Source organism: Scardinius erythrophthalmus (assembly GCF_964197995.2).
Source record: "Scardinius erythrophthalmus genome assembly, chromosome: 24".
Taxonomy (NCBI): domain Eukaryota; kingdom Metazoa; phylum Chordata; class Actinopteri; order Cypriniformes; family Leuciscidae; genus Scardinius; species Scardinius erythrophthalmus.
In genome coordinates, this window is record NC_138244.1 from 8,064,264 (window position 1) to 8,325,752 (window position 261,489).

At 40.5% G+C, this 261,489-nt stretch overlaps 11 protein-coding genes, 1 long non-coding RNA gene and 1 pseudogene across 33 annotated transcripts in view; 4 read left to right on the top strand and 9 right to left on the bottom strand.

The window, feature by feature from the left end:
- Positions 1-34,641, top strand: part of LOC308684829 (GTPase IMAP family member 8-like) — a 37,123-nt gene extending 2,482 nt beyond the window's left edge. The window contains exons 2-5 of the mRNA XM_081356158.1: positions 1-368; positions 11,872-12,528; positions 32,301-33,005; positions 33,890-34,641. The exon at positions 1-368 is cut by the window's left edge and continues 337 nt beyond it. Of these exons, the coding sequence (XP_081212284.1) occupies positions 1-368; positions 11,872-12,528; positions 32,301-33,005; positions 33,890-34,545 (2,386 nt within the window). The 3' untranslated portion in view covers positions 34,546-34,641. The remainder of the gene's footprint in view (positions 369-11,871; positions 12,529-32,300; positions 33,006-33,889) is intronic.
- On the bottom strand, positions 16,247-25,734 carry LOC308684212 (unconventional myosin-Va-like; the record flags this gene model as incomplete). Its single annotated transcript, XM_081355325.1, has 9 exons — positions 16,247-16,830; positions 16,897-16,977; positions 17,160-17,334; positions 17,723-18,005; positions 18,090-18,240; positions 19,089-19,175; positions 19,325-19,479; positions 19,663-19,759; positions 25,657-25,734. The coding sequence occupies 9 exons, from the start codon at positions 25,732-25,734 to the stop codon at positions 16,678-16,680; spliced, it is 1,260 nt and encodes a 419-aa protein (XP_081211451.1). The 3' UTR covers positions 16,247-16,677.
- Positions 34,642-75,467: 40,826 nt separating the features above from the next.
- On the bottom strand, positions 75,468-87,739 carry LOC308684831 (GTPase IMAP family member 9-like). The gene is made up of 5 exons (XM_081356159.1): positions 87,613-87,739; positions 86,171-86,875; positions 83,099-83,263; positions 82,098-82,181; positions 75,468-75,789 (listed from the first exon to the last, which is right to left on the bottom strand). Exons 1-5 carry the CDS (start codon positions 87,632-87,634, stop codon positions 75,722-75,724), a joined length of 1,044 nt encoding a protein of 347 aa, XP_081212285.1. The 5' UTR covers positions 87,635-87,739; the 3' UTR covers positions 75,468-75,721.
- Positions 87,740-101,178: 13,439 nt separating this feature from the next.
- LOC308684830 (GTPase IMAP family member 8-like) lies at positions 101,179-113,651 on the top strand (annotated as a pseudogene). The gene is made up of 6 exons: positions 101,179-101,263; positions 103,014-103,718; positions 107,593-108,279; positions 110,685-111,312; positions 111,603-111,782; positions 112,340-113,651. The product of its transcript is annotated as a GTPase IMAP family member 8-like (transcript).
- Positions 113,652-116,368: 2,717 nt separating this feature from the next.
- Positions 116,369-181,701, top strand: LOC308684252 (uncharacterized protein). Its single transcript, XM_081355367.1, has 20 exons — positions 116,369-116,518; positions 117,222-117,917; positions 119,543-120,247; positions 126,497-127,201; positions 128,164-128,868; positions 130,468-131,172; positions 131,967-132,113; positions 132,683-132,842; positions 134,320-134,431; positions 135,306-135,419; positions 142,948-143,050; positions 143,362-143,432; positions 150,456-150,607; positions 151,484-151,725; positions 154,344-155,048; positions 164,624-165,334; positions 167,480-168,184; positions 179,016-179,672; positions 179,963-180,142; positions 180,699-181,701. Exons 1-20 carry the CDS (start codon positions 116,497-116,499, stop codon positions 180,953-180,955), a joined length of 7,854 nt encoding a protein of 2,617 aa, XP_081211493.1. The 5' UTR covers positions 116,369-116,496; the 3' UTR covers positions 180,956-181,701.
- Positions 181,702-188,374: 6,673 nt separating this feature from the next.
- LOC308685051 (unconventional myosin-Va-like) lies at positions 188,375-208,357 on the bottom strand. Of its 5 annotated transcripts, none has more exons than XM_081356503.1 (40): positions 208,172-208,357; positions 207,570-207,680; positions 206,552-206,723; positions 205,909-206,053; positions 205,665-205,821; positions 205,433-205,576; positions 204,487-204,568; positions 204,182-204,289; positions 203,529-203,635; positions 203,147-203,412; positions 202,989-203,070; positions 202,750-202,890; positions 202,525-202,650; positions 202,353-202,436; positions 201,872-202,006; positions 200,853-200,950; positions 200,689-200,775; positions 200,009-200,117; positions 199,535-199,746; positions 199,283-199,439; positions 198,561-198,800; positions 198,270-198,464; positions 197,433-197,526; positions 197,012-197,160; positions 196,786-196,899; positions 196,561-196,698; positions 196,416-196,472; positions 196,098-196,322; positions 195,854-195,891; positions 195,671-195,751; positions 195,193-195,391; positions 193,764-193,857; positions 193,422-193,568; positions 193,084-193,238; positions 192,850-192,936; positions 191,838-191,988; positions 191,471-191,753; positions 189,260-189,434; positions 189,083-189,163; positions 188,375-188,990 (listed from the first exon to the last, which is right to left on the bottom strand). In XM_081356503.1, exons 1-40 carry the CDS (start codon positions 208,196-208,198, stop codon positions 188,838-188,840), a joined length of 5,406 nt encoding a protein of 1,801 aa, XP_081212629.1. In that variant the 5' UTR covers positions 208,199-208,357; the 3' UTR covers positions 188,375-188,837. The 5 variants fall into 5 exon arrangements, with proteins under 5 accessions (XP_081212629.1, XP_081212628.1, XP_081212627.1 ...); XM_081356502.1 differs by having other exon boundaries at positions 193,422-193,571; XM_081356501.1 differs by having other exon boundaries at positions 196,786-196,902.
- A 1,064-nt stretch (positions 208,358-209,421) lies between these two features.
- Positions 209,422-211,820, bottom strand: arpp19b (cAMP-regulated phosphoprotein 19b). Its single transcript, XM_081356233.1, has 3 exons — positions 211,539-211,820; positions 210,970-211,092; positions 209,422-210,488 (listed from the first exon to the last, which is right to left on the bottom strand). The coding sequence occupies exons 1-3, from the start codon at positions 211,575-211,577 to the stop codon at positions 210,318-210,320; spliced, it is 333 nt and encodes a 110-aa protein (XP_081212359.1). The 5' UTR covers positions 211,578-211,820; the 3' UTR covers positions 209,422-210,317.
- Positions 211,821-213,224: 1,404 nt separating this feature from the next.
- LOC308684342 lies at positions 213,225-215,703 on the bottom strand. 3 transcript variants are annotated; one of them, XR_014029353.1, is made up of 5 exons: positions 215,638-215,703; positions 215,311-215,366; positions 214,887-214,927; positions 214,349-214,459; positions 213,225-213,800 (listed from the first exon to the last, which is right to left on the bottom strand). It is a non-coding gene; the product is annotated as an uncharacterized lncRNA (long non-coding RNA). The 3 variants fall into 3 exon arrangements; XR_014029354.1 differs by having other exon boundaries at positions 214,887-214,967; XR_014029355.1 differs by lacking the exon at positions 215,638-215,703 and having other exon boundaries at positions 215,311-215,447.
- A 2,600-nt stretch (positions 215,704-218,303) lies between these two features.
- bet1l (Bet1 golgi vesicular membrane trafficking protein-like) lies at positions 218,304-220,149 on the bottom strand. Its single transcript, XM_081355587.1, has 4 exons — positions 219,407-220,149; positions 219,082-219,167; positions 218,947-219,003; positions 218,304-218,860 (listed from the first exon to the last, which is right to left on the bottom strand). Exons 1-4 carry the CDS (start codon positions 219,426-219,428, stop codon positions 218,693-218,695), a joined length of 333 nt encoding a protein of 110 aa, XP_081211713.1. The 5' UTR covers positions 219,429-220,149; the 3' UTR covers positions 218,304-218,692.
- Positions 219,598-224,710, top strand: kcnj11l (potassium inwardly rectifying channel subfamily J member 11, like). The gene is made up of 6 exons (XM_081355586.1): positions 219,598-219,815; positions 220,897-221,087; positions 221,182-221,418; positions 221,523-221,792; positions 222,012-222,219; positions 223,179-224,710. Exons 2-6 carry the CDS (start codon positions 220,929-220,931, stop codon positions 223,604-223,606), a joined length of 1,302 nt encoding a protein of 433 aa, XP_081211712.1. The 5' UTR covers positions 219,598-219,815; positions 220,897-220,928; the 3' UTR covers positions 223,607-224,710.
- Positions 224,711-225,013: 303 nt separating this feature from the next.
- Positions 225,014-229,104, bottom strand: cd59b (CD59 molecule (CD59 blood group) b). Of its 3 annotated transcripts, none has more exons than XM_081355727.1 (4): positions 228,993-229,068; positions 228,764-228,846; positions 228,539-228,679; positions 225,014-225,737 (listed from the first exon to the last, which is right to left on the bottom strand). In XM_081355727.1, exons 2-4 carry the CDS (start codon positions 228,816-228,818, stop codon positions 225,532-225,534), a joined length of 402 nt encoding a protein of 133 aa, XP_081211853.1. In that variant the 5' UTR covers positions 228,819-228,846; positions 228,993-229,068; the 3' UTR covers positions 225,014-225,531. The 3 variants fall into 3 exon arrangements, with proteins under 3 accessions (XP_081211853.1, XP_081211854.1, XP_081211855.1); XM_081355728.1 differs by having other exon boundaries at positions 225,355-225,737; positions 228,764-228,867; positions 228,993-229,104; XM_081355729.1 differs by having other exon boundaries at positions 225,355-225,737; positions 228,539-228,643; positions 228,993-229,052.
- A 1,467-nt stretch (positions 229,105-230,571) lies between these two features.
- Positions 230,572-242,898, bottom strand: prdm11 (PR domain containing 11). 4 transcript variants are annotated; one of them, XM_081356668.1, is made up of 8 exons: positions 242,687-242,898; positions 241,848-241,970; positions 241,664-241,740; positions 238,742-239,001; positions 238,578-238,645; positions 238,237-238,424; positions 236,999-237,532; positions 230,572-235,969 (listed from the first exon to the last, which is right to left on the bottom strand). In XM_081356668.1, exons 2-8 carry the CDS (start codon positions 241,910-241,912, stop codon positions 233,814-233,816), a joined length of 3,348 nt encoding a protein of 1,115 aa, XP_081212794.1. In that variant the 5' UTR covers positions 241,913-241,970; positions 242,687-242,898; the 3' UTR covers positions 230,572-233,813. The 4 variants fall into 4 exon arrangements, with proteins under 4 accessions (XP_081212794.1, XP_081212795.1, XP_081212793.1 ...); XM_081356669.1 differs by having other exon boundaries at positions 241,848-241,965; positions 242,687-242,802; XM_081356667.1 differs by lacking the exon at positions 242,687-242,898 and adding an exon at positions 242,250-242,323.
- Positions 242,899-248,920: 6,022 nt separating this feature from the next.
- phf21ab (PHD finger protein 21Ab) overlaps positions 248,921-261,489 on the bottom strand; it is a 24,988-nt gene continuing 12,419 nt past the window's right edge. For 5 of the 10 annotated variants that reach the window (XM_081356678.1, XM_081356677.1, XM_081356675.1 and 2 more), the window contains 13 exons: positions 260,760-260,927; positions 258,400-258,654; positions 257,971-258,063; positions 255,274-255,561; positions 255,018-255,128; positions 254,888-254,939; positions 254,701-254,780; positions 254,533-254,593; positions 253,134-253,321; positions 252,364-252,519; positions 251,860-251,935; positions 250,362-250,465; positions 248,921-249,767 (listed from right to left, as the gene is read on the bottom strand). In XM_081356678.1, coding sequence (XP_081212804.1) covers positions 249,069-249,767; positions 250,362-250,465; positions 251,860-251,935; positions 252,364-252,519; positions 253,134-253,321; positions 254,533-254,593; positions 254,701-254,780; positions 254,888-254,939; positions 255,018-255,128; positions 255,274-255,561; positions 257,971-258,063; positions 258,400-258,654; positions 260,760-260,927 — 2,331 coding nt within the window. In that variant the 3' untranslated portion in view covers positions 248,921-249,068. The remainder of the gene's footprint in view (positions 249,768-250,361; positions 250,466-251,859; positions 251,936-252,363; positions 252,520-253,133; positions 253,322-254,532; positions 254,594-254,700; positions 254,781-254,887; positions 254,940-255,017; positions 255,129-255,273; positions 255,562-257,970; positions 258,064-258,399; positions 258,655-260,759; positions 260,928-261,489) is intronic. The other 5 variants (XM_081356676.1, XM_081356679.1, XM_081356681.1 and 2 more) reach the window with 5 other exon arrangements.

The following is a 261,489-nucleotide window of genomic DNA, read 5'->3' on the forward strand; positions in this document are numbered from 1 at the left end:
TCATCTGGATCTTCTCAGTGAGAGAGTCTGGAGTCACACTATAGTGCTGTTCACTTATGGAGACTCTCTGTCAGACACATCTATAGAGCAACACATTGAGAGTGAAGGACAGGATCTCCAGCGGCTGCTGGACAAATGTGGGAACAGGTTTCATGTTCTCAACAATCTCAACAGGAGAGACGACACTCAGATCAAGGAGCTTCTGGAGAAGATTGAGGAGACAGTGGCACAAAACAACGGCCGCCATTTTGAAATAGACAGAAAGATTTTACAGGAGGTGGAAGAGAGAAGAAGAGCAGAGGAAGAGAGAGCAAAAGAACGAATGAAGAGGATGAAAAAACAGAGAGAAATCATCAGATCACAGATGAGTGAGTCCACATACTTTATAATGCAGATATTCACACTGAGTTTATCAAGTAAATCATGAAAATGTAACAGTCACAGCAATAATAACATGAAACTTCTTGTCATTAACCGCTATTTGTCGAGGCATTCACAATAGATGTTCAAAACAGCTCACAGTGACGGCCCATAAAAGCTGTTATTGAAGGAAAGAAGCACTTTTATTTCTTAAACAATCCTTTTCCTCATAGGGTTTGCTTTTGAGAACAGAAATCCCTTTACCTAATCCATAGAAAACAATACAAATAACAACAATAAACAACTGCAAACAGCTTGTGTTAAATATAGCCTTAAACATCAGCATTACACATATAGAAACGCCTCATGTTTGTCGCTGTTCTGAAGCTCCAGGAAGTGAATCCCGTCAAACACACTTTAAAAGTACATTACAAGTAAAAACTACGAGACTGCTGGTGAACAATATTTCATTTGAAGCCTCAACTAAGGCAAAAATATGTAAAGTAAAATGGACATCAGTAAAATTTTCACCCGTGATAGAAGCTATATTTATGAAACAAAATAATGTCAACATGTTTACAGTTTTTGCCAGACTTACTCTTTTCATATTGGTCAATACAGATACGATTTTGAATCTGTTTTTGCCACTTTAGAGTTCCAATTTTTGTTCTAGAAATCTATGCAAATTAGTGCATATTTAATTTGATAATGCTTTATTTGCATATTCTAACATAAAATTTCAGAGAATTTGTAATAAAAATGTTTTTTTTTTAGCATTTCTCAATGTAATCAATCAACTGAGGAAGTATGGTGATACCTATTAGTTACATTTTTACCCTATTCACCTGGGCCTGTATTCATAAAAAATCTTAATGCAAAGAGTAGCTCCTAGTGACAGAATTCTAAGAAAATTCTTAGAAATGTGGCCGTTAGTTAAGAAAAAAGTAATTCAGAAAGCATCTTAACCCTTAAAAGAGGTCTTAAGGTCAAAATTGTTAGGAGTACGGACGAGGACTTTTAAGAGGCTTAAGAGTTTCTTTAGCAGAGGAGAAAATGGCAGAATGACGAAGGAGAAGAAATGTGTTGCAGACAATGGATGACAGTGAGTTAATAAGACGCTATAGATTAGATCGTGCAGGGATCATGTTTGTGATAGATCTTATTAGAGACACGCTAACATCTCCAACACAACGCAGAAATGCCATAGCGCCAGAAATGAAAGTTATCACTTCACTACATTAAGATATTTGGCAACTGGGAGAATGCAAAAATGCAGCAGTGATGATCTGGGTCTGTCACAACCTTCTGTGAGCAGAGTGATCACACAAACAATTACAGCACTTTCAGAACCTCTTATTGTGTCGCAGTTCAGGAAATTAACAGCATGGTAAATAAAATAAAATAAAATAAAATAAAATAAAATACATTTATATACATATATACAAGGATTTATATATGTGAAATTTTCTTTCATTTTTATCAAGCTTGTATATTTATGTTCAGTTATTTCACATTAATGGCAATGGAAATTACCTAATAATTGTCATGATAGTGAAATAACTGAACCTAAATATACAAGCTTCATAAAAATGCTAATTTTAGAAGAAAATTTCAGATGGCACTTAGAGGCTTTTGCATCTGATATATATATATATATATATATATATATATATATATATATATATATATATATATATATATATATATATATGTTACAGGTCCCGGGCAGTCGGGAGGACTGTAAGCAGTTTAAAAAACTTAAAAGTAAATGAGAGAGAGAGAGACAATAGTTAGTGGTTGCTTAAAGGTCCTCTTTGTTGTCTTTTAATCAACATTGTACTTCAGAGTCATCAAGACACCTTGAATCACAGGATTCACAAATACATTGAAATACATATAACTAGATACTTAAATCAAATCACAATAAATAAGTAAATAAATAAATCAAGAAACCTTAACCATATGTACAGACACTAAAACATGTAAATAAACATTTGATATATTAAATTAATGAATTTAATAACTAACCTTAAAAGTAAATGAGAGAGAGAGAGACAATAGTTAGTGGTTGCTTAAAGGTCCTCTTTGTTGTCTGAGGATGCACCACAGTCGTCACGGCAACTCCTCTCTCTCAACTGCCAACCAGAATTCAGAAGATGCAGCTGAGCTGCCCAATGTAAAACTTATATATACAAGTAAACTGAAATAGACATAGGTAATAAAAGAAAGAAAGAAATATATACAAACAATCCAATATTCCTGTGACCCAACTAAATTCAGGGTGGTCACACTCTCCCCCACAAAGAAACTAATGCTTCCAAATTTCTTTAAACAACCGTATTACTTGTTGATTCCTTTTGTCTCTCAATAAACATAAATGGGATAAATTAGTGGTGGCAGTGTCTGGTATTTTATGAAAGGACCAGGTATGTAGAATGATGGTATGTATGTTGGTGTTGGAGTAGTGTAGTATTGAGAATAACTGCTTATTGGCATGGCTTGCGTCTCGTAAAACCCTACAGTGTTAACTGCTGCGTGTGTCTGTAATGATGGCTGGCCTAAATGCGAGTAGGTGAGTCTTTGTGTCGGTTTTCGATCTCTTGTAGGTCTTCTGGGATGCATTGAAGGGGAATTTTGTATAGTTGTGTGTGGGTTAGTTAAGAAAATAGGAATGTCTCCATCTTCATGGATAATCTCTGGTATGCATGTCTCCTCATCTACAAGTAAGTATTCTTCATCTGTTTGTGTTTCTGCAGGTTGCTCTTTTTGTGTGCTTTGTCTCTTTCCTCTAATAGGTTCTCTGAGGCTGGGAAATGTAAGTTCTTCAGACGGTTGTTGGTGAGTGGAATCTCTCTCCTTTGAACACGTAGGTTGTAGGTTTTTATCTCTTTTCACTGTACTCTCTGGTGTCCTTACCCAGTAGTATGTATTTTCTTCTTCAGACTCAGTGGTGTCACTGTTTGATGAAGTATCTCTCAGTGTTTTGGACCTCGTCTTTCTGTTCTTCCCCTTTCCTACTGCAGGTTGTATTTTAGATACGGGTGACGGAACAGGTAGGTCAACAGGTAGGTCATTTACAAGGTGTAGCAGATTTCTGTGTAGAGTACGAATTTTTGATGTATCATTTTCTGGACTGACTCTATATACTGGGTTGTCATTGATTTGTTCTCTAATGATGTAGATTTGTTTCTCCCAGTAAGACTTAAGTTTTTCTGGTCCACCTTTTCTCACCATGTTCTGGACAAGGACTCTATCTCCAGGGTGCAGATTGATTCCCCTAGAGTGACGGTCATAATATTTTTTTCCTTTTTCACTAGACAGTTTGCTGTTTTCACTTGCAATTCTGTACGCTTCTTTCATTCGTGCAGCCCATTTATCAGCATATCTTGTCGGAGACTCGTCTATTTCTTCTGAGTTCAGTCCAAATAGTAGATCAACTGGCAAACGAGGAGATCGACCAAACATTAAGTAAAAGGGTGAGAATCCAGTTGCCTCATGTCTTGTGCAGTTATAAGCATGAACAACACGTTCTAGATGTTCTTTCCAGTTCTCCTTTTCCTTCTCTTGGAGTGTTCTCAGCATTTGTAAGAGAGTCCTATTAAATCGCTCAGCTGGGTTGCCTTGGGGATGATAGGGTGTGGTCCTTGAATGTCCAACTCCAGATAGTCTACTTAAAGTCTTGAACAGTTCATTCTCAAATTCTCTTCCTTGGTCATGATGTAATTTATTTGGATATCCAAAGCGTGGAATAAAATCATTGAATATCTTTTCTGCTGCTGTTCTTCCAGCCTTGTTCTTGGTTGCATAGGCTTGAGCATACCTGGTAAAGTGATCGATTACAACCAGTATGTACTCAAAGCCACCTTTACTTCTTTCCAAGTGGAGATAATCTATGGAAACGAGTTCAAGAGGAAAAGTAGTTGTAATGCTTCCCATTGGAGCTCTCTCATGGGTAACAGGCTTCTTTTGCTTAATGCATGAACATCTTCTTGTAACATAATTTTCAATGTCCACTTTCATATGTGGCCAATAAAATCTTTCTCTTGCCAGATGAATCACCCTCTCTGTGCCAACATGACCCATGTCATCATGAAGATGCTTCAGAACCTTCTTCTTAAATTCAGCAGGTAAAACCAGTTGTTTCTGATGAGTGGTCTTGCGATACAACAAGCCATTCTCAATGTGAAGTTTTCGCCATTCATGTAATAATTTTTTTGCTGGGCCATGTAACCCTCTTCTGACTTATTACATGAATGGCGAAAACTTCACATTGAGAATGGCTTGTTGTATCGCAAGACCACTCATCAGAAACAACTGGTTTTACCTGCTGAATTTAAGAAGAAGGTTCTGAAGCATCTTCATGATGACATGGGTCATGTTGGCACAGAGAGGGTGATTCATCTGGCAAGAGAAAGATTTTATTGGCCACATATGAAAGTGGACATTGAAAATTATGTTACAAGAAGATGTTCATGCATTAAGCAAAAGAAGCCTGTTACCCATGAGAGAGCTCCAATGGGAAGCATTACAACTACTTTTCCTCTTGAACTCGTTTCCATAGATTATCTCCACTTGGAAAGAAGTAAAGGTGGCTTTGAGTACATACTGGTTGTAATCGATCACTTTACCAGGTATGCTCAAGCCTATGCAACCAAGAACAAGGCTGGAAGAACAGCAGCAGAAAAGATATTCAATGATTTAAAGGCTTTTTCACTAGACAGTTTGCTGTTTTCACTTGCAATTCTGTACGCTTCTTTCATTCGTGCAGCCCATTTATCAGCATATCTTGTCGGAGACTCGTCTATTTCTTCTGAGTTCAGTCCAAATAGTAGATCAACTGGCAAACGAGGAGATCGACCAAACATTAAGTAAAAGGGTGAGAATCCAGTTGCCTCATGTCTTGTGCAGTTATAAGCATGAACAACACGTTCTAGATGTTCTTTCCAGTTCTCCTTTTCCTTCTCTTGGAGTGTTCTCAGCATTTGTAAGAGAGTCCTATTAAATCGCTCAGCTGGGTTGCCTTGGGGATGATAGGGTGTGGTCCTTGAATGTCCAACTCCAGATAGTCTACTTAAAGTCTTGAACAGTTCATTCTCAAATTCTCTTCCTTGGTCATGATGTAATTTATTTGGATATCCAAAGCGTGGAATAAAATCATTGAATATCTTTTCTGCTGCTGTTCTTCCAGCCTTGTTCTTGGTTGCATAGGCTTGAGCATACCTGGTAAAGTGATCGATTACAACCAGTATGTACTCAAAGCCACCTTTACTTCTTTCCAAGTGGAGATAATCTATGGAAACGAGTTCAAGAGGAAAAGTAGTTGTAATGCTTCCCATTGGAGCTCTCTCATGGGTAACAGGCTTCTTTTGCTTAATGCATGAACATCTTCTTGTAACATAATTTTCAATGTCCACTTTCATATGTGGCCAATAAAATCTTTCTCTTGCCAGATGAATCACCCTCTCTGTGCCAACATGACCCATGTCATCATGAAGATGCTTCAGAACCTTCTTCTTAAATTCAGCAGGTAAAACCAGTTGTTTCTGATGAGTGGTCTTGCGATACAACAAGCCATTCTCAATGTGAAGTTTTCGCCATTCATGTAATAATTTTTTTGCTGGGCCATGTAACCCTCTTCTGACTTCACGGGTGAGATTTTGGTTGTTTTCTTTAAGTTTGAATATGTCCCCAATAGCAGGATCGTCTTTCTGTGCTCTCTGTAACTCGCTGTGATGAATCGTTGATAGAAAATCATGGGGAGAAAATTCTGGGCATGTGTTGGTAACATCAGAGTTTTGAGCTGTAAGCAGAGTAGCTATCCAGGCTACTTCTCTTTTCTTTGCTACCTGGCTCCCTTCCCAGGTTGCACGGACTGTATCAATGGACATCTCCTCTGAGCATGAGGTCACATACTGCCCTATGTCCAGAGGACAACGAGAAAGAGTGTCAGCATCTGTATTTTCCTTTCCTGGTCGGTACTTGATGTCAAAGTGGAAATCAGACAGTTCTCCCACCCATCGATGCCCCACAGCATTGAGCTTGGCGGTGCTCATCACATAGGTCAGAGGGTTGTTATCAGTGTATACAGTGAAATGAGGTGCATAAAACAGATAATCCCGGAATTTCTCGCATATAGCCCACTTCAAAGCTAGGAATTCAAGCTTGCCAGAGTGAAGGTTGTAATTTTTTTCTGCTGGGGTAAGGGTTCTAGATCCATATGCAATGGCCCTTAACTTTCCGTTCTGCCATTGATAGAGGACTGCCCCTAAACCCTTCTCAGAGGCATCAGTATGGAGAGTGAATGGAGAGTTGAAATCAGGATAAGCCAGCACAGGTGGATGGGTAAGAATGTCAATCAATGTTCCCAGGGTTCTCTTGTGTTCTTCAGTCCAGATCACTGGTGATTTAGAAAGAAGCTGGTTACCTTTCCTTTTTTCTTTGTTGTTTCTTTCCTTCAGTCTGATTGCATTATTTTCCTTTACTTGCAGAAGATCATAGATGGGTTTGGCAATTCTAGAGAAGTCCTGGATGTATGTTCTGTAATAGCTTAAGAATCCCAGTAATCTTCGTACTTCTCCAATGGTGCTTGGGGACTTTTCTCTCAGTGACAAAATGGCGTTGAGGTCTTTAGGGTCAATGCGGACACCTTCAGCAGAAATGAGTCGTCCCACGTAGCGAACCTCTCTTTTGAAGAACTCACATTTTGTTGGTCTGAGTTTTACCCCATGTTGTTGTAGTGCTTTTAATACTCTTCTAAGTCTTTCAAGGTGGTCTTCAAAAGTCTTTGCATAACAGAGTATATCATCCAGGTAAGGTATGCAGCAATCATCTCGAAGGGAGTCCAGCATCTCTTCCATACTTCTCTGGAATGCAGCAGGTGCGTTGGTCAGCCCAAAAGGAATCCTTACCCACTCATATAACCCCCATGGTGTAATGAAAGCCGTCAGATGTCTGGATCCCTCAGCCATAAAACCTTGGTGATATGCCTTCCCTTGATCAAGGATGGAAAACCAGCTGTAACCTCCTAAAGTGTCTGTAATGTCTTGTATACGAGGCAATGGGTGTCTGTCTGGTACTGTCTTCTGATTAAGTGAACGATAATCAACGCACAGTCTTAGTGAACCATCTTTCTTTCTTACACATACAACAGGAGCAGAGTATGGTGACTTGGACTTAACAATCCAACCTTTAGCCAACATGTCTTGAATGTACTCCTTAACTTCCTTATAGAGTGGTTTAGGTATGGAGGCATATGTTCTTTGCACAGGTATGTCATCCTTTAATGAAATAGTCATCTGTAGATTAGGAATGCATCCTATCTCATCGTTGTCACATGCAAACGCCGCTGACTCTTCATAAAGCAATTCTTTTACCTGCTCTTGCTGTTTTTTACTGAGGTGGCTAAGATCAACTGGAGGATGCCAAAGTATTGTAGAATTTTTTTCTTCATCTTTGGTTCCAGCCAGGGAGTACATACTGTTCACTTCCACAGACAAAGGTTGAAAATCTTCTTGACCATTTTCAATTATTTTTCTGACTGTCTGTATGCTCCCTAGTGTGGTCTTTCGGGGCAGTGTGATGCTATGCATGGTTTGATTGCCAACAGGAATTTGAACATATGGATTCTGTGGATTTTCAATTTTTAAAAGTCCCTCGTCAACAATCAACTGGTCCAACTGTGGACACTCCATGACAGGTTCAAACAGCACCACTGAGCTGGTTAGATAAAAGTTATCTGGAACACGACACCTAACATGAGTGACACAACCTGAGTGGATAACAATATCCTGCGGTCCAACATTTAATGAGACCTGGAAATCCAAATCTAGCTTATTTGAATTTTTTTGGTATTGAATGAGATTGACAAGAGCATTGGCTTTATCGCCTTCAATTTCCATTGCTGTGCTGAGGAGGTTAGTAAGGGTGAACAAGGCTTGAGTTTGATTTTCCCCACCTCTTATCATCTCTTGGACGACATTAAAGCCTAGAATAGGTCTTTCTAAGCCAATAGTGCTTACCAGGAAAGGAACCTGTATAGCCAGTCTAGGGTTCTCATTTCCTAGAAGGTTAAGAGTGATCTCCACCCAACCAAGGAAGGGTATTAAGTCCTTTTTTACATCTCTGACCTCCAGTTCCTGTGGGTCAATAATCTCGGTGAGTGGACGAAGCTTTGCATGAGGTAAGTAAATTTCCTTCCAATTAAAATCCATAATGCTCACCTGAGCTCCTGTGTCTAATAAAGCATTGACAGGACAACCATTCATGGTACATTTCAGCAGACACTTTTCCCCTACAAGTTGAGCAACTCTCATTTGATTGGGCTGGTTTGGAATGTATGGAGAAGTAATATTGTGAATTTCTTTTGACAAAGTGGAAGTGGCTGTAGGAGCTTGTAGCATTTCATACTGGGACGGTTGCTTTAAGTCGATCGCTGGTTGTCCCTCTGCAGTGATCGATCCCCGTTTCCCTGATCTCTTGGCTTCCCAAGGCAGCCGACAGCTCTGTGTCCCTCTGCACCGCATATAAAACAATGGCTGCAAGTGGTCACATTTTTTTCTGTGCATTCGGGGCATCGTGACTGTCCTTGTCTTTGAAGAGAACGTCTACTTGAAGAGAACTGTGGTTGGGGTCTTGATCTGTATTGACGTTGTGATTGATACTGTGTGTCCGGCTTGTAGAGTGACATGGCAGATGATGGGAACGGTGTTGGATGCTGAAAGTCGAATGTGGGTTGTTGGGGTGGTTGCTGTAGTTGCTGATATCTTTGAAGTTGTGGTTCACTGTATTCGTGCCATGAATTAGGAGGTTTTGGTAATCCAGATTGTTTCAGGGAATTCACTGCAGTAGTTAAAGCTTCGATTTGTACCCTCAGCTGCTGAATGGTCTTATCTTTTGTCGTCTCATCCACTTTCACTACTTCTTTAGCTCCCTTGTCAGACTCAAACTGTGCGCTATGTGCATGCACCACCTTATGGCGAGTAGACTGACCCAGTCGGCGTTGTCTCTCGCTTTCATCACTTGTAATTCTTATTACCTGCCTCAGCAGAATTTCATCAGAAACACTGGGGTCTGAAAGGAAAGGTCTCAACTCTCGCCGAATGTCACTGTGCTTTAGGCCGATGCCTTGTGACACAGTATGGAGAAACACACTCTGAATTGTATGGTCGTCGTATCTGATGTCTGCATTTAACTGTCTAGAACAGAACGATACCTTCTGCTTTAGGCCGATCATGCGGTACAGGAATTGTTGTGGCGTCTCATGGTCATGTTGCTTGGCACTCATAAGTTCCTGGAAAAGTTCAGTACTGCTGCTTTCACCTAGATGAGACTGGAGAAAACTCTTCAATTCTGCAACAGTTATGTCATCTTTGGTTATTAACATATCTTTAAAATTTCCAGGTTTAATCATGCGAAACACCCCTCGAATGATCTCGCTTTCAGTGTAACCTTCCTTAATGCCTTCATCTATTTGCTTGCACAGGTTGCTGAAACTTATGTCAGACACACTGTCTCCTATTTGTCCCCCATGGATCTTGAATTCTCTACGCTGCAACATTGGAATGTCTCTGATGGAGACCATGGTGTCAGGTGCAAAATTAGATGTACTGTGGTCGCTGAATTCCTGTCTTGGAATGCTTGAATATACAGGATTATTATTGCTTGGAAGATGTGTGTGTGACATGAGTGAGGGTTTAGGTAGTGTGGTAGGAACAGTTCTGCTGGATAAAAGTTTTCTACCTAACTCCTCATAATTTGATAACAATCTCTGGTACTCAACCTCTGAGGTGTCTGTGTTATGAGGTGCAGAGGATGGCTGGATAGGCATTTCAGGCATAGTAGTACGTTGTTCTACAATTTCATCAATACAGTCCTTTAAATTCAATAACACAGTCATTCCTTGGTCAGGTCTAGATAATTCACAGTTATTCATGTAAGTGACGATGTAATTAATGTAGCTTTCTTCGTCGTCGTTCTTTAATAGTGTGACATCCGCATCTGATTCTGGGTGAATGTCTTTTGCCAACTGAAAGAGTTCACCTGCGTTCAAAGTGTAAACTTTCTTCTTGATGTCCCAGGTAAGTCTCTTTCTTTCTTCGTCGGACATGATGCACTTCCAGGTACGGTAGATCTGGTCACGTGGTGATGCTCTTGGTCAGGATGATGCTGGTCACCTGCTCCCCTTAGCCTCTCACACACGCGTTGCTCCCTTTTAGAGGAATGTGCTTTGCTGTCCCTAGGTTCAAAATCACTGGACCAGACGTCTTAAGAGTAGCGCTGATCCTGGAATGGACGAGCCCCCAAAATCTGTTACAGGTCCCGGGCAGTCGGGAGGACTGTAAGCAGTTTAAAAAACTTAAAAGTAAATGAGAGAGAGAGAGACAATAGTTAGTGGTTGCTTAAAGGTCCTCTTTGTTGTCTTTTAATCAACATTGTACTTCAGAGTCATCAAGACACCTTGAATCACAGGATTCACAAATACATTGAAATACATATAACTAGATACTTAAATCAAATCACAATAAATAAGTAAATAAATAAATCAAGAAACCTTAACCATATGTACAGACACTAAAACATGTAAATAAACATTTGATATATTAAATTAATGAATTTAATAACTAACCTTAAAAGTAAATGAGAGAGAGAGAGACAATAGTTAGTGGTTGCTTAAAGGTCCTCTTTGTTGTCTGAGGATGCACCACAGTCGTCACGGCAACTCCTCTCTCTCAACTGCCAACCAGAATTCAGAAGATGCAGCTGAGCTGCCCAATGTAAAACTTATATATACAAGTAAACTGAAATAGACATAGGTAATAAAAGAAAGAAAGAAATATATACAAACAATCCAATATTCCTGTGACCCAACTAAATTCAGGGTGGTCACATATATATATATATATATAATGTGTGTGTGAGTAGACCCTATACTTAAAATCTCTCTCTTTTTTCCTTGTTGGACAACCAACCAATCACAGTCTTCAAAAGATTGTGTCATGCGTAGCAACGGGGTCAGCCCCGCCTCCTCACTTAGATGAAAGTTTTTGTCTTTTCCTTGCTCAGAGTTGCTCTCAGATCGGTCCTGAATCGCTCTTAAGCTGAGACTCTTACGTAGACGTCTTTAAGCTAAATTAAGAGTTTTCTGAGAGGATTCTTAGAAGCTTTAAGAATACGGGCCCTCGAGTGTCATGCCTTAAGTTTAATTTAGTTCAGTGCTTTTACATGTTGCATATATAATTAAGGATATATAATCACTGAAAACATGTTATTTTTGCAACAAATAGCAATTTAGCCCTGAGTTTTATGTAATCTGTATTTTTGTTTTCTCCTGATTGAGAAAATTGAATTATTCTCATTTCTTCATAATTTAGTTAACTATGGGTGATGATTAACTTAAGTCCATTAATGTGGAATTTGTATTATTATGATTATCATATTTTTAGTACAGCTTTCTTGTTAACTATTCAGAAAGCACAAACAGGATAAGTGTGTTTTGTTCTCTATATGTTTCAGGTGACGCTCAACATCTCTCAGAGCTGAGGATTGTGTTAATGGGTAATAGAGGAGCTGGTAAGAGTTCATCAGGAAACACCATCCTGGGCAGAGAGGAGTTTGACTTGAAGAGATCTGCTCAGTGTGTGAGGAGACATGGAGAAGTAGCAGACAGACAAATCACTGTCATTGAAGCTCCAGGATGGTGGAGTAATCACACTGTAGAGGAGAGTCCTGAGAGACTGAAACAGGAGATTTTGCTCAGTGTGTCTCTGTGTCCTCCAGGACCACACGCTGTACTACTGATCATACGTCTGGACAGTGGATTTAAAGAGACTGAGAGAAAAGCAGTGCAGGATCGTCTGGATCTTCTCAGTGAGAGAGTCTGGAGTCACACTATAGTGCTGTTCACTTGTGGAGACTCTCTGTTAGACACATCTATAGAGCAACACATTGAGAGTGAAGGACAGGATCTCCAGCGGCTGCTGGACAAATGTGGGAACAGGTTTCATGTTCTCAACAATCTCAACAGGAGAGACGGCACTCAGATCAAGGAGCTGCTGGAGAAGATTGAGGAGACAGTGGCACTAAACTACGGCCACCATTTTGAAATAGATGGTAGAAAGGAAGATGAAGAACGATTGGACAAATGGAGAGAAGACATGAGATTACAGACTAGTGAGTGAAATCATAAAATTGTATCAATATTATCAATACACAGTCTCAGATGTGTTTCGTCCTCAATGTTCTACAGCTCTTCAGATGTAGTTTTCAATAGTTTATAGTGTTCGTCACACAGACTGCAGGACCAACGCTAACATTCAATAACACTAATTTTCTCTCATTTCCCACCCTGATAGTGACCAGGTTCAACCCTGTTTATCTTCATTAGGAAACCAGTGTCTGTCAAATGCATTACTGTTCTGCTCTCTGCTTTCATTATTATAGTGAGTGGAGCTGAAGGATCTGATTCAAGTTATGTGGGAAGTTCTGGTTCTTAGACTTAGACTTAGACTAAGACTTATCTTTATTAATCCTTTGGGATGACTCCCACCAGGAAATTAAAAGTTCCAGCTACAGTTTTAGCAAAAAGAAAAAGGAAAAAAACAAAAACAGTACAAATTTCAAACAGTACAAATTTTAACAATACAAACAGTATAAATTAACATACATATAACATTCATAATCATAAATTATTTTAAAAAGAGTCAATGTTGAGTCCAATGTTATAGTAATATGATGATATAGTGACCAAGCATAATATAAGTCCAGGTGTATATATATGTGTGTATGTATGTGTATGTGTATATGTATATGTATTGTATTGTCTTGTGTTATGTTATCCTCTCTGCCCTATTTCCTCCTCCCCCCAAGTGAGGAGTTGTATAGTTTGATAGCATGAGGGACAAAAGAGTCCTTAAGTCTGTTAGTCCGGCACTTGGGAAGGAGCAGCCTTCCACTAAACCGGCTCCTCTGAGTGCTGATGATGGTGTGCAGAGGGTGGCTAACATTGTCAATAATGTCCAACAGTTAAGTTAAGTCTAAGTCTAAGTCTAAGTCTAAGTGTTAAATGTCAGAATTTTAGTCTGTAACAGTTTTAACCTTTTACTGATTTAATCTGTTTCTTCCAGTGAGTGTTTCTGCTTATAGTTCATTAAGATCATGATCAGGAGCAGACCCAGTTTCTGGTTCATCACGTTCCAGAAATTCATCTCGCACAAGTTACGAGTCAGTGGGCATGAAAAAATATAACAGCATGGAATGGATACCACCAAAGAGTGAGTGCCTGTTGTTTATTGAGCACTTTCAGTGCACTTTTGTCTCTCGTTACCTTTGTTTTTTTATCATTAGAGCAAGAAATCTGTTTTGAGAAAATATTTATATCTAGCCTTCATTATCTTAAATCAGTAACCACATTTTCCCATGAAAGCATTTGGACCCTTTACCTTTTTCTGAATGTTTTACAACAATCTTGATAAAACCAACCATTATGACAGCTACATTTTTACATTTTTAAATGTGAATGTAATAAAATAAATCTTGGTAAAAGGTTTGCATTTATTGATATGAAATAAACAAGAAAAAAGGCACTTTAAATAAGTGCAATAAATGGTGATCAGTCTTGTAATAGAGATAATTCATGGATAAAACAGCAACAAAACTTTGAAATCCCATCTGATTGATGAAGAAATGGTATCATATTTTAAAGGGCACCTGATAATGATTACTGTACCTATTGGCTACATTATTTTTTATGAACATTGGAAGTGTTAAATGTCAGAATTATGGTCTGTAACAGTTTTAAAACCTTTAACCTTTTAACCCCCAGTGAGTGGAGATGATCGATCGGACACAGGGTCTGAGGCAAGTTCTGTTTACAGTTCACTGTCAGAAGCTGGCAGTGATTCATCTTCTAGCTCATCACGCTCTAAAGCCTCCTCTCACAGCTCAGGATTCGGGTCTTTGAGATCCATCCCGGAATCTGTGGAACATTCAGGAACCAGACGAACACATGCTTCCCCAAGATCCCAACACTTTTCCCAAGAATACCAAAGAAGCACGATAAGCACGAAGAAGATACTAAGACGACATGAAGGGGATTGAATTAATGAAAGATAAATTATATCTTTAAAATGTGGACATTAACTATAAATATTAATAAATCTATAAGGAATGTGCAGTTGTTTTAACCTTAAGTGATGTCTAGATGAATTTTAGTTCACATTAACAGAGATGTATATACATTTAAATATATAGATATGTTATCAACATAAAAATAGTGCAGTGTCTAAATCTTTTTTCAAATTTTTTTTTATTCATTATCTCATTATTGAGAAATCTTACATGGCAGCATAATTTTGTGCTGACTGTTGAGAACATGAATCATGTTGGTGATGTTCCGCCATGTCGTAATTACCATAAATAAAGCTCTTTTTACAGTTTAGAATCGTTACAGTAATTACTAGATGGCATGATGACTAGATGGTATTCTGCGTAGTATTGGATTGGGTGTTAATGCCGAAACTATTAGATTCTTGAATTACTGTGTTGCATAGGTATTAACATATGATATACACGATCATTTATATAATCAAAATACAAATTAGTAGACACAAAAAATGTTATAGTTAAGGTTACATAAACTAGTGGTTGTATCATAAAGCATGCATAAAATGGTATACAATACAAAAGACACTATACAAGACCGTAATAATCATACACACAATGTCCTGGAGATATTCATGTTCATTCATAGCAGGTCTGTATATGAATTAATGAAATAAACCCTTTTTTTTTAAAAGAAAATATGCTTCCCTAATTCATTCTTTGGCCTGATCCCAAGTGAGTCCAGAGCAAAGCTCTGCATTCTTTCAGTCGTAAATTATTGTCTTATCTGAAGATCTGTCGCCGCTGCCATCAATAACCAGAGGCCCATTCTGCCTTTTGGGGGTTACCACAGACACACTTGTGTCTCGTTCTGTTGTTGGTTGAGGTGTTTTAAAGATTATTTGCAGAGGCGGACAGAGTACACAGCTACATTACTTGAGTAAAAGTACAGATACCTCTTGCTAAATTTTACTCAAGTACAAGTACTACAGTCAGATGTCTACTTAAGTAAAAGTACTAAAGTACTTGAGTATCAAGAGTACAAGAGTACATTTTCCAAATGTTGCATTACTACTGCCACAGTGCTTACATTGGTAAACACAGCAAACACTTGAAGCGAAAACTATCATTAACTTGTTCAGAAAATTGAAATAGTCTGGCGAGGTGGGGCCATGGCTTGGCACATTCCTGGGTGGCACATTCCCTTATGACCTCCCTAAGCCCGCCCCTAAACCTACCCGTCAATGGGGTTAAGACCAATCAGGGATGACTTCCCTAATGAATATTCATGAGTCTTCCCCTACCATCCTGGGAAAAAATATATCACTCCATTGTTCATCCATTGTTTCGTCCATGGTTTCGTCTCTTATCTAAATCTGACCATAGAGTTGACTTTGGCGGAAAGCTGAAGGTGATTGCTGATAGGCTGTCCCAATCAGTGGCGCCTGCACAATCCAATCACATTTGAGAGGGTTTCCGAGATGTTTCTTTTTTTAATTTCTTTTTTTTAGAAGTAACGGGTACTCACAGTTATGGATAGAAATGTAGTGGAGTAAAGAGTACAATATTTGCCTCTCAAATGTACTTGAGTAAAGTCATGAGTACTCCCCAAAAATGATACTCGAGTAAAGTACAGATTCCTCAAAATTGTACTTAAGTACTGTACTCAAGTAAATGTACTCAGTTACTGTCCGGCTCTGATTATTTGTAAATATAACAAACAATTGTGTCTGATTTGTCTCAGTCACTAAAGTGCCAAGACTTAAAAATATACAAACTCATCAAAACTTGGGTCAATATATGAAAGCTCTTTTTATAACATTCAATATATTCCAAATGACAATTAACAGTTTTTACATCCAACTACTGCATATAAAATATTTAAGATAGTCCTTTGACAAGTATTCCTATCCATTTTCAACCATACAAGAAGCCTTATTAATATGCTTTACAGCAATATTTCATTCAAACACTGTAAAGGTAGCAGACACATTTGAGATATAGAACAACTGAGGTCCTTAACATTACAAACCCACTTTAGCCCCAAAACCCTGAAAATACAGTGAAATGTGTTTAAAATTCAAAATCCTTTACAATGATACAAGTGTAAACAATCATCCCAGAAAACGTGACTGAATAAATACAATCCAAGGCTTTATTTCAAAATTGATTCTCCAGTATCTGTCCCGTAGGATCCGTGATGACATCACTGGTGTGTTTTCACACTCGCGTCAGGAAGCTCAGGTTGAGGCTGCTGGGGAGCTGGATGGTCTCGAGGGCCACAGATGAAGGGTTGAAGGGGAAAGTGACTGAGAAAATGATCTTAGCGTCCATCAGTAACTGAGAAGACTCCTTACGATCCTTTAATAAATTCTGTGGAGTGGAGGGAGAAGTGTTTAACCATGAAAATACATTTAAAAACATTGAGAAATGACTCACCTGTACAGACTTTATGAATGATATAGACACTCTCTCCTCAAACTCATTCACTGGTGTGTACAAGCTGAGGATTTTCACAATCTGTCCCAGAGAGACACAGACACAACACATCAGAACTCAACTCACGGTTTCATTTGGAACGCTCTATACACACCACACACACACACACGCACGCACGCACGCACGCACGCACGCACGCACGCACGCACACACACACACACACACACACACACACACACACACACACACACACACACACACACCTGTTGGGTGGTGAGAGCCGTGCACATGGTGCAGATGGCGTCTGCGTCGTCCTGGCTCTTCTTCTTGATCTGTAGAAGCTGAGCCGCCTGAATCAGAGGCTCCAGAGACTCACGAGCTCCACTGCCCTGAAGATCTTTATCCAGCAACCACTCCTCCAGCTGACACACATTATACCTGATGTGAAGGGGGAAAACAATACATTCAAAAATGTAAATGTTTTAAATATTAAATAAATATATAAATAAACCACAGAAATACTGTTTTGCATTTTTCAAATTTTATATAAAATATTTTTTGTACAATAAAATTACAATAGACAAAATTATTATAAACAAATGCAAAATTAATAGAAAAACGACTAAAATTATATTCCAGCATTTCAGCATAATCTTTTAAAAAAAAGATGCAACATAAATAAGCAATATGTAGGATAAAACTAAATGACTGTGACGTTGTTTCTGCGACAGCTCCAGCTCTCTTACGCTTGAGTGATTTTAAGACACAGCAACGACACTAGGATTATTAATAGTTGAGGAATCGTCTCCTCATCACCCGTCAGTACCTGATCTGCAGGCCTTTACTCCAGGAGCACATGTCCTTGCGGAGCAGTAAGTTGTTTAGTGTGACGCAGCAGATGAGGTAGAACTGCTGTTTGATGACCTGTCGGACCAGCTCGGTGTCGTTGCCGTGCTGGAGCAGCGTGTAATAGAAAACATCCAGCTGTTTCAAAATGGACTCCAGCGAGTGACCGCTGTCCTCTGGGAAACTGGACGTGCGCTTCCTCATTCCCGTGGGCTTCACACCCATCACTCCCTGAATGGTCTCCTGCTCCAACATGGCTGGTGCTGCGATGAGGAAAAGAGGGAATGATCAAGAAGAGAACGTATAATAAATATTGAGATCTGTATAACCAGAGCATGCAGAGTTACCGATCATGGGGTGAATAATGTTTTCTATGACCCTGATGAGCTGCTGGTAGATCTGGATGGCTAGATCGCTCAGAACCTGGCAGTACTCAGACAGGTCAAAGTTTGACAGACAGTGTTCGTTTTGACGAGGAGTGTTGTGCTTTGTGTAGCCCTAAAACATGCCAGGAAGAAATTAAATATTAGGTCAGCATTAATATAGCAGTGAATAATTAAATGTATTATAATAAAGAGAAAACCTTCACATGTATGTGAAAGGCACGGTTCCAACCCTTTACTCCTAATATTTGCAGCTAGCTTCAACAGAAAGCTAAATGTTTTACACAACTTTTAGCTTTATCTATTTATATATTGTTTGCATTAGATGCTATATCCTAAAAGTGAAAAACTGGAAAAAGTAAAACTGTACAAGAAACAACACTGTGCCACACAAAAAGTGACAGGTATAGTCAATAGTCTGATGTTAGCATGTTGCTACGCTAACAACTCACTCTAATAAAGCACAAAAATACACACAAATATTAGACTTATCAAAATACAGACAGAACTACAGTCCCAGCTAACATTCTGGCAAGGTTCTCTCAAATACAAACAGACATTTTTTTCAGTAACATGAACAAAACATTTGTTTTAAGGTATCTGGTATTTAATAATAATGTTCTAAATATGTAAACATTATACATCGTTTTCTGAAAGGATTTAGTTTTTTTAATGTTACTAATTACTATTTCAGAACATTCAAAAATAATATTCCCATAATGTCTGCAAAATTATAAAATGGAATGTTCCCTTAACGTTAACAAAGAGGGATCATTCAGAAATAACTTTTTCATAACTTAATGGGAAAGTTAGTAAAACGTTCATAGAATATAGGATATTTTTGTTAGCTGGGGTTATACCTAAAAAACTGCTGCTGACATTTTGAAACAATCTTCATGCCAGGCGTCTGATAATGGCTAAAATGCAGCACACTCGGATATGAAAGACAGACATCATGCCTACCTCTTCTCCGCTGTACTGCTTCAGACAATGTAAGAAGCGACAGGTGTTTGCCAACCAGAAAGAAAAGGTCTCAAAATCTCCCCGTTTCTGTAAAAACAGTCGGTTAATTATTAAAAAGGGTCACAGTATTATTTATCAGATGTTTTGTTGAAATAATCTGGACAATGTTTTTCATGTAAAGATGTTTCACAGTCTTCTCCATGGATATTTCTGCATTTTCTGTCTGAGAGTCTCACCTTCAGTACGCTCTTGATGGCGTTGATGGAGGAGTTCATGAGGGTGGAGACCCGCTGGTCATCGTTGGCGTAGTCGGCGTGTCGCAGACACATGAAGAGAATATAAGCAGGCAGGCCTGGGATCAGATTCACCGCCACACCTCGGGGTTTGAGCTCTGGCAGATAAACAGCACGATCAAAAGACTGAAAGTTACTCTGTCCAATGGAATACAAACTATAGAGTCAAAGGAAGAGTTCTTCTTTCCTTTTATCTTTGCATTGATGAAGCAAAGTAAAAAAAATCTAACCACGTTTGTGTTTTTTAGTGATATTCTACATGTTTATGATGTTCGTATCACCTGTGATGAGTATCTTGAACAGTTTGTTCTCGTCTTCTCTCCTGTACTCCAGCATGCCCTGGAAATCGCTCTCGCCGACCACGTTCCCTGGAGAGGACTGCTCGAAAAAAAAAAATTACATTTTGTCCTGTTTTCCCGTCTGCTCCAACATTTCCTATAATTGACAGAAATCATTTTAATACAGAAGAATATTTATTATGATCATTAATTGTTGTCAGTACATGTATATGTGTCAGTGTGAGTGTGTGCACACCATGTTTTGTTGTGTGAGGCGACTGATCTCGTGCTGCAGGCTTGTACAGAGCCCCTAAAGGGACATGGTGGTGGAAGAATTTTTTTTATTTTATTTCTTCCCTCGCAAAACTTTTGCATTCCAAAACTATATATTATTACCTATATTAACTATATATAAACAATATATTGTTATATATTATATATTTTGTATATTGTTTACACAAAAAAGTGCTTTAAGCCAGTTATTTATATCATTTTCTGTAGTGTGTCAGTAGGAAATATCAGTCTACATTTCCAAACATTCCTTTTTACATTAATTGTAATAATCCAGTGAGGTTTTTGTACAAGGAGTCTGACAGCATCCAGTATGATCTGATCTCACCAACACCGAGTCTGTCTGGGATTACATGAAGAAACAGAAAAAACTGAGACAGATTAAATCCAGAAAACTGTGGAAACATCTCCAAGACACTTGAAGAAACCTGATCGATGATGGTGAGATCAGATCATACCGGCTGTTTTCAGACTCCTGGTCATACAAAACACATGCAATACTGACACACTACAGCAAAATATATAAATAACTGGCTTAAAATCATTGTTTTACTGAAAATACTAACATGCCTAAGACTTTTGCACAGTACTGTATATAATAAAATATTTTCATGTACTTTCTGTTAATAACGGGACACTGGAGTTGTCAATTGAGTAATGACTTAAGATATATTTTCCTGACACAGTCAAGTCCCCATTCTTCGTAATTGCATAGAATGACAACATAATTTTCATTTAAAACTGTTCCTGTATAAAACATGCCTATGGTTTGTTCAGTAACACTTTACAATAAGGTTCATTAGTTAATATTTGTTAATGTATTTACTATCATGAACTAACAATGAATAAATACATGTTACAGTATTTATTAATCTTTGTTAATGTTAGTTAATAAAAATCCAGCTGTTCATTGTTTGTTCATGTTAGCTCACAGTGCATTAACTAATGTTAACAAATACAACCTTGATTTAATAACGTATTAGTAAATGTTGAAATTAATATCAACTAAGATTAATAAATACTGAAGTTCATTCTTAGTTCATGTTTAACTAAGGTAGTTAACTAATGAACCTTATTGTAAAGTGTTACCGTTTGTTCTTATATATTGTGTATATGATCTATAGAGTCTTTGTAGATTCTTTGTTCCTTATTGTGTAATCGTTTAAAAAAAAATCTAAAAAAACAAAAGTTGAATCTTACAAAAATATGCAAATATGTGTATTTTGAATTGACAGTGCAGGAATATTAGGACTGATTATCTATTAGGCTATGTAAAGGGCTTCCACATGACATTAAAAGCCCCCTGGATTTATTTTCTATTATAATATACATTATAGTTTTAAGGTTATTTTATAAATACCTTTTAATTCTTTTAGTCCAATATTTCCTTTTTTCACATCTATACTGAGACATTTGGTGCATTAGGAACACACTTACAGTATGATGTTCTCGTTCAGATTCCATGTCATCACAATTGCTTGGTCTTCATTTGTTTGTCCAAGTTCATCACCTTCATTCCACTCAACTGTGTCTTCCTCATCATCATCTCCAAAGGTTTCAAATATCTTGTTGTGTTGTGGAGGAATCTGATCGGTCAAGTCAACGAATTTATAGACTCATTGTATATCATGTGAATGCTGTGGACTCTTTGGTTGCTGCACACTTTGATTCTACAATTCATCAGTCTCCTCCTTACTTAAGGTGCTTGTGAGTCTTTGGACATTTGGCGATGAAAGGAAGCTGTGTGAAGTGCTGGGTGTCTCTACTCCTATGGTCTCTAAAGTCATACCACTCTGTGGAACATCCTCCATTCCTCTAGTTCTCTGGTGAACATGCAATATAACATTCAATGATTAACTCAGCCATTCAAGCTAAATTAATGATATAAATAGCCACTCAGCTAAATTAAACACATTTACAACAATTCTGTCACTGTATTTAACCCGTTCACGCATAGTGAACAGTCACTACAGCTGTCAATACAGTGGACAGCTATTAAAAAAGCATTTCTTGAATTTGCACGTTTTTTTATGGCAAAGTTGCACATCAGCCTCTTCATTGGACCCTGGTGCATCATCCTATAAATTGCAACCAAGTGGCAAGGCGTTGTGTTTCGATTTTTTCCCCCTCCAAACCAAGATGGCCAAGGGTCAGTCAGACATGCCAAGTTGCTCCGGAATATCCACCCATTCCTTCTATCCTAGAAGATTCTTGTAGGTAAAAAATAAATATTGCAGCATCAAGCAATATCTAATGAGTCATATCACAGTAAAATTTTCCAAGTTTTGATTTTAGATTGAGAGAAAACTCTGATTAATCACATGTCCACTGTAGTGGACGTCATGCATCAATTGCTATATTTCAGCTACAATTCATAATTATAATGTGAATATTGTTTTTGAAACTTAAAACTTAAAAACTTAATCTGCAGTGACTTTTTAGCGCAATTTTCCACCAGACAAATTGCGATTGTTAAATCATGATTTCTGTTCTGTGCGTCTGTGCGCACCAATCTTGCACTTCTATCTACTCCTCAACCAGACCACCTAGAGACTTCGGGTTTTCGGCATTATGTTAAGGAAGGTCTAATCTCGGGAACGCACAAAAAAAATCCAGGAAAAGATTTACTATCTCTTAGTGTTGTGATCCCATGAGGTGAGAAAATTGCGCTAAAACACTCACCGAGATTTTATTACTTGTTTTGCTGTAAATAAATGTATTTGTATTATTAGAATGTAATTTTCACTGACATCAAAAAAGTCATGTGATTACAGAATGTATGACACTTGTAATGCATTACTTTACTTGATAGATCAAAAAGTAATCTGATTTCATAATGCACGTTATTGTAATGCGTTTTTTACTCATAACATCAAAAGTAATCTGATTACATAATGCATGTTACTTGTAATGCGTTTCTTTACTCATAACATCAAAAAGTAATGATTACATAATGCATGTTACTTGTAATGCGTTTCCTTACTCATAACATCAAAAAGTAATCTGATTATGTAATGTGCGTTATTGTAATGCATTTCTTTACTCATAACATCAAAAAGTAATCTGATTACGTAATGCATGTTACTTATAATGCGTTTCTTTACTCGTTACATCAAAAAGTAATCTGATTAGGTAATGCACATTACTTGTAGTTAATTACTTGTTAGATCAAAAAGTAATCTGATTAGGTAATGCACATTACTTGTAGTTAATTACCTGTTAGATCAAAAAGTAATCTGATTAGGTAATGCATGTTACTTGTAACACATTACTTTACTTGTAACATCAAAAAAGTAATCTGAATGCGTTATGCATGTTACTTGTAAAGCGTTACCGCCAACACTGATCATTTCAGATGAGATTGAAAAAACTTAACACTAAGTTTTCTCAGAGGAGGGCTATGATAGAAATATGCAATATGTCCATCTTGAACATAATCAGAATTATCAGCTAATAAGGGTAAATCTCCATACTCTGGTGCACTGGAGGGAACATCTGAGTGGTTTCCACAGTTGTACCTTGACAGACTGTAGAAAATTCTGATGGAATCACATCCTCATGTTCTGATATCAAAGATACGCGAAGTGCAACTTGTATGAAGTTGTATGAAGCCTTTGCAATATTTTGCAAATATATTTTTTGTATATATTTTATATTTCACATGATTTGATATAATTGTATTGATTAGTTTGTTAAATTCACATACTTTATCTGTTTGATTATTGTCTTATATTTAATACAGTATATCTTCATATAACCATAACCGCATGCTGTCCACTCAAGTGGACATCTGAAGATCTCTTTGAAAAATTTGTCAAAAAAAAAATAATAAAAATCAATTCTTGTTTTTCATGCCCTAAGAGCAATAAAAACACATAGGAAAAAAAATCCTGACTGAGGTTATCATAATTCATGCATGAAAGGGTTAAAAAATAAACCCAAAATACATTTAAATAACTTAAAGTCAAAGTCTTGTTGATTTTACTAACCTTCCTCTTGGTCTCTCTTTTTGATGAAAGTCCGTCATCCAATAAATGTGAGATTGAATCCTCAGAGTCACTGTCACATCCATGCGATAACAGTTTTTCAGCAGGTCTCTCAGTATCACTGTCTAATCGAAGTGTTGAGTGTTCATTACATTCCTCTTTTTCTCCATCCCATAAAGATTCTACGTCAGAGACAAACCTCCTGTTTAGTGCAAATGTAAGATCTTAACAGTTTGAGTTTTGATTGTTCGTACAGATATCCAACAGTGCTATCCAAGGGTATTTGGTTTCTTTTAAAATCACAAACATGAAAAGTGAAGTATGTTTCTGGACATTTTGGTGACTGCCCATTTGGGAAAAAAAGGTTCTTTCCCATTTCCATGATTTGTGAAACAGTTTTCTTTTTTTCAACCGTAACATGTGCCACCACCATTACTGGTCCTCACTTGCTGGTATCCATTACGGCAAAAGTGACGCCATCCAATTTCAATTCTTCTTGAGGTTTTTTCTGCAGATACATTTTTGTGTCTTGCCAATACAGTTGTTTTGCTTAGGGAAGACACATGGTTTAACATTCAAAGTTTTACATTTACATTTACATTTAGTCATTTAGCAGACGCTTTTATCCAAAGCGACTTACAAATTAGGACTAAATTAAGCGAGTCATCATGAAGAGGCAAAAACAACAACAACGCAAGGAGTGCTCAAAATACGAAGTTCAGGCATTATTCAGAGTAGCATAAGCCTGATAAGTGATGTTTCAAAGTGAAAGGAATATTTAAAAAAATTTTTTTTTTTTTTTTTTAAGAGGTTAAGTGCTCACGGAATAGATGGGTTTTCAGCTGTCTTTTGAATGTTGTCAGGGATTCTGCATTCCGGATGAGGGAGGGGAGTGCGTTCCACCAGCATGGAACTGTGAATGAGAATGTTCTGGAAAGTGATTTTGTGGCTTTCTGTGATGGAACCACGAGGCGTGGTTAAAAAAATAAGAAATAATAAAAATAATAAAAAATAATTTAGCATAATCACAAAAATTGCTAAAAATTATAACATTTCATTTAGTACTGCCCTGATAAAGCTACTTCGCATGACACATGTTTACATCTATTCCACATACATAATAACAATGCCTAATAATTAATTAGACATTAGGCATTTTTAATCATTAAAAACTGTATACCAATGAAAGGGTTCATAAGTTCACATCATCTTGGTTACTTTGATATGTTGCTTGTTGATGATCAATGACTGTTTGTATGCTCTGTGATAGTTGTACGTAACGTCGTGTCACACCCCTACCTGTACCTGTCCACTGGCTACCTGTAGCTGCTTGCATCAAATTTAAAGCTTTTACGTTGACCTTTAGGACTGTCACTAAAAGCACTCTCCTACCCTCATGAACTCACAAAAAATACATCCACTGATCATATAGGAAGTTCAACCATCATAACCAGAGGAATGCAAATTTTTTGAACATGCTTTTTTGTCTCATTTAAATTGTTGTGGAATAGCGAGTATGTTATGTTACAGAAAACAGCTTTATCAGGACAGCCATACATGAAATCATTGCAAATGTAATGATCCCTCTTATTTTTGCGAGTGCAAACTTACTCATATACACTCAAGATACATGTCAACACCTTTGGTTGCATCATTAAAAATAGCAATCATTTACATATAAGCTAATAGACCCACAGACCTTCCATAAAACTTTACTCACCGTGTACCTTTTCATGTTGATGATGTCCTCTTCTGGAACATCTCGTGACCGTAGAAACTGCTGAAGATCGTCCTCCATCGCTGAGCTAACAACAGTAATTGTTACAGCTTTGTGCTGTGTGTGATCATGGAAGTTTGGCTTATTCTTCTATAAAAGTAATAACATCTGTGTAAGAGCCATTATGCTCTATTTAAATGTTTGTTGTAGTTTCACTGGAGAACACTGGGTGGAGTATGGGTATATAGGTAACCAGAGAGCAAGAGACAGGTGTAATGAATGAGCAAACAATTTTTTACCGTGTCAGGATCATGTAAGGACATTCTAACTGGTGATTGCAATTGGAGCATCAGAACTGAGACAAATAAAGAAGATAAATGCAGTACTGGACTGGAAGTGTATTTGGTCCCGCCCTTTCCGCTAACCCCACTGGACCTCTAGGTTGAAAAATCGTCAATGCAAGTGAATGGGAGAAAATAATTATTTTCTGGTCCCGTTTGAATTGTGCCATGAATGTGAACATATGTTGTCTGTGAATTTTTTATATAACTTTTCGTGTAAAGAATGCTACAATTTAGCATGTAGAAGTTTGATACGGTTAGACTTTGTGTGAGAGCACTTTGTGTAGCCTACTACAACTCTTCAATGCTTTCCACGCGTTTGAAACGTCACCACCACTCGCACATGGACACTAGCTCACGGATCCCGCTAAACATGGCTGTGTCTTTGGTGCACTTCACCGCCTTCTTTCAGGGAGAGGACAAAATCGTTGAGGTTGGCGAAAACCACGGGTAGGCCTAAGTCAACTTTATGGGGTGACGTCACATAGGCGACTTGTAGTCTTTCTCGTTATGTCTTTTCCACAACTGCTAGCCGAAGAATCATACCATATACTGTCAAACTCGTAACATGAAAGATTATATAAAAAATTCACAGACAATATATGTTCACATTCATGGCACAATTCAAACGGGACCAGAAAAAAAATATTTTCTCCATTCACTTGCATTGACGATTTTTCAACCTAGAGGTCCACTTGGGGTTTTACGGATGGGCGGGACTTACCAGCTCTATAAACACCTCTAAGTGACAAGATGGTCATTTTTCGCTACAGTGCGTAGCCTACATCCAGATCAAACAAGTGAGGTAGTGAAGATACAAGCGCAAACCGCCGCGAGAACACACTCGCAAGAACAGGTATCCTTACAAGGGAACGCAAATATATTTGGAACGCAAAAGTTTTGCGAGGGAACGCAAAAGATAAAAAATAAAAAAAATTCTCCCATCCTAATTTTTTTTCCACCACCACGGCCCTTTAGGGGCTCCGTAATATATCTTTCCCTCACGGGTCAAAATGATTTTATTTCATTTTGATTATATTTTTTTCTATTTTTAATGCAATTTTTTGGAAATTTTTATTTTATTTACCTTTAAATTACTAGATATGATCAATAAATAATACATATAGTAATTTAAGCACATTCTTCACATTCTTTCAACTTAACTTCAAAAAAACCTCACAAGCATAAACTCAAAATATCTTACATTGGTTGTCTTTGCAGGCCTCTTGTGGAAAAAAAAAATATAACATGATATTCATGACTCTAGCCACTAGATGGCCTTATAGCTCTATTTGGAGCAAATGAGCTGTTTCCCCTGGGTCCTAAAGTCATTTGTTTCAATATGCATTGCATTCATATTTTTTTTACAGTCTATGATTCAGATACACCTGTAGACATTATAAAATAATTTTTTGTAAAGTTTTAGCATTTTTAGTAAGAATTTTGAGCAGTTTTAGGTTTTTCTATGTGTAGCCTACTGAAGCATTCCTCGCATTCAATTAATTCCTAAGTGGGTCAAATTAAGCTGCGAGGGAAGGATTTGTTAAGTTTTTTTTATTTCAACCACAAAACTCCTCGAATCCATTACATTTTTTTGTGTGTATTCGTGGTTCAAGTGCGACAAAAGTCTTAGGGTCTTGGAGCCTTCTGATAAACGCACATAAAAAAATAAAAAAAAAATAGAAAATGAGTTTCGTGTCAAAATGACCTGAGGGAATGATGAGGGTTAATTGTGCATTAGTGGCGTGCGAGTCAACGTATTCGCGCCAAAATTGTGATAATATTTGCGTGAGCTGCGCGACGCTGATGATAAAACGAAACGTGCAAACCATTTATGTTCTATTGAGAATTTACCATTTTATAATGCTATATATATGGAGAAAGTCAAACGTGATCTAAAACAGACACAAAGTAAAAAACGTTTCCATATTCAACTTGAACATCGAATCACACAAAATTAATGTAGTAGCCTACAACATTAACATTAAATGCATCCTTAATTGTAACAGAACAGCATTTTGAACATGTTACAGACTGATGAAAAGATAAAACATCATCCTGCAGCAACAACCAAAAAAAAGCTAATGCTAAATACTAATGACCACCTTTACTAGAATTTATCACGTTATATTGTTAGTGTGATGCATTTTGAATAACTTGTTGTAGAATTTATAATAGGATTATCTGTTAAGGGAAAATATTTTTCATTAAAGATGAACTGAGGCATGTTGTGGCAATAGTTTCTATCCTATGTGATGTTATTTTTCATAACAAATGCTATTAAAAAAAGTTAACATTGACCTTAGCATGATAATGCAGAGCCATAAATGGTCTCACCTGTAATTATAATCTTATTGTATCAAATGGTGTATTTAAACAATTACAATAACTGTTACTTTTTCATAAGGCCAAGTACAAGTTAGAATCAAGAGCTTTAAAAATCTGGACCTTGTTGAATTATTGACAGACAACTGCTTTTCCTTGTGTGTAAAATGTGTTCTATTAATGACAGATGTTAGGAAAACCTGGCTTTCAGATATTCCAAGAGATGACAGGAAATTAACATTTTCAGAATGAGAAATTTTAAGTAGCTAAAGTACTTTAAGTAAAATTCTGTCAAACTAATTAGGTTTTAGGTTCTTAAATGATATAAAATACATCATATCTATGCTATGTAATCAAGTAATTGTTAACTAGGCTATTACTTTATTTATGGAAGTAAAATAATGTCAAATGTTTTTTAAATAAAAAAGCCTGTTGAATTGCACTACTTGAAAAAAAAAAATAGGCATTGCATTAACCATGCTTGCATTTTAATGCATTGTATTTTTAGGGCTTGCATTTTTATGGGTTGAAATTCAACATGGTTGAATATTTAAGCTGTGAATAATTCAATTAAAAACATTTCAAACACATTTCATAATTAAAAATTCAATAATCCATATTCACCTTTCATATTTCACTTCCAAAATATTAAAAATGTTTAAAAATACAACCTATAATATTCAACAGGCAATTTTCGGTCCATTTTATTTCGCTTTGCAAATTCCCTTCCACAAATTCATCGGTTCAAATTCGACAGTAAATTCAACGTCGACGTCCAGGAACTGCAGGAAAAGCAGTAGATTACCGAGCATACTCTCCATCTGCTGTTAGTCTATCTCACCAGCAGGTGGTGCAAAAGCGCGTGTTGTTGACGAAGACCAGCAACAGTTAGAGCAAGCCATTCATTCATAAAATGAAAATGATTATCTGTGTCAATATATATGCGGAAAAGATGATAAACACACAAAAGCTGTGTTTATGTTTCATTCAATAACTTCATTGTTACTTTCCCTGTGTAGCCTACATGTTATCAGCTTTCTCTATAATCGGTTTCTCTCAATACCTCATATTTAAGGATTCCCTTCCGTCGGGACAAAACGCTTAATGTAGCTTAATGGACTAATACAGTGACATGAAAGACCAAACTCGCACTTTATTGGGGATGTAGGCTGTAGGCTACTATATAGGCTACAGACAAGCAGATGGACTCAGAATATGAACTTAACGCACAAAGTTTCATGCTGAGCGTTTCGTGATATACTGGCATAAAATAAATAAATATATATATATATATATATATATATTATATGCCTACGTGTATTGCATTAGATCAAACTGGGAAGAGTCATAGCACATATGTTGTCCTCCTATTGTTAGTTTAAATGTTTGAATGTCCAACGTCAAACCAACCAACTTTATGCCAGTCTATCACTGGGAAACGCTCAGCATTAGGCTGCTTTGGGCGTTATTCTGAGTCCATCTGCTTGCCAGCGAGTTTGGTCTTTTATATCACTGTATAAGTCCATTAAGCTACATTAAGCGTTTTATATGTCCAGTCCAGCAGGGGAATCCTGAAGTATTGAGGGAAACCCTAATAGCCTGCATGCAGCACATCGAATATTATAGGTTGTATTTTTAAACAGTTTGAATATTTTGGAAGTGAAATATGAAAGGTGAATATGGATTATTGAATTTTTAATAATGAAAATGTGTTTGAAATGTTTTTAATTGAAATATTCACAGCTTAAATATTCAACCATGTTGAATTTCAGCCCATAAAAATGCAAGCCCTAAAAATACAATGCATTAAAATGCAAGCACGGTTAATGCAATGCCTATTTTTTTCAAGTAGTGCAATTCAACAGGCTTTTTTATTTCAAAAACATTTGACATTATTTTACTTCCATATTTATTGCAGTAATGTTATCAATAAACATTGCATGTGGATGATACCACAAAACACCATTTTGCAAAAATAAACAAGAAAACAAATAAATCTCATGTGGAAGCATATACCTAAACAGTTCACACTACAACCCCTCAATGTTCAAACCAAAACTATGCCCTTGGACAGGCCTCATGTTTCTCGCTGTTCTGAAGAAACAGGAAGTGTATCCTGTCAAAAACACTGTGAAAGTTCTTCGCAAGTAAAAACTACTAGACTGTTGGATTTCATTTGGAGCTCCAACTAAGGCAAAAATAAAATATGTCAAGTAAAATGGTCATCGGTAAGATTTGCACTCGTAAAATAAGCTATTTTTATAAAAGAAAAAATGTCAACTTGTTTACAGTTTGTGAGACACTTTTACTGTTTTCACTTTCATATTGGTCTATACGGATACGATTTTGGATCTGTTTATGCCACTTCAGGCTCGGCTTAGTTTTTTTTTTTTTTTTCATTTTATAAATGTCTTTTTTTAAATATAAGCAGTCACAAATGGTCTTTTTTGGCTTTCTATCCATTTAGTAAATAAATTACTGTAAATGTAATACAGTCATGTATTTGCTGGTGCTAATATCCACCAGTGCATTGATAACACTTTCCCAGGTGTGAACACACACAAGAGAGAGATTTATTCACTGGTTTAGAGGCCAATTTAAAAAAAATTTTTTTAAAGAATATACTTTCTGAAAACATTATTCTGAAGCTATTTGGAATTTAGTCTTGCTTACTCTGTATTCTGAGAACTCTTATGTTTTGTGTGCAGATCATTGAAATTAAGTAATTTTCTCCATAATTCATAATTATTGTGCTTTTATTGTGCATAATTCGTAAAACTTTTGTGCAACTCTGATTTAAGAGTTTAATTAATGTGAGATAAACTTATGTGTCATTTTTAATCAACGGTAATGTGTAGTTTGACACCCATACAGATACAGTAAACTTCATTTCAGTAACCCCTTTTTCACAAAGAGAGATTACTTAAGACGATTTAAGATGTCCTCCACCTTAAAGGGGTCATATAATGCCATTTTTGTACAAGCTAATATGATTCTTTAGGGTCTAAATTAAAAGTTTGTAATATACTTTAATTAAAAATTCTCATTAGTATTGTAAGAAAACACAAATTTTACCTGGTCAAAAACAGCTCTGTTTTCAGCACGCCGTTTCAGTGCATGTGTCTTTAAATGATGATGAGCTTTGCTGACCCCGCCCCTCTGTTCTGTGCGTACACCGTTTGTAACACAATAACCACGCGTTGTTCATTATAAACGTGGGATTATGAATTATATTGAGAACGTCGTACATAGAAAACATGCTGTAATGTACCCTGAGTGTAAACCTTAGATGCATTCATCGTGAAGCCTGCAGCAAGGTTTGCAAATTTCGCAAACATTAATATAAATACTTATATAAAGGTTAATAAAACATTACACTCACATCTTCTGGAGGTTCAGCAGTAACACGTTGGTACCGATCCGTTTTTTCTCGTTTGTAAAGCTGTCTGGTGTGAAATGATTCGCGTAAACATGAAAGCATGGACGATCGTGGGGAATCCCCGTGAGGGAATCCCCGCGTCAATCCTTTGGGCATATCGCTTCAAAAACAAAACTCAGCCACTGCATCTATAACGGCTCAGATTTAGGAACATCCAAATGACTGCTGTGTTCCTTATTACATCTAAGAAGAGAACACCACAATCGCGTAGACGCCATTCTACTCCAGCATATCAACAATGGCGGACTACTATGACGGCTGTCACAGCTCACTCAGGGCGGGTCTTGTGTTGCAACACAGCTGTCAATCACAATCGCGGGAGGGGCGTACGATCTTATGACGTCACAATATCGAACGGCTTGATTTCATAGATGGTCAAACATATAAGGAGATTAAAACAAAACCACTGGATGGATTTTAATCATGATAGGATGGTTGTGTACAGGCACTGCCAACAGACATTTCAGTGCAATCAACTTGTAAAAGTGCATGTACCATTATATGACCCCTTTAAGAAGTGTGTTTTGTTCTCTATGTTTCAGGTGACGCTCAACATCTCTCAGAGCTGAGGATTGTGTTGATGGGATATAGAAGAGCTGGCAAGAGTTCATCAGGAAACACCATCCTGGGCAGAGAGGAGTTTGACTTGAAGAGTTCTGCTCAGTGTGTGAGGAGACATGGAGAAGTAGCAGACAGACACATCACTGTCATTGAAGCTCCGGGATGGAGGTGGAATCACACTGCAGAGGAGAGTCCTGAGAGACTGAAACAGGAGATTGTGCTCAGTGTGTCTCTGTGTCCTCCAGGACCACACGCTGTACTACTGATCATACCCGTGGACACTGGATTTAAAGACTATATGAGAAAAGCAGTGCAGGATCATCTGGATCTTCTCAGTGAGAGAGTCTGGAGTCACACTATAGTGCTGTTCACTTGTGGAGACTCTCTGTTAGACACATCTATAGAGCAACACATTGAGAGTGAAGGACATGATCTCCAGTGGCTGGTGGACAAATGTGGGAACAGGTATCATGTTCTCAACAATCTCAACAGGAGAGACGACACTCAGATCAAGGAGCTGCTGGAGAAGATTGAGGAGACAGTGGCACAAAACAACGGCCGCCATTTTGAAATAGACAGAAAGATTTTAAAGGAGGTGGAAGAGAGAAGAAGAGCAGAAAAAGAGAGACCAGAAGAACGAATGAAGAGGATGCAAAAACAGAGAGAAAACATCAGATCACAGATGAGTGAGTCCACATACTTTATAGTACAGATATTCACACTGAGTATATTAAGTAAATCATGAAAATGTAAAAGTCACAGCAATAATAACATGAAACTTCTTGTCATTAACTGCAATTTGTCGAGGCATTCGCAATATGTGTGTTCAAAGCAGTTCACAGTGATGGCCCCTAAAACCTTTTACTAAAGGAAAGAAGCACTTTTATTTCTTAAACAATCCCGTTCTTCATAGGGTGTGCTTTTGAAAATGGAAATTCCTTTACCTAATCCATAGAAAACAATACAATAATGTTATTTGAACATTTTTGTTTTTGAATGTTGTAAATTCATTGTCTTAAATGAAGTTTTATGTAACAAAGTTCGGAAGGAGCATGTTCAGGTAATCATCCAATCAGTACAAGAAGAAGCAGTATAAATAAAGCCTTCCCTTACCTCCTGTCTCATGACAAATTTCTCAGCATCGTACTCCGCCTTCGTGCCGTCATGTCCGAGTTAGAGCTCTTCCCCTCCGACGATGATTCTTTCATCACGGAGGTGTCTCCATCGCAAACCGCTGATCCAGCGGCCCTTTCCTCTCCAGCAGCTAACAACATCGAGCCTCTATCCTCTAACAGGGGACGCCGGCCTTCTAGATCCTCTCCGCACACTCCGAGACGCTGAAGACTTCCCTCACCACCACCAGCGAGGAACTCATCATCTTCCTCATCGTCTTCCTCTGCGCCTTCCCACCTTTCAGCGCCCCCAAACATCCCTCCCATAGGGAAGTGGACAGTTAAGGGGCTGAGACAAGCCTTACTTAATTCAGATGCAAATTTTTCCCGCAGGATGAAAAAAGCAGAGTTGTTTGATTTATATGTCACCTTACAATCTTCTCACCCTTCTGTTTCAGCTCCAAACTCATCGGCTCGGACGAGCAAGGCCCGCCGGGCCCCGATCGCTTGTCCCGCAGCGTCTACACCTTCCTTACCCGCAGCGCCGGGCCCCGCCCCCGCGCCACGTCGTCGCAGACCTTCCGCTAGCCTGGGCCGCGCCCCGGATCCAGTCGCGGAAGGGCGCCAAACCTTTCCGGGTCAACTCCTCTCCTCTGCCCCTCCCACCGTGGTACCTCATGCTCCAGATCTCTGCAATTCTACTTTCACACAAGATCCCCAAATGTTTTTCTTCCCTTCTACTTCTTTCAGTTTTCCTCCTTCCCAAGCGCCAGGTGCTCACCCTAACGTGAGGATGCCTCCGTTAGCTGGTCAATTCCCGGCACTTTTCCTTCCCCTTCCCCTTCCACACTACGCTCTTCCTATTCCTCCTCCTTCTATCCCGGGGGCCGATCTCTGCGCGAGGATGCCTCCGCAATCGGCCACAGCCCCGACTTTTCCTCCCTTTAACCCACTCCAAGTGCGCTCTCCTTTCTCTCTCTTCTCAGCTACTCCTCAGCCAGCCCCTCCGAATGCAGTTGCCGCAGAACCTCCTCCAGTGACGAACAACATCAGAGCCCAAATCCTCGCAGGTGCAGACGTAGATTTGGGTTCTCTCCTGCAGAAACTTCAATGAAGGGAGATGCCCAAGACAACGTTGTCGTTTTCTCCACGTCTGTGATTACTGTGGCGGCGCACACGCCCGCGTGGTTTGCCCAGTCAAAAAATCTGTAAATAAAAATGCAAAAAACTATCTCTCGACTCCTGTGAATGTTTTCCGCCTGGCCGAGGAATTATCCCACCACCCAGATGTCAACTTCACAAATTATTTGCTGACAGGTCTCAACCAAGGCTTTAAACCCGGCGTAGAAAGTCATCCCACACAAAACATTATCTGCGCTAATCTTCAGTCCTCCTTAGCGGAGCCTGAAGTAGTAGATAAACTAATTAAAAAAGAAATTGAATCCGGGTTTATGATAGGCCCTTTCGAGGCTCCCCGTTTGACAAATTTCGCATCAGCCCTATTGGCGTGGCTACCAGGAAATTCTCGGGGAAAAAGCGGTTGATAATAGACCTTTCAGCCCCCCATAATTCTCCATATCCGAGCATCAATATTCTCATCCCTCTCGAAGAATATTCTCTCAACTACCATGACATCGAACAAGCCATAACCATGATTAAAATAGCTGGACGAGGCGCATGGCTTGCAAAAGTAGATATCTCCTCTGCTTTCAAAGTAATGCCAGTCCACCCTGATTCGTGGCACTTGTTCGGTGTAAACTGGCGGAACAAGTATTATTTCGCCGTGCTCTTAACTTTCGGCTGCAAAAGCAGCCCGAAAATCTTTGACACTCTCTCTGAAGCTATATGTTGGATCCTTTCCAATAATTACGCAATTCCTCATCTTCTCCATCTGCTCGACGATTTTCTAATAATTTCACCATACAACGCCATCCCCGAGGCTCACCTCCTCACAGTGCAAAAAGTTTTCGCCGAACTAGGGATTCCGTTAGCCCAGGAGAAAACATCGGGTCCAGCTACGTCCATCGAGTTCCTAGGCATCAATTTGGACTCAGTAAAATTCCAGGCCTCACTGCCTAAGGAAAAAATAGATCGTATCATCTTAATCGCATCCAATTTTACAGACAGCTCAGATTGTTCAAAACGCGAACTTCTCTCGCTGCTGGGCCACCTAAATTATGCTATACGCATTATTCCTCAGGGCCGCCCCTTTATCCCGCATCTTCTCGCCCTCACTTCATCCGTTCACGCGCTGGAAGATCGGATCATCCTTTCTGACGAGTCCAAAAACGAGCTAAAATTATGGATGAATTTCCTTAACCAGTGGAACGGCTTAACTTTTTTTTACGACGACTTTATCTCTCTTCCCCTCGACATCAAATTGTTTACAGACGCAGCTCCCTCGACCGGCTTCGGCGGCTATTACCAAGGACGCTGGTTCGCGTCTCCCTGGCCCCCTCAGCTCCTAGACACACCCCAGTCCTCAGCCTCCTCGGCCCTTTTCGAGCTCTACCCGATCATTGTCGCAGCTTCCCTATGGGGGAAAGAGTGGTCATCAAAAAGCATCCAAATCCATTGCGACAACGAAGCAACCGTTCATTGCATTAACAAAGGTCCTTCTCGCTCACCTGCGTTAATGCCACTCCTCAGACGCCTTATCTGGATCTCCGCATGTGACCAGTTCTTAATAACTGCAAAACACGTTCCAGGGGCTCAAAACCAAATCGCTGACTCTCTCTCCCGTTTCTCTTTTCAGAAATTCAGGATGCTGGCACCAGAAGCAGACCCCACTCCAACCCCAGTACCTCCTTATTCTCAGCTGATCTTCCCATAAATCATCCGCTAAAATCCCTCCTGGATACGTCCATTGATTCCATCCTCCAAGCAGTTTCTCCCAGAACCCTGCAAACATATTACACTGCGTGGAAATCGTTCAAGTCATTCCACCTCTCTCACAACCTGCCGTTTCCCGAATTCTCTCTTCTAACCGTTACTTCGTTCATATTGCACCTTAATTCAGTTAAAGGTCTCCAAGCCGGATCCATAAAAAGCTATCTAAGCGGCATTCAATTCTTCCATAAATTAATCCACGGTAAACCTGCACCTGCAATTAATAACTCCCAAACGTCCCTTCTAATTAAGGGAATCCAAAGAACCCGCCCCACTCGCCCAGACACCAGACAACCAATCACAATCGATATACTCACCAGATACATTTCATCACTCCGTCTTGGATACCACTCCACCAACACCGCCTATACATTAGAAGCTATGTTCATCCTAGCATTCTTCGGTTTCCTCCGCTGCTCCGAATTGACCATCACTTCCTTATTCGACCCAAACATTCATCCTACAATTTCAGATCTACAGATTGTAGATCATGAAACCATATCATTTTTCATCAAACAAAGTAAAACTGACAGAGCTAAAAAAGGTCACTTCGTTTATATTTTTAATTCACAAACTCCCATCCAACCGTACCATGCTCTTTTTAACTACCTGCAGTACAAACGTTCCACGTCCAAATCCCCACTCGACCCACTCTTCACTAACGACTCCAATCATCCAGCTACGAGATTTTGGTTCCAAAAGCACCTTAAAGCAGTCCTCATCAAATCCGGCGTCACAGCAGATCATTTCTCTAGCCACTCATTCCGTATCGGAGCAGCTACCACAGCCGCACAAAAAGGTCTCTCCCATCAACAAATTCAAACCCTCGGTCGCTGGTCATCTGAAGCTTTCAACACTTACATTAGATCCAGCCGCTTCCACATCAGAAACGCTCACCAAACCCTAACTAATTAGATCATTCATTTCCATCACCTGCTACATCACATCCTTCGTCACCTTCCGCACCGATATCAGTTCAAACCCACTTTCCGAATCTATTTTGCTCGCCGTATTTACACTCGCTTCAATAATTAACATATTTACAGTCAATTGCAGGCTCCCCCGTTCGCACGCAGTGACGGCTCCCCGCTCGTGGGCCGGGCTCAGTCCCCCTTCCGAAGCGCCGGTCGAGCCCTCCCGTTCGAATTGCAGTGAGAGCCTGCCTGTCTTAGTCGTCGCCGGACGGCCGCACTCGTGTCGCTAGGTGGGCTCCCCATTCGTCGGGCCGCAAGGGGTCTATTCCCGTGCCCCAGCCCCGTCGAAGCGCCAGTCCCTCCCGACCGAGTCCAGCGGGCGCCCTCCGTTCAACCTGGCGAGGCTTACCCGTCCGATGCCGTGAGCATATAAGTTCCCGTCGGATGCTGCGAGAGCCCTCCTGGGTGAACGGTTAAACTCGTTCTCAAATTCACGCTCGCATAATTCTTGCGTCATCGAGCTGTCAGTTCAACTGCAGAACGGGCTCATCCGTCCGATGCTGTGAGCATCCAAGTTCCCGTCGGACGTCGCGAGAGCCAGTCGAATAGGCAAGCTCGTTCCTTGGTAAATACATACCCTTCACATTTTGGGGAGATTAATTCTACGCTCGCTGTCCTGCGTTTATCTGGCTTTTTTGCGGGGAGTACTCTGGGGTCGGGCCGAATTCCGAGCTCGGAGCCCTCCCCCACGGACAGCAAGCCAAATACGCATTATAATATTACATCAGATTTCATTAACATGTGAACTCGTGAAGTAAATGAACATCATTGTTTCGAGTCATCTCTCCTCTGTTATACAGTGTACTGGTGACACTGAAATGCTTTAAATGTCTTTTGATCTTGTTTTTTAGAGGACCAGATCAGGGGTGCGTTTCCCGAAAGCATCGTTGGCCAACTATGGTCGCAAGTTCCGTCGTTACCAATAGAGTTCAATGGACATTGCGATGAACTTGCGACCATAGTTGGCCAACGATGCTTTCGGGAAACGCACCCCAGAATGGTACCCATTATATTTGTTCCCTATCGTCCGGTCACTATGGCGTACGTCGTGGTGATTGACGAATAGGAATCTCGCTAGAGAGGCCAATCTACTTTGAGTGAAACTAAACGAGCCAATGCAAATTGGCATGCAATCATTTGCATCAGCTGTGCAGCCTCGCAGCTGGTGCGATTGCACTTCCGCTTTTTGCTTCGGAGCCGAGCATTTCGATGCTGTTTAATCTACTGAGTGATCAAACAACGAGCAAGCTCTTCAAGATGATCTCTCGTGTTTGGTGGGCAATACAGCGTGACCACGTCGGCACGCCGGTCAAATCTTCTTTCTCCGGAAAGCTCAAGTCCCCTCTGTTGTTGGCCAGCCGCTGCTTGTGTGTAAAAGAACAGCTGCAGGTCTGCTCGACACTCTGGGAGACCGTGGAGATCGGCGAGAGCTCCTCAGCGTGTCGTGTGCATAGACTGTAAAAAATAGGTTGTGTGCCGTCGAGCTGCCGGGCTGCATTGCGCGGTCTCCATGTCTATTCTCCGTTGTAGCGCCCTCCCTGGTGGCCACCAGGAGAGGTCTACTTCAGTAGAATGGCTTGGGTGATCTGAGAGCTGAGGGCTTCTCCTTTGGGGAACCAACCCCCTAAGGCTCCTCCCTCTCTAGCGCATCACAAGTTTTGCAGCTTCTGGATGGGATTGCTGGTCCTTCAAAATTGGAGGAACCTAGCGTTTCATTCAGGGCTCCAGCTGAGGGCAGATTTCGATTGCTGCTTCGGAGAGAGGGCTTGTTTCGTTCTGGAAATGAGGGTGATGCTGAGTTCCCACTGTAATAGTGTGTGTGCTTATGCTGAATCAGATTCAGAACTGACAGCCATGCTTTCCCAGATCCTTCTCGTATGTGCTTTGAAAACTTAGCAGTATGGAGCTATATTGGTGCCAAAATATGGAACGCCAAAAGTGCCAAATTCTGTATAAGTTTTCACCTCTCTCGCTACCCTCTATGGTGGGGTGGCTGTGCCTCTGGCGAGCCACCTCTGCCCTGCATGCGAGGCCAAGGCACTCTTATTGCACGAGGGTAGTTCTGAGCTGGATTTGAGCTGCTCAGTCTACTCGTCGCCAAGTGTGTCATCCCCTGTAAAAAAAAAAAAACCTCCGGCACAGCCTGCTCTACTGTGTCCGCTGCAGGAGGATGACACCGCCTGTCTCAGCCGCTGTTTAAGTGGTCGGTGAAACCATCACCCCTGAGATGGGTGACCCGGAGATGGGTGGAGCTGCTCTATCCCGGTGGAGGGCCGAGGAACGAATTTTTTCAGTGTTCCACCACTGGAGTCACAGTGGTACCTAAATTCTCTCTCAAAAAAAGAGCAGTTCCTCTATCTCTGGGTCTGAAGAGGGCCAGGAGAGCATTGGGAGGAGAGAATCCTCACCACTCTCATCCGCCTCTTCTATCACCAGCAGGCAACAGTGTGCGGTTCGAGAACGCAACCAAGCCGCCTCCTGCACCTTCTGCCCCGTGGAACCAGGTAAGTGTTGCTCAGCACACTCAGATTCCGCTACGGGTCGCCTCCCAGAGAGAGCATCCCGAGCCGAGCCCGTGTTCCACCTCGCTTCCCCACTCCGGGTACACCTACGGTCCCTTTGGTCCCGCTTGTACGGTCTCTGAGAGCCTGGTTAGCGTTCCCCAGTCTGTCTCGCTGACTCATTCGGACCATCAGGCTCGGCTAAGCCCGGTATCCCCCCTAGTTTCGGGCCATCCACTCCACTACAGTGAGAGCAGCCGATGCCCATGTCTTGCGCGTGGAGATCGCGGTCCTACTGGCGAAGGACGTGATAGAGCCGGTCCCTCCAGCCAATATGAGGTCAGGACACTACAGTCCCTACTTCATTGTACCCAAGAAAGGTGGTGGGTTACAACCGATCTTGGATGTGTGAGTTTTGAATTGGAGCCTTCACAAGCTAGCGTTCAAAATGCTCACGCAGAGACGCATTTTCGAATGCATCCATCCCCGAAATTGGTTGCAGCGATCGACCTGATCGACGCGTACTTTCATGTCTCGATTCTTCCTCGACACAGGCCGTTTCTGCGCTTTGCGTTCGAGGGTCGAGCATATCAGTACAAGATCCTGCCTTTTGGGCTGTCCCTGTCTCCCCGTGTCTTCACGAAGGTCACAGAGGGGGCCCTTGTTCCCATGAGAGAACAGGGCATTCGTATCCTCAACTATCTCGACGACTGGCTCATACTGGATAGTGGATGCCATCGCTTTCGCTTACCAAGCTCAAGGCGTGCCCTGCCCATTCAGGTTGCATGCACACTCCACGAGAGGCGTTGTATCCTCCTGGGCGTTGGCATGTGGCTCCTCGCTAACAGATATCTGTAGAGCTGCGGGCTGGGCGACACCTAACACGTTCGCTATGTACTATAACCTACATGTAGAGCCCGTCTTCTCACCCTCGTTCCCTGAGGGAGGGAAGGGAGACGTAAGTCCCGTCGCCACATCTGCTGCGACCCGCCGGGGCAGCCTGCTCACCGGCTCGGCTCCTCAGCAAAAAACTGAAGTGCAATCGCACCAGCTGCTCATTAAATACCCGCACTGCGAGGCTGCACAGCTGATGCAAATGATTGCACGTCAATATGCATTAGCTTGTTTAGTTTCACTCAAAGTAGATTGGCCTCTCTAGCGTGATTCCTATTCGTCGATCACCGGTCCACGACATACATCTCCGTTCCCTCCCTCAGGGAACGAGGGTTACCATATGTAACCGAGACGTTTTTTACTATGATGGTCAAACCATTAATCCCCAAGCATACCATTAATATGTTACACTGTTCTTATAAAATATTTCAGTGAGAGGAGTTGAGAAGTCTGACATGTGGTCTATGGGAAGATCTGCTTACAGTTTATTTGGATCACAATCAGGAGCACACAGCAGGTCATATTCACCCTTCAGCTATGTGAACACTTCAGATCTCCAGAAAAGATGTCATAGCCTGGATTTATCAATACCAAATAGTGAGTGTTTAAATATATATCTTTATTTAAATGTTTATATGTATTGTAAAACATCATGGATTTTAAATGATTAAATTCACTTTTAGTTTAATATTCTAAGCTAATGAGGGAACTTGTTTTCATCCATTCTGGTACTGCAGCACACAGTTTCTTTTTTTTGGTAGTATTATGTGCAAAATTATGTTATTAGTACTAGATTTGATTAAATATTAAAGGGGTGGTTGATTATGATTTGACTTTTCTAACTTTAGTTAGTGTGTAATGTTGCTGTTTGTGCATAAACAACATCTGCAAAGTTACAACGCTCAAAGTTCAAAGCAAAGGGAGATATTTGCTTTTAAAGAAATTGTTTTTTAAGGACTACAACAAACAGCTGGTAGAGACTACACCACATTCCTCCCGGGTTAGTGACATCACCAACCCTAAAATTTACATAAACCCCACCCCCGGAACACGATTTATAGATTATCATGACAAGCTACATAAATTCATCAACTTAACATTCAGAAATGTTGTCTACATGTTGTCACTTCTTGAGTCTCTCAATCTTTGTCTGACTTCGGTTTGAACATAAAAGGCAAAAAGTTGTTTTAAATTTTCAGTGCATGTGTGTGTGAGGTTCTACTAACACAAGAGCTCTTGAAGCTCCGCCCACTGTGCCAGGATCAGCAGCTCATTTGCATTTAAAGGAACACACACAAAACGGTGCGTTTTTGCTCACCCTCAAAAAGTGATAATTTTAACATGCTATATAAAAATATCTGTGGGGTATTTTGAGCTAAAACTTCACACACACAATCTGGGGACATCTGAGATTATTTTACATCTTGCGAAAAGGCCATGATACCACCCCTTTAACATTGAAATGCTACCTATTGCAATACAATAGTCATATTCAAGCAACATTCTTTACATATTTTGCTCTTCTACCTGCACTCATTTCCGTCATTGGTATAAGAAGCAGAGGGTGGTAATAGATGAGAAATGTAAGTTTTATACCATCATGCTGATACATTTTTTTCAGACATTTGGCAATCCGATAAACCATTGTATAAAACACACTTAAAATTTAAAACCTAACAAAATACTTTTAGTATTTTAGTCTGTAATACTATTTGGGATCAGTGTAAGAAAATGTTTTCTTTAGTTTATATATACAGTGCTATGCATAAGTTTAGACACCCATGCTAAAGTTGACTAAAAAGAGGAATAAAAAATCATCTTTTGGAAATTGAACTTAATGCCTTAATTTAAAAAATTAGGAAAAATCCAACCTTTAAGGACACCAATTTTCTTTGTGAATGAATAATGTATTGTAAATAAATAAATGTTCTTCCTTAAAATACAGGGTGCATAAGTTTGGACACCCCTATGTTAAATTCCCATAGAGGCAGGCAGATTTTTATTTTTAAATCTTTTTTTTTAGGATACTATGCATCCTGATAAAGTTTCCTTGGCCTTTGGAATTAAAATAGCCCCACATCATCACATAGCCTTCACCATACCTAGAGATTGGCATGGAGTACTTTCCATAAGATCATCTCTCAATGCAAATCAAACTAGCTATAAGGCTAACTGAAATAAAACCATGTCAATCTCTAGGTATGGTGAATGCAATGTGATGATGTGGGGCTATTTTAATTCCAAAGGCCAAGGGAACTTTATCAGGATGCATAGTATCCTAAAAAAAAAAAAAAAAAAAAAAAAATGAAAAATAAAAATCTGCCTGCCTCTATGGGAATTTAACATAGGGGTGTCCAAACTTATGCACCCTGTATTTTAAGGAAGAACATTTATTTATTTACGATACATTATTCATTCACAAAGAAAATTGGTGTCCTTAAAGGTTGGATTTTTCCTAATTTTTTAAATTAAGGCATTAAGTTCAGTTTCCAAAAGATGATTTTTTATTCCTCTTTTTAGTCAACTTTAGTATGGGTGTTTCCGGTAAGATGGCGGCGTGAGAAGTCGTAAAGTTTTCTGCTCCGCGCGTTACTTATTTATTTATTGACTTATTCAGCACTTCTTTGGTGACATCGTTTGAAATACTATTCACGACCCTCAGTAGGAAATATGCCGAGAAGCAACGCTAAAAAGACGGCCGATATTACTGAGGTTGCTGGCGAAATGCAGAGTGTGGACGGGGCCGCCTCGAGTCAGGGGGATATCAGGGAACTCCTTGGCGGGATTAGATCTGAGGTAGCGGCGCTCAGAGTGGAGATCCTTGCAGAGCTCAAATCATCCATCTCTGCAGTGAAAACTTCATTACTAGAACAAGAACAGAAACTGAAGGATGTGGAAGAATCCCTTACCGACGTGGATGGTCGCGTTACTGTCCTGGAATCTACCTGCTCAGCGCTGTCGAAAGATAACGAAAAACTGAGGGCCAAACTCGATGACTTGGAAAATCGATCCAAGAGGAACAATATTCGTGTGATCGGTATCCCCGAGGGCTCCCATCCTTCTACATTTATTGAATCACTGGTTCTCGAGGTATTCGGTGAACAGAGTTTCGCCAAAAAGCCGGAGGTGGACAGGGCTCACCGTTCTCTAGCCCCCCCCGCCGAAAGCTAATCAAGCCCCCAGGCCGTTCATCGTGCGAATGCATCACTACCAGATGAGGGAATTGGTTCTCCGTTTGGCACGAGAAAAGGGACAGGTGTTATACAAAGGATCGCGTATACCCCAGCTAACAATTTAACGTTCTGGGAACGTTAGTTTTTGGTTCCCAGAACGTTCCCTATTGGTTAGCCAGGAAAGTTTTCTTTACGTTAATAGAACGTTCCCTATAGGTTAGGGGAACGTTCCCGAAAGGTTCCCAGAACGTTCCCGCAAGGTTCTCGTAACGTTCCCGGAAGGTTAGGGGAACGTTCCCGGAACGTTGCCGAAAGGTTCCCAGAACGTTCCCGGAAGGTTCTCGGAACGTTCTCCTAACGTCTACACATCCTGATATGCCTGTACACAAATTATAGGTCTACAAACATATTCTACATTGTTTATTGTTCAAACACTTAAGAATCCTATGAATATATTATTACAATAAATTGAATTTACAGAAACTATAATTAATAAGTAAATCAATCAGTTTGTATTAAATAAATAAATCAGCACACAATCCATGTTTTTGTTGATTCATTGTTTAATTATAAACCTAAAATAAGTCATTAAAAACAGCGTTAGCAAAATGTATTCAGGAACAGTAATTTACATATAATATTTCAAACATGAAAATATTTCAATAAATAAAACTGCACAAACATTTTAATTAAAACTATCTTTTGCAAACTGTAGCCTATAACTTTGGCTAAAAAGTTGAAAAAGTATTTATTTATATACAATATACATGAATGTGCCAATCTTCACACCGCTCAAAACATTTAAACTCCCAACACCATCTGCAAATTTAACAAGAAAATAAAAAGACAACGTATTACATGGACACACAATCCCATGCCAAAATTCAAGCCCTGTAATGGCATTAATATTCATCTGGAGCAAATGAAAAGAGTGAGGTGGGATTGTGTGTCACAAGCTGTAGGAGATATGAGAGCACGAGCGCTGCTGGTATCATGTATTTATTCAGATATTTCAGCATCAATGTGTATAGAAAAATGTATATATTTCAAAACACTACATTGCATTTATTTATATTGCACTATTTATTATTTCAGACTACAAATCAAAAAAGGAATGTTTAATATAGGGGTAAGGATACCCATTAAGCCTCTCTCTCTGAAGTCAAATAAAAAACAGAGAAAATAATATTTAAGTCTAGTGAACTCTGACCTGCGAATTCGCTCTACCTTTTATGTATGTCTCACCTCTAATGAAGAATTTGAAAACCTGTAACTGCTGTGTTGTTTATGAGAAAGAAAGTGAAAAAAAGTTTGAAACTGCTATCAATTTTTTTTTAATCTCTGTGACTTTACACCTACAAATTCCACTGTCACAGGTGCTCAGTTTTGCTATAATGAAACCCTCACAGAACATGGTAATAATCAGCCATCCATGCAAAAGCAAAGGTCGGTGTAGTTTACAGGTGCATCTGTCCAGGCCAACGTCTGATGCCTTGATGCCTTCCGCTGGAACCTGAAATAAAAAAAATAGTACAGTTCAAAATCTATCATACATACATCTCATCTGGTATCACAAATTATCATTCCAGGTTCACTTTAAGATATGCTCAATATTAGTGCTGCACGATATTGAAAAATTTAGAGTTTATTTAGAGATATCAGCCGTATGGTTTAGTGCATGCGCTAACGGCTCTAGGTTTGTATCTGGTAAATTACCCCACTAATAATGCCCAGAATGGTACCAAACTACTACAGTAGTACAAATAGGTTCTGTACTCATTAAACGAGGCATTGGAAAGTTTGTAAGTACATCAGGAGTTTATTTAAATAACACTTGCCTGACGGCGAATGCTACTGCTGATGTTGACGTCACTTTATGAGTACAGAACCTATTTATACTACTCATTTTCCCCGACATAGAGCAGACCGGCACACAACAAAAACTGCTGTTCGGATGTTCCCTTTTCTGATATTTTAGCCTTCGTGACATTTTAATTAAAACAGAAGTAAGAATTTTAGTGTAATAAGCAAAAATTAACAGTAAACTCAGAGATCACCTACCGCTGCAGATGTGTACGGAAGTGAAAGCGGAAATGCTTAGACCTCTTTCCGGTTCAACCGCTGGGCGCTCCGCATAACCCCTATTGGGGGGATTTTGTAGAGGAGTGAACCTGCATAGAAAATTACAATAGATAACAAGCATAGATAAATACAATAGAAGAAAAACACAGTTGAAATAAGCAGTGCATTATGTTTTTCAGTTAAATCTAACTTATCAGGTACAGAAATTGATTTATCAAAATATAAAATAAGTCTTCAGTGTAAAAATAAAATAACTATAAAATTAATGTATCTTTGCTAAAGCTACAAGTCATTTTCTCTTTTGATGTTTGATCACCAGGCTGCTGTCCCTTTAAGACGAATGCGCAGAACTAATATAAATGACACGCATCCGTTTTCTTTCTGTTTAAAACACAAGACAAGAGGAAACTCGCCATTTTGACTTCATTTTGCGTGCACATGTCTGTAAAAAAAAAGTGAAAGAACTGAATTCGGCTAAACTCACCTTCTTCATCTACTGACTGTGGATGGCATCAAGGTCTTGTCCTGAAGAATACAGGGCCAAACAATAGGGATTTTATCTCATCTGGTAAAAAGAGCAAAGCCATAACTTTAAGAACTCTACTGATATATTTACCCCCTGATATTGCATTGGGGATATCAATTCAAACATTTTTAAAGGCTAAGAGTATGAGCCACAGCTGCCCAAGATATCAAGGGGTTGCAAATTAGTCATGGCTATAAACCTGTATGCATGGCATCTACTTTGTATTTTTTATAAAGCAATGTTCTATGCATTTGTCCCTGTCAAATAAACATTAAATAAATAAATCTGTGAAAAATAACTGCCTAAAGTTGTCGACCCCCTGAACCGCATTTAAAAGTACAAAGAATTTCAGTATTGATCAATAAAAAAAATACATAAATACCTTTGAGTTGGTGTCAGTCTCATTGGCCAACATAATTCAAAACAGACCTAAAGAAATAAAATAAAATATAGTAATCATCAGGATATCATGTCATCATAATAGTTAAATGAATTATTATAACTATGACCATTATAATATTGTATTAGTCGCCTATTATTTAGCTGATTATTTAGCTTACAGGCTTCTCAAGGACAATCTCACTGAAAAAACTTGGGGTTAATGATTTTAAAATGTGAGACTTATTTCAAAAGCATAAATCTTACAGACCCCAAACCTTTGAACAGCAGTGCACTGCATGTTTGAGGTGGTTTTGCTTACTAGTCATATGGTTCATAGAGATTTTCTTGGACAGGGAGTGCAGCAGGCCATCACAGCATGATGATCTACGAACATAACATGCTGTTTGTCACAGAGCCAAAAATATTACATGTGATAGGTTTATTACAAGGAACCAAGCTAGAACAGAGGTGAAATACATAAAAGATAAATATATACAAATCTTAAGATAATATATTGTGAAATAAATGCATATGGAATTATCATCATGATTAAACAATAACTCACCCCTTGTTGTAGAGTTTTATTTTTTCTCTCGCTATTCTGAAATCACATTTTAGCAATATTGGTAAGTGACGTCACTGATTAAGTTAACAATACAGTGCATTCTTTTAGGTTAGCCTAAATAAATTAGCTTACTTCCCATTGACAAATTACCAGCAAAACTATCAAAAACTGTTATCTACAATAAATATGTGTTTAAAAACCCAAACTTTAATAAATAAGACCTCAACTTAACGTAACTTAGGCCTAACGTTGTCTTTTGAAAACGGTTAGCTAGCGTAGATGCTAACGGACTTTTTCAAAGACATAAAACCATTTTTTTTAAATAAATATTTAACAGAAGCGTGTCAATTACACGTAAGAAATGTGTCAGGGGCGTTTGTGTGTATTATTTGTGAGATTTTGTTGTCTAAACTTACCTGAAAGCAGTGAAACCAACAGCGAGAGACGGGAGTTTTGTTGTTTGTCAGTTGTCGATGACGTTTCCATTTCCATCTGCTCTCGCGCAGCGCACGTGCTCCAGTGTTTGATCACGCGCATGCGCATTAAAACACTTCAAAGTCACGCAGCATTTAACATATAGAATTAAAATATATAACATAATTTAAAATATCATTAATAAAAAGTTATTGCGAATAGATCTGAACGTTGTTGGTTATCTTATAACCTTAGGGGACCGTACTGACGACGTTGTCAGTTGAATCTGCCTGTTTATAGACCCCTTCACGGTTGACGTCACAGGAAAATTCTAAGTTCGCAGTGCGCATGTCGGGGTCAGAAAGTTCATTCCATCCCATTGAATTGTGTGTTAACCAGAGAATTTCTCGTCAAGAAAAAAATGCCTACTTGTTGCGTCGTGGACTGTTAAAATCACACCGGTTGTGGAGTCAAGTTTTTTAGGATTCCTGCAGGATCTCATCCGTTTAAAAAAAAAAATAGACGATATCTGTTCAGATCTATTTTTTTTACAGTCTATGGTTCAGATAGATACTGCTAACGTTATCTGCTAAGTAGGCTAGCATGACACAGGTCACAATTAATGCCAGATATCGAACTTCACCTAACTATTAAACCAGTCTACAGTTTACAGAAAACATTTGTTTACTTACCAGCTTAACTAACTTATACCGTTGTTGTCACAATAACGTTAACTGTCAATAACACAATAACACTACAAACACGAACATCTTTGATCGTAGCATTGTCCCTGTCTGCCCGTTTATTATATAAAAAATACACATACTTAACAGTGTTAAATTTGAAAAAGTACTGTTCGACAGAGCTGCTTGGTTTGTTACCACATATCTGCGTGGTTCCTTGGCGATGAAGATCCACATTTACGGCTATCCAACACGAAAATGCAGCAAGCATTTCACAATAATTTTCTTCAGATAACTCCAAATTTCTCCCACACACTGGACTTGATTTTTGATGACTGTCGACAACTTTACAATCTCCACTAGCTATTCTTCTCTTTAACTCCTCAGCATCCATCTCGACGACTGCAAGCAGATCGCGCGCGCGCACGCGCAGTGATGAAATTTTAAAAGTGAAAGATCCTGGGAGGGCGTGGCGCGTGGGCAAATAAACTGATGTGGATTTTAAATTATTTTATCAACTTGAAATACAGGCATATTTTTGTAGACGTGTTCCTAAAAATATGAATATATTTTTACGTTTGCATGTGATAGTTTTAAACCCGTGTTTAGACCCGTATTTCCCCCGTGTCCGACCCGACACAGTTGGATATTTTTCACTCGTTTGAGCAAAATTTGCAGGTCACCCGTCCGAACCCGTGCAGGACTCGTATCAGGCAGACAATCGCCATTAGCTAAAACAAGTTTATTATGGTTCTGTTCCCGTTCCTGTGATGGCAAAGACAGTGCATACCCTTGACACAATATGCCGGTCTATTAGCCGCACCATTTTCTGACCCCATGCTGCGCGCGCACCCAACCTAGGCGTTCGATGTTTACAAACATTGAAGGGGTCTATAGTAAGTGATATTAAAATGATAACCTGCAGAGAACGTTCTCAGAACGTTCTCTTTAGGTTATAAAAATAAAACCTAAAACCTGCAAGGAAACGTTCTGGGAAGGTTCTCTTTAGGTTATAAAAATTAAACCTAAAGATAACCTACAGGGAACGTTCTGGGAAGGTTCTCTTTAGGTTATAAAAATTAAACCTAAAAATAACCTACAGGGAACGTTCTGGGAAGGTTCTCTTTAGGTTATAAAAATTAAACCTAAAAATAACCTACAGGGAACGTTCTGGGAAGGTTCTCTTTAGGTTATAAAAAATAATCCTAAAAATAACCTACAGGGAACGTTCTGGGAAGGTTCTCTTTAGGTTATAAAAATAAAACCTAAAAATAACCTGCAGGAAACGTTCTGGGAAGGTTCTTTTTAGGTTATAAAAATTAAACCTAAAAATAACCTGCAGGGAACGTTCTGGGAAGGTTCTCTTTAGGTTATTAAATAACCTGCAGGGAACGTTCCCAGAACGTTCTCTTTAGGTTATAAATTTAGACCTAAAAATAACCTACAGGGAACGTTCTGGGAACGTTCCCTTAATGTTATAAACATAGATCCTAAAAATAACCTACAGGGAACGTTCCCAGAACGTTCTTGTTTGGTTCCCAAAAAAATAACCAAATGGGAACCAAACGGGAACGTTAGGGGAACGTTCTGTGTTGCTGATGTTGCAAAGCGGAGAGCGGCATTTAACCAGGTAAAGGCTGAACTCAGAGGAGCGGGAATTGAATTCGGCCTCCTTTTCCCTGCGCGTCTACGGATCAATCATGACGGAACGACGACATTTTTTGATTCCCCGCAGCGGGCTTTGGAATTTGTGAGGGGGATTGTTCCCCCTTCAACGAGTGAGTAGGAATTCACATCACGGCAGATAATATAGTCGTGCGTGACTCCACTTTTGTTTCCCGCTAAGCGCAGGTTCTGTATCAGGCTGCATGGCTCGAGTGGTGATGATAACGAAGACACTTATTTAAGTTTGGACTGTTCCACACTCTTTAGTTCATATTAATGTCACTTATTTCTTCTATCAATAGCAACTTAGTTTCAAGGAGCAGGAACACGGGCTGGTGAGTTATGGTTCTTAGTATACCAGCAGATGTTCGTTGTTTGAAGGAGGGAGGGGGGCGGGAGGGGAATCTGAATTTCTTTTCTTCTTTCTTTTTCTCTTTTTTTTTTTTTTTTTTTTTTTCTTACCATACGTTGTTCGGAGTCAAGGTGCTCATGTGTTGTGTTGTGGCAGATTCACTAGATTTACCTTGTTCATTTACCAATACTTTCTGATAGCATGACCAACGTTAATAAATGTGATGTAAATTTTATAACATGGAAGTGAAAGGCATGAACAATATCATTAAAAGAAATAAGATATTTTCTCACTTACGACAATTAAACGCAGACATTGCTTTTCTACAAGAAACCCATATCCTAAACTCAGATGTAATTAAACTTAGGCGGAGTTGGGGAGGACAGGTATTCCATTCGAGCTTTAATGCAAAAGGCAGAGGTACTGCTATTCTTATCAAGAAGAATATATCTTTCACCAGCGAAAAGGTTATTAGTGACTCCTTGGGTCGCTATGTTATCGTCATAGGCCGCCTGCTCGACAGGCAAGTTATCCTTGTTAACATTTATGCTCCAAACTTTGATGACAGTAATTTTTTCAGCAAAGTCTTCACATCTATTCCACCTGCTGATGATTATGCTTTAATTATGGGGGGGACTTTAACTGTGTTTTGAACACTTCGCTGGATAGGTCCTCCTCTAGAGTCATACAGCCTTCTAAAGCAGCTACAAACATTAAACATTTTTGTGACCAATTTGGACTTTTAGACCCCTGGAGATTTCTTTTCCCTTCCTCCAGAACATTCTCCTTTTTCTCTCCTGTTCATCACTCATATAGTCGCATTGATTTTTTCTTAGTGGATAAGAGTATTATGCCCTTTGTTTCATCTAGTATGCATCATAGCATTGTTATATCTGATCATGCTCCTTCCTCTTTTGTGCTTCGTTTACCAACTCAGCATTCTTCCTTTAAACCCTGGAGACTAAATACTTTACTTTTGGCAGATGAAGAATTCATTAGTTTTCTAACTAAAGAGATAAATATGTATTTAGAAGTAAATGACAGGCACGATATATCCAGATCTGTACTATGGGAGGCATTGAAAGCGTATTTGCGGGGCAAAATAATCTCTTTCTCCTCTTATGCTAAAAAGAAAGAACTCTCTAAACTTAGAAATATCTCAGAAGCTATTAACAGGTTAGATGAACAGTACGCCATCTCTCCCTGCCCTCGCTTATACAAAGAAAGAATAAGTCTTCAGTCCGAGTATAACTTGCTGTCAACTGCACATGAAGAGAAGAGGTTGTTAAAAACGCGACATACATTTTATGAATTTGGGGATAAAGCCAGTAAATTATTAGCTTTTCAATCTCGTCAATTAAATAATTCTAAAATGATAACTCATATTAAGGCCACATCTGGATCCATGGTACATAATCTGAAAGAAATTAATGACAGTTTTGTTCATTTTTTTTCTACCCTATACACGTCAGAGTATCCGAATGATTCTGCAATTTTAGATTCCTTCTTTAAAAAAATAGATTTACCAACTATTAATTCTGACCTTTACTCTGACCTAGGCAAGCCTGTGATTGCAGCAGAAGTTGCACAGGCTATTGCGGCAATGCAGAGCAGCAAAGCTCCGGGACCGGATGGATTCCCGATAGAATTTTATAAGAAGTTTGCAGCCTTGCTGGGCCCGCTTCTTGTGGCTGTTTATAATGAGTCGTTCGATACAGGAACTCTTCCCTCAACGCTCACGCAAGCCTCAATTTCTCTTATCCCAAAGGAGGGTAAGGATCCCACTCGTTGCGAATCATACAGGCCAATCTCGCTTCTGAATGTAGATTTTAAAGTTTTGTCCAAAATTCTTGCGCTGCGCCTTGAACCCATTATTCCGACTATAATTTCGACTGACTAAACAGGATTCATTCGAGGCCGTAACCCATTTAATAATTTACGACGACTATACAATATAATATACACAAATTCCCCCCCAGACGAACTTGAAGCAGTAATCTCTCTCGACGCTGAAAAGGCCTTTGACAGGGTAGAGTGGGAATACCTATTTAACACCCTTAAACAGTTTGGGTTCCCTACAGACTTAATCTCATGGATTAGATTATTATATACCTCCCCGATTGCTTCAGTGTGCACAAACAATGTATACTCTGAATACTTCCCTCTGTACCGGGGCACCAGACAAGGGTGCCCTCTCTCTCCCTTCTTATTCGCCCTATCAATTGAGCCCCTAGCTGCTGCGCTCCGTCAGTCAACAAATTTTAAAGGTATTACACGACATGGTACAGAGCATAAAATTTCATTATATGCAGATGACGTTTTATTATATGCATCAAGCCCAACCTCCTCAATACCTCAAATTATTTCACTAATAAAGGAGTTTGGCAAGTTATCTGGCTATAAGCTGAACATGAGTAAGAGCGAGTTTTTCCCGATCACTCCGGGCTCTTGTAGAGATGCTTCCTCTATCCCATTCAGAGTAGTACATGAGGGGTTCAAATACCTGGGTGTTCAAGTCACAAGATCGTTTAATAATTTGTTTAAGGCCAATTTCTACCCACTTTTGGATCGATGTAAAAAGGATTTTGTGAAATGGTCCTCTCTGCCCCTATCTTTAGCAGGTCGTACAAACCTGATCAAAATGTCTGTTTTACCAAGGTTTTTGTATTTATTTTCAAATATACCTGTTTTTATCAGGAAATTTTTTTTTACTAAGCTGGACAGTCTAATCACCTCCTTCCTATGGGGGAATAAAACCCCTCGTATTAGGAAGACTTTTTTGCAGAGATTAAAATGTCAGGGAGGGATGGCGCTACCTAATCTGTTATTTTATTATTGGGCAAGCAACGTTCAAAAAATGATCTATTGGCTACCTAGTGTAGATCCTCAAAATACCCCTTTATGGGTGCAAATGGAACAATCATGTGCTAGCTTCAAACTTAGTTCTCTAATTTGCTCTTCACTCCCCCTGGTGGGGAAACATTATAATTCCGCCCCCAATCCTGTACTGACTCATACTCTAAAAATTTGGGCCCAATTCAGAAGACATTTTGGTTTGCAATCAGCTTCCATCCTTGGTCCTATGGTCTCTAACTGTCTGTTCCCACCATCTTATGTGGACTCTGCTTTTTGTGTCTGGGAAGAGAAGGGGATTAGGCTTTTAAGAGACTTATATATTGATAATACTTTTTGCTCTTTTGAAGAGCTTGTACGTAATTTTGCCTTACCAAGATCCCACTTTTTTAGATTTTTGCAGGTTAGGAGTTTCATCAAGAAGGTTTTTGTCTCCTTTCCAAAATTACCTCCTGCCTCACCTATGGATACATTGCTTGATCTGAAACCGCATAGTAGAGGTCTCATTTCTAGCATATACTCTATTATAACATCTATTGGTCCACAGAATTCGGAAGATATCTGCAAAAATTGGCAAAGTGATTTAAGGAGAGAAATTACAGATGGAGAATGGGAGGATGCTTTGAACCATGTGCACTCCTCCTCACCCTGTGGGAGACATGGCTTAGTTCAATTTAAGGTTCTTCATAGGCTTCATTTCACCAACGCCAAACTAGCTAAGATTTACCCGAATGTCAGCTCTGCATGCAATAGATGTTCACAATCGCCTGCCACAACTGCCCACATGTTCTGGCTTTGTCCTGGGTTGGAGGAGTTTTGGAGAAAGATTTTTGAAATATGTATGGCTTCCAAATTGACCCTGATCCCTTAATGTGCATTTTTGGTGTTGCTCCCGAGGGTATGGAACTTAGGAAAGATATTCGCTCTGTTATCGCCCTTACTACATTACTGGCAAGGCGTTTAATATTATTTCAGTGGAAAAGGACAGACCCTCCAACACATAGGAACTGGTTGAAAGAAGTGATGTCTTACATTCAACTCGAAAATATTAAATACATGATACGGGGTTCGAAACGTAAGTTTCATGACATATGGTCCCCCTTTATACGATATTTTAAAGAGCTCCCCTGCCTCTAAAATGGAGTAGCCTGCCTCAATTCCCCCTCGTTATATCATCCTTCTGTTTTTTTATTTTATTTATTGTTATTTTTTTAATGTGTGCATGCCGGTCCTTTATAAATATCTGTTTCTGTTAAAACCACTATATTATTACTATTATTTTATTATGGTGTGTATGTCAGTTCTCTTGTTTTCTGGACTTGTAGCTTATATATATATAAATTATTAATTTTTTTTTTTTTTTTTTTCTCTCATATTGACTGTTTTATAGCTGTTGTCTAACCTTTCATGTTTAAATAACTTGTGGACTAAGCAAATGTGGAATACTTGGTTCCTTTACTGTCAATGCTGGGAAATCTAGAATTTTTCTTGTCTCAAGATTTTCATTATTATTATTATGACCGCCGCTAGCGTAGCTAGCGAAAGCGGTCATATAGGGATTGTCAAAGTTTTTTTTTTTTTTTTTTCGTCACCTTACTGAATTTTTCGTCAACGATACCAGGGACACCGAAACACCGGGGAACATGAAATTTGGTGGGCATGTAGCCCCACTAGACTTCTAAGGAAAAATTTCGTTTGGTCCCCGGGGGCCACTCCCCCCCCCGCGCTGGGCCCCCCCAAACCCCAAAAAATGCAGTTTTTCCTAAATAACTACCTGAACCGTGGCACCGAGGATGAAGAAATTTTTATGGTATGTTGGTCTACTAGACTTTTACAGAAAAATTTCGTTTGGTCCCCGGGGGCCACTTCCCCCCCCGCGCTGGGGCCCCTGTAAATTTTTCGTCAACGATACCAGGGACACCGAAGCACCTGGGAACATGAAATTTGGTGGGCATGTAGCCCCACTAGACTTCTAAGGAAAAATTTCGTTTGGTCCCCGGGGGCCACTCCCCCCCCGCGCTGGGCCCCCCCAAACCCAAAAAAATGCAGTTTTTCCTAAATAACTACCTGAACCGTGGCACCGAGGATGAAGAAATTTTTATGGTATGTTGGTCTACTAGACTTTTACAGAAAAATTTCGTTTGGTCCCCGGGGGCCACTTCCCCCCCCCGCGCTGGGGCCCCCGTAAATTTTTCGTCAACGATACCAGGGACACCGAAGCACCGGGGAACATGAAATTTGGTGGGCATGTAGCCCCACTAGACTTCTAAGGAAAAATTTTGTTTGGTCCCCGGGGGCCACTCCCCCCCCCCGCGCTGGGCCCCCCCAAACCCCAAAAAATGCAGTTTTTCCTAAATAACTACCTGAACCGTGGCACCGAGGATGAAGAAATTTTTATGGTATGTTGGTCTACTAGACTTTTACGGAAAAATTTCATTTGGTCCCCGGGGGCCACTTCCCCCCCAGCGCTGGGGCCCCCGTAAATTTTTCGTCAACGATACCAGGGACACCGAAGCACCGGGGAACATGAAATTTGGTGGGCATGTAGCCCCACTAGACTTCTAAGGAAAAATTTCGTTTGGTCCCCGGGGGCCACTCCCCCCCCCTGCGCTGGGCCCCCCCAAACCCAAAACAATGCAGTTTTTCCTAAATAACTACCTGAACCGTGGCACCGAGGATGAAGAAATTTTTATGGTATGTTGGTCTACTAGACTTTTACAGAAAAATTTCGTTTGGTCCCCGGGGGCCACTTCCCCCCCCGCGCTGGGGCCCCCGTAAATTTTTCGTCAACGATACCAGGGACACCGAAGCACCGGGGAACATGAAATTTGGTGGGCATGTAGCCCCACTAGACTTCTAAGGAAAAATTTCGTTTGGTCCCCGGGGGCCACTCCCCCCCCGCGCTGGGCCCCCCCAAACCCAAAAAAATGCAGTTTTTCCTAAATAACTACCTGAACCGTGGCACCGAGGATGAAGAAATTTTTATGGTATGTTGGTCTACTAGACTTTTACAGAAAAATTTCGTTTGGTCCCCGGGGGCCACTCCCCCCCCCCCCCGCGCTGGGGCCCCCGTAAATTTTTCGTCAACGATACCAGGGACACCGAAGAACCGGGGAACATGAAATTTGGTGGGCATGTAGCCCCACTAGACTTCTAAGGAAAAATTTAGTTTGGTCCCCGGGGGCCACTCCCCCCCCCGCGCTGGGCCCCCCCAAACCCCAAAAAATGCAGTTTTTCCTAAATAACTACCTGAACCGTGGCACCGAGGATGAAGAAATTTTTATGGTATGTTGGTCTACTAGACTTTTACGGAAAAATTTCATTTGGTCCCCGGGGGCCACTTCCCCCCCCGCGCTGGGGCCCCCGTAAATTTTTCGTCAACGATACCAGGGACACCGAAGCACCGGGGAACATGAAATTTGGTGGGCATGTAGCCCCACTAGACTTCTAAGGAAAAATTTCGTTTGGTCCCCGGGGGCCACTCCCCCCCCCCCCCCGCGCTGGGCCCCCCCAAACCCAAAACAATGCAGTTTTTCCTAAATAACTACCTGAACCGTGGCACCGAGGATGAAGAAATTTTTATGGTATGTTGGTCTACTAGACTTTTAGGGAAAAATTTCGTTTGGTCCCCGGGGGCCACTTCCCCCCCCCGCGCTGGGGCCCCCGTAAATTTTTCGTCAACGATACCAGGGACACCGAAGCACCGGGGAACATGAAATTTGGTGGGCATGTAGCCCCACTAGACTTCTAAGGAAAAATTTCGTTTGGTCCCCGGGGGCCACTCCCCCCCCCCGCGCTGGGCCCCCCCAAACCCCCAAAAAATGCAGTTTTTCCTAAATAACTACCTGAACCGTGGCACCGAGGATGAAGTAATTTTTATGGTATGTTGGTCTACTAGACTTTTAGGGAAAAATTTCGTTTGGTCCCCGGGGGCCACTTCCCCCCCCCCCGCGCTGGGGCCCCCGTAAATTTTTCGTCAACGATACCAGGGACACCGAAGCACCGGGGAACATGAAATTTGGTGGGCATGTAGCCCCACTAGACTTCTAAGGAAAAATTTCGTTTGGTCCCCGGGGGCCACTCCCCCCCCCGCGCTGGGCCCCCCCAAACCCCAAAAAATGCAGTTTTTCCTAAATAACTACCTGAACCGTGGCACCGAGGATGAAGCAATTTTTATGGTATGTTGGTCTACTAGACTTTTACGGAAAAATTTCGTTTGGTCCCCGGGGGCCACTTCCCCCCCCGCGCTGGGGCCCCCGTAAATTTTTCGTCAACGATACCAGGGACACCGAAGCACCTGGGAACATGAAATTTGGTGGGCATTTAGCCCCACTAGACTTCTACGGAAAAATTTCGTTTGGTCCCCGGGGCCACTCCCCCCCCCCGCGCTGGGCCCCCCTTAACCCAAAAAAATGCAGTTTTTCCTAAATAACTACCTGAACCGTGGCACCGAGGATGAAGAAATTTTTATGGTATGTTCGTCTACTAGACTTTTACGGAAAAATTTCGTTTGGTCCCCGGGGGCCACTCCCCCCCCCGCGCTGGGGCCCCCGTAATTTTTTCGTCAACGATACCAGGGACACCGAAGCACCGGGGAACATGAAATTTGGTGGGCATGTAGCCCCACTAGACTTCTACGGAAAAATTTCGTTTGGTCCCCGGGGGCCACTCCCCCCCCCCCCGCGCTGGGCCCCCCGAAACCCCAAAAAATGCATTTGTTATTGCTTTGTAATTTGTAATTGTAAACATTTGTTGGTATGTTGCTCTTAAGGGCCCACATCAACCTAGCCCATAATCACTCATTTGTGATTTGCGCCCCTCCCATAAAAAATGAAAATGCAATATTATTCTGCTTTAATCGCCCCTATCTTCAGTGGAGATGTTCAGAACTGCACCATATTTCATGTGTATGATTAACTTGACATCCTCTGGGGGTATCCTCTGCTAAGTTTTGTAGAATTTCATCCATGGGGGGGTATAACATAAATTCATTTATGTGCACATTTAGTGACTGTACACTCATCGGCCTGTAGATGGTGCTGTTGAGCGAAGGGTTGCTGGTTTAGGATGATACTGTCACACACACACATGCAGGAATACAAACAAACGCAAGCATGCACACACACTGACATCCACACGCACAGACACACACCCATACACACACATACAAATCCACATGCACAGACACACACACACAAACACACACGCGCACACATGTACGCACACATACATACACGCACAGACACACACACACACACACACACACAGACACACACATACACACACACACACACACACACAGACAGACATGCACATACTATTACTTTTTTTAGGTATATACATAAACACGCAATACAGCCAAATTACTCCACATCATTTATTTTTGTGGAAAGCCAGTGCAGGCCTGAGCGGCGGTCATATTTTGTACCGCGATGCGGTACATCTAGTTATTATTATTATTTCTAAAATGTTTTTTTTTTTTTTTTTTTTTCTCTTAAGCTGTGGGGGAGGGGTGGGTAGGTTGTATTGTATTGTAATGGTAACTGTTAAAACCCAATAAAAAAAAACAAACAAAAAAAAAAACTTTAGTATGGGTGTCTAAACTTATGCATAGCACTGTATATATATATGATATATATATATATATATATATATATATATATATATATATATATATATATATATATATAATATTATTATTATTATTATTTATTTAAAATGTCTATGTCTATTGCTATTCTATAAAATGCTATAAAATGCTATTGTCTATTGAATGTGCTATTAAATGTCAGAATTTTCACACTGTGTTGTTCTAATACAAAAAAAAAATGTAATTACTTTTTTTTTTTGTATTTTGCAGTGAGCGGAGATGAGCGGTCTACAACGTCTAGAAGCTCTGCTTGCAGTTCAAACATATCAGAAGCAGAATACATCAGTTTTCAAAGTACATCAAATTATCTTTTTCAATAGTAATTGGCATCATAATTCAAATGACTGGTAAACCTTTGCACAGAAAAATAATTAAGATATTATTAAATATCAAGGAAAAAGCAGTGTTTCCTTTTGAAATGTAAATATATTAATCATTACAAGACCAAATGCTTCAGCACAACATGATTCAGTTGAACACTCAATTGCAAAGTCAGCATACAGCATGCTATTTATAGAGTACTAATTTCCACGATAGTGAATCGTGTCTAAAATGTTTTTGGCCAGTATTTTAAGAAAAAGCACAAATGATGGTGATTTTATCGCTTTACATTGCACATAACGAGTAAACCTCTATCACCATAAAACCGTAAAAATGCCTTAACCAAATCAGATGCCTTAATAATGTTTGTGTATTTAATAACATTGCTCTGTTCAAACGTTTTGCTAGAGCATTCTAACCCCAACATACACAGTACATATGAATAAATGTTTATTATATTGTAGCTGCTGTCAATTTTGTAAATATATAAAGTAATACATAATTAAGTTTTTAAAGTTAAAATAAAGTTTTTAATTCAGTAATTACAATTGACATTAATAATAATTTAAAAAAAATGCTTAAAATATAACTATCATATAACTTTTTTAAAAACAAGTGCCATATTTCAGTTAAAGAAATTAAGAATATTGTATTGTCATGAATTCAATCTCTGTCAAAATACTGTCTCTGTTCAGAAATCAGGGAACTTGGTGTAACTGTATGATGTAAAGTCTCCAAATATAATGTTTTTAAATACATTTTATTTAATAAGTGCAGTAACCAATCAGTTAGATCTCTCTTTGTTAATATCTCCATCAAAACTTGTAAATATGTTTGACTCATATTTGTGTGGGAACATTTCTGAGGAGTTCTTAACTGTTATTGTGTAACAAATAAAATTAAAGAGATGTCATTTAAAATTTCTCACCAAAAAAACACTAGAGCGTTTTCATGAAGACAGATTACGAATGCTTTTTTGTAAGTGGAAAAAAAGAGTCTATTGTGCATTTAAATTTTGAATGTCCCTGTTTTTTTTAATTCCTACCTGATTAATAAATTGTTTGTTTTGACAGATCTGTCAGTTGTTCCTTTGACATCAATTCACATCTACTCATTTACCCCCACCCCAACAGTGACCGGAGATGAGAAGTTCAGCTTACGGTTCAGTCGGATCGATATCAGGATAATTTGTAGCTCATTACATTCAATTGTCTTCACAGCTCAGGATTCAAGGCTTTGTGCTCCATTCCTGAGCCTGTGGGACATTCAGAAATCAAAGGTGCACATGACATGCCCAAGATCTCAAAATTTAAGAATGAAGAGGATGCTGTATAATATTGACATCAAAATGTTTTTTTATGTTTTAAATGACTGTATAAAAAATCCAAACCAAACTGTCAAGTATTAGGCTATACTTCTCAGGGTAACTGCTTTCATTTACATAAAATATTTTACATCTTTTGTCATTAAAATCAAATAATTTTAAAAGGTGTGTATTCCCCTATATAACCAACTTAAAACTTATAGAATATATGCATGCATAATGTTTTTGCAATAAATAAATTAATAAAAACATCATGTCATTGTTTTAACTCTTAAGTCATGTTTTGGTTACTGTATTAACTTAAACTCTAAGACCTGATATTCAAAGTCATTCAAACTTGGGATAGTTTGCAACAATTGTCCAAGGTCATTATAAAATGTCAAAGCAACAATCCACACTGAATGAACATATGAAAGATCTTAGTATTTGGTTTTATATTTCTCATGGCGATACTGATAAAGTTTTTACATTAAACTACTGCATACAAATATTTAAGATATTTATAAAGACCAAGAAAAAAAAGTGTTCCTGTCTCTTTTTAGCTTTACAGCAATATTTCATTGTCAGACACTCTAAAGGCATCAGACATATTAGAGATAAACATAAGTGAGGTCCTAAAAATTACAAACCCATTTTAACCCACAAAACACATAGCTATAAACTAACAAATACAGTGAAATGTGTTTAAAATTAATCTCTTAAAGGAACATTCCACCGTTTTCTGAAATAGGGCTTATTCACTTTCTTTCCTACATTTAGATAGGTGGGCAAATGCATTTTTGTAGCAGTGCTTCGCCTGTGCTTCCCCCTAATATAGTCCCAAGTTAATAACTGCATAGGAAATTGCCTAGTGTTAATCTGCATCGCTATTTGTACTTGTTGTGAATATGCAGGCCACAAGAAGTAATTAGGTGTTTTTTTGTTTTTTTTTATATCACTTTTACTCAGGACATGCTAGCTGGCAACAAAGGATTCCATTCATTATGCTAAGCTAAGGTAGCGCCGACCCTGTCAAACTAAAACAATGCATGCACTGAGACAAAAATGCATTTGCCCACCTATCTAAATGTAGGAAAGAAAGTGAATAAGTCCTATTTCATAAAACGGTGGAGTGTTCCTTTAAGTGAAATCCTTTAAAGTTTACAGTGATACAGCAAGTGTAATCAATCATCCCAGAAAACGTGACCATATAAATACAATCCAAGGCTTTATATCGAAGCAGATTGATTCTATTTGTTCTGTAGGATCTGTGATGACATCACTGGTGTGTTTTCACACTCGCGTCAGGAAGCTCAGATTGAGGCTGCTGGGGAGCTGGATGGTCTCGAGGGCCACAGATGAAGGATTGAAGGGGAAAGTGACTGAGAAAATGATCTTAGCGTCCATCAGTAACTGAGAAGACTCCTTACGATCCTTTAATAAATTCTGTGGAGTGGAGGGAGAAGTGTTTAACCATGAAAAAAAAATCAAACAATATCTGCTTTAAAAACATTGAAAAAATGACTCTGAAAGCTGAGAATTTTCACAATCTGTCCCAGAGAGACACAGTACATCAGAACTCAACTCAGTTTCATTTGGAAGGCTCCATTCACCACACACACACATCCTGGCTCTTCTTCTTGATCTGTAGAAGCTGAGCCGCCTGAATCAGAGGCTCCAGAGACTCACGAGTTCCACTGCCCTGAAGATCTTTATCCAGCAACCACTCCTCCAGCTGACACACATTATACCTGATGTGAAGGGGTCAATTTTTTTTGACATATTAAATATATAAATACACCAGAGAAATGCGGTTGCATTTTTTTAAAATTATATATAAAATATTTTTTAACCATCAAATTACAGTCTACAATCAAATTATTATAAACAATGACAGAAATAAAAAATAATAGAAAACTACTAAATGATATTCCAGCATTTCATAATAATTGTTTAAATTAAAAACTGTTAATTCTTTTTTTTTAAGTTAATGCAAAAAAAAAAAACCTTTTCATTTTGTTATCCCAGCATGATCTAAGAATGGTTTGTTAAATCTTAATAATTTCCTGTCATGTCAAAATACAAGTTATATACACAAACTAAACTAAAAACAGACATCTACATATACTACACTGTGGTATAAATCAGATTTTTAAAAATTATGATATTTTTTTTCAAACTTGACTGATGAAGGTCTTTTGGCCTCTAGTGGTCAGTACTAGGGGTGTTCGATTCCGGATCTTTCGGAGTCGACTCTGATTCCCAATGTAGGACTCGATAGAATCGACTCCATTTGATCCATTTACTTTAAAGGGAGGGGGGGGGTGAAACACTCAGTCAATCTCATGTTAATATTGAGTACCTATAGAGTAGTATTGCTTCCTTCATATCTCCAAAAAGTCTTTAGTTTTATTATATTTATAAAAGAAAGATAGGCAGTTCCGAGTCTTTCCGGAAAAAAACGAGCGGCTGGAGGCGTGCCGTGTGGGCGGAGCTAAAGAATCACGAGCGTGTGTGGTTTTACAATAAACAAACAGACACCTACAGTGGCCAGCTAAACAAATGTATTTACACACACCATACATTGCATGCTCCATAGATACATTAACTATACGTGATCATGTTGTTTACTTGCTGTGCTTACGCACCGATAGCTAACAACACACAGCAGTTTTAAAACTGAAGCAGTTTTACTCACCGCCTGCGGTTCCAACGCACGGCCGTGAACCTTTATCGTTGGGACTGCTCCATCCTTAAGCATTAGAAGATCTGCAAATCTGGCGTCGAACTGGGCCTTGTTTATAAAACAATCATCGTCGAAATGCAGGGAACAAACAAGAACACTTGCACAACTCCGTTGATGCTCTGTTTAAACAAACTCCATCCACTGGTCTCTTAATGCTGGGTTCTTTGGGAATCTGTGCAGGGTTATCTTGTCATGGCAACCAAAAACACACTTCTTTTGGTGAAATTGTTTATTTCTTTAAGTCCTTTGACTGGAGCGCAGCCGATGACTTCCCTTTAAAGCCAAGCTCAGCGCTTTGATGGGCGTACTGCTTTCGCTCTCTCGCTCTGGTCTACGGGTGCACGCGCGCCCTTCCGGGAGAAGTGCCCTTAGGACCAAGCGGCAACCTCCCCGTCTCTCTTTTGAAACCAACACGGAAGTGAGTTAAACTGCAATTCGTTGACTGGCCGCTTGAGGCTGGTGTCAAAAGTGAGTCAAATCTGTATCTCCCCCATGTTAAAATGCCAAATTTTACAGCAGAAAAAAACGTTTACAGCCTGGTGTCTGTATATGGCTTTGGTCTATACAGCTAATTTTTCCCTTCATAACAACTGTGAGGGGGGTGATTTTTTTTATAACTCAACCGTTTAAATTATATTAAGCCTTAAAATTTCTGCATAATTAAGGGTGTCCACTTTTGAGTGACAGGTGGATTCCTGCTGCTGTTGGTCATTAGTCATCATTAGCCATTTGTCTGCTGTCTGTTAGCCGTCACGTTACCTCAGCTCATTGCCTGACTGTAAAAATAAATAAATTCGGGAGTGACGCGCTACCAAGATGGCGACGGTCGGCCACGCCCACTTTAGGCTTCAAAAACGGTCTTCAGAAACCTACGGGTGATGTCACGGACACTAGGTCCATATTTTTTTACAGTCTATGCTTAGGACCCATATAAGGAAATTCCAACCAATCTGACGTCACACAGGCCCATACTCGAAAAAAACTTTCCGAAACTTGTGACAACCCGGAAAGAGTATTTTTGGCACAGAAATACTCCATCAAACGTCAGGGTTGCCAACTCTCACACATCTGACTTGACACTCACGCTTTCAGCATCAATCTCACGCTCTCACGCACACACAAGAAATGTCACGCCAAAATCCATTTTTCTCCCCTCTCAATCCGTTAATTTTCTGTTGATGACTATACTAGACCACAGCGTATTAATGACAGGAGAAGAGTTTAAGGCCCACAGCTGTAACATCTGCCTACAACGTTCTCACTACAGTATTCTCTGATCGTTGATTTGCTGAAAACCATGCACCTGTTACGTCAGTTGCGTGTGAGAAGTTCAGAGAGAGTTCGGAGCATAGGTTCGGAGTCGGAGCCACTGATGCGCGTTTGAAAGTTTGGATGACAATCAAGGTAAGCAGATAATAAAATGGTGTGCCTTGCACTACAGACGTAGCCTTGCCTAATCAATCTGTGTGCCGAGAGTAGCCTACAGACTTCAACTATAGTTGCGAACTGAGTTGTCTGATGTGCGTTATGTGGGCTAGCTAATTACTCAATAAAAATAGGCTCATGGAAATTACGTCGGGCAAGTGACATTTTAAAATTCCCCAAATTATCAAAGGTTACCCAGATTGTGTTGAGCCTGCCACACTCAAATGCCGCTGTCATCTTAAGCGCAGTCGGCGTGTCGCAGACACATGAAGAGAATATAAGCAGGCAGACCTGGGATCAGATTCACCGCCACACCTCGGGGTTTGAGCTCTGGTAGATAAACAGCATGATCAAAAGACTGAAAGTTACTCTGTCCAATGGAATACAAACTATAGAGTCAAAGGAAGAGTTCTTCTTTCCTTTTATCTTTGCATTGATGAAGCAATGTAAAAAATCTAAACACGTTTGTGTTTTTTAGTGATATTCTACATGTTTATGATGTTCGTATCACCTGTGATGAGTATCTTGAACAGTTTGTTCTCGTCTTCTCTCCTGTACTCCAGCATGCCCTGGAAATCCCTCTCTTTCCGAACGATACTGGCCGTGCAACCGCTCTCGCCGACCACGTTCCCTGGAGTGGACTGCTCGAAATGAACACCTGCTGCCACCAAAAAAAAAATAAAAAAAATAAATAAATATATATATATATTCCACATAAAAATCATCCTGGAATACCCCAAAAGTAATTCAAATGTAGGCACAATCTGTCTACAAAACTAATTCAGTCTAATCAAATCTTGACTGATAGTATTGATTTTATGTATTCAAAATAAAAAAATCTTTACCCTCAGGCTCCCCAAACTTTTTTCATATAAATTTTCAGGTATTTCTTTAGTTCTTTTGCTGATCATTTTGTCACGTTTTCCCGTCTGCTCCAACATTTCCCATAATTGACAGAAATCATTTTAATACAGAAGAATATTTATTATGATCATTAATTGTTGTCAGTACATGTATATGTGTCAGTGTGAGTGTGTGCACACCATGTTTTGTTGCGTGAGGCGACTGATCTGGTGCTGCAGGCTTGCTTGTATTCGAGCGTCGTGCGGAAGCTGCAAGCTGTCTGACATCATCTGCTGCTGCTGGTCAAGCTCCGCCTTTAACCGCTGAAGCTCCGCCCTCAAACCCTCCACCTCCTCCTCATGGGACTGTCCCTGAGTCTGCAACTGAGATGCCAGAATCCTGCAGTGAAAGATGTATTTACATATTACTCAAAAGATATACACTAAAAAGAATGTTAATGTTCACTAAAACATTTTTTACCATTTCCTTTTACACAAATTATATTTCCATCAATATTCAACAAAATGATTGTTTTAATTGTCATGCAGAGTTTATACAATTTTCCTTAATAGCAGCTTTTAGCCCCTTTGTTTCCTAAATATGAAATAAAGAATAAAAACTTTTTGTATGGTGTGTAGTGTATAGTGTGCTAGTGTGTAGGACAAAGATTAAGTCGAAATCTATTTTTTTCACCTGTTAGTTTCCTTCAGGCTCTCATAAGCCATCCAGAGCTCTCCATCCTCATTCAGCTCATGAAGGTCCAAAGTCGGGGATCTGAGAGAGAAAGAGACATGAGTGACTTCCATTATAAGGAATCCTGCAAGTTACAGTGTGAACATACGGTAAATAAAAATGCATGAAATATAAAAGCTGATTTACCTGCTTGAGTCACCTGAATCTCCTTCACTTCCTGTTTCCTGAAAAGAGAAAGAATTTACTTTTCGATATACGAGAGACGGCAAATTATGATGTTAATGCACAATTTACTTTTCGATATACGAGAGACGGCAAATTATGATGTTAATGCACATTTAATGAAACATCCTGTTCCAGATTTGCACTGGATCTCCACCAGGCGTTACATGTGCGGCACTGACATGATCCTGAATATTCCAACACGACAGCGTGAGCTAACATTATACAATCACACATCCAATGCACAAACAGATTTTTTCTGATTGTGATATATAAAGTCACAATTAGCTTTTTATTTTTTACACACAGACAAATCAACAGTGTACAGCTTCAAAACCACTTCAGCAAGGAGTTTTTACTGTTGAATTTGATCAATATCTTCACCCCTTTTCTTCACAGTGTTTTCATGGGACGGGTTCTCTGGGGTTCAGGTTGTGGCGTTGCCAGGTGACGCTTGTTTTGCTCTTAATCATGGCCTATATCTCACAGATGCAGAGGTGCGTTACTCAAAGTTAGGGTTCATTTGTTTTTTAATTGTGCATTTGTTTCATTTTCTGAGAAATTTTTAATTATTGCTTTTACAGAACAGAGTATGTAACATCATCTATAAGGGCTCAAAGGAGAAGATCAGCCTTGACGCACTTCCTGATGGGAAAGTACCCATGGTATGAAATTAATTTGATGGTGCCTATATTTGTCACTAAAAACATTTTGACTCACAGCTCATTGTCATACTTTTGTTTTACATGACTGTTTTCCAGCCTTTATTTTATCATGAGAATTAAACAGGCTAGTTTTGGTACTGTACCTTTAAGACTTTTAAAATGAATTTGGTTATGATCGGCTAACTGGTAAAAATAGTTTTATATTTCTTAAAAGAAGTCTCTTATGCTTACAAAGGCTGCATTTATTTGATCAAAATACTGTAAAAAAATGCTAACTTTCTGAAATAATAGTAATGCAATTCAAAATAACAGTTTTCTATCTGAATACAGTGCCCTCCACAATTAATGGCACCCCTGGTAAATATGATCAAAGCTGGCTGTAAAAAGTAAATCTGCATCGTTTATCCTTTTGATCTTTCATTAAAAAAATGTGCAAAATTCTAACCTTTCATTTAAGTAAAAGAATTGAATGTGGGGGGGAAATCACATTATGAAATAAATGTTTTTCTCCAAAACACGTTGGCCACGTGTTTACTGCAATGATGTCTCCTATGCTCCAGCAGGAGCTCTGTTTTCTCTGGCTAATCTTCTCCACTGTCACAGCAGTGATGTCTCCTCTGCTCCAGCAGGAGCTCTGTTTCTCTGGCTAATTTTTTCTACTGCCTTAGTAGTGATGTCTATTCATAATGTATATTTTCGTAACTCGCCTGTTAAAACCCCTACGCAATTCATCTTTCTGTCCAGCCTCTTTCTCTGTTCCAGGGGACTTGCACACTTCCGTTTCCTCTTTCTCCGTCCAGCGAGCATTGGTCTCCCAGCGGATGCAGTGAGAAGAGAAAACCTCCCAGTCAAGCACTCATTTTCCTCTTTCCTGTTCTTCTTTCGTCAAACGAGCATTCGTCTCTCAACTGACACAGTGAGAACTTCCCGGTAGAGCACTTACATTTTCTCTTCCGTCCAACGAGCATTGGTCTCACAGAGGACGCAGTGAGAAAATATCCCGGTCAAGTACTCATTTTTCTCTTTTTTTCCTGTTTCCTCTTTCTGTCCAGCGAGCATTTGGTCTCACAGCTGATGCAGCGAGAACTTTACCGGTAGAGCACTTACGTTTTCTCTTCCGTCCAGCGAGCATTGGTCTCACAGCGGACGCAGTGAGAAAATATCCCGGTCAAGTACTCATTTTTCTCTTTTTTTCCTGTTTCCTCTTTCTGTCCAGCGAGCATTTGGTCTCACAGCTGATGCAGCGAGAACTTTACCGGTAGAGCACTTACATTTTCTCTTCCGTCCAACGAGCATTGGTCTCACAGAGGACGCAGTGAGAAAATATCCCGGTCAAGTACTCATTTTTCTCTTTTTTTTTTCCTGTTTCCTCTTTCTGTCCAGCGAGCATTTGGTCTCACAGCTGATGCAGCGAGAACTTTACCGGTAGAGCACTTACGTTTTCTCTTCCGTCCACCGAGCATTGGTCTCACAGCGGACGCAGTGAGAAGAGAAAACCTCCCGGTCAAGCACTCATTTTCCTCTTTCCTTTTCTTCTTTCGTCCAGCGAGCATTGGTCTCACAACTGACACAGTGAGAACTTCCCGGTAGAGCATTTACATTTTCTCTTCCATCCAGCGAGCATTGGTCTCAGCGGACGCAGTGAGAAAATATCCCGGTCAAGTACTCAATTTTTTCTTTTTCCTGTTTCCTCTTTCTGTCCAGCGAGCATTGGTCTCACAGCGGAGAAAGAAAGGTGCAAAACTCTCCTGTTCGGTCGTTCCAAATTACAACTGCTCCTCATTCGCAGGCCAGCAGGGCCTGTCAGTCTGGCACAGTGAGCCGCCATCACGGGCCCTCCTGGCCAAGCATCCAGGCCCCTTCTTGAGATTCCAGCCCGCCTAACTGGGCACTCATTCGGGGTTTTTTTTGTCCGGCGGCTGTCCTCTGCTCTTTAGCCTTTTGGGGGGAGTACTCTGGGTTCGGGCCAAACTCCGAGCTCGGAGCCCTCCCTCCGGACAGCACGCCAAATACGCAACTTTACCCCCTCAAATTATATGTAAGTGTGAACTCAAAAGATCAGAGAATAAATAGTTATGCGTATTTGGCGTGCTGTCCGGGTGGAGGGCTCCGAGCTCGGAAATTGGGCCCGAACCCAGAGTACTCCCCCCGTATCTCTTGGTTAGGAAGATAACTAGGCAAGTGTGAGGAGATGGGATGGTGGAGGGATGCTGAAAACATTTGAGGATAATGGGTGAGTTGACTGTGTGTATTTATAGGCCTTTAATCATGCTGATTGAGTGGACCTGTTGATTACTGATTGCTGACAGCTGGTTGGAATGACTTGATTGTTTGATCATTAGAACGTGTTCCTCCCGAACTTTGTTAATAAAACATCATTTCACGAGTTCACAATTACAAATGATCAGAGAATAAATAGTTATGCGTATTTGGCGTGCTGTCCGGGGGGAGGGCTCCGAGCTCGGAAATTGGGCCCGAACCCAGAGTACTCCCCAAAAAGCTAAGTGAGCAAAGGACAGCCGCCAACTTAAAGACCCCCCCCGAAAAGAGTGCAGAGATTGGCGGGCTGGCATTTCAAGGAGAAGCCTGGATGTTTGGCCAGGAGCTCTCGCCGCGTCCAGACGGGTAAGTATGGATGTTCGGCAATAGTCACAGCATCGGATCGGGTAAACCTTGTCAGTCAGGAAAAAGAGAAAACGTAAATGACCGGAAGATTTTTTGCAACATCCGCTGGGAGATCAATACTCGCTGGATGGAAAAAGAGAAGACGTGGATGCTCGACCGGGAAACCTCTCGTTGTGTCCGCTGGGAGCTCAATACTCGCTGGACGGAGAAGGAGGAGATGAAGATGCTTGACCTGGGGAACTCTCTGTGTATCCGCTGGGAGATCAATACTCGCTGGACAGAGAAGAGGGAGACGAAGATGCTTAGCCTGGAAACTCTTGTTGTGTCCGCTGGGAGATCAATACTCGCTGGACGTAGAAAAAGAAGACATAGATGTTCGACTGATAAGGCTCTCGTTGCGTCCGCTGGGAGATCAATACTCGCTGGACGGGGAAAGAGAAGACAGAAGAATTTATTTATTTTTTTATTTTTTTACCCAACAAGGGTTTGGTGGGCTTTTTTGATATGGAATCGGTTGGTCCTGATGTAGCTTTGGTAAGCATCTGAGGACCATCTTCCAAGAGCTTGGATCTGCTGCTGGGAGAGGCCTTTTTGGGCTGCTGAGGTTGCTGCCCCGATGCGGAAGGAATGGCTGGAGAAATTCTCTGCTGGGATGCCTGATTGTTGGAGAACAGATTTGAGGTGCTTTTGGAACCAAAAGCGTGTCACGGGTTTGTTGGAGTCGTCTACGAATAGGGGTTCGAGATGGGATTTAGCATGAGAGTTTCTCAGTTGGAGGTATGCCAGTATAGTTTGGTATGGTTGAATTGGTGATGAAAGGTTGAAAATGTATATAAAATGACCTTTTTTGGTTTGGTCTGTTTTGCTTTGTTTTATCAGAAAAGAGATTGTTTCACTGTCAAGTACTGATAGGTCTGAGATGCTTGGGTGGACTTTTGGGTCAAATCTGGAAGTGATAGCCAGTTCCGAGCATCTGACAGGGCTCCAGACTAACTTTTTGCCTTGGTTGCACTGGTGCGCCTAACTTTTTTATTTAGGTGCACCAGCACAAAATTTGGGTGCACCCAAATTTTTCCTCGGCTGTATCACCTTTAACGCCACAATTTTAAGGTCACCTTTTTATCACGCTCTATACACATTCATATATATTATGTAAATAAATTTAAACAAGAAGGTGTAGGTAAAAACTTTTATATATTTTTTGAAGCACAATTATTAACGGTATTCCTACTCTTAACGATACTGCTTATCGATACAGTACTTTAACTGTATTCTTATGGTTCTTTTTGTTTTATATATAATAAACAAAGATAAACAATTGATAAACAAAAGATAAACAATTAAACAAAGATACACTTTATATAGGCCTACACAGTGCTTTAATTTCAGGAAGACCTACTGTTCAGGCATGGTCTAAAAAGAAATCTAATAAAGTAATAAAATGTAAAATAACACTGTAAAATTTATCATAAATAGATTAATGCTTATTAAAGCTGAAGTTATTCTTTCAAGAGCTGTGAGTGATTTTTCTCTTGTTGTTTGATTTGCAGTAATGGTGCAATCGTCAGCATGTTTATTAGACTGCGGCCCCTTTAAGACCGGGTGCAGATCTAACAGGCTACTGATGCACCATAGTCTCCCAACTATTTCCATAACTACGTCCATTTAAGACATAAACTGTTTTTAGTGAATCTCAAAGCCGGTAATTTTGACACGCTTTTGTGTACAATTGATCGTTTAGACGCGCACAATCTGCACATGAAACCGAAAGTATAATTTGCTTGTCTCGGTCTGTTTCGGAGCGCGCGCCGCCATGCGAACAACATCTCTTGCGCAGATTTGTGTGTTTTTAATAGCTCTTTCAATTATTAAACGCGTCCCGCAATTTAGCAACAGTGGCTAGACTGCATTTACAACAATCACCGATCGTGCTGATTCTGAGTTTTAGGGAGAAATGACAGCTTAATGCTGCGAAGGGAAGAAGTTGCGCGTAGTTAGATAGTTTTTAATGGTTTTACCTCAATATATTATTTTTTATAATCTTTGGAAGCCGAAATTTAAAATAAAATCAGACTAATATAACAGACCTTAAGTGTAACCACCAGGCTACGTTTGAATGTTTAATTCTGTCCTCCGTCGTCACTCATTAAGCAGGGCTGTCGTGTTGTGCGAGCTGTGGCATCGCGTGAGAGAAGAGTGTGAGAGTTCCGTCAAAGGAGAACAAACGCCAACAAACGTTCGTGGAGAGGCAGCGGATGCGAGGACGTTAGGTGCACCGGTGCGACCTAGGAAAAATGTTAGTCGCACACTTACAAAATTTGGTCGCATATGCGAGCAAATTGGTCGCACTCAAAAAAAGGCTAGAATAAACATGGCGTTGATTGTGCGAGAGGTGTTAACCCTCTATGGTACGCAATATGATATCAGTGAGGAAAAAATTGTTTGTTATGTTTTTCCTGCTTAAAAATGGACACTATAACAATATCAATAAACATTATCATAATTTTTTTAATTTATTTATTAATTAAAAGTTTGTTGCCTCAAGGCAACATTGTACCACAATGGACAAATTTAAACATTTGACATTTTCATGAAGAAAAAATGTATATATTTATTGAAAACATTAATTTCTTTAACTAAACACTTGAACAAACATATTTATCAAGTTTTTAATGAATTACACATTTCATATTTAATAAAAAGTAACATTTATTATCCGACTGTTGCCCTCAGGCAACATTGTACCATCGTGGAACGCAATAACTACAAACCATCATATCATCAAGTTATCATATCAAAACATTACAATCGGTGTTGTTTCAAGGTTAAAACATTAACAATCACCATAACCTTATCCTAATATGAACCTCATCCTAACTCTGCTGTCTCTCCGGTAGAGGAGCCAGGCCTCAACAACAGCAAGATCAAACATGTGGAAGACCTCCCTGGCCGACCTAATGACCAGTGTGGGGTCAGAGGGGGCCTGACCCCCCCCCCCCAGGGGCCTGACAGGAGCCCCCCGATTATCCGAGACCCCCAGAAGTAGCGCCACCTTCATCCTCAGTTTGGCGCCACTCGCCCCGTCCCACTAACCCACTATTTGTCCGATTGCCCACTATAGTGGCCAAATGTCCCGTCGACCCCCGCTGACCAATCACAAGCCACGCCCCCGTCTCACGGACCCACTATTTGTCCGATTACCCACAATAGTGGCCAAATATCCCCTCGACCCCTGCTGACCACTTACAAGCCACGCCCCATCCCACGAACCAACTATTTGTCCGATTACCCACTATAGTGGCCAAATGTCCCGTTGACCCCCCTGACCGGTCCCAAGCCACGCCCCCGTCCCACGAACCAACTATTTGTCCGATTGCCCACTATAGTGGCCAAATGTCATGTTGACCCCCCTGACCGGTCCCAAGCCACGCCCCCGTCCCATGAACCCACTATTTGTCCGATTGCCACTATAGTGGCCAAATGTCCCGTTGACCCCCCTGACCGGTCCCAAGCCACACCCCCGTCCCACGAACCAACTATTTGTCCGATTACCCACTATAGTGGCCAAATGTCATGTTGACCCCCCTGACCGGTCCCAAGCCACGTCCCCGTCCCATGAACCCACTATTTGTCCGATTGCCACTATAGTGGCCAAATGTCCCGTTGACCCCCCTGACCAGTCCCAAGCCACACCCCCGTCCCACGAACCAACTATTTGTCCAATTGCCCACTATAGTGGCCAAATGTCCCGTTGACCCCCCGACCGGTCCCAAGCCATGCCCCCGTCCCACGAACCCGCTATTTGTCCGATTACACACTATAGTGGCCAAATAACCAGTCGGCCCCCGCTGACCACTCACAAGCCACGCCCTCGTCCCACGAACCCACTATTTGTCCGATTTCCCACTATAGTGGCCAAATGTCCCGTCGAACCATGCTGAGTTTTCAGTTTGCAAAAATGCAAATACATTTAGATAATTCAAACTTCTTTCCTTACAAATAAAATATACTTTCAAGTATTCAAACCAAGTATGCCTGGTATGGCCTTATGTGATTCCATTATGGTACAATGTTGCCTCGAGGCAACATGCAGTTTTATGTAATTTCCTATGAAATATTTGATGATATATAATGTAAAGTTTTTGAAAATACTTCTTTACTTACCAATGAAGGTGACTCAGATTTTTTGTAACTGATTATCTGGACAGAAATTAGTGAAAAAGGCCCTTTTCAGTGGAGAAAATATGGAGCCATGTGACATGTGCACGTGTGCTGAAAGAGGGATCAAAATGGACCCCTGTGGGTCATGTGACCACTCTTTTGCTAGTATTTGAGTTCCCCTCCCCTTAGAGAGCATTGACCAATTAAATTTTATTAAGTTTTTATTATAAAAAGCTAAAATAGACTATGTTGCCTGGAGGCAACACCGTACCAAGGGATTGGTAGCCTGTACGGAGTGTATGAATACATTTAGTAAGAATATCTAACGTAATGGGATGTCTTGAGTCCGGACGGGTGAGCTGGGATCGTTGGATGCCTTTAATTAGGAGGGAGGTTTGAGAATTATTTATCTCCGGGGAGGGGGTGCCTTGTATCAATTTGTGAAAAAATTGGATGCCGCTCAGGTATCCTTTGATGGACCCGACTTGGAGGCCCTTAATGCTGTTAAGGTAAGAGATGAAGGAGGTTGTTGAAAGGATAGAAAAATCAGGGAATGGTGTGTTGTTGGAAAGGTGGAAGGCTTTAAAACTTCTCCATGCGGTCACGTAGGATTGGAGAGTCCTGGGAGAAACTGCTTGGAGAATGGTGTCGAGCATTGTGTCGAGGAGGGATTTAAACGGGTGGGTTACGGAAATATTAATTCCGAATAATGAGGTACTGGAGTTGGGAATTTGTCCGCCTCTGGAGCCAGCGTCCTGAATTTCTGCCAGGATCTGTGCTCGGATGTTGTGGGCCACTGGGGGAGGCTCCAGAGCGACGGCGTTTGATGGGACGGGCAATGGTGTAGCTGTGAAAAGAGAATAATGTGATTTTGCATTTAAGAGAGAGCTGTAAGGGAGAGAAGCCGGGGCTGCGACTGACGGCGGAGACAACCTCACGCTTAAGTCGGCCTGAAGGGCTTGAGGAGGGAAATTAAGAGAAACATGAGGGGGAAAAGGAGGATAAGAATGAGATGCGTGAGCCTGTGTTACAAGCGGAGGCAGCCTCGTGCTTGCTTGTGCTGCAGGCCACTGAAAAGGGGAGGGGTTAGCGGAAGTCGCAGGAGCAAACCATTTTAGATTTGCGTCGGGCGCAAGAGTAATTTATTCCGCCGGGAAAATAGCAACAGCGCCTAAGACCCGCCCACAAAGTTACTTGCGCTTTGCGCTTGACACTTGCGTTTCAGATCGTTAAAATAGGGCCCATGATGTTTTTATTAGTTTATTTATTGCAAAATCATTATGCATGCATATATTTTATAAGTTTTAAGTTGGTTATATAGAGGAATACACACCTTTCAAATTATTTGATTTTAATGACAAAAGATGTAAAATATTTTATGTAAATGAAAGCAGTTACCCTGAGAAATATAGTCTAATATTGGACAGTTTGGTTTGGATTTTTTAATAGTCATTTAAAACATAAAAAACATTTTGAGGTCAATATTATACAGCATCCTCTTCATTCTTAAATTTTGAGATCTTGGGCATGTCATGTGCACCTTTGATTTCTGAATGTCCCACAGGCTCAGGAATGGAGCACAAAGCCTTGAATCCTGAGCTGTGAGAGACAATTGAATGTAATGAGCTACAAATTATCCTGATATCAATCCGACTGAACCGTAAGCTGAACTTCTCATCTCCGGTCACTGTTGGGGTGGGGGTAAATGAGTAGATGTGAAGTGAATTGATGTCAAAGGAACAACTGACAGATCTGTCAAAACAAACAATTTATTAATCAGGTAGGAATAAAAAAAAACAAAACAAACAGGGACATTCAAAATTTAAATGCACAATAGACTCTTTCACACTTACAAAAGAGCATTAGTAATCTGTCTTCATGAAAATGCTCTAGTGTGTTTTTCACAGGATATATTTGGTGAAATTTTTTAAATGACATCTCTTTAATTTGATTTGTTATACAATAACAGTTAAGAACTCCTAAGAAATGTTCCCACACAAATATGAGTCAAACATATTTACAAGTTTTGATGGAGATATTAACAAAGAGAGATCTAACTGATTGGTTACTGCACTTATTAAATAAAATGTATTTAAAAAAAATCTTTGGAGACTTTAAATCATACAGTTACACCAAGTTCCCTGATTTCTGAACAGAGACAGTATTTTGAAAGAGATTGAATTCATGACAATACAATATTCTTAATTTCTTTAACTGAAATATGGCACTTGTTTTTAAAAAAGTTATATGATAGTTATATTTTAAGCATTTTTTAAAATTATTATTAATGTCAATTGTAATTACTGAATTAAAAACTTTATTTTAACTTTAAAAACTTAATTATTTATTACTTTATTTATATATTTACAAAATTGACAGCAGCTACAATATAATAAACATTTATTCATATGTACTGTGTATGTTGGGGTTAGAATGCTCTAGCAAAACGTTTGAACAGAGCAATGTTATTAAATACGCAAACATTATAAAGGCATCTGACATGGTTAAAGGGATACTTCAGGATTAAGCATTAAGCTTTGTATTAGTAGAAAACCTGTAGTATTTTCGAATTACCGTGCTTTCCACCCTCACATCCCCCTGAGAGGAGAGATTTATGTATTTTTTGTCTGGAAAAAATCCTGCGATGACGGAGGATTTTTTGGCCAGAGGCTAAAGACTACAGCCAGTAGTAGGTGTCCCGCATGTTTTCAACCCGCCCATAGAGGGTGGGATCTCACTCACAGAATGTACACATAGTGTCAGCCACCTTTTTTTTGGAAGCTAAGCTAGCAGGCTCTTGTTCTGTGGAGAAAGCTGAATAGTAGGAGAAAGCGTACTCGGTTACTTTCATAACCTCGGTTCCCTAAGAGATAAGGGAACGAGTACTGCGTTGCAAACGCTGGGAAAACTCCTTTCTCGAGAATATTGAAGCCTTTATTTTAAAACGCATTGCAGCTGCACAGCAAAAGAGCATGACAGCTTGATAGAGAGATGGGCGTGGCTGAAGAGTATAAATTCAGAGAAAATTCGCCATATGACAAGTTTAATCGACTGAAGCGAAGCACCTGATATAAGCGAAATAGCACAACAGGCAACGCAGTACTCGTTCCCTTATCTCTTAGGGAACCGAGGTTACGAAAGTAACCGAGTACATTCCCTTACGAGAATGGTTCTCTCGTACTGTGTTGCAAACGCTATGGGAACCCAATTTAAAATGTCGTGCTATTCGCCGGTGACTACTCTGAATGTGTCCGGGGAGACTCGGGACTGATAACAGAGTAGTCTATATATCTTAGACCAGAATGACGGGCCTTTAAATTATATACACTATATAGTGAAGCACAAGGGTCACTAAGTTACATAGGTCTGGGTCAGGAGAGCCAGGGCCCTAAATGGAGAAAATTCGTGCCTGTAAGGCGGGGGCCTCTAGGTTATAGAACCTTACAAATGTGGACGGGGCTGACCAGCCAGCCGCCGCACAAATGTCTTCAATGTGGATCCCGCTGGACCATGCCCACGAGGAGGCAATGCCTCTTGTGGAATGAGCTCTTACACCTATGGGACACGAAAGGCCCAGAGAGGTGTAGGCCAGAGAGATGGCATCTGCAATCCATCTATACAGTGTGAGTTTCGTGACTTGCAGCCCCTTGGTGCGCCCCCCGAAACAGACAAAGAGCTGTTCGGATTGTCTGAAAGGGGCAGAACGCTCCAGATATATTCTCAGAGCTCTGACAGGGCAGAGCGTGAGGGCATCGCTATCTTCTTCTGACACGGGAAGAGCTGATAGGGAAATAACCTGGGCTCTGAACGGAGTTGAGAGCTCCTTTGGTACATATCCGTGTCTTGGTTTGAGGACGACTTTGGAGTCGTTAGTCCCGAACTCAAGACAGGATGTGCTCATGGAGAGTGCTTGTAAGTCTCCAACTCTTTTAACTGACGCTAGTGCTAGCAGCAGAGCGGTTTTAAGAGAGAGGGATTTCAGATCAGCCGACTGAAGCGGCTCAAAGAGAGGTCCCTTAAGAGCCCGTAGAACCAGGGAAAGGTCCCAGGCCGGCACCGAAGGAGGCCGCGGCAGGTTAAGTCTCCTGGCTCCTTTAAGGAAGCCAACAATGAGGTCGCTTTTACCCAAGGAAGAGCTGGCCACCGGTGAGTGAAAAGCTGCAATAGCTGCTACATACACTTTGAGCGTGGATGGGGAGCGTCCCGCGTCCAACAGATCTTGGAGAAATGTAAGTACCCAGCTCCATCAGCTCTGGAAACAAAATCTGGGTTCGCCAGAGGGGGGCTACGAAAAGGACTGCGCACTTGGTGTTCCTGATCCGTTCGATGACCTGAGGGAGCATCGAGACCGGAGGAAATGCATAAAGGGGGAGGCTGGGCCAATCATGGGCCAGCGCTTCCCTGTTCTTTGAAAAGCCATAGCTGAAGGGGGCACATACGCAGTAGGTCTAATTGGAGTACTGAAGATGCCGAAGCCATAAGGCCCAAAAGCCTTTGAAACGTTCTGAGGGGTACATAGGAGCCCGCTTTGAATGACGCGGCGAGTCGCTGTAATGTTAGAGCCTGGCCCGGCGTGGGCCATGCTCTCATTTGAACAGAGTCGAAAACTGTTCCCAGGAACGTGATCCGTTGGCTGGGGGACAGCACACTCTTGACAAAGTTTACCCTGAGCCCGAGGCGTCCTAGATGGCCAAGGAGCCAGGCTTTGTGACCGTGGGACTCTGCCTCTGACGGAGTCAGTATGAGCCAGTCGTCGAGGTAGTTCAGGATGCACATTCCCCACTGTCTCAGGGGGGAGAGAGCCACATCCATGCACTTTGTGAATGTACGAGGCGCTAGAGCCAGTCCAAATGGTAGGAATGTGTATGAATGGCCTGTGATGGGGGTTTACTTGGATGTGAAAGTAAGCGTCTTTTAGATCTACTGAAAAGAACCAATCTCCTGGGCGGATCTGCACTAGGATGTGTTTGGTCGTGAGCATCCTGAATGGCCATACCATGAGGGCCTTGTTCAGGTGTCTGAGATCTAAAATGCGTCTCAGGCCGCCTTCTTTCGTCGGAACGAGAAAGTAATGGCTGTAGAAGCCTAACTCGCTTTGTGATGCGGGAACTATCTCGATAGCCCCTTTTGCCAGCAGACTCGATACTTCGGAGCGGAGGACATGAGCCATAGTGCAACCGAAGTGCAAGTTATAGCGCGAAAGCACGGAAGTCTGCGGGCAAATTGAAGCGAGTAACCATTCATTATGATATTCATCACCCAATCTGACACTTCAGTAATGGCCTGCCAAGCCAGAGCCTGGTAAGCCAGTGGCTGGATCACCTCTAAAGGCGAAGCGCCCAGACTCGGGGGCTCAACCTGACAGGTGAGACTGTTGAAACAGTGTTTGAGTGTAGGGGTGCTTACATCACAGTAGGCACACGCACTATGTTATTAAACTTCCAGCGTGAGCTAGGGGAAAGTTTAAGACTGTGGAATCAGTGGTTGTGTGTAGGGGTGCATACATCACAGTAGGCACACACGCTATGTTATTAAACCTCCAGTGTGAGCTGGGGAAAAGTTGAGACTGTAGAAACAGTGTTTGTGTAGGGGTGCATTCACAGTAGACACACGCGCTACAATTATTAAACTTCCAGCCTGAGCCAGGGGAAGATTGAAACTGTGGGAACAGTGCTTGTGTGTAGGGGTGCACACTTTTTAGTGGGCAAGTAACCTACATATGAGGCAGACAGAAAAGAGCTCCCTTTTGTGCTTTATTTGAATCACTGTAAAACCGGCGTCTGTTTGCAGGCGAGCGTGTTATGTAACAGGCCCATTGACTGCAACATTAACATTTCCAGCCACCTGGGAAGAGGGGACAGGGGAATGTAGCTTCTATTGCTGGGATTACATGGGGGGCGGGGTCAATTCGAGCCCGACCAACCCCATCTTCAGTAAAATGTCTTTGTGAAATGTGAGTCACACGGGGCGTGGCCGGGGTGGGCTCATAAATACTCGAGCCCCGCCATGTGAACGGGAGGGCGCGAGGGGCGGATTCGCTTTCTGTACATAAGAAAGCTGGCCGCAAGCTCAGAGAAGAGAGCAGCATCTTTTTCAACTGCCGCCAGTGCCGGGATCTGAACACGGGTCTCTGGCGCGAAAGCTTTAGATTTCACCACTGAGCCACAAGAGGAAAATACATATACTTTATATGTATATCTAATAACATATAGTTATATCTAATAACTTGCATTTAGAGTGAGCATAGAAAAGAGCGTCATGTTTTGTGTCGACGTTTGTTTCCAGGTGTGCATGCTTTATAACAGGCTCATTTGCTGCAATATTGGCATTTCCAGCCACCCGAGCTAAGGAGGGGACTGGGAAATGTAGGTTAGCCCAGCCTCGGCGGGACTAAAACACTCTTTCCTCCTTTCGCCGGTGACGCAGATTTGAAAACTCACTCTCGTGTCCGCTCTAGGTCATGCAGAAAGACCCAGCTCGTCGACAGCGTGAGTAACGATGCGGAGAAGCTCGGCGTCAATGTTCGCTCTGGTGTCGATTCGTTCAAATCCTGGTGTGGGCGAGGCATGCGGGGAGGGACCCGGTGTGCTCAGATCACCGTGCTTGTGGATCCTCTGCTCACGCCACTTCTTCCTCTGGGGCTCGATGGGCGCCCGGAGACAGAAGATGGGCGGGCTCGCTCTCTGACGTAGCGAAAGCGAGCCTGGATCGAAGCGCTGAGACCGGCAAGGGGGAATCCTGCAGGATTCGCAGACGGGGAGCGGCATTTGAAACAACGCGCTCTACTCTTTTAGACGGAGAAAGTTTAAAGGATATGCTCAGCGGATGCCACAGGGAAACGATGAGCTGCCGAGATGATGCTGTCGCTGAAACTGTTCCGCTGAAGAGGCTGCTGCACGACGAGAAGGCTTCTTTTCCAGAGAGGACAGCAAAAAACGAGGTGAGAAACAGAGCTCGAGCTGAAGGAGATAAAATCTGTCATATGGTGAACTTTCTCTGAATTTATACTCTTCAGCCACGCCCATTTTGGCACGCTCAGGTTGGCAAGGTGCCAAGTGCTCCGGTTGGACCATTTACTTTTGCTGATTCGCCATAGGTTCGTGCAGTTGCAGCAGCACAGCCTATCAGCTCGCTCTATCGAACTGTCATGCTCTCTTGCTGTGCAGCTGCAATGCGTTTTAAAATAAAGGCTTCAATATTCTTGAGAAAGGAGTTTTCCCATAGCGTTTGCAACGCAGTATGAGAGAACCGTTCTCGTAAGGGAACTGAGTAGTAGGGGTTACTATACTCTTTTTCCCGGACATGTCCGGCCATTGAGATCGTCCAAAATGTCCGGGATTCGGCTTTTGCTTTCTGCAGTCGCCATTTATTGTTTACATGCACACCTTTTGTTTCAATCTAACTGAATTCATTCCGATTGGTGAATTGGCTAAACAAGTGATCGGTTGATGTGCGTTTTAACATTGCTAATAAAATTCCCGCTTCTCTGTGAGAGATACGAGACCGGTGCGTCTCACAGGTGTCGCTCATCAGTAATCACGCCACCGGCCTCGCGCCGTTCTCCCGCGCCCCTCAGCCTCGTCCTGCTCGCCACAGTAAACATAATGAATGGCGACTGTAGAACGCAAAAGCCGAATCCCGGACATTTTGGGGCGATCTCGAAATCAGACTCGTCACGGAGACTCACTAGTAGCCTAGCCTTGTTGTTTTAAACTGCGCTCTCTTAGCTCCAAATTCAAAAATAATTTCAGATTTCGTCTACATAAATGACCAATTTTAAAAACATATTCATCTTTCCAGAGGTGAAGTATCCCTTTAAGGCATTTTTATGGTTTTATGGCGAAAGAGGTTTACTCGCTTTGTGCAATGTAAAGCTATAAAATCACCAGCATTTGTGCTTTTTCTTAAAATACTGAACAAAAACATTTTAGCCACGATTCACTATCATGAAAATTAGTACTCTATAAATAGCATGCTGTATGCTGACTTTGCAATTATTTTTCTGTGCAAAGGTTTGAATTATGATGCCAATTACTATTGAAAAAGATCATTTTATGTACTTTGAAAACTGATGCATTCTGCTTCTGATATGTTTGAACTGCAAGCAGAGCTTCTAGACGTTGTAGACCGCTCATCTCCGCTCACTGCAAAATACAAACAAAAAAAAATGCACAAAGTTATTTTCATTTTTTTTTGTATTAGAACAACACAGTGTGACAATTCTGACATTTAATAGCACATTTAATAGACAATAGCACATAAATCTAATAAGTTATAACATAATAATAATAATATGCTATCATAATAACAAAAAAAGTTAGTTTAAGGTACTAGATACAAATCAACACACAAGATACTAGATACACACTGGCAGGTAACACATACTGCAATTAGATGTTCCCAGGGAAATCAATAATGGGTGTTCTTTAAGACACTTAATAATAATAATAAAAATAATAATAATAAAAAAAAATATATATATATAATTATTTTTTCTAACACTGATCCCAAATATTATACAGACTTTTTAAAATGTTCATTTATTTAAAATAAATATATTAAAAAGTATTTTGTTAGGTTTTAAATTTTAAGGGTGTTTTATACAATGTTTTATCGGATTGCCAAAAGTCTGAAAAAACATTATCAGCATGATGGTATAAAACTGTACATTTCTCATCTATTACCACCCTCTGCTACTTATACCAACGACGGAAATGAGTGCAGGTAGAAGAGCAAAATATGTAAAGAACATTGCTTGAATATGACTGTATTGTATTGCAATAGGTAGCATTTCAATGTTAATATTAAATCAAATCTAGTACTAATAACATCATTTTGCACATAATACTACCAAAAAAAAAAAAAAAAAAGAAATTGGGTGCTGCAGTACCAAAATTGATAAATCAAAACCATAGCATTGAGCAGCCCGAGAGAATGGATGAAAACAAGTTCCCTCATTAGCTTAGAATATTAAACTAAAAGTGAATTTAATCATTTAAAATCTATGATGTTTTAAATAATACATTTAAACATTTAAATAAAGATATATATATATACTCACTATTTGGTATTGATAAATCCAGGCTATGACATCTTTTCTGGAGATCTGAAGCGTTCACATAGCTGAAGGGTGAATATGACCTGCTGTGTGCTCCTGATTGTGATCCAAATAAACTGTAATCAGAACTTCCCATGGACCACATATCAGACTTCTCAACTCCTCTCACTGAAATATTTTATAAGAACAGTGTAACATATTAATGGTATGCTTGGGGATTAATGGTTTGACCATCATAGTAATAAACAAATATAATGGGTACCATTCTGATCTGGTCCTCTCAAAAACAAGATCAAAAGACATTTAAAGCATTTCAGTGTCACCAGTCCAGTGTATAACAAAGGAGAGATGCACGAAACAATGATGTCCATTTACTTAAAGGAAAACTCCGGTCAATTTTAACATTGAGCTCATTTTTTTGTCAATTTGGAGTGCTGTCAATACAGAGAACAACGACAAAAATCGGTGTTGCCTACACCGTGTTATCCTCTTTTTAAAATTTGCACCCTGTTGACTTCAATGGGGCAATATTTAAACCTGCTTTTAGCCTCTTAACATCCTTGATGTGTCATTACAAGTGCACAGGTCATGTGAGTGATTCCTTCTGAGTGAACACAAGTGAATCTGACTGCAGTAGATGTGAAGGATATGTATAAAAATGATGTTATTTAAGCCAGCGCAAATACCTGTTTACATCCTGTTTTCGGTTGAAGTCAACAATAATCGATTGCCGAGTTCACGCGCGTGATCATAGGTAACTAAACCCATAGACATAATATACATAGACGCCCTATTGGCCGCTGGATCGTACGTCAACGGCGCCGCCATACTGCGGAGGGCAACTTTCCCATACCTCTCATAACGAGAATTGAGAAAAATGCCTATTTCTTGTGCTGCTTGGGGCTTTACAAATCGCCACACAATTGAAAACGTCTCAGGGAATTACCTTTCTCAAGCAAAACTGAAAATTTGTTTCTTGCATTTCATTTACTATTTTTATTTTCAGAGGAGAAAGGCCACGAAATTTAAAAATACTACTGTTATTGTGTCACGAAATGTAGTTTTAAGAGTTTTTCAGTCGACAATGTAGTTGTTTAAAGCTCAAATCTGTGGTTTATTTATAAAGATAGCGCCTTTTTAAAAATGTTATCTGACGGTTTCGGAGTTGTGAGATCCAGCGATCCCCGCGGGCGCTCAGCGCTCATGTACCCCGCCGAGAACAGCCTTGCCTCGGCTATAGTGCATGTCGTACACCGCTTCTGAGTTCTGACGTTCGTCGCTGTCAGTCTAGTGAGAATAATTCGTCTTGTGTTTATCTAACGGGCGATCTTTGGTTTCATTAATCTATAATTTGTTCCTTGGCAGATTGTTTTGGCTGAGGGCAAAGTGAAGTTTCATAACTTAATATATTTAGGCTATTATAACAGTGTAGCCTGCTGTATGTTTGACTGGATCGTTTACTTTATTTCTTGATTTGTATAGCTTCTTATACCTTTTAAAAACTGAAATTTAACAAAAAGAGACAGGGTTGCGTCATTTTATTTTATATAGCCTATGTAATAATATTTTAAAATGTATAAATTTACATTATTTATTATTGTTATTATAATAATATACCACTTGCAATAATCAATCTATTATAGTTATGCTGTTAAATTATTTTACTATTCATAGTAACTATTTAACCTATTATTTTTTATTGTCTATATTCTGTAATTGATATTTCATATTCTAGTGCTATTAGTATACATAAACTATATGCTATTATCAATATATTATTATTATTATTATTACTATTTTATTTACTGTATACTGTTTGTTTATTTTATTGACTAAACTATTTACTATTAGCCTACCTCTCACTTTATCTTATATTTACTATTTGCATTGCACTGTAGTTGTACCATATCATATTACCATAAAGGATCCATCAGTTATCTTTGTTATTGCTAAAATCGGGTCAATGACAGAATATGCTTTTCCCACAATAAGAAAACTTTATTTAATTTAATGTGAAAATTAAATTATATCTCAGTATGGGGGTGTTCACAATTCTTATCCAAGAATGAAAAGCTAAATACATGACAAGCCAGAGCTTTGGCCATTCCTTATTAAAAAAATAAAATAAAATATAAGTCTAACTATCGAGAGTTTAACTAACTACAGATGGAACTTTTTTTGTACACCACATACAAACCACCGAAATCGGTTGATAAATGTAATTTTTTTTGGTTATACAGAAAAACCGCAGCTCACCAGTTTACTTGCATTTGATTACAGCGCAGTCTTGCCCTCCACAAAATGGCGGACGCGTTGACGTATCGCAGCAACGTTCCAAAGCGGCCAATAGGGCGTCTATGTATATTATGTCTATGACTAAACCAATGCGCGTGAACTCGACAATCGACTACTTTGGACTTCAACCAAAAACAGGATGTAAATGGTATTTGCGCTGGCTTAAATAACATCATTTTTATCCATATCTTTCACATCTGCTGCAGTCAGATTCACTTGTGTTCACTCAGAAGGAATCACTCACATGACCTGTGCACTTGTAATGACACATCAATGATGTTAAGAGGCTAAAAGCAGGTTTAAATATTGCCCCATTGAAGTCAACAGGGTGCAAATTTTAAAAAGAGGATAACACGGTGTAGGCAACACCGATTTTTGTCGTTGTTCTCTGTATTGACAGCACTCCAATTTGACAAAAAAATGAGCTCAATGTTAAAATTGACCGGAGTTCTCCTTTAAGATAATGAATTTACAACTTTCAAAAACAAAAATGTTCAAATAACATTATATATTGTATTGTTTTCTATGGATTAGGTAAAGGAATTTCCGTTTTCAAAAGCAAACCCTGTGAAGAACAGGATTGTTTAAGATATAAAAGTGCTTATTTCCTTTAGTCAAGGGTTTTATGGGTCGTCACTGTAAACTGCTTTGAACACATCTATTGCGAATGCCGGTTAATGACAAGAAGTTTCATGTTTTTATTGCTGTGACTGTTACATTTTCATGATTTACTTGATATACTCAGTGTGAATATCTGCATTATAAAGTATGTGGACTCACTCATCTGTGATCTGATGTTTTCTCTCTGTTTTTGCATCCTCTTCATTCGTTCTTCTGCTCTCTCTTTTTGTGCTCTTTTTCTCTCTTCCACCTCCTGTAAAATATTTCTGCCAATTTCTAAATGGCGGCCGTAGTTTTGTGCCACTGTCTCCTCAATCTTCTCCAGCAGCTCCTTGATCTGAGTGTCGTTACTTCTGTTGCGGTTGTTGAGAACATGATACCTGTTCCCACATTTGTCCACCAGCCGCTGGAGATCCTGTCCTTCACTCTCAATGTACTGCTCTATAGATGTGTCTGACAGAGAGTCTCCATGAGTGAACAGCACTATAGTGTGACTCCAGACTCTCTCACTGAGAAGTTCCAGATGATCTTGCAATGCCTTTCTCATATAGTCTTTAAATCTGGCGTCCACACGTATGATCAGTAGTACAGCGTGTGGTCCTGGAGGACACAGAGACACACTGAGCAAAATCTCCTGTTTCAGTATCACAGGACTCTTCTCTACTGTGTGACTCCACCTCCATCCTGGAGCTTCAATGACAGTGATGTGTCTGTCTGCTACTTCTCCATGTCTCTTCACACACTGAGCAGATCTCTTCAAGTCAAACTCCTCTCTGCCCAGGATGGTGTTTCCTGATGAACTCTTACCAGCTCCTCTATATCCCATCAACACAATCCTCAGCTCTGAGTGATGTTGAGCGTCACCTGAAACATAGAGAACAAAACACACTTCTTAAGGTGGATGAGATCTTAAATCATTTTAAGTAATCTCTCTTTGTGAAAAAGGGGTTACTGAAATGAAGTTTACTGAAAATGACACATAAGTGTATCTCACATTGATTAAACTCTTAAATCAGAGTTGCACAAAAATATTCATGGTCAATAATTATGAATTATGGAGAAAAGAAAATTACTTCAACTAATTTCAATGATCTGCACACAAAACATAAGAGGTCTCAGAACACACAGAGTAAGCAAGACAAATTACAAATAGCTTCAGAATAATGTTTTCAGAAAGTATATTCTTTAAAAAAAAAAAGTGTCCTCTAAACCAGTGAATAAATCTCTCTCTTGTGTGTGTTCACACCTATTTTTCACAGTCTATGGTTCACACCTGGGAAAGTGTTATCAATGCACTGGTGGATATTAGCACCAGCAAATACATGACTGTAATACATTTACAGTAACTTATTTACTGGATGGATAGAAAGCCAAAAAAGACAATTTGTGACTGCTTATATGTATAAAAGACATTTATAAAATGAAAAAAAAAAAAAAAAAAACTAAGCCGAGCCTATAAATTGCCATAAACAGATCCAAAATCGTATCCGTATAGACCAATATGAAAGTGAAAACAGTAAAAGTGTCTCACACAAACTGTAAACAAGTTGATATATTTTTTCTTTTATAAAAATAGCTTATTTTACGAGTGCAAATCTTACCGATGGCCATTTTACTTGACATATTTTATTTTTCCTTATGGAGCTCCAAATGAAATACAGTTCCACCAGCAGTCTAGTAGTTTTTACTTTCGAAGAACTTTCACGGTGTGTGTGTTTGACGGGACTCACTTCCTGTTTCTTCAGAACAGCGAGAAACATGAGGCCTGTCCAAGGGCGTAGTTTTGGTTTGAACATTGAGGGGTTGAAGTGTGAACCGTTTAGCGGGGTATATGCTTCCACATGAGATTTATTTGTTTTCTTGTTTATTTTTGCAAAATGGTGTTTTGTGGTATCATCCACATCATGCAACATTTATTGATAACATTACTGCAATAAAGTAATAGCATAGTTAACAATTACTTGATTACATAGGATAGATATGATGTATTTTAGATTATTTAAGAACCTAAAACCTTATTAGTTTGACAGAATTTTACTTAAAAGTACTTTAGCTACTTAAAATGTCTTATTCTGAAAATTATAATTTCTTGTCATCTCTAGGAATATCTGAAAGCCAGGTTTTCCTAACATCTGTCATTATTAGAACACTTTTTACACATGGGGAAAAGCAGTTGTCTCTCAATAATTCAACAAAATCCAGATTTTTAAAGCTCTTGATTCTAACTTGTACTTGGCCTTATGAAAAAGTAGTTATTGTAATTGTTTAAATACAGCATTTGATACAATAAGGTTTGTTGTGGCAAAAATTCATTAAACAATCATCAACTGCGTAATAGACACTCTTAATGATCATTAAAAAGTATTTTATTCTTGCAAGAAGGCCCAGTTGCCACACAGTCACCAGTACAGTCTGTGAAACAAGTGCGACGACGAGAGGGAGGGCAGAGGAGCCTTTATACTGCTTTCAAGGTCTTCTGCTTACAGGCCCTTATCTAAACAAGGAGAGGCTTCCCTGCTAGTTTTCTGATACTGCTAAGTTTGTTCTTACAAACTCACAAGTTCTAAATTGGGCGGCCTCTGACCCTAGGTCCCTTTTCAATCGGCCTCCTCCTGATGTCTCACCTGTTTCCCAGTGTTTAAAAACACACACACATTAGTCATATGTTGGCAGACCACATACAGTCCAGCAAAGGGTCATTTCAATGTCTTACTGAAATTAAATGAAAATCAATACTGTAAATCAATGAAAATCAAAATTTCCCATAACATGTTATAATTACAGGTGAGACCATTTATGGCTCCACATTGTCATGCTAAGGTCAATGTTAACTTTTTTAATAGCATTTGTTATGAAAAATAACATCACATAGGATAGAAACTATGGCCACAACATGCCTCAATTTTCAAATAACAGATAATCCTATTATAAATTCTGCAACAAGTTATTCAAAATGTATCACACTAAATACAATAGAATTTGATAAATTCTAGTAAAGGTGGTCATTAGTAGTTTAAAAAGCTTTTTTTTAGTTGCTGCAGGATGATGTTTTATCTTTTCATCAGTCTGTAACATGTTCAAAATGCTGTTCTGTTACAATTAAGGATGCATTTAATGTTAATGTTGTACTTTATTCATCTTGTGTGATTCGATGTTCAAGTTGAATATGGAAACGCTTTTTAGTTTGTGTCTGTTTTAGATCACGTTTGACTTTCTCCATAGCATTATAAAATGGTACCCCCTTAGGAATTAATTGAATGCGAGGAATGCTTCAGGCTACAAAAGAAAAACCTAAAACTGCTCAAAATTCTTACTAAAAATGCTAAAACTTTACCAAAAATTATTTTATAATGTCTACAGGTGTATCTGAATCATAGACTGTAAAAAAAAATATGAATGCAATGCATATTGAAACAAATTACTTTAGGAACCAGGGGAAACAGCTCATTTGCTCCCCAAATAGAGCTATAAGGCCATCTAGTGGCTAGAGTCATGAATATCATGTTATATATTTTTTTTCCACAAGAGGCCGGCAAAGACACCTAATGTAAGATATTTTGAGTTTATGAGTTATGCTTGAGTTATTTTGAAGTTAAAGCTCCAGTATGTGATTTTTTTTACCACAAGAGGGCGCAGTTTCCAACAATAACAAAGGCGAAGCTTGATGACGCTATGAAGGAGGTGACGATGGGAGATGTCGTTTTTAATGCGTTTTCACCATCTAGCGATGTATCTAAATGGAATTAATGAATCATGATCACGGATGAGGTAATTTATTCGTTTTTGTATTACCTGTATGTCTGATCGTATTATTTTATATCATCATAATTAATTAACTGCAAGGAACGTGAAATGTTATGCTATATTATCCCGTTACAACTTACAGCTATTTGTCAAATGATTTGTTGGGTTAATGTTGTGCAGTTTTACGTTTTTATGGTAATGCCGTGTTGTTTAACGTGTTCAAACCAATATCTAAAAGTAAATTTGAACGAACATTTGCAAGTAATGACTAAATATATTTTTTTAACAACACATATCCGATTGTATTGTACTGCCATAATCTCGGTCACCACACGTGATAAAAAGCCTTACCGAAGTACAAAGAGCAATATAACTTTGTTTATAAGTGCTATTATTGACAGTTGCATGTCTTACCTGTCTTCAATACACTCGCGAGAGCAGAGTCTCTGTCAAGTCCAAGATAGTCGCGCAGCTCTCTCCATCTCGAAAACGCCTGGCCGATATTTATCCAAGTTTTATTCCTTCGTTTGTCACACAGTCTGCGTGTATCAGAATATGGACGCTTTCGTTTTGTTGGCACTTCAATACTCGCCAAAGAGTAATCGTGATCCATAACAGCTATAACCATACAGTCTATGGCTATAACCACCACTTCCGCATTTGACCATGCGATATTCCGGTGTGGTGGGTCATATTTTTTATTTTATTTATTTTTCTTCTTTGTCAGACGTCGTTATTGTTTATTGTGATAAGAAAAAAAACTCAATAAAGTTGTTGTAAAAAAAAATAAAAATAAATAGAAAACAAAGATAGAGCGGACATTGCGTCACTGAGAGGCGACATTTCTTTTCCGGGACGGCCAGTTATTTAAAATCGGAATTTCTCTGAAATAAAAAATCTTTGGAGACTTTTGAAATATTGTAAGTACACAACTGGAGGAAATATATCACACTGTGCAAGTTATTTTCGGAAATGCTATTACAAAATTCCTACATATTGGAGCTTTAAGTTGAAAGAATGTGAAGAATGTGCTTAAATTAGGCTACTATATTTATTATTTATTGATCATATCTAGTAATTTAAAGGTAAATAAAAATAAATAAAAAAAATCTCCAAAAAATTGCATTAAAAATAGAAAAAATATTATCAAAATGAAAAAAAATAATTTTGACCCGTGAGGGAAAGATATGTTACGAAAAAATTAGGATGGGAGATTCTTTTTATTTTTTTCTCTTTTGTGTTCCCTCTCAAAACTTTTGTGTTCCCCCGAGAAACTTTGCATTCCCTTTGCAACAGGCATTTAAATAGAGCATAATGGCTCTTACACACCGGCCCCTAATTGTACATGACAGGTAGACATTACAATTCAATACAATATTTATACAAAGAGCCATTAAAGTCCAAAGCGACATTGTACAACATTGTATTTAAACAATCTTCCGTTTGTTAGAACATATAGTTTTTGCAATCAGTCCTTTACTTTTCCAGGCTGTCATTCAATAGTAGTGTTAAGATTCGGCATCTGTCAAAAATGATTGATGGGTTTTTCATTAATGATGATTGATGGGTTGACCTTTTGATCCTGCCCCTCCCCCTGCCCTTGGGTTGACCTTGACCCAGCGGTGACCTTGCCCTAGCGGTGACCTTGTATGTAATTGAATAATAGGATAATATGTGTATGACCTCGTGAGTATAAGGTTATGTATTGTTTAATATTTGAACTTTGGCCCGGTTATAAAGTCAGTGTATAAGGGGATGTATTGTTTAATATGAGCTTTGATATAATGGAGGTGATGAAGGTTATATCAGGATGTGTGTCACATGCTGCTCTCTCCCACCCCTTCGTATTGGGATTATATAAATGGGTCCAGTGTATTCTACAAAATCAGAAAAGAGTAACTTAATGAGATACATTACCATGGGTGGTTTATACTCCCATGAATCCCCAGAGGCTATGCTGAGCGGCAAGATGATGGAAAGTCTGACTATGGCTCCGAGAAAACCGTATGGACCAGGGGCGTAGCCAGAATTTTATTTTTGGGGGGGCCCAAGTTAAAATGAAGGGGCAACTAATATACGGTATATATATACAGTATATAGCCTATATATATATATATATATAGCCTAGGCTATAGCAGCCTACGACATAGCTCGGCGATTATTATCTTTTACATGAAGTAGGCCTACAAGGGCGATTATAAAAAGTGTCAATGATGTCATCTTACTCCGCAAATAAGAGTTTGGTTCCAAAACGCGATAAACGTTAAATATGTAGGCTATATATTTTTTTTTAGTTCCCCCAAAAATCTGTATTGTAGGCTATCTGGTCGGTGTTGAAAAGTCCATTTTTAATTTTACATAAAATGCGATATCCGCGCAGTCAGCGCACCATTCCACGCTTTCTAAACCGCAACGGCGGCGCTTTGAATAAACCCGGCATCCCAGTTTTCCTTCTACTTTGTGATCCACAAAAATAAATAAATAAATAATAATAATCATTTTGACGGCATTGGTGACCCTGTGGTGGGGAAGAAACGTAAGCCATTGAAATCTAACCATTTAGGCTACTTGAGGAGATTAAGAAGATGACTGAGGGAGGAGGAAAAATCTCGACTGTTGCTTTTTCTCACACGACAGCATCAAACTTCTGTCACGCTGACACTTTAACCCCAGGGGATCTTTTGAAAAACTTTCAATTGTTTTACTCAAAGTCAACAAAAACCGAGCAGGACCAAGCCATTTTACAGCTGATCGCCGTAAAAAAAAGTTCAGGAGGTATTTCTTAGCGATGGTGATTTTAATGTCGGCTATTTTTAGTCCAGTGCCTGTAAGTTATATAAGATTAGTATTGACCAAGTTCAGAGGCTGTCATATGTGGATCAACTTACTTTGTTGTGTATTTCAACAGTTAAAATATGAAAAATAACTTTTATATTGATTCAATGGATTAATTGCATTTTGGGGAAAAAGTGTCATGAATTTATTGCATTTTGGGGGGAAACTAATCCTTTTTTATAATAAATATTTGAAAATCAAAATATGGATTTGAAATTGTTATGTTATTATAACCTAAATATGCTATGTGAAAGTTTGAAACAAAAAATAGTGGTTTTAATCTTTCCACTCTCTTGGTAAAGAAAACACATTATTACTCAAAATTAATCATAATGAATTTATCGCGTTTTGAAACCAAACTCTTCATATACAACAGATATAGGCTATACAGGAAATGTGGTCATTCACTGGTTGTGAAGGCGGTTCATCAATTGCAAACAAGTCATTGCGCATTGTGCCGATCTGAGTCGAAGTCTGACCGCTATTCCTGTGATGAAATATACGTTTCTGTCTCCTAGCCGCTTCACTCGCTGTCGTCTTGTAGTAAGCTGAAGCAAACTCAGATTTTCTCCTTCTCGCTCATCTTTCCGTGCGTAATATTGTACTTTGCACAACGCTGCCATTCACCGCATGAACTCTCACGCGAAGATGTCAGCGTAGGTAATGCACAACAAGTCAAATCAAGTTTGAAAACAGCCGCATTTTACCGCGCAGTATTTTGACCGGTCAATCTATCAGTTAGACTAACTCATCAATAACTTCTTATTTTTATTATTTTATTTTAAGCCATCAGAAATCTGAGGGGGCCGGACATATAAATGAGGGGGCCTAGGCCCACCCAGGCCCCCTCGTGGCTACGCCACTGGTATGGACACGTCCGTTTGACAAATTTTCTCCATAAAAATTCGGACTGGACTAAAGGTGAATTTCTGATGTGTAGTAACCGTGTATTCGGGTACAAATTTGATGAACCATCTCGAGTTGTTACGCTCTACACCGTTGACGGCGCCGGCGAGTAGGCTATATACCGGTGGGAGAAGACACCTGTCTGGTATTTCCTGATAAAGACTGGTCTTTATTTTACAAACGTGTCTGGAAGGATCTGAATGACGGTGACGAAGAACCTTTGTACATTGCGGAGTGGGACGTCATAACGCCGAATGTCCGGTACCGAGTGGTGACCATACTAAAAAGAAGCCGAATGATTGTGTTTACATATTCTGCTGTAAAGACAAGACAAAGCTCAGCACTCGGTCACGGGTCGTCCTGCATAATGAGCATCAGGATCTGTATGAAATGCAGTTTTTGTTCAAGTGGTGCGATGTGGGTCTGCTGAGAAGCATTTTGCAGTCCTAAACAAAATGTTTAGGTGGTGTGACATGCAAGACAGATACAACAAGATTAAAGGAACATGCCGACGGCGACTTTTTGGGACTTTAGCTTATTCACCGTATCCCCCAGAGTTAGATAAGTCCATACATACCCTTCTCATCTCCGTGCGTGCTGTAACTCTGTCTGACGGACCCTCCGCCCAAGTAGCAGTGCTTCACCTTCTGCCCTTGTCAAAAAATCTTATTGGAATTTAAGTTTATCCTGTAGGATCTTATTGGATTCCAATAGGATCTTATTGGATTCTTACAATCCTATTGGACATTCTGATTTATTTTAATGGAATTTCACTTTGTCCTGTAGGATCTTATTGGATTCCAATAGGATCTTATTAGATTATTATAATCCTATTGGACATTTTGATTAATTTTAATGGAATTTCACTTTGTCCTGTAGGATCTTTTTGGATTCCAATAGGATCTTATTAGATTCTTATAATCCTATTGGACATTTTGATTAATTTTAATGGAATTTCACGTTGTCCTGTAGGATCTATTTGGATTCTTATAGGATCTTATTAGATTCTTAGAATCCTTCATTCAGATTTATTTTCATGGAATTTCAGTTTGTCCTGTAGTATATTTTTTTATATCTGTATTTCTATATGTTGTGCTGTTTTTCCAGGTAATTACAATTAAATATTATAAACATTTATACAGCAAGATCATTTTAATCATTTCAATTCAGAAATTATATACATTATAGATAGATTCATAAATAAAAGAATATAAATACAATTTAGGTAGAATGTCATGTAGTCGACACAATAAAATGATTTATTTACACTTACAGGAACACCATTAAATATTACATATATTAAATTAAATATATAATATTAAACATTAAATATATAATATTAAATATTATAAACATTTATACAGCAAGATTATTTTAATCATTTCAATTCAAATATTATATAGGCCTACATTATAGATAGATTCATAAATAAAATAATATAAATACAATTTAGGTAGAATGTCATATAGTAGACACAATAACAGGATTTATTTACACTTGCAGGAACACCATGCAGCTCAGTTACTGTAAAAATATTCAGCCATCAGCTGAGCTTTATGCTAGGCCTACATCAGTCAAGCTCGATGCTGTTTGGTTGTAATGCAATATAGCATGTTTTTTTAAAGCAAATGTGCACAACCTTGCGGACAATTTCCAGAGGTTTTACAATCATACGTGTTGGAGTTGCCACCACTTCTTTTATATGGGAAGGAGATCCTTCAGACACAAAACCAGCAAGTGTGGTTTGTAAAAGCTGAACTTGGATGAGCGGATTGTTTTTGTGATCATGTATGATATTTACAATTGACTCAATCTTTCCAATGCAACCATTATTTAGCTGGACAGTAAAACTGTTGTGTTTGTACTTCTTTCCATATTTCTGTCGTTAACAGTTTTCCATTCACAATTGCTCTGTCATATGTCTCTGCATAGTACTCATCATTTTCAGATAGGTCACAGACTGGGAGCATTAAGAACTTCTCTTTGTGATCAAACATTTTTTGTCGAGAACATCCCAGCAAAACAAGACCCTCTAGCTTTTGCGCCTTAGCAACAAGAGGATAAACACCTAGCCAGTCATTGACAAGTTTGCCCACCCTATTTGAGACATCAGCACTAGTCGTTGTTCGTTTAAGTAGTTGGGGAATTGACTGAAGTATGTTGAATTGGCGTGCAATTTGAGATGGAATACAATTTGTTCCATGACACAACCTCTTCAGTTTCTGGTTGTGACCCTCAAATGAAAATGCAGATGTACACCAAAGAGGTCCATACATCTTGACAGAGAAGGGCAAATGTGTAAGTTGATGGACATTGAAGGACATTTGGCACAAGCCATATGTCGTTGGTATCTCCTGCACAAACTTTGTGATCTTGGATGTTGCTGCTACCAAGTCATTTTCTGTGACAGTGTCTTTCAGAAAGCAAAACATGGCAGTGACCAGAAGTAGCCAATGTTTCAAAAATTTAGTTGGAAGAATCTTGTACAGAACAGGACCACTGTAGAATAATAGCCAGCTTCTGCATTCTGCAGCCTTCCACCTTTGCGCAACTTTCACAGTTCGTGGTATTCTTGGTATATCAGATGGAGGTTTGATGGTAAGCAGCCTTTGATCAACAAGCTTATGTGATGTCCCAATGTACCATGGGCTCTCATGGTACTTGCTATTGAACCACAAGTCCAAGAATTGCTTTGTCACTCCCAAGGCAACACAGTGCATGTAGTCAATTGGAAAGCTGTTCACAATGTCAAAACCAGTGGAGGGATTCAGGAGGACTAATGATGAAACTGTCTTCACCCCAAACACATGGTCAACATCGTTCTCAATGGCCCTCTGCCCACATTCAATGACATGGTCATGGGTTCTTTTCTGTGCCTCAGTGGGTGGATAGACTCTGGCATATCCTCTTCCCTTTGGCACTGTTTTCCCTTCATTTAAGCAATGTCCACATCCATATGCACCATTGAACTGATGTATACCTTGAAGCACACATCGAGCTACTGCGTCACAAGAGCATACGATAGGGAAAACTTTAGACACCACAGTTGTGTTTGTATGTGGGTGTCTCCATTCCAGACCTTGTGAATTGATTTTTAGAATGTCATCCACAAATTGCTTAAGGTAGGTGGACATGTCAGGTTTACCACGCCCAAACCAGACGCCTGCGAGTATCATGTTTTTGAAACGAACATTTGGTTGGAGTTCGTTTATTACACATCTGATGGGCCACAATGAAAAAGATGAAGATTTAAACATTGGAATGCCATCACAGTTCCATAGTAGTGATATGTCATTAGCTGTGAAATTAGGAAGTGTTTGATACATTTCACCCTTTCTCACATCATTTGTTCCATATACTTCTGATTGAAATGCACAATCATCTTTTTGTAGGATGTCTCTTAGCTGGTCCTCGATAGAGAGACTTATATAAAAATTGCCTTCTGCAATATTCTTTTTTGGGTCATTTATCTCATTACACTCTGGACAATGCATGTTGTTCTTTGGAAGATATGTTTGGCAAATGTTGCAGAAAAGGTGAACATTTAGAGACTCAGATGGATCATGGAATATTTTTCGGAAGAGGTGGAGAGACTCTGGCAATATGTTGCTACTCGGGAGAAAGACATTTAAGAGCTTTAAAAGGTCTTCCACAGCACTTGCTGTTAAACTGTGCCTCAGAGAAAAGGACAAAATTAGAACAAATACAAATAATAATCACAACATGCAAATAGGAAAATGTTGCCGTTATTTTGTCACTTATTGGGAGCAGTCGGGCCATTTTTTTTTTTTTTTACAGATAGGGCTTTGGTCGGACTCGGGCTCATTTAGCTTCTCTCCTTTCATCGTGCCCATAATATACGTGCAGAGCGCAGGCTACTGTATGAAATATTGTTATATTGTTAATATTATAAATATGCAACGCAATATGCGATTACGCGATGCGCATGCAATGCATAGGTGACAGTTGACCATGGAGAGCATCAGGGAGAATTTGGAGCGTGGGGAGTTACTAAAAGTTCCCAATACTTCAGGAAAAGCTGCATTTTGAAAGAGTTTTGATTTGATTACCACAACAAACAATGAGCCTGAAGCCTTCTTGTGAATGCTATTCTTTTTCTTCACAACACTCGCAAATAAACAGTGTGGTAGATTTTTAATAGATAAAATAGTAAACTGTATATTAAACTAACCAGGGGCGATTCTAGGATTTTAATTTTAGGGGGGCTCAGCCCCCAATGAGGGTATGATGTAAAAAAAAAAAAAAAGTTAGTTTATGGTCTAATGCTCATTATTAAGTAGTTTCATTCATTCATCCAGTAACAAGCATATGGCACGGTTTTATAATCACTGAGGTACCGAATGTGAGGTAGTTAGGGGGGTTCGGGGGCATGCTCCCCCGAGAAAATTTTGATTTCTCTGATCTACATATGTGCATTTTAAGATGTTTTGAAGGCCAAAAAAATTGGATGACAATAGCTTTAAAACCATGTGCGGGCAGCTGTTTTTTTTCTCACCTCATCAGCATCACACTCTTTTTCTCTTTGTTTTTATCTTGCTCTGTCTTTTCCCCTCCTAAAGCTGAGCTTTGACTGATACAGGCTTTTCACGTTTGTCTGTCAGTGAAGAAAGTAAACATAGGGTCAACTGATAGGTTGATTTATGAATCATTTTCTCAGACAAAGCTACCAGGAAAGCTAGGTAACTAAGTCCATCTACAATGAAATATAAATTATTTATTTTATTTTTTAAGCTTTGTAATCAACAATATGGTTGGTTATTCATCAAGTCAGCCCGTGAAAATCTATTTAATTTCAAATCATTTAACTAACCAGCTAAACGTGTATTAATGTAACTGTCTATTGGCAATATGATTAATCTGTTCTATATTTATTTCTATTTATTAAAAATAACAACATGAATTATCAATTTGCCACTTCTATAAATCAAGTGCTTAAAAGAAAACCACAAATCCCTTTACTCTACTCTTACTCTAATATATGTATACACTTCTACTGATTCATTATTATATTTATATTTTATTATATTATTATTATATTATTATATATTATATTAATTATTATACATTATTATATTATATTATATATATATATATATATATATATATATATATATATATATATATATATATATATATACATTATTATATTGTATATATATACAAAACTATATTTATTAATACAAAACAAAATAACTCCACATGATGTTTCTCTCTCAAGGCCATCTAGTGCTTTCAGACAATGATGTGTGTCTTTAATCATTTCTGTGCATGGCAGCATAATGTAATAACGAAATACAAAATAATATGTTTTAAAGTTTAAAAAGTAAATTAAAATAAATCATGATCGTTTTCTAAAGTATGTTTTCATGGGTGTTAATCGCTTCATTTTTGTTTTGTAGAAAAAAACAACTATCACACTGATAAGGGCTGAAGGTGAACGCAGCGAAACGTATTGGTATTGGATGAGAAACCGAACCGTCCCGTGTTGCTCCCAATGCTCCAGTAACATTACATTATGTAAACTGCAATGCATTTATGACAAAGAACTGCACCGATGCAGATGTAATATCATAGCAATCTATCAATAAATGCACTCACGACACACCTCGCTCTGCTCGGCGCCCCTGCAGATTGAAAAATGCGCTAAATCCAAGCAGACTCAGATAAGGGGAGGAGCCGAAACTTGACGCAGCTTGCCGCCGTTTCAAATGAGTTTTTTTAAAGGGGACTGAAGCGATAAAAAATATATTAATCAAATATTTTTTAGGGGGGCTGGGCAGAAGTTTAGGGGGGCTGAAGCCCCCCTAAAAAGGGCCTAGTGACGCCCCTGAAACTAACCATGTCTCTAACATCTAACGTTACTTCTCTTTTCAGGCCTAACATGATAACACTTTGAAACACAATGTACTAAAACGTTCTGTCCTGTGTTTTTGAATGCTGGATGTTGTATTTTTACATACCCCTTTGACTTTGGTTGTGTGAGTGTATATATAACAAGTTTGGGAATTGAAACTAGACAGATGAGATGACTAAATTTGAACCTTGTGATTAACAATTAAGTAATCATTAAAACAAAGTTTGCTTTTCCTGGTAACAGAAGGGTGTCTATGAAAACCAATCAAATTGTGGGGAAATTATGTAATGCAGTATGACATTTTTGCCATACCTCCTTATTCTATAAAAACTGTTGTATTCTTGTGTACTGTGGGATTCTCAATGGAATTTGTCAGAGATCCTCCGGCCTTGATTCTTCTTGGGGGAGATTCTCTGAGAACTGCTCGAGAGATCCTCCGGCCGTGATTAAAGCATTTAAAGGACATTTGCTAAGGTCTGTTTGTCGATTATTCCTGCGTAGGAAGAAAGCTAGTTAGGGAAGCAAGTTAGTTAGGTAGCTATATAGGGAATGTCGATTGGAGACAACCCAGTAGAATAGAAAGGGAATGTAGATAGATGCAACCCAGATAGTTAGGTTTAGGGAAAAATCTACGACAACAGTAAATGAGCCTACTCAGTTCAACAGATTTTTTTTTTTTTTATTATTATTTAACGTTAGCCAGTTGGCGAAGAGTTCTTTGAAACGTTGTTCTTCAGTAAAGTTACTTAACATCAAAAAAGGTAGGCCATAAATCTTTATTTACTGCTGGATCACATTTGGCTATATAATATTATCTATTGCATGCTTATGCTTCTCTGTAATGGACCGTCTTTATTGATATTTGTGGGCATAATTGTCGGTGGTGGTAGTTATGTTTGAGGACTATAATAAAATTTTACCTAGTAGCGTGTGTGTATGTGTGTGCGTCTAGCAGAGACAGCGCGCATCAGAGAGCATGCTTCAGAGAGAGCTTAAAGTGATATTGATGTTGGTCTCGGGTTGGGTTCGGGCTGAAAAATTGCAGACATTTTCGGGCTGGGGCCTGATTAGGGCTTGAACACCACGGGCCAGGTCTCGGTCAGGGATAGATTTTTTGCCCCGTGCAGGGCTCTAAGCAGTATGCTAGCTGGAGCTGTTTACCTCCAGTCTTTGTGCTAAGCTAGGCTAGTGGTGGGTCCGTCAGACAGAGTTACAGCATGCACGGAGATGAAAATGGTATGTATGGACTTATCTAACTCTGGGGGATACGGTGAATAAGCTAAAGTCCCAAAAAGTCGGCGTGTTCCTTTAAGAGTGGGTTTGGGGTTTAGGGTTTCCTTATCAAGTCATCTTAAAGGGATGGTTCGGAGTAAAATCAACCTAGGGTCCTTTGCACCATGACATCGAGCCAAACACCCCCCAGAAGCCTTTTTTCCCTTGGTTGAACATTTTTAAAGTTAGAGCTTATTTAGAGATATCAACCGGATGGCTTAGTGGAGGCGCTAATGGATCTTATGATGTATCTCGTAAATTACCCCACTAATAATGCCCAGGATGGCACCAAACTTAACTTTATTGCAGTAATGTTATCAATAAATGTTGCATGTGGATGATACCACAAAACACCATTTTGCAAAAATAAACAAGCAAACAAATAAATCTCATGTGGAAGCATATACCCCGCTAAACGGTTCACACTTCAAACCCTCAATGTTCAAACCAAAACTACGCCCTTGGACAGGCCTCATGTTTCTCGCTGTTCTGAAGAAACAGGAAGTGTGAGTCCCCATGACTCGTCAAACACACCGTAAAAACTACTATACTGCTGGTGAAACAATATTTCATTTGGAGCTCCAACTAAGGCAAATAAATGTCATGTAAAATGGACATCGGTAAGCATTTCACTCTTAAAATAAGCTATTTTTATAAAAGAAAAAATGCCAACTTTACACTTTGTGTGAGACACTTTTACTGCTTTCACTTTCATATTAGTCTACAGATACAATTTTGTATCTGTTTATGCCACTTTAGGCTCTGCTTAGTTTTTTAAAAGTTTTTTTAATGAAGTCTTATAAATATAAGCAGTCACAAATTGTTTTTAGTTTTCTTTCAATCTAGTAAATGAATGTAAATAATACAGTCATGTATTTGCTGGTGCTAATATCCACCAGTGCATTGATAACACTTTCCCAGATATGAACACACACAAGAGAGAGAGATTTATTCACTGGTTTAGAGGCCAGTTTAATTATTTTTAAAGAATATACTTTCTGAAAACATTATTCTGAAGCTATTTGTAATTTGTCTTGCTTACTCTGTATTCTGAGACCTCTTATGTTTTGTGTGCAGATCATTGAAATTAAGCAATTTTCTTTTCTCCATAATTCATAATTATTGTCCATCAATAACTTTTGTTCAACTCTGGTTTAAGAGTTTATTTATTGTGAGATATACTTATATGTCATTTTTAATCAATAATGTGTAGTTTGAAGCCCATACAGATACAGTAAACTTAATTCTAGTAACCCCTTTTTCACAAAGACAGATAACTTAAAGGGATACTTCACCTCTGGAAAGATGAATGTGTATTTAAAATAGGTCATTCATGTAGAAGAAATGTGAAGAAATTTTTTAATTTGGAGCTTTCTAGCCTCAGAAAAGCCAGAAAATGTATTTTTGGCTCATGTGGATGAAAGACAACAACTCCCAGAATGCACTTGCTTCGCTGCCCTAGGAGGCCACGCCTACTGGTAAGAGAGCGCAGTTTAAAACAAGGTTAGGCTACCAGTGAGTCTCCGTGACGAGTCTGCCTGGGATTTCGGGATCGCCCAAAATGTCCGGGATTCGGCTTTTGCGTTCTACAGTCGCCATTCATCATGTTTACTGTGGCGAGCAGGACGAGGCTGACGGCCGCGGGAGAACGGCGCGAGGCCGGTGGCGTCATTACTGAGACGCGCCGGTCTCGCAACGGAGGTGCGGGAATTTTCTTAGCAATGTTAAAACGCACATCAACCGATCACTTGTTTAGCGTTCATGTAAACACTACATTCAGATTCACCGATCGGAATGAATTCAGTTAGATTGAAACGAGAGGTGTGCATGTAAACAATGAATGGCGACCGCAGAAAGCAAAAGCCGAATCCCGGACATTTTGAACGGTCTCGCCCGCCAGACAAGTCAGGGAAAAGGAGGATGGTAACCCCTACTTACTCAGCTTTCTCCTATTATTCAGCTTTCTCCTATTATTCAGCTTTCTCCACAGAACAAGAGCCTGCTAGCTTAGCTTCCAAAGAAAGACGGCTGACTGTGTGTACATTCTGTGAGTGAGATCCCACCCTGTATGGGCGGGCTGAAAACATGCGGAACAACGCCTTCTACTGGCTGTAGTCTTTAGCCTCAGGACAGAAAATCCTCCGATGACGCAAAATGACGATTTTTGCGTCATCGGAGGATTTTTTCCAGACAAAAAATACATAAATCTCTCCTCTCAGGGGGATATGAGGGTGGAAAGCATGGTAATTCGAAAATACTACAGGTTTTCTACTAATACAAAGCTTAATGCTAAATCCTGAAGTATCCCTTTAAGAACATGTAAGATGTCACCCATCTTAAGAAATGTGTTTTGTTCTCTATTTGTTTCAGGTGACGCTCAACATCTCTCAGAGCTGAGGATTGTGTTGATGGGTAGTAGAGCTGCTGGTAAGAGTTCATCAGGAAACACCATCCTGGGCAGAGAGGAGTTTGACTGGAAGAGTTCTGCTCAGTGTGTGAGGAGACATGGAGAAGTAGCAGACAGACACATCACTGTCATTGAAGCTCCAGGATGGTGGAGTAATCACACTGTAGAGGAGAGTCCTGAGAGACTGAAACAGGAGATTGTGCTCAGTGTGTCTCTGTGTCCTCCAGGACCACACGCTGTACTGCTGATTATACGTGTGGACACTGGATTTAAAGAGACTGAGAGAAAAACATTGCAGGATCATCTGGATCTTCTCAGTGAGAGAGTCTGGAGTCACACTATAGTGCTGTTCACTCATGGAGACTCTCTGTCAGACACATCTATAGAGCAACACATCGAGAGTGAAGGACAGGATCTCCAGTAGCTGCTGGACAAATGTGGGAACAGGTTTCATGTTCTCAACAATCTCAACAGGAGAGACGGCACTCAGATCAAGGAGCTGCTGGAGAAGATTGAGGAGACAGTGGCACAAAACAACGGCCGCCATTTTGAAATAGACAGAAAGATTTTACAGGAGGTGGAAGAGAGAAGAAGAGCAGAGGAAGAGAGAGCAAAAGAACGAATGAAGAGAATGAAAAAACAGAGAGAAAACATCAGATCACAGATGAGTGAGTGAAAAAATACTTTTTATGAAACTGGAATCATATTTTCTTTTTCAACACTGTTCTTACTTTCATATTGGTCTTGTTTTTTTTTATAATAATATTATTAAAAAAACAAGACCAATATGAAAGTAAGAACAGTGTTGAATGAAGTGAACATAATGAAGTGAACATCTTTTTCACAAGGGAATATCTAACAATATTATTGTTAGATATTCCCTTGTGAAAAATATGTTCACTTCATTATTGCATTGGGCCTATAGTCCACACGTACACGGGCATTTTTATAAACGGGCATTTTATACGTTTTTCCTCTGTCGTTTAAAAGAAAAAAAAGTGCATCCACGCAAGCACGGTTTCCTTTCGAACGGTCTCTTCGTATTGCGTAGCTATACGCAGTGGGGAAACTCCCTTTCCTCGATTTACTGAAGCCTATAATGTAAAACGCATTTTGTAGGTGCACAGCTAGCACAGTGAGTGTCTGGCTCACTCATTGGCTGTGCTGCGGCAACTGCACATGCAATGGCGCCTCTGACGTGTGCGCCAATGAGCTAGCATCACGCCATTACACGTCAGAGCCCGCCAAGGGGGTGTGGCCTTAGCCCATATTAGTCCCCGCTGCACTGTTCACACCTCTACAAACAAATGGCGTTCTCATGGTGACCCATGTAAAGCACAAAAAGAGTATGTTTCACAATCACAACACACGGTTCACAGTCCCCCTTCACTAAGCGACCCCCTCCCAGTTGTTACACTGACTTTTCTCCAGACAAAAGCCTGTTCAGTCAGTCCAACACTCAGTATGTGCACAAATCACAATGATAGGGTATCAGGTCCCCCTGTGTCAGGCGGCCCATCCCAAACTGTGTGTCAAACCCTAGCCACACGGGCGTTGGCCTGGCAAGCCATCCCTGATGTGTTGAGTGGGGTCATAAACAAAATAAAGCGAGGCTACTCGCTCCAATTCACAATTTTTTTACAGTGGATCTGAAAGAGGCATACTTTCACATTCAGATAAACCCTTGTCACAGGCCATTCTTGAAATTCGCCTTTGAGGGTCAGGCTTATCAATACACCGTTCTGCCGTTTGGTCTATCCCTAGCACCCCGTACATTCACGAAGTGCATGGATGTAGCGCTTTCTCCCCTGAGACATCAGGGAGTGCGTGTGCTAAATTATCTCGACGACTGGCTGGTGCTGGCACAGTCGAGATCTGAGCTACTGTCACTCAGGGATTTGATTCTCGACCATTTAAAATGTCTGGGTCTCAAAATCAATGTAACCAAATCAACTGACCCCCAGCCAGAGTGTGGTCTTTCTGGGCATAGTTATCGATTCTGTAACGATGACAGCGCGGCTTACACGAGAGCACACCTCTAAAGAAATTTCAGAAATTTCTCGGTCTCATGGCAGCAGCCTCGTCTGTACTCCGTATGGGATTACTGCGCATGCGCCCGCTAAAGCACTGGCTCAAACGCTGTGTGCCAACCCATGCATGGCAGTCAGGCAGCCTGCGCATCATGGTGAATCACGGTTGTTATGGACTCTGATTCCCTGGTGGGCTCAGGACTGGTACCACAAGGGTGTGACCATGGGAGTAGTTTCTAGGAGGAAAGTGTTTTTTACAGACGCATCCAACCTAGGTTGGGGAGCGCTGCAAGAGGCAAGTCTGCCTCCGGCCTCTGGTCAAGCACGGAGCAGAGCTTACATATCAACTGTCTGGAAATGAAAGCAGTTTGTTTGGCCCTCAAAGCATTTCTGTCAAACCTCAAAGGTCACCACGTCTTAATCCGCACGGACAACGCGTCAGTGGTGGCCTACATAAATCGCCAGGGCGGCATCCAGTCGGGCAACCTGTACACCATAGCGAGAGACCTCCTCTTGTGGGCACAGACCAATCTGAGTTCTCTGAGGGCAGCGCATATCCCTGGCATTCAGAATCTGGGTGCCGATATGCTCTCAAGGGGCAACACTCCCCTAGGCGAGTGGTCCCTGAACTCACAGACAGTCAGTCTGATATGGAGTGTGTTCGGCGAGGCCGAAGTCGACCTTTTCGCCTCGAGAACCAACACCCACTGCGCAGAGTTCTTCTCTAAGAACAGGGACACGCTGGCCCATCTCCTGAGAAGGTCTTAAACACTATCACTGAGGCTAGGGCCCCGTCTACCTTTATGCTCTAAAGTGGTCAGGGTTTTCCAGCTGGTGCTCAAAAAAACTCTTTGATCCAGGGTCATGTGCGGTATCTGTGATACTCTCCTTCCTACAGGAGCTGTTGGACGCGGGCCGTTCCCCGTCCACACTCAAAGTGTATGTGGCAGCCATTGCAGCTCATCATGCTCCGGTGGGTGGCCAATCACTAGGAAGAAACAACCTGGTGGTATGGTTTCTAAAAGGAGCTAGGAGGTTGAACCCCTCCAGACCTCCATCCGTGCCATCTTAGGACCTCTCCACGGTCCTTGAGGCCCTGAAAAGTCCACCTTTTGAACCATCTTAAACCTCTCTCGCTAAAGACTGCTCTCCTGCTGGCACTGGCATCTATCAAGCTCCGTGAGCCCTTCATGTTTGGAGTTTGGGTTGGATGACTCCAGGGTCATCCTCAAACCCAAACATGGCTATGTACCCAAAGTGCTCTCAACGCCGTTTAGAGCACAGGTTATCACATTATTAGCCCTTCCTCCTGCTGAGGATGGGGAAGCTAATCTACTCTGCCCTGTCAGAGCACTGAGAATTCTGTGATCGTTCTGCGTCTTTTAGACAATCAGAACAGCTCTTTGTCTGCTTTGGTGACCGATCTAAGGGTTATCCAATCACTAAGCAAAGACTGTCTAGATGGATAGTGGATGCCATATCTATGGCATATACCTCAGTGGGTCAGGTTTGCCCTATAGGTATCAAGGCTCATTCGACTAGAAGCATGGCCTTGTCTTGGGCCTTTGGCCGGTTATATTTATATACATTTTATTATAAAACCCGCCTTTGGCCGGTTATATTTTCCCTATACTGATAGACCCGTCAGTGTCTGGTCCTATTAGTACATTATGTTGGTTAAGTTACTGACACGGCTACCGACGGTGTCAGGTCTGTTCATTATATATACTTCTGGCTTGTTTCTGTGAGCTCAGGGGTCCTGAGCTGCAGAAGGCAACCAGTTACTTATAGTGCAGTGTTTTGCATGATGTCCCCACTGCGTATAGCAACGCAATACGAAGTGACTGTTCAAAAGGAAACTACTCGGTTACTATCGTAACCTCAGTTCCCTGAGAGTAGGGCGAAAAAGGCGTTTTTCGGGGACTAATATGGGCTAAGGCCACATCCCCTTGGCTCTGACGTGTAATGGTGTGATGCTAGCTCATTGGTGCACACGTCAGAGGCGCCCGCGCCATTGGATGTGCAGTTGTTGCAGCACAGCCAATGAGTGAGCCAGACACTCACTGTGTTAGCTGTGCAGCTGCAAAATGCGTTTTACATTATAGGCTTCAGTAAATCGAGGAAAAGGAGTTTCCCCACTGCGTATAGCTACGCAATACTCGTTCCCTACTCTCAGGGAACTGAGGTTACGATAGTAACCGAGTAGTTTTAAAAATTGCAAATTTTAACAAACATAAAATACAAAACAGACAAACTTTCAGACAATAAACAAGTTACAGTTTTGGCAATAATACATGACAAATTTGTAAACTGTAGAGCTAATATGAAGTAATGACCATAAATTTCACAATACGCTTATGTGTAATTTTTAATCAATAATGTGTAGTTTGACACCCATACAGATACATTAAACTTCATTTTAGTAACCCCTTTTTCACAAAGACAGATAACTTAAGAAGATTTAACATGTCACCCATCTTAAGAAGTGTGTTTTGTTCTCTATATGTTTCAGGTGACGCTCAACATCTCTCAGAGCTGAGGATTGTGTTGAGTTCATCAGGAAACACCATCCTGGGCAGAGAGGAGTTTGACTGGAAGAGATCTGCTCAGTGTGTGAGGAGACATGGAGAAGTAGCAGAGAGACACATCACTGTCATTGAAGCTCCAGGATGGTGGAAGAATTACACTGTAGAGGAGAGTCCTGAGATACTGAAACAGGAGATTGTGCTCAGTGTGTCTCTGTGTCCTCCAGGACAACACGCTGTACTACTGATCATACCTGTGGACACTAGATTTAAAGAGATTGAGAGAAAAGCATTGCAGGATCATCTGGATCTTCTCAGTGAGAGAGTCTGGAGTCACACTATAGTGCTGTTCACTCATGGAGACTCTCTGTCAGACACATCTATAGAGCAGCACATTGAGAGTGAAGGACAGGATCTCCAGCGGCTGCTGGACAAATGTGGGAACAGGTTTCATGTTCTCAACAATCTCAACAGGAGTGACGACACTCAGATCAAGGAGCTGCTGGAGAAGATTGAGGAGACAGTGGCACAAAACATAAACAATGGCCGCCATTTTAAATTAAACAGAAAGATTTTAAAGGAGGTGGAAGAGAGAAGAAGAGCAGAGGAAGAGAGAGCAAAAGAACGAATGAAGAGGATGAAAAAACAGAGAGAAAACATCAGATCACAGATGAGTGAGTGAAAAATACTTTTTTTGAAACTGGAATCGTTTTTTCTTTTTCAACACTGTTCTTACCTTCATATTGGTCTATACATGTATGAAAGGCTTTTTGATCTGTTTTTTATAAGCAGCTTTAGGCTTGTTTTTTTATAATATTGTTAGATATTCCCTTGTGAAAAAGATGTTCTCTTCATTATTGTATTGGGCCTATAGTCCACGCGTACACGGGCATTTTTATAAACAGAGTTTTTCCTCCGTCGTTTAAAAGATGTTTTTATAGCTTTCTTATTTAAATACATATTCAATTCTTGTTTGAAGATGTCAAAGCGGGGCTTACTTTTTGTATATTTACATTTATGGATATAAAACTTTCCAATAAATAAAAGGAGGTTAATACAAAAATCTTTGATTAGATTCTTGTCATTAATATAAAACCCAAAAAGAATGTGTCTGTAAGATAAGAAAAAATCAGCTAACACATTTTGGAAAATCAAGGTATTAACATTACTCCAGAAAGACTGAGCAAAAGGACACTCCCAGAGTAAATGTCCGACAGTTTCAGAAGAAACGAGAAATGATGCTTTATATGAAGCTTATTAATAGAATCCTTTTTGGTAACACTTTACAATAATGGTACATGAATAATCATGTACTAATGCCTGAATTAATAGTTACTTCAACATGAACTCATGATTAGTGAAGATATGAACTAATCATGAACCAATGAAGAGCTAACCTTAACTACGACAGGAGTCATAAGAATTCATACATGATTAACAGCAGCCTTAACTACAGGTTAGTGCATGTTTGATAGCATTAATTAACACTTAGGGGTAAACAAAATCAATCAGGCTCCATAAGATGGAATAAGAAATATTTTTGACTTTGAAATACATTTAAACAATTTATTACTGTCATAATTTAAACTATTGACACCAGCAGCTTCATCATAAACATTACTGAGGCACGGGATTAGTTTGTCATTAATTTCACTGATCCTCCTTATCAAACATAAAATACTAAATACACTAATAATTCATCTTAAAAGGCCTTAATCTGTTTTGTGAAATTCTTTTTCCCATCAAACTAAACCTACTATGACTTACAACAGTTCCTGAGGAATCGGTTCCCAAAAAAATAACCAAACAGGAAACATGAACACGGTCAGGGGAACGTTTGCTGGGATCAGTAGTTCATTCTCCATCCGGACAGAAGCTGTGATGATACTGTACCTCCGTTCTCTGACTTTTTGAAAAGCCACACAACATCACTTATCTGGGCTGAATACTAGTTGTAGTACATGTGTATTGGATAGTACGTTTATGATAAATTATGAGCTTTTATGACAATTAATTAATTATGATGTGCCCCCTCATGTAAAGTCATGACATTATGATGCATTAACAAGCCATTAGTTGATGTTAGTGTATGGTTAGTTAATAATTAGTTAATTATAATGTGCCCCTTCAAGTAAAGTCATGACACAGACATGCATTAACAAGCCATGAGTTGATGTTAGTGTATGGTTAGTTAATCATGAGTTAGTAATGATGTGCCCCCTCAAGTAAAGTCATGACACGATGATGCATTTGCAAATCATTAACTAAAATATGAATAAACATTTACAATAAGAGAGCCATCCTTATTCCTTTACACCAGTGGTTCTCAAACCTGTCCTGGAGGACCACCAACACTGCACATTTTCTTTGTCTCCCTAATCAAACACACCTGATTCAACTCATCAGCTCATTATCACATGGGTTAATGAGCTGATGAGTTGAATCAGGTGTGTTTGATTAGGGAGACAAAGAAAACGTGCAGTGTTGGGGGTCCTCCAGGACAGGTTTGAGAACCACTGCTTTACACTCATGGTGTAACCCTCGTTTATAAAGCAGTCTGGTGTATGAAATGATTCGCGCAAACATGAAAGCATTGACGTTGATCGTGGGGAATATTCCCTTCGAAAACAAAACTCAGCCACTGCGTCTTCAGCGGTTCGGATTTAGGAACATCAAAATGACTGCTGTGATCCTTATTACACCCAAGAACAGAACACCACAATCGCTTAGAAGCCATTCTTCTCATAGACAGTGCTCCAGTGTATCAACAATGACGTGCGGACTATGATTGACAGCTCGCTCATGAGCGAGGGCGGGTCTGTGTTGAAACGCTGCTGTCAATCAACAATCGTGTGAGGGACGTCCGACCGTGTGACGTCACACGGTCGAACGGCTTGATTTGAGACGGGGGAAAACATATAAGAAGATTTTAAAAAAACCACTGGATGGATTTTTATCATTTTATGATTGTTGTGTACAGGCACTGCCAACACACATTTCAGTACAATCAACTTGTAAAAGTGCATGTACCATTATATGACCCCTTTAAGAAATGTGTTTTGTTCTCTATTTGTTTCAGGTGACGCTCAACATCTCTCAGAGCTGAGGATTGTGTTGATGGGATATAGAAGAGCTGGTAAGAGTTCATCAGGAAACACCATCCTGGGCAGAGAGGAGTTTGACTTGAAGAGATCTGCTCAGTGTGTGAGGAGACATGGAGAAGTAGCAGACAGACACATCACTGTCATTGAAGCTCCAGGATGGTGGTGGAATGAAACAGGAGATTGTGCTCAGTGTGTCTCTGTGTCCTCCAGGACCACACGCTGTACTACTGATCATTCGTGTGGACACTGGATTTAAAGAGACTGAGAGAAAAGCAGTGCAGGATCATCTGGATCTTCTCAGTGAGAGAGTCTGGAGTCACACTATAGTGCTGTTCACTCATGGAGACTCTCTGTCAGACACATCTATAGAGCAACACATTGAGAGTGAAGGACAGGATCTCCAGCGGCTGCTGGACAAATGTGGGAACAGGTTTCATGTTCTCAACAATCTCAACAGGAGAGACAACACTCAGATCAAGGAGCTGCTGGAGAAGATTGAGGAGACAGTGGCACAAAACAACGGCTGCCATTTTGAAATAGATGGTAGAAAGGAAGATGAAGAACGATTGGACATATGGAGAGAAGACATGAGATTACAGACTAGTGAGTGAAATCATAGAATTGTATCAATATTATCAATACACAGTCTCAGATGTGTTTCGTCCTCAATGTTCTACAGCTCTTTAGATGTAATTTTCAATAGTTTATAGTGATCAGGACCAGCGCTAACATTCAATAACACCTCTAACGGAAACAGTCTTCATTTTCTCTCATGTCCCACACTGATACTGACCAGGTTCAACCCTGTTTATCTTCATTAGGAAACCAGTGTCTGTCAAATCATTAATGTAAATGTTCTTCTACTGATCTGATCTCTGCTTTCATTATTATAGTGAGTGGAGCTGAAAGATCTGAATCAAGGTCTGTAGGAAGTTCTGGTTCTGGTTTATTCAGATCAGTATCAGGAGCAGAACCAGTTTTCAATTCATCACGATCCAGAGATTCATCTCACACAAGTTACGAGTCAGGGGTCATAAAACGAAATAACAGCATGGATTTACCACGACCAATAAGTGAGTGTTTTTTGTTTATTTGTTTTGTTTTTTCCACTTTTGTCTCCTGTGACTTTTTTTATTTTTTTAAATCATTACAGCAAGAGATCTGTTTTGTTGAGAAAATATTTATATTTAGCCTACATTATCCTACATTTGTTACCACATGTTTTCCCCATTTGGACCCTTTCCCTTTTTCTGAATGTTTTGTGAATATTGTGACGGATAAATTTGCAGCAGTTTTCCCTTATCGTGTTCTTGTTGTTGCTGTTTTTATTTACTTGTAAAAACGTTTGGTAAAAGGTTTGCATTTACTGATATGAAATAAACAAGAAAAAAGGTCACTTTAAATAAGTGCAATAAATGGTGATCAATCTTGAAATAAAGATATTTCATAGATAAAACAGCAACAAAACTTTGAAATCCCATCTGATTAATGAAGAATTTATATAATATTTTAAAGAGCACCTGATAATGATTAAGGCTATATTATTTTTAGGAACATTGAAAGTGTTAAATGTCAGAATTTTGTTCTGTAACAGTTTAACCCTTTTACTGATTTCACTGTATTTCCCCAGTGAGTGGAGATGAGCGATCAGACACATGGTCTGTGGGAAGTTCTGGTCACAGTTCTGCTAACAGTTCATTCAGATCACGATCAGGAGCAGACAGTGATTCAGTTTTTAGCTCATCACACTCTCTAGTCTCTTCTCACAGCTCAGGATTCGGGTCTTTGAGATCCATCCCGGAGTCTGTGGAACATTCAGGGACAAAGACGAACACTTGCATTGCCCAAGATCTCAACACTTTTCCCAAGAAGATTAAAGCAGGATGATAAGCATGAAGAAGATACTAAGAAGACATGAATACGATTGAATTAAGAAAAGATAAATTGTGTCCTTATAATGTGGACATTTATTACATTGGCATCATAATATTTAACTATAAATATTAATTATAAACTATAAGGAATGTTCAGTTGTTTTAACCTTAAAGGGGTCATGAACTGAGAAATCAAATTTTCCTTGAGGTTTTGACATATAAGAGGTCATCATATTATAAGAAAATCCTGTAGTGATATAATACTACAGTAATAATGTCGTGAAAGACCGCCTCTGCAGAAGAAGATAAACTTAGGCCCCACCCACTGGCGTTAGTGAGATGAGATCATTGTATGTCATTAGGAGCTTCTAATGCAGCATCTTAAACATCTAGAATTTCTCCTCAAGAGATCATAAGACTTGGCTAATTCTTACAGTTAATTCCAATCGAGTCTGATGTTGGCATGTTGATAAATTATTTACTCCTTCTAATAAAGCACAAAAATACACGGAACACAAATATTGAGTGATATAGCATTTGTATTCAGATGAATCTATATTTAAAATCATTATTTCATAATGCATTCTGTGATTACGTTACTTGTGAAGGATGCATGCTTCACTGTCTCAGAATTGGATAAAAATTTGAAAACTTACATGGCATCATATTTTTGTGCTGACTGTTGGGAGAATGAATCATGTTGGTGATGTTCCACCATGTCGTAATTACCATAAATAAAGCTCTGTATGCTTTTGAAATCGAATCTCTCTCGCTGTACTTTGATGTCACACACCGATCGCTCTGCACAGCGCTGCTTCAAGTCGAATACACCTTAAATCTGCAGTGGTCAGGTGGTACAAGTCTTAGCTCTCAGAAATTACGAGTTTACACATTGTAATTACAAGTTCTACAAGCATGTGAAGGCTTTTTACAGTTCAGAATCGTTACAGTAATTACTACATGGTGTTCTGCGTGTAATTGATGTGTGTTGATGCCGAAACTATTTAAGATTCTTGTAATACAATGTTAAATAGGTATTAACACATAATATACTCAAAATACAAATTAGTAGACAACAAAAAATATATATTTGAGGTTACATTAACTAGTGGTTCTATCATAAAGCATGTATAAAATGGTATACCATACAAAAGACACTATACAAGACCATAATAATAATCATACACACAATGTCCTGGAGATATTCATGGTTTTCCTATGAATTAATGAAAGAAATCCTTTTTTTAAAGAAAGTATGCTTCCCTAATTCATTCTATGGTTAAATATGAAAAACAATTGTGTCTGATTTGTCTGTCACTAACAGTGCCAAGACTTCAAAATCACCAAAACTTGGGTCAGTATGCAACATTCATAAAATGAAAAATCAGTACTGTACACTGTATAATAATATATGAAAGCTCTTTTTATAATATTCAATATATTTCAAATGACAATACTGATTACCGGTAACAGTTTTTACAACAAACTACTGCATATAAAATATTTAAGATAGTCCAAAAGATTGACAAGTGTTCCTATCCATTTTCAACCATACAAGAAGCCTTATTAATATGCTTTACAGCAATAGTTAATTCGAACACTGTAAAGGTAGCTTTAGAGATATAGAACAACTGAGGTCCTTAACATTATAAATCCACTTTAGCCCCAAAAACCCAATGCAATAAACTTGAAAATACAGTGAAATGTGTTTAAAATTCATCTCTTAAGTGAAATCCTTTACAGTGATGCAAGTGTAAACAATCATCCCAGAAAACATGACCAAATAAATACAATCCAAGCCTTTATTTCAAAATTGATTCTCCAGTATCAGATTTGTGATGACATCACTGGTGTGTTTTCACACTCGCGTCAGGAAGCTCAGATTGAGGCTGCTGGGGAGCTGGATGGTCTCGAGGGCCACAGATGAAGGGTTGAAGGGGAAAGTGACTGAGAAAATGATCTTAGCGTCCATCAGTAACTGAGAAGACTCCTTACGATCCTTTAATAAATTCTGTGGAGTAGAGGGAGAAGTGTTTAACCATGAAAAATATCAGACAATATCCTTTAAAATACATTTAAAAACATTGAGAAATGACTCACCTGTACAGACTTTATGAATGATATAGACACTCTCTCCTCAAACTCATTCACTTGTGTGTACAAGCTGAGGATTTTCACAATCTGTCCCAGAGAGACACAGCACATCAGAACTCAACTCACGGTTTCATTTGGAAGGCTCTATTATTCCACACACACACACACACACACACACACACACACACACACACACACACACACACACACACACACACACACACACACACACACACACACACACACTCCAGATTCAGATGGACTCTTTGATCTCTTTCTCTCAGGATCTCTCCTCAGGTTGGGGGAGTGTATGGACACATACTGGCAGCAGAAGAAGCTGATGGCTCCAGGCTGTGAGCCGGCGGCGGTGAGATCCATGATGAACGCTCTTCAGCCGCTGAGTTTAGGACAGAGTCTGGCAGGAGCAGGAGGAGGAGGATTCCTGTTCTTACTCACCCGTGAACCTCAGCAGAAGAAACCAGTGACAGAGATTCTCTCAAACATACAGGTGAGAGTCAGAGAAACTGGTTCAGCCGCTACTGAATGAGAACATGTGAAGAAGAATGGTTGTTTTAACCCTTTCTAACCTGATAAATGTAGAAGCACTTCTTTCAGAATGATTCAGTGTACTGTATGCCATTTAAACTGGTTGCTGAAAGACCCTGTGTGTTTTAGTGTCCTAGTAAAAACTGAAAAACATAAATGGTGAAAGTAACATGTATTTTATAAATAGTGTTGGTCCTGCTGTTGTTTTGACAGGGCATTGGTTCCTTCAGTGTTCATTCAGTGGAGCTGGATATGGACGGGATCTCAGTCATTCAGACGAGCTCTGAACATCCTGAATAACAGCAGAAGACTTAAATCTGACTGCCATATAAAACTTTAACTGATATTATTTCTGTAAATATAACATTTATATAGCTGCATTGGTCTGATGAAATAAAGGCCACGCTTCATACAGATGTCTTTGTAGTTTATTTTGTATCTCTCTCTCTTCAGTAGACACCGTGAAAACTACAAGAAATAAAAACATATACTCACAATATGCATTTCTCAGTCCTTCACAAGTCTCTCGAGCCAATGTTCCATGAAATGCACGTGAATGTTGCAACAGAAATACGACAAATACAATCAACATCATGAATAGCATATCACATTATACACAACAAGCTATAAAGGTGGCGTTATCTCGTATCTGCCTTCATCAGAGCATATTTGCGTTTCCACTAACGTTAACGTTAGATTCTGCGCGTTTAGTTTTTTAACAGCTGGCTTCTGAGGAGTATCCGAGAGGGATGTGACAACAACCTCATTGTCGAAATTTGGACGTGTCAAACCACTGTGATTCGGTATCTTTCTTAAGTTTAAATCCAGACCAGCACTACTCAAGGCTGATGCTGAATCCTCAAATTGATCAATTGAGCCAGATGCGGAAGACATGGTATCAAGCCAAACTTGTTTAACTTACTTCTTGCCTCTTTTTCCCATGCATAAAGATGTCAAATCACAATCATATAACTTTTTCACGTTATCACCAGTCCAATTAATGGGTTATATCACCACTTCACCTTTATTTCCCTGAAGAGCAAAGATACACTACCACCTGCACTGCCGCCATCTTGGCCTCCACCTCAAAACTATGTGCTTCTATGGCTAGTTAGTTGGACCCGACAGGCGTTTGTTGCTGTTCTGACGTAAAACAGGAAGTGAGTTCCGTGAAAGTCAAACACACCGTGAAAGTACTTTGCAAGTAAAAACTACTAGACTGTTGGTGGAACTATATTTCATTTGGAGCTCCAACTAAGGCAAACAATAAAATATGTCAAGTAAAATGGACATCGGTAAGCATTTCACTAATTATATTTTTTATAAAATAAAAAATGTTAACGTTGTGTGAGACACTTTTTCTGCTTTCACTTTCATATTGGTCTATACAAATACGATTTTGGATCTGTTTATGCCACTTTAGGCTCGGCTTAGTGTTTTTTCATGAAGTCTTTTATAATTATAAGCAGTTACAAATTGTCTTCTTTTGGCTTTCCATCTAGTAGGCTAAATGAATGTTAAATGTTATACAGTCATGCATTTGCTGGTGCTAAAGGCCACCAGTTCATTGATAACACTTTCCCAGGTGTGAACACACACAAGAGAGAGATTTATTCACTGGTTTAGAGGGTCAATTTAATTATTTTTAAAGAATATACTTTCTGAAAACATTATTCTGAAGCTATTTGGAATTTAGTGCTTACTCTGTGTTCTGAGATCTGTTATGTTTTGTGTGCAGATCATTGAAATTAAGCTGTTTTCTTTTCTATAATTCACAATTATTGTCCATCAATAACTTTTGTGCAACTCTGATTTAGGAATTTAATTAATGTGAGATATGCTTATGTGTCATTTTTAAACAATAATGTGTAGTTTGACACTTATACAGATACAGTAAACTTTATTTCAGTAACCCCTTTTTCGCGAAGAGAGATTACTTAAGAAGATTTAAGATGTCACTCGCCTTAAGAAGTGTGTTTTGTTCTCTATTTGTTTCAGGTGACGCTCAACATCTCTCAGAGCTGAGGATTGTGTTGATGGGTAGTAGAGCTGCTGGTAAGAGTTCATCAGGAAACACCATCCTGGGCAGAGAGGAGTTTGACTTGAAGAGATCTGCTCAGTGTGTGAGGAGACATGGAGAAGTAGCAGACAGACACATCACTGTCATTGAAGCTCCAGGATGGTGGAGGAATTACACTGTAGAGGAGAGTCCTGAGATACTGAAACAGGAGATTGTGCTCAGTGTGTCTCTGTGTCCTCCAGGACCACACGCTGTACTACTGATCATACCTGTGGACACTAGATTTAAAGAGACTGAGAGAAAAGCAATGCAGGATCATCTGGATCTTCTCAGTGAGAGAGTCTGGAATCACACTATAGTGCTGTTCACCTGTGGAGACTCTCTGTCAGACACATCTATAGAGCAGTACATTGAGAGTGAAGGACAGGATCTCCAGCGGCTGCTGGACAAATGTGGGAACAGGTTTCATGTTCTCAACAATCACAACGACACTCAGATCAAGGAGCTGCTGGAGAAGATTGAGGAGACAGTGGCACAAAACAACGGCCGCCATTTTGAAATAGACAGAAAGATTTTACAGGAGGTGGAAGAGAGAAAAAGAGCAGAGGAAGAGAGAGCAAAAGAACGAATGAAGAGAATGCAGAAAAGGAGAGAAAACATCAGATCACAGATGAGTGAGTCCACATACTTTATAATGCAGATATTCACACTGAGTATATTTAGTAAATCATGAAAATGTAACAGTCACAGCAATAATAACATTAAACTTTGTGTCATTAACCGCTATTTGTCGAAGGCATTCGCAATAGATGTGTTCAAAGCAGTTCACAGTGACGGCCCATAAAAGATGTTACTGAAGCAAATAAGCACTTTTCATTTCTTTAAACAATCCCGTTTTTCATAACTGCAAACAGCTTGTCTTGAATATAACCTTAAACATCAGCTTTACACATATAGAAATGCCTCATGTTTGTCAGTGTTCTGAAGCACCAGGAAGTGAGTCCTGTCAAACACTCTTACATTACTAGTAAAAACTACTAGACTGCTGGTTAAACTATATTTCAGTTGGAGCTTCAACTAAGGCAAAAATATGTCATGTAAATGGACATTGGTACGATTTGCGCTCCTGATAGAAGTCAAGTCAAGTCACCTTTATTTATATAGCGCTTTTTACAATACAGATTGTTTCACAGTAGCTTTACAATGATAACAGTAAAATAATGCAACAAAGTTTGTTCCTGCTGTACAGCAGATCTAGAAGAAAATAGCATCATAGTCCAGCTTAAGTAAGTTCAGTAATGGTTCATTTTTGTTGTAAAAAAGTTATAAATTTGTTCATTTATATACAGTATATAGTCGCTCTGGAGAAAACAGTGATGTCATTGTCCAGCTCAGTTCAGTTCTCCCATAATGGTGTCAATGCAGGCAGATCAATAATATTTTTGAATATTAAATGTCCCTAACTAAACAAGCCAAAAGCCAAAGGCGACAGTGACAAGGAACCAAAACTCCATCATGTGACAGAATGGAGAAAAAAAATCCTTGGGAGAAACCAGGCTCAGTCGCAGGGGCCAGTTCTCCTCTGGCCAATGAACAAACAGTGTATGATTATGATTCAGGCAGCATTATAGCATAAAAGTCAGTTTGTATTGGAACATTCAGAATATTTAGAAGCTATTTTTATGAAAAAGTATCAACATGTTTACAGTTTTTGTGAGACACTTTAACTGTTTTCATATTGGGCAATATGGTTTTGGATCTGTTTTTGCCAATTTTAAAGTCTTTTATAAATATAAGCAGTCACCAATTGTCTTTTTTGGCTTTCTTTCCATCTAGTAAATAAATGTAAATATAATAGTCATGTATTTGCTGGTCCTACTACTAATAGCCACCAGTGCATTGATAACGCTTTCCCAGGTGTAAACACACACAAGAGAGAGATTTATTCACTGGTTTAGAGGACAGTTGAATTATTTTCAAAGAACATACTTTTTGAAAACGTTATTCTGAAGCTATTTGTAATTTAGTCTTGTTTAATCTTTGTGTTCTGTGATCTGTTGTTTTGTGTGCAGATAATTGAAATTAAGCAATTTTCTTTTTCAATTATTGTCCATTAATAACTTTTGTTCAACTCTGATTTAAGAGTTTAATTAATGTGAGATACACTTATGCCATTTTTAATCAATGATGTGTACTTTGACACTCAGTAAGAACTTTTCACACAGATAGAGAGATTACTTCAGAAGAATTAAGATGTTATCTAACTCAAGAAGTGTGTTTGGTTCTCTATTTGTTTCAGGTGATGCTCAACATCTCTCAGAGCTGAGGATTGTGTTGATGGGATATAGAAGAGCTGGTAAGTGTTCATCAGGAAACACCATCCTGGGCAGAGAGGAGTTTGACTTGAAGAGATCTGCTCAGTGTGTGAAGAGACATGGAGAAGTAGCAGACAGACACATCACTGTCATTGAAGCTCCAGGATGGTGGAGGAATTACACTGTAGAGGAGAGTCCTGAGATACTGAAACAGGAGATTGTGCTCAGTGTGTCTCTGTGTCCTCCAGGACCACACACTGTACTACTGATCATACGTGTGGACACTAGATTTAAAGATTATGCAAGAAAAGCAATGCAGGATCATCTGGATCTTCTCAGTGAGAGACTCTGGAGTCACACTATAGTGTTGTTCACCTGTGGAGACTCTCTGTCAGACACATCTATAGAGCAGCACATTGAGAGTGAAGGACAGGATCTCCAGCGGCTGCTGGACAAATGTGGGAACAGGTTTCATGTTCTCAACAATCACAACAGGAGTGACGACACTCAGATCAAGGAGCTGCTGGAGAAGATTGAGGAGACAGTGGCACAAAACAACGGCCGCCATTTTGAAATAGACAGAAAGATTTTAAAGGAGGTGGAAGAGAGAAAAAGAGCACAAGAAGAGAGAGCAAAAGAACGAATGAAGAGGATGAAAAAAAGAAGAGAAATCATCAGATCACAGATGAGTGAGTCCACATACTTTATAATTCAGATATTCACACTGAGTATATTAAGTAAATCATGAAAATGTAACAGTCACGGCAATAATAACAATAAACTTTTTTTCATTAACCACTATTTGTCGAGGCATTCCCAATAGATGTGTTCAAAGCAGTTCACAGTGATGGCCCCTAAAACCTTTGTAACGATATTAACTCAAAGGGGAAATATTAATAATAATCCATAATTACCAATTATGATTAATTATTAATATTTGGGTCAGTTAATTAGATTAACTTTGAGGTAAGCCAAATTAATATTACAATCAATTAATCAGTTCCAACGAACTCTTTGATTATTCATTTATTCTAAGGAAAATGTATCTTTCATGGTCGCTGAAAAATAATTATTCCTTATGTACAGCAATTAGAGCGTGTAACAAGATCAAAATCGTAAAAGGGACTTTGTATGCAAACAGAGGATCAGAAACCAAATTCATAATTGTGCACAAGTTTTATTAACTAAATCACAAACATAACTAAACTAAACAAAACAAACACACATACATACATACATTCATCCATCTATACATGCATAGGTCAAGTGGTGAGTGTTATGGAACCGGAAACAGGAAATAGAACTATGGAGCAAGATCTATTTTAGTATGAAAAGAACCATCAGCTTATTTCATAGCACCTCATGAAATTTATACTTGCATGGTCAATTCTTGAAGTGGTTGAAGATTGAATTTGTCGTTGGGTCCTTGAGTGTCAAATGTCACTGTATGAGTTGGAATCGTTTCTTCTCCGTTGGATGAAAGAGATAGGATGAACTTGTATTGTCGCTGTTCTCATGGCTGGAGTGCAGATTGTTGCCTACACGCTCTGGACCGGCAGGACACAAAGAGCAAATGGTGGGAGTTGTGATGGACTTCTGCATTGAATGAAGATGTGGAACTCCTGAGGTTGTCCTTGATGCTGTTGTGGTGGAAAGAGAGAGTCCTCTCTCTCTGAATGAGCACTTGGCTGTTGTGAGTCCGAGGCCTGCTGAGGGCATGCTGGACGTCCCGTGGCATCCTGAAGTGCCGAGAAGGCCAAGAGTTGATGGTTGACTGTTCAGTGATGGTAGGTTTGCAGTTTTTCAGTCTGAAGAAAAGTCTGACTAGGCAAGGCAGACGCCATCAGGCCTGTTGGATCCAGGGCCATGGGCCCCAGTGGTGGGGGAGGGGCCCCCAACATGAGGAATACAGTGGAGGCCAGTAGCACAAACACAAAAAAGTGGGCTGATCTAGTGAAAAGGCCTTTTTAAAGCTTGACAAAGGACAGCCCATGCAGGCTGGTTCACCCAATGAGAAGGGTAGAATTTCTGGCGGGAGTTTCCTCTGTCACCAGGATTTACAAGCCTTTGTCTTAAGCGTGCTCACTCGGACTGGCATGCTGTATTGGTGTTTGATGACAACTATGAAAGATTCTTGTAATACTAATATGTTGCACAGCTATTGGCATATCATGTACACAATCATTTCGATCTTCAGAGTACCAATTTATCAAGACCAAACATGGTATAAGTGGGTTACACTGACCGTTGGTCCTGTAATAACTACATAGTGTCAAAGAGATCATAGTATCAACAGAATTATTAAAAGACAAAACACACAACAGTAAATCATTCTCAAAAAGGTTCTGGAATGCATGTTAATTTCATGTTAGTCAATTCATCAATAAATGAATGCAGGAGAGTCTGTTTTGCAGATTGTTTCTGTCTTTCCATGGTCTCTCTCTTGCATTTGGCCACATTCTTTAACACCCATAAAACCTTATCTGATCGTAAAAACTCTCTGTGTTCCCTGTAACAAGACACCGTCCTACCAATGTGTTAGCCTCATTTGGGATGTTAGTTTTTGTTGAAGGTTTCACAGTGAGTTTGCTGGATTATTCATTAAATAAATGAATAATTTTTGTGTGTCCGATTGGTCCAGACGCTACACCTTTTACAAAAGGAAATAAGCACTTTTATTTCTTAAACAATCCTGTTCTTCATAGGGTGTGCTTTTGAAAATATAAATCCCTTTACCTAATCCATAGAAAACAATACAAAAAACGTCTCAGGTTACGACTGTAACCCTAGTTCCTTGAGAAGGGAACTCACGCTGTGTCGATGGCTCTATGGGAACGCCCCTGCATGATTGTGTCTGAAGTACATATGTCAACTAGTCCAATGGCGAGAGTGAGCGTCAAGGGCGGGTGATGTCACGACCAGGAAAGGATAAAAGCACATCCGGTCTGAAGCAAGTCGATCACAGGGTTGCAGGAAGGCTGGCAAGGGCGACGCTGCACGAGTTCCCTTCTCAGGGAACTAGGGTTACAGTCGTAACCTGAGACGTTCCCTTTCGAGGGAACTCACGCTGCATCGATGACGCTTTTGAATGACAATACCCAAACGCCGTACTTACAATTGCCTGTATTAGAAACTGTGGCAACTAAGGCCCCGTCCACACTACTGCGTTTTAGTTTAGAAATGGAGAATTAAAACGAATAAAAAGATCTCCGTCCACACCAGCGTTTTAGCTGCGTATTAGAATTGATCTCTGTCCACATTAAAACGACTGAAAACGCGGATCACGTGACCATTCACCAACACTGGGCATGCGCGTGCCGGTGTAAACACAACTTCATTGATAAAATTATTCCACCATGCTCTGGTTCTTCCCGGGTTAACCCAAAACCGACGCTCCATGTACGGTCGATACCGCCGCTGCACACGGGAATTGTCACAGATCGCTCGAATAATAGCTTGCCTCCGGCGCATGTAGGCAGTTATAGCATTGTAAAATCCAGAATTTACTTGCACAACAGCTGCTAGCAAAGATATACGCCATGACTGATGACACCCAATCATAGAGCCAAGCGTGAGCCTCTACTACGTCATCGTTTCTAAAGTCCTCCGTTTTGACCCGTCCAGACTAAAACGCCCTCTGGAGATTCAAAACGAAAAACGGGTCGGCAGCGTTTCTAAACTTCTCCGTTTTGGGTCTCCATTTTTGCCGTTTTAGTGTGGACGGGAGGTGCAAACGTAGTAAAAGGTCTCCGTTTTTAAACGAAAACGCAGTAGTGTGGACGGGGCCTAAGTCATAAGCACCTGAGACCTTGGAGCAGAGTCCAGGTCCAGGCTATAAAACCTCACAAATGTGAGCGGGGAGGACCAGCCCACCGCATCACACACCTCCTGTAGGGAAATCCCTGTTTCTTGACTGCACGATTCAACTGACGAAGATCTAGTATAGGACGCAACCCTCCATTCTTTTTCGGAACAAAGTAACGGCTGTAAAAACCCGATTCTCTGTCTGGAGAATACACCTGCTCTATAGCTTCCTTCGCTAACAGAGTTTTCACTTCTTGCTCCATTACCAGAGCCTGCTCGGGATGCACTAACGTGAGCAACACCCCGTTGTAGCATGGGGGACGAGAACCGAACTGGATTCTGTAGCCTTCCTCTACGATCTGCTGGACCCACTGAGATATTTGGCAAAATCTTCCATTCTGTCAGATAGTCTACTAAGGGTTCCATCCTCTCGAGACTGGCCTCTGGTGTAATTGGAACAGCCTCTTTGGTGACCTGAAGCATACTGGCAGGAACTGACCGAACTGACTGTTTTTGAACCCCCCTCAGAGGGTGTGAATTTGACGCAACGTCAAGTTAGCACTGAGCCGTATGCTCACTGGAGACCACTGCGCCCCGAGGCACCAAGGGTGGCGGGGTTGGCAGAACGGCCCCCTAAGGGCACCGAGAGGGGGCAGGCACCGTATACTCAGGTATACACCGCTCCACCCCGGTTGGGGCTGCCCTCAGAGGTCTGACACCAGTGGCGTCAGGACCTTTTTTGAACCGAAGCCTTCTTAGCTTGAAGAATGGTCCTAAGATCTGGCTTCTGCTTCGGCTTTGGCTGAGAGTGTTGGCCCTGCCCCCATGATTTTTGAGGAGGAGCACGGGACGTGACACTCTCTTTCTGTCGCACTCCGTATGAGGAGCTGGACGGCTAGGGCTGCTCACGCCCAGCACCCCCAGGGGGCTGGGGATTGCGAGGGAGAGATTTTTTAAATGCCTCTGCTTGTTTTTGGCCTCCTGAAACCTCTCAACAACCGTATTTACATAGTCGCCGAAGAGGCCAGGAGGCGTTAACGGGGAATCTAATAGAAAGGCTGTGTCCTTATCTTTTATTTCTGACAGATAATGCCAAACGTGCCTCTCAGTGGCCACCAGGGCTGCCATAGACCGCCCTATTGCTCTGGCGGTCTCCTTGGTGGCCCTGAGAGACAGATCTGTGGCCCGAAGCAATTCTCGAACTTCTTCGGGCCCCACACCCTCGCTCTTATCCAGATCCCCCAGCAGATCAGCCTGATATGCCTGCAAAACTGCCATAGTATGCAGACATGCTCCGGCCTGACCTGCTGCTGTATAAGCTTTCTCCACTAAGCTAGATGTAGTTTTGAGTGCCTTAGTGGGTAGCACCAGGGACGATGCTGAACCAGCGGACAGATAGCTGGCTAACGTCTGTTCTGTCCTGTGCATCTCCCCATAGCCGTATTCTTTAAACCCCCTAATATCAGAATATACATGGACTTGGGGGCTGAAAAGAGGGGGCGAATATGTCTTGTTCCATGATCTAGTCAGCTCGCTGTGTAGATCGGGAAAAAATGGAAGGCCCCGTGATGGAGGTGATACATTGGGGGACAGGAAGCGCTCGTCTAGTTTGCTTTTAGGACGAGGGCCCCGTTTCTCGGCCGGCCATTCAATATTTAATTTAGCCACGGCACGAGTTGTCACCTCCACCAGCTCCGCATATGCTGGGGATAGAGGTGGTGAATCCTCTTCCCCCTTATTTTCATCCTCAATTCTCAGTACATCTAGTTCCTCGGAACTAGAGCAATGAAGCATTGGGCTCTCTCCCCGGGCCAAAGACGCAGCTGGGCGGGCTGCCGACACCGGTGAAAGAGCGCTCAGAGCCGAGCGCTAACCCCGCCAAGAGATCCATTTGCGATCCCCAAGAATGCTGTCTCCGTGCTGCTTCAGTAGCAGCGGGGCCGGATCCCTGAGGATCGTGAGCCTGGCCACTTTCCTCGAAAAGTGACAGGCGACAGCGGAGCGTGCGAAGCGGAAGCCTCTCACAATGCTGACAGTCAGCCCCCTCAATTTTATGCTCCGCTCCCAAACACATGACACATAAATCGTGTTTATCTCCACTCTGTTAAATAGCGCGAGCAGGGAGAAGCACACAACTTAAATGTCTCTTTCGCCATAATATTGTTTTAGGATGCTTGTGACAGACAACAATAAATAGACAGATAGTTTCGACATAGAGCACTTGCTGAGGCACAGAAGCTAACGCCGGTCAGACCAGATGTGCTTTTATCCTTTCCTGGTCGTGACATCACCCGCCCTTGACGCTCACTCTCGCCATCGGACTAGTTGACATACGTGCTTCAGACGCAATCACGCAGGGGCGTTCCCAAAGCGTCATCGACGCAGCGCGAGTTCCCTCAAAAGGGAACAACAAACAACTGCAAAAGCTTTTCTTGAATATAACCTTAAACATCAGCTTTACACCTATAGAAACGCCTCATGTTTGTGCTGTTTACAGTTTTTGCGAGACACTTTTACTGATTTCATATTGGTCAATACAGATTAGATTTTGGATCTGTTTATGCCACTTTAGTCTTTTATAAATATAATCAGTCACAAATGGTCTTTTTGGTTTTCTTTCCATCTAGTAAATTAATGTAAATGTAATACAGTCTTGTCTTTGCTGGTACTAATAGCCACCAGTGCATAGATAATGCTTTCCCAGGTGTGAACACACAAGAGAGAGATTTATTCATTGGTTTAAAGGGTCAATTTAATTATTTTTTAAAGAATATGCTTCTGAAACCATTATTCTGAAGCTATTTGTAATTTAGTCTTGCTTACTCTGTGTGTTCTGTGATCTCTTATGTTTTGTGTGTAGATCATTGAAATTAAGCAATTTTCTTTTCGTCATAATTCATAATTATTGTCCATCAATAACTTCTGTTCAACTCTGGTTTAATTAATTAAGAGTTTAATTACTGTGAGATACACTTATGTGTAATTTTTAATCAATAATGTGTAGTTTGACACCCATACAGATACAATTAACTTTATTTCAGTAACCCAATTTTCACACAGATAGAGATATTACTTAAGAAGATTTAAGATCTCATCCACCTTAAGAAGTGTGTTTGGTTCTCTATTTGTTGCAGGTGACGCTCAACATCTCTCAGAGCTGAGGATTGTGTTGACTGGTAGTAGAACTGTTGGTAAGAGTTCATCTGGAAACACCATCCTGGGCAGAGAGGAGTTTGACTTGAAGAGATCTGCTCAGTGTGTGAGGAGACATGGAGAAGTTGCAGACAGACACATCACTGTCATTGAAGCGCCAGGATGGTGGAGGAATTACACTGTAGAGGAGAGTCCTGAGATACTGAAACAGGAGATTGTGCTCAGTGTGTCTCTGTGTCCTCCAGGACCACACACTGTACTACTGATCATTCGTGTGGACACTAGATTTAAAGAGTCTGAGAGAAAAGCATTGCAGGATCATCTGAATCTTCTCAGTGAGAGAGTCTGGAGTCACACTATAGTGCTGTTCACCTGTGGAGACTCTCTATCAGACACATCTATAGAGCAGTACATTGAGAGTGAAGGACAGGATCTCCAGCGGCTGCTGGACAAATGTGGGAACAGGTTTCATGTTCTAAACAATCTCAACAGGAGTGATGACACTCAGATCAAGGGGCTGCTGGAGAAGATTGAGGAGACAGTGGCACAAAACAACGGCCGCCATTTTAAATTAGACAGAAAGATTTTAAAGGAGGTGGAAGAGAGAAGAAGAGCAGAGGAAGAGAGAGCAGAAGAACGAATGAAGAGAATGAAAAAACAGAGAAACAACACCAGATCACAGATGAGTTAGTGAATTTTTTTTTTTTTTTAATTCGAGTCACAAAAACAGCACAAAAATCAATGAAAGATACTTATGTGAGATTTATTATTGTGTAGTTAAGGCTTTTTACACTATTTTTATAAACCAAAGTGGCTTAGAGCTGTTATATTTTACATAATATTGCTTATAGGAATTTGCATTTCCACAACAGTTGTGTTTTGGTCTTGCTGCTGCTTGGACCTCATTTAAAATTTAACCAACTCATTTCAGTTGTCAAACATCCCCATCTAAAGTTCAAGCCAGTCTACATCAGGGCTATTCAATTTTGGCCCTCCAGTAATTTTAATATGGCCTTCCCAGCAAGTCTCTGTCTGCCTGATTCATAATAACATTCATGACAAAATCTCACAAGTGAGTAACTCAATCTCTTTCATTGATTTGAACACAGACCATACCATACTGGAGCAAGTACTTTTCAAAAATCTTTAGCCAAAGTTTAACTACCCTGGTTTCTCAGTTACGAACCTGAGCAGTTAAGTTTTATGCTTTCAGATTTATATACTTAATTTAGCTGCGGACAAATCTTAAAACAGAACAGACATTATAAGCGTTAAGCCACAGCACATGATACAGTGGTTGGATTTGAGAGCTGCCTTGCCATTGACAGGAAGGTGGTAAAGACTTCCGAGAACATCTCCACGTCCAGACTTCCCTCTGTGGCAGACATCCACACAGTACTGTCTAAAGAGAGCTACCAGCATTGTGAAGTACTGTGGTCTATTCCGCCCAGTGACTCTTGGGTTTTTGTTGGATCAGTGTTTGTTAGACCTGTTAGTGTTTGCTGGTCATGAATGCTTACAAACTTTGTTTATTTCATGTTCAACGTTTATAATACAGAGTTTATTAAATATTTGTAGAACAGATATTTACAGATTCTCAGTGTAATATAAAATTGGATCAGTGTGTTCTGTTGTTTATTTGTTGCAGGTGAAGCTCAACATCTCTCAGAGCTGAGGATTGTGTTGATGGGGTATAAAGAAGCTGGTAAGAGTTCATCGGGAAACACCATCCTGGGCAGAGAGGAGTTTGACTTGAAGAGATCTGCTCAGTGTGTGAGGAGACATGGAGAAGTAGCAGAGAGACACATCACTGTCATTGAAGCTCCAGGATGGTGGAGTAATTACACTGTAGAGGAGAGTCCTGAGATACTGAAACAGGAGATTGTGCTCAGTGTGTCTCTGTGTCCTCCAGGACCACACGCTGTACTACTGATCATACGTGTGGACTACATGTTTAAAGAGACTGAGAGAAAAGCATTGCAGGGTCATCTGGATCTTCTCAGTGAGAGAATCTGGAGTCACACTATAGTGCTGTTCACTCATGGAGACTCTCTGTCAGACACATCTATAGAGCAACACATTGAGAGTGAAGGACAGGATCTCCAGCGGCTGCTGGACAAATGTGGGAACAGGTTTCATGTTCTCAACAATCTCAACAGGAGTGACGACACTCAGATCAAGGAGCTGCTGGAGAAGATTGAGGAGACAGTGGCACAAAACATCGGCCGCCATTTTGAAATAGACAGAAAGATTTTACAGGAGGTGGAAGAGAGAAGTAGAGCAGAGGAAGAGAGAGCAAAAGAACGAATGAAGAGGATAAAAAAACAGAGAGACAACATCAGATCACAGATGAGTGAGTGAAATTTTACTTTTTATGAAAATAGAAGCAAAAAAGCTCAAAAAAGATAATATTTTCTTTTTCAACACTGTTCTCACTTTTATATTGGTCTATATATGTAGGAAAGGCTTTTTGGTCTGCTTTTTATAAGCGGGTTTAAGCTTGCTTTTTCATAATAGTGCTAGATATTCCCTTGTGAAAAAGATGTTCACTTCATTATTGCATTGGGTCCTCGGTAGAAATTGTTTTACGTGGGTGCTCCCGTGGTAGAATGCACTCAGTCCCCCTTTTCTCTCCACTAACACTGGTTCTACAAGTAGCAATTCAGGGCTGAGCATACAGCAGGCACAGCAGGCTGATAACAGTCAGAAGAACTACAATGTGCATCTCTAAAGCACAAAATAACATAAGGTTTTATATATAATTTACATAGATCTGTTATATTGATCTTGGAATATTGAGTTCATTAATTCTTGTGAGCTGAGGTTTCACCACATGATATTTAATACACATCATAGTTTATGACAAATTTTAAAAAATGGCGACCAGGCAATTCATCCAATCTCAGCAAATTCAGTAAAGATCATGTTTTTTTTACAAATTATTCAATAAATTTTGAGGAAAAATACTAGTAATTCTTCAAATCTCTTGAACTGTTGGTGGCGCTGCAACCAAATTTGGCGTGTAGATCAGATCATAATGCTAATGAAGTGTACCAAGTTTTTTAATAGCTTGAAGTATTGCTGCGATACAGCCTTTCATCCAGTGTGGTGTCAACATCATTGACTTTGCATCATAATCACTTTTGAATGGAGGCAGATATAAAAATACTGTTCAGTCATTACTGTGAGTTTTGGTAATAACTGGAAACTTTTCGAAGGAGCAGCCATGATAACAGTACATTTCAGAATGGCGACTACTGTAATGAGTCTAATGTAAGACATGGATTGTGATCAGCATGATAAGTATAATCAGATTAACTAAGAATTTAGTTTATGGACATGTTTAAAATGTATAAGAAAAAGAAGAGTGATTTTCTAAGCTGGTGGTGGAGCTGTGGAGGATGTCCTACAGACCCTAAAGTTGGACAGGAAGCACATGAACATTGTAAATGAAATCATATATTTCATTAGCAATCTTGTTATTTTTTTAACTATTTAAAAGAAAAGCATCTATTCTCATGAAAATACATTTCTTTTCTAACATTAAACATCTAAAAGCTTCAGTAACCCCCCATTCAGAGAGGGACTTTACTTTAGTGTTCAGGCACTAGTTCACACTGACTAAACTCCAACAAACACCAGCCTCCAGTGACTCATGGGTTTTGTTGGATCAGTGTGTTAAACCTGTTAGTGTTTGTTGGACAAGAATGCTTAAAATCTACACTTATTTCATGTACATCATTTATAAATAATACAAACCTATAGGTTTAGCATCATATTAAGGTCCAGATCACTCTGACAGGTTTATGATCTGTTTATGATCTGTTTATGATGAATGAACATTATCACTTACTTCATTACGATTTTATTAAATGTATATTGAACAAATATTTACATATTCTCAGTACAGTATAATTTTGAATCTGTGTGTTTTGTTCTCTATTTGTTTCAGGTGATGCTCAACATTTCTCAGAGCTGAGGATTGTGTTGATGGGATATAGAAGATCTGGTAAGAGTTCATCAGGAAACACCATCCTGGGCAGAGAGGAGTTTGACTTGAAGAGTTCTGCTCAGTGTGTGAGGAGACATGGAGAAGTAGCAGACAGACACATCACTGTCATTGAAGCTCCAGGATGGTGGAGGAATCACACTGTAGAGAAGAGTCCTGAGATACTGAAACAGGAGATTGTGCTCAGTGTGTCTCTGTGTCCTCCAGGACCACACGCTGTACTACTGATCATAGATGTGGATGATAGATTTAAAGAGACTGAGAGAAAAACAATGCAGGATCATCTGAATCTTCTCAGTGAGAGAGTCTGGAGTCACACTATAGTGCTGTTCACCTGTGGAGACTCTCTGTCAGACACATCTATAGAGCAGCACATTGAGAGTGAAGGACAGGATCTCCAGCGGCTGCTGGACAAATGTGGGAACAGGTTTCATGTTCTCAACAATCTCAACAGGAGTGACGACACTCAGATCAAGGAGCTGCTGGAGAAGATTGAGGAGACAGTGGCACAAAACAACGGCCGACATTTTGAAATAGACAGAAAGATTTTACAGGAGGTGGAAGAGAGAAAAAGAGCAGAGGAAGAGAGAGCAAAAGAACGAATGAAGAGAATGCAGAAAAGGAGAGAAAACATCAGATCACAGATGAGTGAGTCCACATACTTTATAATGCAGATATTCACACTGAGTATATTAAGTAAATCATGAAAATGTAACAGTCACAGCAATAATAACAATAAACTTCTTTTCATTAACCGCTATTTGTCAAGGCAATTTTTTTTTATCATTACAGCGATCTGAGATCTGTTTTGTTGAGAAAATATTTATATTTAGCCTACATTGTCCTAAATGTGTTACCACGTTTTCTCCATGAAAAAATTTGGACCCTTACCTTTTTCTGAATGGTATTTTTTTTTTTTTTTTTTTTTTTACACAAACACAAATGTTGACACTTATATTGATCGGAAAATAACCATTGTGACGGCTAAATTTGCAGTTTTCCCTTATCGTGTTCTTCTTGTTTTTTTAAATGTACATGTAAAAAACCTTTGGTAAAAGGTTTGCATTTATTGATATGAAATTAACAGGAAAAACACAGTATTTAGCTTGAGCTCCTGAGTTTGATGATCAACTTTTTTAATGGTTAAGACCTGTTATTACTGCTCATTAGTTCTTCAATCTTTTTGAAAGTTTTAGACCTTTTAAATAAATATGGTCGCAATAAATGGTGATCGGTCTTGTAATAAAGACTTCATAGATAAAACAGTAACAACACTTTAAAATCCTATCGGATTAAGAATTGATATAATATTTTAAAGGGCACCTGATAATGATTACCAATAGGCTATATAATTTTTAGGAACATTGAAAGTGTTAAATGTCAGAATTTTGGTCTGTATAAACAGTTTTAAATATTTTACTGATTTCATTTGTTTCTTCCAGTGAGTGTTTCTGCTTATAGTTCATTAAGATCACTATCAGGAGCAGACCCAGTTTCTGGTTCATCACGTTCCATAAATTCATCTCACACAAGTTACAAATCAGGGGCCATAAAACGATATAACAGCATGCAATGGATACCACCTGACAGTGAGTGCCTGTTGTTTATTGGCCACTTTCAGTGCACTTTTGTCTCTCGTTACATTTGTTTTTTTATCATTAGAGCAATAAATCTGTTTTGAGAAAATATTTATTTCTATCCTTCATTATCCTAAATCTGTAACCACATTTTCCACATAACCACATCACATAAAAACATTTGGACCCTTTAGCTTTTTCTGAATGTTTTACAACAATGTTGATAATTGATCAGAAAACAACCATTGTGACAGCTAAATCTGTCCATTTTTAAATGTGAATGTAAAAAATTTAATCTTGGTAAAAGGTTTGCATTTATTGATATGAAATAAACAAGAAAAAAGGTCACTTTAAATAAGTGCAATATATGGTGATCAGTCTTGTAATAAAGATATTTCATTGATAAAACAGCAACAAAACTTTAAAATCCCATCTGATTAATGAAGAATTGGTATAATGTTTTGCACCTGATAATGATTACTGTACCTATTGGCTATATTATTTTTAGGAACATTGAAAGTGTTAAATGTCAGAATTATGGTCTGTAACAGTTTTAAAACCTTTAACCTTTTAACCCCCAGTGAGTGGAGATGAGCAATCGGACACATGGTCTGTGGGAAGTTCAGCTTACGGTTCACTAAGATCACTGGCAGAAGCAGACAGGGATTCATCTTATAGCACATTAGGCTCAAAAGCCTCCTCTCACAGCTCAGGAATCGGGTCTTTGAAATCCATACCAGAGTCTGTGGAAGATTCAGGAACCAGTTGAACACTTGCTTTGCCCAAGATCCCAACACTTTTCCCTAGAATGCCAAGGAAGCATGATAAGCATGAAGAAGATACTAAGACGACATGAAGGGGATTGAATTAATGAAAGATAAATAGTATCTTTAAAATGTGGACATTAACTATAAATATTAATAAAACTATAAGGAATGTGCAGTTGTTTTAACCATAAGTGATGTCTAGATGAATTTTAGTTCACATTAACAGAGATGTGTATATATACATTTAAATATATGTAATCAACATAAAAATAGTGCAGTGTCTAAATCCTTTTTTTACATTTTTTTAATTAATTATCTCATAATTGAGAAAACTTACATGGCAGCATAATTTTATGCTGACTGTTGAGAACATAAATCATGTTACATGTCGTAATTACCATGTCGTAATTACCATAAATAAAGCTCTGTATGCTTTTGAAATCGAATCGCTCTCGCTGTACTTTGTTCTAGATGGTATTCTGTGTGTAATTGGATTGGGTGTTAATGCTGAAACTATTAGATTCTTGTATAACTATGTTGCATAGGTATTAACATATAATATACACGACCATTTAGATCATCAAAATACAAATTAGTAGACACAAAAAATGTAGTTAAGGTAACTAGCACTTTGTGTCATAAAGCATGCATAAAATGGTATACAATACAAAAGACACTGTACAAGACCGTAATAATCAACACACAATGTCCTGGAGATATTAATGTTCATTCATAGCAGGTTTGCTTATGAATTAATGAAATAAACCCTTTTTTTAAAGAAAGTATGCTTCCCTAATTCATTCTTTAGCCTGATCCAAAGTGAGTCCACCGCTGCCATCCATAACCAGAGGCTCGTTCTGCCTTTTGGGGGTTACCACAGACCCACTGGTGTCTCGTTCTGTTGTTGGTTGAGGTGTTTTAAACACTATTTGTTAAATATAACAAACAATTGTGTCTGATTTGCCACAGTCACTATAGTGCCAAGAAAATATACAAACTCATCAAAACTTGAGTCAATATATGAAAGCTCTTTTATAACATTGAATATATTTCAAATGACAATACTGATTAACAGTTTTTACATCCAACTACTGCATATAAAATATTTAACTTAAGATAGTCCTAAAGATTTAGAAAAGTGTTCCTATCCATTTTCAACCATACAAGAAGACTTATTAATATGCTTTACAGCAATATTTCATTCAAACACTGTAAAGGTAGCATTCAAGATATAGAACAACTGAGGTCCTTAACATTACAAACCCACTTTAGCCCCAAAAACCCAATGCAATAAACTTGAAAATACAGTGAAATGTGTTTAAAATTCATCTCTTAAGTGAAATCCTTTACAGTGATACAAGAAGTGTAAACAATCATCCCAGAAAACGTGACTAAATAAATACAATCCAAGCCTTTATTACGAAATTGATTCTCCAGTATCTTTCCCGTAGGATCCGTGATGACATCACTGGTGTGTTTTACACTCGCGTCAGGAAGCTCAGATTGAGGCTGCTGGGGAGCTGGATGGTCTCGAGGGCCACAGATGAAGGGTTGAAGGGGAAAGTGACTGACAAAATGATCTTGGCGTCCATCAGTAACTGAGAAGACTCCTTACGATCCTTTAATAAATTCTGTGGAGTGGAGGGAGAAGTGTTTAACCATGAAAAATATCAAACAATATCTGCTTTAAAGTACATTTAAAAACATGGAGAAATGACTCACCTGTACAGACTTTATGAATGATATAGACACTCTCTCTTCAAACTCATTCACTGGTGTGTACAAGCTGAGGATTTTCACAATCTGTCCCAGAGAGACACAGACACAGCACATCAGAACTCAACTCACAGTTTCATTTGGAAGACTCTATTCACCACACACACACACACACACACACACACACACACACACACACACACACACACACACCTGTTGGGTGGTGAGAGCCGTGCACATGGTGCAGATGGCATCTGCGTCGTCCTGGCTCTTCTTCTTGATCTGTAGAAGCTGAGCCGCCTGAATCAGAGGCTCCAGAGACTCACGAGCTCCACTTAGGGGAAGCAGAAGGGCAATCTAGCAGGAGGCAATTTAGGTCATAAATGAAGGCCTTTTGAGTTATCAAGAATCAAAGAACAGTGTAGTCTGCTCGGGGGGGGGGGGGGGTTAAGAAACCAGTCCAAACCAGCTGAGGATAGAAGGTATCTTTTCTGTAAGATTACACTAACCAAGAAGGGTGTGATCAAGATGTTGGGGGCCTGTAAAAAATTCTCAGTTTTATTATGTCTTCAGGATTTTTGCTTACAATCTGGGTAGCTGCGGAACTGTAACGAATCCTCAGAGAATAAAGCCTTTTCTCTTTATTACAATTTGCCTCTTGAATGTTTCTTACACCTGTTGATGCTGTTTTTCCCAGTGAGATAAAAAATTGCTATTACAGCTGGTGTCAGAAGTGGGATCCTGTGCGGACGCTTCTTCTCCTGGTCCTGAGAACGGATTTGACGGGAAAGTGCACGACCTCGGCAGCACCAGGCGGCCGTCTCATACCTCGACGGTTTGAGATAGAAACTCAACAGATTACGGGAGAGAGAGCCAATACCGCATTCAGGGCCAGTGGAGGAAGCTCCCACCAGGACCATAAAGAATCCGCGGATTGCGGGAGAAACAGAAAAAGCATCTCTGGGTAAGACACGGCAAATTGTTTTATTGAAGTTGAGTGTAATTTGATAATTGTGAGTGAACATGAACCATATTGGCTGAGTTTTGCTTTTTGGTACGAGCGAGAGGTGATTCAGTTAAATCACAATTTTTGGGGAGAAATTGATCTGACAGTTTCAGACCGGTTTCTGCCTCACTTAGCTCGTTAGTGGACAGGGGTCCACTGGTGATTCAGAGAAATCACAGCTGCTGGGTGATTGTGTTCTACTCGAAATGTATGTAAACCTTAGAGAAAGTTTCTGGGTGATTGTGTTCTACTCGAAGTTTTACCACATTGAATTAAGTCAAGCGAAAAAGTGCAGGTGAGAGAACTTTGAGTGGAACGTAATTACAAGACCACATTGAATTAATCAATTAAAACAGAATTAAGCAAGCGAAAAAGCGCAGGTGAGAGAACTTTGAGTGGAGCGTAATTACAAGTTGACGCCCGTCCGATCTCGGGGTAAAAGATCGGGTCTGTCGAAGACGTTTGACAGATTCTGTAAGACACGTGTCGAATTGTGAAATCCAGAAAAGAGGAACTCAGCCAAAATGGGGTCATCTAACAGTAAACCAGATCGTTTTTACACACCTATTTTGTGTCAAATGAAAAATTACGGCTAGAAATGCATGCAAGAAATTGAGAAACGGATAATTGTTTAACAAAAAGGTTGTTGTAGTCGTGTTCAGCATGTGTGTAAAACTGTGAACAGACAGTAGTTTGTTGAACTAACGAAGATAGGGAAAGATAGAATGTTTTTCCTGATGGAAATTATAAACAGAGAATTGTTGGACTGCAGATAAAAGAGAACAGATGCAGAAGGAACTAGCATGTAGGGGAAGATAAAGTTCATGGAACAATTTATGAACGCCTGTTAAGTCAAATTAAGTTAAAAATGGTATGAAAAGTGAGTTTTTAGATAAAAATAAGGCATTGAGTATGATTAACAGGGATTAACATGATATAAAGATGAACAAAAGTTTTATTAAGCAGAATGGGAAACAATTTTATTTTACTGGTAAAATAGTGATGTCTAGAGAATTTTCATAATAAAAGTTGAAGGAGCAAGCAGCTATAATGGCTGCCTGTGCGATTTAGGGATTGAGAGATGAGTAATAGGATATTTTGTTTTTTTGTGAAACAGCAGAGATAAGTGGGACCGAGAAAATGATAATGTTAAGTTGAATCTGCAGCCTAACCATTTGATAGAGGAATACTGTTTCAACACAGTTTTAATGAAATTGATGGCATATAGTACAAATGTTTATACTTTATGAAGAGTCCTGAAACAAACAGTAGGACAGAAGAGAGCAAACGCTGTAAGCAGCTGTGCTCTGAAGCTTTGACTTCAAAGAAATGTGAAGTTAAAAAAAGAAAATGTTTAGTGAAAACCCCTTAGAATATGTTGAGTGATTTTCTTTGCAACTTATGAAAATTAATGTGCTGCCAATAATAATGATGAAGATTATGATTTGGCTATTGTGATTGAATCCACACTGGTGGACTGTAAAAGAATACAGAGAACTGCTTATCAGTGGCTCTGTTTACATTCCTGATTGGGACACACTGCTTCAAGGGTGTGCAGTAAGTTGGAGCTGTTTGCAAGCTCAATGATCAAACTATAGGTAAAGAGAGTGTTTTAATTGTGGTCAGTGGGGCCATTTAGCCCATAATTGTAAATGGACACTCAGAAAAGAAAGTGATAACGTGAAAGTGACGTGTATTAATGTGGGTTTTTGAAAGTAGAACAGTATTTAAATGACGATAATAAAGTTTTCGTCTGAGAAAGAACTAAGAATGTGAACGCAGTGCTAAAGAAAGTGAAAAGAACGTGCAAGGGAGAAAAGAAAGTTAAAGGAAAGTTAATAGATGGAAGTCGTAAGAAGGTTGAAAGATTTAAGTCTTAAGGGAATCGTTTTGAAGGAAAGAGCTAGTGAATTGATGAATACAGGTTGATGTAAAATTACAGATAATAATGACTCCAAACAAATGAGTTGCAGAATATTTTAAAAGTACCGGTAACTAAAAGGATGATTGTGTTTTTAATGGAATACTTTAAAAGGGTTTAGATGATGTAGAGAGACTAATCTGACAGATTATTTACAATGATAAATGCAAAAAATGTATCAAAAGCGGAGAGTGCTAGCAACCTCAAAAGTTAGTGTGAATCCTAATTGGAGATTGATAAACTCCTAGGAAAAAAAAAGAAAAAAAGAAAAAAACAATAAAGTAATTGAGAACTTGACAACTAAAATTGAGATGAAATGTGATCAAATAAGTAGAGGCAGTGTTACGGGATTAACAGTTGCTAAATGTAAAATGTGTAGAAAGGCATCTGATTAAACAAACAGGGCCCGGTTTCCCGATAACGCTCACTCTTAGCGCGCTAAGAAAGCTTGAAAGATATATCTTACCAAAGTTGTTTATGTTCCTAAGTGTGTTCCCCGAACCATACCTTAGGAAGCTGCTTAAGATATACTCTTACGTGCGACGTTACCCGGCGCTGTCCGTGGCAATGGTGCTGAATTGTTTGATATTGATGGCTCGACAATCAATTATTCTCTCGTGCAGGGGCTGTTTATGTGAGAAAGCGGTGATCTTTATAAATGAAGCACTTCAGAAATAGTTGAAATTGCAATTTATTCTGATTATTGGATATTATAAAAAATAATCCAAACTATAATAGCCTATAATAGCCTAGCCTACATATTTTAAAATTGTAACATATATTGCTGCCACAATAACCTTTTCAAAAATTTACGTGCCTTCTTCTCTTTCCAATTTTTGTTCGCTGAGGTGGAGCTGCGATGAAATATTGTTCTTGTAAATACTTTCCAGCATTGTAATAAAAGTTTACATCTTGCGTACGGTGCTCGGCAGTGATCAAAAAGGATTTAAACCGTGAATTTTGAATCTCTTGTAAACTCAGAGATGTGGATTCAGACCGCAATTAAATTACCACACGACCTGTTTGTCAAAAAACAGAAGGTACTAATTTGGCCAGGGATTTTTACGCGGGTTGGGTGAGAAAAACACTGATATTATTGTCACGTTACAATAAAGAAACTAATGGAGAACTCAAAAGCAAGGAGAAATAATATTTATTTATAAAAGAAAAGACAAAGCACAAAACAAGAACTTCAAAAAAACATACCAAGCGGGTTACAGGAGAACAGGAACACATGACAAGACAACGATCCGACACAGACTGCAAACACAAAGGAACTTATAAAAGGGACAAATCAGGCAGGTAATGAGGGAACAACAGGTGGGACAAATGAAACCAATAATGAGATAACAAGAAGGGTGGGGTCAAAACAGAGACAGGAACACAAACACCACATGTGCTACACAAGACAGGACAGGCATGTGACATTACCCCCTCCTTAAGGAGCGGCTACCAGACGCTCCACTAGGGACAGGAGGGACAGACCAGGGCGGGACGGGAGGGACAGAACAGGGTGGGACGGGAGGGACAGACCAGAGTAGGGCAGGGGACATGGACAGTTCGGGAGGCCAGGGCGGGCCACAGAGTTCGGGCGGCCAGGGCGGAGACCTTCCCTCGGGCGGCCAGGGCGGAGACCTTCCCTCGGGCGGCCAGGGCGGAGACCCTCCCTCGGGCGGCCAGGGCGGAGACCTTCCCTCGGGCGGCCAGGGCGGAGACCTTCCCTCGGGCGGCCAGGGCGGAGACCTTCCTTCGGGCGGCCAGGGCGGAGACCTTCCCTCGGGCGGCCAGGGCGGAGACTCTCCCTTGGGCGGCCAGGGCGGAGACTTTCCCTCGGGCGGCCAGGGCGGAGACTTTCCCTCGGGCGGCCAGGGCGGAGACCTTCCCTCGGGCGGCCAGGGCGGAGACTCTCCCTCGGGCGGCCAGGGCGGAGACTCTCCCTCGGGCGGCCAGGGCGGAGACTCTCCCTCGGGCGGCCAGGGAACAGGCACCGGCTCAGGAACAGACATCACCGGCTCGGGCACAGGAACTGGCACCACCGGCTCGGGCACTGGAACTGGCACCACCGGCTCGGGCACTGGAACTGGCACCACCGGCTCGGGCACTGGAACTGGCACCACCGGCTCGGGCACTGGAACTGGCACCACCGGCTCGGGCACTGGAACTGGCTCGGACACTGGAACTGGCACCACCGGCTCAGGCACTGGAACAGACACCACCGGCTCGGGCACTGGAACTGGCACCACCGGCTCGGGCACTGGAACTGGCACCACCGGCTCGGGCACTGGAACTGGCTCGGACACTGGAACTGGCACCACCGGCTCGGGCACTGGAACTGGCACCACCGGCTCGGGCACTGGAACTGGCACCACCGGCTCGGACACTGGAACTGGCACCACCGGCTCGGGCACTGGAACTGGCACCACCGGCTCGGGCACTGGAACTGGCACCACCGGCTCGGGCACTGGAACTGGCACCACCGGCTCGGGCACTGGAACTCCCACCACCGACTCGGGCACTGGAACTGGCTCGGGCACTGGAACTGGCACCACCGGCTCGGGCACTGGAACTGGCACCACCGGCTCGGGAACAGACACCACCGGCCCAGGAACAGACACCACCGGTTCAAGTGTGTGCGTAGCCCACACACACCACATGGCTGTGGTCATAATGGCCAGTGTCGCGGTCACTGAGGGCTCAGGAACAGACGTCTCCGGCTCCGGCTCAGGAACAGACACCACCGGCTCAGAAACAGACACAGAAACAGACACAGGCTCAGGAACTGAAACAGACACAGACACTGGCTCCGGCTCAGGAACAGACACAGACACTGGCTCCGGCTCAGGAACTGGAACAGACACAGACACTGGCTCCGGCTCAGGAACTGGAACAGACACATACACTGGCTCCGGCTCAGGAACAGACACTGGCTCCGGCTCAGGAACAGACACTGGCTCCGGCTCAGGAACAGACACTGGCTCCGGCTCAGGAACAGACACTGGCTCCGGCTCAGGAACAGACACTGGCTCCGGCTCAGGAACAGACACTGGCTCCGGCTCAGGAACAGACACTGGCTCCGGCTCAGGAACTGGAACAGACACAGACACTGGCTCCGGCTCAGGAACTGGAACAGACACAGACACTGGCTCCGGCTCAGGAACTGGAACAGACACAGACACTGGCTCCGGCTCAGGAACAGACACTGGCTCCGGCTCAGGAACAGACACTGGCTCCGGCTCAGGAACAGACACTGGCTCCGGCTCAGGAACAGACACTGGCTCCGGCTCAGGAACAGACACTGGCTCCGGCTCAGGAACAGACACTGGCTCCGGCTCAGGAACAGACACTGGCTCCGGCTCAGGAACAGACACTGGCTCCGGCTCAGGAACAGACACTGGCTCCGGCTCAGGAACAGACACTGGCTCCGGCTCAGGAACAGACACTTTCTTCCTCCTCCGTCTCCGGACCACCGGAGTCGAGACCACCGAAACTGGGACCACCGGAACTGTGACCACTGGACACGGGACCACCGGAACTGTGACGCTCTTCCTGGCCTCTCGCTCCTGCAAGCGAGCGAGACCCTCCACCATCTCCCCAAAAGTACCGTGATCATACGCCCTCCGAAGTATCCAGTCCATGGGTTCGTCGAGGGCGCAAAAAAAAAGGTCCTTTAGAGATTCATCATTGAATCGTAATCCCTCTGCCACTCCAAGGAATTTGGCCGCAAACTTCCTTAAGTCCGCGCCTTGTTGGCGGAGAGAATTTAGGACCCGAACACGGCTAATGTGTTCGTATAGGGGGCACGACACAAAGGGGGTTGGTGGATGGTGGGAAAGTCCTTGCTGAGTTCTCAACATGGTCGGATCGTTCTGTCACGTTACAATAAAGAAACTAATGGAGAACTCAAATGCAAGGAGAAATAATATTTATTTATAAAAGAAAAGACAAAGCACAAAACAAGAACTTCAAAAAAACATACCAAGCGGGTTACAGGAGAACAGGAACACATGACAAGACAACGATCCAACACAGACTGCAAACACAAAGGAACTTATAAAAGGGACAAATCAGGCAGGTAATGAGGGAACAACAGGTGGGACAAATGAAACCAATAATGAGATAACAAGAAGGGTGGGGTCAAAACAGAGACAGGAACACAAACACCACATGTGCTACACAAGACAGGACAGGCATGTGACAATTATGGATTCGGACGGCACTAAAATCACCGACTTACCCCTGTAAATGTTTAAAATACCGGACGAGCCCATGAGAAACAATATTAGCGTCCGAATAGGACTTAACTGACAGTAGCCTATGCTTTCACTGGCCTTTAAAATAGCGTTTTAATTAAATTAATAATATTGTATAATAATATAATTAAAAATCTAACAACAATCAGTGTAATGACAATTTTATTCTTTGCATGAAAACACTTGAATTAGCCTAATTTAATACTGTCTGGGTGTATTAAAACTTCAGAATTATATTCATATAGACCTGCAACAGTGATAAGGTAAAGCTAAGAGTGGTCCAGACCAACCTTACGAAAGTGTGACTTACAGAAGATATACTTAGCGAACGAACGTTTCGGGAATCGTGCCATAAGGTTAAGAGAGAGGTTAAGGAATAGGTTAAGAACTACTTAGAGATAAGAACGCTTTGGGAAACCGGGCCCTGATTGTTAGTGTTTTGAACGTGGAGGAATAGTGTTGACCATGAAAGAACTAAGAGCTGATGTTTTGCTTTCAAAAGATAAGCTTGTGATTGGCTGAAACAGTTTGCTTATCAGAATCTGGTGTGTGCTGTGGCTGAAACGGCCAGTGCGACAGAGACAAGATCTGAGAGGAAATTTGTAATGTAATGTCTAAATTCCCTGATGTGGGCAAAAGACAAATGTAAAATATGGTTGTTTGAAAATACATGTAAATTCTGGCAAGGATGCCTTACTGCTGGGCTAGAGTTAAGAGATGGTAGATAAAGTTTGATTTTAGAAGTTTATGAGAGTACAGTGTACCAGTCCTGAATGCCTCAGAGTCTCTCTCATTCAATGTCAGCTGAAAGCTGTTGTTTGAGCCTGTGTAAGGCACATTGTTTTAGTTGAAAACCATAGACATGGATGTTAAAGGAAATCATGCTACAAGGCAGGTCAGATTTCATACATTTAAAGGGAAATTTGTAAATGTTTTAAAAAGTAAAACTGAATTTTTGACTAGTCTAGGACCAGTAACTTCTTTGTCTGATTTTAGCCTCCACCATGAAACAGGGCTGATGGCTCCGGCTACAGATGTAACAGTACACTGAATAGACAGTTGTGATGACTAAATTCACTGAGTATAATCTCAGTATTGCGATTTTTGCTGATTTGAAGATGTTTAAAAGATTTAGGTGATTAAAAACTGTTGTTATTAACCTGTCTCCCTGTGTTAACACTATTAGGCAGCCCAGAGTGCTCTGGTGACTCTTGAATGTGCCTTTCCTAAGCTCCAGAAAAGTCTGTTGGGGAAAACTGATTTCGTGGTGGGAAAGAGCGGTTACCAGTGTGCATGAGGTGTCGACCCAAAGACTGGTAAGATTCTCCGATGGCCAGAGGGGGACAACCTAAGACAGGGCTTCGCCGCCACTGGGCACCTGCCCAATAGTGAAGGGAGGTGTTTTATGTGAGAAAGGTATGAGAGTGGAACGGATGACTGTGAGGCCAGCAGCATCCTTAAATCATTAAGGGGAGATGGAGCTGTGAGGAGTTACGGCAGTCTGACCCAGAAAATGTGAGTTCCTCTATACCACTCAACAGAAACCGCGTTCATTGGATGACTTGTTTTTCATTGTGACAAGTGTTTGAAACTATGCCAGGGGACAACACCCTGATGGAAATTAAAGATAAAGAGCTGATGGGAATGGGCTTTCAAGAGCCAGCTGAGACCGTGAGGTGATTGTCATTATTTGTTGGGGAGACAGTAACAAAACTTAATTTTTATCAGGAACATGATGTTGGTTGCCTTATGGGCAAGGGAAAATATTATAGAAGTTGATATTGAAATAATATGTCTGTAAGATATGTAAGATATGTTTGGTAAGTTTTAAATCCTGAAGGTCATTAGACGTGGTGGTGGCTAAAGGTGAAGACAGCTTTTGTAGATTCAAGAAAAGTCTGGATAAAGGTTAATGGTCAAAGGTTATTGAAATGAATTTATTATTAGATTTTGTCTAAATTACAGTCTTAGGAGGCTATTGAAAAGATTATTTGTTTATAGTGAGAGAGACTGCTTGAGTGAAGGAACGGATGGTATTCTGTCAGTCTTTCTGTTATCGGCATGCTAAAGCAAGCTGAAGCAAAATAATGATAATGAATCAAAACAACCCAGCTGACTTTTCTAAGAGAAAATGAATAATGAACAGACGGGCTTTGAAACTGGTAAAGAGACCATGTAAAATTAGATCAAAGCTACAGGAAAATGAGAAGTTTAAAATCTTATTTAAAATTTAAATATGCTTAGAGTTAAAATCAAAGATATGAATATGAGAATATGAGCGGTTCATAGTCAGGTATGTGTGTGTGTTGGATGGTGACAGCATTGTATGTTTTATAAGTGTTGATTCATGTTTGGTATGTGTTAGTTTAGGGAAGCTATTCTGTCCCAATAGTGTGTATATTGTGTCATTAACCTCTGGAATGAGTTTTATCATTACAGATGGGTTAAGGCAAATGACAAATTTGAAAGAACTTTGGTCATCAAGCTCTGTAGATTATTGTGAACAGAGAGAGAATGTTGTTTGACTGATACTGACCAAGTCTGTACACGACGACCTGACCTGATAGAAACAATTGATTACTTTGACATTGGAAAATGTTTGTAGATGACTGACTTAAGAGACCAAATAACAGGCTTGAAAAGCAGTGAGACTCAGGACCGGTGCCCTTCAAATTATTAGATAAGAAGATGAGATTGTGGCTTACGTTTATGTTAAATTGATGCACGAGTTGTATCATGCATCAAAAGGGGGATGGTAACAATTGCCATACCAAGGGGTTCAAATTTGATGAATGCAATCAAACAGTTGGGACGATAAATGTTGGGAGGACACTGCGTTTAACTGGGTAAAAGCCATGTAGGAAGTCATTTTTTTTTTTTTCCTCCCTAACAAAATTGCTGTCTGCAAGTGGGCTAAAAAGGACTGTTTCAACAGGAAACGCCAGGGCAGCGAAGGCCGCGGCAGCACAGCAGACAAAAGAATGTGTACTTTACTATCTGACAATAACCTCGACATTTTGTTTTTCCTTACAGAGCATGCAGACTTTTGATACAGGGCAGACTGTGTGCCCAGTAAACTGGGTTATTATTGTGGCAGAGAGGTGCCACACCTTGCGCAGCACATAACTTAAAACTTTCCTTTTGCAGAATGTCAGGATGGATTGTGTCAAACAGAACTGATTCTGTTCCAAATGTATAAATATTTTTTTGTTAACATGAGCAAAGTGGGTTAAGTGTTTTTCAGGGAAAACAAGGACCCTGAGTGCTATTCAGTGAGCAAAATTATCTGGTGACAATATGTTTCAGGCTGTTGATTCAACAGGTCACACCAAAAGGGACGACCGGCCAGACAAGTGGTCAATAACAAAATAGCTAGGGTCTGCATTCACAGGTGACAACGGGCAGGAAATGGTTAATTCCAGTAGAGGTGCGGTCGGGATAAGGAAAAATCTTGTAATGATCAGAAAATGGTTGGAGAGGGTGACACCTGGGTCCACGCCTCTGACCTTAGACTACACCAACCAACCTCAGCAACCCCACGCGCCAACGCGAAGGACAGTGAGGGGTCAAGGACGTGCTAGTAATGTACCCTCCCTTGCCAGCGATGGAAAATCCTCTCTACGGCACGCAAAGTGTCATATTGGTGAAGACGGAACGTCCATGGGGCGAACGAGATGGTCAACACACCTGGAGGAGGATGTGGACCAATTAATGGTTTAAGTTTAGCAGAATAATTTGTTTTGTGATGATGTTGATGATTTTATTTGATTAAATCAAACTAGGGCTTAGTATTGATATAGATCTAATGATTTTTTTTTTGGTGCAAATGTTTTCAGGAAAAGTATAAAATCTATTCAATGATGTGAAGTACGGTCATGAACAAAAAAGACAGTCGGAGTAAGAGTTAATTTTTTTTTAACAACCAAATTGGTTAGAATGGATAAAATCATAAAACTCTTCTGGTTAGATTTGATTAAATAGGGTATTAAATAGAGCTTACTAAGTAAAACCATTGCCCGATTAAATGAAAAGTTAACAAAATACGGTTAGGAAATATGTAGATGGGCGTGGATTAATGGAAAGGGCTGAATGTAGGCTATAGGAGTTATGATTGTAGGTGTTATTCTGATAATTTAGTTATTCATGGGTGAATACTGGAATGTCTGTTCAATTGGCGAAAATGACAGCCAGAGGCAGACGGTGGAAGTAGCGGAAGCTACAGTAATGTGGTAAACTGGGGGGGGGGGGGTTTCATTTTCTTATTTTCTAACTTTCTAAATTCTTTCTTTCTAAGGACGATGATAATGTGTAAAGAGGGTTAAAAGCAGCAGTCATCCGTGTCATGAGATGGCGTACAAGGACAGGGTTTGAAACATGAAAGATTTTCTATTTACTTTATATTTACTCTGTACTTGGTTTTTCTTTTGGGTTTTGATTGAATTAATGATGTTTTTCCTACTAAATATAACTTCAATTTTTTCTTATTTATGCTGAAATGACTGAGGGTCCACCTACAGTTGTGGGGATGCAATTACAGTGCTAATTCGTCTAGCCCGGTTTCAGAATAAAACCTTACTTGCTTGCTACAAAATTAAGGGTCTATCCTTACAAAAACAGCCTAAGCTTATTTCACTTTTAATCCTTTCTTTTCCTACAAGTTTAAAGAAGAGTGATCAGGTATACGAAAATCAAATATGAAGGGTATAACCGTGATGTAAAGACTTGAAGTGATTGTATTCTTGGGGATTCAATAGTAAAATGGGTTTGATTAATTTTAGAAAATAGAAATGAATTTTTATTATTTTTGTTGGTTATCAGAGAATGATAAACAGGGGGGAAATGTTAATGAAAATTTCATTGTTCTTGTGTTTATTCATTTAAACTTGTTGATTTCATTTAACTATGTGTAGTAGCATCTGACCATGTGCTTCTGTGAGGGTTTTCTAACAGCTGAAGAAGGGACAGGAAGACAGGGTAATAAAATACTTACACCTGGGCACGAGAAAGGATCCGGCCAGGAGAATACAGGGGTCGTTTAACAATATACATGGGGTCCCATGCCCTCCCCTTAGGGGAAGCAGAAGGGCAATCTAGCAGGAGGCAAATTAGGTCATAAATGAAGGCCTTTTGAGTTATCAAGAATCAAAGAACAGTGTAGTCTGCTCAGGGGGGGGGGGGGGTTAAGAAACCAGTCCAAACCAGCTGAGGATAGAAGGTATCTTTTCTGTAAGATTACACTAACCAAGAAGGGTTTGGTCAAGATGTTGGGGGCCTGTATAAAATGTCTCAGTTTTATTATGTCTTCAGGATTTTTGCTTACAATCTGGGTAGCTGCGGAACTGTAACGAATCCTCAGAGAATAAAGCCTTTTCTCTTTATTACAATTTGCCTCTTGAATGTTTCTTACACCTGTTGATGCTGTTTTTCCCAGTGAGATAAAAAATTGCTATTACATTGCCAATACTACCAAATTTTAAAGAGGGAAAAGTCAAAAGAAAAAGCCTTTTGAATATTATTTCAGTTAAATAAACGAGAGAGAAGGTAATGCATTCTTAATGAATTCATCTAAACGTGCTTATTTTTTTTTCAATTATGATAAGTTTAATGTTTATGAACAAATTCGGATACAATGGCAAACCAAATTAATATAAAAACCGATGAAACCAGGTAGGTACTTAATACTTCAACATAACTGGTTGTTATTTTATTGTAAATAAGTAACATGTAGGATAAAACTATATGACTGTGACGTTGTTTCTGCGACAGCTCCAGCTCTCTTACGCTTGAGTGATTTTAAGACACAGCAACGACACTAGGATTATTAATAGTTGAGGAATCGTCTCCTCATCACCCGTCAGTACCTGATCTGCAGGCCTTTACTCCAGGAGCACATGTCCTTGCGAAGCAGTAAGTTGTTTAGTGTGATGCAGCAGATGAGGTAGAACTGCTGTTTGATGACCTGTCGGACCAGCTCGGTGTCGTTGCCGTGCTGGAGCAGCGTGTAATAGAAAACATCCAGCTGTTTCAAAATGGACTCCAGCGAGTGACCGCTGTCCTCTGGGAAACTGGACGTGTGCTTCCTCATTCCTGTGGGCTTCACACCCATCACTCCCTGAATGGTCTCCTGCTCCAACATGGCTGGCGCTGGGATGAGGAAAAGAGGGAATGATCAAGAAGAGAACGTATATTAAATATTGAGATCTGTATAACCAGAGCATGCAGAGTTACCAATCATGGGGTGAATAATGTTTTCTATGACCCTGATGAGCTGCTGGTAGATCTGGATGGCTAGATCGCTCAGAACCTGGCAGTACTCCGACAGGTCAAAGTTTGACAGACAGTGTTCGTTTTGACGAGGAGTGTCTTTGTGTAGCTAGCCTTGCCACCCGTCCCGGTTTTCCAGGGATTGTTCTCTTTTTTGAGCGACAGTCCCAGAAAATTTATATTCTTTCCCGGGACACGAATTGTCGCGTTTTTTTGTGAAAATGTACTTCTAAAGTAGAATTTCTACTTTTACTGCAGAGCTGCCACACGCAATTGCCACTTTTCACACGCTCTCACGCCACACATCCATTTTCTCACGCACAGAAAAATCGCGAAGCAAAGAGGACACGGAGACCGACAGACTAGACAGAGCAGGTTACTTATGATATATAAAAAAATCTCAGCTCTCAGATTCTGTCAATTTTATTACGAAATTCAAACACTAAATATGTTTTGGCGTTTGTAAATGTGACGTGAAAGATCCTTAGCGGCATGTGAACCGATCATCTCTACTATAGCTAATAGTAAAAAGAACACTAATGAACAATGTTAAAAGAAACAGTAGCCTACAACTTACCGAAATGTGTAGGCTATTCATCATAAATATCGATCAATCAGCGTTTTTAAACCGCAGAAAGGGTCAATAAAACAGCTGGAGAACAATTGTCACATAACATTTATCCCAGGAAAGCCATTTAATGACCATAATATAGGTTATGGCATGTTTGTTGGCTAGAAAAAAAGAGCTATAGAGAGTATTTTGCTAAACATGTGTAGGCTACTATATTACATATTTATTATATTTTTTACTTATCATTAAATAAAGTTATTATAATAAAAAATGCATTATTTAATTTGAGTTATTTTTAACCTTAAATAATACTGCCAGCTGATAGGGCTCTCTGTATGTTTACAGCATTAGGTGAGATTTTTTTTCTTGAGAAAAATTAATGCCTATCTTGTGTACCTAATATTTATCCAAATTAGTCAATTAAATCAAATCACAAGAATTGAACTGAATTGAAATCCTGAAATTTGTTTCAAGCAATAATAAAAAAACATAGCTTACCAGAAATTGTACTATATAAACATTGTAACATGTTGTCAGTAAACCTAATACAATTCAGTTTAGTTACTAAAATGTTTTGACAATGACAATACACTTATTGTGATGCAAGATTATATTTTTTTTTACAGTTAAAAAATTTCAGTTAAATATGAAGGAAAAATAGCGCTGGAAATTCATGCAAAAACAAAGAAGCGCTGACTGTCCCGGTTTTTCACAAATCAAAGGTGGCAACCCTATGTGTAGCCCTAAAACATGTCAGGAAGAAATTAAATATTAGGTCAGCATTCATATAGCAGTGAATAATTACATTTATTATAGATAATAAAGAGAAAACCTTCACATGTATGTGAAAGACACGGCTCCAAACCTTTACTCCTAATATTTGCAGCTAGCTTCTACAGAAAGCTAAATGTTTTACAAAACTTTTAGATTGATCTATTTATATATTGTTTGCATTAGAAGCTGTATCCTAAAAGTGAAAAACTGAAGTAAAAATGTTCAAGAAACAACACTGTGCCACACAAAAACTGACAGCTATAGTTAATTCCAATAGAGCAACATGTTAGCATGTTGCTACGCTAACAACTCACTCTAATGAAGCACAAAAATACACAAAAATATTAGACTTATCAGAATACAGACAGAACTATAGTCCCAGCTAACATTCTGGCAAGGTTCTCATGAAGACAAACAAACATTTTTTCAGTAACATGAACAAAACATTTGTTTAAAGGTATCTGGTATTTAATAATATTCTCAAAATGTAAACATTATACATCGTTTTCTGAAAGGATTTAGTTTTTTTAATGTTACTAATTACTACTATTTCAGAACATTCAAAAGTAATATTCCCATAATAATGTCTGCAAAATTATAAAATGGAATGTTCCCTTAACGTTAACAAAGAGGGATCATTCAGAAATAACTTTTTCAAAACTTAATGGGAAAGTTAGTAAAATGTTCATAGAATATAGGATATTTTTGTTAGCTGGGGATATACCTAAAAAACTGTTGCTGACTTTCTGAAACAATCTTCATGCCAGGCGTGTGATAATGCTTAAAATGCTTTCTAAGTAGACAGCACACTCGGATATGAAACACAGCCAGACATCAAGCCTACCTCTTCTCCGCTGTACTGCTTCAGACAATGTAAGAAGCGACAGGTGTTTGCCAACCAGAATGAAATGGTCTCAAAATCTCCCCGTTTCTGGAAAAACAGTCGGTTAATTATTTAAAGGGTCACAGTATTATTTATCAGATGTTTTGTTGAAAGAATCTAGACAATGTTTTTCATGTAAAGATGTTTCACGGTCATCTCCATGGATATTCCTGCATTTTCTGTCTGAGAGTCTCACCTTCAGTACGCTCTTGATGGCGTTGATGGAGGAGTTCATGAGGGTGGAGACCCGCTGGTCATCGTTGGCGTAGTCGGCGTGTCGCAGACACATGAAGAGAATATAAGCAGGCAGGCCTGGGATCAGATTCACCGCCACACCTCGGGGTTTGAGCTCTGGTAGATAAACAGCGTGATCAAAAGACTGAAAGTTACTCTGTCCAGTGGAATACAATCTATAGAGTCAAGAGAAGAGTTCTTCTTTCCTTTTATCTTTGCATTGAAGAAACAAAGTAAAAAAGCTAAACACGTTTGTGTTTTTTAGTGATATTCTACATGTTTATGATGTTCGTATCACCTGTGATGAGTATCTTGAACAGTTTGTTCTCGTCTTCTCTCCTGTACTCCAGCATGCCCTGGAAATCTCTCTCTTTTCGAACGATACTGACCGTGCGACCGCTCTCGCCGATCACGTTCCCTGGAGAGGACTGCTCGAAATGAACACCTGCTGCCACCAAAAAATATACTGTATATATATTTTCCACATAAAAATCATCTTGGGATACCCCAACAGTAATTCATATGTAGACGCTTTCTTTCTTTTATTATAACGGGATGCATCATTTTTGGTCACATGGTCAGGAAAGGATAAAAGAAGATTGAAACTGTTGCTCTGTCTCTTTTGATGCTCTGGCTCTCTTCTTCTCTGGGTCCCTTTCTTGGGGCGCTCTCTCTCTCTTTACCTCCTCCTTCCTCTTACTCACTCTCTCTCTCTCTCTCTCTCCATAACCATATTTTGTCATTAAACCTTCTCAATTACAACTAATGTGCTAACTAGTTTTGATTTGGTATTGACTTTGAAGTGCTACAAATTGCAATACAATATCATCACTCTCTATAGCAACGGTCTCCCACATATTAAGCTATTGTTACTGCGCTTATACCATCGTTGGTATAATAGTGGGTGGAATAGACAAGAAATGTGCAGTTTTCTACCATCTTGCTTAATAACGTTTCTTTAGTCATTCGGCAGTCTTGCAGCCTGAACCCCTGCAGGAAATCCACCATTCCAGGGGAGTGTATGGACACATACTGGCAGCAGAAGAAGCTGATGGCTCCAGGCTGTGAGCCGGCGGCGGTGAGATCCATGATGAACGCTCTTCAGCCGCTGAGTTTAGGACAGAGTCTGGCAGGAGCAGGAGGAGGAGGATTTCTGTTCTTACTCACCCGTGAACCTCAGCAGAAGAAACAAGTGACAGAGATTCTCACAAACATACAGGTGAGAGTCAGAGAAACTGGTTCAGCCGCTACTGAATGAGAACATGTGAAGAAGAATGGTTGTTTTAACCCTTTCTAAACTGATATATGTAGAAGCACTTCTTTCAGAATGATTCAATATATATGCAATTTAAACTGGTTGCTGAAAGACCCTGTGTGTTTTAGTGTCCTTGTAAAACTGAAGAATATAAATGGTGAAAGTAAAATGTATTTTATAAATAGTGTTGGTCCTGCTGCTGTTTTGACAGGGCATTGGTTCCTTCAGTGTTCATTCAGTGGAGCTGGATATGGATGGCATCTCAGTCATTCAGACGAGCTCTGAATATCCAGTTCTGAACATCTTTCATAAGTTTTAACACTTGTCAATCCTAAAGAATTATGAATAGAACGATTTTTTAATGTATCAAATTTGAAAAATGCACAATGACGTTTATTCTCTGTACTAAATGTGATATATATGCAGGACTTTACTGTTGAGCTCAGACCTTTGCAACTTTTGCTAGTTTTTTTTTTCTCTTTTTTTTTTAAGTACTCAGATGAAGATAAAATAATTTCTGCCCACTTCCTGGTGTGAAGTGCTCTTTTTCATGATGTCTTTTCATTTATGATGGTGTTAAGAGTGGGTTTGGGGTTTAGGGTTTCCTTATCAAGTCATCTTAAAGGGATGGATGGAGTAAAATCAACCTAGGGTCCTTTGCACCATGACCTCGAGCCAAACACCCCCAGAAGCTTTTTTTCCCTTGGTTTAACATTTTTAAAGTTAGAGCTTATTTAGAGAAATCAACTGGATGGCTTAGTGCAGGCGCTATTGGCTCCAATAGCGTAAATTACCCCACTAATAATGCCCAGAATGGTACCAAACTTCTAGTACAAATAGGTTCTGTACTCATAAAACGAGGCATTGGAAAGTTTGTAAGTACATCCGGAGTTTATTTAAATAACACTTGCCTGACGGCTCATGCTACTGCTAAAGCGGACACCGAAGTCACTTAAGTTAGTTGAGAAAAGCACGAAAAAAAAGTCCTGACAGAAAGCAATGCATAAGGATGTAATGTAATGAAGAATGATTATTTTTTCCAAAGTGTTGACAACTTATTGTTAACTAATAATTGTTATAAACTGGTACTACCAACAAAATATTAGTGCATTCCTGGAACTGGGCGTCGTTACACATCTGGGCCGTGTGGAGCCCACATGAAGCAGATGTGGGCCAGATCTGGGCCAACACTATGTTGCTATCTGGGTATCTTATGGTGATGTTATTTTTCATAACAAATGCTATAGATAAAAAAAAAAAAAAGTTTACATTTGGCCTTAGATTTATAATGAGGAGCCATCAATGGTCTCACCTGTAATTATAACCGTATTGTAACAAATGCTGTAGTTAAACAATTGCAATAACTATGTTACTATTTCATAAGGGCAAATACAAGTTAGAATCAAGAGCTTTAAAATCTTGACCTTCTTGAGTTATTGACAGACAACTGCTTTTCCCCATGTGTAAAATGTGTTCTAATAATGACAGATGTTAGGAAAACCTGGCTTTCAGATATTCCAAGAGGTGACAGGATTTTCAGAATGAGAAATTTGAAATAAAGTACTTTAAGTAAAATTCTGTCAAACTAATAAGGTTTTAAGTAATTAAATAATATAAAATAAATCATATACTTATCCTATGTAAACAAGTAATTGTTAACTAGGCTATTACTTTATTGCAGTAATGTTATCAATAAATGTTGCATGATGTGGATGTTACCACAAAACACCATTTTGCAAAAATAAACAAGCAAACAAATAAATCTCATGTGGAAGCATATACCCCGCTAAACGGTTCACACTTCAACCCCTCAATGTTCAAACCAAAACTACGCCCTTGGACAGGCCTCATGTTTGTCGCTGTTCTGAAGAAACAGGAAGTGTGACTCCCATGACTCGTCAAACACACCGTAAAAATTACTAGACTGCTGGTGAAACAATATTTCATTTGGAGCTCCAACTAAGGCAAATAAATGTCATGTAAAATGGACATCGGTAAGCATTTCACTCTTAAAAGAAGCTATTTTTATAAAAGAAAAAATGTCAACTTTACACTTTGTGTGAGACACTTTTACTGCTTTCACTTTCATATTGGTCTACAGATACAATTTTGGATTTTTGTAAATAATACAGTCATGTATTTGCTGGTGCTAATATCCACCAGTGCACTGATAACACTTTCCCAGGTGTGAACACACACAAGAGAGAGATTTATTCACTGGTTTAGAGGCCAGTTTAATTATTTTTAAAGAATATACTTTCTGAAAACATTATTCTGAAGCTATTTGTAATTTGTCTTGCTTACTCTGTGTGTTCTGAGACCTCTTATGTTTTGTGTGCAGATCATTGAAATTAAGCAATTTTCTTTTGTCCATAATTCATAATTATTGTCCATCAATAACATTTGTTCAACTCTGGTTTAAGAGTTTATTTATTGTGAGATATGCTTATGTCATTTTTAATCAATAATGTGTAGTTTGAAGCCCATACAGATACAGTAAACTTCATTCTAGTAACCCCTTTTTCACAAAGACAGATAACTTAAGAACATGTAAGATGTCACCCATCTTAAGAAATGTGTTTTGTTCTCTATTTGTTTCAGGTGACGCTCAACATCTCTCAGAGCTGAGGATTGTGTTGATGGGTAATAGAGCTGCTGGTAAGAGTTCATCAGGAAACACCATCCTGGGCAGAGAAGAGTTTGACTGGAAGAGTTCTGCTCAGTGTGTGAGGAGACATGGAGAAGTAGCAGACAGACACATCACTGTCATTGAAGCTCCAGGATGGTGGAAGAATTACACTGTAGAGAAGAGTCCTGAGTTACTGAAACAGGAGATTGTGCTCAGTGTGTCTCTGTGTCCTCCAGGACCACATGCTGTACTACTGATTATACGTGTGGACACTAGATTTAAAGAGACTGAGAGAAAAACATTGCAGGATCATCTGAATCTTCTCAGTGAGAGAGTCTGGAGTCACACTATAGTGCTGTTCACTCATGGAGACTCTCTGTTAGACACATCTATAGATCAGCACATTGAGAGTGAAGGACAGGATCTCCAGCGGCTGCTGGACAAATGTGGGAACAGGTTTCATGTTCTCAACAATCACAACAGGAGTGACGACACTCAGATCAAGGAGCTGCTGAAGAAGATTGAGGAGACAGTGGCACAAAACAACGGCCGCCATTTTGAAATAGACAGAAAGATTTTAAAGGAGGTGGAAGAGAGAAGAAGAGCAGAGGAAGAGAGAGCAAAAGAACGAATGAAGAGAGTGAAAAAACAGAGAGAAAACATCAGATCACAGATGAGTGAGTGAAAAAATACTTTTTATGAAACTGGAATCATATTTTCTTTTTCAACACTGTACTTACTTTCATATTGGTCTTGTTTTTTTTAATAATAATATTATTAAAATGACAAGACCAATATGAAAGTAAGTACAGTGTTGAATGAAGTGAACATAATGAAGTGAACATCTTTTTCACAAGGGAATATCTAACAATATTATTGTTAGATATTCCCTTGTGAAAAAGATGTTCACTTCATTATTGCATTGGGCCTATAGTTGTCACATGCCTGTCCTGTCTTGTGCTGCACATGGGTGTTTTGTTATTTTGGGCCATGTGCTCATGTCATTGTCTGATCCCTCCCACTTGTTATCTGATTATTGTTTGAGTTTTTCCACCTGTTCCCTCTTGATTAGTTCCCTTTATAAGTCCCCTCTTGTTTGCAGTCTGTGTCGGTTCATTGTCTAATGTTTCCTGTGATTCCCCAGTAAGTTCTTGTTCTGTTTTTGGTTTTGTATTTACTAGCTATGTTTTCCCCCTCGTGGGTTTTGTTTTGTGTTTAGCTTTTCTTTTATTAATAAATATTTCTTCTCTGCACTTGAGTCCTTGCACCTTTTTGTATTTACCCAACCCGTGACAGAATGAACCGACCAATGAGGACTCAGCGGAGAAAGGGGGCGCAACCAGTCTCCTGTCCGCACTGGGAGCGGATTCTCCAATTTCAGGAACTAATCTCCCTTCGTCAGCAGGGGACGGGGGTGAGAGAATTCAGTCACGTGTTTTGTAGCGCAGCTGAGGGGCTGAATCTTGACGTGGAGGCTCGTAAAGACTTATTTAATCATGCGCTCGACGAACCGATGGACTGGCTGATCCGATCGGCGTTTGACGGGGTCACTTTTGAGGCGATGGTGGAGGGTCTTATTCGCCATCAGGAGAGAATGGCCAGGAAGGTGGTCCCAGTTCTGGTGATCCCGAGTCCGATGGTCCCGAGTCCAGTGGTCCCAGTTCCGGTGGTCCCGAAACGAAGGAGAAGGAAGACTCCCTCCGTCCCAGTCCCGGTGGTCCCAGTCCCGGTGGTCCCGAGTCCGGTGGTCCCAGTTCCGGTGGTCCCGAGTCCGGTGGTCCCAGTTCCGGTGGTCCCAGTTCCGGTGATCCCGAGTCCGGTTCACGTCACGCCTGCCGAGCCTGTGTCTTCGGACAAGATGGCCGCCGCCGAGCCTTTTCACGTCACGCCTGCCGAGCCTGTGTCTTCGGACAAGATGGCCGCCGCCGAGCCTGTTCACGTCACGCCTGCCGAGCCTGTGTCTTCGGACAAGATGGCCGCCGCCGAGCCTGTTCACGTCACGCCTGCCGAGCCTGTGTCTTTGGACAAGATGGCCGCCGCCGAGCCTGTTCACATCACGCCTGCCGAGCCTGTGTCCCCTGACAAGATGGCCGCCGTCGAGCCGGTGTCTGTTCCTGAGCCTGAGCCGGTGGTGCCAGTTCCAGTGCCTGAGCCGGTGGTGTCTGTTCCTGAGCCGGTGGTGTCAGTTCCAGTTCCTGAGCCGGTGGTGTCAGTTCCTGAGCCGGTGGTGTCAGTTCCTGAGCCGGTGGTGTCAGTTCCTGAGCCGGTGGTGTCAGTTCCTGAGCCGGTGGTGTCAGTTCCTGAGCCGGTGGTGTCAGTTCCTGAGCCGGTGGTGTCAGTTCCTGAGCCGGTGGTGTCAGTTCCTGAGCCGGTGGTGTCAGTTCCTGAGCCGGTGGTGTCAGTTCCTGAGCCGGTGGTGTCAGTTCCTGAGCCGGTGGTGTCTGTTCCAGTTCCTGAGCCAGTGGTTCCAGTTCCTGAGCCGGTGTCTGTTCCAGTTCCTGAGCCGGTGGTGTCAGTTCCTGAGCCGGTGGTGTCAGTTCCTGAGCCGGTGGTGTCTGTTCCAGTTCCTGAGCCGGTGGTGTCTGTTCCAGTTCCTGAGCCAGTGGTTCCAGTTCCTGAGCCGGTGTCTGTTCCAGTTCCTGAGCCGGTGGTGTCTGTTCTAGTGCCTGAGCCAGTGGTTCCAGTTCCTGAGCCGGTGGTGTCTGTTCCAGTTCCTGAGCCGGTGGTGTCTGTTCCTGTTCCTGAGCCGGTGGTGTCGTCTCCGCCGTGGCCGCCCGAGGGGTCGTCTCCGCCCTGGCCGCCCGAGGGGTCGTCTCCGCCCTGGCCGCCCGAGGGGTCGTCTCCGCCCTGGCCGCCCGAGGGGTCGTCTCCGCCCTGGCCGCCCGAGGGGAAGTCTCCGCCCTGGCCGCCCGAGGGGAAGTCTCCGCCCTGGCCGCCCGAGGGGAAGTCTCCGCCCTGGCCGCCCGAGGGGAAGTCTCCGCCCTGGCCGCCCGAGGGGAAGTCTCCGCCCTGGCCGCCCGAGGGGAAGTCTCCGCCCTGGCCGCCCGAGGGACAGTCTGCTCCGCCCTGGCCGCCCGAGGGGAAGTCTCCGCCCTGGCCGCCCGATGGACAGTCTGCTCCGCCCTGGCCGCCCGAAGGAGAGTCTCCACCCTGGTCTGTTCCTCCCGTCCCGCCCTGGTCTGTTCCTCCCGTCCCGCCCTGGTCTGTTCCTCCCGTCCCGCCCTGGTCTGTTCCTCCCGTCCCGCCCTGGTCTGTTCCTCCCGTCCCGCCCTGGTCTGTTCCTCCCGTCCCGCCCTGGTCTGTTCCTCCCGCCCCGCCCTGGTCTGATGGAGCGTCTGGTAGTCGCTCCGTAGGGAGGGGGTAATGTCACATGCCTGTCCTGTCTTGTGCTGCACATGGGTGTTTTGTTATTTTGGGCCATGTGCTCATGTCATTGTCTGATCCCTCCCACTTGTTATCTGATTATTGTTTGAGTTTTTCCACCTGTTCCCTCTTGATTAGTTCCCTTTATAAGTCCCCTCTTGTTTGCAGTCTGTGTCGGTTCATTGTCTAATGTTTCCTGTGATTCCCCAGTAAGTTCTTGTTCTGTTTTTGGTTTTGTATTTACTAGCTATGTTTTCCCCCTCGTGGGTTTTGTTTTGTGTTTAGCTTTTCTTTTATTAATAAATATTTCTTCTCTGCACTTGAGTCCTTGCACCTTTTTGTATTTACCCAACCCGTGACAATAGTCCACACGTACACGGGCATTTTTATAAACAGAGTTTTTACTCCGTCGTTTAAAAGAAAAAAAAGTGCATCCATGCAAGCACGGTTCCCTTTCGAACGGTCTCTTCGTATTGCATAGCTATACGCAGTGGGGAAACTCCTTTTCCTCGATTTACTGAAGCCTATAATGTAAAACGCATTTTGTAGCTGCACAGCTAGCACAGTGAGTGTCTGGCTCACTCATTGGCTGTGCTGCGGCAACTGCACATCCAATGGCGCGGGCGCCTCTGACGTGTGCGCCAATGAGCTAGCATCACGCCATTACACGTCAGAGCCCGCCAAGGGGGTGTGGCCTTAGCCCATTTTAGTCCCCGAAAAACGCCATTTTAGCAGATTTTATTCCTTCAACGGCAACTTCACGTCTCTGAATCCTCTGAAAGCCTTTGCCGTCAAAACAAACCCTTATCAGCCTGAGCGAGCAGCATACAGCAGACTACGCCTTCAACACAGAAGTCGTTTTTTTTTTCAGTCAGTGCGCCCGCGATGAAGCGTGCGCCGCCACAGATAGTCACTGTTCAAAATCCCATGACACTTCTCACAGCTCCCTGTCTAACTCAGGCGGCTGGAGATTTTATTATTGTCAACAGGCCCGCTGCACTGTGCGCGCCTCTACAAACAAATGCCGTTCTCATGGCGACCCATGTAAAGCACAAAAAGAGTATGTTTCACAATCACAACACATGGGTTCACAGTCCCCCTTCACTAAGCGGCCCCCTCCCAGTTGTTACACTGACTTTTTCCCAGACAAAAGCCTGTTCAGTTAGTCCAACACTCAGTATGTGCACAAATCACAATGATAGGGTATCAGGTCCCCCTGTGTCAGGCGGCCCATCCCAAACTGTGTGTCAAACCCTAGCCACACGGGCGTTGGCCTGGCAAGCCATCCCTGATGTGTTGAGTGGGGTCATAAACACAATAAAGCGAGGCTACTCGCTCCAATTCACAATTTTATTACAGTGGATCTGAAAGAGGCATACTTTCACATTCAGATAAACCCTTGTCACAGGCCATTCTTGAAATTCGTCTTCGAGGGTCAGGCTTATCAATACACCGTTCTGCCGTTTGGTCTATCCCTAGCACCCCGTACATTCACGAAGTGCATGGATGTAGCGCTTTCTCCCCTGAGACATCAGGGAGTGCGTGTGCTAAATAGGGTTGTGCCGATAGACGATAGTATCGTGTATCGACGACAGACAGAGTTATCGCCGATGGCAGATGCCTTTGACGATATCAATACGATAATTGGCTCGTTTTCCCATTAATGTATTAAATCATTATTATTATTATGAAGCTATTATAGTTATTAAATTAATTAGGAACTACAATTATATTTGCCTTGCCTAAATTCATAACGACATCACCACATTACCACACTTGCGACATCACCACATAACAACCCAGGTGAAAAAGACGTACTATTAAATATATGAAAAATGTACTTGAGTATGTTTTTAGTACAATACAAATATACTTTAATGCATTTTTAATACATTTAACAGTACGTCTTTTTCGCCTGGGAAGACTTGCGACATCACCGACGCGCGCGTATGAGGACTCCTCAAAGAAAATGTTTTTAAAACAGACTAAAAAAACTACATCCCACAATGAAATTTAATTGCAAGGTGATCCATTCACAAATTGTCAAGAGTGCTTGTTTTAACAGACGCATCATTCTCTTGTACAGAGCCAAGATGAAGACGCGGCATCGTTGTTCGTCAGTATTTTGTTTCCATAGCACATTAACAAAATATTTAATGACACTAATAACACTAAAAACAATACAATTACAAAATATTAATTATAATAATAATATCAATAAAATTATATAGGCCGCCTAGGCCTAATAAAAGTCTTTAGTTGACGAAGCATCTGTGAAACTCTGCCATCTGTGAAAATCACAAGCAACTTCAAACTTGTTTAACAAGAAATATTCTTCTAATTTTTTCACTGTCAATAATGTAAGTCCACAAGGGAAATATTAAGCCAGTAAATTAAGATAGTTGCTGTAGCCTACCGTTATATCCACCGTCGTCTAGAGAGAACGCGCGCTAAAGCTAAAGTTTATACTTTCGCATGGCTCCGCAGCGCGAGTCTCCGCAGACTGTGCGCGCACCTCCGCAAACGGACGAGGCGTTTATACTTGACGCGCTCGCCGGTGTACTATTCTTTGAAACGATAGGGGGCGACTCAAGTAATTATCCTCTAAACCATCAGGAATCAGCGGTTAGAAGAAGAAGCTATACACACGTGACAATGTTTATTTTAGTACACCGCCACCACCACACTACAAAAAGAATCGTGTAAACCCCAGTAGGCTAAACCCTGAGATTATTACTAGTGACAATAAAACAAAATAGGCTATATGGATATGAGAATGTGTATACATAAATAAATGAACAATCTCTTACATATTTTCTAATTTCACTAAACATTTCATTAAGTTTTGTAAACATTTTTATTAAACATGGACCAATTATGTTCATTAAAAATACTTTTTATGCTATTGTATGCTCATTTTTTAAATGTAAGCAACTAATTTAGACGTGCAAACTGGGTGCCGGTGTGGTGAGAAATTCGAGCTCGGACAGATTCGGCTCGAAGTCGTTCATCTTCGGATGCGGCGCCGCGCGCGTTGTTACAAAAAATGTCGCGCACACCGCCAGGCGAAATTGGGTCTTGCGAACCCAACGCGCACGACCGCCCACACCGCAATGACGTCATTTTTGCCGCGCGCACCCTCGCGCTCGTGCGGACGCGTCGAGTATAAACCAGGCTTAATGCAGCGAAAGCTTAGTCCGTTTCTGCTTTCGTTTTCAGGGAATGATTGCGTTTACATGCACGTTATTAACTCGATTATGCTGAATAAACTGACAATGCATGTGGTCATGTAAACGGATTAACCCGTTTTCCTTTATCAGAGTCAAGTCATAAGTTTAAGTATAACCGATCGACTTTTAGATTTTTGCCTCTGATTTCTCCCGGCATTTAAAACCCGCGTTATTTGGTCTTATTGAAGTGCGGTGCGCATAAGTGAAGTGCATCCAGACAGAGAGAGAGAGCACTGGTAGGAGGACATATATCGCAGACTCCGACTCTTTCTTGACCTAAGAAATTAAAACGCGTTCTCATCTCGTGCAGAAGTAGCTACAGTCAAAACGCTGCATCTGTAACGGCATGAGAGGATAATGTGTGTCCGTAAATTTCCCGCTGACATGTTGAAATACTCCGAGTCAGATACAAGAATGATTAGGATCTTTTTTTACCTCACTATACCGGGAAATAACCTGATTTAGCCTATTAATAAACACTCCACCTTTGCTAGCAAAATAGAAAAAGATTCTCATTTAAAACGAAGTAATAAAACAAGCAAATTGATGAGTAAATAAGCAAGTTAATAATCAAATAAGTAAGCCCCGCCCCCTCACGATAATATCGTGTATTGCCGATCTCACAGGCTGACGATAGGACGATATGAAAATGGAGCATATCGCCCAACTCTAGTGCTAAATTATCTCGACGACTGGCTGGTGCTGGCACAGTCGAGATCCGAGCTACTGTCACACAGGGATTTGATTCTCGACCATTTAAAATGTCTGGGTCTCAAAATCAATGTAACCAAATCAACTGACCCCCAGCCAGAGTGTGGTCTTTCTGGGCACAGTTATCGACTCTGTAACGATGACAGCGCGGCTTACACGAGAGCACACCTCTAAAGAAATTTCAGAAACTTCTCGGTCTCATGGCAGCAGCCTCGTCAGTACTCCGTATGGGATTACTGTGCATGCGCCCGCTACAGCACTGGCTCAAACGCCGCGTGCCAACCCATGCATGGCAGTCAGGCAGCCTGCGCATCATGGTGAATCACGGTTGTTACGGACTCTGATTCCCTGGTGGGCTCAGGACTGGTACCACAAGGGTGTGACCATGGGAGTAGTTTCTAGGAGGAAAGTGTTTTTTACAGACGCATCCAACCTAGGTTGGGGAGCGCTGCAAGAGGGCAAGCCTGCCTCCAGCCTCTGGTCAAGCACGGAGCAGAGCTTACATATCAACTGTCTGGAAATGAAAGCAGTTTGTTTGGCCCTCAAAGCATTTCTGTCAAACCTCAAAGGTCACCACGTCTTAGTCCGCACGGACAACGCGTCAGTGGTGGCCTACATAAATCGCCAGGGCGGCATCCAGTCGGGCAACCTGTACACCATAGCGAGAGACCTCCTCTTGTGGGCACAGACCAATCTGAGTTCTCTGAGGGCAGCGCATATCCCTGGCATTCAGAATCTGGGTGCCGATATAATCTCACGGGGCAACACTCCCCTAGGCGAGTGGTCCCTGAACTCACAGACAGTCAGTCTGATATGGAGTGTGTTCGGCGAGGCCGAAGTCGACCTTTTCGCCCCGAGAACCAACACCCACTGCGCAGAGTTCTTCTCTAAGAACAGGGACATGCTGGCCCATCTCCTGAGAAGGTCTTAAACACTATCACTGAGGCTAGGGCCCCGTCTACCTTTATGCTCTAAAGTGGTCAGGGTTTTCCAGCTGGTGCTCGAAAAAACTCTTTGATCCAGGGTCATGTGAGGTATCTGTGATACTCTCCTTCCTACAGGAGCTGTTGGACGCGGGCCGTTCCCCGTCCACACTCAAAGTGTATGTGGCAGCCATTGCAGCTCATCATGCTCCGGTGAGTGGCCAATCACTAGGAAGAAACGACCTGGTGGTATGGTTTCTAAAAGGAGCTAGGAGGTTGAACCCCTCCAGACCTCCATCCGTGCCATCTTAGGACCTCTCCACGGTCCTTGGGGCCCTGAAAAGTCCACCTTTTGAACCATCTTAAACCTCTCTCGCTAAAGACTGCTCTCCTGCTGGCACTGGCATCAAGCGAGTGGGAGATCTGCAGGCCCTCTCCGTGAGCCCACTCGCTTGATGCCAGTGCCAGCAGGAGAGCAGTCTTCATGTTTGGAGTTTGGGTTGGATGACTCCAGGGTCATCCTCAAACCCAGACATGGCTATGTACCCAAAGTGCTCTCAACGCCGTTTAGAGCACAGGCTATCACATTATTAGCCCTTCCTCCTGCTGAGGATGGGGAAGCTAATCTACTCTGCCCTGTCAGAGCACTGAGAATCTATCTGGAGCGTTCTGCGTCTTTTAGACAATCAGAACAGCTCTTTGTCTGCTTTGGTGACCGATCTAAGGGTTATCCAGTCACTAAGCAAAGACTGTCTAGATGGATAGTGGATGCCATATCTATGGCATATACCTCAGTGGGTCAGGTTTGCCCTATAGGTATCAAGGCTCATTCGACTAGAGGCATGGCCTTGTCTTGGGCTTGGTCCTCTGGTTTTCCCATTCAGGATATTTGTGATGTGGCCAGCTGGTCCTCGCCTTCCACATTTCTGAAGTTTTATAATATGGAGGTACCTTCCCTGCAGGCGAAGGTATTTTCGGTATGATTAAGGCTCGACGGTGTCTGGTCTTGTCTACAAATTATGTCACTGTGCATAAATCACAGTGACGGCCTTTGGCCGGTTATATTTATATACATTTTATTATAAAACCAGCCTTTGGCCGGTTATATTTTCCCTATACTGATAGACCCGTCAGTGTCTGGTCCTATTAGTACATTATGTTGGTTAAGTTACTGACACGGTTACCGACGGTGTCCGGTCTGTTCATTATATATACTTCTGGCTTGTTTCTGTGAGCTCAGGGGTCCTGAGCTGCAGAAGGCAACCAGTTACTTATAGTGCGCCGTTTTGCATGACGTCCCCACTGCGTATAGCTACGCAATACGAAGTGACTGTTCAAAAGTAGGGAACGAGTATTACGTAGCCGGCCGCACTATAGTAACCTGGCAAGTTGTCGCTTCAGTTGTTTAAACCTGCTAAAATGGCGTTTTTCGGGGACTAATATGGGCTAAGGCCACGCCCCCTTGGCTCTGACGTGTAATGGCGTGATGCTAGCTCATTGGTGCACACGTCAGAGGCGCCCGCGCCATTGGATGTGCAGTTGCCGCAGCACAGCCAATGAGTGAGCCAGACACTCACTGTGTTAGCTGTGCAGCTGCAAAATGCGTTTTACATTATAGGCTTCAGTAAATCGAGGAAAAGGAGTTTCCCCACTGCGTATAGTTACGCAATACTCGTTCCCTACTCTCAGGGAACTGAGGTTACGATAGTAACCGAGTAGTTTTAAAAATTGCAAATTTTAACATACATAAAATACAAAACAGACAAACTTTCAGACAATAAACAAGTTACAGTTTTGGCAATAATACATGACAAATTTGTAAACTGTTGAGCTAATATGAAGTAATGACCATAAATTTCACAATACGCTTATGTGTAATTTTTAATCAATAATGTGTAGTTTGACACCCATACAGATACATTAAACTTAATTTTAGTAACCCCTTCTTCACAAAGACAGATAACTGGAGAAGATTTGAGATGTCACGCATCTTAAGAAGTGTGTTTTGTTCTCTATATGTTTCAGGTGACGCTCAACATCTCTCAGAGCTGAGGATTGTGTTGATGGGTAGTAGAGCTGCTGGTAAGAGTTCATCAGGAAACACCATCCTGGGCAGAGAGGAGTTTGACTGGAAGAGATCTGCTCAGTGTGTGAGGAGACATGGAGAAGTAGCAGACAGACACTTCACTGTCATTGAAGCTCCAGGATGGTGGAAGAATTACACTGTAGAGGAGAGTCCTGAGATACTGAAACAGGAGATTGTGCTCAGTGTGTCTCTGTGTCCTCCAGGACCACACGCTGTACTACTGATCATACCTGTGGACACTAGATTTAAAGAGATTGAGAGAAAAGCATTGCAGGATCATCTGGATCTTCTCAGTGAGAGAGTCTGGAGTCACACTATAGTGCTGTTCACTCATGGAGACTCTCTGTCAGACACATCTATAGAGCAACACATTGAGAGTGAAGGACAGGATCTCCAGTGGCTGTTGGACAAATGTGGGAACAGGTTTCATGTTCTCAACAATCTCAACAGGAGAGACGACACTCAGATCAAGGAGCTGCTGGAGAAGATTGAGGAGACAGTGGCACAAAACATAAACAATGGCCGCCATTTTAAATTAAACAGAAAGATTTTAAAGGAGGTGGAAGAGAGAAGAAGAGCAGAGGAAGAGAGAGCAAAAGAACGAATGAAGAGGATGAAAAAACAGAGAGAAAACATCAGATCACAGATGAGTGAGTGAAAAATACTTTTTTTGAAACTGGAATCATATTTTCTTTTTCAACACTGTTCTTACCTTCATATTGGTCTATACATGTAGGAAAGGCTTTATGATCTGTTTTTTATAAGCAGCTTTAGGCTTGTTTTTTTATAATATTGTTAGATATTCCCTTGTGAAAAAGATGTTCATTTTTATAAACAGAGTTATTCCTCCATCGTTTAAAACATGTTTTTATAACTTTCTTATTTAAATACATATTCAATTCTTGTTTGAAGATGTCAAAGCAGGGCTTACTTTTTGTATATTTACATTTATGGATATAAAACTTTCCAATAAATAAAAGGAGGTTAATACAAAAATCTTTGATTAGATTCTTGTCATTAATATAAAACCCAAAAAGAATGTGTCTGTAAGATAAGGAAAAATCAGCTAACACATTTTGGAAAATCAAGGCATTAACATTACTCCAGAAAGACTGAGCAAAAGGACACTCCCAGAACAAATGTCCGACAGTTTCAGAAGAAATGAGAAATCATGCTTTATAAGAAGCCTATTAATAGAATCCTTTTCGTTAACACTTTACAATGAAGGTACATGAATAATCATGTACTAATGCCTGAATTAATAGTTACTTCAACATGAACTCATGATTAGTGAAGATATGAACTAATCATGAACCAATGAAGAGCTAACCTTAACTATGACAGGAGTCATAAGAATTCATACATGAATAACAGCAGCCTTAACTACAGGTTAGTGCATGTTTGATAGCATTAATTAACACTTAGGGGTAAACAAAATCAATCAGGCTCCATAAGATGGAATAAGAAATATTTTTGACTTTGAAATACATTTAAACAATTTATTACTGTCATTAAACTATTGACACCAGCAGCTTCATCATAAACATTACTGAGAGGCACGGGATTAGTTTGTCATTAATTTCACTGATCCTCCTTATCAAACATAAAATACTAAATACACTAATAATTCATCTTAAAAGGCCTTAATCTGTTTTGTGAAATTCTTTTTCCCATCAAACTAAACCTACTATGACTTACAACAGTTCCTGAGGAATCGGTTCCCAAAAAAATAACCAAACAGTAAACATGAACACGGTCAGGGGAACGTTTGCTGGGATCAGTAGTTCATTCTCCATCCGGACAGAAGCTGTGATGATACTGTACCTCCGTTCTCTGACTTTTTGAAAAGCCACACAACATCACTTATCTGGGCTGAATACTAGTTGTAGTACATGTGTATTGGATAGTACGTTTATGATAAATTATGAGCTTTTATGACAATTAATTAATTATGATGTGCCCCCTCATGTAAAGTCATGACATTATGATGCATTAACAAGCCATTAGTTGATGTTAGTGTATGGTTAGTTAATAATTAGTTAATTATAATGTGCCCCTTCAAGTAAAGTCATGACACGGACATGAATTAACAAGCCATGAGTTGATGTTAGTGTATGGTTAGTTAATCATGAGTTAGTAATGATGTGCCCCCTCAAGTAAAGTCATGACACAATGATGCATTTGCAAATCATTAACTAAAATATGAATAAACATTTACAATAAGAGAGCCATCCTTATTCCTTTACATGGTGTAACCCTCGTTTATAAAGCAGTCTGGTGTATGAAATGATTTGCGCAAACATGAAAGCATTGACGTTGATCGTGGGGGATTTTCCCTTCGAAAACAAAACTCAGCCACTGCGTCTTCAGCGGTTCGGATTTAGGAACATCAAAATGACTGCTGTGATCCTTATTACACCCAAGAACAGAACACCACAATCGCTTAGAAGCCATTCTTCTCATAGACAGTGCTCCAGTGTATCAACAATGACGTGCGGACTATGATTGACAGCTCGCTCACGAGCGAGGGCGGGTCTGTGTTGAAACGCTGCTGTCAATCAACAATCGTGGGAGGGGCATCCGACCGTGTGACGTCACACGGTCGAACGGCTTGATTTTAGACGGGGGAAAATATATAAAAAGATTAAAAAAAAACACTGGATGAATTTTTATCATTTTATGATGGTTGTGTACAGGCACTGCCAACACACATTTCAGTACAATCAACTTGTAAAAGTGCATGTACCATTATAAGACCCCTTTAAGAAATGTGTTTTGTTCTCTATTTGTTTCAGGTGATGCTCAACATCTCTCAGAGCTGAGGATTGTGTTGATGGGATATAGAAGATCTGGTAAGAGTTCATCAGGAAACACCATCCTGGGCAGAGAGGAGTTTGACTTGAAGAGTTCTGCTCAGTGTGTGAGGAGACATGGAGAAGTAGCAGACAGACACATCACTGTCATTGAAGCTCCAGGATGGTGGTGGAATGACACTGTAGAGGAGAGTCCTGAGATACTGAAACAGGAGATTGTGCTCAGTGTGTCTCTGTGTCCTCCAGGACCACACGCTGTACTACTGATCATACGTGTGGACACTGGATTTAAAGAGACTGAGAGAAAAGCATTGCAGGGTCATCTGGATCTTCTCAGTGAGAGAGTCTGGAGTCACACTATAGTGCTGTTCACTTATGGAGATTATCTGTCAGACACATCTATAGAGCAACACATTGAGAGTGAAGGACAGGATCTCCAGCGGCTGCTGGACAAATGTGGGAACAGGTTTCATGTTCTCAACAATCACAACAGGAGTGACGACACTCAGATCAAGGAGCTGCTGGAGAAGATTGAGGAGACAGTGGCACAAAACAACGGCCGCCATTTTGAAATAGACAGAAAGATTTTACAGGAGGTTGAAGAGAGAAGAAGAGCAGAGGAAGAGAGAGCAAAAGAACGAATGAAGAGGATGAAAAAACAGAGAGAAAACATCAGATCACAGATGAGTGAGTCCACATACTTTATAATGCAGATATTCACACTGAGTATATCAAGTAAATCATGAAAATGTAACAGTCACAGCAATAATAACATGAAACTTCTTGTCATTAACCGCTATTTGTCGAGGCATTCGCAATAGATGTGTTCAAAACAGTTCACAGTGACGGCCCATAAAAGCTGTTATTGAAGGAAATAATCACTTTTATTATGACCGCCGCTAGCATAGCTAGCGAAAGCGGTCATATAGGGAGTGGCAAAGGTTTTTTTTTTTTTTGTCATCTACTAAATTTTTCGTCAACGATACCAGGGACACCGAAACACCGGGGAACATTTTTCACAAATTTTCACAAATTTTACACAAATTTCGTTTGGTCCCCGGGGGCCACTCCCCCCCCCCCCCCCCCGCGCTGGGCCCCCCCCGCGCTGGGCCCCCCCAAACCCAAAAAATGCAGTTTTTCCTAAATAACTACCTGAACCGTGGCACCGAGGATGAAGACATTTTTATGGTATGTTGGTCTTAAGGGCCCACGTCAACCTAGCCCATAATCACTCATTTGTGATTTGCGCCCCTTCCCATAAAAAATGAAAATGCAATATTATTCTGCTTTAATCGCCCCTATCTTCAGTTGAGATGTTCAGAACTGCACCATATTTCATGTGTATGATTAACTTGACATCCTCTGGGGGTATGCTAAGTTTTGTAGAATTTCATCCATGGGGGGGGGTATAAAATAAATTCATTTATGTGCACATTTAGTGACTGTGCACTCATCGGCCTGTAGATGGTGGTGTTGAGCGAAGGGTTGCTGGTTTAGGATGATACTGTCACACACACACATGCAGGAATACAAACAAACGCAAGCATGCACACACACTGACATCCACACGCACAGACACACACACACACAAACACACACGCACACACACATGTACGCACGCATACATACACGCACAGACACACACACACACACACAGAAACACACATACACAAACACACACACATACACACACACACAGACAGACATGCACATACTACTACTTTTTTTAGGTATCAGCCATATACCCGATTTACCAATACCCAATGTGTTATGCTTGGGCAGTATACTAATGAGGTGGGTGGGACATGTTTCATGCCATGTTAGATCACATCCTGAGAGTCTACGCTTTCAGAAAATATATAGTTTATATAGTTGAATCAGTTTTCTCTTCATGGTACAGACCAAAATGTATTATGTATACACTTTCTTCACCTAAATCCATAAAATCCCATTAATTTCAATGGGACATTTACTTAAGTGTTCTACTAGGTACAGTGGGAATGAGTTTAATTTTGTTAACATTGTTTTTTTAAAACTCTGGGACCAGGGCTACAAGATAAAACCACTTTTTTGGGGAAAAAATGTTTTTTATTTCAGTAAAACACAACAAACCCATGCCAAAGTCAGATGACGTTTTCACATTATGGATGTTAAGTGTCTAAACTAATGACTTTTGATATAAAACTTAAATAGTAATGGCAAATAATTACAAAACTCTAAATTATCCATGATCCACAGGAATACTCCAGACAGTCTTTTAAAATATACAACTTATATACATAAACACGCAATACAGCCAAATTGCTCCACGTCATTTATTTTTGTGGAAAGCCAGTGCAGGCCTGAGCGGCGGTCATATTTTGTACCGCCATGCGGTACATCTAGTTTCTTAAACAATCCTGTTCTTTATAGAGTTTGCTTTTGAGAACAGAAATCCCTTTACCTAATCCATAGAAAACAATACAAATAACAATAAACAACTGCAAACAGCTTGTATTAAATATAACCTTAAACATCAGCTTTACACATATAGAAACGCCTCATGTTTGTCGCTGTTCTGAAGCTCCAGGAAGTGAATCCTGTCAAACACACTTTAAAAGTACATTACAAGTAAAAACTACTAGACTGCTGGTGGAACTATATTGGACATCGGTAAGATATAAACTCTTAATAGAAGCTATTTTTATGAAATAAAAACTGTCAACATGTTTACAGTTTTTGTGAGACACTTTTACTGTTTTCATATTGGTCAATACAGATATGATTTTGGATCTGTTTTTGCCACTTTACACTTGTTCCAATTTTTGTTCTAGAAATCTATGCAAATTAGTGCATATTTAATTTGATAATGATTTATTTGCATATTTTAACATAAGATTTCAGAGAATTTGTAATACAAAAATGTTTGCAATTCTTAATGTAATCAATCAACTGAGTAAGTATGGTGATATCTATTAGTTATTTTACCCTTTTCACCTGGAGTGTCATGCTTTCATTTTAATTTAGTTCAGTGCTTTTACATGTTGCATATATAATTAAGGATATATAATCACTGAAAACGTACTCGGTTACTAATGTAACCTCGGTTCTCTCTAGAAGAGGGAATGAGTATTGCGTAAGGTTAGCTTACGCATCGGGAAAGTCTTCTTTCTTCGAGATCTGAAGCCAAAAAATTATCCTTAATTTTGTATACATTGTCAACGCAGTGCAGCAGCCGACAGACCTAGGCAGGCTGTATAAGCGTGCTCATTGGCTGCTCGGCGGCAACTGCTTAAGCCTATCGGTGAGCGCTCTGAACACGGCAACCAATGAGGGCGCTTCGCGCCCTCCACACCCTTCTAACCGTCAGAATGGGTGTGGCCAGCGTGTATATATTCAGCGCTCATAGGCTAAAATTCTGGTTTTCGCAGTCTGAAGCGCAAAAGCTCGTGGCGCGACACGGCAGGTTACGCAATACTCGTTCCCTCTTCTAGAGAGAACCGAGGTTACATTAGTAACCGAGTACGTTCTCTTACGAGAGGTCTCTCGTATTGCGTAAGGTTAGCTTACGCATCGGGAACCCTTTGTCAACGCCGTGTGCGCCGAGCATCCAGCCCATGAATCCCAGGGAAACCGGGGAAAACACTCTGCTGGGAAATGTGGCCGGTCGGAGAGACGGGCCAGCGCAGTACAGTCACTTCATGCAGCATATGAAATAGAGCGGCGCGGCCGGTCTATAAACATATAACAGTACAAACAGTAGGGCCGGCAGAGCGAGCCCATACAGTACATAAGCACTCATAAGGGTAGGAGAAAAACGACATAGTCGGTCTCACATGAAGGGAAAAATTCCCGCGCGACAGAGAATAATACGGGCGGCCAGCAGCGCGGGCCAGCACCGACAACAGCGCGTAACGGGAAATAGGAAACAGAGCGGATCAGCCGGTCTAGAGTCAAACACTTCACCCTGAGTATAGTACCAGAATAGCGCCAGCATATGAACGTAGTCTGCACATGAGAAATGGGCAGAGCATACATGTCACTTATGCTGACAGTATTTTTGCCTGTAGGGCAGGAACTTCCAGGTTATAAAACCTCACGAATGTTGACGGGGAGGCCTAGCCCGCCGCCATACAAATACCGTGATTAGAAATTCCGCTGGACCAGGCCCCCGACGAGGCCATGCCTCTAGTGGAGTGGGCTCTGATGCCCAGAGGGCACTGCAGGTGTCTGGAGGCATAAGCTGCTGCTATCGCGTCCACTATCCACCTGGACAAGCTCTGCTTCGAGGCGGCAAGACCCTTGGTGCGTCCGCCGAAGGAAACAAAGAGCTGCTCTGAACGCCTGAAAGCGGCGGAGCGCGTGATATAAACTCTCAGCGCCCGGACAGGGCATAGGAGGTTATCACTGTCCCCACTGTCGGATGCTGGCAGAGCCGAGTGGGACATAACTTGTGCCCTAAACGGGGTTCCAATCGCTTTGGGGATGTAACCGTGTCTCGGTCTGAGAATGACTTTCGAGTCATTCGGCCCGAACTCAAGACATGCAGGGCTAACAGATAGCGCGTGCAAATCCCCCACTCGTTTGACTGAAGACAGAGCTATCAGAAAAACGGTTTTAAGCGACAGATACTTTAGATCCGCGGATTCAAGCGGTTCAAAGGGAAAAGCCTCTAGTGCCGCTAGGACCAAGGACAGATCCCACGAGGGAACCGAGGGGGGCCGCGGGGGATTCATCCGTCTAGCTTCTCTGAGGAAGCGGATAATGAGCTCATTCCTTCCCATTGCCCGGCCGCGCGTTGTCTCAGCGAACGCTGCAATAGCGGCCACATATACTTTGAGCGTGGAAGGGGATCTGCCCTTTTCCAACAGCTCTTGTAAGAAGGAGAGCACCCGCGGGACCCCGCATGCGCGCGGATCCAAGTTTTTAGTAGCGCACCATTTAGAAAACACCGACCATTTAGACGCGTAGAGCCGTCTCGTGGAGGGGGCTCTCGACTGTGTGATCGTGTTCACGACCCCTTCTGACAGGTCAACGGGTATCCGTTGATCACCCATGCATGCAGCGACCAGCGCTCTGGATGGGGATGCCAGATCGATCCACCGGCTTGGGAGAGGAGATCCTTTCTCACCGGGATCGGCCATGGGGGTGAGTGCGACAGCCTCACTAGCTCTGGGTACCAAGTTTGGTTTTCCCATCGCGGGGCTATAAGCAGCACTGAGTGGTGCGTTTCTCTGATCCTCGAAATGACCTGTGGCAACAGGGAGATCGGAGGAAAAGCATACAGCGGGAGGCTGGGCCATGTCTGGGACAGCGCGTCCTCGCTCTTCGAATAAAACTTCGGGCATTGAGCATTGTCTTTCGACGCAAACAGGTCGATTTCCGCTCTGCCGAATAGGCGCCAGAGAAACTGGACTGTCTGGGGGTGCAGAGACCATTCTCCCGGGGGAATGTTGTCCCTGGACAGTCTGTCTGGACCGACATTCAGGTGGCCCGGCACGTGTGCGGCTCTCAGCGAGCGCAGCGAGCGGTAAGCCCACACGAGAAGGCGTTCTGTCAGCCTGCACAGATTCCTGGATCTGACACCGCCCTGTCGGTTCACATAGGATACCACGGACGTGTTGTCCGAGCGGACTAGCACATGGTGATCCCGTATGAATGGGAGGAAGCGCCTGAGCGCGTTCTCGACCGCTATAATCTCCAAACAGTTTATGTGGAGGCATTTTTCCCGGTCTGACCATAGGCCAAAAGCCGGTTTGCCCTCGAACAGAGCGCCCCAGCCTGAGGCGGAAGCGTCCGTCGAGATAACTTTGCGGTGTGAGATAGCTCCCATTGTCACTCCCCGCTGGTACCAGTCGGCCGCTAACCAGGGCTTCAGAGCTGAAACGCAGCTCTGAGTCACTCTGATGCGAATACCGCCGGAAGCCCATGCTCTGTGAGGCACTCGGGCATTCAGCCAGCGTTGTAGCGGGCACATTCATAAAAGACCCAGCCGAAGCACTGCTGCGGCTGAGGCCATACAACCCAGTAACCTCTGAAATGTTTTGAGAGGTACGGTGCTGCCCGGCCGGAGGGACGCGGCCAGGCGTCGAATGCAGCGCACGCGCTGTGTCGACAGGCGGGCCGTGTACTGATATACCTGACCGTCGAAGGCGAATCTCAAGAATGGCCTGTGACGGGGTATTATCTGGATCTGAAAAGCACGCGTCTTTTAGATCGAGAGATATAAACCAGTCCCTCGGGCGGATTTGCGCGAGAATTTGTCTGGTTGTGAGAATTTTGAACGGTCTTCTCATAAGAGCCTTGTTCAAACGTCTCAGATCCAAATTGGTCTAAAAGCTCCGTCCTTCTTGGGAACGAGGAAATAACGGCTGTAAAAGCCCGACTCGCTCATGGAAGGGGAAACCGGTTCTATAGCCCTTTTGCACAGAAGTGTAGCCATTTCTGCTCGAAGTAGATGTGCTACTTCCCCATTCACTCTGGTCTCGATACGCGCTTGAAAGCGCGGAGGGCGGCGAGCGAACTGCAGAGTATAGCCCTGTTTTACTGTGCTTAGCACCCGTTCTGATGCGCCTGGAATAGTTTCCCACGCTTTAGCGTGTGCAGCCAGGGGCAGAATGGCCTCCGGGCTCCGATCGCCGCGCATCGCGGGCTCGAGAGCTCGAAACAGAGGGGCGGGCGCGGCGCGCGCGCTCTTGGTGCTTAGATACGACAGATCGCACGCAGCGATAGCTGGCCGTTTTACACACAGTGTCCCGGTGGCTTTAGACGGGGAACATAAAGTGTGAGGCGCGACGCGCGATGGCGGCGTCGGGGGCGAAAATGCTCGTTAGTATGTGTGAGCGCTCGAGGGCGGGCACAGGACTTACATTCAGGGGCGGGCGCGGCGCGCGCGCTCTTGGTGCTTAGATACGGCGGATCGCACGTAGCGATAGCTGGCCGTTTTACACACAGTGTCCCGGTGGCTTTGGACGGGGAACATATAGTGTGAGGCACGACGCGCGATGTCGGCGTCGGGGCGAAAATGTTAGTTAGTATGTGTGAGCGCTCGAGGGCGGGCACAGGACTTACATTTAAAACATGACCGGTCGTGCGAGGCCGTGTGACAGAGCGGGCAGTGAGTAGGTGTGGGCACGGAGAAGTGGACACGTGACCTACTTTTAACACTAAAGCGGCTTTTGCCTGCTTCATAAGAGTGGGCTCTGTGAGAGACACGGGATGTATAGTGCTTGTGTACAGGTGTGAGCACAGAAACGTGGGCACATTCACTGTACTAGAAACACATACGGCGTCAGCAAGGCCGTAACCAGGGTTTGAAAATTAGTGAGGTCCGGGGTGAGGTGCAGGGCCGGATTAAGAATTCGGAGGCCCCTGGGCACAATGTGTTGTAGGCCCCCCTTAGGCAGGCCAAATGTATAGTTTGTCCAAGGATATTTGAATTTTGCATTAACAGTTTTAGTTTACTGACTTAAAAGGAACTTTGTTGTACTATGCTGGAGTAAATTTTATAAATGATCGTTCTTTCCCATAGGATTTAGTAAAACTATGATGGGTGGACCTCTGTCCCTCTAGGGGGGTTCGGGGGCATGCTCCCCCGTAAGAAAATTTTGTACATTTTAAGGTTAAATGCATCAATCTGGTGCTCTTTGAGAGCTCAAAATTAAGAGCTTCAACGGGCTTCAACCCATGAACTGTGCAAAAAGAAAAAACATTGACTTGTACCTGGACATTAAAGGGGGCTCAAACTTATTTTTTAGTTATGATATAGAGTTTGTCTACATTACATTATCACTGGTGTTTTAGTATGCCAAACAATTAGTGATATATAGCCTATATATATATATATATATATATATATATATATATATATATATATATATATATATATATATACATATATATATATATATATATATATATATATATATATATATATATATATATATATATATATACTGTATATAAGAATATGACACATACTGATGATGAATAAAGTATAAGGCTATTAAATAGCAGTTCCAAAATAATTTTTGTAAATACAAATAAGTTGGTATGTCAGACCACAATCATTTAGAAATATAGTGCAAAAACACAGTGAAAATAAGTGGCATTTTTGGGTTAAGGAAACAACAGTAACCATGGTAAATACACAATACTAACATGAGCTGTTAATGAACATGACCACTGATCCTGATGAATAGAATGAAAATTGAATGAACATAAACCTGCATGTAAATCATTCCAAACATGAAGTAAGTTGCGGAATTTATTGGCACTTTTTGGTAATTTCATGACTTACAAATTGACATCAACTACGATGTTGTTGCATCATGCTTGTAGTTTCTTTTGCGCTTTATTTATAATAAAGTGACATAAAGCGCTCTGCCGCATTTGCGCGTGTAATTGAAGAGGACGCGCAACGAGACTGACGGGACAGGAAAGTACGTTTTTTTTAGGTGAGAGACTTTTTATTTCGTAACAGGTTACAAATAACGTTAGAATAATGATACAGATTTGTATTATGCTATTGTTTTTGATAGTGTTGTAGCCTACATTTCTTACAGATAATCATGATCATTGCGTTTGTCTTACCGAATTTGGTATCTTCCTGTCAGCAATTACAGTTTGTCTAAGCTTCTTCTTTTTATTAATGCCACGAAAAACATTAAAAAAACAAAAAAATAATAATAATGAGAAAAAAGTTCAAAGCTTGTGTTTTGGAAAAGAAAATTAATATATCACTAGCCCTAACATTCAACTTTCCACTTTATTAACGTCCTAAACTGTCACAATAAATGGAAAAAAGTCCAAAAAGTCCAAAAAGACGTATAATAGGTGGATCTGGCAACACAGAGGCTGCACCCGCGCCCTCACTCACAACCATAGACTGTAAGCTCACAACGCGCTCTCAAGCCCCGTTCACTGTTCCTTCTCTCAGCGACATGAATTGCAAACACACATATGACGCAGTTTAAACGGCTAATTAATCATTCAGAGAGCTTGAAATTTTATTTTTGAATATAAAAAAATGACCGAGGTCCGGACCTCGGTGACCTCATAGCTGGCTACGGCCATGGGCGTCAGCTGTGCAACCAGACATTATGCTCTTTTGAAATTTCTCTGGGTTGCCGTGAGAACGGCGGATGCGCGCAGGCGAGCGGGTAGATATACCGGCTCGTTGACTGCGAGGTAAACAGCTGCAGTAGCCGTGGCAACGGGGACTGACAGAGCGTTAAGCTTCGACGGTGGTTCAGCCACAGGGCTGCGGGATTTAACCGTCTTTTCTTCTCTCGTGTTTAGACGCTCAAAAATACTCGAGCACCCTGAGAAGGTGTGGTGCGAGAGGCGGGTTCGCTTTCTGTAAGTAAGAAAGACTGGCCGCGAGCTCGGAGAAGCAAGCAGCATAAATTTTTATCTGCCCCGAGAGCTGGGATCGAACGCGGATCTCCCGCATGAAAGCGTATGATTCTGCCACTGAGCCGCAGGGGAAAACACATTAGCTTTCTGTTAGCGCGAGCATATAAAAAGCGACCTCATGTGTCGCGTCGGCGTTTGTTTGCAGGCGTGCGTGTGTTTAAAACAGGCTCGTTTACTGCAATAGTAATATTTCCAGTCGCCTGAACTTAAGAGGGGACTGAGAAATGTGTGAGGATTGGCGGTTGTCCAGCCGTAGCGAGACTAACACACTCTCTTCTCTTTTCGCCGGTGAGTGAGGCGCGCACGCTGAACGCTGCTCGTGACCGTCCGCTTTGTCATCCCTTGAACGGCGCAATCTGCGCGGCCCAACGAGGGAGAGAGCGGGCTTGTTTTCTGTATGTAAGAAAAACTGGCCGCGAGCTCGGAGAAGCGAACAGCATACACTTTATCTGCCGCGAGAGCGGGGACCTAACCCCATTCTCTAGCTTGACAGTCTAGGATTCCGCCACTGAGCCACAGGGGAGAATACATTAGTAGTCGGTTAGCGTCATCATGTCTTGTGACGGCGTTTGCTTGCAGGCGAGCGTGTATTTATAACAGGCTCGTATACTGCAATAGTAACAATTCCAGTCGCCTGAACTTAAGAGGGGACTGAGAAATGTGTGAGGAATGGAGGTTATAGTCCAGGCCACGGCGGGACGAAAACACTCTGTTCCCCTTTCACCGGTGAGTGACGCGCGAGGACGGAGTAGCTTTCTTGTAACGTAAAGAGAGCTCCAAGACCGTCCGCTCCTGCCATCCCTTGTGAGCGGCGCAGTTTGCGCGGCTCGAACAGAGGGAGAGGAAACTCGCTCCGAGACCGTCCGCTCCTGCCATCCCTCGTGAGCGGCTCAGTTTGCGCGGCTCGAACAGAGGGAGAGGAAACTCGCTCCGAGACCGTCCGCTTCTGCCATCCCTTGTGAGCGGCGTAGTTGCACGGCTCGAACAGAGGGAGAGTACGGGTATCTATTACATTCGCCTCATCTCCTGACGACGCGGCGGCGCGGGCGAGAGCCGGCGGTTGAGCGGCCGGGAGGGAGAGGGCGAGAGAGAGCTCGAGGGAGAGGTTCCGGCGAGCTCCTCAGTCACAACAGTCTCCGGTGGTCGCTGCGAGCGGCGCTTCTTATTGCGCGGCCCGGCAGGGACAGGCGGAGCGACAGCTTGGTCGAAAGCTTCAAGTCGAGCCCGCAGGGTCGACATTGAAAGCTCTTCGCACTCGGAGAGTGCGGTGGCGGCGTGCCCGCGGCCCAGGCGGAGAGCGCAGAGAGGTGGCGGTCTCCGTTGCTGAGCGGGGCGCGGCACGAGCCGCAAAAACGAGGCGTTTTTGCTCTTTTAGAATACACACAGAAACAGTAATAATGTAAAGGATATGTCGCCGGATAGCGTAGCAGGCACGGATGGCTGAAGGCGGCGAAGACGGCCGGCTTCCTCAGGCGCTGTCCTAAGCTTGCTGGTCGCTGGTTTCAACGGCGGCGGCTCTCAAGATCCAGCGATGCGAAGAGCGTCGCTGAAGACAAGAAAATCAGAATTTTAGCCTATGAGCGCTGAATATATACACGCTGGCCACACCCATTCTGACGGTTAGAAGGGTGTGGAGGGCGCGAAGCGCCCTCATTGGTTGCCGCGTTCAGAGCGCTCACCGATAGGCTTAAGCAGTTGCCGCCGAGCAGCCAATGAGCACGCTTATACAGCCTGCCTAGGTCTGTCGGCTGCTGCACTGCGTTGACAATGTATACAAAATTAAGGATAATTTTTTGGCCTCAGATCTCGAAGAAAGAAGACTTTCCCGATGCGTAAGCTAACCTTACGCAATACGAGAGACCTCTCGTAAGAGAACATGTTATTTTTGCAACAAATTACAATTTAGCCCTGAGTTTTATGTAATCTGTGTTTTTGTTTTCCCCTGATTGAGAAAATGACTCTCATTTCTTCATAATTTAGTTAACTATGGGTGATGATTAACTTAAGTCCATTAATGTGGCATTTGTATTATTATGATTAGCATATTTTTAGTACAGCTTTCTTGTTAACTGTTCAGAAAGCATACACAGGATAAGTGTGTTTGATTCTCTCTTTGTTTCAGGTGACGCTCAACATCTCTCAGAGCTGAGGATTGTGTTGATGGGTAGTAGAGGAGCTGGTAAGAGTTCATCAGGAAACACCATCCTGGGCAGAGAGGAGTTTGACTTGAAGAGATCTGCTCAGTGTGTGAGGAGACATGGAGAAGTAGCAGACAGAAACATCACTGTCATTGAAGCTCCAGGATGGTGGAAGAATTACACTGTAGAGGAGAGTCCTGAGATACTGAAACAGGAGATTGTGCTCAGTGTGTCTCTGTGTCCTCCAGGACCACACGCTGTACTACTGATCATACCTGTGGACACTGGATTTAAAGAGACTGAGAGAAAAACATTGCAGGATCATCTGGATCTTCTCAGTGAGAGAGTCTGGAGTCACACTATAGTGCTGTTCACTTATGGAGACTCTCTGTCAGACACATCTATAGAGCAGCACATTGAGAGTGAAGGACAGGATCTCCAGCGGCTGCTGGACAAATGTGGGAACAGGTTTCATGTTCTCAACAATCTCAACAGGAGAGACGACACTCAGATCAAGGAGCTGCTGGAGAAGATTGAGGAGACAGTGGCACAAAACAACGGCCACCATTTTGAAATAGATGGTAGAAAGGAAGATGAAGAACGATTGGACAAATGGAGAGAAGACATGAGATTACAGACTAGTGAGTGAAATCATAGAATTGTATCAATATTATCAATACACAGTCTCAGATGTGTTTCGTCCTCAATGTTCTACAGCTCTTTAGATGTAGTTTTCAATAGTTTATAGTGATCAGGACCAGCGCTAACATTCAATAACACCTCTAATGGAAACAGTCTTCATTTTCTCTCATGTCCCACCCTGATACTGACAAGGTTCAACCCTGTTTATCTTCATTAGGAAACCAGTGTCTGTCAAATCATTAATGTAAATGTTCTTCTACTGATCTGATCTCTGCTTTCATTATTATAGTGAGTGGAGCTGAAAGATCTGATTCAAGGTCTGTAGGAAGTTCTGGTTCTGGTTTATTCAGATCAGGATCAGGAGCAGAACCAGTTTTCAATTCATCACGATCCAGAGATTCATCTCACACAAGTTACGAGTCAGGGGTCATAAAACGAAATAACAGCATGGATTTACCACGACCAATAAGTGAGTGTTTTTTGTTTATTTGTTTTGTTTTTTCCACTTTTGTCTCCTGTGACTTTTTTTATTTTTTTTAAATCATTACAGCAAGAGATCTGTTTTGTTGAGAAAATATTTATATTTAGCCTACATTATCCTACATTTGTTACCATGTTTTCCCCATTTGGACCCTTTTCCTTTTTCTGAATGTTTTGTGAATATTGTGACGGATAAATTTGCAGCAGTTTTCCCTTATCGTGTTCTTGTTGTTGCTGTTTTTATTTACTTGTAAAAACGTTTGGTAAAAGGTTTGCATTTACTGATATGAAATAAACAAGAAAAAAGGTCACTTTAAATAAGTGCAATAAATGGTGATCAATCTTGAAATAAAGATATTTCATAGATAAAACAGCAACAAAACTTTGAAATCCCATCTGATTAATGAAGAATTTATATAATATTTTAAAGAGCACCTGATAATGATTAAGGCTACATTATTTTTAGGAACATTGAAAGTGTTAAATGTCAGAATTTTGTTCTGAAACAGTTTTAACCTTTTACTGATTTCATTGTATTTCCCCAGTGAGTGGAGATGAGCGATCGGACACATGGTCTGTGGGAAGTTCTGGTTACAGTTCTGCTAACAGTTCATTCAGATCACGATCAGGAGCAGACAGTGATTCAGTTTTTAGCTCATCACACTCTCTAGTCTCCTCTCACAGCTCAGGATTCGGGTCTTTGAGATCCATCCCGGAGTCTGTGGAACATTCAGGGACAAAGACGAACACTTGCATTGCCCAAGATCTCAACACTTTTCCCAAGAAGATTAAAGCAGGATGATAAGCATGAAGAAGATACTAAGAAGACATGAATACGATTGAATTAAGGAAAGATAAATTGTGTCCTTATAATGTGGACATTTATTACATTGGCATCATAATATTTAACTATAAATATTAATTAAACTATAAGGAATGTTCAGTTGTTTTAACCTTAAAGGGGTCATGAACTGAGAAATCAAATTTTCCTTGAGGTTTTGACATATAAGAGGTCATCATATTATAAGAAAATCCTGTAGTGATATAATACTACAGTAATAATGTAGTGAAAGACCGCCTCTGCAGAAGAAGATAAACTTAGGCCCCACCCACTGGCGTTAGTGAGATGAGATCATTGTATGTCATTAGGAGCTTCTAATGCAGCATCTTAAACATCTAGAATTTCTCCTCAAGAGATCATAAGACTTGGCTAATTCTTACAGTTAATTCCAATCGAGTCTGATGTTGGCATGTTGATAAATTATTTACTCCTTCTAATAAAGCACAAAAATACACGGAACACAAATATTGAGTGATATAGCATTTGTATTCAGACGAATCTATATTTAAAATCATTATTTCATAATGCATTCTGTGATTAAGTTACTTGTGAAGGATGCATGCTTCACTGTCTCAGAATTGGATAAAAATTTGAAAACTTTCATGGCATCATATTTTTGTGCTGACTGTTGGGAGAATGAATCATGTTGGTGATGTTCCACCATGTCGTAATTACCATAAATAAAGCTCTGTATGCTTTTGAAATCGAATTGCTCTCGCTGTACTTTGATGTCACACACCGATCGCTCTGCACAGCGCTGCTTCAAGCCGAACACACCTTAAATCTGCAGTGGTCAGGTGGTACAAGTCTTAGCTCTAAGAAATTACGAGTTTACACATTGTAATTACAAGTTCTACAAGCATGTGAATGCTTTTTACAGTTCAGAATCGTTACAGTAATTACTAGATGGTATTCTGCGTGTAATTGTTGGGTGTTGATGCCGAAACTATTGAAGATTCTTGTAATACTATGTTAAATAGGTATTAACACATAATATACTCAAAATACAAATTAGTAGACAACAAAAATTGTATATTTGAGGTTACATTAACTAGTGGTTGTATCATAAAGCATGTATAAAATGGTATACCATACAAAAGACACTATACAAGACCATAATAATCATACACACAATGTCCTGGAGATATTCATAGCTGGTTTTCCTATGAATTAATGAAAGAAATCCTTTTTTTTTTAAAGAAAGTATGCTTCCCTAATTCGTTCTATGGTTAAATATGAAAAACGTCTCGGTTACGGATGTAACCCTCGTTCCCTGAGTAGGGAACGGAGACGTTACGTCGGATGACGACGATTGGGGTTTCGCTTAGAAAGCCTCTCATCTTCGAGTATATAAAACAAGCCAATGGCAATGAAATGCCATGGGTCTGCGGAATTTGCATAGCGTATCTCCGCCCACCGCAGGGGGTAAATAAGGAAGTACGCTGCAACATGCAGATATGTCTTCGCTGAGGAGCCGAGACTGAACTCAGGCGTTTTTCAGCGATACAGCGGAAGTGGCAGGAAGACATAACGTCTCCATTCCCTACTCAGGGAACGAGGGTTACATCCGTAACCGAGACGTTCCCTTTCGTGGTCACTCCGAGTTACGTCGGATGACGACGATTGGGGTTCCAGTCTAATCACGCCACCTCGGCTGTCATCCAGTGCCCTGCGTAAGTCTGAGCTCCCTGTTGTGAGACTAGCACGAACGAAGGAGTCCTACTTAACACAGGAATACCAAGGTACACTGGGAAGCATATCTCAGAGGAAATATGCAATTATGCCCAACCAATACGGGGGGGACTTGGAATACACATATGACCCAGAGGGATGCATATGGGGTATCACTGGGGTGTTCAGCCGCAGGTGGAATATTTAAACCCCAGGGGAGGCAAGGTGGCTTGCCAAGGGAAAGACACACGCTCACAAAGAGACTTACAGTGGAATACACATGTGGGGGTCGCCCAGAGGGGGGACCATGCACATGGAGGCACCTAGTCAAGCGCAAAAGCTGCGTTATGGCAGAATGGCATAAGTCAGGCGTTGACGTAACCAGCGCTGGAGGAACTCAGAGCTTATCAGACTCACCTGAGAAGATAATCGCATGTATCCCGTCCGTGGAGAGGAATGGCGAGCAAGCGAAGACACCTGAGCAGAATCTAGTACCGGCTGGTTGAAGCGAGTACATGAGAAGAAACTGGCTCTACTCTGAGATTATAGAATCTCGCGAATGTGTTGGGTGTCGCCCAGCCTGCAGCTCTACAAATGTCTGTTAGCGAGGCGCCATGTGCTAGAGCCCAAGAGGAAGCCACACTACGAGTGGAGTGGGCTTTCACACCAAGGGGGCATTGACGACCTTGCTGTTGGTATGCCAAAGCAATGGTATCCACTATCCAGTGAGATAACCTTTGCTTTGAGAGAGCCTTTCCCTTCAGCTTCCCACCATAACAGACAAAGAGCTGGACTGAGGTCCTGAAACACCGCGTTCTGTCTACGTAAGCACGAAGGGCGCGTACTGGACAGAGCAGTGCCAAGGCTGGGTCTGCCTCCTCCAAGGGCAGCGCTTGCAGGTTCACTACCTGGTCTCGAAAGGGTGTGGTAGGAACCTTGGGCACGTATCCAAGCCGGGGTCTCAGGATCACGTGAGAGTTAGCCGGCCCGAATTCCAGGCACGCTTCGTCAACCGAAAATGCCTGCAGGTCCCCTACCCTCTTGATGGAGGCCAATGCAACCAGGAGCGCTGTCTTCATAGACAGGAACTTAAGCTCTGCTGATTGCAAAGGCTCAAATGAAGCACTCTGCAGGGCAGTTAGAACCACTGAGAGGTCCCAAGAGGGTACGAGGGGAGGACGAGGAGGATTCAGCTCGCTCCCCTCAGGAACCTGACGATCAGGTCGTGCTTCCCCAGAGACTTACCATCAACTGCTTCGTGATGTGCGGCAATGGCGGCAACATACACTTTCAGGGTGGAGGGAGACAGCCTTCGCTCCAACCCTTCTTGCAGGAAGGAAAGCACGACACTGATGGGGCAATTCGTGGGTTCTTGATGTTTAGAAGAACACCAGTTGACAAAGAGGTTCCACTTCAACGCATAGGCATGTCTCGTGGACGATGCTCTAGCGGAAGTGATGGTAGCCACCACCGCTGGTGGTAGGGTACTCAAACCTGCCTCGTCCCGTCCAGGAGCCACACGTGGAGGTTCCAAAGATCGGGACGAGGGTGCCAAAGGGTGCCCCGTCCCTGAGAAAGAAGGTCCTTCCTCAGAGGAATTGGCCAGGGAGGTGCTGTCGCGAGGAGTACTAGTTCGGAGAACCAGGTCCGGTTGTGCCAATACGGGGCAACCAAAATGACCTGCTCCTCGTCCTCCCTGATCTTGCGCAAGGTCTGCGCAAGAAGGCTCACTGGGGGAAACGCATACTTGCGTAGGCCCCGCGGCCAGCTGTGCGCCAGTGCATCCGTGCCGAGCGTGCCCTCGGTCAGGGAATAATACAGGTCGCAGTGGGACGAGTCGTGGGAGGCAAACAGATCTACCTGTGCGTCGCCGAACTGATCCCAAATCAGCTGGACCGTCTGGGGATGGAGTCGCCATTCTCCAGCGAGAGGCCGAACTCGAGACAGCTCGTTGGTTCAGGTGTCCCGGGATATAAATGGCTCGAAGCGACCTCAGATGCTTCTGACTCCATATGAGGAGGTGGCGAGCGAGTTGCGACATACGGCGGGAGAGCGTAAACCACCCTGATGGTTGATGTACGCTACTGTTGCGGTATTGTCTGATCGGACTAGTACGTGCTGACCCCTGAGCAGCGCATGGAAGCGGTGCAGGGCGAGACGTACAGCCAGCAACTCGAAGCAATTGACATGCCAAAGGCGCTGGGGTCCTGTCCAGGAGACCGCGGCAGCATGACCATTGCACATGGCGCCCCAGCCCGTGGTGGAGGCATCTGTTGATACAACAACATGCCAGGAAACCCGTTCTAAGGGCACTCCGGCCCGTAGAAAATTGAGGTTCGTCCACGGGGTGAAGGTCTGACGGCAGGCTGGAGTCACTGGGACTCGGAGCGTGCCGTGTTGCCATGCCCACCTCGGGACTCGATCGCGAAGCCAAAGCTGAAGCGGTCTCATATGAAGCAATCCCAGAGGTGTTACTGCGGCTGCGGATGCCATATGCCCCAGGAGCCTCTGAAATAATTTCAGTGGAACCGCACTCTTGCCCTCGAACTGACGAAGACAAGTCAGCAGTGACTGCGCTCGCTCGATCGTAAGCTGCGTGCACATGGCGACCGAGTCGATCTCCATACCGAGAAAAGAGATCCTCTGCACGGGGCAGAGTTTGCTCTTCTCCCAGTTGACCCGAAGGCCCAGACGAGCTAGGTGCCGGAGCACTAGGTCCCTGTGTTCGCAAACCTGGTCTCGAGAGTGAGCCAGGATTAGCCAGTCGTCGAGATAGTTCAGGATGTGAACCCTGTGTTCCCGGAGGGGAACAAGGGCTGCCTCGACGACCTTCGTGAAGACGCGAGGAGACAGGGCTAGCCCGAAAGGGAGAACCGCGTACTGGTATGCCTGCCCCTCGAAAGCAAACCGTAGAAACGGTCTGTGTCGAGGTAAAATGGAGACATGGAAGTAGGCGTCCTTCAGGTCGATCGCTGCAAACCAATCCTGCGGCCGCACACACTGGAGGATGTGTTTGGCCGTTAGCATCTTGAACGGCAGCCTGTGAAGGGAGCGGTTCAAGACGTGCAGGTCGAGGATTGGCCGTAACCCACCGGACTTCTTGGGCACAATGAAGTAAGGGCTGTAGAAGCCGGACTTCATCTCGGCTGGAGAGACAATCTCGATCGCACCCTTCGCCAGTAGGGTGGCGACCTCCGATCTCATGACAGGGGCATTGCCACCGACCATAGTGAAGCGGACTCCCCTGAAGCGGGGAAGAGATATCGCGAACTGAATCGCATAGCCGAATCTGATGGTTCTCGCGACCCAGCGGGACAGTCTGGGAAGCTCTAGCCAGGCCTCCAGAAAGTGCACCAGAGGGGTCATACGAACCACAGACGCACCGTCGGTGGGGCAGCGAGGCGGAATGACCGGCACCGGCGAGGGTGGCATAGCGGCCCTGTGCGGGGGCACGGTCATTAACCGCGTCCTGCCAGAGGAGGCCAGGGGAGGGCGCGCGTCCCACGGGGGCGTGCTCTGGCGACAGAGGGGGATGAGAGGAGCGTGGCCCGTGGGCGGCGCGTGCTGTCATCCACAGCCTCTTGGGGCTTGGAGGAAGGGACATCTGTTCTTGAAACAAGAATTTCCCCCCGGCCCTCCACCGGGGAAAGGAGTGGCCCTGCTACCAGCTCCTGAGAAGAACTGAGCCCTAACCCCAAGCTGCCCGTCTCAGAAGTGCTGCTTAGCATGGCGTTTAGCCGGCTAAGGGCCGGAGACAGGCGGTGCCACCCTCCTGCGACCTCCTCTGCTGTGGGCCAGTGAAGGCTCGAGGGGAGGAACGCAGAAGGGCGGTGTCGGCGGGAAGCAGGCTAAGGAGACCGCACGGACAGATGATCGTCGGTGCAGAAGGTCCTGCGCCTGCTTATAGAGTGATCGAAGACTGTTGGGCGCAATCCTCAACCACACCGCCGACTAGGCTGCCCGTCTCAAGAGTGCTGCTTAGGCTGGCGTGGCAGTCTAAGGGGCGGAGACGGGCAGCGCCGCCCTCCTGCGACTTGCTCCTGCTCAGGGCCGGTGAAGACCCGAGGGGAGCAACCGCATGGAGAGGGCCTTGGCGGGAAGCAGACTAAGGAGACCACACGGATGGATGACCATCGGTGCAGGACCCGAGTCTACTTCAGGTGGTCGAAGCCACACCGCCAAAGAGCCCAGCCCGGGACATGGGGGAGCTTAGAAAATGAACTCTCAGACACCCCCACATCAACCTGGCTAAGCCCATGTCTGGACCACACTAGTGGACATCACCTGACCCAGGATCACGCAGGTGCTGATGTCGCCTGAGCGAGGTCGGCAATGTGCGTGGCGGAACAAACCAGGCCGGGCATGGGAGGCATAGCGTCCCAGCATAGGGGCGTGGTTAGAATTTCCGCGTTCTGCCAGGGTTGGCCAGGGAAGGACTAGCGTTCCACTGCGGCCGGTTCGACAGAACTCCCGGGACAGCACTGCATCGAAGGCGCAGGCGACACACAGCACTGCATGACCGTGCCACGATAGTGACAGGGAACATGCAGACCATGATCGCCGTGCGATCGAAAGCAGCGAAGGCGGAGGACACCCGCGGGCCACGAAAGTCACGTGGAGTCTCGCGCAGCGCAGGCGTCCTGATGCACGTCCGGGAGAAGCTTACAGCGCTCGGGGGGAGGGCGGGGCCACTCCAGCCGATGCTTTCAGCTGCCCGGGAAAGCATGGCTGACAGCTCTGGATCGGTCCCGGCAACGATGGCACTCCCATGGGAGGCAACGCAGTCGAAACTTCATTTCCAGAGGAATCAAGCCCGCCTTGTGATGCTGTGAGTGCATGGTCTGCGATGTGGAGGGGGGTGTGGCCCGAGGAATTGACTCGTCGGTTGTTGTGCCACACCAAACCCTCAGATTACCCTGGCCACCAGCCAAAGTATCCCTTCTCGAGGAAGAGATAAATTGGGGTGTGGCAGAGGGGACTCTACTCACATGGAGATCATTGAGTCTTGATCTATAAACATCGCGATTGTATGTTCCCGCAATGAAAACATGACTCATCAACGAGCGCTGCCGAGCGTGATTAAGCCCAACACGCAAAACAGCGCTCGCGACCGTTAGGCAGATGATTCACGCACACATATCCAGAAAATACACGGGCGAACCGTCTTAAAAAAGACGTGCCGCGTGCAGCTCTTTTAGAGAGTGGAAAAGCTGAGCAGAGTGCTGAAGCGCCCAGGGAGAAACACACTCACTGTCGGCAGATTACTGCACAAATCAGCAGCAGGAAATGCGATCTCGCTAGAAAGCGCCGTCACACCAACACACTGAAGAGCCGCTCGTCTCGAAGAGATTTGAGATGACACTCAAAAGGCTTGTGGAGTGAAGTACTGAACTTGGCTCCGAAGCGAAAACATATCTGCATGTTGCAGCGTACTTCCTTATATACCCCCTGCGGTGGGCGGAGATACGCTATGCAAATTCCGCAGACCCATGGCATTTCATTGCCATTGGCTCGTTTTATATACTCGATGATGAGAGGCTTTCTAAGCGAAACCCCAATCGTCGTCATCCGACGTAACTCAGAGTGACCACGAAAGGGAACAATTGTGTCTGATTTGTCAGTCACTACAGTGCCAAGACTTCAAACTCACCAAAACTTGGGTCAGTATGCAACATTCATAAAATGGAAAATCAGTACTGTACACTGTATAATAATATATGAAAGCTCTTTTTATAATATTCAATATATTTCAAATGACAATACTGATTAACAATTTTTACAACAAACTACTGCACATAAAATATTTAAGATAGTCCAAAAGATCAAGAAAAAGGTTCCCATCCATTTTCAACCATACAAGAAGCCTTATTAATATGCTTTACAGCAATATTTCATTCAAACACTGTAAAGGTAGCAGACACATTTGAGATATAGAACAACTGAGGTCCTTAACATTACAAACCCACTTTAGCCCCAAAACCCAAAACAAAAACTTGAAAATACAGTGAAATGTGTTTAAAATTCATCTCTTAAGTGAAATCCTTTACAGTGATGCAAGTGTAAACAATCATCCCAGAAAACGTGACTGAATAAATACAATCCAAAGCTTTATTTCAAAATTGATTCTCCAGTATCTGTCTCGTAGGATCCGTGATGACATCACTGGTGTGTTTTACACTCGCGTCAGGAAGCTCAGATTGAGGCTGCTGGGGAGCTGGATGGTCTCGAGGGCCACAGATGAAGGATTGAAGGGGAAAGTGACTGAGAAAATGATCTTAGCGTCCATCAGTAACTGAGAAGACTCCTTACGATCCTTTAATAAATTCTGTGGAGTGGAGGGAGAAGTGTTTAACCATGAAAAATATCAGACAATATCTGCTTTAAAATAAATTTAAGAACATTGAAGAAATGACTCACCTGTACAGACTTTATGAATGATATAGACACTCTCTCCTCAAACTCATTCACTGGTGTGTACAAGCTGAGGATTTTCACAATCTGTCCCAGAGAGACACAGACACAGCACATCAGAACTCAACTCACGGTTTCATTTGGAAGGCTCTATTCATTACACACACACACACACACACACACCTGTTGGGTGGTGAGAGCCGTGCACATGGTGCAGATGGCGTCTGCGTCGTCCTGGCTCTTCTTCTTGATCTGTAGAAGCTGAGCCGCCTGAATCAGAGGCTCCAGAGACTCACGAGCTCCACTGCCCTGAAGATCTTTATCCAGCAACCACTCCTCCAGCTGACACACATTATACCTGATGTGAAGGGGGAAAACAATACATTCAAAAATGTTTGACATATTAAATAAATATATAAATACACCAGAGACATTTTTCAAATTTTATATAAAATATTTTTTGTACAATAAAATTACAATAGACAATAAAATTATTATAAACAAATGCAAAATTAATAGAAAAACTACTAAAATTATATTCCAGCATTTTAGAATAATCATTTAAAAAATGATGCAAAAAAAACTTTTCATTTTGTTATCCTAGCATAAGAATGGTTTACTAAATCTAAATCATTTAATGTCATTTAATATTATATACACATAAACTAAACTATAAAACACACATACATAAACTATACTGTGGTATAAATCAGATTTTTTAAATTATTAATATAATTTCATTCAAACTCGACTGAACAAGGTCTAGTGGCCTCTAGTGGTTAGTACTTGGGGGTTTTCAATTCCGTGTTTTTTGGAGTTTACCGCAGGAATCAATATAATCGACTCCCGGAATCGACTCCATTTGCTCCATATACTTGAAGTCACAACAGGGTCGACAATATAAAAATACAAGATTTCTCTCATTGTTACACACTAACTGTAGGCTATTCTTTTTTTCCAGACACAAATCCTGAAACTACCTTTATATCATGAAAACAAAACACTAGCCAGCGTAGAGACGCATCATTACCTTGAAATTATGAAAATCACCATCGTTTCATAGATGTTGCCAATACTACCAAATTTTAAAGAGGGAAAAGTCAAAAGAAAAAGCCTTTTGAATATTATTTCAGAGTTAAATAAACGAGAGAGAAGGTAATGTAGCCTAGAAGTCTAGACGCACCCTAGCGGCAGCAAAATGTATTTTGCAGCCAGGGTAGTCTAGCAATTCTCCGTTGACTTTCGGAGCTGTAAAAACCTAAATTGGGTCAGGCCAATCACGTCGTGTATAGAGTAGGCGGGGCGGGCTTAACATAATGACGACAGAGTTTCGACGGTTCCCTGCTACTTGAAAACAAAGAAGACGGCTGCTGCTGCTGGCGAACAGTCTTTCGAATCGGCTTTGGCCGCGACTCTGGAGGACTTGGAGTTAAGTTTTTCTTTGAGAAAAGAGCAAAGAACGGCACTTAAGTCATTCTTAAAAAAGGAAGATGTGTTCGTAGTTTTGCCGGCCAGATTCAAAAGTTGAATCTATCAACTAATGTTAGCTCCACTGTTGGGAAAACGCTCTGGTTGGTTGAAGCGCTGTCCAATTGCGTGCAGAGGGAATTTGAAAGACAGCCGTTTATCCCGCCCCTCGGATTGAGCCGTGTCTATGGTGAGTTACCAGACCTAACATCTTGATGTAGGTCTGGCTTGCCAGGCTAAAGGTAATGCATTCTTTAACCAGGGTTTCTCAAACTCGGTCCTGGAGGGCCACTGTCCTGCACAGTTTAGCTCCAACCCTGATCAAACACACCTGAGCAAGCTAATCAATGTCTTCAGGATCACTAGAAACTAACAGCTAGGTGTGTTTGATCAGGGTTGGAGCTAAACTGTGCAGGACAGTGGCCCTCCAGGACCGAGTTTGAGAAACCCTGATCTAAACGGTCGGGTGAGGGCGATAAGCGAACAGTCATCTCTTGTAATAGTGTAAAAAAAAGCTTCTTGGACAGGATCTAAAAATAATATCTAGTCTAAATACATCCAAAATGAACTCTTATTGTGCTTATTCATGTTGGCAGTTTTTTTGTATTTTTTTAATTATGATTAGTTTAAATGATTATGAACACATTCGGATACAATGGCAAACCAAATTAATATAAAAACCGATGGAACCAGGTAGGTCCTTAATTTCAACGTAACTGGTTGTTATTTTATTGTAAATAAGCAACATGTAGGATAAAACTATATGACTGTGATGTTGTTTCTGCGACAGCTCTCTTACGCACGAGTGAGCGATTTTAGACAGCAACGGAGTCGACAACAAGAGTTGATTCCTGTGCTGGAGTCGACTCAAACACTAGACAGGGTTATTAATAGTTGAGGAATCGTCTCCTCATCTCCAGTAAGTACCTGATCTGCAGGCCTTTACTCCAGGAGCACATGTCCTTGCGGAGCAGTAAGTTGTTTAGTGTGACGCAGCAGATGAGGTAGAACTGCTGTTTGATGACCTGTCGGACCAGCTCGGTGTCGTTGCCGTGCTGGAGCAGCGTGTAATAGAAAACATCCAGCTGTTTCAAAATGGACTCCAGCGAGTGACCGCTGTCCTCTGGGAAACTGGACGTGCGCTTCCTCATTCCCGTGGGCTTCACACCCATCACTCCCTGAATGGTCTCCTGCTCCAACATGGCTGGTGCTGCGATGAGGAAAAGAGGGAATGATCAAGAAGAGAACGTATAATAAATATTGAGATCTGTATAACCAGAGCATGCAGAGTTACCGATCATGGGGTGAATAATGTTTTCTATGACCCTGATGAGCTGCTGGTAGATCTGGATGGCTAGATCGCTCAGAACCTGGCAGTACTCAGACAGGTCAAAGTTTGACAGACAGTGTTCGTTTTGACGAGGAGTGTTGTGCTTTGTGTAGCCCTAAAACATGCCAGGAAGAAATTAAATATCAGGTCAGCATTCATATAGCAGTGAATAATTAAATGTATTATAATAAAGAGAAAACCTTCTCATGTATGTGAAAGGCACGGTTCCAACCCTTTACTCCTAATATTTGCAGCTAGCTTCAACAGAAAGCTAAATGTTTTACACAACTTTTAGCTTTATCTATTTATATATTGTTTGCATTAGATGCTATATCCTAAAAGTGAAAAACTGTAAAAAGTAAAACTGTACAAGAAACAACACTGTGCCACACAAAAAGTGACAGGTATAGTCAATAGTCTGATGTTAGCATGTTGCTACGCTAACAACTCACTCTAATAAAGCACAAAAATACACACAAATATTAGACTTATCAAAATACAGACAGAACTACAGTCCCAGCTAACATTCTGGCAAGGTTCTCTCAAATACAAACAGACATTTTTTTCAGTAACATGAACAAAACATTTGTTTTAAGGTATCTGGTATTTAATAATAATGTTCTAAATATGTAAACATTATACATCGTTTTCTGAAAGGATTTAGTTTTTTTAATGTTACTAATTACTATTTCAGAACATTCAAAAGTAATATTCCCATAATGTCTGCAAAATTATAAAATGGAATGTTCCCTTAACGTTAACAAAGAGGGATCATTCAGAAATAACTTTTTCATAACTTAATGGGAAAGTTAGTAAAATGTTCATAGAATATAGGATATTTTTGTTAGCTGGGGTTATACCTAAAAAACTGCTGCTGACTTTTTGAAACAATCTTCATGCCAGGCGTCTGATAATGGCTAAAATGCTTTCTAAGTAGACAGCACACTCGGATATGAAAGACAGACATCATGCCTACCTCTTCTCCGCTGTACTGCTTCAGACAATGTAAGAAGCGACAGGTGTTTGCCAACCAGAATGAAATGGTCTCAAAATCTCCCCGTTTCTGTAAAAACAGTCATTATTATTAAAAAGGGTCACAGTATTATTTATCAGATGTTTTTTTAAAATAAACTGGACAATGTTTTTCATGTAAAGATGTTTCACAGTCTTCTCCATGGATATTTCTGCATTTTCTGTCTGAGAGTCTCACCTTCAGTACGCTCTTGATGGCGTTGATGGAGGAGTTCATGAGGGTGGAGACCCGCTGGTCATCGTTGGCATAGTCGGCGTGTCGCAGACACATGAAGAGAATATAAGCAGGCAGACCTGGGATCAGATTTACCGCCACACCTCGGGGTTTGAGCTCTGGCAGATAAACAGCACGATCAAAAGCCTGAAAGTTACTCTGTCCAATGGAATACAAACTATACAGTCAATGGAAGAGTTCTTCTTTCCTTTTATCTTTGCATTGATGAAGCAAAGTAAAAAAATCTAAAAAATCTTTGTGTTTTTTAGTGATATTCTACATGTTTATGATGTTCATATCACCTGTGATGAGTATCTTGAACAGTTTGTTCTCGTCTTCTCTCCTGTACTCCAGCATGCCCTGGAAATCCCTCTCTTTTCGAACGATACTGACCGTGCGACCGCTCTCGCCGACCACGTTCCCTGGAGTGGACTGCTCGAAATGAACACCTGCTGCCACCAAAAATTATATTATATTTTTGATATATATAAAAAATTATATATTTTCCACATAAAAATCATCCTGGGATACCCCAACAGTAATGTAGGCACAATCTGTCTACAAAACTAATTCAGTCTAATCATGACTGATTTTCATGACTGAATCATGATTGATTTTATGTATTCAAAATAAAAAATCTTTACCCTCAGGCTCCCCAAACTTTTTCATATATATTTTCAGGTGTTTCTTTAGTTTGCGGATCATTTTGTCCTGTTTTCCCGTCTGCTCCAAGATTTCCTATAATTGACAGAAATCAATTTAATACAGAAGAATATTTATCATGATCATTAATTGTTGTCAGTACATGTACACTCACCTAAAGGATTATTAGGAACACCATACTAATACTGTGTTTGACCCCCTTTCGCCTTCAGAACTGCCTTAATTCTACGTGGCATTGATTCAACAAGGTGCTGAAAGCATTCTTTAGAAATGTTGGCCCATATTGATAGGATAGCATCTTGCAGTTGATGGAGATTTGTGGGATGCACATCCAGGGCACGAAGCTCCTGTTCCACCACATCCCAAAGATGCTCTATTGGGTTGAGATCTGGTGACTGTGGGGGCCATTTTAATACAGTGAACTCATTGTCATGTTCAAGAAACCAATTTGAAATGATTCGAGCTTTGTGACATGGTGCATTATCCTGCTGGAAGTAGCCATCCGAGGATGGGTACATGGTGGTCATAAAGGGATGGACATGGTCAGAAACAATGCTCAGGTAGGCCGTGGCATTTAAACGATGCCCAATTGGCACTAAGGGGCCTAAAGTGTGCCAAAAAAACATCCCCCACACCATTACACCACCACCACCAGCCTGCACAGTGGTAACAAGGCATGATGGATCCATGTTCTCATTCTGTTTATGCCAAATTCTGACTCTACCATCTGAATGTCTCAACAGAAATCGAGACTCATCAGACCAGGCAACATTTTTCCAGTCTTCAACTGTCCAATTTTGGTGAGCTCGTGCAAATTGTAGCCTCTTTTTCCTATTTGTAGTGGAGATGAGTGGTACCCGGTGGGGTCTTCTGCTGTTGTAGCCCATCTGCCTCAAGGTTGTGCGTGTTGTGGCTTCACAAATGCTTTGCTGCATACCTCGGTTGTAACGAGTGGTTATTTCAAAGTTAAAGTTAAGTCAAAGTTGCTCTTCTATCAGCTTGAATCAGTCGGCCCATTCTCCTCTGACCTCTAGCATCAACAAGGCATTTTCGCCCACAGGACTGCCGCTTACTGGATGTTTTTCCCTTTTCACACCATTCTTTGTAAACCCTAGAAATGGTTGTGCGTGAAAATCCCAGTAACTGAGCAGATTGTGAAATACTCAGACCGGCCCGTCTGGCACCAACAACCATGCCACGCTCAAAATTGCTTAAATCACCTTTCTTTCCCATTCTGACATTCAGTTTGGAGTTCAGGAGATTGTCTTGACCAGGACCACACCCCTAAATGCATTGAAGCAACTGCCATGTGATTGGTTGATTAGATAATTGCATTAATGAGAAATTGAACAGGTGTTCCTAATAATCCTTTAGGTGAGTGTATATGTGTCCGTGTAAGTGTGTGCACACCATGTTTTGTTGCGTGAGGCGACTGATCTCGTGCTGCAGGCTTGCTTGTATTCGAGCGTCGTGCGGAAGCTGCAAGCTGTCTGACATCATCTGCTGCTGCTGGCCAAGCTCCGCCTTTAACCGCTGAAGCTCCGCCCTCAAACCCTCCACCTCCTCCTCATGGGACTGTCCCTGAGTCTGCAACTGAGATGCCAGAATCCTGCAGTGAAAGATGTATTTACATATTACTCAAAAGATATACACTAAAAAACAAAACAGTTACATTTTTTACCATTTCCTTTTACACAAATTATGTTTCCATCAATATTTAACAAAACTTATGCATAGTTTATGCATTATTCCTTAATGGGGGTATTTAGCCCCTTTGTTTCTTCAATATGAAAAGCAATATAAAAAAAAATAAAAATAATACTTTCTTGATAGTGTGTAGCATGTAGTGTGCTAGTGTGTCTTTGAATATTAAATCTATTTTTTTCACCTGTTAGTTTCCTTCAGGCTCTCATAAGCCATCCAGAGCTCTCCATCCTCATTCAGCTCATGAAGGTCCAAAGTCGGGGATCTGAGAGAGAAAGAGACATGAGAGACTCAATATAAGGAATCCTGCAAGTTACAGTGTGAACATAGAGTAAATAAAAATTTATAAAAAATAAAAGCTGATTACCTGCTGGAGTCACCTGAATCTCCTTCACTTCCTGTTTCCTGAAAAGAGAAAGTATTTTCTAACCAGATTTATCTGTCTTGTATTGCGATATACAAGAGACGGCGAAAAAAATATAATATTTAATAATGTAATATGCAATTTATTATTTTGTATTACTTTTTATTTTAATCATCTCACATATTATCTCTTAGATTTTCACATATGGAATCGTGAAATGGCTAAAATAAAAAAGTCTGCACCCTACCTTATGTTTAAATGCCTCCTGATTGACCAGCTGAGATCGCAGGATAAGCACCTCCTCCTTTCGCACCTCCAGCTCTTCATTGGTGGAGTTGAGCTGCTCGAGGACCACGTTATACGCCTGACCTCCAGGCGACGCCGCCTTTGACCCCTTCCCCTTACTGAGAGACTGACGGAGATCCTGCAGATCTTTCTTGAGCTTCTTATTGTCAGACTCCAGCTCCTGACGCTGAGAAGACCAGAACACACACTTGTATATTTCTCCGAATGCATGAAAGAGAAACCAAGAGTTTATTTGGTGAGCCAAAGTGTGTTTTTGTACCTTCAGAGCCTCGAAGTCTCTCTCAGCCCCTAATACTCTCTGACAATCTTCCAGTTCCTTAAAATGCAGAGAAAGAGCATGCATAACTTGATTTGCGTCATGGTTTCCACATGTGTGATGAATTGGGCCATTCAACACTAATTACTTTAGTTTGCTCCAGTTGTAGCTGCTCTTCTTTGGTGTCCATCTCGCTCTGCAGGTCCATGTTCTCCTTCTCCAGTTCAGTGACTCTCCTCTGCAGCTTCATCAGGAGAGACACATCAGCTGCCGTCTGCACAGCGTCCTAACGCATCAAACACATCCATTATATTCTATCCTGACAGAAGATATCTAGAGGAACTCAAGAGCCATACAGCCGTTCGAAACTGACCTCTCTTTCTAGAGAGCTGACCTCTGACCCTGTGAGCACAGAGCTGTGGATGCTCTCTGATTGGCTGCTGCTGTAGCCAGAGTCGGCTCTGTTATGACCGAGTTTGGAGAGATCCTGCTTAAAAAGATTGGGAACACAAAATGGTTTATAATATTGAAAATGTTACCAACTATATCATTATTTAATTGTGATCTCATGTTTGTATAAGTAGCATGAAATATCTTACCACAGCCGCCTCTTTTTCTGATCTCAGATCAGCGTAGCGCTCCTCCAGTTTCAGGTGTTCGGTCAGAAGGTTCTGGTAACGGAATCGCTCCTCGTTCAGCTGTGCTTGCAGGTGCTCCGTGGACTCCTGTTGGGTCAACTCAGGAATTTCTGTTCAAGATAAAATCAGAAGGAATGAAACATTATTAGTTTATTAAACCCCTTCCCTGACATGTAAATCCACCTATTGTACTTTGTTAACCGTGACTAGTGCATCTGCTACCTTATTCTGTAGAGTAACTAACCATTAGCATTCATATTCATATTCATCTCAATGGCAATTTTCTCCACATATTATAGACAATATTACAGTCATTAAAATACAGAAGTAATAAGAGTTGGAGCTTTCCTCCGTCAAGCCAAAACAACATGAACTCACTCACCTCCTATCTGCTGCTCCTGCTCCTGGATCAGCCTGTTCATCTCCTCTTTCTCACTCTTCAGTAGTGTGTTCTTCTCATTGAGATCAGCAACCATCTGCAGATATCATATATGGCTAAGTATGCATACTTTTTATACAAAATATAACATCCTTTTTTTTTACCTTTAAAAGTGTTGTTTGAAATTCAGCTTTCATTATGTACCATGGTAATATGGTATTACAAAAATGTTGTACATGTATCATGCTATTCATTGTAAAATGCAAAAGTATATGAACATGATAATCATTCAATACCATGGTAAATGAGTCTCATGGTATTACCATCTGATACCATCACTGTAATACCACAAAATTACCATATTTGTGGACATGTTACATATATGCATGCACTACTGTTCAAAAGTTTAGGGTCAGTTAGATTTTTTTAAATTTGTTTGAAAGTCTCTTAAGCTTACAAATACTGCATTTGCTTGATTAAAAAATACAGTAAAAACATTTATGTTGAAAACAGATGTTTATACGAATATTTTTGTGGAAACCCTGACACAAAAAACAGCATTTATTTAAACTAGAATAAATTTGTAACATTATAAATGTGTTTATTGTTAAATTTTATTAATTTAATGTGTCCTTGCTGAATAAAATTATTATTATTTTTAAACTTAATGACCCCAAACTTTTGAACAGTAGTGTATATATTCATATTATACGTCATGGTTGATAAATGACAATATTAAAAATTCACTATTAAAATACTATTTTGTCTAAATAATAATTTACATTTTTTTAAATCACTGAAAAAAATCATTTTGAGAACAAATAAACATCTCCTTTTTACCTCTTTGTTCTTCTCCAGCTCCTGACGGACCAATGCCAGCTCCTCCTGTAACGATGTCACCAGGTCTCCACGGTGACGGGCCTCCTCCTCCACCTCCTGAAGAGTCTTGAGCTGCATGTGCAACTTCTCTATATCAGCAGCACTGTGGCTCTCCTGTGCACTTATTCGCTCAGAAAGCTCTCGGTTCTCCCTATGCTGAAGACACATGAAAAAAACATTGCTAATCAAACATGGATTCCTCCGTAGATATCAGTGCAAATGTCCTGAGAATAAAACAACGCCGAAGGACACCTGCTCATCCAGTTTCCTCTGCAGCTGCATGATCTTGTTCTCCATGCCGACATTGAGCTTCTTGAAGTGCTCGACCGATCTGGCCTCGATCTTGAGTTTCTTGAGCTCTCGACGGGCCAGCATCCTGCGCACGCAACACTGCAGATACACCACGGCACGCTTGATGCGACGGAAACGCCAGCGGGCCAGGAAGCCACGCACCCAGCGCTGGATCAGTAAAGCATTGCGCTCAAACACCAACTGTGCAAGAAAACAACAAAAACTCTATAAAACTTGTTTTCATTCCCAAATTAACTTGATTGAGAGACAGTGCTAGAATGGTGCTGGTTATGAATGAGGTCAATAGATTCCATGTCAACTTTTGTATAACAAAAAGATGTAAGATCAACTGGAAATCGAATTCATTTTGGCGGCTTCACATCAATTCAATTAGTGTTGAAGGAAAACTGGAGTAGATAATAAATTGTTGAAAATATACTATTATTCATTCTGAAACAGAATCTCTGGTGTGTGACATCATATCCTGGTGTATATGTGTTGTGTGTAATTATTTTGAGTCTGACCGCACCTTTCAATGAATGAGAATTAGCAACTCTCTGTACTAAAAAATAACTGTTACTCATTCCTGAAAGCGGTTTTCTTTTCCCTCTTGCACATTTTGATTACCAGCCCAGTCTTTCTCTGCTATGCTACACCTCAATAAAATGTTATTGGCCTCGTACCCGTTTGTACTCCAGTCTGGCTGTATATCCGCGCAGTAACCTCTGAATGAGGACCGCTGCTGTTTTCTGTCGCAGGTACTGTCGCCTCGCCGCCCACATGCGTGTGTTTTTCTGAAAGATCACTGCGGCCCGTGTCCTCCTCAGGTTATTGCACAGGCTAATCGAGGGCAGATAAAACACACACTGTTGGTTTAGTTTCCAACCAGCAACTGATAGACAAGTCTTCAGTAATAAGTAAATAGCGTCCCCCACCATCGAGCCTGGTGTCCTCTCGTGTATTTCTGCAAGGTAATGGTCGCCTGGCGAATACGCAGATATTTCTTGCGGGCCAGCCAGCAGCGGATGGTTTTCTGGATTTGGATGCAGGCCATGCGGAGTTTGTCCGCCCTCAGCTTTTCCAGGTAAGCCACCTGTCCGGCCCGGAAGAAGATCTTTGTTTTTCCGAACTGGTATTTATCTTTGTTCTGTAGAGAGGGAATGGAGTAACATTAGACTGTTTAAAAATAAAAACATCTTAAACCAACCTAAGCTGGTTTGTAATGTCTGAGCAACATCAGAATGTCCTTTCCCTGGTTTTAGATGGGTTTTAGGCACTGTTTGGATGGGAGATCAGCTTAAACCAGCTTAGGCCATCTTAAACCAGCCTAAGTTGTTGATGATACATGCTCTTTGAATAGAGAAAGAAGTAAGAATACTACTTATGTTTACAAAGACGAGTGTAATAACCTGCACAAGCCGTTCTAGGACATTCTGGCAGGTCAACTTCCTGTCTGAGAGGATATCTTTCTTCCTCATTAGAACACGATAGCGACTGAAGAACTCTTGATAAGTCCACCTGACCAGAAGGAGTTAAAGCAGTATTAAAACACAAACACAGAACAGTTAAGGCATCAGAATATTTAAAGCTGGGTTAGTAGAATTACAGTTTATGCTGATTTACAATTTTGCTATTAGTTCACCATTTCAAAAACTTTCAAGATTGGTGCTTCTGAGTTAGTCACATCTGATTGGTTCCCTTGAGTTAATCACAACAAATCAGATTCCAAGCAGAATGGACACTAGTAAGAAATGGCCAAGTAAGACATGCTCCTGAAATTAACATGTTTTGTTGATCCTGGAACAACATTCCTGTCTCAAAATTAAGCACTAACCCTATCCCTATCCCTAAACCTAACCCTAACTATAACTTATCCAAAAAATCAGAGAGAAATGATAGATGGATAACACAGATGTAGAAGCACCTAACCCTGGTTGTAAGCCTAAACTTGACATACACTGGTCCCTCAAATCTGATTGGTTGATTGGAATGTTGTTCCAGGATCAATAAAGATGTGGATCCAGGAACACATTGTACTTGGTGAAATCACGTTCACCCTAGTAAGACATGTCAGTCATTGAATTAGCACCTGGAAGGAAAGCCTTTGGCTGAGATACGAATGGTCTCGAGGACTCCACACGCTCTGAGCTGCTGAACGGCTCGATGAGGGTCCATTCTAGAGACAGAAAGAGAAGAAACTCGAATGACCCGTGTTACATAATGGTGGATTATCTCTGAACTCAGCTCACTGACATGAAGGGGGCTTTAAGGTCATTCGGCTTGATGCAGCGCACGTAGTGTGGAGTGGTGGCGTTCAGCGTGTCCATGAGCAGGTGCAGAGAGTTCCGGAACTGAAAACATCAGACAAATGACACTTATTTTCTATGGCTGGATAAGATTTGTTCCAATAGAGCATAACAGTGCTTTTTCAGCAGCCTTGGTTCTGGAAGTAATTTTTCCATACATGTTCTTTATGAATGGTGAAAAGGACAAAGGCACAAGACATCTTTTATGAGACAATGAACTACAACAACACTTTTAATACCAAACAATACTTCAAAAGTTATAGGTCCGTACTATTTTTATGTTTCTGAAAGAAGTCACTTAGGCTCTCCAAAGCTGTATTTATTTGATCAAGAATACAGTAAAAACAGTATAATATTGTGAAATATTTCTATTTTAATATACTTTAAAATGTAATTTATTCCTGTGAAACATTTCAGCATCATTACTCCAGTCTTCAGTGTCAAATGATCCTTAAGAAATCATCATTCTTTTTATGGAAACCATGATACATTTTTTTGGACTCTTTGATGAATAAAAGGTTTTTGCTGTCTCTTTTGATTGATTTAAAAAGAAAATTCAGTCATCATTTACTCACCCTAAAATTGTTCCAAACCTGTATAAATTTCTTTGTTCTGCTAAATAGAAAGGAAGATATTTTAAAGAATGTTTGTAACCAAATAGTTGCTGGTCCCCATTAACTTCCATATTTTTTTTTTTTTTTCATACTATGGAAGTCAATGGTGCCCATCAACTGTTTGGATACCAACATTCTTCAAAATATCTTCTTTTGTGTTCAGCAGAAGAAAGACATTTATGCAGATTTATATACATTTTCATTTTTGGGTGTACTATCCCTTTAAAAAAAAAAAAATCATACTGACCCCAAACTTTTGAAGGGTAATATACTGTATATCTAAGTGAATTAATATGAATGATGCCTTAATGAATAACAGTGATGGATCATGGCTTTGTTGGTCAACTCTAACCTGCAGTCCAACCGATTTCTTGTTCTCCCTAAAAGACTGAGTGGACCGTCCAATCTTTGCTCGACCAGACGGTGCTGTGGTGCTCTGAGCTGCAGGTGTTTCCTCATCCTGGAAGAGCTCGACCAGCAAGGCGACCTGTGTGGAAACCAGAGAGCCTTTATAACATAGATCGATATGCATAACACCTTACTTGTATGCTACTTGTGACATTTACACTCTAGATTAGTAGTTCTCAATGGCTTATTTGCATATAACACTCTTAAATCACCCGTGTTGAGAACCACAGATCTAGGAATCCAAAAACGGTGTTCATGAACCGAACAGCAGGTGGCGATACTTCTCCAAAGCCATGTTGAATCATAACTCTATTTTTAAGGCACTGAATAACATTTCGCAAGCAGAAACATGTTCCTGTGGAGCACTAGAAGCTGAATTTCTGTGCCAGAAAATTGCTTGGTGAGCTATGTTGAGGTAAACACACCTTGCTAGCCTTCAGCACATTAATCTGTTCTTCATTGACTGTGTCTTTATTTTTCTCCAGAAATCCGTCACACTGGTATTCAACCTAAAAGTTATATAGAGAGATAAAATGAGATAGACTCCTAAGAATTCCTACATGAACACATAATAGCTACATATTTTTCTTCATGTACCTTGTCTGCAAAGTGCAGTATGATGAAAGCTGTGTTAGACATGCGCGGCTTCTCAAAGTGAGAGCTTTTCTTTAGGTGAGTGTTGTACAGCTTTTGCGCCCACGATTCATCTGAACCTTTTGGCATCTGGATGCATCAAATTAAGGAATTTGAGAAGTCACATCACACACACAAAAAAAAATAATGATAATTATATTCAAATTGTGGTTTAATAATGGTTTTTACAGTGCATTCTTCATCTAGAAGATCCAGCAAGCCCATCTTGGCCTCGATCAGGTTGATGCAGGGCTGGTTGTCATAGAAATCAATAAGTGTCCATGGTATCTGCTCCTTCATGTACTCCTCCTGCTCCAGTTTGAACACGTGCTGGAGGGGAAATGCTTTCTGTGAGTCGTGATGTGCTTGGACATGACTGATTATTTCGTGAATGCAGGAGCAGCTGACGCATGTTTGAAAATGCTGACCATGTTAAACTGCTGCTGGAGCTTCTCATTGGCGTAATTGATGCAGAACTGCTCGAAGCTGTTCACCTCGAACGTCTCAAACCTGGGCACAACACAACATAATTTTCCTGGAACTGTATTTTTATCATCAATAAAGTATGAAGCAGCAGCTCACCCACCCATAGATGTCTAGGACACCGATGAACGAGTGCGGTTTGGAGGAAGTGCTCAGGGCTTTGTTGACCTGGCTCACGATCCAGGAGAAGAGCTTGGCGTAAATGTGTTTCGAGAGAGCGTCACGGCCGTTCACGGCCTCCAAACGGGTAACAGGCTTGTTTAGGGTTTCTGTGGCGGTCTTGAGTTTTTTATGGCACAACCAGTGAGCCATGGACTCATACGAAACCTCAGTGAGGTCACAAAACACTGCCAGGTGGCCGTTTTCATCCTGGACACAACGCAAACAATATAGTGTGGAATCAATGTGGGAAAATTTGTCCAAAGCAACTTTGCAAAATGTGAATTAAAGCAATCATTTATTCTTGCATTCTCACTGCGACTCACAGAGATGGCGCAGCTAGAAGATCCTTTCTCCTTCACGTCTACATTTCCCAGATGAAGAATGGCTGACAGGATTTGGAACAGACCCATTTGGTGTGCCTCAGAAATTCCTGGAATCAGCAGATACTGGCACGTTTGTGGTTGAATGACTAGACTAAAGTTATGTGAAGAACCCTTAAACAGGCTCATATCATGAGGAATCTAATTGTCTTTTTGATCTTTTCAGGTAAAAGGGCTTTATGTACTATGAAAACGTACTGTAATTTTCTCCCTAGTCCAAAAAGACTTTAAACTAAGCTGCAAAATGACTTATTCTGAACATTCTAAATGTTTATACTAATTCCTATTGGGTCTTCAGAAACCTGACCGTTTAATAAAAAAATTATAATAATAAAAATGAAAAAAAAAAAAAATTATATTTAAAATACTAATAATAAAAATAATAATAAATTATATATAATAAATACATTAAAATGAAAAAAATTAAAATAAATAAAATAATATAATATTAAATAAATAAATTATATATAACATTTAAATAAAAGATGTGATCCTTTTTATCATTCTAATAATAAGTTAAAATAATAAAAGTGAGACATATGGGATCCTGGTGTACAAAACACCATATGACACATGGAAGGGTAAAATATTCATACCCAGCAGTGAAAAGGCTTTCCTTGTGTCCTGCATCTCCTTCAGGTCATTCACTCCCTCGATGACGGGACTTCTGCCTTGGTTAGTGTAGGGAAAGTCATCAGCGCTACCTTAAGAGAAAGACTGGTTACTGAAGAAAAGAAGTCCACCCTGAGGGGAAGTGATGAACAGATGAAAATATTAACTTTCTTACTACAAAATATCAGCTGTCGGTTGACTTAAAGGCTACATAGCCCAGTCAAATGAAGATACTATACATTACTTGACTGTTACTTATAAAGATAATCCAGAATGAGTATCACATTACCTAACTTTAGAGGTTCAAACTCAGGTAAATGGGCGCAGGCACAGAGCTGATAGAAGATGTGATAGTTTCTCTCCTCACTCGCCTAAAACAGGAAACAGAAACTGATCCCTTTAATGTAAGTCAAGTGACATTCCCACATAAATACATTAAACATATGTTTATTTGGTATATATCATATTAATTTGATATTAAAGCGGCTCTATTATGCCATTCTTAGGGTTTCTAATTGTGTTTTGGATTCTCCTGCAAAAGGTTTACATGCATCCAAGGTAAAAAAATAATTATTAATTTTCTCATTATCTACGGTGTCTGAAAGGCTTTGATCAATGATTCAGTCTCTCTAAACCCCTCCTTTCCCAGAGTCTACTCTCTGATTGGTCAGATGGCCCAGTCCGTTGTGATTGGCCAACAGCTTACACTGCGTGTCGGAAACTAAACGGCCATAATCATATCTGAACTTCAGCTCCGGATCTTCCTCAGCACTTGTGGACAGTGATATAAACAGTAACGATGGCGTCAGTTTTATCGTATCAATTCAAGCTTGAGTCCTCGTCCTTTGGAAGTGCAGCAAAGTGTATTCGCAGCTCAGAAAACAGCGTCTTCTCGACATGTCGACAACACAAACCAAACTCTTCAAGGCCTCAGCTACAACTACAGTGTTTGAGGGCGGAGCAAAGTAGACGTAGTTCACAGGCAGCCAATGAAGACCATAGGCAGGAAGTAAGACTGGAATTACAGACATCTCATTTCAGGCAGTTCAGAATAGCTTCTATCTTTTGGGAGATAATAACTTCTACATTCACAAATAGCTATATTACACACTGCATGAAAGGTGATATTCAAAAAAACATAATACTGAAACAATTAATGAAATTACTGATGACTTATGGGTCATTCAAACTCTTTAAATCAGTATATAGTAGAGACGAATGAATATAAAACTAACCTGGAACACCACTCTAGACTTTTCCAGAAGGTACGTCCTCATGTTGGCTCCTATGATGTTGTGGTTTCTGTCAAATCCAATCTCAATGTACTTCCCAAAGCGACTACTGTTGTCGTTTCTCGTCGTCTTGGCATTTCCTATAGCCTACATGCAGATGAAAACCTCGATATGACACCGTTTCTTGGAATAGATCTGTTTGATGTTAAAGTTAGGTGTCTAACCGCAGTCATACCTCCATGATAGGACTGGACGCCAGCACTTTTTTCTCCACGCTGGACTCATCAGAGGATCCACTGACTGTAGCAAAGTAACGCATGGCATATTTAGCAGACACGGTCTTCCCTGCACCCGATTCTCCACTCACGATGATGGACTGATTCTTCTCGTCTCTTACAGGAGGAGAGATAGCATTGTCATTTCCTATGAAAATATTCTTAGACCTGCTATTTCTATTGCAATAAGGTGTGTGCACATACCTGGCCATCTGTTTATAGGCCTCTTCTGATACAGCGAAGATGTGAGGGTCCATATCACCCATGTTCTGCCCACTGTAAGCATTGATGATGTCTGATCCATAGATCGGAAGACTTTCATATGGATTGATGGCAACCAGGATGATGCCTGTTATAATTTTAAAAACAAATAACTTGATTTGTAAAACTTTTTTAGGTCTGGGTCAAAGGTCAGACTGAATTGTAATGCTTTTTTAGTGCAATTTTTGCATTTTTATTTTTGCAAAACTCTTTTTTTTTTTTTTTTTTACTTTGCATACTGTATGCAAAACAGTCTAATCTAAGAACAGGAGTCCATAACTCAAAGTCTAATGAGCTGTGCAGTGCATATGACAAGCTCTGCTAGGTCATGTTTTATGGTTCATATTCACTAGTAATATCTGCTGCTCATGGAAGTTCCAAAGTCTACAGGTCATTTAAACAACATAAAATTAAAAATACATAAAAATACAAAAAAATCTAAAATACATTATTTTTAATGTGAAACTATCAGATATTGAACAGACCATCCTGAGAAATACTTCAAACAGACATTAAATAGGAAAGTCTAAGTTTAATGTATCTAGACAGCAATGTCATGGCCAGGTGAGGTGTCATTTTTCATTACCGCAGTAGGTGTAGATAAGCTTGGAGTCCGTGAATCGGACCCGCAGGTTGAGCAGCACGGCCGGTTCATGGAGGTAACTGAGAGCCGTGAGGTCGTTCTCGCCCACCAGGATGTCCGGGTTACGAAGATGAGGCAGAACGCCACTCTTCGGGTCCAGCTTGTACTCGCACTCCTATGAAAAGACACTACAGTTCAGCTGAAGCTCATCAGGAGAACTATAAATGCTCTTAAAGGGGTGGTGGATTATGATTTCACTTTTCTAACTTTAGTTAGTGTGTAATGTTGCTGTTTGAGCATAAACAACATCTGCAAGTTCATCAGGTCATCTTGTACACACATGTAGCTTAAATAGCAGGATAAAACATGCAAAAGCTTTTGCTATCAGTGACACACTTGGAGACAGGATATACAGTCTATATATACAGGATATTTAGTCTACCTCAGGAAAACCACAAGCTAAGCTTCACAGATCATTTTCTTTGCCCTAGTGACTTTACACCAATGATAATGTTACCAGTTGCCACCAGTGAAATAAATTATGGGAACAGCAATGGGTGTAGTTACTGAAATATGTTGGAATTGGAACTCCACACCCATTATTTTTCCACACAGTGTCTTGTTCACCACCAGTCTGACTCAACTTTGCCTCAATCTTGACTCAATGCTGACTCAAGCAGCACTAAAAGCTGTAAACCACCTAATCTGGTCTAATTTGTATACTTTACCTTCATAATATCCATGTTGGAACAGGGTGCATGTGGAAAACGTTTTGATGACCAAGGCCTGGTTTCAGAATTAAGCCTTAGTTAATAAGGACATTTAAGTAGCTTTTATAAATGTGCCTGAGAAAAAAACACATTACTGGTGTGCATCTTGAGACAAAACAATGGCACTGACATATTTTAAGATATGTCAGTGCAAGTTGCTTTCAGGTAAAACAGCTCAAACATGCATTTTAGTCTAGGGCTAGACCCAAGCCTTGTCTGTGAGAGCAGGGGTTAGTGTTTGATGCTCTCACCGTCCCATCCTCCAGCTGTAGGTGTAGGACGGTGTCTCCGGGCCTGTAGTCTCTGGTCAGCTCTGCTGATCTCCACACCTCTGTGGTGTCTGGGATCCAGACTCGAGCAAACTGCAGGAGGTGAACACCAAGTTAGTTTGAATAACAGTATTTATTTAATGCAATTCAAAGCTGATGCATCTTCAAAATTAAGCATACAATTGTTTTATCAATGCATTCATATTTAAACAAGAAATGGAATTTTAAATGGACTGATTTACCTACAGTTAGAGTGGCAACTCAGATTAATATATTATTTTTATTTACTACTATTATTATATGCTTTTCAACTGTAATTAACCATCAGATTGTTTTATGAATGCATTAATATTTAACAATTAAATATAATTGTTGTGTTCTGTTGTTCAGAGTTTGTTTAGGATACAATCTAATTAATGTAAATGACTCTAATTACAATAATAAAAAAAAATAACTTAAGTACCAGTAGCCCCTTTAAAGTTCCCCCAAACCAGGAAAAGTGATGTATGATAAACTGTCTGTATGATATAATTTCTCACGTTTCCATTACTCATATGTGAAATTAACGGGGTTTAAACTCATACCTTCGAGTAAAGCTCCGGCGCTGCCATTGAGCTCCGCCTGAAGTCCCGTTACTCCAGAAACATCACAACTCTCTGCTTCTGCTACGGTTTAGAAAACAGACATTGAGAAACGCCAAAGTTTTTGCAATCTCTTGGCTGGTGGTGTGGAAGAAGTGTGACAGCCGCCGGGGAAATACATTGAGTGGCACAGTTTAATAACTAACAGCTGTTCTTATGGGTCATGATGTGTTGTTCCACCAGGGGGCGCTGGGCGGCTCAAAACGCTGATTCCTCCATTGAGCTGCATTCAAATCTCAGGGGGTTTGTCTCATTGGAAATGTGTGTACACAAAATAGTTATTATATTAATTATGAATATACAAATATCTGGCAAACAAATGGGAACTTTTATTAAATTAATAATAAAAACAAATCACCTTATAATCACGACCAACTATAATTTGTCCATCCTGACATCGCTGAGAAAAGTAACAGATACCACTTGACAACGCTATGAGTTGCTTTATCAGAATAAAGACGCTGAAAAACTTCGATAACCAATGAAATCTGAATACATTGTAAAATATTGCAACCTTATTCAATATTGTTTATTATTAGGTGAAATATTATTTATACTTAGCGCATATCACCAATTAGAAAGAACTTCCGGTGAGCTAAACCACGCCCATTTCAAATTCAACGTGTTCTTCTTCCCGTTTGTTCTATTTCTGTGTGACAATCATCCTTGCCCGTTTCTTTTAAGCATGCCGTGTAGGAACGAGCCATTATTTTTCCTTTGATATTTATTATTTCCAATACTTTTGTACAATATATTTTCTTTTTCTGTTTTATTTTACACGTTGAGACCATAGTTGTGTGACCCATAAAAAAAAAAAAAAGTCGCCGTGGCAATGACCGACGTGGAAACAGTGCCGCCGTGTGGCGATTGTGAGTTACTGCACCCCGCTCAGGAATAGGTATTAAAGCAATGCATACTCCAAACAAAAGGGGTGATTATGTGTATAATATCCATGTCTTCTCTGATGCTACCAGAAGCTATTTGTTCATCATCTTGGCTTTGGCAATATAATCGTTCGAACAAAAAAAATATTAAAAAAGTGTCGTAAAAACAGTGCCGCCTTGTGGCGATTATGAGTTACTGCACTCATAATCCAACGTTAGCTGGTTCTTTGTATTTCTTGAAAATTCTGTCCGAAACCAGATCAAGCTTAATAAAGCATTTGCTAACTATAAATTACCTTAACATATGGACCAAATTAAAAAGGAAAGACCAGAGTGCATTAGTTTTAATAATCACTTTACATTTATTCATCAGGGTTTGACTAGACCTAGTTAAACAAGCCACTTTACGAAGAGTGCACTTCATCTAAAGTTATTGCTAAATGACAGCACAATGCTTGTGGCTAGTTTAAATTTATCTAGGTATATTTTATTTGAATTTAACAGCAATTCTACTACCGTTAAAAGACAAGAAATACAGCAGAGTTCAAAAACAACTACTTGGTCACAAATCACATGTCCAAAACTATTTTATTTACAAAACAAATGGCACAGTTGTGACAGTAAACTTTTGTACAGCTCAGATAAATCATTTCAGTTGTTCTGGCAACACAACCTAGACGAGACAGTTAAGAGGAACACGCTCTTCAATGTGGGTGAAGGACCGTTTTAGGGCCATTTTCATCATCAACAATGAGGGCAAACCGCAAATCTCATGAACAAACTTTAAGAGCGTTTAGATTTCTTTTCAACTCAACCGTCTAACGTCTACGAGGCCTTTTTCTTCAAACAGGCACAGTTTTGGCAGAAGAGGTGGATGTGATTATTTCAAGTCAAGTCCATATCTGTTCACACAGGTCTTTTTTCAAGACATGCACAAAAATAGTGATTGAAAAGATGGAAAAACAGTGTAAAACCCTAAAATAACGCCGATCCGACTCAATCGGTCAGATTACCATGTTTAAACCTTGGCATTCAAGCAATGCATTTAACTGTACGGTTAAATCCAAGTACATTGGTAGCAGCAATCTACAGATTTCCTTGTCAAAATATTATATTGAGAGCGTTTCTACGGCCAAAGACAAAAAGAGTAAGAAAAGAGCAAAAGAAAGAGAAAACAATGAACACAGAGATGGAAAGAGCAGGCGTCAGACGGCGAGTTTGCTGGCCACCAGAGACTGTTTCCGCTGGGGAAGGTCCTGAGGAGTGGGAATGTGGTCTCCGGTGACCTCGGTCTTCTCCGCCGCTGCAGTCGGGAGCTGCTTGTTCTTCATCTTGGCTTTGGCCATGTTATAGTCACCCGAGTCAAAGTATTTTTGCTGCGAGGAAAAAACAAAGTCTGTTATTTGCAATCAATAGGTTGAAGTTCATCCCAAAAATGTTCTCGTTTACTCTCCCTCATGACTTTCGTTCATCTTCGGAACACAAATGAAGATCTTTTTAATGAGATTTCTGTCCCTCCATTGACAGCTACGCAACTACCACTTTGATGCTTCAAAAAGTTCATTTTTAGTCCAAATTTTATGAAGAAAATTTACAAACCGATCAAGTCACTTCAGAAAATTTGGACTAAACCTCTCAATTACTGTGGATTAGTTTTACGATCTCTTTATGAAGCATCAAAGTGGTAGTTGCGTAGCTGTCAATGGAGGGACAGAAATCTCTTTAAAAAGATCTTCATTTGCGTTCCGAAGATGAACGAAAGTCTTACGGGTTTGTAACGAGATGAAGGCGAGTCATTGATGATATAATTCCTATTTTTGGGTGAACTATCCCTTAAAATTCGTTTCGAATCCGTACCCCCTTTTGTAGTCTTTTTCGCAGCATATCCGACCCGCCAGGCCTAGTCCCGAGATGAGGGTATCGGGCCTTCAGTTTGACCTCCTCAGCTTTTTCTGGACTTACAACAGTGTCCTGCATCTCCTACATTAGATGTGAGAACAAAATCACTTCAAACTAAATTTCATGAACCACAGGAAACATTTTACTGATTAAAACTGCATTGAACAGCCGCATAAACAGAAAAACAGCACTAGTTAGTCAATTTGACAACTTATTTGCATCCCTAAAAAGTCATGTTTACCGCTTATATACACATATATCCTAATATATATTATATAAATAATACAATAATATAAATTCAAAATAATTATTCTTGTAACAATTCTATAAACACATAATACACGGTTTAAAATACTAGTAAAACCAAAGTTGTTTTATATGGTCCAGTAGCTCTGACTTTAATACACCCGATAGATTTACTTCTATATTATAATTATTTCAGCAATGAGGCTTTCATTAGTGAATCAGCGCGATCACACTGTCGGATGCGCTCCGGCCTCTTACGAAACGTGTTTGAATGAGCGAACCTGCTGCTCCTCTGAGCTCGCCTCCGCTTCACCGGACATCTGGACAAACTAAATGCAAAAAAAACAAAAGAAAACAAAACACAAAAAAACGGAACACTCGGCTTTGCTTCGCCCTCGGAGAGCCGTCAGGAGATATTGTGAACTGGCCGTCTGCTGCTGCTACCGCTGTCTTGAAAATCCTAAATGTTCTCCTTCGCGAGAGACGGAGCGCGACTCACACAGTCACTGAGCGCCGCGCCGCCGCCTCGCGGACTGGAGGAGGACAGCGGCATTTGTGTTTTCATTTCTTGAAATAATACTCATAATATAAAAGTTATTCGTACGTTTACTTTAAAAGTAATTAAATATTTCACAGCACAAAGACTCATGTACCGCAACCTGAAGGTGGAAAGTTTTAGAATTATGCTAAAAGGAGTTGCTTGAAAATATGAACTATCAATCACATTGCAGAAGGTTTGTCGTCAGAGGTGGACAGTAACTAAGTACACTTACTTGAGTACTGTACTTAAGTAGACATTTTGAGTATCTGTACTTTACTTGAGTATTATTTTTTTCTGGAAACTTTTTACTTTAACTTCACTACATTTGAAAGACAAATATCGTACTTTTTACTCCATTTCATTTCTGTCAAGATCCTTGAGAAGAAAGTAGTAATGTCAGTTAGGGGATGATTTTGGATGGAAATGAAATTAGGATTGACGTCAGCATCCGACGTCGGACAGACGTTGGATTTTGGTTGGAAATGAAAGTCGGGTTGACGTCAGAACCCGACTGATGTTGGTTTCTGACGTCAATCCGATTTCCATTTTCAACGACAACCCAGCTAACAATTTAACGTTCTGGGAACGTTCTGGGAACGTTAGTTTTTGGTTCCCAGAACGTTCCCAAGAACGTTCCCTATTGGTTAGCCAGGAAAGTTTTCTTTACGTTAATAGAACGTTCCCTATAGGTTAGGGGAACGTTCCCGGAACGTTGCCGAAAGGTTCCCAGAACGTTCCCGCAAGGTTCTCGTAACGTTCCCGGAAGGTTAGGGGAACGTTCCCGGAACGTTGCCGAAAGGTTCCCAGAACGTTCCCGGAAGGTTCTCGGAACGTTCTCCTAACGTCTACACATCCTGATATGCCTGTACACAAATTATAGGTCTACAAACATATTCTACATTGTTTATTGTTCAAACACTTAAGAATCCTATGAATATATTATTACAATAAATTGAATTTACAGAAACTATCATTAATAAGTAAATCAATCAGTTTGTATTAAATAAATAAATCAGCACACAATCCATGTTTTTGTTGATTCATTGTTTAATTATCAACCTAAAATAAGTCATTAAAAACAGCGTTAGCAAAATGTATTCAGGAACAGTAATTTACATTTAATATTTCAAACATGAAAATATTTCAATAAATAAAACTGCACAAACATTTTAATTAAAACTATCTTTTGCAAACTGTAGCCTATAACTTTGGCTAAAAAGTTGAAAAAGTATTTATTTATATACAATATACATGAATGTGCCAATCTTCACACCGCTCAAAACATTTAAACTCCCAACACCATCTGCAAATTTAACAAGAAAATAAAAAGACAATGTGTTACATGGACACACAATCCCATGCCAAAATTCAAGCCCTGTAATGGCATTAATATTCATCCGGAGCAAATGAAAAGAGTGAGGTGGGATTGTGTGTCACAAGCTGTAGGAGATATGAGAGCACGAGCGCTGCTGGTATCATGTATTTATTCAGATATTTCAGCATCAATGTGTATAGAAAAATTTATATATTTCAAAACACTACATTGCATTTATTTATATTGCACTATTTATTATTTCAGACTACAAATCAAAAAAGGAATGTTTTATATAGGGGTAAGGATACCCATTAAGCCTCTCTCTCTGAAGTCAAATAAAAAACAGAGAAAATAATATTTAAGTCTAGTGAACTCTGACCTGCGAATTCGCTCTACCTTTTATGTATAAGTCTCACCTCCAATGAAGAATTTGAAAACCTGTAACTGCTGTGTTGTTTATGAGAAATAAAGTGAAAAAAAGTTTGAAACTGCTATCAATTTTTTTTTTTTAATCTCTGTGACTTTACACCTACAAATTCCACTGTCACAGGTGCTCAGTTTTGCTATAATGAAACCCTCACAGAACATGGTAATAATCAGCCATCCATGCAAAAGCAAAGGTCGGTGTAGTTTACAGGTGCATCTGTCCAGGCCAACGTCTGATGCCTTGATGCCTTCCGCTGGAACCTGAAATAAAAAAAATAGTACAGTTCAAAATCTATCATACATACATCTCATCTGGTATCACAAATTATCATTCCAGGTTCACTTTAAGATATGCTCAATATTAGTGCTGCACGATATTGAAAAATTTAGAGTTTATTTAGAGATATCAGCCGTATGGTTTAGTGCATGCGCTAACGGCTCCAGGTTTGTATCTGGTAAATTACCCCACTAATAATGCCCAGAATGGTACCAAACTACTACAGTAGTACAAATAGGTTCTGTACTCATTAAACGAGGCATTGGAAAGTTTGTAAGTACATCAGGAGTTTATTTAAATAACACTTGCCTGACGGCGAATGCTACTGCTGATGTTGACGTCACTTTATGAGTACAGAACCTATTTGTACTACTCATTTTCCCCAACATAGAGCAGACCGGCACACAACAAAAACTGCTGTTCGGATGTTCCCTTTTCTGATATTTTAGCCTTTGTGACATTTTAATTAAAACAGAAGTAAGAATTTTAGTGTAATAAGCAAAAATTAACAGTAAACTCAGAGATCACCTACCGCTGCAGATGTGTACGGAAGTGAAAAGCGGAAATGCTTAGACCTCTTTCCGGTTCAACCGCTGGGCGCTCCGCATAACCCCTATTGGGGGGATTTTGTAGAGGAGTGAACCTGCATAGAAAATTACAATAGATAACAAGCATAGATAAATACAATAGAAGAAAAACACAGTTGAAATAAGCAGTGCATTATGTTTTTCAGTTAAATCTAACTTATCAGGTACAGAAATTGATTTATCAAAATGTAAAATAAGTCTTCAGTGTAAAAATAAAATAACTATAAAATTAATGTATCTTTGCTAAAGCTACAAGTCATTTTCTCTTTTGATGTTTGATCACCATTGGCGACACAAACAGCTGCGGGTACGTTAGGCTGCTGTCCCTTTAAGACGAATGCGCAGAACTAATATAAATGACACGCATCCGTTTTCTTTCTGTTTAAAACACAAGACAAGAGGAAACTCGCCATTTTGACTTCATTTTGCGTGCACGTGTCTGTAAAAAAAAAGTGAAAGAGAACTTAATTCGGCTAAACTCACCTTCTTCATCTACTGACTGTGGATGGCATCAAGGTCTTGTCCTGAAGAATACAGGGCCAAACAATAGGGATTTTATCTCATCTGGTAACAAGAGCAAAGCCATAACTTTAAGAACTCTACTGATATATTTACCCCCTGATATTGCATTGGGGATATCAATTCAAACATTTTTAAAGGCTAAGAGTATGAGCCACAGCTGCCCAAGATATCTAGGGGTTGCAAATTAGTCATGGCTATAAACCTGTATGCATGGCATCTACTTTGTATTTTTTATAAAGCAATGTTCTATGCATTTGTCCCTGTCAAATAAACATTAAATAAATAAATCTGTGAAAAATAACTGCCTAAAGTTGTCGACCCCCTGAACCGCATTTAAAAGTACAAAGAATTTCAGTATTGATCAATAAAAAAAATACATAAATACCTTTGAGTTGGACAGTATGGTGTCAGTCTCATTGGCCAACATAATTCAAAACAGACCTAAAGAAATAAAATAAAATATAGTAATCATCAGGATATCATGTTATCATAATAGTTAAATGAATTATTATAACTATGACCATTATAATATTGTATTAGTCGCCTATTATTTAGCTGATTATTTAGCTTACAGGCTTCTCAAGGACAATCTCACTGAAAAAACTTGGGGTTAATGATTTTAAAATGTGAGACTTATTTCAAAAGCATAAATCTTACAGACCCCAAACCTTTGAACAGCAGTGCACTGTATGTTTGAGGTGGTTTTGCTTACTAGTCATATGGTTCATAGAGATTTTCTTGGACAGGGAGTGCAGCAGGCCATCACAGCATGATGATCTAGGAACATAACATGCTGTTTGTCACAGAGCCAAAAATATTACATGTGATAGGTTTATTACAAGGAACCAAGCTAGAACAGAGGTGAAATGCAGAAAAGATAAATACAAATCTTAAGATAATATATTGTGAAATAAATGCATATGGAATTATCATCATGATTAAACAATAACTCACCCCTTGTTGTAGAGTTTTATTTTTTCTCTCGCTATTCTGAAATCACATTTTAGCAATATTGGTAAGTGACGTCACTGATTAAGTTAACAATACAGTGCATTATTTTAGGTTAGCCTAAATAAATTAGCTTACTTCCCATTGACAAATTACCAGCAAAACTATCAAAAACTGTTATCTACACTAAATATGTGTTTAAAAACCCAAACTTTAATAAATAAGACCTCAACTTAACGTAACTTAGGCCTAACGTTGTCTTTTGAAAACGGTTAGCTAGCGTAGATGCTAACGGACTTTTTCAAAGACATAAAACCATTTTTTTTAAATAAATATTTAACAGAAGCGTGTCAATTACACGTAAGAAATGTGTCAGGGGCGTTTGTGTGTATTATTTGTGAGATTTTGTTGTCTAAACTTACCTGAAAGCAGTGAAACCAACAGCGAGAGACGGGAGTTTTGTTGTTTGTCAGTTGTCGATGACGTTTCCATCTGCTCTCGCGCAGCGCACGTGCTCCAGTGTTTGATCACGCGCATGCGCATTAAAACACTTCAAAGTCACGCAGCATTTAACATATAGAATTAAAATATATAACATAATTTAAAATGTCATTAATAAAAAGTTATTGCGAATAGATCTGAACGTTGTTGGTTGTCTTATAACCTTAGGGGACCGTACTGACGACTTGTCAGTTGAATCTGCCTGTTAATAGTAAGTGATATTAAAATAATAACCTGCAGAGAACGTTCTCAGAACGTTCTCTTTAGGTTATAAAAATAAAACCTAAAACCTGCAAGGAAACGTTCTGGGAAGGTTCTCTTTAGGTTATAAAAATTAAACCTAAAGATAACCTACAGGGAACGTTCTGGGAAGGTTCTCTTTAGGTTATAAAAATTAAACCTAAAAATAACCTACAGGGAACGTTCTGGGAAGGTTCTCTTTAGGTTATAAAAATTAAACCTAAAAATAACCTACAGGGAACGTTCTGGGAAGGTTCTCTTTAGGTTATAAAAAATAAACCTAAAAATAACCCACAGGGAACGTTCTGGGAAGGTTCTCTTTAGGTTATAAAAATAAAACCTAAAAATAACCTGCAGGAAACGTTCTGGGAAGGTTCTCTTTAGGTTATAAAAATTAAACCTAAAAATAACCTGCAGGGAACGTTCTGGGAAGGTTCTCTTTAGGTTATAAAAATTAAACCAAAAAATAACCTGCAGGGAACGTTCTGGGAAGGTTCTCTTTAGGTTATTAAATAACAACCTGCAGGGAACGTTCCCAGAACGTTCTCTTTAGGTTATAAATTTAGACCTAAAAATAACCTACAGGGAACGTTCTGGGAACGTTCCCTTAATGTTATAAACATAGATCCTAAAAATAACCTACAGGGAACGTTCCCAGAACGTTCTTGTTTGGTTCCCAAAAAAATAACCAAATGGGAACCAAAAGGGAACGTTAGGGGAACGTTCTGTGTTTGCTGGGAATACAACGTCTGTCCAACGTTGGAGATTAACGTCAATCTGACGTTGGATTCTGACATCAACCTGATTTTCATTTGGGTTGGGTTTGGTCTTCTAAATGCGAATTTGTCATTGTTTTGGAGCACACTAGCTTATAGATAACAGTAAGGCTAACATATTAATACTAAAAGCCAAAAAAAAACTTTATAGGGCACTATTTGTGGGAACAGCCATTTGGGTGTCCGAAACCATTGTGGACGTTATTGAGTGACTTATTCAATCTCACATTCAATCCCACTACTGGAACTGTGCTCTAGAAATAAATGTGCTATTGATATGAGGGTAGGTATAGATTCAGAGGCATAAGGTAAGGTAAGTATTACATACAACAATGCAACAATAATAAAACAATGCATTGACATTTACTTTTGATACTTAAGTACTTTTACTTAAGTAAAAATAGGTCTTTACAACTTTTACTTGTAAGTAATATTTGACTATAGTATCTGTACTTTCACTCAAGTAAGGAAGTTGTGTACTTTGTCCACCTCAGTATTTAGTAAAGTGCGTACAACAGGTTTTCCATCAAATATTTGATCATGCTGAAAATGTAGGGGCCTTAAAAATTCATGTATCAAATTAGATATGAACGGTAGGTTTTTATAAGGTTAAAATGCTCAATCAAAATCCCTCTGACCTCTGTGAGGGACCTGTATCTGTCTTTCCCAAGACAAATTGAAGCTGTATTGGTGGCAAAAAGAGGCCCTACACCATACTAATAGTTTACTGTGGTCTAAAACCAGGTGTTTCAGTTTCATTGTCCAACCCCTGAAGATTCTTCAAATATTTGCGGATTTCAACAAATAAATGTTATGTCAAAACTGATTTTGAGGGTCAGATATACCCAATAATTGTAAACGGACATCATGCAAGGACTTAATCTAACCTGGATAAAGAAAAAAACACAATGGAGGCATTAAAACATTTTAATTTCATAATTTTAGAAACAACTGTTAGTTCAATTTTCTTACATATTCTACAATGATAAAAATATAAATCATGGAATTTGAAAAAAAAAATATGTTTTTAATTAATCTGAAATGAAACAACAAATATTGGTCCGTGGCATGTTTCTTCCGATTATGAATAAAAATATACACTGAATAGACCACTTTTGAGAGTGTAAACAGAGTTAAATGTGATAAATCACCCTCAAACTGCAGTCATTCTTTTTAATATTAATGGAAAGACATCCGCTGTACAGTTCACTGAAATCTCCTCATAATAGGATCAAACAGACAATCCAAAATAAATTCTCATAGAACTGAGAAACCTGTCCTAAAACATTAGCAAACGACCCATTAGTTCTGGATCCGCGTCACTAGATAGTACAGCAGGAAGAAGACCACAACCAGGCCGATGGACACGTAACACAGGATTTTTCTGTTGTCTCGGCCGGATCGTACCATTGTGGAAAACCTCTTCACGCTTCCAGTCAACAGGCCAGTTGCACTGAGAAAGTTAGAGTCCTGAGTAAACAAGGATGTAAAACATGATGAGTTACACCCATGTGCCAACACTGCAAATACAACATCAACACTGATAACACACACACCATGCCATCCAAGTAGGAATTCTGTTCCTCAGCCTCTTTGTCAATGTCGTATGCCAGCTGTGGACGAGACCAAAGACATTTAAATGACAGCTTATTTTAAAATCATATACAGTGTTTATATAAAAGCTAACTTACAGACTTGAGTCTAGAGACTTTACTGGCCAGATTGTCTGCCATCAGCTTGTTTTCAGCGTCCAGCATGTCATCCACAGCACCATGTCCTGTCAGTTCAACAAAATTCACTATTATTAAATCATTTTGACATTAGTTACACCAGTATGACTTTATATCTGACCACTTTCAGATTCAAGTTTACCTGTACTGACAACAGCAACAATAAATGTTGGTTTTAGACCAGAAAAGCGTCATAAAATTCTAATATTTCGTGTATAGACTAATAAAATAGTCGAAATGAAAATAACTGTATATTCAAAGAAAATTGCTGCTACGTGTCACTTACCTCGATTCCACGGATCAGCCATTTTTAAAGCGCTAATAAGCTAACAACCACCAAAAACACTCTAAAACACGCCGCACACTCACAAAAACTGTTCGTTTTAACTGTAAATGACGTCTAAAATGAATACCAAGAAATAGGAGTTCAGTAAAATTGTTGACAACTGTTAAAACAGCGCACAGCTCTCGACGTTCAGCGTTCAGCGTTCACTGTAGCGAAGCAGCCGCGAGAGGATTGTGGGATATGTTTGTCCGCCAGTCATTCATTTTTCTATCATAAGGACTCTGTCTGATTGCATAATCTTCCTAGCCAGCCATCTGCTTGTGTTCGCTGTTTAAACATTTTGTTCGGGTAATTTTTTTTTTAAAACGACATCGAAATGAAATAAACAGCGCGTGTCACTGTTGTGCCGGTAAGCATCTTTAAAATAATAACCTTGATTATGCTATCATAACGACGAATCGCAAAATGCAAAACAATTGCATGATTAAATCCGATAATATTTGCTTGTCCAACTGCTCGTGTGCGGTTTGTAACGAAGATGCATTAAATTAAATAGCCTATATAATAACGTTACATAGGCTATCTATTGAAGACGATGTATTTCCAGATAGCCTACACAACATAAAGCAGGAAAAAAATAGATTTTTAAATATAATTAACTGTGATATTGTTGAGGTTTTAACAGTTTGTGATATTTCAGTGTTTGTGTTGAATGATTATAAACACCACTGTCCTTGGAATCCTCTTAAATGTACGATCTTTATATATTTATACAGAACACGCACTATAGTTTTAATATACATTTAAATTAGGAAAATATGCGTTTAATTGTAAAATATGCGTTTGATTGTAATTATTCCAAGCACAAACCTTTTTAAAATTCATGTAACGTTCCGGTTAAACTCACTTAAATGCTATTTTTAAATATATATTGTAAAATAACTATTTAAAATATATATTTGAACAAAATATAATATAATTTGTAGTGAAATTACATTATAGTGATTTTTGTATTGAATTATAAAATAATGTATAATAGAACCATTTTCACTAGTGTGATCTCTTTCATGTAATCTCTACACACACACACTAACACACACACACACACAATAAATAAATAAATAAATAAACGAATATATATACCAATATAAAATAAAAAATAATTTTGTAAATAAAAAAAATAATATAGAAACAGGATTATTGCGCATTTAAAACATATTCAGTGACATTTGTACTATTACATAACTCTCCTTGTTTCATTTATGCATGACTGACAAATTATACATCATGTTACATTTATTAGCCTAGTATTTAAATTCAAATTGATGAAAATGTTTATGCAATTAAATGACATTCACCTTAAATATAGGCCTAAATATTTTTTGAGTATGTGAAACCTTAAAAATGTTTTAAATAGTCAATCTATTATTGCCAATGTATATTTAAATTTCATTTTAATTTATATATCCGTTTGATTGCCCTTTTTGTAGTGTGGAGCACCAATCAGCCACAGATTATCATAATGTTGGCCCGTAAAGGCCTTATGCCTGATGGGTTCCTGTTGACACGACTCGCTGAGGACGCCACACAGCCCAGTCGCATCCGGCCAAAGTCACAGAGAGCGCGTTTCATCACCAAGAGCGGCTCGTGTAATGTTGCCCACAAGAATATACGAGAACAGGTGCAGATCAACTCTGGTCTAAGCGAATGTTCAAATATTGTTGTATAACATGTTATTACACAACAGATGAAATGACGACTTTATCGCTTCTCAGGGCCGGTTTCTCCAAGATGTGTTCACCACAATGGTGGATCTGAAATGGCAGCATTCCCTCCTCATCTTCACTTCAGCATTCCTCTGCTCTTGGATGCTCTTTGCCATGGTTTGGTGGCTCTTGGCGTTCGCTCACGGTGATCTGGAGCCTCGAGATCCCAACGATCCCGGACCTGTGCCGTGCGTCACTTCCATTCACTCCTTCACATCTGCTTTTCTCTTCTCCATTGAGGTTCAGGTAACTGACCCATAGCTGACCTTATCTAGAACAGTATCAGCGGAGCTTACTGCACCTAAATTGAGGTTAAAATGGTTAACGAAAACATATGTCTGTAATATCAGGTCACTATTGGTTTTGGAGGACGGATGGTGACAGAGGAGTGTCCGCTGGCCATCATAGTCCTCATCATCCAGAACATTCTAGGCCTGATCATCAACGCCATCATGCTGGGCTGTGTGTTCATGAAGACGGCTCAAGCCAACCGGCGAGCAGAAACCCTCATCTTCTCGCGAAACGCTGTCATCGCCCCGCGCAACGGCAGACCGACGCTCATGTTCCGCGTCGGGGATCTGAGGAAGAGCATGATCATCTCGGCCACCATTCAGCTGCAGGTGACAAACATCTTCTAAAAATAAAGGTTCTTTATTGATTTCCATGAAAAACCTTTAACATCTATGAAACATTTCCATTGGACAGAAGGTTCTTTATAGTGGAAACAGTACTTTAGGTTATTGAAATGTAAAAGTTCTTTGGGGAACCCAAAATGGTTCTTCTATGGCATCATTTCTGTCCAGAACATCTCGAGTTGAATTCCACCTTTTGTCGCTCAGGTGATTCGGCGGACAGTGACAGCGGAGGGGGAGGTGATTCCTGTTTGTCAGCTCGATATCCAGGTGGAAAACCCTCTCAGGAGCAACGGCATATTCCTCGTCTCTCCGCTTATAATCAGTCACACTATTGACAGAGGAAGTCCGCTGTACGAGGTCTCGGCACAGTCGCTGGCTACCGAAGACCTGGAGATCATTGTCATTTTGGAAGGTGAATGGAGTGCATTTCTCTTTGTTGTAATCTTTTTGATTCACAACCTATTGAGGTTACCATTTTGATGAATCATAGAAGCTAAGGTTATTTCTAAAGGAACCCCTATTCCAAACTCATTGCATTGCATTGAATTTGATGACAAATAAACACAAGCTGGCTGAAGCAAGGACAAAGCTTATTTTTTCATTCAATACTAGAAAGTATTGATACAAATATTTGAATATAATTAAATTTGGACAGTTTTACCCCATATTTAACCCATTTTTTCTAAAATAGCTTAAAAAAACACACATATAAAATATAGCCACAAATAGATTTTAGTAGTAGTTTTTGATATATGGTATATTATAAAACTTGAAACCTTTACAACCCACCTGAATTAATTATGAAAATGCAATTATAGATATCAAAACACTAGACTGTGCTGAGAAAGTTTCAAATGATAGTTAGCCCATTAACTCTGGCAGCCCTAAAATAGCTAAAAGCTAAAATAAAAACGAAATAAACTGAAACTAGAAAATGCAGAAAAAACTAAAAGGAGCCATAAAAGAGAGGAAACTAACACTAATCTGAAACTACACTAAATTGAAAAGACAAAAAATATTTGAATATAATTAAAAATTGGCAGTTTTACCCATATTTATAATTGTTTTTAAAAGCTTTTTAGCGTATTGCACCATTAGCTTAGCAACATGCTAATGTCAAATCAATTTCAAGGCAGTCGTTAATGAAATGAAAACTGAATGAAAACATTTTCATAATCAACATTAACTTTGGCGGCCCTAAAATGCTAAAACTAAACTAAAAAACTAAAACTAGAAAAATCTGAAAAAAAAAACAAACTAAAATGAGCAATGAAAGAGAGAAGACAAACTGAAAATAAAATGAAAACTATCTTTTAAGGTTGCTGCCTATATAGCTCGCTAGTTTTTGAGCCAATGTGTCTGTTCTTCCAGGTGTTGTGGAGACCACCGGCATCACAATGCAGGCCCGCACATCCTACACCCCGGAGGAGATCTTGTGGGGTCGGCGTTTCGTCTCCATCATGACGGAGGAGGATGGCCGCTACTCGGTCGACTACTCCAAATTTGGGAACACTGTTCCCGTCCGGATGCCGGCCCTCAGTGCCAAGGAGCTGGACCAGACCAGGGGTGTTCAGGACAGCGGACCCCATGAGGGTAAACCTCAGGGCTGGGGGCTGGTGAGGGCGGGACGGGGCGGGTACAGGAGGGGGGGCGGCAGGGCCTGCGACGATGCGGCAGCCAAGCCGTGGTACGTAACGGCGGAGAAAGAGGACGAGAAGAAGGGTCAAAAGAAAACGGTGAAACTCGAGGAGATAGGCAGAGAGATTGAAGAAGAGACAATAGAGGACATGAGCGATTAGAGAACAACGAAAACTTTTTTTGTTTTGTTTTTAGACATGGAAGTAGAAGTGATCTAGCAGTTACTGGTGACACTAGTTCAGTTAATAGTCAAACAAACAGGTCTCAAATAGGTTTTATACTACATATGTTTTGTAAACTGTCAAAACATGGACAACTGCGAATGTCTTGTAGATTTTGTCCTGTACTGCCAGCAATATAATCAATTTTAGGATTGTTTTGACTGAAAAATGTAATAGTCAAGGCATGGAGTCTGGTTAGGGTAGACGCCATACATAGTTTGATGAGAATAAAAAGGGAGGCTGTGGGGCATAGAAGTACAGTAAATAGTCAATTCAAAACTTCCAGGTTGTGAAAATAAACATTACCAAAGACCTTAATTCACACAGAATGCTTTTTTGTGCTCCAATGTGCTACTATGTAAACATGCACTGAACTGATGTTACGGTTGTGTGTACAGCATTTTTAACCGCAAAAACGCATGACGTAGGCCAGTAAAATGGAAAAACGCATTTTGTAAAACTTGAACTACTTTTAACTTCACGCTGCGAGTGCAAATGCATCCATCTAGCGCATGTTTACATAGAAAAACAATGGAAAAGCAGCGCAGTGAAATACAAAAACGCATTTGTGTGGCTCAAATGGATTGACAGACTCTTGTTCTATACTCCACTGCTTTGTTTTCATTCATATCAAATTAAATACGGCATCTACCCTGACTAAAACAATATTGCTGCTGCTGTTGAAGCAAACATGAGGCAGCTGTATATGTTTGTATATTGGGTTTTTATACCATAAACCCTTTTTTAAAAAACATGCCAGTTCAGTCCTTTGCCTTTTTGTGTTCTCATCTTGTTTTATGAGATGTGATCGTGTTTACGTGACTTTTTTTGTTTTTACTGTGACTGTAAATGTTGACATATTGTGTGGCCTTGTGCAATTGTGTGTGAACTAGAGGACCTGATTGAACACATCATGTTTGTGTCTCCCTAAGCTATTTTAATGACCATTAGAGAATACATTCCGTGTTGATTTAACTGTTTACAGAACAGCGGGTTAATTTATTTGATGTATTTCATGTAATTAATAAAGCAATGACGTTTTATATATCTGACTGAAGGAGTTTTCTTTACTTTGGGAAAACGTGCGTGTTATATCACAGGATTAGGGATCAACAGCTGGGCAGAGTTTACTTTTAGAGACTTTGCAGCGATTGTTATTCTGAGGGAAGCTGGTCCATCTGCGTTCAGATGGTGGAGATTTTAAAATCAGCTGTTACAAATCCACTCAGCAGTCTAGCATACATATATTCCTCTTTTTACTCAGTGTTAAGGTGCATTCACACCATGCTGTTATTACTGTAACGATTCTGAACTGTAATAAGCCTTCACATTAATTACAGACCGATTGGAAAGCATACAGAGCTTTATTTACAGTAATTACGTCATGGTGTGAACACAGCTTTAGGTTGTGAATGAGAATGGCTAGTTGAAGTGGAACTGTCCGCGGTGCTGAATGGACACTTGAACTGTTGCAGGTTTGAAACTGAACATTTAAGTTGGTAAGGAGTAAGGCAACGCTTGAAAAACCCAAACATCAGTATTTCTTTAAAAATGTTTAAAACGTAGAAAATCAGAAAATCTAGTTTTTTTTTTATTATTATTTTACTCATGTAAAGGTATACCACATACAAAGGTCATATATGAAAAGATCAAACATTTTACAGCATTATTTTTTTTTTTAATATCAGTCAAAATAAAAATACAATGGTATTAGAATACAAATAATTTACAACAAACAGTACTTTGTGGTGTATAAGTGGTTAGTAAAAAACGAGCAATCGCTAAATAATGGTACATAGTAAATATATAGATATCCATAAGAGGTATGGCAACAAACAAACTTCTGAAGAAGCTCTATTGTGAAATCATGCAGTGATGCAGCAGGACCAGAGGCCGCTGAGCACCGCTAGCAGGTATAAGAACGACGTGCTTGCAGCGGTCACTGGCCCGCTGTTACACAGGTCAGTGTTGCAACATCTGTAAGTGTATTCTGATATCGACGGGAACTTCTGGGACAGACGAGAGTTTTCACAGTCAGTGTATCGAATGCACCGGCGAATGGTCTTCCCACCTGGAAAATGAGAAATGTCTGAATTAGTGAATAGAATAGAATAGAATAGAATAGAATAGAATAGAATAGAATAGAATAGAATAGAATAGAATACACTCTTAAAATTAAAGGTCGCATCTATGGTTTCCTGAAGTGACCTTTAACATCCATGGAGCCTTTCAGTTGTACAAAAGGTTCTTTATATTGGAAAATAAAGAATTTTTAAAATGTTTTTCAGACTAGGGAAAGAAATATTCTTTTAAGAATTGATCATTAAAGACGTTCTTTGGGCAACCCAAAATGATTCTTCTATGGGATCGCTGTGAAAACCCTTTATTTTTTAAGAGTGTAGAACAGAACAGAAGTCCACACTTAAAAATGTATGAACGGCATTGCTTTAGATAACAAAAGATAAAGCAAATGGTATACTAATTATATTAAAAACAGCACATTTTTTCAAGCAAAACATTGTAACAAAAGGAAAGCAAGTTGAAATTTAAATGATTAACCTTTAAGGACACCAATCTTCTTTGTGAATGAATAATGTATCATAAATAAATAAATGTTCTTCCTTAAAATACAGGGTGCATAAGTCTGGACACCCCTATGTTAAATTCCCATAGAGGCAGGCAGATTTTTATTTTTAAAGGCCAGTTACTTCATGGATCCAGGATACTATGCATCCTGATAAAGTTCCCTTGGCCTTTGGAATTAAAATAGTCCCACATCATCACATAGCCTTCACCATACCTAGAGATTGGCACGGTTTTATTTCAGTTAGCCTAATAGCTGGTTTGATTTGCATTGAGAGATGATCTTATGGAAAGTACCCCATGCCAATCTCTAGGTATGGTGAAGGCTATGTGATGATGTGGGACTATTTTAATTCCAAAGGCCAAGGGAACTTTATCAGGATGCATAGTATCCTGGATCCATGAAGTAACTGGCCTTTAAAAATAAAAATCTGCCTGCCTCTATGGGAATTTAACATAGGGGTGTCCAAACTTATGCACCCTGTATTTTAAGGAAGAACATTTATTTATTTATGATATATTATTCATTCACAAAGAAAATTGGTGTCCTTAAAGGTTGGATTTTAAGAACATTCTTAAGAAAAGGTTTTGTGAATATTAAATATTCTTAACTTTATTAATTAGAAACTGAGAAGAATACTCAGTGTTTGGACCATTTCTTAATTTCCTTTCCCTTTAAATATCTCAGTATTTTGTATGATTTCATTAAGAAATTAAAGGGGCTGTTTACACGACACCGTTTGATACTGTTATCGTCTCCGTGTAAACTACAAAATGCGAATTTGTGAAAACGGTGTCATCATGCCCATAAGTATGTGTTCATGGTGTTTCTTTACAAAGCGACATCGCCATCTACTGGCCTGGCACGAATAATACAGCGTTTTTAGTCATATTCGCAGATCCGTGTACATCGTTGTCGTGTAAACGTACCCTTGAACTCTACAACTAAACTTTTTACTGTTAACTTTTAACTATTTATTCAACTTAAGCGACTTAATTTAAGAGAGTTATCTGATCTTATTCAATTTATTTGAAGAAAAACAAAACATTTTGACGGTTTTTAGGATTTTTTGAATAATCATAACAAACATTTATTTTTCTTGCAGGATTAACATTTATATGCTTTGGAAAGCTAAATTTCCCCAACACTTGGGCCAAAGTGTGTCTGAGTCCTGTCTGATAATAAAAAAGGGGAAACAAAACTAGATAGTTATAAATATATAAACTCATGACTTTGAGGAACAAGGTGAAGCAATCAAGAAATCCAGATTTGCTTTTACCAAGTAACAGAAGGGTTGGCTGAATTATACATATGAAGAACCAATCATATTGTAGAAAAATGATGTAATGAATCAAGTTGCCATGCTCCGATTTTATACAAATTGTTGTAGGCTACTCTCTTTGTCGAGGGGATTCTCTGTAACTGATATGAGGTCCTCCCGACCGTGATTAAAGCATAGGCACTGTCTGGAATCTGTCTGGTTACTGCAGGTTAGTGGAACACTGGAGACCTTATTCCCAAGGGATAGTGTTCATAAGGGGCGAGACATCGTTCGACTTAGTTGATGTTGATTAGGAGATGTGCTAGAGGATAAATTGGTAAGTAGACGCTTTGGAAGTCCCAGATGAACTTAAGTCAGGTGTGTAGGGGACTTTCTACCACAATGGGCATTTAATTGACTAATTAAGTAATATTAACTAAGTGATTATATTTTAGATTAATTAATAAAGTACACTTTTAAAAAGTAACTAATTTACTTACCCAACACTGCTCAACATCATTTGGTTAGAACTTATTGTAAGAGTGATTCAGAAAAGTGAAGTTAGTTCTTAATGTCAAGCTGCATGGATGGAAATTACAATGGACGCTTACAAAATGGTTTAAAAGGTTAAAAGCAACAGTGAACTGGAACAATTTACATTGCAATGGGAAAGATTTGTTAATTACGTAATTTTATTTTTTATATTATTTCTATTTTATTTTTTTTTACTGATTTTATCTAATGTTGAATCTCAATAAAAAATGAAATAAAAAAATGTTTATAATGTCACTTGTTTGTAGATTGTTTGATATTTTATATGTAAAGCAAATATATTTTAAGTGACTTAAGTGTACAAGTACATTTGGATAATAATATAATATAATATAATATAATATAATATAATATAATATACAAAAAAGAATGTAACAATAATAATTGCATTTAAAATTTCTACACTACACTATAAAATAACAAAAAATAAAAATATAAAGGATATGTACTGCGTACTGAAACTTTATCCACCAACCTTTCTCATGAAGATATAAACACGCGTCCTCGTAAGAACACACTTGCTGCACTGAGCAATGAGCCCCAGAGTAATCCTCACACTTGTAGCACTGAAGAGACGAGCCTGCAGAGGAGAATCGCATTCCATAATGCTTAACGCCTGTTTCGAATAAAAAGCATTGAGGTCATGACCAAAGCCACACAAAACCATCCAGACAATAAGCACCATATGCATTTAACTTACCGAAGCTAAGAGACACACAACAGACCAGCAGAAAAAGTCCAAGAGAGCACTTCATCGTGAAAAGACCTTCCTGACCGAAGAGACTGATAATGAACAACAATAAACTGAAATTAAACAGAACGAAAACTGGTGGGAATGAAAAGGAAAATCTGCTTTTTTGTGTATTTACTTGTATGGAAGCTCTATGAAAAACATGCGCAGCATCAGAATTGTGTTAAATATCACTTACCCTTCTCAAAAGTATTCAGATGTTGCAAACGTCCAAGCTTGTGCTTTTCAGCGAACCAAAAGAATTCCTCGTGCCACCTCTTCCCTGCGCGAGCTCTGGCCCAACCTCACCCTTGCCTTGCATGAATGATGTCATTGATGGAGTTTCTCCTAAATGCCAAGTCAGATTAAACGGACCCGAAAAATTAGACTTTATTTTTAACGGTCATTATTGTTATAATGTCAGTGGTGTTCCTTAGAAAATGTGTAAAATGAGAAACAAAACATGGTTTCAATGTCGTCAGTGAGTTTTTCCTGCTAAAAAAGCTCAAATTCAACACATTCAATTGTTCAGAGGTCAGAAATTTGTTTATATCTTAATGCATCTCAAAAATAATTTGCATTTCGCTTATCTTATCTTGCACAGCCTGAAAAGGGTTATATCTTGACCTAAAATGGAGCACAATCAGAATTTGTCTTTACAAAGATAGTGCACAGAATCTTAAAACAAAAGATCTCGATGTTCTGAACTTTAGTTGAATCTAATCGTCTCTCTATCTGTACAGCGTAACCACTGACCACGGGAATTAAAACCCAATCCTTTCTGCTACGTTTCCCAACGCTGCAGCTGTTGGTAACAATAAGGCCTGTGTCACATTTCCCAGAGCCTTTCTGCAGTCATGGAAGCACTCAATTCAAATGTCATCTCAATGGCGCTCTTATTTTAGTCTGAATCTGAAAAGACACAAAACACAACTGTGAATCTGTATCTGGCGACAGCAGAACAATCGGTGTTAAGCTAATGGATTTGTTGGTATTTAAACAGTGAAGTGGCGCCGTTGGTGTGGCAGCCCACACAAATACTCATGTTGTTGCTTTTTTCCTACGTTTGCGAAGGGAACAGAAAAGTGTCAGAATGGTAATATCAAGGAGAAGGCGTTATGATTGGCTTTTTCCACAATGCCGGAATGGGGCTGTGTTTATAGGACCAAAATCTAGGCACAGATGAACAATGAAGCTGTGGTCAGACAAGCAACAAAGAGCACTTGATCTTTGTTTGGGCTGGGCGTTCAGTGCAGCATTTTAAATGATGTTTGTGTGTGTGTGTGTGTGTGTGTGTGTGTGTGTGTGTGTGGCTAATCCAGCTCAAAAATGGAAAGAGAGTCAATTTCGGCAAGTGCTTTTCCAGATTTTAGTTTTTTTTATCCTGTGAAGTTAATTATACTACATTTTAAATTTGCAAACGAGTTGTTTAAACTTGTCAAAGCGAACGTTCCTTCACTCTTCCATTTGTCCTGTTGTCGACAGACTCGAGTGTCAGAAACTGAGCGCAGATCTGTAAACTGTATCCAGTGTAGACAGCGTCTGTGATTATAATGGGTTCTGTTTGCTTTCGACATGACGCGACACTCAAATGTTTTTAGCTCTGAAACTTGCAGGATATTTTAATGGTTCAAAGACCTCTTATATGTCATAAGATTAAGCTAATTTAATTTCTCATGTTATGACTCCTTTAAACCATCTAATCGTATCTTTATCTATGAATAGTGAGACGATTAAGAAACCAGTGAAAAAATGACCACGACAATAAAAATAACATAGAAAACTTTATTAAACCATTATTTGTTGAATATAGATTCCATATGCTGTCATTTTAAGTGGGTTTCTATAATACATGTACACATTCTCTAGGTATACATTTCACATGTAGTTCATATTCTTGAGTTTCCAGTGTTATGTTTTCAGAAAGGTGTGTATGATGTATAAATCCAAGCAAATGACATATTTCTCTACAAAAAGAAACTGAATGAGAATATAGAGCTACCATTCACTTATTTCATTTCATTCCGTTAGAAAATAAACTTGAAATCAGAAGTAACTTTGTTCTTTAGGCCTTAAACCTAATGTCTCCCACATAAAAACAGATCATCAATAATTGTTTGAAAAACATTTCATAATATGGACATTGAACATTATTGTGATTACATGACAAGTAAATCAAGAAGTACAAAATTATGAATCTAGACGTAACATTTACATTTGGTACGCGTAGTATTTGATGAAAGGAAAACTAAACAAAATCAGGCTTGACTTTGGCTCATTTGATCAGAATTCACCATTGAAGACGAGCAAACGCTATAGTTTGACAGCTACGGCGTATAACTCCCAACACAATAAGAGACGATTCACTCGATGGCATACCTCACTGTGAGGTAACAGTCTAACATTCAAAAGCATTCACATACATGCATAAATGAAACAAAACGTTTAGATTTTTGGCAGCGCACTTATTGATACTTTACACAATCCTATTGCTACTCCAAATGAGTTCAGATGTGGGTATGCTTTGACATCAATTGCTCACTGGGACGAGAAATGCTAACAAAAATGCTAACTACTTTGAAACATAATAGTTATAAACATAATAATCTTTTGCGTAGCACAGTTTTTAAAATGTACATTCATTACAACAGAATAAAAAATGGATTTATCAAAATGTTTTCCCTAAAAAACAAGCTTTCTAAAGCTTTAAACATGCTAAATTTTCAGACGTGCAAAATCTAAATCTATTTTAAAATGAAGACAAGCCGTTTTAATTTCTCTAGAAAATTTGATCAATGTAAAACATTGCAGCACACGGAAGGTAGTCAAGTCTTAACTGTGCATGTGGATAGTTAAAGGTTAACGTAACTTTAGAGAACACTGCATTTAACTGCACCATTTCGCACTATAAAGTGAGAGCAATCAATACTATTTGATATAGGTACGTTCACACCATGTCTTAATTATATTACGAGATTTCAACTTGTAAAAAGCGTTCACGTCCTCGTAAAGCTCGTCATTACAACTTGTAAGCTGGGAACTCCTACTTGTACCATGTGACCACTGTACTTTAGACATGGCGTGAATGCAGCATATTATACTGCATGTATTTTTTTGAGATTGATAGATGGAGATAAACCACAGATTACAATATTTTCTTAATGGATAATAATGACGCTTTAACAGTTATATGAATAAAACTGACATGATAACTCATGTTTAATTTTAACTACAACATTGCAAATATGACTTTAAAAGCCTTAATTTTAATAATAGATCTCAACTAATCACTCTTTTTTTGAACTTGAAAAATTACATTTAAAAATAGTTATGAATGAAAAATATGGAAATTTCTAGAACAGAATAAAAAGGGCAAATCCATAGGCATTTTAGAAAACATGCTTGATCACATTGGAAACCTCTAAATTCCAGAGTTTTGCTTAAATTAACATTATAAGTAAGTTTTAAACTTGCTTGTATTTAAGAACATACAATTTAATTGTAAAATATATATTGCACAGGTATAATCGATGGAATTTAGTGGCAAGGCAAGCTACGGCAAAAATAACTAATAAAAAGTCAGTGAAAAAAATATATGCTGCTGACCATAAGACATGCACACTGGTAAATTACATGAATGCACATAATAACAATCAAAAATACAAAAGATTTGTTCTTGTATGACATTAAATCAAAAAGAGATTGCCAAAGGTAAATTGTTGTACAGTGTCGCCTACTAGTGGTGACGTCATGCACAAGCATTTAAATCAGATGAAAGGTATGAAGAGTGATCATATTTGGGGCTATTATTACTGAAATATTCATCATTTTAAATTTTCAGTAAACATTTGACTATTTAGGCTGCCTATATGCAGCATTAAAAAGTAAACATTATATATTTGTTGCTTTGATACAGCATCAGAGTAAAATCGAGTAAAACCGAAATGAAAATTTAACTATATTATAATTTGAACTGGCTTATAAGGAGACCTGAAGTGGCTGTCTGTAACTGTACATAAAACATGTACCAGAAATCAAACACCAGCACGTGACACTTTTTTCTATTGGTAAGGAATTCAAACCTTGCATATTTAGGCTATATACTTTAAATCAGATTGGGTGTAAACTGCACATTACAGGTGCCTGATTGCATAAAGTATTATGGCACATCAACATGTTTTCAAACCATTTTACATGTAATCTTAAGAGTAATGGTTAACTTAAAGCAGGGCTCCTCAAAACTGTCCTGCAGACTTTAGCTGAAACAAACCTACCTGTAATCTTCTAGTAAATCTGAAGACTTCGATAAGCTTGTTCAAGTGTGTTTGATTACGACTGGAACTAAACTCTGCAGGGCAGTGGCCCTCCAGGACCGGATTTTGAGGAACCCTGATTTAAAGAGTATCTTAAAAAAAAAAAAAAAAAGATACAAAAATGTTAGGAATATACTGCATGGCAAAATAGTGGCTATTTCCATTCCAATTAGCGATAACCAGCATAAAGAACATGCTAAAAAATTAAGCACTTTTTGTTACATAATTTCCATACACACAAGTCTACATACAAATACAGAATGATTGCTTGAATTATATTGCAGACAGAATAATAAAACAGTTTTTCCATAAAGATTTCAGCTAAATCAGCTTTTGCAAGAAGGTGACATTTTCAGAGATTACAAAAGACTGTAAGGAGGCTTCACTCACCAACGCCTGATGAAATGGTGCTCAGTCGAACATTCACTTAACGGCAACAATCCTCACGACTAGAAAATAGTTTCTCTTTGGGACAAAAACACATATCAACACATCACAACCATTTACATGAACATTTTAAAGTGTTTCATGTGCCTGCGACCTGCAAAGGCATTCATACCGACTCTTAGAGAAGACGCTGATCTAGGCCATTAGCAGCAGGGCCAGTGTCAAACTACTTGGCCAATCACATTATAGTCCCGATCAGCCCTTTTCCAATGAGATGGCTTTTTTGGAATCATGTTGGCTGAGGAATTGGCTCTGATCAGTCAAATATCTGGATAATACTCTGCATTTATATCCATATTGTGCAACACAGACTTTTGTTCGGCGGTGGACATTCTGCTCAGCACCTCTGCTGAGAGCGAATAGCTGTTCCCAGATTTCTCTTCAAACCAGCTGTCCAATGCTCGCTTTCCATCAAAGCTACCGATAGGCGGTCCGTTAATGGCCAAGGTGAGCAGATCATTGATCTGATCCAGAGTCAGTCTGGAACGGCTATTTCGGCGCACTTTTTGCAATGAACCTCTTCCTTTGTCACAGCAGGTCGTTGACGTTGGCAAGACCCTGACAACCTGCAAGATGTGATTGAGAAGAGGAAATCGTTGCTTGTATCTGAAGATGTGGCTGACTACTTCTTTAAAACCATTCACACTACAATAATCAGCTTTTAGATCCCTCCATTCAACCACAAGACTTCCTCTGGCATCTATTCTTTCTCGAGAGAGTTCGCGTCCGGATGAAGGAAGAGTCTCCAGGTGGTCAAAAATTACAAGGATCTCCTCCTCTCCATATGCGCCAAGAACATCCCTGTTAAGAGGCCACGAGGCCAGGTCAAGCACCTGACAAGCCTGGACCACTGTGCGACTGCGTGGATCAAAACGTTGGGCCAGGGTGCCTTGACTTCGCTGACAGATCTTCTCTCGAATGGACTGAAACTTGGACTCTGCAACCCGTAAGTTCTTGAGGTCCACACCATTGAAGCTCTCTCGAAAGTTGTCTTCAAACTCCTGTAGGTACTCCCCTGGGGAATCCACCAATTGACCAATCTCATGAATGGCATCCTCAATTTTTGCGTCCACCTGTGACGCCAACAAATAGTCCCCTTGAAAGATGAAAGCAAGTCGTGAAAAGACAGCAATGATGTCCAACAGAAAATAGATCAGCTTCATGGACTGATAGTCCAACAGGAACTGTAGAAGAGACAGAGCGATGGCGGCAGCATCACCTCTCTGGGTTTGGCTGCTTATGCTCTTCAAGTGAGCAACCACCTCTAGATAGTCCTTAATTAGGGCATTGAGAACATTAGGCTCCCCTATGATCCAACGAACAGCCCTTATATCCCCAAGAAATTCGGCTTCCTCCGACAGAGTTGGTGCTGTTGACCTTAGCTCAGCCATCATACGTGGAGAATACCGGTAGAAACTAAGCAGTTGCTTCAAATTGTTCTCCAAATCCTCCAAGCAAGACAGTTCCTTACCACTGATGGCATCCAGAACCTCTAAATGGGGGCGATGGATCATCACAGGCAGACACAACAACCAAGGGATTGTCTTTTGTATGGCTATGTAAAGATTTGCCCTCAGACTAGAGGAGATGTTTGAGCCATCTATTCCCAAGCCAACAACCAGCATGTCCTGGAGTCTTAGCCCAAGGACACCAAAGGCACGATCCACGGCCTGAAGGTAGCCTTCCACGTTGCCTCCGCAAAGCCTTTGTAGGGAGAGGAACTCGGTGGCAGGAAGACCATCAGTGGTGGTGAACTGGACGTAAACGGCAACAGTGTCAGCCAGGAGATCGTCATGCTGTCCATCCATGATGATGCTTAAAAAGGGCGAAAGGCGAATCTTCTCAGCCAGATCCTCTTTGAATGCTCGAGCGATGTGTTGGATGAGAATCTGACAGTCATTTTCATTCATGTACTGATCCACCACTTTGAGGTCGCACTTCTTGAGGAGCTCTGCCAAGGGTCGCAGATCGGAAAAAGACCGCCCTTCCAAAGCCAGATGGTAGGCAGCGTTGAAGAGTGTTATCATATTACGACACATCTCCTCAGTTTTCTCCGGGTGCATGCGAAGTTTGTAAAGCTGCAAACACTTCTTGTGCAGATTGCTCTGGCTGTGCAGTTTAATGGTGTGGATCTTGAATTGCTTGGAGCCGATTATAAAAGCAGAGGTACGGGAGGACTGGACGGTGTATTGTCTGCACACGTGGCACCACATCTCATTCAGTGTGGGTGAATAACGGAGAAACCAGAACTTCTTCAGCCACTCCTGTTTGAAGCGGCGAATCCGACGACCTGAGCCCACCGAGAGTTTTGAAGACTCATCCGCAGCCACCATGAGGTCAGCAGAAATGGATTCATCAGCAGAATCAACATCCTGGTCATCCTCTTCAAGTGCCGCTGGGATTGGCGTCATGGAGTCTACAACAGATGAGCAAACAGAGCATAACATTAAACTTAACACAAATATAATGCAGAATTAAAATTCAAGAAACAATTCTTTACTGATTAGATCTGGAATGAAGAGAAGGTTTCAGAGTTTCCATTCCTATATAAGCACACCTTCTCAATATAGCTCACATTTATCTCAAGTTCTACATCAACCAATACAGTGGAATTTTTTTTTATTTTTTTTATATGATTTAAAAAAAATTGTTTCTGAAAAACAACAAACCAAACACAAGCAGAGAAACTTTAGTGGCAGGTTTCAAAAAGTAAATTAAATAATTTTATTAAAACTTTTAATTAGGAGTGCACTTCCATTTGAAACATTTTAACAAATACGGCAATCACACAGTCAATGGCAAAAAGGCAAAAAACAACAAAAGAACGCAAACTTTAGTTGATGGATTAATGGCCTGTTCACACCAAACGCGAATTTAATTATTTGCGCGAGTAGATTACATACAAAGTCAATGCAAAGACGCGAATAGACGCGAATTCGCGCCGGGCGATGCGTTTGCCGCGAAAGCTCGATAATCGCCTCAAACGCGTCTTCCGCGCAAGTTGAACAATTTCAACTTGAGCGGAAAATTCGCGTGAAGACGGTGAAATTCACCGAGTTGAGTGCGCCTCTGGATGGTGCTGTGAACCCAGACACGTCGGCATTTGGCTTTCCTCCGTATTTGAGACTTCCACAACAACTACAGAGCAGAATATCATTTATTTCAGACATGACGGAAAAATTATGGCAGAAAGAAATTGTGTTGTTGTTGATGATGACACACTCCTTTTCGCGGGATGTTTTTATTCGAGAGTGACGCGAAAAACATCCAGCGAGTAATCTAGAGCGAGTAACGCGATGCGAATATACACTTCGCGTTTGGTGTGAACACACCATAAGAGACAAAATGGTCTATACAGACATATATTTTAAAAAACATCAGTGTTAAAATGTATTGCAGAAAGGCTCTTATCCATGGTAGCGTTTCATCCCAGCTGCAAACCTACCTCTGAGGTCCTCACTAGGAAGGGGCTCAGATGGTGGTACAGGCTTAATTTCAACATGCCCCTGTCCTCTGAGACGGAGCAGTTCAGCCTCCAGCTCACGGATTCGTCGTTTTAGCCTCACACAGTTCGGGCAGAAAGATGTCGATGGTCCTTCGCCGGTCAGGGTCGCATCTTCTTCCGTGTCTTCCATTTTAATGCATTTCGCATCAAAGCCACTCTCGTGGTGATCCATGGAAGCCAATCCAGAGGCAAAGACTGACACTTTACACTCACCGTCAGGCTGGCTGAAAACCTGGCAGACATTTGTTCTTGCTCTTTGAAAAGACAAGGTGCTGTTCAGGGGGTTGTTCTGACTTTGATTCGCCTCCAGAGATGCTTCCAGAACATCTTTGAAAATGAGGTCAATCTTCTTTTTCTTGGCCTGGGGCTGGTTTTCTGCCTCATCACTTCCATGCTTGCTTAGGGTCCTTCTACCGTGCATTGCAGATCTCAACACTGGACCTTTGGGCTCATCGTGCTCTTCTAATTTCACTCCTGCAATACAATACCACAATGGTTGATAAGGGAAATGAACACTATCAGCATATAAAAAAACAAAATAAAAAAAACTGTGTGGTAAAATATAAAACTGGAAAAAAGTATGATGGCTAAACCAGGATGACTAAAAAGATTTTTGTATGTAAAATATAATCCCATTTCACTTACCTGTTAAACCATTGCAGGCCCGGAACATCTCGTCTGGGTACTTTTTTTGTTGATCAAAAATGTTCAATATGAAATAAGTTATATTTTGGTCTGTTCCTCACACAAATCTATCAGAAGACTTGAAATATAGAGCATATTTATGATATTTTTATGATGCCTTTGGATCCCTTTTGAAGCTTGAAACCTCCATCCCACATTAATTGTTATTGAAAAGTAAAGCACGACCAGTATAATTATTTCTCCTTTTTGTATTTCAGAAAAGAATGTCATAAAGGAACAACATAAGAATGTGTATGTAGTACACATTTTTGGCTGAACTACAGTTTACATTTTTGGGAAATCTTGTGAGTTTTCAGTCTTGTCACCTAACAACACACGTTTTATATTGAAAGTACCAAGTATTTTTTAATTTAACCTGCATTCAGCTCTGCACTGTATTAGCAGCCTCTTTAAAAGCATTTGGAGATTCCTTAACCTCTGACCTAATTAAAAATCCTTACTTTTTTCTCAAGCACCAGCAAGCGGTGTCTCACCTGTGTCTAGATTGCGGTCAATGCTGTCCCGAGACACACTCTGCAGTCGCCTCATGTACTCGCTGCTGTACCACACACGAAGTTTCTCGCCCACCGTCAGTCTCTGACACACTCGGAAGTAGATTTGATTGCCATGTTGAAATGCACTCAAGTTCTTTTCACTCTCTTCCGAAGAAATCTGAACAAACCTGAGAGGAATAAACAAAATTAGCACTCAGAACAATCATATGAATACAAACAAAGTGATTAAAAGAGCAGCATTTTGAACACTTGGTTACTACAATAAAACAATTTTCTTAAAAATTAAAAAGAAAAGAGGATTTAAAGTGGCATAATATTACCTCATCCAGTTAGCTGTAGTTTCATCACTCCCATCAATGAATTTATATTTGTTGTCCTTATCAACAATCTGTAATAAATACATTTGACATTAAAATAGTTTTTACCTGCATTAAAAATGAATACAACTATGCTAATTGGTGATTAAACATACAACATAACCTACCATCCAAGAGTATGGCCCTGAAGGTTTATCTGAGGTCATTATTTGGCCTTGATAAGGACCAAACAGCACCCCCTTTGGTATATTTTCATCCATGCAGCAGACATCCACCTTATCACCATCTCGGCGGACCTCGATGCCTGAGGGTACGGTGAGAGCTGCCCGATTGGGCACCCCTGATGCCACAGGAGTGTCCGGCACAAAGACAGGCGGCCCATGGGTAGGGCACTCCTCCAAGAAATACTTCTTGCACTCTTCACAGACTGTATAATGAGCAATAAGTAAAAACAGCATAATTATATAAAATTCTCATCTGATATCAAATTTCCAAAGACCTAAACAATATTTCTATATAAGTTTAAAGGAATAGTTCACTCAAAAATGAAAATTATCCCATAATTTACTCCCCTCTCAAGCCATCCTAGGTGTATGTGACTTTCTTCTTTCAGCCAAACACAATCAGAGTTATATTAAATAATATCCTGGCTCTTCTCAAGCTTTGTAATGGCATTGAATAGTGCCCGAGTTTTAAAAGCCCAAAAAGCGCATCTACTCCAGTGGGTTGATAAATGGCAATAAAAACATGGATATTTTTCTTACAAAAACCAATCGTTTCGTTTCAGAAGGCATTAATTAACCCACTGGAGTCGTATGGATTACTTTTATTAGGGATGGACATGCTTTTTTGGGCTTCAAAAAGCTCTATTTAATGCCATCACAAAGCTGGGAAGAGCCATAATATTATTTAAAGCGCCCCTATTATGGATTTTTGAAAATGACCTTTCATGTAGTGTGTAACATGGCTCTAAGTGAATGAAAACATCCTGCAAAGTTTTAAATCTGAAAGTGCACCGTATATAAAGTTGTCTTTCAAAAGTAAGAGTCGACTCTGAGTCAATGAAATGAATCGTTTTTCAAACGAGCCATAAGCCGTTTCGTTGTGACGTCAAGACGAAACATTAGCATATTGCCCGCCCACTTATTGTGCACGCAGACACCAGGGAAAACTTGAACCTCAAACCGGCAGCTGATTCCTGTGGGTACTGGATAGCATCATGTCTAAGGGCGTTTTTCCACTGGGTTCGTTTGCTGCGGTCCGAACCCGAGTGCGCTAGTTCCCGGCGCCCCCCGCAGCGTTGGTCTGGTTTCACACTCAATTAGTTGTATCGAACCCAGGTGCGTTTGCAGTGATCTTACGTCATCGCAAACGCACACGGAAAACGCATGGAGAATACAACTCGACTGAGCATAGCTGTAATTTGTCGGTTTTTTTTGGTGCTATTATGCACAACATAGTGAGAGACAACTACGTTTATGTGCATTACATGGTGTAATTCAGCACATATCCAGGGAACGCCGTGTTTCTGCTGCTCGTAGAAGATTTTTTTGAATGAGGAATGTTTTTTGAATGAGATTTGTATGAATTTGAATGAGGCACCTCACCTCTTCAGTGTCCCACAACGTTCCCCTGCCACTCATTTAAAAAATAAAAACATGACTGTGATAGCCTTTAAGATTGGTCTGATTTCTTCAAGCGTTGATGTTGTTGATGTTGATGTTGTTGATGTTGATGTTGCGATGTTGCGTTGATTTCTTCAAGCTATGTTTTTTTTTTATATGCGTATCTTCAAGCGTTTACTATGTTTACTATGGTAACGGTTAGCGCGCATAGTCTTTTGCATCACAAACAGAAGGCATTCAAACATGAACGCGATTTAAATTATTTTATTTTGGTTGTCTTGTGTGAGGAAACAATGATATCGACAGTGATACGCATGCGCGGGATACTATACTTCCTGAACAAGCGCGCACCCGAGTCCGTGTTGCTTGCACATTAACGCGAACCACACCACGGTTCGGGAGCAACCGAGCTCAGACCACCTCCTCCAGGTAGTCTCGGGTTCGGTACTCTAGTGCGCACCCGGGTCCGATGACAGCGTTCACATTAGCGATTTTTCATGCGAACCGTTCCCCGGTCCGCTAAACTGCCAGTGTGAAAGCGCCCTTACTCACGTTATTACTGTCTTACTGAAATACTTCTGCTAATCAGTTGTGGGCCACTATTACCTAAAACTGTGTCTATTAATGCAGATTGTCTGTCGTTTGAGTAAAGATTAAGCATGGAGCAAGATTTGTTTTACCAACGTTTTGTTACATCAGTCATTCACGCTGGACCTCGGCTAATGTATGCACTGTTATTGATACAGTCTCCACATGTTCACCGCAATAAATTTGAAAAATACTGGGTAAATAAATAAGTACAAGTAAAATAATCGGTTTGTTGATGGACATGTACTTGTTAATGCTGATGGTGAGGAATTACAGTTGCAACATCTCATAATGTACACCTCAAACTGAGTAGAGTATCACTGAGAAACATCCTGCTCGAGTCGTCCTTGCGATGGAGGTTCGGGTTGAATAACTAGCTCTTCCAATGTTTCATCATCGCACTCGCACTCGGATTGATATGGTAAATTCGACAACATTGTTCATTTCTGTGTTTAGTTTATGGTGTAGGAAGACTCAGGACAGCTGACGTTGATATGGCAATGGGCGTTTTTGTTTTCGACACGCACTGTACACGGTAGACCAATCACAACAGACTGAGCTGCCTGGCCAATCAGAGCAGAGTAGCTCACGGAAAGGAGGGATTTAGAAAGATTGATTCATCTGACGAGTCGTTTGAGAATCATTGAAAATGTGGTGATGTATATTACGAGAAAATTAAAAAAAAATTTGACCTTTGATGCATGTAAACCTGTTGTAGGAGACTACAAAACAAAATTAGGAAACTTTAAAAACATAATAGGAGCACTTTAATACAACTCAGATTGTGTTTGGCTGAAAGAAGACAGACATACACCTAGAAAGGCTTAAGGGTTAGTAAATGATGGGTAAATATTAATTACAGTAAATTATACTTACAATAAAAATTGGTACAGTGCTCATGGTCAACTTTTAGTTTTTTGTTTGGCTCTTCAGTTGACTTCTCATTCGAGGCACTAGGGTAAATGGGTAGAAAAATGGCTTATTACTACAGATTTTCTACTTTAATGCACAGGAATTGCTCTTTAAAAGTTTTCTTTTGTTCACACTTTGTAAGACTGACCTGGTTCTGCATTCGACCTCTGCCTCCATGGGAGAATGGTCTGGAACAGCACAGGAATCTGCCATCTGGGCAGGAAGGAGAAACTCCTGTGTGCCCCGTTTCACTTCGACATGTTCTTCTGTTCTGAAATTCACCAGTTAAACTTTTAACTCACATTTTTATGCTGATAATATAATTTGTAATATTTGTATATATATATATATAATAATGTATTTAAAAGTAATACATTTTTACTAGCGACTAATCTCAAACTTTGCCAATTGTATATAATTTGTAATCTAAACTCCTGATACTGTGGGAGTAAAAAAAAAAAAAAAAAAAAAGAAAAAAAATAGAAGAGAAGTTTATGCCAATGTTATTACCCAATTACAGTTGGGCACCGTGACGTCCTGCTGGATTTACCTTGTCATCTCATTTGCATTTGTTGTTGCTTTCATGAAAACATGCATAACGCGATAACCACAACCCACGCTTGAGTAAACTCTTCTGCTGACGTTCCCTTTCCTAAATGTAACTTACTTCCAAAATATTTCAGTCAGAGAGCAGCGCTCTGATTGGCCAACCCGGCCATCACTCATAAACTACAAGAGCTGTGTGAGAGAGACGAGTGCAGGAAAACAAATAGGGCAACAACACTCTCTTGAAAGACAAAACTGCTGCAAAGTTGTGTTCTTCTAAACATTGTGAGGTAAACGTTGCACACACGATCAAGCGCGAGTGATGACAATGACGCTACGCAACGCTTCTGCACGCTCGGTCTCCTTTTAGCGACTGGCAATTTGCCTAACGCTTTCGGAAGCCATTTTCATTGGCCACATTGGCTAGTGAGTGTAACTCACCGTCTAGAGAATATACGCAGTGCGTCGTGGGGTCTTTGGTGGTCTTCTTCAGCCGTGGCGCGTCTCGTCTTTGGCCGCTAAGAGAAACGCGGCGGTGACGCAACAGCACGGAGGGATTTCACTAGTCCCGGGCGATGCAAAGTTTATCATCTCCAAATGTTTGTACCACAGTCAGCTGCTTCTCTCTGCTATGACCACCATCTTTTTATTACAGGAAATGACATGGAAAACGGAAGAAAGCGGCGTTTGTGCAGACCGGGCACAAAATTTCAGGAAAGGGAAAGTTAGATTGTGCGTGAAGTTGTATGAGGCAGCGGTTCACGCGCGTTTCATGTGCGTTCGTTTTCTGAACGCGCCTCCCGAAACAATACGCAACGGTTGCGCGCCAAGTTTTCACCTTTTTTAAAAATTAAAAAAAACTTTCCTTTTTTATTTTAATTGTTCAACGCACAGGTCTCTGCGATTCAATCAGTTTAAAATGGCAAAAATAAATTGAATGTTGCAATAGGAGAAACCCATCTATATTTTACTACTGAAATTGCTGCTGTTTTGGTTGATATGAGGTCGCAGCAATGAAGTGGAAGAACTGGAGCAATTTTCATACAATATTCAACCGGTTAGTCTAGTATTTAATTTGCCATGAATTGCTTCAGGAATATCCTACAGGACTGTAGAGCAGGACTCAAGTTTTTACTTTTTAGAAGTAAATGTCTTCAGTTACTACAAACTGTGAAGCTGGTGTTTTAAAACGAAACAGGTTGCTTTATATAACAGTTGTGCATTTGGAGGACATCCTTGTGGTAGTTGTATACCTTAAAGCGTTAGTTCACCCAAAAATGAAAATTTTGTCATTAATTACTCACCCAAATGTCGTTCCAAACCAGTAAGACTTTCGTTCATCTCCAGAACAAAAATTATCTTTTTGATCAAAATCTGAGAGCTTTCTGTCCCTCCATTGACATCCACGCAACTACCACTTTGAAGCTTCATAAAGTTCATAAAGAGATACTTAAATGAATCCATATGAATCGAGCGGTTTAGTCCTAGAAACACGATTGCTTTATATGATGAACAGATTGAATTTAGGCTTTTATTCACATATAAACATGTAAATGGAAGCTCAAGTATGTTCGCTTGACATGCAAGAACCAATAAGGTTCATTCTCGTGTTACGCATCACGTTTGAGCTTCCAAAAGAACCAATGAGGTTTGTTCTCACGTGTCAAGCAGGTTCGGTTGAGCTTCTGTTTGTGTTCGCAGATCAGTGTTTATATGTGCATAAAAGCCTAAATTAAATCTGTTCATCATAAAGCGATCAAGTCTCTTCAGAAAATTGACCAAACTGCTCAATTCATATGAATTAGTTTTATGAAACTTTTCGAAGCTTCAAAGTGGTAGTTGCGTAGCTGTCAATGGAGGGACAGGAAACTCTGAAGATTTCATAAAAAATGTATTGTGTTGGAGGCCTTTAACAGTCCATAATTCACCTGCACTTGAGCTCAACCGCCACCCTGACATTTCAAATCGCTTTTCCGCAAAGGCCAAATTTAATTCAAGACAAACGGGAGGCAAATATTCTTTGTCAATTTATTAACAAAATGATAAAATAAATAAATACAAATTGATCAAATGCTCCTAATATCAATTTCTTCCCATGTTCCCTACAGTATTTTCAAAACACTGCATACAAAGGACTCATCACAGGCTCAATACAGGAGAGGTAAAAACCAACTGACTCACTCACAATGTCAGGCGAACAAACGAGGAGAAAAAAGACCAAAGAGAGAGAGAGAGAGCTCTGTAACAGAAAAAAGTCAAAAAATAAACACACTCCTTTTTAAAATCATTATGAAAAAATACAAACAATTTTACAAATATTCATATTGTGTAAAACCATTTACACTTAGTTCAGCACACCAGGTGAACTTTTTTTTTTTTTTAATAACTCATGTCGCTACAATGTATCCTGTTTTGTTTCATCAAGTGGAAGATTTTTTTTTTTTTTGATTTTTCTTTTTTTGCACGCGTAAACAAAAATGTTTTCCAATTTGACAGTTGACTGTAGATGAGGTATCGCTCACACACACACACACACACCTGCTCAAACACGCTCGCTCACACACACTGCACAACATCAGGGAAGTCACGACAATAGAAATGAAATGCATCAACAGTACAAGGCCACAATCATGACGTAGTATGAAAAGTGAACAGAAACTACATTGAAACTACAATGACTTCTTTGTCACTGTGGAATTATAACGCACCATAAAGAATATGGATGATCTACAAACTATTAAGATCAAGGTGACAGGATGAACAGCTGAAATGGGTCCAAAATGTTACGATTTTATGCGTAAAATGTACACCGCAACCTTTCGCCTTTTAAAAGTTCTAAAACCAAAATTGCAAAGCCATACAGACAACTCAGAAAGCTGGCGGAAAGCGTTTCCCACGCGTCAGAGCCATTAGCTAAAGCAGAAATTAACCGTGAAGAAAAAAAAAAATCTCAATGATATGTATCTCGAATGCATATAAAAAGGCTTCCTAATAGCAAAATGCATGTTTGCAGTCTCTTTGGGTATACAGAACTTGAATGCTTAGAATGCGTGGCTTTCTTGAAGTTCCCTCCCCTTTCTTTCTAAATACCCCCACCCACAACAGATTACATGCACTCTGCAATATAAGCCATGTAAGACCATAAATATCTTCTCACAACCACTGGAACCCCCCCAAACCCTGCCCACCCAGCGCCCCAAGATAACAATAACATTCAGCATGGTGTGCTAGCAAAGGCAGACTTGAATGAAAGTACCGGTCCATGAGATTCATACACAGCTGAAATGCCACATTTCCATGTTCCAAAGAGCCCAGAATTGTGGCCAGCAAATAATTCCCATCTGTAACTGTACATGAATTAACTATTTTCTACAGATGCCATTGTGAAAGTGTATATTGTTCATAATTTAAACAACAACAACAAAAAAATGCATGTGTATTTAAGAGATGTACATATGTATACTGTTTCGTTTTGGCATCATCTTCGCCAGACATGTAAAAAGGAAAGTGACACAAAGTTCACATAAAAATCTTTACAAAATAAACTCGGAACTAAATGCATATTAAAAAAGTCTGACAAAACTTATATAAAAAAGTTGCATAAGAAGGCATGCTTTTTGTTGAACTGATTGGACAGGTGGTGTTCTGGGCGTTTGAGTCTATCCAATCAGACTGCAGGTTTTCTTTGATCCGTTCAGCCTTGCTAATAGTCAAGGCTGAAATCTAAATACCTGATTCAGGTATAAGTCCAGTATTCTAACTCAGTGACTGAAGGAGAGATGAAGTGAACAAGAAAGGGTGCACATTATGTTATGTATGACGTTAAGTTGTAGTCACTGGCCTGAACAGTCCTGTTTTGTGATACAAGAAAAAAATCTCCTGAATTTTACACTAAAAGAGAACTTAAAATGAGCAGACAATTATGTGTTTTGGAAAACAAAACAGAGTAATACTTAGGAGATTCCTATAAAAAGTGCATAAAGACAGGAAACCATGACTTCCTAAACTTCCAGAACTTTGAATGTCAATCCAAAAATGCCTTTTTCGCCAACTTTCACACACTTAATATTTTGGTGGCACAGAGCGCTCCAATAAACCAATGAATCATTTTAAAACATTATGGAACTTTTCTCTTTTTTTTGACCAATTTTGTGCATCACTAAGATATACTTTTGTTCAGAGTGTTAAAAAACTCAAGGCAACTCCTTAAAATATTGCCGACACTAGAGGGGCTCTTTAACTTCACAGCAGATAAGTAGGTTTAGTAAACAGACAGACAGACAGGACCAGACCAACACAAGCACGTCACTACAACCAGTTCACTTTAACCAATGAAATTACAACAAATGTGCTTCTAATAGAGGTTAAATGAGTGACATTTTGCAGAGAGAGGGAAATAGGACCAGTTTCATTCGATATTTCTAGGGAAAGACATGTAGGTGAGCTAGGAGATTAAATTCTGTATGTAAAAGGTTGAAGGCACTCTGGGCACCTGTACAGGAAGGAGTAAAAGTAGTTTTCTTTAAATATTCTCTAGACTGACAATGGTGACTTCTGGAAGGCCTTAAATATTCATGTCGGTATGCCACAATAATGGTTGCCATGATATGAATGTTTATCCATCATTACCCAATCCTGGCTCAAAGGGTAAGAGGGCATTATGGGAATGTATTAAGGATAAGTATGTGAATTTTCACAGTAGATTGTGAGAAATTGCAGCACATTGTCGATATAACCAAGACCCCATCCACTAAGAACCACACATTGGGGTTTAAAGCCATGAAATCCTGACTACACAAGACAAATCCATCATTGAAAAAAAAGACAAAACAGTAAAAGTCATTCCAAGCACAGAATCCATATTGTGTAAGTTATCTCTCATGGTTAAACAGTCAGAATTAGCAATGCGTCGTCCTTTTGAAATCCACAAATAAATAAGCACTGTCTACATGGTATAGTGAAAATTAGCACTAACAACGATGTCCTAAACGGATACGTGGAATTTGATATGCTTAAATTGTTCAATCCTAGCCTGAGTGGCTGTCATCTCAAAGGTAAAAGGGATATGCTGTTTTGGAATGGGCCTGACATAAACATAAAAAAGGTGCCAGCCGTGCATCACTGTTAAGACTTAACATTACCTGGGACAGGTTAAGATACTACACAACACAAAGAAAAGCCAGCAAAAACCAGAAGCAGACTGTCCTAAACAGTGCTTCCCACTTTGTACGTCAGCAACTGACCACTGTTTTCCATCTTACAGGACGTTATGTTGGCAAACATTTTAAAAACCAACAGAAAAGTTAAGCGCTTTTGAAAATTTTGCTCGGAAAGTCTCTTAAGAGGTTATTAGTGCGTTTGCTTTAGTTATCTGCAGTAATGCTTGTGCTTTAAATAAGGGTTTTCTGTCATTTCCTTATTACTCAATTTGGCTCATACATCAAACCCTTAAGTTTAAGACAGCAAATTGTGACTTAGTCATTGTTTTTCCAAGAAAAAAAAAAGATTTTGGAAAAATGGGGATGGGACTAGTCCATTATTCTAGACTAAACACACAGTAAGAGGATATTTCCATTATTTTGGAATAAAAACAAAAAAAAAACTAAAGCATTTGGCAGTTCAGAATTCAAAAACAGACACTCATTATGCAATGTGCCTCTCTAAGATTGAGAAAGCTGCTTGCATAATTCATGCCATTTTTAAACACCATTGATAACAAACAACTGTTTCATGAAACAGAAAAGCACTTATTTTCAATGAAGACTAGGAAGACCTGAATATATTTTCTTAAACAAAACAAAAAAACAAATCCACATACAGCATCAAGTACACACACACACACACACACACACACACACACACACACACACACACACTGGCTTTAGAACAAGACTCATTCAATACACAGAACCACCATTGCTTTTCAGACTAATCTACCACGCATGATTTGTTGCAGTTTCTGAGATGTGACTTCTGGCGTAGCTTTCTCTTCCAGCCCTTTGTCAAAGATCTTCAGAGGCTTTGCAGAGCACTCTACCGCTAATTAGCCTGAGATGACTTGGAGATGGGACACTTTTTTTTACTGCTAACTGGGAAATGTGGACAAGAAGTTGTCGGGTAGAGGAGAGAAATTAGAGGGGCTGCTAAAGGCAGTCCTGGCCGAGTCCTGATTTAGTCTAACCTACGCCAGCAACAGGATTCTATGCCTCTGCCTTGTCATTGGCGAATACTGATGCGCTGATTTTTGTCATGTTTGGAAAGAGAAGCATTTGGTTTTGCCAGTCCACTCAGGCCTGGCTGGAGGTGCACAGGGTGTGGGCATATTCATGCAGTCTTTGGACATGTCTGCCCTGCCTTTCTCCTCCCGGAGAGAAGACAACTAAGACAACCTATGAAACAAACCCCATGTTGGAGGCACACACTGGTCTGATCTGATAAATCATCATCTTTATCACCATCACCCTCATCCTACATCAACATCCTTATTATTATTATTATTAATATTATTAAACAACTTTTTTTTTTAAATCTAATAATTGGCATGACACTCTTTCTTAAGTCACCCTTTCTCCCACAAGTTTGGGCTCTATTGGTCTACAAGAACCAAGATTAGTTCTCCTTGGATGTAGAAGTACTGTTGACACAGTATATGCATTAAAAAAAGAAAAAGAAAATAAAAAACGACATTTATTTGGATATAGATAATATATATATGTATAATATATACGTATAGATTGGCAACTTTGTGCACCAGTCCAAGGTGCAATAGGAAATCTGTTTAAATGTTTTGGTGATGTAAGTGTGTTTAGGGTGAGGCTGAGAACTATTTGGGGTTGTCCACGCTGCTTAGAGGGGCTGGCAAAGCCTGTTGAGAAGGTTCTGAGGTTTTGCCGTTGTTGGTGTTCACGCTATGACTTCCATCTTCCTGCAGCTCCACTTCCATCTTCCCAGCATCCTCTGCACAACTACTGTCAATGGGAGGGATGTTCTCGGAGTCGACTGAATCTGCGGGATCGACGGTACCCTCCTCTTCTTCCGGGTTCAAGCCGGTACAATCACAGTCTGTTCCTCCATTAGTCTTTACGTCCCTGACCTGAGGCAATTCCGCAGCCTCCACTGTTTTCGCCGTATCCATCATATCATCACCAACTGTGGTTTTGGGCACTTCCGGAACACAAATTCCCGATTCACCTGACGCAGCTTCAGGTGTGACTGCGGCCGCCGGCTCTGCCATTTCACCCACCTCTGGTTCTGCCTTCACTTCAGGGACTGCTACGGCGACTGGTACTTGCACGCTAGGCTCTGTGGGACTCTCCTGCACACACACTTGCGTAGCATCCTTTGAGTCTTTGATGCTCCCTGACTCTGTGCAGTCCTGTTTGGAATCCAGTAGGATGTCTGTCTCCATGGGCTGAGTCAAGTTAAAGCTTTGGATTAGGCGGACCAGATGTTTCACCTTCTCCAGAGAGGACTGCATCTCCTTCTGACGGGCAAGTATGCTGTTCTTAGTCTCCATGCATTTCTGTTAAAGAACAGGAATTCGGCATTACATATGGCACACAGCATATTATAAAATTACATTAAAGGAATAGTTTACCCAAAAATGAAAATTCTGCCATCATTTACTCACCCTCAAGATGTTTCAAACCTGTATGAATTTCTTTCTTTCTGATGAATATAAAAAGATATTTCGAAGAATGTCAGTAACCAAACAGTTGATGGGCCACATTACTTCCATTGTATTTCTTTTTTATACTATGGAAGTCAATGTGGCCCATCAACTGTTTGGTTACCAACATTATTCAAAATATATTTTGCGTTCAGCAGAAGGAAGAAACTTATACAGGTTTGGAACAACTTGAGGGTGAGTAAATGATGACAGAATTTAAATGTTTGGGTAAACTAGCCCTTTAACATTAGTAATACAACTAACAATCATTAAATAAAACTTCAAAAGAACTACAGTGTAGTGTGTGACAAGCCAGAAAATAAAGCTGAATGTTTGCCTTAAAATTGTTTTTCTGAGGCAAACATCCCTTCAAAGAGACCTAGTACAGCAGTATAATTAATCTTGAATCTGGAAAACCTGAAATAGGAAAATAATTAAATAACTCACTGTTATAGAATTGCTGAGCTGTTTCACTCTCTGTTCTAGTTGCTCCCGTTCCAGCTTTAGTTCGGCACTCCATTTCATTAACTTCTGCTTCTCTTCTTCTTTTGCTGTTGGACAGGGACAAAACAGCCATAAATTGAATGGCCTCCAACATAGATTTATACATGACAGTCACTTTTATCCAGTGCCGGCCCAAGCCTTTTGGGGGCCCTAAGCAGAATTTGATTTGGGGGGCCCCCTCCCACCACGCGGAGTTACCTGTGCTTGATGATTATTGACACAAATGTCACACTATAATGTTACATTATAAATGAATACAATAAGGTTATGTATTAATACAAAATAAATACTTACTAAAAAATAGATACTTAAAGTTTTAACTTTTTCTTTACTCTTTTACTAACTCTTTGAAACTTCTGAAAACAAACTGTCACAAAACATATAAAATAAATTATTTGCAAAATATTATCCTCCAACGTTTTGCAACACTTTGCAGTTTGAATGATGTCTTGTATGAACATGCGGAGTATGTTTTTATGTTTCCACTGTTCGATCGCGCCCGCGCCTCTCACACACACACACACACACACACACACACACACACACACACACACACACACACACACACACACACACACACACACACACACACACACACACACACACACACACACACACACACACACACAGCATTGCAATCTTGACATCGTAGCCTGTTCGTTATAGCCGTAATAAAATATAATAATAAAATAATCAACCTAACATATAAAAATTACACTGCTCTGTTTAAATAGTCAGTAGTACAATTCATTCACGGTAAGCACCGCTCCAATGTTTCCAAGCACATTTTTGCGCATTTGAAGAGGATGATTTTTTCCGTCGATATTGGAACGCCAGTGAAGTACAAAGAAGCCTATAATAAAGAATAGTTTACCATCCAAATCCATCGCGAATGTTGAAACATTTTGATTCTAATGAGAGATTAACGTGAGCCCACCGTCGCTTACTTTCACTTTCGCTTTAAATTATTTCGTTTTGGCTTGTTTATAGTTATTTTTGTATTCTTGTTCTGTTCTGAATATCGTTAAATTTAAAGGATAAATCATTGATTTAAATGTCAATCATCAATCACTAATCAAATCAGATTTTTGTAACATGGCTTAACATTGCCATGACTTTGCGCACAAATTGTCTATGCATGCAATCGAGGTTATGCGCATGACTCAAACACTGGCAGACACAGCAGCAGTTGTAGGCAGGTATATTGATCATGAAATCAGAATTTTCTTGTCTTGTATTATTCATCCATTCAGTCACTTATTTAAGTTAATTAATATGTAAAAAAAAAAAAAACTCGATTGGGGGCCCCCTGGTGGCGAGGGGGCCCCAAGCAGCCGCTTAGTTCGCTTCGGGCCGGCCCTGCTTTTATCCAAAATTGTTAGAAATATATTAGATGCTACCACTTACAGATTTCTACACTCGAAAATATAAAAATCAATACCTTCTTTGTAAGCAATGTAGGAATGGACAATTGCCAGGGTTCCTGGCCATGGAATGGCCTCTTCTTTCTTCAGAATCTGTAAAAGAAATTCTCTCAATAACAGACCAGTGCTATGCACACTTGACCTTTGGAAAGCCATGAGAGAAACTGAGATCAATTGTATATGGCAACAGTGATGAACAACAGAACTTCAATGGGAGTGCTGGATGCTGTCTTACACTTACATGATGGGTGGAAAAAAGGCACAATCAATACCGAACCATGTGAAGAGCTTACAAAGGACGAAACAGCCTTAACGCCTGAAGAAACTCAATTTGTGTAAGGGGGGGAAATGTACACTTTATTTTGGCTGGGAAAGGGGAGTTTGACCTATTAGTCGATCTCCCATTTCTATTTATATAACATTGTATGTGCTTTAAAGGACCGAATTCCAGTTAAAAGAAGACATCACTGACTAGCCTGGGAGAGGAGAGACCAAGGGCTCATTGTGCTGCTATTATTTACCTGGTCTTGACATTTAGGACAGATCCACATGCCTTTGGGAATGTTTTTGAGGGGTGGGTCCAAGCAGTCGAGGTGGTAGACGCGCGAACATGTGTCACACATGAGCAACTGTCCACTGCGTCTGCACACAGTGCAGAAATCCTCATGGATGTCTCCCTGTCGGGAAGAACGGCAGGTGTCAGTACCACCGCCCCCCTTCTGGTCTGGACCAATCAGATGATAGCGGGAAGGGTGGGGAAGAGAGAAACTGACTGCTGTTTGGATTTATTTGTCTAGTGGCTCACTGGTGACTGGATTGTTCACTTAGTCAGGGCACTAAATATTTAGCTAGTGTTTTATTACTATTATTATTATTGGGACCTATGTTAATCACTATTAAAATGTATCATATTTATCAGTATTGGGTATTTTGGCTTTTAAAAATTGTATACTATAATTAATTACTTCAGGCCTGATATTTGTGTGGAAAGTAGAGAAAGACTGTTCACTTTGTAAGACTGCTGGCTCCATTTCAACAAATACAACAAATAAACACATGAATGACAGTGCTGGTAGGTCAGTCTTTCTCTTTCCAGGGTGGATGCTGGACTCTAACAAACAGGAGTTACCTTGCTCCGGTACACATTGAGGTGTACAGGATGAATGCAGTGGAGGGTTTGGGGGGGGGGGGGGTAGGGGCATCTTGTGAAGTAGAGAACTCTACTAGAACAATAATAAAAGTGGGGGCTGTCAACAACATGGTCGCCCAGACTTGGCAGGTGGCTACTTACATCCCCGGAGCTGGGGCTGGGCTGGGGGACAGAATGAGGGTGGACAGAGAGGGGAAAGCCCCCCGTGTCAGGCCGCTCAGGGGCTGGGGAGGCGGGAAGGCTGCTGGTGGGGGAGAGCAGGGGGTTGCAGCCCAGCTCCGGCACCGCCGTGCTGCTGGTGATGGTGGTGCTGTATTTGGGAGGGCGACCTGAGTGAAATGAGACAGACAAGAAAAGAAAAACAAACAAAAAAACAAAAACAAAAGGAACAGAAAAATGGAGGAGGAAAAAGGGAAAAAAAAAGAAAAAAAAAACACAAAGATGAAATAAAATAATGGCATTTTCTAGTTGCAACATACCTTAGAGAGGGGATCCTCATTGGCTAGCATGGAAACAGGAAAAGGAGGAAGAGAGCGAAGGAGAAATGGAAGGGATGGTCACAAAAAGCAGTTAGTGCAACAGACGACCACAGCAGCATGCAGGGAATTTGTAAAGCAATGAGCGAAAGAAAGAGTAAAAGGAGGGAAAGAGTAAAAAGAGAGTGTGTGAAAGAGTAAGCCTAAGCCACAAACAGATAGACATCTAATCTCAAATCTCAATTTATTTCTCTGCAGATGTTGCCTACAGGAACAAGTAACAAGTTTTTCACAAACTCAATAAGATGTCGTAGATCAGGATAGGATCAACAACATTGTCTCTGGATTCACCACAGAAGAATATCTGCCCCCCTTTGAAATTTTTATTTAATATTAAAGGTTTTCTTGTCTATACTTATTATTGGAAACAGACATGTTTATAAAGTACTTAAGGTAGTGTCCTAGGTCAAGCCTTTGAGGTGAAGTCTTGCAAGCCCAAGTTGGTCCAAGGGGAAAGTTCAAGTCAATGTTCAAGTATTTGGTGTGAAGACCAAGTCAAGTCTTTCAAGGCCAAATCCAGCTAAATCAATCATGTTGAAACACCGCTCTGAAATTCAAGAGCAAATAACAGGGTATTTTCAAAGAAGAAAAGTGTGCAAAGAGCACACGAGATTAAAATCTAAAGTAGAGCAAGACTGGGAGGACATTTTTCTCCCTGTACTGACTCTACTGACATTGTACAAATCATGTCTCTGATTTTGTAGTCTTAAATCAAACATTAACAAGTCCAAGACAAACCAAAAGTCTCCATCTCTGGAAACTACACAAAACTGAGGGAGCAGTTCCTCAACCACCAACTTTATCCTATAAAACATCATACATGTCATCTTAGGTCAACTGGACAGCTGTAGGACTGCAGAGAAAGATCAAGCTCTAGCAAAGACAACAAAGCAGAATTGCAGAAGAAAGCAGATAGGTGTCTATTAGGTGTCTGTTAGGCGGTACATATAAGCAGCAGGGCTACAATACATCAACTTAAGCAACTAAGACAGGCGAGTACAGACCTCTCTTCCTGGTGCCTTGATGCAGTGGAGTGTTCAAGTAAGTGACAGCACTCTTTTTCCTCTGAGACATTCAAGAGAAGTCAGAATATATTAGAAGAGGTGGAAGTACATTCTAAGTTCTCAAAATCAGACCAGATGGAGGAGCGAACTACAGAACATTTTTTGTACCTCGGGTTCAAACACTGCTCCACTATACACTGGGTTGGCTGTTGTTCTCCTCTTGCGTTCCTGTCTTCTGCTCTGAATCTCTGGAGAGAAAGGACATTCCATGCACATCTGGTTACAAAACATCCTGTCCTAGTAATTTTAATTTAGTGGAAACCCACAGTATATCATTGATACCAATGGGACTTACCTTCAAGATGGTCATGTGTGACCAACCCAAGAGACACCATAAAGGCAAGTTTCTGAAGGAAGAAAATATATACTTTTTTTATGTCGGCTTGAGACAGAATGGTTTTGTTAACTGTGAAGGTGCACAGTACCTGTGGGCTTTCCTCTCGTTTGACCTTAGCTGGAGGAGGAGGAAGAGGAGGAGAGGATGAGGGTGGTGTTTTTGTGACCACCCGTTCTGGTCCTCCCTGTGGTTTCACAGTCTGATGTAGAGAACAAGACACAAGGAATGCACTCCATTCAGTTGAATGTTTGATTCTTAGAGCAAGAACAATAGATAAAAAGTTATCCTGGATAACTTTGCATGTCTGGAGCAAACAAGCAGGCTAATTAAAAATGTGCTCTTACCTTCAAGTCTGAGTTAAGGTTGCTGATCTGAAGTGCCTGGGCAGGACTGATGACAATGCCTGTGACATGCGTGGTGCCGCCCGTGACTGTGGTCGTGGTCTTGTCAATGGTTGCGCATTGCTGTCCGTTCACAATGCGCACCTGGTGGATGGGCCCAGTGGAGGCAGGCAGAGATGACGTCAGCTTTGTAGTGAGCATCAGGGGCCGCTGGATTAGAGGAGCCGCCACCATTGGAGGAGGAGCGGGAGCGATGGGCACATTGATGGGCATGGGGGGTTTTGGTCGAACCTATGTAATGGAGAAAAGGGTGCTGGGTTATTAAGCAGATACAGTCTTGCCAAACCAATCGATTATGACAGCCACTTCGTTGCCATGCCCTTAATATGCATGCTGTTTTGGGTTAAGAGACCAAGTAATGCCAACACTGAGCTCTGGTTCACTCACAGTGACTAGCTTTAAATTGGATGAAAATGTCCCATTATGTGCAGAGCTAAATTTAGAAACACCAAAACAAACCCTCAAAGTAGAGGTGGGCAACTCAGGCCCTCGAAGTCCACTTTCCTGCAGAGTTTATCTCCAACCCTGATCAAACTCGCCTGCCTGTAACTTTCAAGTAATCCTGAAGACATTGATTAGCTTGTTCAGGTATGTTTGATTAGGGTTAGATCTGAACTCTGCAAGACAGTGGACTTTGAGGGCCCCTGAAGGGATTGTTCACCCCCCAAATTCTGCCATTAGTAGGGGCTTTCGCACCGGTAGTTATAGGAACTAGAGAACTAAATGTTTCCCTAGGGCCATTTTCCTGGCTGCATTCGCACCGCCAGTAGGAACTCTGAAATAATGTAAGCCGCACTTGTTGTGACATTTATTTCGACAGCACTGAGAACGCCAGAGCCTGGGCACACAGCGCTCAAATTCTCTGTTTTCAATAGTTTACGATCTGTTTAACAGTCCTGTCTAATAGGTTTTCAGACAGAACTGTTATAAAAAGAAAATAAATAGTATATGAAAAAGTATTAGCGTTTGCCGTGTGGTTGATGCCCAATGTCGCTAGCTGAGCAGAAATACATAATCATGTTTTGATTGGTCCCCTCAAAGTCACATTGGATTTGTTTCTTAGCAAAATGGTTGAAAGGTCCATCTATCACTGTTTTCCATGTCCGTGTAGTAAATGTATAGGCTATAATCACATGGCTTTTAAAAAAATGGTGGGTGCTGCCTGGTGTTTTGCATGCATTCGGCCAATCAACATACACCTACGTCACTGGTAGTTCCTATTGTGCGGGGTTAGACTCTGAAGTAGTTGGTAATTTAGTTCCCTCAAAACAAACAAACTAAAATTGTTCCTAGTTCCTGTGGTTTGAACACGGCAAAAAGCGTGTACTTCCGCCATTAGTTCTAGGAACTATGAAAAGTTTCCTCTGGTGCGAAAGCCCCATTTACTCACCATTATGTCATTCTAAACCTGTATTGACTTTCTTCTGTGGAACACAAAGGAAGACATTTTAAACATTTTGAAACATTGCACCGACATTTTTTTCTTCTTCAAAATTTCCTCTTTTGTGTCCCACAGAAGAAAGTATGGCATACAGGTTTGGAACAACTTGTGGGTAAATAAATGATGGGTTCAAGTGGATTCATCTGTGCTCACTTCAGCATTATGTAGCTTTTTGATAAGGTATAAGGTTATATACGGTCACTCTTTAAGGGGGTGGGGTTAGTGATAGGGTCAGCCAAAGCAATATTAAAAGAACAAAAACAGAAAAACTGAAGCAACAACATTATTATAAAGGAACAAACAGCAAAACACTGTCTCACTCTTAAACACTGACTACACCAGACGTGATCAGCAACTTGCATACAGCAAGTACATTTTCATACATACAGATATCTGTTGAGAAGTTGTTCAACTAAATGTTAATACAAATGTTGAAGATGCTGTGTAGCTTGGACACTTTCAGTGTAGTAAGAACCAAGCTGTAGCTGCACTTCTGGGTCACGTCCAGTGTAGACATGATGCTAAGGAAGCTTACACACTTGAGAAAGCTCTGGCGGAGTGTTTGACAAACAGGAATGCATTTAGAGCGTGTGGAAATAAGCAGGTCAGCAGTAATACAGTGGACTTAATTGAATTTTCATTGGTTAACAGATGCTTAGGTCAGAGTGCAGTGAACAGATGCTTAGGTCAGAGTGCAGTGCAGTTACACGTTTTCTGTAGGTCATATGACAAAGTGTCACTTTTTCGAACCTTTTTTTCTTATATTTTGCAACACAAAATCCCATTGAAATCAACAGATTTGTAGCAATCTATGACAGCATAAACTCTAGTGTGTAAGCATCCTAAAGCAAAGAAAAAAAAAACTTGAGCAGACAGTATCACAGCAACAGCCAGTGCTAGGAAGGAGAAGGTGAGAGTCAGTTTTATTGTGAGGAAAAAAAGCAGAATTTGAGTCTCTAGGTGTGGAAGAGTAATTCTTTAGAATTCATCTTTAGAAGTTTGGATGACAGTGTTCGAGCGATTTCAGTTCCCATCTTAAAAACTCTGTTTCAAGATGAGAAGTTTACTTTAATTGGATTGTCTCCGTAAACAAAGGCTTTACAGACACAGAGCCTTTACTAGATTGTGTGTCCCTCTGGTGGCGTCAATGTGGAACTGCATATACATAAGGGGAGGGGGCAGGTCTAACAGAGACGCACCTGTGGCTGAAAGGTGGGTCGAGGCGTCAATCTAGGAGGAGGGACAAACTGGGGAACTTTGATAGGCTGGGCAGAGGTGGTGGTGGCCTGCACCTGTGACAAAACCAGCCGTTCATTGGGCACTCAGCAATTGAAATGAGAGAAATTCATAACATTGTCTGCTTTTAGAGGAAATTAGCCTCTTTCTGGTTGCAGTCACCATACACCCCTGCCAAGCACATCATTGTCAGAAAGGCAGTCATTTTCAAATATTCATACTAACTGGAGATATACACATTGTTCAAAACACATCAGAGCAAATTGGGTCTGACTAGTACTAGTCTACAGCAAACTATGCAAAAACAGATTTTCAATTTAAAATGGTTATATTTAAGTTATATGGAAACACTATGTGAAGAGGAAGAAACCTTAGCAGCAATTCACACTCACGACAATAACATTCTTGGACACAATCCGTGTGCTGGCGTCTATGTCCTGATTGGGTAGCTTGCTGGCCACCTGAAGGTTGATTGGTGTGCTCTGGGAGTCGGAATTGGCGCCGGGTCTCGGGGGGTTGCTGATGGCAGTGACCATGGCGACTGTGGGGCGTTGTGTTGCCATGGAAGCAGGCATGGTGGAGGTGGCAGCTTTCAGCACGAGAGGTAGAGTCTTTGCAGTTATGACCGGCGTCATGGTGAGAGTCTTCTAGTTGAGGAGGTGGGGGGTAGGTTTTGATTGAGGGAAGCAATGAATGAGGTCGAGGAGACACAAAAGATGGCATTAAAGTCAGCATGAAATAAAAAAGTATGCTATAGACATTCTTAGACTTCTCTGCAGTTATTGTGTACAAATTATCAGGGCATAGGGAACATTTTTTGTCTCTGCCTTTAATCAAAATGTAACAACTTTTGGTAACAACAACTTTTGGTTTATTTTAGTGTCCTTGTTACATGTAGTTAATATAGAAGTAATTACTATAAATTGTGCATAATTACATGCAACAAACCTTAAACCAAACCCTAATCCTAACATTATAATAAGTACAAGGGGTTGAACGACCTCAGATTTTTATAAGTCGACTGTTATGTGATTAAAGTCGAGTCAATGATGACATCATTAATAAAAACAGAAGAGATGGGAATGCTATGCAACACGGCACAATTTGCAACTAGAGGATAAAGTTTGTGATGTTTGTTTTGAGAAGCCTGAACCTTGAGCCGGGACTCAAACTTGGGTTGCCTTGTGCAGAGCTGCGGCATTTCAAAGAACGCTGCCCACAAGGCTATTGCTCCTATGTAACATTATTTTGTCTATGGTTCCTTATATTTCTTACAGTTTCTGCTCGTTCTAAATCAGCTATAGATAAAGTAGCACAGTAAGATTACATTTATTTGAAAGCATTTGTGAAAGAGCGATTGAGTGTGTGAATTGTATGTGCAGTGTTTCTCTACTAATAGTGAATCTGTGGGTTTTAGTTACTTCAAAAACAAAGAAATATATGCTAGCACTTTTCTGTTTATAAGCTGTTTTATTGATAGAACAAGCACTGACAGCAATTTTCTGCACTACTGAATGTTCTGTAGTGTGTGCATGCGATGTGCACATGATGTGCGAGCTATTGTCATGTGCATGTTACAATGTAGCAGCACTTTATTTCATAAAAGCGATTAACTTATCTGTACAATAAACAGTTTAAAACATGAATTCACCTGATAAATTGAGTATGCAGATGGTATAAACAAACATAATTTGTGGGAAAATATTTATTTATATATGCATTTATTTGTAAAATTAGTAAAAGTGGACTACAAAGAATTCTTATCCTGTGGCCTCCTCTTTAGGACAGAATTAGCATTACAACCAATGTAAATTTATTTTTTGAGTTTTGATCGTAAATTAAAGTCCTATCAATTAGAGAATATATAGCACATTAAGAACAGAAGTTTGTAGGTCTTCTGCCTGTTGTCTTTTGCAAGGCGGCTATGTCGTTTGTGTAAAAAAAAAAAAAAAAAAAAAAAAAAACACAATCAGCGACTAGTCGACTTAAGTCTATTGGTCTGTGCAACCCCAAGCAAGTACATTATTAATCAGTACTTAAATGTATAATTACACTATAACACGGACACCTTCAAATAAAGTGTAACCCAACTTTTCAATAGTCCCACTTTTTTTTCCCATGTTAAATATTCACTTAGAAACATCCTACAATACTTAAAAAAAAAAAAAAAAAGATTAATAAAATGAATACAGTGCCAACCCAATAATTATTTCTGTTGAATATTCTGTTTCACCAAGTACTCCACTTTACAGAAACGAAACGGTTTGTAAATGCCATTTCATGTGGATTTTAAAGATATTAAAAGTTCAATGGTTTAAAAATACTATGTTAAAAAGCAGGCACAGTAGTTGGTCTTCTAACCTCAGCACAGAAAAAAAAACTATACAAAAGAAGTTTGAGGTCATTCATTATTTATTAACTATATAAAATCAATACCATTCTTATAAGCTTCTAAGGTCACTCTGCCCTTATTTTTTTACAAACTCAAAGCTTATTTCAGGGACAACGGTAAGTGAGTCTGCAATTACAGAGTGCACCTTTAGAACAGAGCAGCACAGATGACTCAGGACAATCGTTTTTCAATAAACCTTTTGAGTAAACTAGCTAATCGGCTAATTTTGTGCTGCGCTAGAGGAACCGAATTCACGTCTCATCGGTAGTGGGTAAATATTGCACTGCAAACTACCTTTGAGTGTAGAGTCGTTCTACACGTGTCTAGAAATTGTGTGGTGTTTAGAGTGTAAAGCGTTACCTGTGGCGCCCCCTGGTTGTGTGGAGGCCCTGTAGGCGGCTGTGAAGGGGAACAGGCGGGCGTCAGCAGCACGGTTTTACCGTCTGCGGTTGCTGGGAACGTCTGTGGCTTCAGTTCGGGCTCCTGTTTGACCAGCAACTCCTTCCGCAACTGCTCCACCACTTTTTTCTGAGAGAGAGAAATAACTGGGAAATTATACAGCCATTCGCATTCACATTTTGATTGTGTGTTAGAGGAAATGGTGATTACAGAGAAACAACCAGAACATGTCAAATTGTTCTGAAACACAAACACTTTTTCTTGAAATAAAAATGAAAAGACCACCCCCCCTCGTCTTTTCAATGTTCTGTTTATATCTAGCCGCAATAGTTTCTAATAATAGATCATTAGTCACCAAATTCCCTGGTTTTCTTTGTTCTGGGTGTGAAGCTAAGCTGTGCCTTTAAAGACCCTTCAGGTGCGAGACCATCTCAACAACACTGGAAATGCTTTTATAAAGGCCCACTGAGCCCTATACACACACACAGGGAAAAACGTGATTGAAATTCATCTCACACACTCTGCTGCCTCAGAGTCCTCTGGAGCCAAAGCGCACCTCTGAGAGTGGAAACACACACACATGCACACACATTCCTCAACAAAGCCCCTGCGCTAAGCACAACATCAAATGAAAGTCTCTTCCTCAAAATGAATTTTGACAAAACTATTTTTCTCTTTAAACGGACGATCA

Excerpts from the sequence above, each read along its gene's own strand:
- LOC308684252 (XM_081355367.1), top strand. The coding sequence starts at position 116,497 with ATGTCAAGTAAAATGGACATCG. Across the intron at positions 117,918-119,542 it reads AAACATCAGATCACAGATGA|GTGATGCTCAACATCTCTCA; the intron begins GTGAGTCCACAT and ends TATTTGTTTCAG. Across the intron at positions 150,608-151,483 it reads ACCTCGGGGTTTGAGCTCTG|GAAATCCACCATTCCAGGGG; the intron begins GTAGATAAACAG and ends GAACCCCTGCAG.
- kcnj11l (XM_081355586.1), top strand. The coding sequence starts at position 220,929 with ATGTTGGCCCGTAAAGGCCTTATGCCTGATGGGTTCCTGTTGACACGA. Across the intron at positions 221,793-222,011 it reads CGGCCACCATTCAGCTGCAG|GTGATTCGGCGGACAGTGAC; the intron begins GTGACAAACATC and ends TTTGTCGCTCAG. Across the intron at positions 222,220-223,178 it reads GATCATTGTCATTTTGGAAG|GTGTTGTGGAGACCACCGGC; the intron begins GTGAATGGAGTG and ends CTGTTCTTCCAG.
- bet1l (XM_081355587.1), bottom strand. The coding sequence starts at position 219,428 with ATGGCTGATCCGTGGAATCGAG. Across the intron at positions 219,168-219,406 it reads GGCTGATCCGTGGAATCGAG|GACATGGTGCTGTGGATGAC; the intron begins GTAAGTGACACG and ends TTGAACTGACAG. Across the intron at positions 218,861-218,946 it reads ATTCCTACTTGGATGGCATG|GACTCTAACTTTCTCAGTGC; the intron begins GTGTGTGTGTTA and ends TTGTTTACTCAG.
- LOC308684831 (XM_081356159.1), bottom strand. The coding sequence starts at position 87,634 with ATGTCAAGTAAAATGGCCATCG. Across the intron at positions 83,264-86,170 it reads AAACATCAGATCACAGATGA|TGAGAGGAGTTGAGAAGTCT; the intron begins GTGAGTCCACAT and ends AAAATATTTCAG. Across the intron at positions 75,790-82,097 it reads AGAATGCATCAGTTTTCAAA|ATCTGTCAGTTGTTCCTTTG; the intron begins GTACATAAAATG and ends TTGTTTTGACAG.
- LOC308685051 (XM_081356500.1), bottom strand. The coding sequence starts at position 208,198 with ATGGCAGCGCCGGAGCTTTACTCGAAG. Across the intron at positions 203,413-203,528 it reads CTTCTAGCTGCGCCATCTCT|GATGAAAACGGCCACCTGGC; the intron begins GTGAGTCGCAGT and ends CGTTGTGTCCAG. Across the intron at positions 191,989-192,849 it reads AGCAGTACAGCGGAGAAGAG|GGCTACACAAAGCACAACAC; the intron begins GTAGGCATGATG and ends GGCATGTTTTAG.
- arpp19b (XM_081356233.1), bottom strand. The coding sequence starts at position 211,577 with ATGTCCGGTGAAGCGGAGGCGAGCTCAGAGGAGCAGCAG. Across the intron at positions 211,093-211,538 it reads CGAGCTCAGAGGAGCAGCAG|GAGATGCAGGACACTGTTGT; the intron begins GTTCGCTCATTC and ends CATCTAATGTAG. Across the intron at positions 210,489-210,969 it reads GAAAAAGACTACAAAAGGGG|CAAAAATACTTTGACTCGGG; the intron begins GTACGGATTCGA and ends TTTTCCTCGCAG.
- prdm11 (XM_081356667.1), bottom strand. The coding sequence starts at position 242,296 with ATGCATGTTTTCATGAAAGCAACAACAAATGCAAATGAGATGACAAG. Across the intron at positions 238,425-238,577 it reads ACTACAGCTAACTGGATGAG|GTTTGTTCAGATTTCTTCGG; the intron begins GTAATATTATGC and ends TATTCCTCTCAG. Across the intron at positions 237,533-238,236 it reads TGACCGCAATCTAGACACAG|GAGTGAAATTAGAAGAGCAC; the intron begins GTGAGACACCGC and ends ATTGTATTGCAG.
- cd59b (XM_081355727.1), bottom strand. The coding sequence starts at position 228,818 with ATGAAGTGCTCTCTTGGACTTTTTCTGCTGGTCTGTTGTGTGTCTCTT. Across the intron at positions 228,680-228,763 it reads TTGTGTGTCTCTTAGCTTCG|GCGTTAAGCATTATGGAATG; the intron begins GTAAGTTAAATG and ends TATTCGAAACAG. Across the intron at positions 225,738-228,538 it reads TTTATATCTTCATGAGAAAG|GTGGGAAGACCATTCGCCGG; the intron begins GTTGGTGGATAA and ends CTCATTTTCCAG.